Below are 270,967 nucleotides of genomic sequence, written 5' to 3'. Positions count from 1 at the left end.
CCTGCATTTCCTGCACACGCACAAACTCGCACTGCCTTTAAGCTGGCCAAAATAACCTTGCATCTAGCACATCACCTACTTACTGATAGTAAATACTGTAGATAGCTTGGTTATCTTAGCAACAGGGTTTGTATTGTGCCTTGATTGAGCCTCAGCCCTAATTAGTGCTGAATAAATGTCATGACACTGTAATGGTGTTCTGTAAAAAGAAAACAAGAAAAGATGATGGCTAGGGACACAAGCAGGAACTAGGGTTAAACAAATTGAATTAATTCAATTTATCATCATAATCATGAATGCCTACATAAACCTGTGTATTTTTAACTTCTGCATTTCAGGTTGTTTTTCTGGTTGGTCACTACTTTAGCCAGCTACTGCAGCTTCATAATGGATATAGAATTGAACTTAGAAAGGGACATAGCTACTTTCATAACACTAAATTGAACATCTCTTCCAGTTAGACCTGACTTCCATTTACAGTAATAACCAGACGATGGCAGCTGCTGATTGGCTGTGAATTTTGAGGTCACTTTAAGTAAGAGCCATCTGAACATCTCACAATCTGCTCCTGATTCTCTGGAATGAGTTCTTTATTGTCATGACCTCTCCATTCCTAATGGAGCACACACACACACACACACACACACACACACACACACACACACACACACACACACACACACACACACACACACACACACACACACCTCATTTTCATGAAATGCTTTTTATGTTCTAACTGCTTTCAAAACAGCACTTCAAAAGACAATTAAAGTTCCAAATATCAATATAAATGTATTACATTGTCATCACACAAAACAATACACAACTTTGTCCAAGAAAAAGCTGATTCATGTCTTTATAAACACAACCAATAGCAAGACTACAGAACCATCAGCAGAGGTCAATCTCCTTTCTCCAGTACTACAGTTCAGAGCACTTAGGGTCATAACTCAGCCTGTTACTTAGTCTTCTTCAGTGGAAGGCAGCACGCGGTTTTGAACGAGGCTATCCATTCATTTGATTTTCCTGTCATGCTCCTCCTTGCTGTGAGGCCCTGGGAGAAAACACATTGACTTATTGATTAGACTGAGAGCACAGGCCACACGCCCGCCTACCTTATATGAAGTCATCAGTCCGTCAGATCCTCCCCTGGCTGTAGCCTGCCAGCCAAAGGTGAGGAATGGTATCTCTCACTGGTATAAGCTAGAGGACATTCCTTTACTAGTCAGTGCTAATTAACATTAAGAAAATTCATGAAATCTTACAAAAGCAAACAAATCAATCCAATGCATTTCATCTTGGCCAATCAAGACCTCAAGTCATGCACCTTCAAAGTGGGAACATTGCTGTTGTGTCGACAGTGTTATTTTATAAAGAGTCTGAGTTACATAAGTATGTAATGGAATGTCAAAAACAAAGATTTGAAACTTGAAAAGTTCAATTTCAAAAGAGAAATGGATTGTTCAGAACTTGCAGTGAAAGCAAAAAAGTTCCCAGTACTTTTTGCAGAAGGTCACATTAGTGAGTTGTCTCTTTTGGCTCTGGACTGCCCCCCTCGTCCCTCGTCCCTCATCCTCCTCTACATCGTCCTCTGAGCTGAGGACCACTGCAGCAGGACCACTGCAGCACTCAGAGTCTGGAGGTCCCCCAGCAATAACAGCAGTGAGTCTAACAGGTAACACACAGAACAGTTCAATGGTTATTACTATGTGTCTATAGATATGTTATCTGTAGTCAAATTACAGTTTTCTGTTTTATAAATGTGTTAAAAATAGTGCCTTCAGAAAGTATTCACACCCCTTGACTTTTTCCACATTTTGTTGTGTTAAAGCCTGAATTTAAAATGGATTGAGATGTGTCACTGGCCTACACCCAATACCCCATAATGTCAAAGTGGATATTTCTTACAAATTAATAAAAAATATAAAGTTGAAATGTCTTGTGTCAATAAGTATTCAACCCCTGTTATGGCAAGCCTAAAAAAGTTCAGAAGTAAAAATGTGCTTAACAAGTCACATAAATTGCACAGACTCACACTCTGTGTGCAACAATAGTGTTTAACATGATTTTTGAAAGACTACCTCATCTCTGTACCCCACACAATTATCTGTAAGTTCTCTCAGTTGAGCGGTGAATATGAAACACAGATTCAACCACAATGTCACGATTCTCTAAGACAGAACCCAGAAGCAGACCAGGACAAGGTGAGTAAAATGAAGGTGAGTATTTATTGGTAGTCTTGATGTGTATATTGAGTAATCCAGGAGACGGAGCGGCAGCGGAGGTGAGTTGATGAGAGTAAATGGGTTGATCCAATGAAGTCACTGTATCCACCGACAGCCAAGCAAGAGAGTTGAATGTTCCGGGAGAATGACTGTAGACAGAGTAAACGGGAGTGAGTAACCAGCAACGAGTACAAAACAACAAAACAAACTCAGGAAACATGAGGCTGATACGCTGGCACAACATACTGTTCGTTGCTAACGATCCGGCAGGGAATGGATGTCAGGTCAGGGCTTAAGAAGAGGTGATGATCAGGACCAGGTGTGCAGAAGGTTGATGAGATGCAGGTGCGGGTAATCACTAGATCTCCCGCCTAACTTCGTTGCCTAGCAACCAGACAGGGTGCGTTCAGGAACCTTAGACAACACTCCAAACAAAAAAACATTCAGCTCAGGCAGAAACAGACTCAGGAAGCGGGATTCCTGACACACAAAGACCAGGGAGGTTTTCCAATGCCTCGCAAAGAAAGGCCCCTATTGGTAGATACATTAAAAAAAGCAGATATTGAATATCCCTTCGAGCATATTAACTGTGTATTAACTACACTTTGGATGGTGTATCAATACACCCAGTCACTACAAAGATATAAGCATCCTTCCTAACTCAGTTGCCGGAGAGGAAGGAAACCACTCAGGGATTTCACCATGAGGCCAATGGTGACTTTAAAACAGTTACAGAGTTTAATGGCTGTGATAGGAGAAAACTGAGGATGGATCATCAACATTGTATTTACTCCACAATACTAACCTGAAATGACAGAGTGAAAAGAAAGTTGTCTGTACAGAATAAAATTATTCCAAAACATGCATCCTGTTTGCAATAAGGTACTAAAGTAAAAAATGTGGCAAAGAAATGAAGTTTATGCCCTGAATACAAAATGTTATGTTTGGAGCAAATCCAACACAACACATCACTGAGTACCACTCTCCATATTTTCACTCATGGTGGTGGCTGCATCATGTTATGGGTATGCTTCGGCAAGGACTAGGGAGTTTTTTAGGCTAAAAAGAAACGGAATAGAGCTAAGCCCAGGCAAAATCCTAGAGGAAAGCCTGGTTCAGTCTGCTTTCCAACAGACACTGGGAGACAAATTCACCTTTCAGAAAGACAATAACAAGGCCAAATATACACTGGAATTGCTTACCAAGACAACAATGAATGTTCCTGAGTGGCCTAGTTATAGTTTTGACTTAACTCAGCTTGAAATATACGGCAAGAATTGGAAATGGTTGTCTAGCAACGATCGACAACCAATTTGACAGAGCTTCAAGAATATTTTTCATAATAATCCAGGTGTGCAAATCTCGTAGAGACTTACCCAGAAAGACTCACAGCTGTAATTGCTGCCTAATGTGCTTCTAACATGTATTGACTCAGGGGTGTGAATACTTATGTAAATGAGATATTTCTGTATATTATTTTTAATAAATTTGCAAAAAATTCTAAAAACATTTTCACTTTGTCATTGTGTGTAGATGGGTGATAAAAACACATTTAATCCATTTTGAATTCAGACTCTAACAACAAAATATGGAATAAGTTCAGGGGTATAAATACTTTGTGAAGGCCCACTACTTGTATTACATAATAGAAGAGGGTATTCATATGAAGAGGCAATGTGACAATATGGTGTGTAGGTGGAAGATATCTCCGGTCTGTAGCTTGTCTTTGGCTTTCAGAGTGTTGTTCTTCCCTGAGGGTCTCTGCTGCTGCTGCTCCTCCAAGGCCACAGAAGTCTGCAGGGCTGTGGTCCGAGCGGCCTTATACTCACTCATCAGACCCCTCTCACGCCTGGGGACAGTCGTCAGTTGTCAGTTTGACAAAACAATAGCAGAACATTTCTTAACATGGTAAACTTGCAATTAGTCTCACGGGGTCATCCTTCCAAATCGCCTCTCGTTTTCTCTTTTGCATTTAAATGGCATTTAACCCTAGCATTTGATTGGCTCTGTGTAGAAAATGACGTTCCCCAGCAGGAGAGAAATGTGTTTGTTTTTCATTTTATCTTGTTCTGGCCGTCCCTCTTTTCCTACCATGTCGGACAAAAGTTTTAAAAGCCTATGCAGCGTTATTTTTTGTTGTGCAACATCATGGGTAAGCTCTAACAATCGTCTTTCAGATTGAAAATGTGGATTTCTACTGGTTTGGGTGTTTAATACTGATTAGTGGTGCGTAACAGATTTTTCATGAGAAGCAGCACCCTCTGCTGTGCTAACATGGCATAGGTAATTGGCACCTCCCTGTGGCAATGGCAGATGCATCCTGTTTCAACAAAATGGAGGAAAGACATCCTATGAAGGGATGCATTGAGACAATCCCACAGAGGCTGTCCCCTGTTCCTCCTCACCTCCCTGGCCACCCTCTCCAGGTCCAGCTCAGCTGTTCTGTCCTGCAGGCTGTGCTGGAACACACTAGGCTGGTACTTCTCCTTCACCTCCTGCTCCAGAGACAAGATCTGAAACAAAAGGACACACAATAGACTCATGGATGTTTCGAAAATATTCCTTATCACAATTCGCCTACGAATAGACTGAACATTATTTTATAGTAGGTGGTCATTTGTCTGTTTGAAAAATATATAAACCTCTTAAAGGAACATACTGTACAACTGAGTGAAGTGTGTCCTTTTCTCCCCTCAGTTCAATGTCCTTTGAGTGAAGCTGGACCAACAACATGAAGACCTTCTTTCTCCAGCGGCGCAGAACCCGAGTGCCTTTAGGCCCAGCCTTCAAGAGAGGGTTTGACCTAGTCTGTGGACATGACTAAGCCTTTACTTAACCCTCAGAGCTTTTAGGTAGTCATACACATGGGGGAATGGATATTAATAAAATATCTGACAAAAATAAGGGGATTTTACATCAGCTATGGCCCTGTTAACAATTGATCACTTACCTTCTCAACCCTCTTCTCCTCTTGTAGGGCCGATATGTCGTTCACCAATTTCTCTGCTCAGTTAAAGCACCAACTGTCCTTTTCCTTGTGTGTTTCCTTAGAGCAGGGGTTCCCAAACTTTTTCACTCAAGCCCCCCTTCCAGCATTGGGGAACATCCCACACCCCTTGTGTGTGCCACGTCTATTTCTATGGGCACAAGCACTGTTCACAACAACTGTTCACACCCCTCTTGTTGGCAGAGAGAAAATGTTGCAGTTTTAAAGGTAATTCTCTTCCAATTCTACATACATTTTGCCATGTGTCAAATGTGTATTCAAGTGATATTTGATTGACTCAAGCATTACTACAAATTCTATGGGCTAAAAGTAACAAAATGTGGAAAAAGACAAGGGGTCTGAATACTTTCTTTAAAAAGGTCTAATTGGGATGTTAAATTGATATGCAGCATGTTTGCTCAATTGTTCAGAAAGAGATTCGAACAATCTGAAGAGGTCTTGTTACCTGCGTTTCATGTTTCCTGTTGGATTCGTCCAATTGCTTCTTTAGTTTCTGCATTTCCTGCTTGACTTACTCCCAAGCCTGCAGCCTAGCTGCCTCAGCTTCCCTGGTCAGTCTCTGGGCCTCCTGTCTGCTCCTCTGCACTTCACTCCTCAGCCTCTCCATCTCTCCAGACTCCCTCTCCAGCTGCATACCGCAGACAGCAAGCATCATGTAATATAAAGTCAATGGAGTACATAAAGAAGAGGTTTGAATGGAAACCTGGGAGCAGGGAACTGATATTTAAACAATAAATGGGGTGAAGTAGTGATTCACAATGGCAGTCATTGGGGGCTACAAGCATAACTGGCGAGGCTTCTACACCATTTTTTTGGACAGTCAATATACAGTTTTGTAATCATGCCATTGTTGCTGTTGGTAGGAAAAACTCAACAGTGGCTGCAAGCTAGATGCAAACCAACTGAAATTTCCCCCAGTTATTATCACATATAAAGCAGAGGTGAGCTGGGATGACAATAAACAAAAACATAAGAGTTCTTGTGAATAACTTTTACCTGGGTGTTGAGGCTCTCTTTTCCTCTCTCTCTTTCGAACCAGCTCCCCAGTGACTTGGCTGAGCTCAGTCATACATAACTCCTCCCACATCGCCTCATTTAATGACTCTGCCTGCAATACAAGATGTAAGGAGGGAGGGAATATCCCTGGCAAAACTTTATTTAAATTAGGCCTACTTCGAATAGAAGCAGGATACACATTTGTCAGTAAAATGTTCAATATTGAATGAGGAATGTAACATCTAGGCTACTTACACAGTGTACAAAACATTAAGAACACCTTCCTAATATTGAGTTGCACACTCCTCACTCTTTTGCCATCAGATCAGCCTCAATTCATCGGGGCATGGACTCTACAAGGTGTCGAAAGTGTTCCACAGGGATGCTGGCTCATGTTGACTACAATACTTTTCACAGTTGGCTGGATGTCCTTTGGGTGGTGGACCATTTTTGATACACACGGAAACTTGAGTGTGAAAAACCTAGCAGCATTGCAGTTCTTGACACAAATCGGTGTGCCTGGCACCTACTACCATACCCCGTTCAAAGGCACTTAAATATTTAGTCTTGTCCATTCACCCTCAATCATAGCATGGCGCCGACAGAGATGGTCGCCTCGCTTCGAGTTCTTAGGAAACTATGCAGTATTTCGTTTCTTACATTGTTACCCCAGGAAATCTTAAGTCTTACTTATCTTATCTTATTACATACAGCCGGGAAGAACTATTGGACATAAGAGCAACGTCAACTTACCAACATTACGACCAGAAATACGACTTTCCCAAAGCGGATCCTCTGTTCGGACCACCACCCAGGACAATGGAACTAATTCCAGTAGGCGATCCAAAACAACGATGCCGAAGAAGGGGCAGACGAAGCGGCCACCTGGCCAGGCTCCGTAGACGTGTACGTCGCACACCACTCCCGAGTATACTACTAGCCAATGTCCAGTCTCTTGACAACAAGGTAGACGAATTCGATCAAGGGTTGCCTTCCAGAGAGACATCAGAGATTGTAACATTCTCTGTTTCACAGAAACAGGGCTCTCTCGGGATATGTTGTCGGAATCAGTTCAGCCACCGGGCTTCTCCATACATCGCGCCGACAGAGATAAACACCTCTCTGGGAAAAGGAAGGGCGGGGGTGTATGCTTTATGATTAACGACTCATGGTGTAATCATAACAACATTTAGGAACTCAAGTCCTTCTGTTCACCCGATCTAGAATTCCTTACAATCAAATGCTGGCCATTTTACCTACCAAAAGAATTCTCGTCAGTTATAGTCACAGCTGTGTACATTCCCCCTCAAGCAGACACCAAGACGACAATCAAGGAACTTCACTGGACTATATGCAAACTGGAAACCATACATCCTGAGGCTGCATTTATTGTAGCTGGGGATTTTAACAAAGCAAATTTGAGAACAAGTCTACCTAAATTCTTCCAGCATATTGATTGCACTATGCGCATGAGCAACACCCTCGACCACTGCTACTCTAACTTCCGCGATGCATACAAAGCCCTCCCCCGCCCTCCCTTCGGCAAATCCGACCACGACGCCATCTTGCTCCTCCCATCTTATAGGCAGAAACTCAAACAGGATGTACCAGTGACGAGAACCATTCAACGCTGGTCCGACCAATCGGAAGCCATGCTTCAATATTGTTGTTCTTTGAGGCTGACCGGAACATATTCCAGTCCACGTGATCAAAACATTGACCTATACGCTGACTCGGTGAGCGCGTTTATAAAGAAGCGCATTGGAGATGTTGTACCCATTGTGACTATTAAAACCTACTCTAACCAAAAACCGTGGATGGATGGCGGCATTCGCGCAAAACTGAAGCTCAATCCACCACATTTAACCATGGAAAGAGGTCTGGGAATATGTCTGAATATAAACAGTGTAGCTATTCCCTCCGCAAGGCAATCAAACAAGTGAAATGCCAGTACAGGGACAAGGTGGAGTCGCAATTCAACGGCTCAGACACGAGACGTATGTAGCAAGGTCTACAGGAAATCACAGACTACAAAAAGAAATCCAGCCACGACATGCTTCCAGACAACCTAAACACCTTCTTTACCCGCTTTGAGGATAAGACAGTGCCACTGTCACGGCCCGCTAACATGGACTGCGCCTCCCCCTCCCCCCTCCTCTCCTTCTCTGTGGCTGATGAGAGTAAAACATTTAAACCTGTTAGCCCTCGCAAGGCTGCTGGCCCAGACGGCATCCCTAGCCGCGACTTGAAAGCATGCATAGACCAGCTGGCTGGTGTGTTTCCGGACATATTCAATCGCTCCCTATCCCAGTCTGTTGTCCCCACATGCTTCAAGATGGCTACCATTGTTCCTGTACCCAAGAAGGCAAAGATAACTGAACGAAATGACTGCCACCCCGTAGCACTCACTTCTGTCATCATGAAGTGCTTTGAGAGACTAGTCAAGGATCATATCACCTCCACCTTACTGCCACCCTAGACCCACTTCAGTTTGCATACCGCCCCAACAGGTCCACAGACGACGCAATCGCTACCACACTGCACACTGCCCTATCCCATCTGGACAAAAGGAATACCTATGTAAGTATGCTGTTAATTGGCTACAGCTCAGCATTCAACATCATAGTGCCCTCCAAGCTCATCATCAAGCTAGAGGCCCGGGGTCTCAACCCTGCCCTATGCAATTGGGTCCTGGACTTTGACTTTGAAGGTAGGAAACAACATCTCCACTTCGTTGACCCTCAAGGGTGCGTGCTCAGCCCCCCCTGTACTCCCTGTTCACCCCCAACTGCGTGGCCATGCATACCTCCAACTCAATCATCACGTTTGCAAATGACACAACAGTAGTGGGCTTGATTACCAACAACGATGAGACAGCCTACAGAGAGGATGTGAGTGGTGGTGTCAGTGGTGGTGGTGTCAGGAGTTCCTCGGCGTACACGTCACAGACAAACTGAAATGGTCCACCCACACAGACCGTGTGGCGAAGAAGGCTCAACAGCGCCTCTTCAACCTCAGGAGGCTGAAGAAATTTGGCTTGTCATCCAAAACCCTCACAAACTTTTACAGATGCACAATCGAGAGAATCCTGTCGGGCTGCATCACAGCCTGGTACGGCAACTGCACCGCCCTCAACCGCAAGGCTCTCCAGAGGGTGGTGCGGTCTGCACAACGCATCACTTGGGGCAAACTACCTGCCCTCTATGACACCTACAGCACCCGACACCTACAGCACCGGAAGGCCAAAAAGATCCTCAAGGACATCAACGACCTGAGCCACTGCCTGTTCACACCGCTGCCCTCCAGAAGGCGAGGTCAGTACAGGGTGCATCAAAGCTGGGACCGAGAGACTGAAAAACAGCTTCTATCTCAAGGCCATCAGACTGCTAAACAGCCATCACTAACTCAGAGAGGCTGCTCCCTACATTGAGACCCAGTCACTGGCCACTTTAATAAATGGATCACTAGTCACTTTATACAATGCACTCTAAATAATGCCACTTTAATAATGTTTACATATCTTACATTACTCATCTCACATGAGTAATATCACAGGTATGTTATACCATCTATTGCACCTTGCCTATGCCACTCGGCCATCGCTCATGCATATACTTACATGTACATATTCTCATTCACCCCTTTAGATTTGTGTGTATTAGGTAGTTGTTGGGAATTATTAGATTACTTATTAGATATTACTGCACTGTTGGAACTAGAAGCACAAGCATTTCGCTACACTCGCATTAACATCTGCTAACCATGTGTATGTGACAAATAACATTTGATTTGAAGGGCACACACACACAATCCATGTCTCAATTGTCTCAAGGCTTAAACATCCTTCTTTAACCTGTCTCCTCCACTTCATCTACACGGATTGACATAGATTTCTCAAGTGACATCAATAAGAGATCATAGCTTTCACCTGGATTCACCTGGTCAGTCTATATGCCATGATGATAAATCACTTCTCACCTCTCTCCAGATCTGATGTGGGGGTGGAAGAAGCAGGTCCGGTGTTATGTCAATAAATAGACATTGGTAAAAGTGAATTGTGTATAGGGCAGCACCGGACCTTATTAGCATAATCCTTTGAGGACTTCAGTCCTCTGGAGCTGTCTCCATGTAACATCAGAATCCTCTGGTTTTCTCTGCGCAGTTCCAGAATTTCCTGTTTGGTCTGAGTGTTGGTGGACCATGGGTTTGTCACGTCCTGACCATAGTAAGATGTTATTTTCTATGGTAGAGTAGGTCAGGGCGTGACAGGGGGTGTTTTGTGTTTTTCTATATTTTTGTATTTCTATGTTTAGGTTCTAGTTTTCTATTTCTATGTTGTTTTTTGGGATGATCTCCAATTAGAGGCAGCTGGTCCTAGTTGTCTCTAATTGGAGATCATACTTAAGTAGTTTTTTCCCCACCTGTGTTTGTGGGTAGTTGTCTTCTGTTTAGTTTTCTGTACGCTTTCTCTTTGTTATTTTTTTCTTTAGTGTTCTGAGTTAAAATATATATTCATTATGAGCAATCAACACGCTGCGCTTTGGTCCCCTCTCTACGACAGCCGTTACAGGGTTGGCAGAGTCTGATGGTGGTGTTGTGGCAGGGGTGACCCATGTTATTGGTGTAGTCCCTCGCCCCTTTGCAGTACCTGGTACTGTGCAATGTTGCCAACTTAGTGACTTTGTCGCCATATTTAGCGAGTATTCATGCCCTCTAGCGACACATTTAAAAAAAAAAAAATCAACTAGCGACAAATCTAGCGACTTTTTCTGGTGTTATTGGAGACTTTTGGAGTCTATGACGTGAAAGCACGTATCGTTCTTACATGATGACCAGACCGGACACGTCGCATACGTACGAACGTCGCAAAATAAATGTAGAAATCCATGTTATTCAATTATTGCACCCACGCTGCTCGCACGCGCCAATGACAGTCTGCGTTGCCAAGGGCTAAAATAGAAGTCATTCCTATTTCTGACGCAGATCGCGCTGCAAGTCCTGCCTCTCCCATCTCCTCATTGGTTTATAGAAACAGGTACCCACGTGCCATCTCCTCATTCGTTATACCCACATGGGTGATTGAAAGACGAAATGTTTTGCCGGTTGTTGTGGTAATACTATGAAAGTGTAGATGCCAATCACCATATAAGTTCAAAGATGAAAAAGCCTGGAAGGAGGAGAGATGACTAGAAACGATTCGGTTGGCCATTTTATGCGTGGATTAATTGTCGGAGTAGAGGACCTTGTGCATTTCAGGTCAAATAACAACTCAATGTTTATATCCCAGGACAAATTAGCTAGCAACAGCAAGCTAGCTAAATAGGACAAATTAGCTAGCAAGTGCAAGCTAACTAGCTAAATTGCCATACATGTTTAATGCTTTTCGACCTGTCCCCAAATTAATGTCATTGGTTCAGAGTGGTGGGCCCCCCCCCCCCGTCCCAAAGCACTCACAGGCGGCCCAGTCCTCACGCAGCAGTCCATCCCAGCTGCAGTCAGAGCAGGAGATGTTCACCCCTCTGCGTCCAGACTGCAAATTAATTGCATGCGGGAAGCTGCTGCTGCCTGACATTCAGGGTGGGATGTAAATGTAAAATGTTCTTTGTCTAAAATAAATGACTGCACAAAAATAAATCACTGCATTTGACTCACACAGCCTCAGTCACTTACTCACCTTGTCCACTGTGTGTATGCTTCTCTGTGACATAAGCTAAGCATCTAGCTGGCTAGCTCATGTCTCAGTCTAAACTGTACACTCAAAAATACAGAAAGGAGTGGGAATAAAACCCTGAATTCAAAGGCTGGTTGAAGCCGTTTATTGGAGATGATACACGGGCATACTGTCTGTATTGTAAGGCTGAGTTCTACGCCAAACTTAGTGATGTAAAAAAACACATGACAACTCAAAAACATACTCAAAAGGTAAAGCCTTATAACAGTTCCACCCACAACAAACTGCCATTTATGGTTTTCAAAAATGACTCTGCAAAAAAGGCTGAGGCCACCATGGCATTAGCTATCGCTGAACACTGTTCCATGCTGGCATGTGATCACATTGGAGAAGCATGTAGAGCTGCTTTCTCAGACTCCACTGCTGCTACCCACTTCAAAATGCACAGAACAAAGTGCATAGAAATGATTAATGGTGTTCTAGCACCATACTTTCTGAAAAAGTCGGTCGCAGATGTGGGTGACCAGCGTTTCAGCCTCCTCCTCGATGAGTCCACAGATGTAAGTGTTTCTAAGTACCTGGGGGTTGTGATAAGGTACTTTAGTGACACCAAGCAGACAATTGTATCAACATTTCTGGGGCTTGTTGAGTTGGAGGGAGGAGACGCCAAATCTATAGCCCGTGCTGTTGTGGCTTTCCTCGAGAAGTGTTGTCTTAAAAAAAGAGAAACTCCTGGGGATAGGGACTGACAATGCCTCTGTTATGACGGGGATTAACAATGGGGTCCATAAAGTGCTGAAGGAGGAGTATGGCCTCAAATATCTGGTTCTTAACATATGTAGGGTGTTTTTTACTCACTTTTTGTCTCTCCCAAGACGTTATTCCTCTCTCCTACAGCGTCCATCACAATTACATGCACATGGCCAATTATGCAAATTAGGCGATGACGTCATTTAGTGACTTTTAGGACAGCCAATAGCTACTTTCCTTACTGAGAAGTTGGCAAACACTGTGTGATTTAGTTAGACTGGATGCTTGCTGTGAAATGGTATGGGGGCATCAGTGTCCTCTGACTTCCCTCTGAAAAACAATATGCAGTATTTAATACATGAGGATGATTAAATTGCAAAAAGCCCATGACAATACATCTGCAAGATAGGTTCAAGATAATAAATGTTAATTAACAACATAATAATTCCATGCAGAATTATTATAAACACATTCATTGGACCATCGCCAGAGCTAAAATTACTGGGAGTGAATGGTAGCGTACAGAAAGTTTGCCATCAAGGTGGAAAATAACACGAGTGTTTTACTGTCATTCTATTCATTTAAACGTTTTTGATCTACAGCCACTTTATTACCGTTAGTCACGCTTTCAATGCTAATCCTGTAGCATTAGCAACTGTGCTGGCTCAATGAAAGTGTTTATTTTTCAAACGCTCCTCATGGAAGTTTTTAGGTGTGATTGAGGCACGCAATTCGGGGCGTTCCTGCATGTGCAATTCCTCCCCCTTTATACTTCTATTAGTCAATTTTATAGCTAGAACTCCGGTACTAGCACTGCTTTCCCGAAGTTAACGTTACGCCTCTCATCCTCATTGCATCTTTCCATCAGAGAATCGTAAAATGACCAAAGTTCTACAACGAGTTACGCGCCAACATTCTGAACAACGCCACGCCTGGTTCCCAAGTAAATTGATGACGTATCTCGCGCAGCGATAGTCGAATGGATTCGGTTAAGTCAGTTCCAGTGTTGCCAATTTAGCTGCTATATTTTCAGACCTCTCCAGCGACTTTTATTTGTAAAAGATTCTAGAGACAAATTCAGCTACTTTTTAGGCAACCTTTGGGGAGTTTTGAAGTTTTGACACTGGGGGTTTTGATGGCATTTAGCGACTTTTCCCCAATCAATTCTGCCGCAAACGAGAGTTGGACAAGCTGTATGTGCAACATAAGTCGCAGCATTGCGCACACACAGGCAGGATGCAGAAGAGGAGGGGGCGAAAACGCTACGTTGGGGACCACAGTCGTGCAGCAGCAAAGCAAATTGGTGCTGTGAGTCGCGGCAACGGCGAAACTCAGCAGATCACACTGACAAATAGTTGGCAACACTGGTCAGTAAAAGTCAGTTGTCTTGATGAGCCCTTCCCAGCTAGCCATCTATAGATGTGATTAGAAACTTCAGAGAGAATTAGAAACTTGTCTGCCGAAGTTGGGACTTGGGAGTGTGTTCACAATCATTTCGTTTTTAACGGAGTAGCTCATTTTTTGTTTATTTTACAAACATTTTTAGATGTTAATGCCGTAGTTGTAGTCTACATTTTCGGTGAAAATCACAATAATTGTGCTTTAGATGTCACCCTGGCCTGAAATTGGCTACACTATCTAGCTACTTCCCTGCCTTACTGCAGCAAGTGGGTGCAAAGGACATGTGCACCATAAATCAAATGACATTTTATTGGTCACACACATGGTTAGCAGATGTTAATGCGAGTGTAGCGAAATGCTTGTGCTTCTAGTTTCGACAATACAGTAATATCTAACAAGTAATCTAACAAATTACAAAAAACTACATTATATACACAAATGTAAAGGGAATAATAAGAATATGCACATATAAATATATGGATGAGCGATGGCTGTGCGGCATAGGCAAGATGCAGTAGATGGTATAGAATACAGTATATACATATGAGATGAGTAATTAGTAGGATATGTAGACATTATTAAAGTGGTGTTATTTAAAGTGACTAGTGATACCTTTTTAAATCCATTTATTACATTTATTAAAGTGGCAAGAGATTTGAGTCTGTATGTTGGCAGCAGCCACTCCATGTTAGTGATGGCTGTTTAACAGTCTGATGGCCTTGAGATAGAAGCTGTTTTTCAGTCTCTTGGTCCCAGCTTTGATGCACCTGTACTGACCTCGCCTTCTGGATGGTAGCTGTGTGAACAGGCAGTGGCTCGGGTGGTTGTTGTCCTTGATCTTATTGGCCTTCCTGTGACATCGGGTGGTGTAGGTGTCATAGAGGGCAGGTAGTTTGCCCCCGGTGATGCGTTGTGCAGACCGCACTACCCTCTGGAGAGCCTTGCGGTTAAGGGCGGTGCAGTTTCCGTACCAGGTAGTGATACAGCCCGACAGGACGCTCTCGATTGTGCATCTGTAAAAGTCTGTGAGTGTTTTAGATGACAAGCCAAATTACTTCAGCCTCCTGAGTTTGAATAGGCGCTGCTGTGCCTTCTTCACCACGCTGTCTGTGTGGGTGGACCATTTCAGTTTGTCCGTGATGTGTACACCGAGGAACTTATAACTTTCCACCTTCTCCGCTACTGTTCCGTCGATGTGGATGGGGGGGTTCTCCCTCTGCTGTTTCCTGAAGTCCACGATCATCTCCTTTGTTTTGTTGACGTTAAGTGAGAGGTTATTTTCCTGACACCACACTCCAAGGGCCCTCACCTCCTCCCTGTAGGCCGTCTCGTTGTTGTTGGTAATCAAGCCTACCACTGTAGAGTCGTCTGTAAACTTGATGATTGAGTTGGAAACGTGCATGCCCACGCAGTCATGGGTGAACAGGAAGTACAGGAGAGGGCTGAGAACACACCCTTGTGGGGCCCCAGAGGATCAGCGGGGTGAAGATGTTGTTTCCTACCTTCACCACCTGGGGGCGCCACGTCAAAGTCCATGACGCAGCTGCACAGGGCGGGGTCGAGACCCAGGGTCTTGAGCTTAATAACAAGTTTGGAGGGCACTATAGTGTTAAATGCTGAGCTGTTGTCAATGAACAACATTCTTACATAGATATTCCTCTTGTCCAGATGAGATAGGGCACTGTGCAATGTAATGGCGATTGCATCGTCAGTGGACCTATTGGGGCGGTAAGCAAATTGGAGTGGGTCTAGGGTGTCAGGTAGGGTGGAGGTGATATGATCCTTGACTCGTCTCTCAAAGCACTTCATGATGACAGAGGTGAGTGCTACGGGGCGATAGTCATTTAGCTCAGTTACCTTAGCTTTCTTGGGCCAGTAGATCTAATAGTTGCAACCCAACACTTTACCTTGCATTTTATATTTTTGTTCAGTATACTTAGCATGTTAGCTAAACCTTACCCTAACCCTTTAACCTAACTCCTAACCTTAACCCTAACCCCTAGCCTAACTAACATTAGTCAGCTAGCTAACGTTAGCCACCTGGCCACTTAGAGTTCGTAACATATCATAAATCTGGCAAATTGTAACACATATGCATTTTTACAAATTCATAATGCATAATGTAATTCATATCATATGAAATGTGTGATGGACATCGACAAATGAATACATACCATACAAAACATAACATATCACACTAAATAGTGTATCTCAGATTTACATACAGAATAATACGAAATGCTTTGAGACCAGGTTGCGTAGTTGAGTGGAGCCTGGCTCTAGAGCTTGTGAGAGGAGTTCGACAGTGCATTCTCAATGGTTATGGTAAAAATAGCCCACATGTATAAAGGTGAAATTACTCTCCTAGGTTGAATTCTTGTGATTGTAAAACATCGTTTCCCACTCAAGTGGCACTCGATGGCTGTGGTATGTAAGCTCACCACAAGAGGGAGGTGTCCAATTTAGCGTCAGTACCAGATATCACAAATAGGGAGTTCTGTGTTTGGGTGGGTGATGCTGAGCGCCTGTTACTGAGGCCTATTCTTGCTTGGAACTTATTTTACAACTATTCACCATTTAGTAGGCTACAATAAATTTGGCTATATTAGACCATTCACATGTGAAATCCTTATTCAATACCTGCACCAGTTTTCCTTTAAAGCACTGAGATGGTTTTAGCAGAATGTGCAGAATCTTTTCAAATGATTTCAATTGGATTGTCAGTAAGAATGCAGATTATATGTCTATCCATAGAGATCCTATTCAATTATTAGCATTTGAATTCCTAATTCTATGGGCCTAGACGTAATGAGCATCGGTTATGCTTATCACACACAACATCATTTTAAATTAGATGAGACCTGAGTCTGCATCACGGTCTTCCGTTACACAAAGTACCCAGGGAAAGCCATAGCTCTAGTCTATAGGCTACCTGATGCGTTATGTACTAAATAGCCTAATCATTATAATAAAAGATGCATCATTTTGATTAGACCAAGTTACAAATACGTTCCCTTTTCTTATTACGCTCACGCGTATCCCCATCGTTGCCTAGAAACGCGCAAGGCAGTGGGGGCTCCTGACCTTGCCGTCGTGAACGAGCTGCGCGCGCACAAAACGAGAGGGCTAACATTAATTTTAATCAAGAAGACTAAATAGAACATATGAATTGAAAGCAAAATATTTACATTCGATTTTATTTAAAAATAATTGTGATCATCATTGCAGTGCCATGAAAACGAAGTGATATGGAGAAGAGCAAGCCGGGGATGAAGAGGAGTCTCCGGTAGAGCAGGTGAGTCGAAAATTCCCATTTCCATGAGATGAAGGTTTGGCAAGATCTTGGTACACCACATAGCAGGATCGGGCTGTTTTTTTCAGAATGTGATGTTTAATTGTAGTATGTTTAAAATTAATTTAATTATATTATGGTGATATTGAGATGTTTTGCGTGTGATAATTAGGTTAAACAGTTGCAACGTTTTATTAGGCTAATCTACCGCATCCTTGGTGTTTATTTGGAAATTTGGAGGAGCATGGAAGTGGCTTCGTCTTTTATCTTAACGTCTGGTTTTCAGTCTTTTATTTACTCTGAAATGTTAACGCATCGTTGCCTACCTACATCACTGGTGAATCGATGCCACCAGCTCACCTTCAAAGAGGTGTACAGTGACGTTATCATTATCTTGACATTTAACTGTGCATGCTTTAGTTTTTACATTAAAACGAGTTAGACTAATCGAACGATTTGAAAGGATTAGCTCTGATTAATAATTTGCAAAAGGACGCCGGATTTAGCAAGAGCACCTCAGAGGAGCGAGAGACTGCTTTACGCCGTACTCTCGTTATCTTTTACCCATCATCATTCTGCCAATGGTCACAGGCTGCTGCTACCTTGATACATTTGGGACTTATTCATACCAATTTAGGAGAGATGTCAAAGCATGTTGTGTGTCCAATTAGACCCCCGTATAGAGTTATAACAAGTTGTAATTTGGGTTGTAGTTGTAATGGTGCTTATGACTGGCATAGCCTATAGAGCTACTGATAACATTAGTGGGCCTGTCGCCGCAACAACGGCCCGAAACCATGTTGTTTTTTAAAATGCTTACAAATTCATAAATATATTTGTTGTTCAGTTTTGGCCCATAATTGCAACATTTGTAGCCTATATTCGTGACGTTAACACACCTGTTGTGAGTGTAGCTAATTTATGGTTAATTGTATGCATTGGGCATATGTTACTATTCGAATGCATAATACCGATGGCCTGCAATGACCGTTCAAGTGCACTGGGAAATGACCATTGTCCAAGTTCACTCTGTATTTTGTGAATCAATAGCCTTTTTTATTGGGACTGAGAATTGCGCACAGCTCAGGAAAATAGGACATGTAGCAGCCGTGCTAAATTAAAGACTTTAACATGTCAGTATTTTGAAGGGATGGTTTCAATCTAATGATGATGAGAACTCGGGATAATGCCTTTACTTTCAATCTAGGCGCATCAGATAGCTCCTACAGCTCTTACAACAGACAGTGGAGTTGTAATCTATTCGTATTCCTGTCTCGTCGCAAAGTCTCTTCCACCTCCCCTGCTGGTCTAAACACAATCCTATGTGTTGAGGGAATACACGTCTTCAGCTTTGCCTGGCTTCCTAATTAATGGCTGAAGAAATGCTTAACCTGCTCAAAGAATAAGTAGCCAAAGCTTACTTTGTCAACCTTTAGCCTTTTTTCTCTATCAATACATTGTGCAATAAATTGCAATCATTGCACAAGTTGAAAAGAAAAAAGAGAAACATGACCCTATATGGGTGATAATGAGGCATAATGGACATGTTAATGAGGCATAATGGACATGTTGACTACCTCCCACCATCAGACACATGAACACACATGGGCCTACATGTAGTACCCTTTTCTATTGGTCTTTTCTAAAACTGTTGCTGTTATGTTTTCACAACACAACTCTTCTACTTTTAAAGAGTTAGAGGACTCAGAGATATTTCAGTTTTTGATAGAATCAATATCTGTTCATTCCAGCAAAGAGTAATTTTGACTTTCAGGCGACTCAATATGCAGCTCTATCAGTACACGCTAAGGAAATTGATTTTAGGGAAACAAGCTTGTTCTTGGAGTCATCCATATTGACCAGCAAGTACCCAGCCTGATGGCCCAGGAGGCTCATTACTCTCTGTTTCTATTGCCTGTGGCTCTGCAACACTGTTGTTGCACTATTTTCATACGATTATATTAGCTGTTACTGAAGGGTTGTTGTTGCCATGCTGTTGTGGATCTTAACCAGGGTGACTTTGATGGGGGCCACAAAAAAGCTGAACTCATCATGAGGGGCCGCAGTTGCTCCTGGGTCTGCCTGCTCACATCCACCACATTGTGAGCAAAACATTTTAGCAGCCCCCCTCTTGACTGCGGACAGAAAGTTGTTAAATGATAGAGTTGATTTTGTGCAATTCTACACACTTTGCCATGGGTCGTAGATAAAATGTTTCAGTTTTAAAGAAAGTTTGCTGCAATTCTACACATTTTGCCATTGGGTGGAGAGAAACTTTGCCGTTTTTAACGATATCTGAGTGAGACTGACTAACAAAATCAATGGGTGCCCCCCCCCAGACGGTAATTTGACCATGATTACTAAGTTTAGATAGCTGGCCGCTAGACTAACCTAGCAATCTAAAAAATGTTATTCACTCAATTATCCCATGTCAGCTATCAGTGACTGACATAACAAGAGAGAAACTGCTGATGCACAGACAAATTTCAAAATGTCACCTTGTGTATTCTACTATTCAAACTCTTAACAGTAAATTGAGACCCCGACTGAGCTCCTAAAATTGATCCGAGGCGTTTCAAAAGGGGGGCTGCGGGCCGGCAGTTGCCTATCCCTAATCTAAACTATACAAACGAGAAAGAACGTGATGCTATGGCACTGTACTTCCATCACAGCTTTCCATCTTTCCACTCAAAGGTTACATCAGTGTCGTTAATGCTTTACTACTGAAGAACCCAGAACAAACATTGTTAATGTAGTGGCTTTTTTTTTTTTTACATTTCTGTCTCAAAGATTCATTACTGTCCTTTTACATGAGACAAAGTGAACGTACAGTACACTAAAGCCCTCACTTCCAGATGCATTGCAGCATACACAGCGTTCCGCCTACATTGATGCAGATGCTTTCTCAGATAGTTCAAATCCTCTCCCCATGGTGATGTCAGCCCACACTAGAACCATGAGGTGTTAACACCAAACATGCTGGAAATGATATTGTCTGTTTGTAGAGTAAACTTATCCCTGGCGAAATCGTTGTGAGATATAAAGACAATTGAGGGCAATGAGTATGTCCTTTGATATTAACATTTGCATATATTTACATTCACATTCTGCTGGATTACAGACAACACAACCACTCACTCACCACCATAGTGTGTTCAAATGGTCCCTTGAGTTCTCCCAAGTGATTAGATTGCTTTGAAATGATTGTGTGGGTTTTCTACAGGGAGCCAATCTTCTGTGTAAGCATACGAATGATGAGCTACTCTAGCACTATATATTTAATAGCCCCAGTTTTCAATTAATCTGGCAACATAGTCCCATCAAAATACTCAGGGGCATTGCAGTCAGCAACCCACACTTTTTTGTTGAAACGCTGATTTCGATGTTTGCTCACCTGATCATTTGTCTCTCTTGTTTGCAGCTCTGGGTTCTGAACATCAATGAGAGTTGAAGCTGGAGATGAGTGAATACCTGGCCTTTGTTTATTTGTTTTTAGTAACAATTGGAGCCCAGGGCAGGTTGAGCAATGCCTGGTTGAGTGGAATACAGTAGGTTATAAGGATTGAGAGGACACTCGAGTGTACATTGGTGTGGTGCAGAGGCACTCACTTGCCCAGACCATGTGGTTGGCAGAGTTCAGGCACCATCGGTTGCCTGCACACCTATCAAATCGGCGAGGAACCGCAACCATCGCTGCCCGCCGTGTTCTTTTAATGTGGATGTTATGCTCCTACTGGCAATTCACAGTGGCGACCAGCCAGAACTTCAACCCAACTGTGAACACCCAGTTTGGGAAGCTGAGGGGCCTCCGGGTCGCGGTGCCAGGTGAGGTCCTTAAACCCATTGACCAGTACCTTGGGGTGCCGTACGCTGCCCCTCCCATTGGGGAGAAGCGCTTCATGCCCCCAGAGCAGCCCTCCTCCTGGTCAGGGATCAAGAATGCTACCCACTTCACGCCAGTGTGCCCTCAGAACATCCGCAACACAGTGCCTGAGATCATGATGCCCATATGGTTCACCTATAACCTGGACACAGTGGCCAATTACATTCAGGATCAGAACGAGGACTGTTTGTATTTAAACATCTATGTTCCAACAGAGGATGGTGAGTGGAATGGGTAAAATGGACCAAAGGGACAATCCATGTTGTTTAATGTATTGGCCTTGCTGTCACCTTGCGATGATCATGTTTTGAGCATGCAGCAGTTGTCATTCTGCATCCCATTTGTGCCAGCCCAAGTTCTTTTCCCATCCAAAGTCATGTCATCAACTCTTCTTCACCGCTTACGTGTTGCCTCCCTTCCTTGTGTTCTGTAAGAGGAAAATGCATTCACACACTGATATAAAAGTTATTCATGTGTCAGACAACTAATCATTGAAAGTCAGAATATAGCCTACTGCATTTCCTAACCTAACTACTGGGAATAGGTCAATAGGTGTGATAAATGAGATTCAGACAAATGTTAGGCTGATGAAATATTTAGTCTTGTGCACTAGATGTCTGTTTACAATGTGAGCGCCTTAACAGTATAAGAATCTGAGATGCAATACATTTCTGTATTTGTATGCTATGGATCTGTTGATCAATATTAACTGGACAAAATCAGGGCTGCCTGATCTCCAGTAAACACTATTGTGATTGATAAACACATTTCCGTTCCTTAAATTTTTTTGGGACAGTATTATTACACAATCTATAGACAGAGTGCATGTGAATTCATTATGCTTATTATTTTATTTTATGAATATATCTAACCCCCTATCTCACTACCTCCCTTTCGTTCCCAAGGTGATGAGAAGTAGACCTGGTTGGTTGGGTTCCTGCATGTTTCTTACATTTTTCAGAGGCTTCTGTTATTTTGTAGTCTTTAATTCATTTTTCAGTCAAAAGAATATCCAAGGAATGTGCCAGAAAACCCAACAAGAAAGTATGTAGAGAAGAAGGTATGTAAGCTAACAAAGGAATTTAAAGGAGCAGAGTGACTTGGGAGTTGGCTCGAAGCCAAAATCACAGCCTCATCGTCTTTGAAAGTTAAACCCAGCAGAGACTGATAAATGTCGGTCAGAGGTGTGTGTACATGTGTATGTGTTCAGAGATGAAGTGTTTTCCTGAGAGTAAGATTATTCCACACAATAACATCCACCTATGACATGTTTATTTGAATACAATTACATTTTTTATTTCATTAGAAAACAAATCAACATATTGACTTCAAAAAGTTGCTGTTGGTACAATATGTAAACAGCCTAGTTTTTTTTCTTAACAAGACAAGGAAAAGGAGACTAGATCATATTTCCTCTCTCTGCTTAAAGAACAGACATGCTTCGTTCTTTTTACAGTAATGCAATTTTGGACTGATTTTCTGAGACACTGATTGGATATCACTATCTTCCTTGGCGTCAATCGTGTTATTTTTGAATTCTCTTGTTCTTTCTTGTTTTTTTCCTCCCTCATGTGAATCCTAGGGACCCAAATCAAGAGTCAAGGAGCGGATTTCTCTCACAGTGACAGTGAAGGTATTTTTTGTGTTCAAAGTTTAATACACAACTTTTTAGATTTTTGAAATTTCCACAGACCTTCATCTTCGATTTCTTGACAAACATTTTACACCTCAGAAGTAGTTCAGCCCTTAGTTTATCAGTTTGCATGCAAAGTCAATATCAAGTCACTTGATTCTCTCAGCGCCTTCCCTATTTCACTCTTAATTGATTTGATCTGGACATCCATATCATATCTGCAGTATTTATAGTGTCATGGATTTTTTGGGGGGACGCTGGATACGGATTTTGCCCTCTAACAGCCCCCTGTAGGTAAATGTAGGTATGCTGTCAATTTGTCATTGATCCCAAATGTACTGTACTCCATTTGTACAATGGGTTATTGTATGGGTTATTTCTTGTCTCTTTATGCCCTTACCAGGGGAAGTCAACCCTGTTCCTGGAGAGCCACAGGATATGCAGGATTTGGCTTTAACCGCCTGGAAGACCAGGGCCCAGATTCACAAAACACTTATTTTATTTTTTAACAATTGTAATTATTATTATTTCTCCCCAATTGGTAGTTAGTCTTGTCTCATTACTGCAACTCCCATTCGGACTCAGGAGAGGCGAAGGTCGAGAGCCGTGCGTCCTCTGAATCACAACCCAGCCAAGCCAGCCGCACTAATGTGTCAGAGGAAACACTGTACACCTGGTGACTGTGTCAGCGTGCTTTGCACCCGGCCCGCCATAGGAGTCGCTAGTGCGCGATGGGACAGGAACATCCCTACCAGCCAAGCCCTCCCCTAACCCGGACGATGTTGGGCCAATTGTGCGCCGCCCCATGGGTCTCCCGGTTGCGGCCGGCTGCAACAGAGCCTGGACTCGAACAAGGATCTCTAGTGGCACAGCTAGCACTGCAATGCCTTAGACCACTGCGCCACTCAGGAGGCCCACAAAACACTTCTTACTCAAAAACTTAAGAAGCTTCGTAAGAAAATAAGAAGTTCATAAGTGCAATTCCTCAATATCTTAAGATGTTTGTTGCTAGCTATCTAGCTAGCAATGGCAATCATGTTAGCATATTTCTTAATGAGATTACTGTTCTAAAACGTTCTTAGGTTTAAAATAATCAATACTGAAACTTTCAGATGAAGTTTGTGAGTGAATTAAAGATGTTAACTTGCTTTTATGAGCTTTTTCTCTCACTGCCCTGAGCTTAAGACAAGGGTTTAGCTATCTTGGAAAAAATAACATTTCCAATAACCTTTTTGAGGAATAGCAACTTTGCTTAACTTTATTCTCTAGTCTATAGTTAAGGGAAAAAATGGCAGTTAAAAATAAATGTATTCTTAAGGTTTTGTGAATCTGGGCCCAGGTGTGTTGAATTTAGTCAATCACTGAACTGATCAATTAGCTCAGTTGGTCAGTTAAGTGATTGACTAAATTCACCACACCTGATTTTTCAGGTTGGTTAAAGCTCCTGGCTCTCCAGGAACAGGGTTGCGTTCCCATGGCCTATACCAATCAACAAAGAGCTTATTTTTTTCAGCACTATAAATTGAACGTGAGTGCAATAAATGTACACATACAGTACCTTTTCATGTTTGAAAAAGTGACCATTTTGCTGTGTCTTCTAGGGATCACAGACTGTGATGTCTATAACCAACTGCATCTTATCTCAAAGTCTCCTCCACTATACTCTGTGGGTCTCATGGGAAGACCGTACGAGGGACTCATGAGGATGAAGCTATTACTATTCACTACATACTGTGCTATTCAGGAGATTGACTGTGGTGTAGGAGATGTGTGTCGTTTGTTGTTTTATGGCAACTCGCGCCTCTCACATTGACATGGAACTTACAATTCAGGTCATCATTCTGACCAACTAGATCTAATTGTTATTCTTTTCGATGCAAAATAAGTCAGGTACTGTAGTTGAACCACTAATATGACACATGCAATGCCTGAAGCAGCATGCTCTGTTGAACACACAGTGAGCAAATATAGTATGAACCAGATAAACTTTAGGGATACTACATGTGTAAAAAGTATTGCTAATAATAGAATAGTAGTAAATGGCTCTAGTATGAACACAGTTTTGTGGGGGCAAAAGAGTGAGCTTGACATAATATAGCGATTTTTCTTTTTTTTTTCTACTGCACGTTCCCTGTTAGGCCTGTATGATGAGTATCCTTGCTTTGCATTCTTGTCTCCATTGGTTTGTCACAACCACGACCTTAATCACCCAAGCACATCTGCTAAAATCGATGCCATTACCTTGAGCTTACCTTCAGCTTTAGTGGTGTAAATGTTGCTGAGTCTAGTTTCTGGGAGGGGTTACAGTATTCTGACGTTGCATTACCTTGTCTTTAAAGCTTTACTGTACAAAGCGTAAATGGCTGATTCTCTCTGCAGACATTCGGGACACTGAGGCTAGGCCCGTGATGGTCTACATCCACGGAGGATCCTACATGGAGGGGACAGGGAATATGATCGATGGGAGTGTGCTGGCCAGCTATGGGAATGTCATCGTCATCACTCTCAACTACAGGGTCGGAGTACTAGGTGATGGGATTCTCTTACTGTCTCTGAATGGTGTTTGGGGACTTTAATTTCAGTCTTGAAGAGTACATACAGTACCGGCATAGGATTGATAAATGTTCTTCTCATAACGTTGATCTCCCCACAGAGATCCTATTTAAGTTAGAGTTCTAATATGTTATTCTATGGATCTCCCACCAGAGTTTCTGAATTTGTTACATTTCTATGACTTGCTATATGACTCATTTTCTCCTGATGTATAATCCCAGGTTATGAAGGCAAGGTATTTTTTTAGTATGTTGATATTGAATTGATGGGAGTAAGATTAGAAATGCAACAACGTAATGTCCTCCGTCAGAGGGCCAATGGTTGTGAATATCCATCACCTTCTACTTGTAGTATACAAGCTACAATATTCCAAAACACTGCTTCAATTAGTTGTTTTTTTAGGTGAATTTATCTAACCTGTGGAGAGATTGAGCGCTTTTGGCAGCTTATATGATTTTAAATAAGAAGGGATGCAGGAGTCACAGCCAAGGTCGAGAGTCTTTCTTGTAGGAGTGACACTTCATCTATCTCTGTGTGAGGGGCGGAAAGAGCCGGCCCCCCTCTCCGTGATTGATACTGGTGCTCTCTTGGCTCTGCCCCAAGGTAGACTGCATCTATACACACAGCATAGTGGAGAAAAGGACAGGTTGCAACTCAAGGAGCCGTGCAGCGAGAGTGTCCTTATGAGTGTCAGGAACAGAAGAGGTTTGTGGAGGCAGAGGTGAAGAATGATGGTATGCTGAACCACAGATAAGTGTTAAAGAAATCACTGAAACAACACTGATATCCTCTTCTGTACATTCCAGGGTTCCTCAGTACAGGTGACCAGGCAGCTAAAGGGAACTATGGACTCCTGGACCAGATCCAAGCCCTGCGTTGGATCAGCAAGAACATCGGCTATTTTGGAGGAGACCCGGGTCGCATCACTGTCTTTGGATCTGGGATTGGAGCCTCCTGCGTCAGCCTGCTCACACTGTCCCACCACTCTGAGGGTAAGCCTAAGACTCAACCTGGAGAGACAGGGCAGGAGGGATGGGATAGTCACCAGTGAATCGCATGACCAATGCAGACGCCTTCATATATATACTGAACAAAAATATAAACGCAACATGCAACAATTTCAAAGATTTCACTGAGTTACAGTTCCAATAAGGAAATCAGTCAATTAAAATAAATACATTAGGCCTTAATCTATGGATTTCACATGACTGGGAATACAGATATGCATCTGTTGATCACAGATACTTTTGGTAAAGTAGTGTATGTGGACACGTGCTTGTCGAACATCTCAGTCCAAAATCCTATCTATAACAGCCTCCACTCTTCTGGGAAGGATTTCCACTAGATGTTGGAACATTGCTGCAGGGACTTGCTTCCATTCAGCCATGAGCATTAGTGAGGTCGGGCACTGATTTTGGACGATCAGGCCTGGCTCGCAGTCTGCGTTCCAATTCATCCCAAAGGTGTTCGATGGGGTTGAGGCTCTGTAGTCAAGTTCTTCCACACGATTTCGACAAACTATTTCTGTATGGACCTCGCTTTGTGCACTTGGGCATTATGCTGAAACCGGAAAGGCCTTCCCCAAACTGTTGCCACAAAGTTGGAAGCACAGAATTGTCTAGAATGTCATTGTATGGTGTAGCGTTAGAGTCCAATGGCGGTGAGCTTTACACCACTCCAGCCGACGCTTGGCATTGCGCATGGTGATCTTAGTCTGCGGCTGCTCGGCCATGGAAAACCATTTCATAAAGCTCCGGACGAACAGTTCTTGTGCTAACTTTGCTTCCAGAGGCAATTTGGAACTCAGTAGTGGGTGTTGCAACCAAGGACAGACAATTTTTACACGCTTCAGCACTCGGCGGTCCCGTTCTGTGAGCCTGTGTGGTCTACCACTTTGCGGCTGAGCCGTTCTTGCTCCTAGACGTTTCCACTTGACAATAACAGCACAAACAGTTGACTAGGGCAGCTCTAGCAGAGCTGAAATTTGACGATCTGACTTGTTGGAAAGATGGCATCTTATGACGGTGCCACATTGATAGTCACTGAGGCCTTCAGTAAGGCCATTCTACTGTCAATGTTTGTCTATGGAGATTGCATGGCATTTTGCTCGATTTTATACACTTTTTTTATCCACTAATTTGAAGGGGTGTCCACATACTTTTGTATATAGTTTACCTTAAAAAAAAAGTAGGGGAGTGGGTCAGAAAAAGTCAGTATCTGGCATGACCACCATTTGCCTCATGCAGCGTGACACATCTCCTTCGCATAGAGTTGATCAGGCCTTTATTGTGGCCTATGGAAAGTTGTCCCACTCATCCTTCAATGGCTGTGCGAAGTTGCTGGATATTGGCGGGAACTGGAACATTCTGTCGTACACGTCGATCCAGAGCATCCCAAGCATGCTCAATTTGTGACATGTCTGGTGAGTATGCAGGAGGGAAGAACAGGGACATTTTCAGTTTCTAGGAATTGTGTACAGATCCTTGCAACATGGGGCTGTGCCTTATCATGCTGAAACATGAGATGATGGCTGCAGATGAACTGGCACGATAATGGGCCTCAGGATCTGGTCACGGTATCTCTGTGCATTTAAATTGCCATCGATAAAATGCAATTGTGTTCGTTGTCCGTAGCTTATGCCTGCCCATACCATAACCCCACCGCCACAATGGGGCACTCTGTTCACACCGTTGACATCAGCAAACCGCTTGCAAACAGAACGTCATTCACGCTGTCTGCCATCTGCCCAGTACAGTTGAAACCAGGATTCATCCCTGAAGAGCCCACTTCTCCAGCATGCCAGTGGACATGAAAGGGGAGCATTTGCCCACTGAAGTTGGTTATGAAGCCGAACTGCAGTCATGTTAAGACCATGGTGAGGACAACGAGCACGCAGATGAGCCCTTCCTGAGACAGTTTGTGCAGAAATTCTTTGATTGTGCAAACCCACAGTTTCACCAGCTGTCCGGGTTTCTGGTCTCAGACGATCCGGCAGGTGAAGAAGACGGATGTGGAGGTCCTGTGCTGGTGTGGTTACACGTGGTCTGTGGTTATGAGGCCAGTTGGACGTACTGCCAAATTCCCTAAAACAACATTGGAGGCGGCTTATGGTAGAGAAATATACATTAAATTATCTGGAAACGGCTCTGGTGGGCATTCCTGCAGTCAACATGCCAATTGCACGCGCCCTCAACTTTAGACACGTGATTAAATTGCACATTTTAATGGCCTTTTATTGTCCCCAGCACAAGCTGTTTAATCAGCTTCTTGATCTGCCACACCTGTCAGGTGGGTGGATTATCTTGACAAATGACAAATGCTCAATCACAGGAATGTAAACAAATGATTGCATAACATTTTTCAGGGATCATTTATTTCAGCTCATGAAACATGGGACCAACACTTTACAAGTTGCATTTATATTTTTGTTCAATGTAGTTCCATCACATAATAAACACACACACGGCCCAGTGATTCATCAGCCTGTAGTTATCACAGACACATACTAGATACTACTTTATGACACTTGATCTCGTAATATAGCTTCACGTGGAGCATTAACATGAATGTGCTGTGCTCTCTCGTCATGCTTCAGGGAAGTGGCATTATTCACTCTGTTAATACAGATCTACTGTATCATCAGCTTTTCTCTTCACCTTGTTGCTTTTATGCTAAAATGAAATATAATATTTCTGTATTATTTAGTGCTTTAGATCTAACTGTATACAACCCCTATCCTCAACTAAATCTGTATGAATTGAGGTTGTATCACAATCTATCATCTACTATATCAAGTGCAACTCCAAATGGGTCCAATTGAGTCCTTCAGAGGAAGTGAAGTGTTTGGATATGTGGCTAGGCTGGTGGGGGTAGTTGTGGAGTTAAGTGATGGCTATTGTTCCCCTCTCGTCAATCTAATCAGACTAAAAGCTTTCCCTCTTATAGCATGAACCCGTTTAACAGAAACGCCTATAAATTCAAGGTAATGCATGGATGGAGTCTTAACTATCTCACTATCTATCAATTTAACTTTATTTATTTACATCTATACATCAAGAGATGTGTACACAGCACATACTGTGCAGTATCTATTAATCAATACCATGGTCTTTAAACCTCACTTTGTTTTACACTCACTAATTTACCCCCGGCGTTTTAGAGCGATTTGCTGATATCTTTTCTTACCCTCACCGGAGTATACGGAAGGAGGGTTGTGAATGAATTAATGACACTCAATTTAAAACAAAAACAGTGGCATCTGTGCCTTTACATCACACACACACACACACACACACACACACACACACACACACACACACACACACACACACACACACACAGACACACACCACCTCCTCTCCTCTAATCAATCAGCCCTTTATTACATCAGGCCACAGCTCTAACGTCAGCACAGCCAGCTTAGGCCCCTCACTGAGATTTGTGTGAGCCAGGTTCATACTGTGGTATACAGACAGACTACCCACTCAGTCTTTATATCATGCATTTTTTCAAGCATTAATCAAGACCGATGATGACCGTTGCCGATATAAAATAATACAAATCACTTGGAGAATGTAACATTTTTAGACATACAAAAAAGCATCAATTGAAATGTTTTTCCACTGCCTGGCTTTGTAAAATGAGCTGGTTTCACAACAGGCCATATTTGATTTGGTGGGTTCATAACAAAGTCAAAAACAGGAGGGTCAGGGAAGTGAATCATACAGTATAATCACAGTGAATCCTTTAAGGGACTGAAGAGCAGTGGGGTTTGTCCTTTGTTTTCCAGACATATCTGCTTGGGTTAGTGGATGTGCTGTATGGCCTGGTAGCCTGATGCTACACATCAACTCAGTGCTCAGGGGTTTGCACTGCTAATATTATACCACTACTATTGCACATCCATTCTGAACTTGCAAACATAGTGTCTTCAGAGAAAGTAAAAAAAACACTTTTCAATTTGAAGACACACCTTGCAGTCATGTGATTAACCAAATTCGAATGATCACAAAAATATTCATACGGAGTTTCACTCCTCCTTATTCCAGGATTGATTAGGCCACTTTGCCTTAGAGTTTACCCCAATCCTGGTGGTCAGGCAGCGCGTAGCCCCACCCACACCGCCTGACGTATCCCCACCAAAACCACCCCAATGACCGTCAGAGGGATATGGTCATAGATTATCCATTATATTGACAAGATGGTCAAGTGACCGCTCTAACAATGGAAATACATGTCCTCAAAGATGGAAGGCAGGCGAGATCAGGTGGGACCATTCCAGTCAATGAGAGGGCAGATGCGCATGTGAACAACAGGCACAACTCTGCTATAAAGATGAGAGGTGTTGAATATTCGGTGAGGGGTGTTGTCATCAACCGCCTGAATTTTATGGTATTTCAAATTCATCGACTTCATGAATATGCATAGCTCGTCTTGAATTCCAACAGGGACAACTCCGATATAAAGTGTTTTTTCTCAAAGTTGCTGGGATGTTAGACTTATATCAGTACACTCCTAACAACCTAAGCATATTCTGAGCGGAAATGGAGGAAAACTAAACTTCAGGAGGACCTATCATCCTTCAACTCCCTCCTCTCTACCTTCTCTTCCTCTGTATCTACTGCTAAAGACACTTTCTATAACTACATTTCGAGCTTCTTCCTCCAACCCTGGGAAACTCTTCTTCACTTTGTCCTCCCTCCTTAATCAACCACCTTTTCCTCCTCCCTCTCTTCGGACGACTTTGTCAACCACTTTGAAAAAAAAGTTGACAACATCCGCTCCTCATTCACTGTTCCCACTCATACAGAACTACCCTACACCTTGACCTCTCCCCTGTCTCTCCAGATGTAATTCTGCGACTAGTGATGTCCGGCTGCCCAACAACCTACCACCTTGACCCCAACCCCTCCTCTCTGCTCCAGACCATCTTTGGAGACCTTCTCCATTCCTCACTTCCCTCATCTCATCCCTGACCACTGGCTGCACCCTCTCTGACTTAAAGATGGCCAGAGTCGCTCCCCTCCTCAAGAAACCAACACTCGACTAGAGGTCGACCGATTATGATTTTCCAACGCCGATACCGATTATTGGAGGGCCCCAAAAAAAAGCCGATACCGATTTAATCGGCGGATTTTAATTTTTGAAAATATATATATATATTTTTTTGTAATAGTTATTATAGGAATTATAGGACTATTTCTCTCTATACAATTTGTATTTCATATACCTTTGACTATTGGATGTTCTTATAGGCACTTTAGTATTGCCAGTGTAACAGTATAGCTTCCGTCCCTCTCCTCGCTCCTACCTGGGCTCGAACCAGGAACACATCAACAACAGCCACCCTCGAAGCAGCGTTACCCATGCAGAGCAAGGGGAACAACTACTCCAAGTTTCAGAGCGAGTGACGTTTGAAACGCTAATAGCGCGTACCCCGCTAACTAGCTAGCCATTTTACATCGGTTACACCAGCCTAATCTCGGGAGTTGATAAGCTTGAAGTCATAAACAGCGCAATGCTTGAAGCATTGCGAAGAGCTGCTGGCAAAACGCCCGAAAGTGCTGCTTGAATGAATGCTTACGAGCCTGCTGGTGCCTACCACCGCTCAGTCAGACTGCTCTATCAAATATGAAATCATAGACTTAATATAATAAACACACAGAAATACGAGCCTTAGTTTCCGGATTCGACCATATTAATGACCTATCATCTCAAAAACAAAACGTTTATTCTTTCAGTGAAATACGGAACCGTTCCGTATTTTATCTAATGGGTGGCATCCCTAAGTCTAAATATTCCTGTTACATTGCACAACCTTCAATGTTATGTCATAATTACATAATATTCTGGCAAATTAGTTCGCAACGAGCCAGGCGGCCCAAACTGTTGCATATATCCTGACTCTGCGTGCAGAAGTGACACAGTTTCACCTGGTTAATATTGCCTGCTAACCTGGATTTCTTTTAGCTAAATATGCAGGTTTAAAAATATATACTTCTGTGTATTGATTTTAAGAAAGGCATTGATGTTTGTGGTTAGGTACAGTCGTGCAACGATTGTGCTTTTTTCGCAAATGCACTTTTGTTAAATCATCCCCCGTTTGGCGAAGTCGGCTTTGTTAGGAAGAAATAGTCTTCACACAGTTTGCAACGAGCCAGGCGGCCCAAACTGCTGCATATACCCCGACTCTGTTGCAAGAGAAGTGACACATTTTCCCTAGTTAAAAGAAATTCATGTTAGCAGGCAATATTAACTAAATATGCAGGTTTAAAAATATATACTTGTGTATTGATTTTAAGAAAGACATTGATGTTTATGGTTAGGTACACCTTGGAGCAACGACAGTCCTTTTTCGCGAATGCGCACCGCATCGATTATATGCAACGCAGGACAGGCTAGATAAACTAGTAATATCATCAACCATGTGTAGTTAACTAGTGATTATGATTGATTGATTGATTGTTTTTTATAAGATAAGTTTAATGCTAGCTAGCAACTTACCTTGGCTTCTTACTGCATTCGCGTAACAGGCAGGCTCCTCGTGGAGTGCAATGTAAAGCAGGTGGTTAGAGCGTTGGACTAGTTAACCGTAAGGTTGCAAGATTGAATCCCCGAGCTGACAAGGTAAAAATCTGTCGTTCTGCCCCTGAACAAGGCAGTTAACCCACCGTTCCTAGGCCGTCATTGAAAATAAGAATGTGTTCTTAACTGACTTGCCTCGTTAAATAAAGGTGTCCAAAAATACCGATTGTTATGAAAACGTGAAATCAGCCCTAATTAATCGGCCATTCCGATTAATCGGTCTACCTCTACACTCAACCCCTTTGATGTCAACTACAGACCACCATCCCTTTTTTTCTTTCCAAAACACTTTCACTGTCTCTGACCAATTCTCTCTCATTATCTCTCTCATAACGATCTTTTTGACCCCAACCAGTCAAGCTTCGAGGCGGCTCACTCAGCTGAAACCGCTCTCCTAAAAGAGGCTCTGCCAAAGCTGGCTCTCTCTCCTCTGTTCTCATCCTCCTAGATCTATCCACTACCTTCGGCACCGTGAACCATCAGATCCTCCTCTCCACCCTCTCAGGGTTGGACGTCTCAGGCTCTGCACATTCCTGAATTACGTCCTACTTTTTATTTTTTTTATTTCACGTTTTATTTAACCAGGTAGGCTAGTTGAGAACAAATTCTCATTTACAACTGCGACCTGGCTAAGTTACACATGGAATAAACAAGCGTACAGTCAATAACACAATAGAGAAAAATAATGTCTATATACAGTGTGTGCAAATGGCATGAGGTAAGGCAATAAATAGGCCATAGTTGCGAAGTAATTACAATTTAGCAAATTAACACTGGAGTGATAGATGTGCAAGTAGAAATACTGGTGTGCAAAGGAGCAGAAAAGTAAATAAAAACAATATGGGGATGAGGTAGGTAAATTGTATGGGCTATTTACAGATGGGCTATGTACAGTTGCAGCGATCGGTTAGCTGCTCAGATAGCTGATGTTTAAAGTTAGTGAAGGAAATATAAGTCTCCGGCTTCAGCGATTTCTTTTAATATTTTTTACATTTTTTGTATTTAAATTTTTATATATATATATATTTTTTCAATTAGTTCCAGTCATTGGCAGCAGAGAACTGGAAGGAAAGGCAGCCAAAGTAGGTTTTGGCTTTGGGGATGACCAGTGAGAGATACCTGCTGGAGTGCGTGCTACGGGTGGGTGTTGTTATCGTGACCAGTAAACTGAGATAAGGAGTGAAGGAGGCTTTGTTGTGAAATGGGAAGCCGATTCTAGATTTAATTTTGGATTGGAGATGTTTTAATATGAGTCTGGAAGGAGAGTTTACAGTCTAGCTAGACACCTAGGTATTTGTATTTGTCCACATATTCTAAGTCGGAACCGTCCAGAGTAGTGATGCTATTCGGGCGGGTGCGGGTAGCAAACGGTTGAAAAGCATGCATTTAGTTTTACTAGCATTTAAGAGCAGTTGGAGGCCACGGAAGGAGTGTTGTATGGCATTGAAGCTCGTTTGGAGGTTTGTTAACACAGTGTCCAAAGAAGGGCCAGATGTATACAGAATGGAATCGTCTGCGTAGAGGTGGATCAGGGAATCACCCGCAGCAAGAGCGACATCGTTGATATATACAGAGAAAAGACTTGGCCCAAGAATTGAACCCTATGGTACCCCCATAGACTGCCAGGGGTCCGGACAACAGGCCCTCCAATTTGACACGCTGAACTCTATCTGAGAAGTAGTGGGTGAACCAGGCGAGGCAGTCATTTGAGAAACCAAGGCTGTTGAGTCTGCCGATAAGAATACGGTGATTGACAGAGTCGAAAGCCTTGGCCAGGTCGATGAAGACAGCTGCACAGTACTGTCTTTTATCGATGGCGGTTATGATATCGTTTAGTACCTTGAGCGTGGCTGAGGTGCACCCGTGACCAGCTCGGAAACCGGATTGCACAGCGGAGAAGGTACGGTGGGATTCAAAATGGTCAGTGATCTGTTTATTGACTTGGCTTTTGAAGACTTTAGAAAGGAAGGGCAGGATGGATATAGGTCTGTAACAGTTTGGGTCTAGAGTGTCACCCCCTTTGAAGAGGGGGATGACCGCGGCAGCTTTCCAATCTTTAGGGATCTCGGACGATATGAAAGAGAGGTTGGACAGACTGGTAATAGGGTTTGCAACAATGGCGGTGGATAATTTTAGGAAGAGAGGGTCCAGATTGTCTAGCCCAGCTGATTTGTACAGGTCCAGGTTTTGCAGCTCTTTCAGAACATCTGCTATCTGGATTTGGGTGAAGGGGAAGCTGGGGAGCCTTGGGCAAGTAGCTGCGGGGTGGTGCGGAGCTGTTGGCCGGCGATGGGGTAGCCAGGAGGAAAGCATGGCCAGCCATAGAGAAATGCTTAATGAAATTCTCGATTATCGTGGATTTATCGGTGGTGACAGTGTTACCTAGCCTCAGTGCAGTTGGCAGCTGGGAGGAGGTGCTCTTATTCTCCATGGACTTTACAGTGTCCCAAAGCTTTTTGGAGTTAAGAGATACATGATGCAAATTTCTATTTGCAAAAGCTAGCCTTTGCTTTCCTGACTGACTGCGTGTATTGGTTCCTGACTTCCCTGAAAAGTTGCATATCGTGGGGACTGTTCGATGCTAGTGCAGTCCGCCACAGGATGGTTTTTGTGCTGGTCGAGGGCAGTTAGGTCTGGAGTGAACCAAGGGCCATATCTGTTCTTAGTTCTACATTTTTTGAAAGGGGCATGCTTATTTAAGATGGTGAGGAAATTACTTTTAAAGAACGACCAGGCATCCTCAATTGACGGGATGAGGTCAATATTCTTCCAGGATACCCGGGCCAGGTTGATTTAGAAACGCCTGCTCGCAGAAGTGTTTTAGGGAGTGTTTGACGGTGATGAGGGGTGGTCGTTTGACCGCGGACCCATAGCGGATGCAGGCAATGAGGCAGTGATCGCTGAGATCCTGATTGAAAACAGCAGAGGTGTATTTGGAGGGCAAGTTGTTCAGGATAATATCTATGAGGGTGCCCACGTTTACAGATTAAGGGTTGTACCTGGTGGGTTCCTTGATAATTTGTGTGAGATTGAGGGCATCTAGTTTAGATTGTAGGACTGCCGGGGTGTAACGCATATCCCAGTTTAGGTCACCTAACAGAACGAACTCTGACGATAGATGGAGGGCAATCAATTCACATATGGTGTTCAGGGCACAGCTGGGAGCTGAGGGGGGGGGGTGTCTATAACAGGCGGCAACAGTGAGAGACTTATTACTGGAGAGGTAAAAAAATGTATTTAGAAGCTCGAACTGTTTGGGCACAGACCTGGAAAATATGACAGAACTTTGCAGGCTATCTCTTCAGTAGATTGCAATTCCTCCCCCTTTGGCAGTTCTATCTTGACGGACAATGTTGTAGTTGGGGATGGAAATTTCTGAATTTTTGGTGGCCTTCCTAAGCCAAGATTCAGACACGGCAAGGACATCAGGGTTGGCGGAGTGTGCTAAAGCAGTGAGTAAAACAAACTTAGGGAGGAGGCTTCTGATGTTAACATGCATGAAACCAAGGCTTTTTCGATTACAGAAGTCAACAAATGAGAGCGCCTGGGGACACGCAGGGCCTGGGTTAACCTCCATATCACTTGAGGAACAGAGGAGGAGGAGTAGTATGAGGGTACGGCTAAAGGCTATCAAAACTGGTCGTCTAGTGCGTTGGGGACAGAGAACAAAAGGAGCAGATTTCTGGGCGTGGTAGGATAGGTTCAGGGTGTAATGTACAGACGGGTATGGTAGGGTGCGGGTACAGTGGAGGTAAACCCAGGCAGTGAGTGACGAGAAGAGAGGTTGCATCTCTGGATGTAGTTATGCTGGGTGAGTTCACCGCATAGGTGGGACAAAAGAGGTATCTGAGGCATGTTGAGTGGGACTAGGGGCTCTGCAGTAAACTAAAACAATGACAACTATCCTAAACAACCGTATACAAGGCATATTGACATTTGAGAGAGACATAAAGTGAAGCATAAAGCAATCACAGGTGTTGATTAGGAGAGCTAGCTAAGACAACAACAGCTAATCAGCTAAGACAACAACAACAGGTAAAATGGCGATGAATGGGCAAAGACGGTAAGTTAACTACACATATGGCCTGAGTTCAAGGCTGGGGCCAACAGATAATCAAAAAATAAACAAAATGGAGTACCGTGATTAATGAACAGTCCAGCAGGCATCAGCTATGTTGCCAAGTAATCATAGGGTCCAGTGAACAGCAATAGATGAAACAGGGAAGCCGCTGGGTAGTCATTGCTACGCTAGCAAGCGGGAGACACGGCGTTCAAAGTTAGCAGGCCGGGGCTAGTAGAAGCGTCTGTTCCGACGTCCGGCAAAGGCCAGTTGTGGGCACAACGGATGGAGTTACATCGGCAGACCAGTCCTGGTGGAACGGCGGGCTCCGTGTTGACAAAGGGTCCAGGCCAGTTGGCAAAAGAGGTATTGTAGCTGTAGTAATTTTGTTTGCTAGCCGGGAGATGCGCCTGGCTCGCAGCTAACTGGTGCTAGCTTTGGGACAGGGGCGTTAGCCACTATAGCACTCAGTAGCAGCTAGCTAGCAGCGATGATCCGATGCAAAGGTCCAGAGCTTACGGCAAGAATCCGGTGGAGTAGTGGTGGATTCTAGTCGTGTTGGGGTAGAGTCCGGGAGGCATCAGCTGTGTAGCTGAGTGATGACTGAGCAGGCCGGGAGGTGGGCCTGGCTCAGAGCTATCTTCGGGGCTGGGCCACTCGGTGGCAGCTAGCTAGCTGTGATGATCAGGAGTAATGGTCCAGGGCTTACGGCAGGAATCCGGCGTTGTAGTGGAGAAAAACAGTCCGATACTGGCAGACTGGCAAGTATTATCCAGGCTAAAAGCGGCTGGAGTCTGTGCAGAAGGTAAAGGCCGCTAGCAGTGGCTGACAATGACTAAATAGCTAGTAGCTGGTTAGCTTCTGGTGGCTAGCTTCTGATGGAGGTTCTGGCTATAAGGTCTAAAAGATTGCCGATCCGTATCACATTGGGTGAGGCGGGTTGCCGGGAGGTATATTTAATAAAAAAATAGCAAAGAGATTGAAAATAAATTGAAATGTATACAAAAAAATAAGAAAAATTGAAAATGTACATGCGAGAAACGACAAACCACGTCTGCACTGCTACGCCATTTTGGAATCATACAGTATAATCACATTGAATCCTTCAAGGGACTGAAGAGCAGTGGCAGGTCGCTCATACCAGGTAGCGTGGAGAGGATCTGTGTCTGCACCACGTGTTCTCACTACTGTTGTCCCCAGCTCCAAGATCTCTCCATCACGGTTGACAACTCCATGGTGTTCAACCTTCTTATGTTCTCCCATGTCACCCCTCTCCTCTGCACACGCCACTGGCTTCCAGTCGAAGCTTGCGTCATCTTCAAGACCCTGGTGCTTGCATACGGAGCAGCAAGAGGAACTGCCCCTTCTTACCTACAGGCGATGCTCAAACCCTACATCCCAACCTGAGCACTCCGTTCCGCCACCTCTGGTCTCTTGGCTCTGTCCTGGCACCCCAATGGTGGAACAAGCTTCCCCCTAAAGTCAGGACAGCGAAGTCATCTGAAACCCTACCTCTTTAAAGAGTATCTTAAATAGCCCTCACGGCGCCCTCTCACGTTATAAAAAGTGTTATATTTGGTTCTATAGGATGTTATCCATGGGTCATTCAATGGCCACAAGGAGACGTTTCATGATGGTCAAGGGGATATGTGGTTCCCTGTAAGTTACCAGGATGTCACTGAGGACCATGTCAGGACGGATGTTCTCAGAACTTTAATGTACTAGTCATAGGATGTTGCGTGACTGTCCCAAGGGAGCATCCCTGAAAACAAACATTTGTTGTTAGGACATCCCCAGAACGTCATGAAATGGTCGCCTAAAGTGGTCAGGATGTTGTGGTCCTCTCACAGTTTTGTTGTCCCGGAGACCTCCCCGAATACATTTTTAGAACGTTCTTAGGACTTTGTATTATGGTCCCCTGGAGGTTTTGTCTAGCTCCCGGTTTTTCCCAGGGCTGTCCTCAAAGACGTTTTTAGGATGTTCTTGGGACGTTGTGTCATGGTCGCCGGAGGGTTTGTCACTTGATGGTCTCGGGTGTGCCAAACCATTTATAAGTAAAGTCATTAAATAATATGGGGGTTTTAAGGTAAGTGGTACGCTGTTCAGCTAAAATAGTGTACAAATCTTAAATCTATGACAATATGACTACATTTGACATAATAACTTAGTACTGACTTTTCAATATGACCCCACCTGGGATTTGGGGTATGCTGATCTTTCTGCTGCACAACAAAGTCTGTAGAATTTCAGAAGTCCCCAACACATTCATACCTGTAAGTGCAGAGATGTATTATCAAAAGAGTGCCATCTGCACTGCTATTTTAGTTATCAATGAATATGACTATACTCTCATTGACTTATTTCAGCTATTTATTTGAGTTTGGGTTTTGAAAGTAGTTGTCTAATGTTGGTGGGGCATATTATTCTGTTTGAATGTTACTCCTGAATCACTATGATAAATATAATCGTTTTTCATGAGAGTATTTTTAACAGAGTTTACATTTACTTTGAAGTCCAAAGTGTAATAATACAGGTGAAATCAGTCATTGACACAGACATGGTGGCGAAGCAGGAAGATCAAAATTCCAGGTTGTGAGTTGAAATCCCAGGTGAAGACAATTACTGTATGAATAAACATACACAATGTAATCATGTGTGTCAAGTATGTAAGTGATAACACTTTACAATAAGGTTCCATTTGTAAAAGGTTTATAAAGGGGTTCTAATTAGGTTATTAACGGTTACTTAATCATTTGTAAATGTATTAGAAACCATTAATGGTTATCACATTGGTCAAAATAGTGCAATAACTGGTCAGTGTTTGCCAAATAGTGAGCCAATATTTACTTCCATTTATAAAGGCACTTACATAAGGGTTCACCTAAAAGCATTTGTATCATAATACAACCTTGTTTTAAATAGTTGCACAGTTGAAATTTTCTCACTTTTGGGTGAGATGCATTGTTGCTCTGTCCCAGGAACGGAAGAGGGTGGTTTTCTTGACTGACCTTTAATACCCTGATGCCCCGGCCAAATTTACATCCAGGACATTATTCAATCATTATTACCCCTTACCAGATTATATCAACACACACTTACCACTTCTCTGTGATAGTCCAATTATGGTGAACACTCTGGTGTGAAATGGTAACCATAATACCTTTGGTTGAAACAGTGGAGGTATCCTCTCACAACATGAGATGCCATTAATCACCACATTCATACCCACCATTCATTCACTGAACATGTTTAACAAAGTGTTGTCTTCTCTCATGTATGTAGTGATTAGTACCCAATACTGCCTATAAATATGTCGACGCTCAAATCATCTATCAATGATTTACCCACATATAAATATAACTGAGTTATCAACCTTTTATAACTGCTAAATGTCACAAGCTACTCATTGTTTTCTAGCTCCTCTGCCCTGCAACTCTTCTCCTGGTCCTTAGCGTACAAGAGAAAGTAGTGCACTATGTTTTCTGTTAATATATATACCTGGTAAAATAATGGTTAATAAACAACTAAGGGGGCTCCTATAAATTCACAGATTCCCCCCCCCCCCCCAAATTCTGTTTTATATTTTCCCAAATTATGTTCTGTTAGATTTTTCCTGGTTTTAGAATTGTTGTTTTTCACTCTCAAAATTACAATTGCTCATAGTGAAACAATTGAATTGGATGATTTTTCTTTTTTTTTGTTAGGTCTTGAAGAAAATAATAATTAAATTGTGTGTGTAATCTGGCCCTTTACGTCCACATCTAGCGAGTGAGGAATGTGCCATGTAATGTGATGGTCTAGCGATGGTTCTGGAGCCTATTTCTGCTGCTCTTTTTATGGCAAAGTTCGCAACTAAGAAATAATATACTGAACAAAAATATAAAACGCAACATGCAACAATTTCAAAGATTTTACTGAGTTACAGTTCAAATAAGGAAATCAGTCAATTGAAATAAATTAATCAGGCCCTAATCTACAGATTTCACATAACTGGGAATACAGATATGCATCTGTTGGACACAGATACAATACTTTAAAAGGTAGAGGCGTGGATTAGAAAAACAGTCAGTATCTGGTGTGACCACCATTAGCCTCATGCAGTGCGACACATCTCCTTTGCATAGAGTTGATCGGGCTGTTGACTGTGGCCTGTTGTCCCACTCCTCTTCAATGACTGTGCGAAGTTTCTGGATATTGACTGGAACTGGAACACGCTGTTGTACACATCAGTCCAGAGCATCCCAAACATGCTCAATGGTGACATGTCTGGTGAGTATGCAGGCCATGGAAGAACTGGGACATTCTCAGCTTCTAGGAATTGTGTACAGATCCTTGCGACATGGAGCCGTGCATTATCATGCTGAAACACGAGGTGATGGTGGTGGGTGAATGGCACGACAATGGGCATCAGGATCTTGTGACAGTATCTCTGTGCGTTCAAATTGCCATTGATAAAATGCAATTGTCTTCGTTGTCCGTAGCTTATGCCTGCCTATACCATATCTCCACCGGCACCGTGGGGTACTCAGTTCACAACGTTGACATAAGCAAACCGCTCGCCCAAATGACATACTGCCAAACTCTCTACAACGAAGCTGGAGGTGGCTTATGGTAGAGAAATTAACATTCAATCCTCTGGCAACAGCTCTGGTGCACATACCTGCAGTCAGCTGAAAATTGCACGCTCCCTCAAAAATGGAGACATCTGTGGCATTGTGTTGTGTGACAAAACTGCACATTTTAGAATGGCCTTTTATTATCCCTAGCACAAGGTGCACCTGTGTAATGATCATGTCAGATAGGTGGATTATCTTGGCAAATTATACATCACTCACAGGGACGTAAACAAATTTGATCCCAAAATTCGAGAGAAATAAGCTTTTTGTGCATATGTAACATTTCAGGGATCTTTTATTTCATGAAACTTGGGTCCAACACTAAACATGTTGCGTTATTTTTCTTCAGTATACATACAAATTACAGTGCATTCGGAAAGTATTCAGACCACTTGAATTTTTCCACATTTTGTTATAGCCTTATTCTAAAATGGATAAAAAAAAGTGTTCATTAATCTACACACAATACCCCATAACAACAAAGCAAAAACAGATTTTTAGAAATGTATGCAAATTGCAACAAAAAAAACCAAATCAATCCCAGAACAACAGCAAAGGACCTTGTGAAGATGCTGGAGGAAACAGGTACAAAAGTATTTATATCCACAGTAAAACAAGTCCTATATCGACATAACCTGAAATGCTGCTCAGCAAGGAAGAAGCCACTGCTACAAAAATGCCATAAAAAAGCCAGACTATGGTTTGCAACTGCACATGGGGACAAAGATTGTACTTTTTGGAGAAATGTCCTCTGGTCTGATGAAACAAAAACATAACTGTTTGGCCATCATAACCACCGTTATGTTTGGAGGAAAAAGGGGGAGGCTTGCAAGCCGAAGAACATCATCCCAACTGTGAAGTACGGGGGTGGCAGCATCATGAATAAGGGTGCTTTGCTGCAGCAGGGACTGGTGCACTTCACAAAATAGATGGCATCATGAGGAATTAAAATTATGTGGATATATTGAAGCAACATCTCAAGACATCAGCCAGGAAGTTAAAGCTTGGTCGCAAATGGGTCTTCCAAATGGACAATGACCCCAAGCGTACTTCCAAAGTTTTAGCAAAATGGCTTAAGGACAACAAAGTCAAGGTATTGGAGTGGCCATCACAAAGCCCTGACCTGAATCCTATAGAAAATGTGTGGGCAGAACTGAAAAAGTGAGCAAGGAGGCCTACAAACCTAACTCAGTTACACCAGCTCTGTCAGGAGGAATGGGCCAAAATTCACCCAACTTATCGTGGGAAGCTTGTGGAAGGCTACCCAAAACATTTGACCCAAGTTAAGCAATTTACAGGCAATGCTACCAAATACTAATTGAGTGTATGTAAACTTCTGACCCACTGGGAATGCGATGAAAGAAATAAAAGCTGAAATCATTCTCTTTTCTATTATTCTGACATTTCACTTAAAATAAAGTGGTGATCCTAACTAACCTACGGTAGGGAATTTTTACTAGGATTAAATGTCAGGAATTTTTGTTTGCAAGGTTATATCTATTAAAAACAATGCATATCAGTTGAGTTTTTAGAAGTAGTTTGCAACATCAAAAATCCATGAAAATCGCTTTCTCATATTTATGTAGAGACTCATTGATTCACTGACTGACTGGGGTTGTGGGTGTGTATTGGTGGTCAAAATGTAGATTGAAAGTATTGATATTACTGCTAAAGTCAGGTTTAGTGCTAGGATTCAGGAATGTGGTTTGATTTTGTAGGGGATTTTATCTGTTCAAAGGGAAGAGAGACTGCAGAATCTTCAAACAATTTGCAAAAATGGGGCAGTTAACTATGCATTTCAGTGTTGAAGATTCAATTCAACAGTGTTGAATTGAGGCCCAATTAACAGAGTTGGCTCTCAGCTTTTATGGAGTCCAACCTCTATGTGGCAGTTAGCAGATGTGCACAAACAGGGGTGGGGAACATAGTGAATAAAAGGCGTTTAGCTTGTCTGTAGATTAAGATAGCTGACATTGCCTGTTCCTTCCTGCAACTTTCCACACATAAGAGTTCCTGCAGATAGTACAAACGGGATGCCACCTACTGCAGTCGCATCTGGCTCTTATCTGTACGCCCAGACTTATAACTAAGTCACACAAGACAACAAGCCTGCATCACCCCCCAAAAAAACTAGCATATAATAATGGACAATTCTCTAAGTAAAAATCAACCAATCAAATGTATTTATAAAGCCCTTTTTACATCAGCCGATGTCACAAAGTGCTATACAGAAACCCAGCCTAAAACCCCAAACAGCAAGCAATGCAGATGTAGAAGCACGGTGGCTAGGAAAAACTCCCTAGAAAGGCAGGAATCTAGAAGGAAAACTAAAGGGGTGGAAAAGGCTCTGAGGGAAAAAAAAAGGCTCTGGGTGGCCAGTCCTCTTCTGGCTGTGCCGGGTGGAGATTATAACAGTACATGGCCAAGATGTTCAAATGTTCATAGATGACCAGCAGGGCCAAATAAAAATGTCAGTTGGCTTTTCATAGCCGATCATTCAGAGTTAGAGACAGCAGGTGCGGTAGAGAAAGAGAGTCGAAAACAGCAGATCCGGGACAGGGTAGAACGTCCGGTGCACAGGTCAGGGTTTCATAACCGCAGGCAGAACAGTTGAAACTGGAGCAGCAGCACAACCAATTGGACTGGGGACAGCAAGGAGTCATCAGGCCAGGTAGTCCTGAGGCATGGTCCTAGCGCTCAGGTCCTCAGAGAGGAAGAGCGAGTGAATTAGAGGGAGCATACTTAAATTCACACAGGACACCGGATAAGACGGGAGAAATACTCCAGATATAACAGACTGACCCTAGCCCCCCAACACAAACTATTGCAGCATAAAAATACTGGAGGCTGAGACAGGAGGGGTCAGGAGACACTGTGGCCCCGTCCGACGATACCCCTGGACAACCAGGCAGGATATAACCCCACCCATTTTACCAAAGCACAGCCCCCACACCACTAAAGGGATATCTTCAAACATCAATTTACTACCCTGAGACAAGGCCGAGTAAAGCCCACAAAGATCTCCCCCACGGCACCAACCCGGACCGGAAGATCACATCAGTGACTCAACCCACTCAAGTTACGCACCCCTCCTAGGGACGGCATGGAAGAGCACTAGTAAGCCAGTGACTCAGCCCCTGTAATAGGGTTAGAGGTAGAGAATCCCAGTGGAGAGGGGAACTGGCCAGGCAGAGACAGCAAGGGCAGTTCGTCACTCGTGCCTTTCCGTTCACCTTCACACCCCTGGGCCAGACAATACTCAATCATAGGACCTACTGAAGAGATTAGTCTTCAATAAAGACTTAAAGGTCGAGATCGAGTCTGCATCTCTCACATGGATAGGCAGACCATTACATACAAATGGAGGTCTATAGTTGAAAGCCCTGCCTCCAGCTGTTTGCATACAAATTCTAGGGACAGTAAGGAGGCCTGCATCTTGTGACCATAGCGTATGGCAGGACCAAATCGGAAAGATAGGTAGGAGCAAGTCCATGTAATGCTTTGTAGGTTAGCACTAAAACCTTGAAATCAGCCCTAGGCTAGCACTGGAGCAATATGATCACATTTTGGGGTTCTAGTCAAGATTCTAGCAGCTGTGTTTAGCACTAACTGAAGTTTGAGTGCTTTATCCGGGTAGCCTTGCAGTAGTCTAATCTAGAAGTGACAAAAGCATGGATAAATTTTTCTGCATAATTTTTGGACAGAAAGTTTCAGATTTTTGCACTGTTATATTGATTTAAAAAAAGTTGATTTAAAAAAAGTTGTCCTTGAAACAGTCTTGATATGTTAGTCAAAAGTGAGATCGGGGTCCAGAGTAACACCAAAATCCTTCACAGTTTTATTTGAGACGACTGTACAACCATCAAGATTAATTGTCAGATCCAACAGAAGATCTCTTTGTTTCTTAGGACAGAGAACTAGCATCTCTGTTTTGTCCGAGTTTAAAAGTAAAACATTTGCGCCATCCACTACCTCATGTCTGAAACACAGGCTTCCAGGGATGGGGCTTCACCATGTTTCATCGAAATGTATAGCTGTGTATCGTCCACATAGCAGTGAAAGTTAACATTATGTTTCCGAATAACATCACCAAGAGGTAAAATACACTGCTCAAAAAATAAAGGGAACACTTAAACAACACAATGTAACTCCAAGTCAATCACACTTCTGTGAAATCAAACTGTCCACGTAGGAAGAAACACTGATTGACAATAAATTTCACATGCTGTTGTACAAATGGAATAGACAACAGGTGGAAATTATAGGCAATTAGCAAGACACCCCCAATAAAGGAGTGGTTCTGCAGGTGGGGACCACAGACCACTTCTCAGTTCCTATGCTTCCTGGCTGATGTTTTGGTCACTTTTGAATGCTGACGGTGCTTTCACTCTAGTGGTAGCATGAGACGGAGTCTACAACCCACACAAGTGACTAAGGTAGTACAGCTCATCCAGGATGGCACATCAATGCGAGCTGTGGCAAGAAGGTTTGCTGTGTCTGTCAGCGTAGTGTCCAGAGCATGGAGGCGCTACCAGGAGACAGGCCAGTACATCAGGAGACGTGGAGGAGGCCGTAGGAGGGCAACAACCCAGCAGCAGGATCGCTACCTCCGCCTTTGTGCAAGGAGGAGCAGGAGAAGCACTGCCGGAGCCCTGCAAAATGACCTCCAGCAGGCCACAAATGTGCATGTGTCTGCTCAAACGTTCAGAAACAGACTCCATGAGGGTGGTATGAGGGCCCGACGTCCACAGATGGGGGTTGTGCTTACAGCCCAACACCGTGCAAGACGTTTGGCATTTGCCAGAGAACACCAAGATTGGCAAATTCGCCACTGGCGCCCTGTGCTCTTCACAGATGAAAGCAGGTTCACACTGAGCACGTGACAGAGTCTGGAGATGCCGTGGAGAACGTTCTGCTGCCTGCAACATCCTCCAGCATGACCGGTGGGTCAGTCATGGTGTGGGGTGGCATTTCTTTGGGGGGCCGCACAGCCCTCCATGTGCTCGCCAGAGGTAGCTTGACTGCCATTAGGTACAGAGATGAGATCCTCAGACCCCTTGTGAAACCATATGCTGGTGCGGTTGGCCCTGGGTTCCTCCTAATGCAAGATAATGCTAGACCTTATGTGGCTGGAGTGTGTCAGCAGTTCCTGCAAGAGGAAGGCATTGATGCTATGGACTGGCCCGCCCGTTCCCCAGACCTGAATCCAATTGAGCACATCTGGGACATCATGTCTCGCTCCATCCACCAACGCCACGTTGCACCACAGACTGTCCAGGAGTTGGCGGATGCTTTAGTCCAGGTCTGGGAGGAGATCCCTCAGGAGACCATCCGCCACCTCATCAGGAGCATGCCCAGGCGTTGTAGGGAGGTCATACAGGCACGTGGAGGCCACACACACTACTGAGCCTCATTTTGACTTGTTTTAAGGACATTACATCAAAGTTGGATCAGCCTGTAGTGTGGTTTTCCACTTTCATTTTGAGTGTGACTCCAAATCCAGACCTCCATGGGTTGATAAATTGGATTTCCATTGATTATTTTTGTGTGATTTTGTTGTCAGCACATTCAACTTTGTAAAGAAGAAAGTATTTAATAAGATTATTTCTTTCATTCAGATCTAGGATGTGTTGTTTAAGTGTTACCTTTTTGCAGTATATATAGTGAAAACAATAGTGGTCCTAAAACGGAACCTTGAGGAACACCAGCATTTACAGTTGATTTGTCAGAGGACAAAACATCCACAGAGACAAACTGATATCTTTCCGACAGATAAGATCTAACCGTGTAGACCAATTTGGGTTTCCAATCTCTCCAAAAGAATGTGGTGATCGATGGTATCAAAAGCAGCACAAAGGTCTAGGAGCACAAGGATAGATGCAAAGCCTTGGTCTGACGCCATTAAAAGGTAATTTACCACCTTCGCGAGTGCAGTCTCCGTGCCATGATGGGATCTAAAACCAGACAGTGTTTCGTATACATTGTTTGTCTTCAGGAAGGCAGCTTTTCATTTTTATTTTTTTGAGGAATGGGAGATTAGGTACAGGCCTATTTTATTTTTTTATTTTATTTTTTTTTCATAATATTTTTAAATAGATATTTTTTTTTTTTTTACATTTAAAAAAAATATATCTTTTTTTTTATATAAAAAAAAATATATATTCTGGGTCAAGGTTTGGCTTTTTCAAGAGAGCCTTTAATACTACCACTTTTAGTGAGTTTGGTACACATCCAGCGACTTGGGAGCCATTTATTTTGTTCAACATAGGAGGGCCAAGCACAGGAAGCAGCTCTTTCAGTAGTTTAGTTGGAATAGGGTCCAGGTTTAGAGGCCATGACTATTTTCATCAATGTGTCAAGAGATCTAGTATTAAAAAACTTGAGTGTTTCCCTTGATCCTAGGTCCTGGCAGTGTTGTGTAGACACAGGACAACTGAGCTTTGGAGAAATTACGCAGATTTAATGAGGAGTCCGTCATTTGCTTTCTAATGATCATGATCTTTTTGTCAAAGATGTTCATGAATTTATCACTGCTGAAGTGAAAGCCATCCTCTCTTGGGAAATGCTGCTTTTTAGTTAGCTTTGCGACAGTATCCCAAACATTTTTGGGATTGTTTTTATTCTCCTCAATTAAGTTGGAAAAATAGGATGATCGAGCAGCAGTGAGGGCTCTTCGATACTGCACGGTACTGTCTTTCCAAGCTAATCGGAAGACTTCCAGTTTGGTGTAGCGCCATTTCCGTTCCAATTTTCTAGAAGCTTGCTTCAGGGTTCGGGTATTTTCTGTATACCAGGGAGCTAGTTTCTTATGACAAATGTTTTTTGTTTTTAAGGGTGCGACTGCATCTAGATTATTTGTTGCAATTGCAAACGTAATAAAATGGTGGTCCGATAGTCCAGGATTATGAGGAATAACATTAAGATCCACAATATTTATTCCACAGGACAAAACTAGGTCCAGAGTATGGCAGTGAGTATGTCCGGAGACATGTTGGACAAAACCCACTGAGTCGATGATCGCTCAGAAAGCCTTTTGGAGTGTATATATTAAAGTCACCAAAAATTTGAATATTATCTGCTATGACTACAAAGTCCCATAGGAACTCAGTGAGGAACGCTGTATACGGCCCAGGTCTGTAAACAGTAGCTATAAAAAGTGATTGAGTAGGCTGCATAGATATCATGACAAGAAGCTCAAAAGACAAAAACGCAGTAATAAAAAAATATATATATTTTGCTATCGTAAATGTTAGCAACACCTCCGCTTTTGCGGGATGCGCGGGGGTTATGGTAACTAGTGTAACCAGGAGGAGAGGCCTGGTTAAAAACAGCATAGTATGTCTAATTGTCTACGACAGTGTGCAGTCAGCTATTACTGATGCATGACACTTGATATGCACGAAATATAAGTGAATATTACTTATTTATTTTTACTTTTACCCCTTTTTCTCTCCAATTTCGTGGTATCCAATTGGTAGTTACTCTTGTCTCATCGCTGCAATTCCCGTATGAACTCGGGAGAGGTGAAGGTTGAGAGATAAGCGTCTTCCGAAACACAACCCAGCCAAGCCGCACTGCTTCATGACACAATGCCCGCTTAACCTGGAGGCCAGCCACACCAATGTGTCGGAGGAAACACCTGGCGACCGTGTCAGCGGGCACTGTGCCCGGCCCACCACAGGAGTCGCTAGAACGCGATGGGACAAGAACATCCCTGCAGGCCAAACCCTCCCTTAACCCAGACGACGCTGGGCCAATTGTGCGCCACCCCATGGGTCTCCCGGTCGCGGCCGGCTGCAACAGAGCCTGGACTCGAACCAGGATTTCTAGCATTTCGCTACACTCGCATTAACATCTGCTAACCATGTGTATGTGACAAATAAAAATGTGATTTAGTGGCACAGCTAACACTGCAATGCATGCTAATGTTATTTTTTTTACCCACTCCATAATGTAAAAATCAACACATCAGTAAAACATTTTTACGTTATGCGTTCAGAATGTTTATTACGTTATTGCCAGTTCATTACATTATCAGTTGCTATCCTCCCTGATGTAGTATTGATTTTTGAACATAGAGAGATTTTCAACAAGGCTACTGTGTGGAGTCACTGAATTTTCCTCTTTCCCAAAAGCTGTGCTCTCACAAATGAGTTTCCTCAAATTTGTATGCAAATATGATGCCTTTGTGTTGAGTGAATTTAATTAATTCAAATCCCTTTTTAGCATAGCCAATGTTACATATCCACCACTTACTAAGCATTATTTTTAATTGTGAATTATACACTATCAATTAGAATAAACATGATTTTCAGAGTTCCATCCTCTCCATTTATATTATCTAAGGACTTATCTGACATTTTAAGGAAAATGACAATTAACTGAGATGCACAGATTGAACAGACCTAAATTACATTTTTATGATTTTAAAAAGGGATGTTGATGAGGTTTGTCTCTCACCATCGCAGATAAAACTGTGCAGTAAAAACTGACATCATCAGAACCTAGAGAGATCCTATGAAGCTAACAATATGTTAAACTGCAGGCCTACAAATGTTCTGTATCAGATGGTTGTTGACCAGACAGCACTCATCTGATCTGTGTTTGTCTGTCTGTGCCATGATCTCCCCAGGCCTGTTTCACAGAGCCATCATCCAGAGTGGCTCAGCCCTGTCCAGCTGGGCCGTCAACTACCAGCCTGTCAAGTACACCCGCATGCTGGCTGAGAGGGTGGGCTGCAACGTGCTGGACACCCTGGACATGGTGTCCTGCCTGCAGAAGAAGAGTGCCAGAGAGCTGGTGGAGCAGGACATCCAGCCAGCCCGCTACCACGTAGCCTTCGGCCCCGTCATTGATGGTGACGTCATCCCCGACGACCCCGAGATCCTGATGGAGCAGGGCGAGTTTCTCAACTATGACATCATGCTGGGCGTCAACCAGGGGGAGGGGCTGCGTTTCGTGGAGAATGTGGTGGACCTGGAGGATGGCGTGTCCGGCAGCGACTTTGACTTCGCCGTGTCTGACTTCGTGGACAGCCTGTATGGCTACCCGGAGGGGAAGGACACTCTGAGGGAGACCATCAAGTTCATGTACACGGACTGGGCTGACAGGGACAACCCAGACACCAGGAGGAAGACGTTAGTCGCCCTGTTCACTGACCACCAGTGGGTGGAGCCCTCGGTGGTGACGGCTGACCTGCACGCCCGCTATGGCTCGCCCACATACTTCTATGCCTTCTACCACCACTGCCAGAGCCTGATGAAGCCTGTGTGGTCGGACTCGGCCCACGGGGACGAGGTGCCCTATGTGTTTGGCATCCCCATGGTGGGAGCCACTGACCTGTTCCCCTGCAACTTCTCCAGGAACGACATCATGCTCAGCGCTGTGGTGATGACTTACTGGACCAACTTCGCCAAGAGTGGGTGAGTAGAGTACCCCGAGACCTGGTCAGACTCAGACAGGTCAGTACAGCACCCCGAGACCTGGTCAGACTCAGACAGGTCAGTACAGCACCCCGAGACCTGGTCAGACAGAATCCATTCTTAGTCTTTGATTGTGGTATGCTTGTATAGTAAAATGATGGGTTCATTCTTTCATAAAATTTCCCATTTGTGTCCCTGTATTTGCCTAAGAAATGCTATAAATAATAGATGGAAAGAGTTTTCCTAATCATATTCTAAGCTGTATTGAAGCCTGTGCAGAAGAACCAATATTTGTAGACACACTTCACATGTATCTTAAAATGGAGCCTTGCTGCATTATACCTCTGCTTAAGTCACAGCAGAAAACAGGAATTAGCACCTCTCTAAAAATGTTAGTCTCTATAAAAATGTTACAGTAAACACTGATGTAGACACAGATGCTCAGTAGAAAGTGGGTTTTAGATGGGCTGAAATGAAAGATGTAGGGCAGGGATGGGCAACTGGCAGGGTCTCAACTTACTGTTGAGAGTTAGAACAGCAGAATACACAAGGTCCAATTTCAAATTTTGGTTGTGCATCAATCACTGACAGTGCCTCAATTAGCCTGAGTCAGGATAATAATAAAAAATGGATTGGTAAATTAGTCTAGCCAGTTTCTAAACTTGTAGTAATCATGGTCAAATTACCGACCGGGGGCCCCCCATTGATTTTGTAAATCACTCTCACTCAGATCTCATATTCAAAACTGCAAACATTTTTCTCCACCCTATAGCAAAATGTGTATAGTTGCAGGAAATTAACTGTAAAACTGCAATTTTTCCCCTCTGCCCCATGACAAAATGTGTAGAATTGCAGGAAATGTACTCTACAACTTAGTTTTTTTCTCTCCACTGTCAGCACGGGGGCTGCTAAAATGATTTGCTCACAAGGTGTTTTACATGCAATTTCACTTCCGCGCCTCAAAATGCTAGGACCGACTCTGACTGCATGTGTGGGTATGGATGTGGGTATGCAGAGCCACTGCGGCCCCTCAAGAAGAGTTCTGAATTTTTTTGTGGCCCCCACCCCTATCAAAGTTGCCCATCCCTGATGTAGGGAATGCTTAGCACTTGAAAAAAGACTGACATTATGTACATCAACCAGTCTTGTCAGCTTACAACTGGCCTTGACCAGCAAAACTTGCCTGTTGACATCTAGCCTCGCAAAGCTGCCGATCTCGCAAGCTTACATTAAACTCTGAATGGATATCCGTGCAGCGTTTAATGTAAGCTTGCGGGATTACCGCTTTGCGAGGCTAGTTGACATCTCCCATAATGAAGCAATTGAAATAATTACTTCTCTTTGTATGTTATCAATGATGCCCTATCTTTGACCCCCGTCTTCATTGCATGTCTGCAGTGACCCCAACAAGCCAGTGCCCCAGGACACTAAGTTCATCCATACCAAGGCCAACCGCTTTGAGGAGGTGGCCTGGTCCAAGTACAACCCCCATGACCAGCTGTACCTGCACATCGGCCTGAAGCCTCGCATCCGCGACCACTACCGCGCCACCAAGGTAGCCTTCTGGAAGCACCTGGTGCCCCACCTGTATAACCTCCATGACATGTTCCATTATACCTCCACCACCACCAAGGTCCCTCCCCAGGACACCACCAACTCCAACGGCAAGAGAACCGGCACCACCAAGCGTCCGCCTGTCTCCACGGCCCACAGCAGTAACGGGGATGGGGAGGAGACGGGTCCTCTGATAGTGGCTAACCCCAGAGATTACTCCACTGAGCTGAGTGTCACCATCGCTGTGGGCGCCTCGCTGCTGTTCCTCAATGTGCTGGCCTTCGCCGCGCTCTACTACCGTAAGGACAAGCGCAGCCGGCAGGATGGTCATGGTGGCCCCCACCACGCCAGCCCCCAGCGGCAGAGCAACGGCAACGACGTGAGCCACACCACCACCGACGAGAGCCTGTCCCATCAGATGACCCAGTGCAGCCAGATGAACCAGTGTGACACCCTGCATGACCTCCACGACCTCCCTGACCTACACGACCCCCTGCACCTCTCCCCCAACATGGACTACACCCTGACCCTGCACCGCTCACCAGACGACATCCCCCTGATGACGCCAAACAACATCACAATGATCCCCAACTCCCTGATGGGTCTGCCCAACATGCACCCCTACAGCACCTTCCCAGCCGGGTACAACTCCACCGTCCTACCCCACTCCCACTCCACCACCCGGGTCTAGACCTAGCCTGGGACAGAAGATATACAGACCACAGTCGACAGAGATTGTAGAGGTGAGCTGAGGGGCGAGCTGTGCTGTACATTCATTAATACAAAGCAGTAGTTGGGTTGGGATGCGTGGGTAAGATAAACTCAAACTTATGTTCATACTGCAAGAGCCATGCAAAGCTTTTCCTGGTCAAAGGGTGCAGATATACTACTGCCTCCTCTCCTCATAGAGGGAGGTCTATAAGCAGTGTCATTTTTTAAATCATCAAGTTCAAGACTTTTGTGAGCTGGTTAAAATGAGAAAAGTGCTTTTTATTTCCCATTGTCTTTTGATGGTAACATTTTTGGGAACTTTCTCTTGTACGACCTCAGCATAATGTTTGTACAGTTGGATTTGTACGGGAAGCTTTTTTTCTTCTTATGATATCTGTTTTGATCTTCAACAATTCTGTGTGGAACAAGTGGCATCTGGACTCATCACTGACTGAAATAACATTTGTAAAAAGAAGAAAATCGGTGTTATTAAGCAATTTTATACATATTCCTCATGTTAAACTCAACTTAAAAGGGTATTTTTTACTGACTAAAGAATTGCAGAAATACTATGTTACTGTGACTGTGATCATTTGAACCTTTACTACAACATTGATTACAATTTGTAGTAAAAGTATCACATTTATCCAATAATATTTCTATTTGAATATGAACAATATATCACCCCTATATACAGTATGTGCGTGCGTGCGTGCGCGTTTACACTCTGAAGTGTAATGTAACGCTGTAAATTGTTAAGAAATTTGTTTGACATTTTGTTTGACGTATTGGCTTTCATCATAGTGTTGTACCCCAATCTATGGTCGTCTGTCTAAGTACCTTTGTTCATTTTCAGTTAACTGTGTCTTATTTTGCTGAACACATTGTGGGAATACAACTTCTGCTTTATTATAAAAACATAATAGCTTAAGATGGCGCATACTCTAACCAACTGATATGATTCCATTGGCTTGGCTTGTTTGTACAAAATAAACTTAGACCAGCACTTTTTTTAATTGTTTGTTTGTTTATATGAATATAAAGGTATTGACATAGTTTATACAAACATTTGCAGACTAAGCAAGCTGAATTTCCCCCTTGCGCTTCATCCCATTTACACAAAACACAGATTTTGGAGCATAAAATGTTTTCAAGCATTACTATAAGAGGCTCTTTTGAATGTAATGGGCACACTTCACAGTGTTATTCTGGGAGAATACACATCCCTCTGAGAATTATTACCTGGCTTTCCTTGATATAATCATAGATCAATATCAATAGGCTTATTTTTTAAGATTTGTTTGGAACGGTGTGGTCGTCTTGTCAAAATACATCATCTTTATAATGAGTCAGATGTGGCTAGATGGCCAATCTTATTCAATTGTATTACATACAGTATCAACAGGATTTTTCAACCAAAAAGAAAAACATTCATCTTAGATGTTGGGCATCGGCAGGGCAATACTCCATTTTGACTGGGCCCAGTGGAGATCAGATGTTATTATGCTACATTTGTAACTATATGATGGTCATGGGCTGTAAAGGAGGAAAGCCAAGGAAGATAAGAGGGTACAGGCACACTCCCAAAAGACAGTGTGTTGTTTGCTCCTGCTGCACACTGGGAACATTGTAAGGAGTGGGCTTTGACATCAACTGGGTCAGTGATGAAGGGAGAGCAGCAGCTGGACCCAGCCCTCAATGTCCCCTTGTTAGTCTACTTCCTCAATGTCAGTCCAGTGGCATTTCCATGGCCTGCTTTTTGTTTTGCTCCTTTGTCTGTATATTCTTCATATCTCTGTTTTCTGAAGAGTTAAACACACCCACCAGCCAGCGTCTGCTTTAACTGACCATATGGTGTCCTTTACGTGCCTCAGACAGGCAGCACCCAGACTATGCAGACCATGAATAGCTTGGCCAATGAGAGAGAATGAGCTGGCCATGCAGCGGCCCACAAACTGAATACGTTTCCAACAGGCATCCAGCACACATGATGATCAAGCGTACAGTGGGGTCTGAAATTATTGACACCCTTGATAAAGATGAGCAATAATGACTGTATAAAATAAATAATTCAAATACTGAGCTATATTGTATGCTCAAAAACATTGGGAAATTATATATTATACTAATACAATTGCTCAGAGTATTTGTGTTTTGTGTGAACTTGGTATGCATGAGAGTGATTTGAAATGCAAGTGTAAACTCATTAGGGTCTTTGACCCCTGCACTGTCCCTAATGTTGAACCCAGGGCTGTATTAGTGATGGTCGGTGGCTGAAAAGGGACTTTGTGTCTTTAAGATCTGGCTCTGAGCTGGTGGTCTGTCTATTGTTGGTTAGACAAAAGCGCAAGTCAGATTCATATAGGAGTGGTGGGGAATAACTTCTCATATCCTCATATCACAGTCACAAAGCCGCCAAGCTAAACCTCAATAACCCCATACTTCTCTCTGAACATGGGTAAGTGGTCATCTAATGAGTCTTTCATATTTTCTATTAATATCTTAAAAGTTAAAGTCTGTGGAATATGATTAATCTACTTTTTGAAATATAATTTTTCTGAAGTTTGTGTTCCTTCACTGGTGAATAATATGAAGCCTTCATTAATATTGTGACAATTACTGGTTTATTTGCAAGTTGATTGTATTATATGATTGTCTGATAACATTATGATGTCCACTTGTGGGTACCTTATTCATATTAGAACACAACATTGGAAGCGCATATCAGGATTGATAACATTTTATTCCAGGTAACACATTAGATAAAGGAATACATGTGTTTTATTACTAGTATTGTAAACTAAACAGTCAGTTTTGATCAGCCAAGCTTATTGATACTCGTTACTCTTCCTTTTAATTTACATTTCTTGAACATAAAACATGTTATTCAAATAAATTCAATATAATCATATATAAATTATGTTCAAATGTTAATCAAACCACCTCTCTCACACAGCTTATATCTGTTCAAATGGTAATCAAACCACCTCTCTCACACAGCTTATATCTGTTCAAATGGTAATCAAACCACCTCTCTCACACAGCTTATATCTGTTCAAATGGTAATCAAACCACCTCTCTCACAGCTTATATCTGTTCAAATGGTAATCAAACCACCTCTCTCACACAGCTTATATCTGTGAAACATTTTCTGAAAGGTGGCTTGAACTAATTAGGGTTCAGATAGACAGATGACCAGCGCAGGCAGCACAGAGGTCATGCAAGGTCGATCGTGTCAAAGGCTCTCACACTCCCACACTGTGCAGGGCATAATTAGCAAATTTGCATGAAATCCTTTGTTACACGCCTTCCATCTGACTCTGGAGCCAAGTTTTAGCCGGCTATTCTTCCATGACTACTATTCCTTCAAAAAAATACTTTCTCTGCACTAAAGTTAATTCACATTTAGTATGCCGTAAAGACTTGGTTTGGTATGATCCTTCAATGCATTCCGGTAATATCTGTGCTGTGATTTTATTCATGGGTTATCATGGCACATTTGTCATTCTAACTGGCGTTTTAGAGCCCAGCTGAAGAGGGGGTGTCTGTAGTCTGGTTTCCAGAGACTCAAACAACCTCCAAGCTGTTGCTGTTTTTATTTAAATGGCAGTTTGTTTCATTTATATCCTCTGTTCATTCCTACCCACTAAAATCACACAAACCTTAAGATTACAGGAACATTTAGTCTGCGTGGAACATTTGCCGCAGCTCAATCATTTATTATGTATGATCATGACACTGTGCCCTTCCCGAATGGGGTTTAATGAGCAACATGGTTGTTGTTGTGAAGATATTTCAGTTCCCGCTCCCATTTATTGTGCTTCCTCCCACCCTTGAACACTTGAACTGCGGACCCCACCCCCTGCTGACATAGAAACTCATTCAGTGCCATGGTACCAGTCCCAGCCAGCTGTAGCCGTAGGCTGGCCTGGGCGCATAGTACTGACATTGCCAGTGATACTGTGAGAATCCCGGTGGTGGAGAAACTCCCCTGACCCCCGCCATACCCGCGCAGATGCTCATGGCTTGTTTATTAGATTGTTGGTGTGTGTGGTGGTGCTAGTGTGGTCTTTGTTTGTTTGACATCGCTGGCCTTTGTTCTCCTCCACTCCCAGCTAAGACAAAGGGCATTGTGTCTCCCGCCACAAAGACAGGCTCTCTCTCAAGGCCCCTGGAACCCATCCTTCAGTGCCTTCTCCTTTCCCTCCTCTCTCTCCCTTCCCTCCTCTCCTGGTGACGCCTGTGGTGGATGGCGGTTGGTGGTGAAAGAGGGCTGAACTCTGGAGAGTAGAGGGGCTGAGCTGTGAGGCGTTGGCTGGAGCTGAGGAGCTTTTACACACGGATGAAACCATTGCAGACAGAGCAGTTTTTTGGTTAAAATATCCTGCAGCTGAGCCTTTAGCATCACTGGTTTATAAACTCTTTGCTTGTTGTTGAGGAGCACAAGATCAAAAGGAACAGATGTTTCCGGTCAGACAGCCTTGGCTTTGCAAAGCCCTAGGTGCATCTCTTTCTCTGATTCCTATACCAATACAGCCATTAACAGTCTGGATGTTTGTTATCTGCTTCCCCAGCACAGCTTACATTGGAGGGAGTGTATGAGAATGCTGTGAAGTCAGTGGCGGCTGGTTTTGAATTTAACATTGTTTGATTGGATACACTGCTCTTGGTTTTGCTGTTGTTTTTTGCTGTAATTTTTCTGTTGCTTTCATTCCTGTTCATGGAAGTTGATGGTGGCTGTTGTTGGATTTTTGGCAGAAGCAGTGGAGTCTTTCTGTTTAACAGCTCCCCAAGCAGGGTGACTGAGAGATGTCTGGACTGTGTCATAGATGTGCTGTGTGTTGGTGTGTGCCGCCAGTGTGTTGATGTATTATGCCCCTTCACCAGGTTGTTATGATTGCTGTATCCGCTGCCTGGGGGCAGTGCCCTACCCCTCCCTGGTTGCCACTCTGCTCTGCTTCACCGGCATGGCACTGTTCTGTGGCTGCGGGCACGAGGCACTGGCCAACACCGAGGTGCTCGTCGAGACTTACTTCACTCGTAACATACAAGACTATGTTATCCTGGCCTCGTTGTGAGTGACTCTTTAAAACTTTTCTGTTTAAGTGCAATAACCTAATTTAATTGTTTGTATTTATAGATAGGTTGTGCAAATCAAGCAACAGAAATGTAAAGGCTCTTGCAGCAGTAGTAGTAGTATTGGTAACTCTTCCTTAAGATGGGTTAAGAGAGAACACCTCTCAACAGCACCTTTTGTCACCATGGAATCTCTGACCTTTCCTTATTATGACCTGTCCTTGTCTCCCAGTATCAAGTACTTCCAGTACGTGATCTATGGCCTGGCCTCTTTCTTCTTCCTCTACTGCATCCTGCTGCTGGCTGAGGGATTCTACACCACCAGCGCCGTCAAGCAGACCTTCGGAGAGTTCCGGAGCACCAGATGTGGCCGCTGCCTTAGTCTGACGGTGAGGAAGGGGGGAGAGAGAGAGGGAATGACATCACCTCATTCTTAGGTTGCTAAAAGAATATTGACACTAAAGCCTACTGACTGTACTCTAGCTTGTAATCTACCCACTGGTTGAGAAACAATCCATAAACAATTTATAGATAATTATCCTTAAGTTAATTATCCATGAATCCCTGTTGTATTGCTTCAGGGATATTGGGCTCATGTTAGAGTATTTACCCTCTATAGTGTTGTATGGCTGCAGTAATGAAGCCTTATAGGATATGTTGTGTCACATCCTGTATCCCCCCTGGAGTTTGACCAATAACTTCCTGTGACCTGCTCTGCTTGCTGCTCCACAGTTCATCATTGTGACATACGTCCTGGCAGTGATCTGGCTGGCGGTGTTTGCCTTCACAGCCATACCCGTCTTCTTCTTCTTTAATATGGCACAAACCTGCCACACCATCAACATCCTGGCTGAGACGACACCCAGCATCAACCAGCACGGCTGGATCTGCATGGATGCTCGGCAGTATGGTACGTTTAGCTTATGATTGAGCTAGCCGGGCCACCTTATGTTAGTCTTTTTTATTTCTTTTTTACATTTAAAATGTACAGTATTTCATTTCACATTAATGAGACAAGCTTCTTGTTAGGTCTGCTGCCTTGGAATGCAATGCCAGGGAAAGCTTGTGGAATGACCTTGGCATCCATTTGCAAAACAAAAGAGGTGAGTTGCTGTTCGCGTTGTCTTAAAACTACTTTGAAAGAATGTGTGTTTCTGGGTTATGTAACCTTTCACAAATCCACAAAACACACAGCTAAATTATTATTCTGAATAGCAATTAATGTACAACGCATGCACTATTTAAGGAACCTTTTTATGAAGTCGAGCAGGAATATTTGCTCATATTCTTTTTGGTCTCTGCAGTTCTTCGTCACCTATGACCTGTACATCGCTGCCTTTGCTGGTGCAGGGATCGCTCTCTTGGCTCTGGTGAGTAAGACTGATGAGTCTATGGGGTTTGTCTTGGTTTAGGTTCAGAGTATGACTTGATTTTGCAGCTCCAGCTGGGTTAGTTTTAGGCATACCACCAGAGAGGTATGGGGGTTCATTTTAAGGCTTTTGGCAGAGAAAAATACAATTCAGAGAAATAGAACAATCTTATCATACTGTCCATCAGCACAGTAAATATTTATTGATTTTCAACAATGATTAAGGTGACAAGACCAGCTAGGTCGTAATAGAAAAGCGAACCAATCCCTAGAGAACTGAGTCAGAGTATACTATAGGCCTACTGTAGGGGCACCTAAGCGAGTGATAAATGTGTGCACAAAAAACGAGATCATCTTGTGATGCCCTATAGGCTATTGAATAATTGATGTCGTCTGAATGCGGCTGCACTTTTGTGAAAACCTTTTTCTAAATGTTTTAAAACTCTTTTCTCTTTTGTCCCGCTCTCCTTCTCGCTCTCCATCTTTCTCTATCTTTAGTTTCTGTATGTGGTAGCTACCACCTATAACTATGCAGTGCTGCGGTTCCTGGGCAGAAAAGGGCTGCGCTGTTAAAAACGGTGCCCTGTCACGTCTCCATCCGCCCATAGACTGGGCCTGAGGAGAGCCGTTACACATCACACTACTGAACATTCATCCATCCCCTCAGACCCGCCTGCAGCCTGGATCCCCTACCTACTGCTGGCTGCTTCCCTGGAGGGCTCCGCTAACTGACACATGGTTCATATTGACCATCTGATTTATCACTTCAACAACAGTCTAAGAGATGAATAGAACTCCTGGTCATCATAACTTCGTGCCCCTCCCATCCTCCTGCTCACCAGTCTTATCCCCTCGGTTCTCAGTCCAGGAAGATGACTCTCTGTCTGTTGCTCTTTTTTTTTTTTTTTACATTGGATGTAGCGTCTCTGGTTTTGGTTTGCAATTATACTTTTTTTGCTTTTATAAAGTGTCCCTGACATGATTGTCAGATTGTGTTATGTGAACTCCATTCAGCCCTCTAAATCTGAGTGACTGAAAGAGATGACTGCTTTCCATGCTTATCAGAACTAAGAATTACACCCCAGTCCCCTCGCTTACTGATATCTATATAGATTGTGAACATGATCTAGCTGCTTTTGCTTTAGATTGTGTATGTAAATGAGCTGTCTGTTACTGTAACCAAAGCAAACAGCTGAATGTGCCAAAGTGCTGTACATTCAAGTGAAATGTGGGAGTCTCTCCTGTCTAAGTGTGTCAAAGGACTTATGGCATCTTTTTTGCACTCACTCTTGATGTATAAGTATCTATTGTTTGTCCTTTTAAATGATTTCTGTGTGGCGGGTGAAAGGAAACCCAATTCTATGGAGGTGCTAAAGTTATAAGATACCTAGTTTTCATTCTCCACATGTATTAATGCTCTCTGCTTTTAAACCATAGGGTTGCTGTGTTGAATTGAGCAATTAAACTTAATCAAAGCCATTTTAAACCCAAGGTATTATAATATTGTGCTTCATTTCATTTCATTGTCATTGTAAAACAAAACTTCCAGTGAGGTTGTCCATATGGGTAATATAATGCACAGCAATAAGTGGGGTAAAATGTTATTCATATTTTATTCACAGTTCAAATATGTTGACATAAATGATGGAAACTGTCAAACCATTTACATATGTTTTTGTTATTACAGATATACAATGAGTGTACAAACATTAGGAAAACTTTCCTAATATTAAGTTGCCCTCAGAACAGCCTCAATTCGTTGGGGCATGGACTACAAGGTGTCAAGCATTCCACAGGGATGCTGGCCCAAGTTGACTCCAATGCTTCCCACAGTTGTGTCAAGTTGCCTGGATTTCCTTTGGGTGGTGGACCATTCTTGATACACACAGGAAACTATTGAGCGTGAAAAACTCAACAGTATTGCAGTTCTTGACACACTCAAACCGGTGCACCTGGCACTTACCATACCTCGTTCAAAGGCACTTCAATCTTTTGTCTTGCCCATTCACCTTCTGAATGGCACACATACACAATCCATGTCTCAAGACTTGTAAAATTTGTTCTTTAACCTGCCTCCTCCCCTTTATCTACACTGATTAACAAAATAATACATTCAGTGTCAGTGAAGAAAACAAGAACTGGCGATAACTTAGGAAATATAACGCATACAAAAAACCTTCAAACACAAAGTTAGCAAGTAATGTGTCAGAATGGTTGTTTTGGTGACCATGTTCCAGGGATGACGTTGTGTGCCCTGTGTTCCAAGGTGATGAGAAGTCCTGGGGCCTACATGGTTTTAGTAAAGCAGCCATGACAGTGGATCACTCTCCCATGCAGAAACATGGCGGTCATCACGTCCCTCAATGCCTTACTGCACACCCCGCACTGGAAAAAGGAACTGTTCCGCTTGAGAAAGAGAGAGAGTGAGCGAGTGTATGTATGTATACACTTGGGCTCCTGAGTGGCGCAGCAGTCTAAGGCACTGCATCTCAGTGCTAGAGGCGTCACTACAGACCCTGGTTTGATTCCAGGCTATGTCACAACCGGCCGTGATTAGGAGTCCCATATGGCGGTGCACAATTGGCAGGGTTTGGCCGGGGTTGACCGTCATTGTAAATAAGAATTTGTTCTTAACTGACTTGCCTAGTTAAATAAAAATTACAAATGTATGAATGTATCAAATAACTTAACCCAATGAGTCCCACTATCAAGCTGGCTTGATTTCAGACTTCTAACCCCTTTTAAACATTGTGTGTTTGAGCTATAGACTTCTGAGTTGTACTATTGGATTCGTCTATTTCTTCTATTTCTTGGTCGTTGAGATTAACGGGGGATGCGCTAGAGCGGTGTTTGTGAGACAAGGGCGGATCCTGAAGGGGCCCGGATCTTTTTTACAAAAACTGCTGTAGAGTCAGAATGTTTTGAGCTACGCACATGTAACATGCTTTGCTCACAAGCTACACAAGAGTAGTTAAAAGGTAAAGAGTTCTTCTACATAGAAGATCACAAGAAATTCCAGGACGTAGTGTCTATAATACTGTAATTAGCTCACACCGTTGCTGTCACAAACTCCATACAGTTGTCACTGACTAGTTGGATATTAATTTCCGACTGAACAGACAATTTCTCTACTTAACAGCATTCATATAAATGCATTTTATCTTTGGCGGGACCTTATCTTTTTGTTGACATTCTTCAATAAAACTCATGAATTAAACTCTGTCAAATTGTTGAAGTCGGAAGTTTACATACACCTTAGCCAAATACATTTAAACTCAGTTTTTCACAATTACTGACATTTAATCCTAGTAAAAACTCCCCGACTTAGATCAGTTAGGATTACGACTTTATTTTAAGAATGTAAAATGTCACAATAATAGTAGAGAATTATTTATTTCAGCTTTTATTTCTTTCATCACATTCCCAGTGGGTTAGAAGTTTACATACACTCAATTAGTATTTGGTAGCATTGCCTTTAAATTGTTTAACTTGGGTCAAAAGTTTTGGGTAGCCTTCCACAAGCTTGGGTGAATTTTGGCCCATTCCTCCTGACAGAGCTGGAGTAACTGAGTCAGATTTGTAGGCCTCCTTGCTCGCCCACAGTTTTTCAGTTCTGCCTACAAATTTTCTATGGTATTGAGGTCAGGGCTTGGTGATGGCCACTCCTTGACTTTGTTGTCCCTAAGCTATTTTGCCACAACTTTGGAAGTATGCTTGGGGTCAATACCCATTTTCAACCAAGCTTTAACTTCCTGACTGATGTATTGATGTTGCTTCAATATATTATCCACATAATTTTCATTCTCATGATCCATCCATTTTGTGAAGTGCACCAGTCCCTCCTGCAGCAAAGCACCCCCACAACATGATGCTGCCACCCCTGTGCATCACGGTTGGGATGGTGTTCTTCGGCTTGCAAGCCTCCCCCTTTTTCCTCCAAACATAACAATGGTCATGATGGCCAAACGGTTATATTTTTGTTTCATCAGACCAGATGACATTTCTCTGAAAAGTACGATCTTTGTCCCCATGTGCAGTTGCAAACCGTAGTCTGGCTTTTTTATGGCGGTTTTGGAGCAGTGGCTTCTTCCTTGCTGAGCGGCCTTTCAGGTTATGTCGATATAGGACTCGTTTTACAGTAGATATAGATACTTTTTTACCTGTTTCCTCCAGCATCTTCACAAGGTCCTTTGCTATTGTTCTGGGATTGATTTACACTTTTCTCACCAAAGTACGTTCATCTCTAGGAGACAGAACACGTCTCCTTCCTGAGCGGTATGACGGCTGCGTGGTCCCATGGTGTTTATACTTGCGTACTATTGTTTGTACAGATGAATGTGGTACCTTCAGGCATTTGGAAATTGCTCCCAAGGATGAACCAGACTTGTGGAAGTCTACCATTTTTTTCTCAGGTCTTGGCTGATTTCTTTAGATTTTCTCATGTCAAGCAGAGGCACTGAGTTTGAAGGTAGGCCTTGAAATACATTCACAGGTACACCTCCAATTGACTCAAATTATGTCAATTAGCCTATCAGAAGCTTCTAAAGCCATGACATCTTTTTTTTGAATTTTCCAAGCTGTTTAAAGGCACAGTCAACTTAGTGTATGTAAACTTCTGACTTCAACTGTATACAGAATTCTTCTGAATTTCTCCGCTATGTGGATGGAAGACGGGGATTGCAACAGTATTCAAAACAAATCTCCTCTGGACACTCGTGCTTGAGCCTTTTACTTTCGGTTTTGGTCCACCAGCTTCCAACAGCTGTAAAAAGTGATATTTTTGGTTATTACAGCGATTTAGATTCCCTACACTATTCAGTGCTTGTTTTCTCACATAACCTGCAATTGAGCAGTGTAGAACGTTTGCAAACAGGAAATGACAGGGCGATTTCTACATTGGCCTCTTGCCCGTGTTTCCACTAGATAACACAGCCACAAAGTCAAAACAGCTTTCCCATTTTGACAACAGAAGCCGGCCCGGTGGGATAAATCAATAGGTAAATATCACAGACACAGCCACAAAGTCAAAACAGCTTTCCCATTTTGACAACAGAAGCCGGCCCAGTGAGAGAAATCAATACGTAAATATCACAGACAATCACAACACTGGCAGGTAAGTAATACTGTGAAACACTATACTTCCACTATTACTGCAGACATATTATGGACATTTTCTGAAATTACAATGCAAAAATTCTAAAAACTCCTTCATGTAGCACCTTTAATGTGCCTTACAGTCAAGGGTCATTGACTCGGGGATCAGTGGGCCAACATCTGGTATCACTGTAGGACTGTGGGGATTGTGTAAAGAAGGAGAGGTAAGAGGGCTGGATTCAGCTGAAGAGAGACCAGCGGGTTTCTTTGGAAGTTCTGGCTTACTGGAGAGAGAAAAATAGTGGGGGGTGGGGAATGTTAGTAGACCAATAGACTAATCGACTAAGAGACCAGCGCCATTAATGTAAAATCAGACTCAATTGTTAATCGCGATTAATGCTTTCAATAAATCACTAGCGTAGCACCCCGTATTATCACCATATTCAACAGCGTTTAAGAAATATATTACCTACAACAGTGTTATCTTGTGATCAAGCCATCAATGTTTTGTGATTATTGGTGTTGTAAAAATGTTAGCTAATGGGTTGTTTCAGTATGATATATTGGATAAAGTAATAAAGACAGACACCAATGTCTAGTTCAATAGCCTTGTTCATGCATTGTACAAATCCCTACACGCGGAGTCCGGGGAACAGTCCGGCTAGTCGATTACCTATCAACTAGACTCCGTAACATCATCCTTTTCAATAGAAAGTGCAAACATAACAGCATAACATTAAATTCTTAACAATCAAGTGATAACAATTAAAAACGCATGACATTTTCTTTTTACTTCAGTTGTCATCTTCCTTTCTTTTTAAATGTATTTTCTTTTTTTCTTTTTTATAAACAGGAGGACAAGTTAACACAGTCTCTTGCTTACAGAGTAAGCCTGTCCGGTGGCTTGCACAGCCGACCCACCCGTGAGTAAGTATGGGCTCTGACAGGGGTAGGATTAGGGCCACGAGCTGGAGAGCTTGGTGGGGTAGAAGCTTCACCTTCAGTTGGCTCATGTCTCAATTCTGCACCTCTTACCCTTAGGCCTGGACTGTGATCCAGCTCATCTAGGTGAGTGTATGGCGTGTTCTGGTTTGTCTGCTCTGCTACGCGCAGATCCACCCGATTGCGACGATAGAGGGAGCCACCAACATCCACCAGGTAAGAGCGTGGTGCAACTCTCTGTAGGCACGTGCCCAGCCTCCAAAGTCCTGTGTGGTCTCCCGGCAGCGGTTTCATCCTTATCGTTTCACCCACCTCCAGCTCTGGTAGGTCTCGAGCAGTCCGGTCGTAGAAGCACTTAGCGAGCTGCTTTCTGTGACGCAGTTTGTCCGTGACGCCAACCATGACGCAGGGCTCAAGTAGCTTGTTAGCTACGGGGATGGCAGTCTTCAGACGTCTGGACAGAAGGCGTTGTGCTGGGCTGCTGTCCATGTTTTCGGTGGGTGTGTTCCTCCACTGTAAGATCGCTTTCCATGGGTCGTTGCTGTCGCGCGCGGCCCTGCTTAACAGGTTTTTTGCAATCTTGACAGCTGACTCTGCCTTGCCATTTGCTTTTGGGTGTCTTGGAGAGGAGGTCACGTGGTCAAACTCCCATTCTGAGGCGAAACGCTTGAACTGTGCAGTGAATTGTGGGCCATTGTCCGTGATTACCTTGTCAGGCTGACCTTGCCTGGCAAACTGCGCCTTGCAGCGCTTTATGACCGTTTCTGCAGACAAGTCAGGGAGCAGTTCAATTTCCCAAAAGTCAGAGTAGTGATCAACAATGAGAAGATAGTCCTTTTGTCTATGGCTGAATAAGTCCATGCTGACGATTTGCCAGGCCCTTGTGGGCAGTTCGTGTGACATGGTTTCCTTTTGCTGTTCATGAGCGTACTCGTTGCACGTGGTACAGTTGCTGACAAAGTCTTTAATTTCTGCTTGCATGTTTGGCCAGTATAATGTTTCACGAGCCTGGCGGTAGCATGCGTCACCTCCAACGTGACTGGAGTGTATGCGGGTAAGCATCTCTGGACGTAGTGATTTGGGAATAATGACCTTCTGACCTCTGAACAAGACGCCATTTTGCACGCTGATCTCATCTCGAAAGGTCCAGTATTCTCTCACTGTGAAAGGTGTCTCCTCTTTCAGGTATCGCCAACCTGCGAGAGCCATGGACTTCAGTGATTGTAGGTGTTCGTCCTTGTCAGTGTGTTGCCTGATCTGGGCTAGGCGGTGATCTGTGACGTTTAAGTAGTCTGCCTGATTGATCTGTTGAACATCTTGTTGTTCCTGCTGTAGCGAACAGATGGCCTGCCGCTGATAGGCAGTGCCTCTGCCTGTACATTGTGCCGTTGCCCTGCTCAGTGTGTCGCTGATGTACATCTCTGGTCCTGGCTTGTAAATGACCTTCAGGCTGCAGTTTTGCAGAGTCAGGAGCAAGCTTTGAAGCCTCTTGGGCGCGTTGAGGAGAGGTTTACTGAATATGGCAATGAGTGGTTTGTGGTCAGTTTCAGCGGTGACCAGCTCTCGACCATATAAGTAGTGATGGAATCGCTGGCAGGAGAAGACGATGCTGAGGCACTCTTTCTCAATTTGTGCATAGTTCTGTTCGGTGGGGGTGAGCGCTCTCGAGGCAAACGCAATGGGTTGGCCTTCCTGCATAAGGCAGCATCCAAGTCCCCTTTGGCTGGAGTCACTCTGAATTGTGACAGGCTTCGTGACGTCGTAGTAGCGCAACACTGGCATGGATGAAGCCAGAGATTTCATCTCCTGCACCGCGGCCTCGTGCTTGGGTAGCCAGTGCCATGGTGTGTCTTTGTCCAGCAACCGGCGCAGAGGCTCACAGACTGCTGATAGGTGTGGCATGAACTTTGCAAGATAGTTTGCAAAACCGATGAGACGCTGTACGCCTTTTGCATGAGATGGGTTTGGCATGTCGAGGATCGCTCGGACCTTGTCTGGGTCCGGCTTCAGGCCTTTTGCTGAAAGAATGTGGCCATGGAAGTGAACGTCTTTCACCTTGAACTGTAGCTTCTTCAGGCCAAGACAAAGCTTAACTGATCGAGAGCGCTCCATCAGTGCCAGGAGCTTCACATCGTGGTCGCGTTCTGCTTCATCGTCTGTGTCACCACAGCCTACGATCAGGACATCATCGGCGATGGGTTCAATGCCCTTGAGCCCAGCCAGTAACTCGTGCTGCTTGCGTTGGTATATCTCAGGTGCCACTGAGACACCAAACGGGAGCTTGAGCCAGCGTTTCCGACCCCAGGGGGTCCAGAAGGTAGTCATGAAGCTGCTTTCTTCGTCCAGCTTGCATTGAAGGAATGCATCTCGGGCATCCACCAAGGTGAAAATCCTGGCCTTGGGAAGCTTGTTGAGGACATCCTCTAGTGTCGGCATGATATAGTGGGATCGTTTCAGTGCTTGGTTCAGATGCTTTGGGTCGATGCAGACCCTCAGCTTCTCTGGTTTTTTCACTATGACCATATTGCTGATCCAGTCAGTTGGTTCGGTCACAGATGTCATGTGGCCATCGGCCTCATACTTGTCCAGCTGGGCCTTCACAGCCACTTTCATTGCAATGGGCACATTGCGAGGAGCACACTGGACTGGAGTGATGCTCTCATCCACTTCAAAGTGTACCTCCCCAGGCACTGATTCAACGGGCATGTTGAATACATCGTCATATCTGCTGAGTAGTTGTTCTTTGGACAGGGGTCCATACTGGACATGATCCACAACGTGCAGGTCATTTGGTACAGTGAACTGCATCAGTCCCAGGCGTTCGCATGTAGAGCCTGAGAGGAGAGGATGTTGACTGGTTTTCACAATCTCAAACTCCAGCTTGTGTTTGCGTCCCCGAATAACACATTCGGTCTCAAAGGTGCCCATAGAGCTCATTAGCTCTCCTGAGTACAGCTTTAGTCTAGTGTCGCTGGGCAATAGATGTGTGTCAGGTGCCAGATTGATTTTGTCTTTGTAGCTCATTACATTGCATGTAGCACCAGAATCCAGTTGACATTGTTGTTGTTTGTTGTGTAATCGTAGTGTCACAAACCATTTCTTCCCTCTTGAGTGTACAGCCCCAATGGATTCATGCATGTAAATGTCACTTTCACTGTTCAGCTCTGAACATTGAGTGACATCATCAACACAGTGAATCTTGCCCTCACTCACCCTTCTTTTGCTTTTGAGACACACTTTTGCAAAGTGATTATTAGTTCCACAAGCTCTGCATGGTTTTCCATAGGCAGGGCAGTGCTCTTTGCCACGTGTGTGCGTATTCCCACAGTATTTACATGCTACTGGGCTCTCTGTGTTCACCGTTCGTGGTGAATTACTCTGCCTCGATTGGTTTTGCCTGAATGTCTGCCTAGCAACAGCGTGAACAGTATCAACGTCGGAGCGTGGGGTTTCGATTTCCATTGCTCTCATTCTCATGTCAGTGACTTCGGCAGTGCGGCACATTTCGATGGCAGTTACTAATGTTAAGCCTCTCTCTCTCAGTAGACGCCGGCGTGTATCCTCATTTGCAATTCCCAGTACTATTTTGTCACGAATCAATTCATCTTTCAATCCCCCGTATTCACAAGTGGCGGATTTTTCTCTCAAACGGGTTACAAAGTTGTGTACTGACTCACCCTCTTCCTGTTTGCAGCTTCCGAAAACGAACCGCTCTTAAATTACGTTTCTGGCGGGTTTGAAGTAATTCTCCAATGCATCACACTGTTGTCGTGCTGTGAGGGTGAGATTGTGCCGGTAGATATGCCTGCATTCGCTGCCCATTAAACTCCTCAGAGTTGCCGCTTGTACCTCGTTGGGTTTCTCATGTAGACCGGTCGCCAGCGCATAGTCCTCGAATTCATCCCTGAAATTGTCCCAATTAGTATTCCAGTCCCCTGTGAGAACCATGGGATTTGGTGGCGGAATGTTCGCTGCCATAGCGATGGAATAGGAGATTTCTTTGCCTTCAGTCATCGAGGTAGGTAGTGATGCTAGCTAACAACTAGTTGATCAGTGTTGTGAGTAGGAATCGGCGTGTGTTCGCATATGGAACGTAACCGCGCCTATACTGTACTTAGCTACAAAAATAACAAACGTGTGGTTTTCGAGCCACTTCTGATACCATGTTTCAGTATGATATATTGGATAAAGTAATAAAGACAGACACCAATGTCTAGTTCAATAGCCTTGTTCATGCATTGTACAAATCCCTACACGCGGAGTCCGTGGAACAGTCCGGCTAGTCGATTACCTATCAACTAGACTCCGTAACATGGGTTAGCAATTAGCATGTTTGACATTTCAGTGGAAATACTACTACTAGTAGCTTTTTGATAACCGGTTTAGCAAAAAAAACTATGTCCCGTATTATCGGCATACAGTCCCCAGGTATTGTCCACCTTACTATTTTGTTTAATTACAAGATATATCCATTTAATTTTGTTAAAAAAAGACAGACCTTGTACCCGAAGTGTTGACTAGTTGGCTAGCCTTCCGGTTAAAAAACAAAATGACTTGCCTGAAATCCGTTAGTGTTACGCCCTGACCTGAGAGAGCCTTTTTATGTCTCTATTTAGGTTTGGTCAGGGTGTGATTTGGGTGGGCATTCTTTGTCCTTTTTTCTATGTTTTTGTATTTCTTTGTTTTGGCCTGGTATGGCTCTCAATCAGGGACAGCTGTACATCGTTGTCGCTGATTGGGAGCCATACTTAGGCAGCATGTTTTCCTTTGGGGTTTTGTGGGTAGTTGTTTTCTGTCTTGTGTGTTCACCTGGCAGAACTGTTGACTTTTGTTTTCCTGTGTAATTTAAAGTGATTCATTAAAGTTAAAATGAGCACTTACCACGCTGCATCTTGGTCCCCTCTTTCAGATGATTGTTACAGTTAGCTATATTTCAGAGGTAAAAAGTTGCCTATTAAATGATGTGTGGTCTGTCACGCAGTCGAATTTTACAATATACAGTCGTGGCCAAAAGTTTTGAGAATGACACAAATATGAATTTTCACAAAGTTTGCTGCTTCAGTGTCTTTAGATATTTTTGTCAGATGTTACTATGGAATACTGAAGTATAATTACAAGCATTTCATAAGTGTCAAAGACTTTTATTGACAATTACATGAAGTTGATGCAAAGAGTCAATATTTGCAGCGTTGACCCTTCTTTTTCAAGACCTCTGCAATCTGCCCTGGCATGCTGTCAATTAACTTCTGGGCCACACCCTGACTGATGGCAGCCCATTCTTGCATAATCAATGCTTGGAGTTTGTCAGAATTTGTGGGGATTTGTTTGTCCACCCGCCACTTGAGGATTGACCACAAGTTCTCAATGGGATTAAGGTCTGGGGAGTTTCCTGGCCATGGACCCAAAATATCAATGTTTTGTTCCCCGAGCCACTTAGTTATCACTTTTGCCTTATGGCAAGGTGCTCCATCATGCTGGAAAAGGCATTGTTTGTCACCAAACTGTTCCTGGATGGTTGGGAGAAGTTGCTCTCGGAGAATGTGTTGGTACCATTCTTCATTCATGGCTGTGTTCTTAGGCAAAATTGTGAGTGAGCCCACTCCCTTGGCTGAGAAGCAACCCCACACTTGAATGGTCTCAGGATGCTTTACTGTTGGCATGACACAGGACTGATGGTAGAGCTCACCTTGTCTTCTCCGGACAAGCTTTTTTCCGGAAGCCCCAAACAATCGGAAAGGGGATTCATCAGAGAAAATGACTTTACCCCAGTCCTCAGCAGTCCAATCCCTGTACCTTTTGCAAAATATCAATCTGTCCCTGATGTTTTTCCTGGAGAGAAGTGGCTTATTTGCTGCCCTTCTTGACACCAGGCCACCCTCCAAAAGTCTTCGCCTCACTGTGCGTGCAGACGCGCTCACACCTTCCCGCTGCCATTCCTGAGCAAGCTCTGTACTGGTGGTGCTCTGATCCCGCAGCTAAATCAACTTTAGGAGACGGTCCTGGCGCTTGCTGGACCTTCTTGGGCGCCCTGAAGCCTTCTTCACAACAATTGAACGGCTCTCCTTGAAGTTCTTGATGATCCGATAAATGGTTGATTTAGGTGCAATCTTACTGGCAGCAATATCCTTGCCTGTGAAGCCCTTTTTGTGCAAAGCAATGATGACGGCACGTGTTTCCTTGCCGGTAACCATGGTTGACAGAGGAAGAACAATGATTCCAAGCACCACCCTCCTTTTGAAGCTTCCAGTCTGTTATTCGAACTCAATCAGCATGACAGAGTTATCTCCAGTCTTGTCCTCGTCAACACTCACACCTGTGTTAACGAGAGAATCAATGACATGATGTCAGCTGGTCCTTTTGTGGCAGGGCTGAAATGCAGTGGAAATGTTTTTGGGGGATTCAGTTCATTTGCATGGCAAAGAGGGGCTTTGCAATTAATTGCAATTCATCTGATCACTCTTCATAACATTCTGGAGTATATGCAAATTGCCATCATACAAACTGAGGCAGCAGACTTTGAAAATTAATATTTGTGTCATTCTCAAAACTTTTGCCCACAACTGTACAGCGTGTCCCATAAAATGTGTATATATATATATATATATATATATATATATCACTTTTTTGAAAACTAACTTAAATTACATAAATTGCAATGAAAATCGGTGCTCAGCTGACTAGAAGGGTGTCTATTGTCGTGAAAGGTACTGTTACTTTCCAGTCCATTTAAATGTGGAGCTCGAGGTGATTTAATCCTCTAACCGCTAGATAGTGTCTGAAGTTAGGGGGTGTCCGATGTTGGGGGGAAATTAGTTAATGTCTTAAACAGAGATAGATGTGTGTCTGTTGTCTCCTAAAACATAAAGTGGGTGGCTTTTTGTTTGGGCTGAGTTACCATGGTTTCCCCTTCTCTTCATCAGGGTCTGGCGCTCTATGGATCCAGCTGTCGTCTCCCTTGAGGGAAGTATGCAACTTCATGGTCCAAAGCACCTGCGCTCTGTTGACTTCTATAACACACAAGCACACTCATTCTGCGTTGATATACCACTGTTGCTCATGATGGAGCAGTGATATTTTACATATAGGCTAGTGTACAATTTTAGAAGCATGGAGGTCAACACACCCTTGGTGGTCATGGTCTCTGCTTCCAGTTGAACAACCTATTAAAACAAAGAACATGGACATTGGCTAATTGGTTGTGTATAGTATATACAGAACAGAAGTTTTTTCCAACTAGAAATCCCATTACTCAGTAGAGCCCTGGGGGAAATATATAGAGCTTTGATTGTGTCAGTCATCCATATTCTTAGCATGACTTCACACACAAGTTATGGGCCAACATGTCACTAGCAACCAATGTTAGTGAATTCTATGACTCTAAATGATAAAGAAAATGTATGCTTAATCCAGTATAAACTAATGTATAGATTTTATTATACAAGAGACAAAATTCACAAATTCTACAGCACAATGGCAGAGTCATGTCTTAAGTGTAAAACTAACAATGACTCAATAATCCATGCCTTCTGAGAATGCTTTAATGTCCAAAAGTTATGGGCGGAGTTAGAAATTTGGCTGTAGTAGTATTACAATGTAAATTTGCTTTTAATCTGTCTGTCTGCATATTTCAAGACATGGCATATGAGGGTGCAGTGAGATACCCCAAAGTGAGGATGCTGGAAAAGTAATGTGATCTGTGTGGTGGAATTATTGTAATCAAAAGGAGAGACCTTTAGATTTCTTCAAAACAATCAAACTTTATTATTTAATTACTGAAGTAATGAAGCTGGTCGGTAATCACCCCTGGAGGTAATCACTGAGAACTCAACCAGCTGGTCGGTAATCACCCCTGGAGGTGATCACTGAGAACTCAAGCAGCTGGTTTGAGCCACAGCATTTTATAACAAAGTCCATCCTCCTTCAGTCTACATGACAAACAACAGATGTATGGAATGGGTCACAAGGTTAAGATTAGTATGAAAGATACTTAGAATTCACAGGAGACAGTATGTCATTGTGTAGAGACCAAGGTCTGGCCCTGGAGTCATCTCTCCATGGTACCTTATAGAACAGAAACATTAACTCATGCTCTGGAATGCGGTATCACCCAAAGACGTCGTAAATCTTCCAGAGGCCCATCCTCAGTAGAACACACACAGATGAGTGTTCTAACAACCCCTTATTATGTTGCATAAAACAACCATTTGATGCAATAACAGCATTATAACATAATCTTGTAATTTCCACCATATCTTCTCCAAAGAATTGGACATATGCCAAATCTTACATTAATCTACAACCAATTGTAAAATATATTCTCTATTTTCTGCTAAAATTATTGTGGGCAACTGTGTATGCATTCACACACTCACATTATACACACTCTCCCCTGAGTAATGGACTATTCATACACAACAGATGGTCAAGCAGAACCAAAACAAATGCAAGTCTATGGACCTGTAGTTAAACCTCTTGAAAGTGTTTCTCAAATGCAACAGCATAAAAATCTATAAACGGTATATATGAGTCAATCATGTAAGTATTCTGCAAGCTGTCTTGTGTCTGAATTAGCAACACACTCTCTCCCTTCCAGTATCCAATAATTGTCTCCAGATTGGTGTCTAAAATATCAAAGGCGGGCAGAACTCAACTGTTGGATTCAGTACTGTGGATGCAGTGTTGCAGTACCTGGTCTGGTCAGTGACAGATCCTCCTCTGGTTCTACTCTCACAACACAGGTGCCGCTCATTGTGGGATGGTTGAGACTACAAGCTCAGGATTGAACACAAGTAGCTTTACACCTACGCACCCAGTCCTTGCCTTACGCAACAGGTACCACTCCTGGATGCTGGTATGCCATGCAGGGGGCTCGCAGTGGGCCAGAGGGATGACTATCGCTGTCATTTTTGGTCTATAAGTCGTGGGAAGCACATTCCTAGAGAGAAGCACATTCCTAGAGAGGAAGCACATTCCTAGAGAGGCAAAGAGATTCCAGAGGAAACCTAATCGTAACATGCAGCAACAATTTTTCTTACTAAATGACAAGAAGGCACATCATTCTTGCTTTTAAATTGTTTAGAGTGAAACCCAACTGCCATTACAACTAAACTTGACACAGATGCTACTGTAACCCATCATTTGTCCTCTCTGCATATCAACACAGTAATGTTTATCATTTGAACATAAATGGCTAAAGGCTCAGGTGAATAAATTAAGCAGGTCAGATATCACGAAGTCTTCTCTTAATAGCGCACGGATCCCGTTACCGGGATCAAAATCAACAACATCCGGTGAAGCTGGAGCGCGCCAAATTCAAATTACAAAATTGTAATATTAAACATTCATGAACATACAAGTGTCCTACATCATTTAAAAGTTTAACTTCTTGTTAATCCAACCGCGTTGTCAGATTTCAAAAAGGCTTTACGGCGAAGTATACCATGCGATTATCTGAGGACAGCGCCCCACACCAAAATACTTTTCCAAACCAGCACAGGCGTCACAAAAGTAACAAATAGCGATAAAATAAATCACTTACCTTTGAAGATATTCCTCTGTTTGCAATCCCAAGGGTCCCAGCTACACAACAAATGGTTGTTTTGTTCGATAAAGTCCTTCTTTATATCCCAAAAATGTCTGTTTATTTGGCGCGCTTGATTCAGTAATCCACTCGTTCAACATGCATACAAACGAATCTAAAAAGTTACCAGTAAAGTTCGTCCAAACAAGTCAAACGATGTTTCTAATTAATCCTCAGGTACTCTAATATCTAAATAAACGATCAAATTTAAGACGGAGAATAGTATGTTCAATAAGGAAGATAAATAACAAAGAGCGCGCACCTCATTCACACGCACAACAAGACTACATTTCTAATGAGAGACACCTTGGAAAAACTACAACTACTCGTTCGTTTTTAAAAAAAAAACAAGCCTGAAACCCTTTCTAAAGTCTGTTTACATCTAGTGGAAGCCATAGGAACTGCAATCTGGGAGGAATTCCTTTGAATATCCCATAGACAAGCATTGAAATGGACTGTGACGTCCCCCCAAAAATGTACAGATGGATTTTCCTCGAGTTTTTGCCTGCCATATCAGTTCTGTTATACTCACAGACATTATTTTAACAGTGTTAGAAACGTCAGAGTGTTTTCTATCCAATGCTATCAATTATATGCATATCCTAGCTTCTAGGCCTGAGTAACAGGCAGTTTACTTTGGGCACGTCATTCATCCGAACTTCTGAACACTGCCCCCTAGCCCTAAGAGTTGAGTCTTGATGAGGAGGCATCAGAATGTTAGTCTGACAATAATCTGTCGTGGAAAGATTCTGCTGTAAATCCAGCAACTGTCAAGTCAACACCTTAACCATTACATCAAGAGGTCTGTACCACTTGATAAGGTCACTCAGTGCTGGGTTAAGGTCGCTACAATATTAATTATAGCTCTTTATTGTCAAATGGTCTTATGTCAGCCTTATGGCAGCAGACATCCTCAAACTTTATTTAATAAAGGTGCAATATGCAGAAATTGACATTTCCTGGATGCTAAAATTCTAATAGTTTACCTAATTTCAGTGTATGTGACAAAACAATACATTTATGAAATAGAGAATCATTGTACCATCCAAGCCTCTGTGAAATATCGTTTCAATAATCAAAAATATTAAAGTTTCAGCTGTGTGAAGCTGGTGTGTAAAACCATAAGTAAAGGTACAAAAATCAATCTTAAGAACAGCAAGCATAGAAATAGAGCACATAGAACAGATCTAGCTACCACTTTTTAGACTTGCTTTCGATGAGAATGACAGATGTATAACATGCATTTCTATGAACATTTGGTCGAGTTGCCCAAAAAGTTACATACTGCATCTTTAAAAGTGCAATATGCAGAAATCGCTCCGCCATTTCCTGGTTGCTAAAATTCGAATAGTTTGACTAATATCAGTTTATGTGACAAAACAAGCAATGTAGAGAATCATTGTACCTTCTAAACCACTGTGAAATATATTTTTTAATAAACCAAACTATTTTCAGCTGTTTGAATAAGATGTACAAAATTAAATGTAAAAGACGCAAAAACAAAACTTAAGAATGGGAAGCATAGAAATAGCACATATAGAAAAGATCTACCGCTTCTTAGACTTCCTTTCAATGAGAATAACAGATCTATAACTGACCTCTCTATGTGCATTTGGTCGGGTTGCTTATAAAGTTGAAGCTTTTACATAAACATAGACCACTTAAACTGATACAACACTATCACTCATGGGTGGTCAAAAATAACTGAAAACTACGCCCCCACTAAACCACGCCTCCAATATAATGAGGCCCTTCCGTTACAATATTTAAATCGTGTCAATAAGACGGCACAGGTGGATTCATCATTGTACCTTATGGTGGATACAAATATCTAAAGTACCTTTCTTCAATACATTGTCAATTTGTAGCTTTTTTGCTAAGAAAAGATACAGATCAGTACCATCAAGAAGCATTCGTGCACCCTTGAGGGTATTCAAAATACGTTTGTACTCTGGGAACGAGAAATGTACCTTCACCGTACCCCTTTTTGTGTGTGATGATTGTACCTTTATATTAAAAATGTTCAGTACACAAATGTACCATTATACTAGATCATCCGCACATCCGAACAGTACCATGTGAGATCTATGTGTTCCTCTGAAAGTACATTGTGTATTTTTATCTTTTTGTACCCCAGGGAACAATACTGTACCCTAACTGTACCCTTTTTTTCTGAGTGTATAGATGCCAGGACTGACCATTCATGACCATTCAAAATGACAGTTTTAACCATGTTTTGAGGCTATACCTTTACAATTGCATTGTTTACAAACAAAGGAGTAAATCAAGATTATATTTTGGGTTCTGATGGGGTTAGACAGTTGAACTCAGCTCATGAGGCATTTATAAGTTATATTCTTCAAGAATAAATGGCTATATATCATGAATTTAAAAGTAAAACAATTGATGTAGCAATTGCAGATTGTCCCTTTAACAGATCACAATCATTCCTGTATTAAGTAACCACTCTCTCCCCTTTATACATAAGGAACTTGACCAAAGGATGTTGTATGATTTCCCTCTTTGTATGCATTACACAGTCACACTCGCTCAAAAATGACCAGGCCTGTACACCATGAAAAAGTGGGAGTTTTCTGGCCATGCCGTCATAGTTAAGTTTTAATATTATGCCAGTCAACATGAGTCAGTTCACCCTCTAGTGGGTTATATCATTAAATGTCAGTGTACCTGCTAACTTGAAACCCTCCACCACCCACACCCACCCATCTAAATATCATATGGAACCAGAACCTCCTCTGTCAGTCTACCCCCCTCTGCCTCCACCTCACCATATCCAAACATGACAGAGGAAAAAAACACAACTGTATGAAAACAAAGTTTGACATCTGTGGACTCATGTCAGTGGCCAATAATTCGCAGAAAGAGTACAATAAAGATTGTTTATGACACACAAGAAGGCTGGAACATGCTGATCTCTTCTCTGTTTATGTTCCATGTTCCAATTCCAAAATACATAGGAATGCAAAAGAACAGATGAAGGAGGGAGGGCCCCTTTTGCTGTTATAGCATCAAAAGGTGGGACCAACTCCATATTAATGCCCATGATTTTGGAATGAGAAGTTTGACAAGCAGGTGTCCACATACTTTAGGTCATATAGTGTATGACAGCAATCCATGCTTTGGTTTTGTTTACCCGGCCACTGTTTAAATGCTAACATTTTAGCATTTGTCGCACAAATCCAATGCAAGTTAATGGTACCTATAGCATTTTCACTCTTTATGTCCAAATCATCTATAAAACGTAATTGAACTACACAATCCATTTAAGATACTTTATGATAATTTAGACATGAAGAGCAAAGTATGGATTGCTGTCATGCCTTGTCCATAGACTGCTTACAGGGTAGGGGAACCATATGTCATTTTGTAATTTGGTTAAGCAACAAGACAAAATGTGGCAATATAGGGCTAGGTATCACATTGGAATAATTCATTTTTAATAGCTAATTAGAGTAGAACAAACCACATTAGATTCCTCCTCATCCTGCTTTAACAGTAAGCATAGTATTTAAGAGCGTGCATGGCAGTTTTATTACTCAAAACTATAATGGCTGAGCAAAAAATTCCTAGACTGTAATTCATAGAGGAACAAATAAATAGGCTAAAACATACCAAATACAGTGTTTAATTTCCAACGCCAGCCAGTGTCCATAAATATGGCACAGTTTGACTTGAAATAGATACTCTTCAAATTATAGTGTTGGCATCCATGACAGTAGGGGCTAATGGTACACAAGAGCAATGTGGATACACTGTATTTACACACGTTTTTCACAATGCAATTTCCTTCTTTGATCTGTCTTGTCAAGTCTGAGGTCCTATGCAATGCATCTGAGATACCAGGCAGACGAAGATCATCTCTGTCCTCTGGCCACATCTCAACATATAAAGTGTTACTCCTCCTACCACTTACAGTTGAAGTCGGAAGTTTACATACATTTAGGTTGGAGCCATTAAAACTGGTTTTTCAACCACTCCAGAAATGTCTTGTTAACAAACTATAGTTTTGGCAAGTCTATTAGGACATCTACTTTGTGCAGGACACAAGTAATTTTTCCAACAATCGTTTACAGACAGATTATTTCACTTATAATTCCCTGTATCACAATTCCAGTGGGTCAGAAGTTTACATACACTAAGTTGACTTTGCCTTTAAACAGCTTGGAAAATTCCAGAATATTATGTCATGGCTTTAGAAGCTTCTTATAGGCTAATTGACATCAAATCAAAAGAAATCAGCCAAGACCTCAGAAAAAAAAATTGTAGACCTCCACAAGTCTGGTTCATCCTTGGGAGCAATTTCCAAACGCCTGAAGGTACCACGTTCACAAAGGACCTTGTGAAGATGCTGCAGGAAACAGGTACAAAAGTATCTATATCCACAGTAAAACAAGTCCTATATCGACATAACCTGAAAGGCCACTCAGCAAGGAAGAAGCCACTGCTCCAAAACCGCCATAAAAAAGCCAGACTATGGTTTGCAACTGCACATGGGGACAAAGATCGGACTTTTTGGAGAAATGTCCTCTGGTCTGATGAAACAAAAATAGAACTGTTTGGCCATAATGACCATTGTTATGTTTGGAGGAAAAAGGGGGAGCTTGCAAGCCGAAGAACACCATCCCAACCGTGAAGCACGGGGGTGGCAGCATCATGTTGTGGGGGTGCTTTGCTGCAGGAGGGACTGGTACACTTCACAAAATAGATGGCATCATGAGGAATGAAAATTATGTGTATATATTGAAGCAACATCTCAAGACATCAGCCAGGAAGTTAAAGCTTGTTTGCAAATGGGTCTTAATTCCAAAGTTGTGGCAAAATGGCTTAAGGACAACGAAGTCAAGGTATTGGAGTGGCCATCACAAAGCCCTGACCTCCTATAGAAAATTTGTGGCCAGAACTGAAAAAGCGTGGGCGAGCAAGGAGGCCTACAAACCTGACTCAGTGGGAAGCTTGTGGAAGGCTACCCGAAACCTTTGACCCAAGTTTAACATTTTAAAGGCAATGCTACCGAATACTAATTGAGTGCATGTAAACTTCTGACCCACTGGGAATGCGATGAAAGAAATAAAAGCTTAAATAAATCATTCTCTCTACTATTATTCAGACATTTCACATTCTTAAAATAAAGTGGTGATCCTAACTGACCTAAGACAGGAATTGTGAAAAACTGAGTTTAAATGTATTTGGCTAAGGTGTATGTCAACTTTTCGAAATCGTGATAAATGTGGCGGTGTCCTCCTCGGTGTCAGTGGGAACGTCCATCAAGACCTGAGGTTATATTTTGCTGCTTGTGCTTTTCTACACCACTAGATGGTGGTGGTGATGATGTTGTTGCCTCCATGAGAGAAACCAGGGTGTCTGGCCCCTTCTCAGGCCCATCGTGTAGAACTGTAGCTCACAGCTCTGAGCGGATGTTAGACGTGTATTCCAGTCTGAGAGGATGTTAGACGTGTATTCCAGTCTGAGCGGATGTTAGACGTGTATTCCAGTCTGAGCGGATGTTAGACGTGTATTCCAGTCTGAGCGGATGTTAGACGTGTATTCCAGTCTGAGCGGATGTTAGACGTGTATTCCAGTCTGAGCGGATGTTAGACGTGTATTCCAGTCTGAGCGGATGTTAGACGTGTATTCCAGTCTGAGAGGATGTTAAACGTGTATTCCAGTCTGAGCGGATGTTAGACGTGTATTCCAGTCTGAGCGGATGTTAGACGTGTATTCCAGTCTGAGCGGATGTTAGACGTGTATTCCAGTCTGAGCGGATGTTAGACGTGTATTCCAGTCTTAGCGGATGTTAGACGTGTATTCCCGTCAAAGCCCTATTTGATACCAAACATCTATTCTGAATATTCACTGTACATTCAACTCAAAGAGACTACAGTGCATGGATAAGGTCATGGTATCTGACAGGAAAAAGACAATGTTTCCTCGGTACTGCAAAGGTTGACGTAGGACTCCTGGCCCAGTCACAATTTTGGCAGGAAGAATGGCCCATCATCTGATGAGTGTGTTTGTACAATAATATCAGGATTTCTGGTCTGTGTTGCTCAGTCCATCTAGTCAACAATAGCTACGTTGGGTAAACAATTCAATCTAATAGAGTTTTACAGTGACCACAAAACAGTGTAATGCAGCTCTGCTGGTAAACACAATATTTAGATGAATGATTAAAACAACTTTAGAGATAATTAACCCCAATAGCTTTGAGGAATATGACTGTTAGATGAGTAAGATGTTTTTATTGTCATATACACCGGATAGGTCCAGTTAAAAGTGTTGTTTTACCATACTACACGTGTGCGTGTGCGTGTGTGTGTGTGTGCATGTGTGTGTGTGTGTGTGTGTGCATGTGTGTGTGTAACTGAAAGCCTGATGAGAGAGTTAGAATCCGAAACACATCCCCAGTGGCCAGCTGCCCTTGTGTCATCCACCTTGGAACAATAGCTGGAACCTCAGGGCCTTTACATCTCTCTCTCTCTCTCTCTCTCTCTCTCTCTCTCTCTCTCTCTCTCTCTCTCTCTCTCTCTCTCTCTCTCTCTCTCTCTCTCTCTCTCTCTCTCTCTCTCTCGCTCTCTCTCTCTCAATATGATTGAATTCAATAAATCTCTTTCAAATTCAAAAGTGAATTGTTTTATTGGCATGAGAAACATTGCCAAAGCATCAATGCATATAACATACTTTGTAATCAAATAATAAAATAAATAACAATAATACAACTAAATAGTAATAATAACTAAATAATAGAAATAACAAACAGTAGAATGATAACAGTAGAATGATAATAGTTATATAAAAAAATAAAAAATTGGGACTATTATTACTACTAAAATGATTGCTACCACCACTGTTATTTACACTAATACAGCTAACCCTACTATTACCATATCATAGTACTCTCTCTCTCTCGCTCTCTTTCTGTCTCTATTGGCACAGGAAACAAATGTTTACATTTCTAAAGCAAGTGAAATAAACAATAAACAAAGGTGAGGAGAAAGAAAACCTAACATAAACAAAAAAAACATTACAAAATGTACAGTAAACATTGCACTCATAAAGGTTTCAAAAGGATAAACACGTTTCAAATGTTATATTATCAGCTATCTACAGTGTTTCTAACAATGTGCAAATAGTTGCAGTAGGAATAGTAGGGGAATATAAGTAAACAGATAAATATAGGTTGTATTTACAATGTTGTTTGTGCTCCACTGGTTGCCCTGTTTTTATGGCAACGGGTCACAAATCTTGCTGCTGTGATTGCACATTGTGGTATTTTGCCTAACATACAGTTGAAGTCGGAAGTTTACATACACCTTAGCCAAATACATTTAAACTCAGTTTTTCACAATTCCTGACATTTAATCCTAGTCAAAATTCCCTCTTTTAGGTCCGTTAGGATCACCACTTTATTTTAAGAATGTGAAATGTCAGAATAATAGTAGAGAGAATGATTTATTTCAGCTTTTATTTATTTCATCACATTCCCAGTGGGTCAGAAGTGTACATGCACTCAATTAGTATTTGGTAGCATTGCCTTTAAATTGTTTAACTTGGGTCAAATGTTTCGGGTAGCCTTCCACAAGCTTCCCACAATAAGTTGGGTGAATTTTGGCCCAATCCTCCTGGCAGAGCTGGTGTAACTGAGTCAGGTTTGTAGGCCTCCTTGCTCGCACACGCTTTTTCAGTTCTGCCCACAAATTTTCTATAGGAGTGAGATCAGGGCTTTGTAATGGCCACTCCAATACCTTGACTTTGTTGTCCTTAAGCCTTTTTGCCACAACTTTAGAAGTATGCTTGGGGTCATTGTCCATTTGGAAGACCCATTTGCGACCAAGCTTTAACTTCCTGACTGATGTCTTGAGATGTTGCTTCAATATATCCACATAATTTTCATTCCTCATGATGCCTTCTATTTTGTGAAGTGCACCAGTCCCTCCTGCAGCAAAGCACCCCCACACCATGATGCTGCCACCCCCGTGCTCCACAGTTGGGATGGTGTTCTTCGGCTTGCAAGCTCCCCCTTTTTCCTCCAAACATAACGATGGTCATTATGGCCAAACAGTTCCATTTTTGTTTCATCAGACCAGAGGACATTTCTCCAAAAAGTACGATCTTTGTCCCCATGTGCAGTTGCAAACCATAGTCTGGCTTTTTTATGATGGTTTTGGAGCAGTGGCTTCTTCCTTGCTGAGTGGCCTTTCAGGTTATGTCGCTATAGGACTCGTTTTACTGTGGATATAGATACTTTTGTACCCGTTTCCTCCAGCATCTTCACAAGGTCCTTTGCTGTTGTTCTTGGATTGATTTGCACTTTTCACACCAAAGTACATTCATCTCTAGGAGACAGAACGCGTCTCCTTCCTGAGCGGTATGATGGCTGCGTGGTCCCATGGTGTTTATACTTGCGTACTATTGTGTGTACAGATGAATGTGGTACCTTCAGGCATTTGGAAATTGCTCCCAAGGATGAACCAGACTGAAATCCAGGTTGAATAACAAGTTTAAATGACTCCAACCTAAGTGTATGTAAACTTCTGACTTCAACTGTATATGGTTTATCCATGTTTGATTTGTTTTCAAATTCTTTGTGGGTCTGTGTAATCTGTGGGAAATATGTGTCTCTAATATGGTCATACCTTTGGTAGTAGGTTAGGAAGTGCAGTTCAGCTTCCACCTCATTTTGTGGGCAGTGGACACATAGCCTTTCTTCTCTCATGAGCCAGGTCTGCCTATACTGTAGCAAGGCTATGCTCACTGAGTCTGTTTATAGTCAAGGATGTTCTACTGTGTATTCTCTGTTTAGGGACAGATAGCATTCCAGTTTGCTCAGTTTTTTTGGTTAATTCTTTCCAGTATGTCAAATAGTTATCTTTTTGTTTTCTCATAATTTGGTTGGATCTAATTGTGTTGCTTTCCTGGAGTCCTGTGGGGTCTGTTTGTGAACAAAGCCCAAGAACCAGCTGGCTGAGGGGAATCTTCTCTAGGTTAATCTCTCTGTAGGTGAGGGCTTTGTGGTGGAATGTGTGGGCATTGCTTCCTTTTAAGTGGTTGTAGAATTTAACAACTATTTTCTGGATTTTGATAATTAGCGGGTCTACTCCTAATTCTGCATACATTGTTTGGGGTTTTGCGTTGTATATGAAGGATATTTTTGCAGAATTCTGCAATGCATGTCTCAATTGGGTGTTTATCCCCTTTTGTGAATTATTGGTTGGTGAGTGGACCCCAGACCCACAACCATAGAGAGCAATCGGTTCTTTAACTGTTTTATCCTAATTGGGATGTTGAGTTTTATGTTCCTTTTGGTGACATAGAAAGCCCTTATTGCCTTGTCTCTTAGATAGTTTTTTTACATTTAAAAAAAAATAATTGTCATTTAGCAGACACTCTTATCCAGAGCGACTTACAGTAGTGAGTGCATACATTTCATTTCATGCATTTTTTTTTTGTTTGTTTTTTGTACTGGCCCCCCGTGGGAATCGAACCCACAACCCTGGCGTTGCACACACCATGCTGGCGTTGCAAACACCATGCTCTACCAATTGAGCCACAGGGTTGTTCACAGCCTTGTGGAAGTTACCTGTGGTCTCTTTCTCCCTCCCTCTCTCTCTTTCTCTCTCTGCCAGGAGAAATAGCCTGTCAGACCAAACAGTCTCTGCTTAAGGAATCCTTCACAATTTGTCCTACTCTCCATCCAATCAAATAGTCTATTCCAGGGCTTTTTCAACAGTTGGGTCATCCACTGGTCTTCCCCTGGCTATGTGACTTTTGGAGAGCAACATTAGGTTTTGAGTTTTAATACTTCATACCACTATTTGGGGTTTTGATAGGATTTCTCTGAATATGTTAATTATCATAATTATAGTTCAATAGATTTCAACAATGCATCCTAATATCACCTGTATGTAGATCCGCCTTGCCATCTCTTTCAAATCTTTGCTCCTTAGTGGAACACATCATTATCTACAGCCAATCATTGCTCCTGTGATTCTATCAAAAACATCTTGATACAGGAGATGCCACCTCCACCAAACCAAAACAACTGACATTCTTACCACCACAGTTCAATGTGTATCAAGTCTTTAATCTGATTACTGGGCAAGAGGTGTCTTTACCTATCACCTGAAAGGGTTAAGTTAAACATTTTCTCAAGCATATCAGTATTGTCCTGCGCTCCACAGATACTTGGAGGTCTTATTGTGTTTGCAATAAACCAATAGCTGACTAATTTGCCTGAAATGATTTGGAGATTGACCTGGAAGGATAAGGTACGGCTTTGATTTGGTTGAATCCCGATCCGTCATGTAGTCTGTCCTGAGTTCAACCTCAGTCATGAGTGATGCATGGTCACATGCATCACACATGACTTATCCTATAGAGAATGCTTTGGAGAAGGCAGGGAGCAAAGGCCAGGAGAGACTATCTATTTATCCCAGTCTCCTGTTTGTCTCTTGGTCATTGAGGACATGAGAGAAGGTATTTGGGAAGAATTTGTTCTATATCTTTTATGGACTTTAAGTACTTTTAGAAACCAGTCTTGCCCCTGTACAAAACAAATGGGGCAATTAGGTCAGAGATCAATCGAAATTCTCAGATAAATTACATTATTTTATCAAGATTAGTGTCTCTGTACAGAATGTTTATATTATTTTGTGTATTTAATGTTTTCAAAAAAGCTCTCTTTCCTCATCTTTTTCCCTGCCACGATAAGTTACTGGGATGTTCCCAGGAACCCAAATAATAAGGGGTTACAGAGTATTGACTAATCAAAACTGTGCCATGTGGGCACGCCCATTTGGGCACAATAAAACCCCTCCATCAGTCCCCCTTCACAACACAGCGTAGATCCCAGATCTCAGCAGGCTCTGGGTTATAAAGTCATGTCTCCTGGACATTGTTTAGCCCTGCCCTTGTTTCTATTATACAGCACAGAGGCATTTCCTTGAATTCTGTGCCAGGAGTGCTAATGCCTAAGTATTTGAATTAAGAGGGTTGCTTCCTGAGCTGGTTTACTCTGGCTATGTGAAAGGAGGGGGTCTGAGGTATGGAAGGAGATTTCAATCATGGAGCTTTCTTATTTTGCTTTTGTAAATATCTGGCTAGAAGGAAGTCAGGGAGTGGGAAGCTGTGTATTATGTCTAGAACACTTTCACAGTGAGAAATCAGTCCAGTACATAGATTTCAAACATGACGTCCACAGAGTCATTTTCTTGTCCAGTTCAGCCCGGCCTTCATTTCAGCGTCCACAGACGTCCAGTCCAGACATGATTCGGTACCGTCCGGACCGGCCTTGTTTTGGCCAAAACATAGACGTCTATATTTGGTTCAGATTTGGTCCGGACGGGCCTTGATTTGGTCCTCCAAAAAACGGCTACGATTGGTTCAGATTTGGTCCAAGTTTGGACAGCACAGTACAGTAGAGCACAGCATAGTAAAGTATAGTTAAGTATAGTAAAGACAAGTAGAGTGTAGTTCAGTACAGTAGAGTACTGTACAGTAGCACAGTAGAGTAGGGTACAGTATAATGCTCTGTATTGTACTGTACTGTACCCTACTGTACTCTATTGTACTTTACTTGCCTAGCAAGTGTTCATTTTTAAATTTACATTTTGGTCATTTAGCAGATGCTGTTATCCAGAGCAAATGACAGTCAGTGCATTCAGCTAAGGTAGAGAAACAACCACATCAAATCAAATCACATTTTATTTGTCACATTACAGTGAAATGCTTACATACAAGCCCGTAACCAACAATGCAGTTTCAAGAAAAATAAGTGTTAAGTAAAAAATAGACAAGTAAAAAATAACAAATAACAAATAGTCAAAGAGCAGCAGTAAACTAACAGTAGTGAGGCTATATACAACGGTACAGAGTCAATGTGCGGGGGCACAGGTTAGTCGAGGTAATTGAGACAATATGTACATGTAGGTAGAGTCACATGTATCACAGTCAAAGCAAGAAAAACGTGTCTGTAATTGTTACTGAGAATGTTATTATAGTTGAAGTGTTCTGTTGTTTTTTTCTGTTGTCAGAAAACTGTGAACATGATCACTACCAGTTTAAAGCTTTTGAAAAAGCTAACATATGTGCATGTGACAGATGGGAGTAATCATAAATGTAACACACTGCAATCTTCAGTTGGCTCCATTTTCCATTTTTGGAATGACATGTTTTGAATGTGATATAATGTTTTCTTCCTTGAAACGCAGATACAAGTGAATGAATGTACGGTTGAAATTCGTCCATAGAAACAATGACCAGAAAATATGTATTTTCAACGCTTTAAAATACTTTATCAGACTCTGGAAAAGATGTCAATAGTAATTTTGCTCACTGGGCTGTCATGAAAGCTATCTGAGGTCAGTTCCATTTCAATGGTCTACTACACAGTATTAGGCCACTTGAAGGAATCCACTGCACATTGCCTCATAACATTTATATAACAGGTGCTTAATATCAGAAATACCATTAATATTATGAGCAATGTATTTGTGAGTTATAAGATATACTGCCCAGTGCCAATCCATATCCTATTCCTTCTCCTTTGGCGACTGCACAGGCAAGAATATATTTACGTTAAAGTGTTTTACTGCTACTCGGGTGATTGATTTAAACTTTGAGAGGTTCAAGATAGTGCAATTGTCAGAAGTTGATTTGGTTTAGAAGATAAGAAGAACTCCAAGCTCAGCGGTGTGTCATACTCAATGATCGGAAGGGGTAGCCTCATTTACGTCAGGGAGTCTGGTTCTGGCGCTTGGACAGTCCGAAAATGTTAAAGCTTTCCTGGAGCAACACGGCATATCTGCGCACGTATGTGGATGTAAATATGTTTACGATGGAGATATGTATTATTGGTCTAGAAACGAGCACTTCTAAAAGCAGTACACGTCAAAGTAAATAGTGGAATTACATCGCTGGAGGCAACACTGAACGGCAGCCCCAAAAAATGTAAATTGAATTGCTCTATTACAAATTAGGCTATATATTCAATAATGTCGGTTAATGAAATGGGGAACTTATATCAGGTGCTTAGAGATATAGTGACAATATATTTGTTATGGTGAGTGTTATGAGAATATATTAGCATGACATTTATTTTTAGCATAATAGTCTATTTTATTCTTGCGATATAATTCGTGACAACCAGTCTGAAAAGTTTCCATTTTAAATGTAAACTCACTTTTTTATTCTAATAGTAGGCTAATATGTAGCCCAACCGGCCGGCAGATTGCGCTATTATTCATTTAAGTCGTTTGTCATAGCTTCATATGCCGGCCGTTTGGGCTAACTAATATGCTTGGGCTCATAAACGTATTATTTGAGAATGCTCTTATGGCGATAGGTGCTTGCAAGAGGAAAATGTTGAAAAATGGGACTGTTATGTTTCCTACAATTATCTTCATCCTGCAAAGTGTGTCACTGACAAATGTAGTAATTTCAAGGAGATATTTAAGCTTTTATATGTTTATTGTATCTACATTTTACAGATGATTGAGTAGCTAGTTGGAAAGTTGTATTGTAATTATGGCGTAGTATACCATTATTTTTCAATGTAACTCCTCTCTCCATTTTATAGACAGTTGGACTGGCAACAACCACATCTCCACTAACTACATTCTTGTTCTAACTTCCGTACAGATCTCTGGCCCTTCAATGAAGCTCCACTGCCCAACTCTTGTGACCCTAGGAGAGAAGTGACCTACATGGATCCCCTGTCTGAGCTGACATCACTCTCTCCCCCCACATCCATGTCCTCTCCACCTCCCCCAACCATGTCTCACCCACCACACCCAACCATGTCTCCCCCACCTCCCCCTGCCATCTCCCCACCACCCCCACCTCCTCCACTACCCAGTGGCCTCCAGAACAGTCGGGATGTCCTGCAACGGTCCAAGTTACGCAACCTGAACTGGGACCTCATTCCGAAGGAGAAGGTAGAGGGCCGTCAGAGTGTCTGGAACAGTCCAGATGAGTTCCACTTCGACCTGAGCTCGTTGGACGAGCTGTTTGGACAACAGAAGAGGTCTCGGCCCCCCAAGAAGGATGGCAGTTTACGGCGTGGTCTCAGACCTATTGGCTCCCCTCAACGCAATGCACCTGAAAAGGTCAGTGGACTGGTTTCCATATGTAAATGGACAGTTTTAGGCATAATGTCTATTAGTCTTAATTGTAATGAAAAGTGTATTCCAGGTTGGTGCTATTACCAAACTGTGGGTTGTTTCCTTAGAGAATGATTGGGGTGTGGCTGTATGTTGATTGTTGTTCTGACTGATATTTTCTGTTTCTGTCTAACCCTGTAGGTATCACTTCTGGATGGGAAGCGCAGTATGAATGTGGGAATTTTCCTCCGGCAGTTCAAGAGGTGGGAGAGATATTTTAAGCCCACTTTAATCAGGTTTGCATAATAATGTCACTATCAGATAAATGTTTAATGTTATCCGTAGCAACTCATTATAACTCATATTTTCACAGTGCAGTCAGGGAGATAGTGGAGGACATCAGGCAGGGGTCTGGGCAGCACTATGGGAGTGAGATGCTCAGTGAACTGTTCAAAATGCTGCCTGAGACTGAGGAGGTACTGTGGAGTTCTGTCTGTCTCTCCATATCATCTGGCTCTATTTAGTGGTCTTTATATCTTCATGGTTTTCCGTCCTACAGTGTACTAACTCATGTGTCCTGTTCTGTAGGAGAGGCGTCTGAGGGCATACCGGGGAGAGCGTAGCCATCTTGAAGACCCTGACCTCTTCATGCTCCTACTAGTTGAGGTGCCCAGGTGATTAAACATATTGTTGGTGTTTGGTCATCACCCTTCTCCTACCAAAAGAAAATGCTATCGAATCCTCCTTATCTCATTTATCTTCCTATCTTTTGCATCACCTCAACTTGTCGCCATTTTCTCTCATTTAAGCTGTTTAAAATGTGGGTTTCACAATACTCTCCTGTTATTTTTCTTGGTCAGTTATCGTTTGCGTCTGGATGCCATGATCCTGCAGCAGGAGTTTGACCCAGCCTTATCTTCTCTGTGTGTGTCAGCACGCTGCTTGGTGTCTGCAGCCACAGGTGAGAAAACAGCAGAGTGATTGAAATTAGTTTTTCCCAGATCCCTGAACTTTTTTTGTGAGATTTCTTTGACTTTTATGTTGATTTATCTTAGTGACATACTATAAATTACTATCCCATCTATCTCTCTCTTTCTTAGAGCTTTTGAGCTGCCCAGAGTTGCACTCCATCCTACGGCTGGTCCTGAGGGCAGGAAATTACATGAATGCCGTGAGTTGCAGTCATCTGGCACCTAGACAGCCAGTGCAGCCAGACAGGCTGATTGATTGATTTATTGACAACCAATATTCTACATTTTTTCCAAATGTGTTGAGTGCATGAGTATGAATAAGTGATCTAATCTTGTCACACCTTCTGACCTTCAACAACAGGGAGGTTACGCAGGCAATGCTGCTGGGTTCCGCATCGCCTCTCTGCTCAAACTAGCTGACACCAAAGCCAACAAACCAGGCATGAACCTGCTGCATTATGTGGCCATGGTAAAAATCTGATCAATATTTTACAAATGGATGTTAAAAGGTTTTTCCAACACTCCTACTACTAGTCCTACTTGGGTGTCACAGAAAGAAAATAATACAATATGTCTGTCCTCTCTCAGGAAGCCGTTAGGAAAGACCCAACCCTGCTGTCCTTTCCCCTCAAGCTGAGCCATGTGGGTCTAGCCTCCAGGTCAGTGACACACTTAGGATGTTATGAGTGCTTCATGACAAGTTGCTGACATAGTTCTCACATGCTTGAAAAAGAAAAGAAGCAGCATTATATACAATTTAGTTTTTGCATGTTTTGGGGGTTTACCCAAGTACTCAATGATGTTGATTGATTAGTTTGTTGATTGATTGAGTCATTCATCCATTCATTAATTAATTCAGTCCATTGTTAATAACAATGTTAGGTCCCTTTAAATCAGACTAATCTCACCTTACTGTTCTCTCTCACTCATCAGACTGTCTGTGGATGTGGTGCAAGGGGATCTGTCTCAGCTGTGCAGCAGACTAACTGGACTAGAGAGGAGAATTCAGACTGAACCTGTTCTCCAACAGCAAATCAAATCCTTCCTCCAGGTAAGTGCTTCCTGTAAAATACGTGTCTGTGGGTTTTTGCTCCTCCCTTGTACTTGATTGATGAATTAAGGTCACTAATTAGTAAAGAACTCCCCTCATCTGGTTGTCTAGGTCATAATTAAAAGGATAAACCAAAAACATGCAGACACTAGGCCATGCATGGAATGAGTTTGACACTCCTGCTGTAAAATAATGAATAATATGTCAAAATAAGACCACAAGACTGCCCCTTCAATGTTTCAGAAAGGACCTTACCATTGCAAGTAATTTGAAAGTACATTTATGGTAATTTGGACTAAGAATCATAAGTTGTGAAAGGTGGTTTGCAAGACTTTTGTTGTGGTCTGCTGTCAGAGCGCAGAGGGGAGGCTGGAGGAGGCAGAGGTGGAGGTGGAGGCTCTACTGCAGGTCCAACAGGACCTGTTGGACTTCTTCTGTGAGGATGATGTCACGTTCAAGCTGGAGGAGGCCTGCAGCATCTTTTACTCCTTCAACATTCGCTTTCAGAAAGCTGTAGAGGTCAGCACCTAAGCAGCATCTGTTGGTGTTCAACCATATTTTCATATCTCCCATTGATATGAATGAATATTTTTTTGCTACAATAATGTGTGCTGGTTGGCAAGACCTCCATTGATCTACTTTTATTTGCATTAAATGATTCTGTTCATTTTAATTTGATAACTCTTCTGATTTTGTTTCAGGAGAATGCAAAGAGGGAGCTTCAGGAACAGAAGCAAGCAGAGAGAGAGAGACTGGAGAGGGACCGGGACAGGACGGTGAGACGTCGCTCCATAGCCACCTATTCAGCCCTGGAGGTGGGACTCAGGGACACCCAGCAAGAAGACCTAGAGAGCACCCTAGAGAGGAGCCTCTACCACACCTGGCAGAGCCGCCACAACGTGCGAAGCCCAGACAGCCGACTACGTGCCATGAGTCCAACCTTACACAACTTACTGGAGAACATCAATGATGATGATACTACAGAATCATGTGACACACCACCACCAACCCTTGCTCACTCACCACCACCACCCAAGACAAAGCATCAGCAGAGTGTGTCTGCTCCCCCCTCTGACCCCACAAACAGCATGTCAGCCAAGCCTGCCCAGGAGACCACCCCTCCAGTGGACAGCCCACAGTCACCTCTGGAGAGTGCCGATCTGCTGAGGCGTGTAGCATCCAAAGTGGTGAACCAGCAGTGCAGTCTACAAGAAATGTCTGACCCAGAGAAACAGCATGACACAGACTCTGCCCATCCCACCACCAAGGGACAGTCACAGAAGCCTGGGGAATGGGAGCGTCTGTATTCATGCATGGGAGACACAGTAGTGTGTCACACTCTTGTGACTGGCCTATGCTCCTATAAGATCCTGAGCCCAACACAGCCCTGGGAGGAGCCCACGGAAGGATCCCACTGCTTCTTACGGTTGAGGGACAAGCAGGTCAGAGCGGCAGTACCCCAGGTCCACAAAGCGGCAGCACCCCAGGTCCACAAAGCGGCAGTACCCCAGGTCCACAAAGCGGCAGCACCTCAGGTCCACAAAGCGGCAGCACCCCAGGTCCAGGGAGACAACATGCAGAACAAAAAGGTGCGCACACCAGCTTCTGGGCTGCAGAGAACTATACCCAGGAGTAGGGCTTCCACACCCTCCACAAGCCCCACTTCCACCCTTTCCTCTACTGCCTCTGCCATCCCCACTCCCACAGCCTCGGCCATTCCCAAAATGCAAGGCAGGTCAGAGGCAGCCTCCACATGGTCCTCACGTCTCCCTCTCAGGAACTCAATGCGTTCCCCAACTCCAATCACCTCCAGAGATCATACTGAGGTCAGACCGGAAGGGATTGTTAGGGAAAAAATGCAATCTCTGAATGAGCAGACCAAAAAAAAGCATCCACTTCGTCGACTACTAGAAAAAGCCAAACCAAATGAGAAGGAGAGAGAGGAGAAGATAAAGAAGAAGGAAAGAGAGCTGGAGAGTGAAAGAGAGAGGGAGAGGGAAAGTGAGAAGGTAAAGCAGAAGGAGAAGGAGAAGAAAAGAGTGAAAGAGAGGGAGATAGTCAAGGAGAAAGAGAAGGAGAAGGAGAGGAAGGTGGCGAAGGAGAAGGTGCAGATGAAAACTAAGCTAAAGGGGAAAGAGAAGGAAGTCAAAGTGGAGCCAGTGACGGAGTCAGCTCTGTGTGTGTCCAATCGGCTGCCCCTGCACCCTGACTTTCATACCTCTCTGCCTCGCCGTGCCTTTCAGAGCTCTGTGACCACCAGTGCCAAGGTCATACGCTGTGCCCTCATTGCCGCTGCGGTTGTGACTAAGGACAGGAGCAGCCAGTCTACAGTCCCAAAGACCACAGTTATAAAGCTGCCTGGCCCCAGGTCAAAGCTCCCAACTCCACTATCCATGTGGAAGTGAGTCTGCCCACACCCACCTAGACATACATAAAACCCCTCAGATCTGATATGGAGAGATGCCAATAGGGAATCAAGAATAGTACCTTTATTTGTAATATCACAACTTATTGGCTTTAACTAAGTAATCAGGCATCTTTTTATAAATGACTTTGTACTGAAACTGTGATAAATATAAGGTAGGTAATAAAATAACTCAATGGGTCCTCACAATTTACCTGGAATAATGAAAGTAGGCAAAGGAAAGGAAAAATAAGGTATGAATATGGTGGTATACAGGAAGTTGTACTTAGGGTTATTCAACAAGATACTTGAATATGGAGTGATAGAGAGGGAATGGGCGAAGAGGGGATAAACAGAGAAGGATCTGGTCAGGAATAAGACCCACTTTGATGAGTATTGAAGTTCTCCATATTTCAAATGAGAGATGGAGTGGTGGGGTGCTTGGAGGTGACTGCATCATTGAAGATGCATTGAGAGTGTATTTACAATTCTGTGTCCCAACTGTACACAAAACAATAAAACCAGTGATCTTTCAGTTGTGTTTAAATTGTGTGGCTTTTGTTAAATAAGTGTGACCAACTCACTCCTCCACTACTGTAGCAGCTAGCGACTACAACAACCAGAATAAAATACTATTTGGGCAAGAATCCCCGGATGAAATACCTGCTACAACGAAAGGAGGGCGCCCCCATTATTATTTTTTGTGAACAAATGTGCAATGCATTTTCCGAACTGAGATGCAGCAATACGAAGCGTCTAGTCTGCCGGGAAACCACACGAAGAAGAAGTATAAGAAGGAGGAGGATGATGAGGGCGCGAGCGCGAGTCAAAGAAGCGGTGGGGCAATTTATCAAGATAACCTGACTTTCAGCTCAGTTAGCCAATGGGACATTTCAACATCCCTCTTAAATTCACTGTGAGTTATGTTCTTCATCGAACCTGGTCAAAGATTATTTCCAAAAAGTTATTCGTGTCCTCGGCCAATTTTACACCCTAAATTGGCGTTAGCTAGCTTGCACTAACGCTAGCTAAAGTTCACAGCTAGCTACGGAAACACAAGCGCGTGCTAAGTGGCTAACTATAGATAGCTAACTAGCTAGTTGGCTCCAAGTTCTATCGCCGTTTTTCCTGGCGGATAGCTAACTAAATCCCTGGGCTATACTGCCTGTACATAACCGTTTTATTGTCATTCAATAATACTAGTATGTTTGTGTAGCTAAGTAACTAACGTTAGTGCAACTTTCTTGTAGTTAAAGAGATGGTTCGCTAGCTTGTTAACAAGCAAAATAAGTAGCTAACTAATGTTTTGCTATCAGTTTGGTAATGTATTTAACTGTATTCTTTCTAATGTTCTTGTTTATGTTTTGACTTTGTATTGGTAAGCCCTGACTGCCTCTTTCCATTGAGGACCACATAAAAAATAAGTGTTGCAAAAACACGTTCGTGTGTTATCCTCTAAAATCAATCACTACTCAATCTGGCTACATTGAACAATTTATGACCAGCATTTTATGGTCATGTGGCTCTCTCTCATATTGCCCCTTGTTTCAGGCACCCTAGTCGCCAGTGTGGATGAGGGAAACATGCAGACCATAAAGTGTGTGGTGGTGGGCGATGGTGCCGTGGGTAAGACTTGTCTTCTAATCTCCTACACGACAAACGCCTTCCCAGAGGAGTACATCCCCACTGTGTTCGACAACTACAGTGCCCAGATAAGTGTGGACGGCCGCGCCATCAGCCTCAACCTGTGGGACACGGCTGGCCAGGAGGAGTACGACCGCCTGCGCACCCTCTCCTACCCCCAGACCAATGTCTTCATCATCTGTTTCTCCATCGGCAGCCCCTCCTCTCATGCCAATGTACGACACAAGTGGCACCCAGAGGTATCCCACCACTGTCCTGGAGTTCCAGTGCTGCTGGTGGGCACCAAGAAGGATCTGCGTGGAGATGTGGAGGCGGTGAAGAAGTTGAAGGAGCACGGCCTGGCCCCCACCAACCAACAGCAAGGCAATGCCTTAGCCAAGCAGATCGGCGCCGTCAAATACCTGGAGTGCTCAGCTCTGATGCAGGACGGTGTGAGGGAGGTGTTTGAAGAGGCCGTGCGAGCTGTGCTGTACCCCATTACCAAGAAAAATGGCAAGAAGTGTGTTGTGTTATAACTATGTGCCTAGACTGTAGGGGGACTGGGGGAAGAGACTCACGATTGGCGCTGCCATTTTGGCTCCCAATATGCCTACCATGTTCTAACCCTCACCACTTGTTAGCATTGCCTGGCTTCAATATTAATTGATTGTTTGTCAAGAGGTCCTCTCCACTAAGATGTGGTTTTAATTGATGCCAACAACCTTCCTATGGATTCTTTTTTGTATCTCTGAAATCAAAACTACAGCGACGATGCTAAAGGATTTCAATTGTGCCTTCTCAGCAACTTGCTGCCTTGTCCTCACTGGCTGTATGTTTAAGAAGATTACAATTGATTTGATACCTTTGCTTTTCTCCTTCATCAGGCCAGTCTTGTAATGTGTTGGTCTTTTTCTGTGAGCTTTGCCCTTGTTTTCATCTGATGTGATTCATAGGAATGTTGTGTCAATCAGTAGCCACTGTGTTAAACATTGTTCATCCCTCTGTGCCATTACAGTAATAGTTGTAGTGTGGATTGTCAATAAGATAGTTTGCCTTTAACGTGGTTCATAAGCCAGGGTCACAGGATATCTGCCGAACTAGCCTTGCTGGTCTGAGACAAGCAAAGGTGTATGTATGACACTGTCACCCTGAACACATGCACACTTTGATTAGAATAGTCTGTCTCCTATTGCTCTGTTACTCACACTCCTCTCTCTTACTCCGTAAAACCATGAGCTTGCCATTCCGCACAATGCTTTGTCAAAACAAAGTTCTGATTGTGTCAGAGTGAATGCAGATTTGGGTAGCTGCTAAGTAAACATTCATCTTTAGGGCATCTGTTGTTTTTGTATTGCTGGTGGGACAAGTCAGGAAGCAATAACAATAATTTGAGTTTAGTGATTACCCCCCCCAAGTCTAACTCTGTCAGCTGACCTGCTTATGGGTAGTCTTTTTTTGTCTGAAGGCAAACAGAAACCACAAGTAAACTGCATTCTATGTTCTATTGTAACTAACTGAAATCGGTGCTGAATAATGCTACACATTAGGATGTCAAAAAAGTTGTTTAGCGTTACTGCCCTCAATGAGGAACGCGTGTTGAAGGTACCACATATCAGCAGTAATGATGCTCATTCCTGGTTAACTGTTAACTTATCTAAGTGTAATGGCAAGTATGTATGGCTAATACTGCAACAGGAGCTGCAATCCTAACAGTTACTTGTGTTGCATGGGCTGCATGAACATGCTTGTTGGAGAGTGGAGGGGATAGGCCTACATTTTTACCCAAACCACTAGCAGGATTTTTTTCAGTGTCTGGTGGTATTATTGGTATGAATGGTTCTGTCGTTTGCCTTGTCCCTTTGTGATGTCATATGGGACCTGTAATGAGTTGATGTGCAGCTTCTGTAATTAAGGGCCACAGGGTCAGCTGGTTTTTCCCATCAGACCGCACCACTAAATTGAATGTGAAGTATTGCATTTTAGGTATAATTCATTGTAAATTTGCTGACTGGACAATACATGTGGTGGAAACCTGCAGAGTCTGTAGCACTTGAGAACTGAAGTTGCACTTCCTCTGTGTGGAAGTCTTTGCCTTCTCAAACAGATGGAATGAATTCCACCCCAACACTGACTGATAACAGATTGGTTCTGGTGGAATGTAATAGTTTTTTTTTAACCAGTAACCTATGACATGTACATCTAATTGCCAAAATAAAGGAAACACTTGAGTAAATGAGGAATAAAAGTATATTGAAAGCAGGTTCTGCCACACAGGTGTGATTCCTGAGTTTATTAAGCAATAAACATCCCATCATGCTTAAGGTCATGTGTAAAAATGCCCAGTTGCCTGTTATTTTGGCAACCATGGCTAGAAGAGATCTGTTACTTTGAAAGAGGGGTCTCAAATGAGCATGGTGATTTAAAGGATGTGTGTGTGTCAGTCACCAGATCTCAACCCAATTGAACACATGGGAGATACTGGAGCGGTGCCTGAGACCGCATTTTCCATCAACGAAACACCAAATTATGGAATTTCTCATGTAAGAATGGTGTCTAATATATTTCCAGTCACTTGTATAATCTATGCCATGCTGTTCTGGCGGCACATGGTGGCCCAACACCCTATTTAGACATTTTATGTTGGTGTTTCCTTTTTTTTTGGCAGATACCTGTATACAGGTTATAATGGTTAAACTAAGTATTTTTAAGTAGGCCTACATATTCCCTTATGTCTTTGGCACTCAATGCCATTCTGTACTCCAGACTAAAGAGACTTGGTTGTGGTATTTATGATCCAAGAGAGACATTTTGGTATTCATTTTATATTCCATTTAATTCCAGATACAACTGTCATGGTCTTTACCTTTATGTGTAAAGACTACACTTTATTATATATTTTTGATTCAATCCTTTTTTACAATGAGAAGTCAATGTGTGTACTGTACAATAAATATTTCAGATAAACGATTACCTTACGTTGTGTAGTTACCTTTAGAAAGAATCACATGCATTACCTTTACAAATAATTACTTTGATAACAAGATGTTTACCCATGTTCTTTTAATTATATAAGCTTAGTAATAAAAGGCAATGTAAATGAATGGGCAACCAATTTCTTCAATCTATTAATGCGTTGTCAGAGCAGTTGCATCAAGGAAACATCACCTGGTAATAAAACATAGAAATAAATAAAAAATTGCTCTCGTATACTTACAAATCACTGACAGGCTCGGTCCTGTATGGTACAGTGAACCCAAACCATAGATTTGGCATTACCTAGACTTGCCCTTCTGCATACAGCCATCGTTTGATTTGGTTGCTGTTGGTCTATCAGTGTACAGATTTACTTCATGAAAAGGCACATTCTAGCATTAGGTAGTGCCAAAAACTCAAGTTTTACCTTCTTTTTTAAATGTTTTATCTCTACCTGAAAGGGATGACTTGGCATTGAAGTGTCTCAAAGGAGTGTGTGGTTTTTGACTCAAGCACTGTGGAACTTGATTTGTGAGTTAATGTCATTTTAACTGCAAACAAACCCACTTGCATTACTAAATAAATGCAAAAGTTTACATTTGTGTGTATTTCATCTTTGTTCTGTTGTATATAGTGCCTTCAGAAAGTATTCACACCCCTTGACTTTTTCCACAGTTTGTTTTGTTACAGCCTGAATTTAAAAAAAGAATTGCCACTGGCCTACACACAATACCCCATAATGTCAAAGTGGAATTATGTTTTTTGAAATTTATACAAATAAATAAAAATGAAAAGATGAAATGTCTTGTGTCAATAAGTATTCTACCCCTTTGTTATGGCAAGCCTAAATTAGTTCAGGAGTCAAGATTTACTTAAGTTGCATAATAAGTTGCACAGACTCACTCTGTGTGCAATAGTAGTGTTTAACATGATTTTTGAATGACTACCTCATCTCTGTACCCCTCACATACAATTTTCTGTACAATCCCTCAGTCGAGCAGTGAATATCAAACACAGATTCAACCACAAAGACCAGTGAGGTTTTCCAATGCCTCGCAAAGAAGGTCACCTATTGGTAGATTTTTATTTTTTAAAACAGACATTGAATATCCATTTAGAGCATGGTGAAGTTATTAATTACACTTCTGATGGTGTTTCAATACACCCAGTCACTACAAAGATACAGGCGTACTTCCTAACTCAGTTGCCGGAGAGGGAGGAAACCACTCAGGGATGTCACCATGAACCCAATGGTGACTTTAAAACAGTTACAGAGTGGTAGGAGAAAACTGAAGATGGATGAACAACATTGTAGTTACTCCACAACACTAACCTAATTGAAAGGGAAAAAAGGAAGCCTGTACGTAATAAAAATATTCCAAAATATGCATCCTGTGTGCAACAAGGCACTAAAGTATTACTGCAAAAAATATGGCAAAGCAATTCCCTTTTTGTCCTGAATACAAAGTGTTATGTTTGGGGCAAATCCAATACAACACATTACTGAGTACCACTCTCCATATTTCCAAGTATAGTGGTGGCTACATCATGTTATGGGTATGCTTGTAATAATTTTTCAGGATATAAAATAAATGGAATGGAGCTAAGCACAGGCAAAATCCTAGAGGAAAACCTGGTTCAGTCTGATTTCCACCAGACACGGAGATTAATTCACCTTTCAGCAGGACAATAGCCTAAAACACAAGGCCAAATCTAGAGTTGTTTACTAAGAAGACAATGAATGTAACTGTGTTACAGATTTCACTTAAATCTACTTGAAAATCTATGGCAAAACCTGAAAATGGTTATCTAGCAATGATCAACAACCATTTTGACAGAGCTTGAAGAATTTTGAAAAGGAAAATGGGCAAATGTTGCACAATCCAGGTGTGGAAACCTATTAGAGATTTACCAAGACTCACAGCTGTAATCACTGCCAAAGATGCTTCTACAAAGTATTGACTCAGGGGTGTGAATACTTATGTAAATGAGATATTTCTGTATTAAATTGTCAATACATTTGGAAAAAGTTCTACAAAAATGTTTTCAGTTTGTCATTATGGGGTATTGTGTGTAGCTTAGTGAGAAAACAATGTATTTAATCAATTATGAATTCTGTCTGTAACACAACAAAATGTAGAATAAGTCAAGGGGTATGAATGCTTTCTGAATGCACTGTATTTGAGGCACTACTGAATGATGAAAACCTCACCTCCGCAGATAAAATTATTAAATATGAGAATATACACATTTTCTATGAACAGGAGGAGCATTCAGCACCTCTATTGACAGAGCCAGCAAGGGGAAGTCACCAGAAAAAGAAAAAAAAATAACACTTTCAAGATAGTCTGTGACATTTTCAATATATTCTGTGATTTTGTTTTAGAGTTTGCTCAAAGCCCACAACAAAAGACAGAGAGAGTAGATGCAGTGCATTCTCATTGAACAATCTTACATCCTACCTTGCTGTTCCACCACTGTACTGCTGGTAGCCTAGTGATTAAGAGGTTGGGCCAGTTACCAAAAGTTTGCTGGTTTGAATCCCCTAGGTGAAAAATATTTCAATGTGCCCTTGAGCAAGGCATTTAACCCTAATTGCCCCGTAAGTCACTCTGGATAAGAGTGTCTGCTAAATGACAAAAATGTACACAATCATCTCATTGTCACTTTACTTGGTGAGATGGGCTGACTGGGCTCTTGCCCTGGTGTTTGTCACACAGATTCTTAGTGGGAACAATAGGATAAATGTTGCAGGACACTGTCATAAAGGCAGAGACACCTCAAGCCAAGGATGTTTGCTCTCTTTCTCAGACCAGTGAGCTTGGTTACTTCTTAAGGCCTAAGAAGGGCTAGGAGTCAGGTCAGGTCACATCAGGTAACAACAACACTAATCATGTTGTTTTGGTCACATAATGTCACATCACGTGTGTCAGTGTGTTACTGCACTATCTTCACACGTGGTTTGCGTTGAACGGCCCTGTACAAAAATAATGAAATACGCTATCCTGTAGATGGCGACAAATCACGCACCAAAGGAAACAACTGCTGGGGGCAATCCTTCATGGGGCGGAAATGAATTATGCGCACGCGCATTGAACAATCTCACTAGTGTTGGTTGGTGTTGTCTGCATGGACTACACTTGAAAATAAATGAAACCATTACATTTTCTTTCCAAATAACGGTCCTGTGAATTACTTTAGACTACGTGTAAGCGTACTCACCACTTTACTGCGTGTGGATAATGGCGTAGTGAAAGGAGATCGCATAGGGTGTTATGGCTAATGTTAGCTTGCTAAACTAAGCTTCGGTTAGGGTCCGAAGATATTATCAAGCTGGCCTCAACCCGAGGCCAATTGGCCTTCCTAACTGAGTAAAAGTAGCGCAAGGTAAGATTAAACCTTCAACAGACCAATTTTGTTTGCATGCATGCAACTCCTGTTTGACATTCCATCCCATTTGTTGTGATCATGCATGCATGAATGTCATTGACACCCACTTTAACTGCTTTCCGTTTCTCCTGACAAGTAAGGACTAAATAAACAATGTAAGAGAGAATCTACGAATCACACATTGATATGACTAATTGATCAGTAAATGTTTCTCTCAGGATGTCGGACTCAGACAGTGATGAAGACCAAGACCGCCCCTTCTCTCTCACTGGCTTCCTCTTCGGGAACATCAATGAAGATGGTCAGCTGGAGGGAGACAGCGTGCTGGACACTGTGAGTGACTATTTTGTTACAAGAGAAAGCACTCTGCATAGTGTGAAAAAAACACAACTGTTTTGAATGCATACATTAAAGCAGGAATGGGCAATCCTCATGATGAGTTCACAAAAATAAACGCCCTAGGCTTTTGGGGACCCAGAGTAGGGATGTGACAGAAAAAAAGCTTAACTTTTAAACGTACTTTTTAAAAATTGGTTTTCCATTAAAACGCAAATACATTTTTTTTTATACAATTCAATGTGAATGCAGCTGAGCTGCTGCCAGCAATGGTTTGGGTCTTTTTTTTATGTAATTGTTTTATGTATGCATTATTTAACTAGGCAAGTCCGTTAAGAACAAATTGTTATTTACAAATACGGCCTACCCTGGCCAAACCCGGACGACGCTGGGCCAATTATGCGCCGCCCTACGGGACTCCCAATCACGTTGTGATACTCACGGTGCGTTTCTTTCAGATGGTGAAGCATTGCACTTGTACTAGCTTTACTGTACCTCAAATCCACCTCACAAAGTTTTAATTTCCTTCTCATTTAACTTGTCAAAGTATTACATTTACATTACATTTACATTTTAGTCATTTAGCGGACGCTCTTATCCAGAGCAACTTACATTAGTGAACGCATACATTTCATTTCATTTTATGCATTTAAAAAATATATTTTTTGTTTTGTTTTTTGTACTGGCCCCCCGTGGGAATCGAACCCACAATCCTGGCGTTGCAAACACCATGCTCTACCAACTGAGCCATACAGGACTTCACTGCTGTCGCTTGCCTTTCTCAGCCATTTTTCAGACTGTTAACAATGATGACATAGTAGTGGAGAGTCGACTCCAAAATAATTGATTCCTCGACTCCAGGTGTCAACTCCAATTTCTTAGTGTCAAGATTCAACTCTGCTAGGAATCGACTCCTAAGATTCAATATTTTTGGAACGGAGGAGACCAGTGCTTGACTTGAGCAGTAGCTCACCGGAGCTGAGTACCGGCACCTCACATTTTCCAGTGCTTGGGCTCCCGTTCCTCTTATTTATTTAATCTAGAATATTTGCCCAAAAGTATTGTGGAGCTCCTGCATCTAAATGTAAACAGTACCGACCCACTGCTCCTATTTCAGTCCAGGTCAAGCACTGGAGGAGTCTAATTAGTTGCTGTACTAACGAGAACACAAAAACTCGCATCTTTCATAGCCAGCTAGAGAGGGATGGAGAGAGAGGGGAGGGGCACAGTATAGGCAGGTCGGCAGTCAGAACCGTGCACTAGGCCAATCTATTGGCAATCAATAGCTGTATCTCGCAATGGAATGCTGTATCTCACAATTTCTTGGCTTGCAATGTCTCGCAACTGCAGTGAAGCAGGGCCTATCATTAATGAAGAGGCTAGGATATTGAGATGAGCGAGGTTCAACACTTCACTCTCACACAGTCACACACAGTATCTGTGCATGTGTTTGCTTCACACTGTTCACAGTGTGGTAGCCAGGGATATCAAAACAGCAGAGAAGTTGAGCATCATGCTTCAGAGCTCTTGGTTGTTACGGAAATTCACCCACTATGCGGTTTACTTTCTGCGTCTACGTAAAATGTTAATTAATCAAATTTCAATCAAATTTATTTCATAAAGCCCTTTTTACATCAGCAGATGTCACAAAGAGCTTATACAGAAACCCAGCCTAAAATCCTATGGAGCAAGCAATGCAGATGTAGAAGCTCGGTGTTTAGGAAAAACTCCCTAGAAAGGCTGGAATCTAGAAAAATACCTAGAGGGGAACCAGGCTCTAAGGGGTGGCCAGTCCTGGCTGTGCCGGATTCATAGCCCTAGGGCTCAGGTCCTCTGGGAGGGGACAGAGGGAAAGATCCCAATTTCATAAAAATAAAAAATAAAATATATATATATATATGTTTACACCCCTAGCCCTAAGCGACATTTGTGAGCAAAACATTTTAGCTGACCCCTTCTTGACAGTGGAGTTTTAGAGTTCGCTTTCATGCAATCTGCTAGTGTTACACGGTATACTGAAAAGTAGGTTCTTCTTCGATGCTAGAACAGGAAAAACGGTTCGGTATTCCAGTTGTTATTACTTTCTATACTTCTGTCAAAATGTGTCCCACGTATCAACTCTATCAGCGCAGCCGATGTCCCCTTATAGCGCAAGGCGTGCCACGTGCCTGCTCCACCTACTCACTGCTAGCCTGCACTGGGAGTCTGGACTGCATCATGTTAGATCCACCTACTCACTGCTAGCCTGCACTGGGAGTCTGGGCTGCATCATGTTAGCTCCACCTACTCACTGCTAGCCTGCACTGGGAGTCTGGGCTGCATCATGTTAGCTCCACCTACTCACTGCTAGCCTGCACTGGGAGTCTGGGCTGCATCATGTTAGCTCCACCTACTCACTGCTAGCCTGCACTGGGAGTCTGGGCTGCATCATGTTAGCTCCACCTACTCACTGCTAGCCTGCACTGGAAGTCTGGGCTGCATCATGTTAGCTCCACCTACTCACTGCTAGCCTGCACTGGGAGTCTGGGCTGCATCATGTTAGCTCCACCTACTCACTGCCAGCCTGCACTGGGAGTCTGGGCTGCATCATGTTAGCTCCACCTACTCACTGCTAGCCTGCACTGGGAGTCTGGGCTGCATCATGTTAGCTCCACCTACTCACTGCTAGCCTCCACTGGGAGTCTGGGCTGCATCATGTTAGCTCCACCTACTCACTGCTAGCCTCCACTGGGAGTCTGGGCTGCATCATGTTAGCTCCACCTACTCACTGCTAGCCTGCACTGGGAGTCTGGGCTGCATCATGTTAGCTCCACCTACTCACTGCTAGCCTGCACTGGGAGTCTGGGCTGCATCATGTTAGCTCCACCTACTCACTACTAGCCTGCACTGGGAGTCTGGGCTGCATCATGTTAGCTCCACCTACTCACTGCTAGCCTGCACTGGGAGTCTGGGCTGCATCATGTTAGCTCCACCTACTCACTGCTAGCCTCCACTGGGAGTCTGGGCTGCATCATGTTAGCTCCACCTACTCACTACTAGCCTCCACTGGGAGTCTGGGCTGCATCATGTTAGCTCCACCTACTCACTACTAGCCTGCACTGGGAGTCTGGGCTGCATCATGTTAGCTCCACCTACTCACTACTAGCCTGCACTGGGAGTCTGGGCTGCATCATGTTAGCTCCACCTACTCACTGCAAGCCTCCACTGAGAGTCTGGGCTGCATCATGTTAGCTCCACCTACTCACTACTAGCCTCCACTGAGAGTCTGGGCTGCATCATGTTAGCTCCACCTACTCACTGCTAGCCTGCACTGGGAGTCTGGGCTGCATCATGTTAGATCCGCCTACTCACTGCAAGCCTGCACTGGGAGTCTGGGCTGCATCATGTTAGCTCCACCTACTCACTGCTAGCCTGCACTGAGAGTCTGGGCTGCATCATGTTAGCTCCACCTACTCACTGCTAGCCTGCACTGGGAGTCTGGGCTGCATCATGTTAGCTCCACCTACTCACTGCTAGCCTGCACTGGGAGTCTGGGCTGCATCATGTTAGATCCACCTACTCACTGCTAGCCTCCACTGAGAGTCTGGGCTGCATCATGTTAGATCCACCTACTCACTACTAGCCTCCACTGGGAGTCTGGGCTGCATCATGTTAGCTCCACCTACTCACTGCTAGCCTGCACTGGGAGTCTGGGCTGCATCATGTTAGCTCCACCTACTCACTGCTAACCTGCACTGGGAGTCTGGGCTGCATCATGTTAGCTCCACCTACTCACTGCTAGCCTGCACTGGGAGTCTGGGCTGCATCATGTTAGCTCCACCTACTCACTGCTAGCCTGCACTGGGAGTCTGGGCTGCATCATGTTAGCTCCACCTACTCACTGCTAGCCTGCACTGGGAGTCTGGGCTGCATCATGTTAGCTCCACCTACTCACTGCTAGCCTGCACTGGGAGTCTGGGCTGCATCATGTTAGCTACTCACTGCTAGCCTGCACTGGGAGTCTGGGCTGCATCATGTTAGCTCCACCTACTCACTACTAGCCTCCACTGGGAGTCTGGGCTGCATCATGTTAGCTCCACCTACTCACTGCTAGCCTGCACTGGGAGTCTGGGCTGCATCATGTTAGCTCCACCTACTCACTGCTAGCCTGCACTGAGAGTCTGGGCTGCATCATGTTAGTTCCACCTACTCACTACTAGCCTGCACTGGGAGTCTGGGCTGCATCATGTTAGATCCACCTACTCACTGCTAGCCTGCACTGGGAGTCTGGGCTGCATCATGTTAGCTCCACCTACTCACTGCTAGCCTGCACTGGGAGTCTGGGCTGCATCATGTTAGCTCCATCTACTCACTGCTAGCCTGCACTGGGAGTCTGGGCTGCATCATGTTAGCTCCACCTACTCACTGCTAGCCTGCACTGGGAGTCTGGGCTGCATCATGTTAGCTCCACCTACTCACTGCTAGCCTGCACTGGGAGTCTGGGCTGCATCATGTTAGCTCCACCTACTCACTGCTAGCCTGCACTGGGAGTCTGGGCTGCATCATGTTAGCTCCACCTACTCACTGCTAGCCTCCACTGGGAGTCTGGGCTGCATCATGTTAGCTCCACCTACTCACTGCTAGCCTGCACTGGGAGTCTGGGCTGCATCATGTTAGCTCCACCTACTCACTGCTAGCCTGCACTGGGAGTCTGGGCTGCATCATGTTAGCTCCACCTACTCACTGCTAGCCTGCACTGGGAGTCTGGGCTGCATCATGTTAGCTCCACCTACACACTGCCAGCCTGCACTGGGAGTCTGGGCTGCATCATGTTAGCTCCACCTACTCACTGCTAGCCTGCACTGAGAGTCTGGGCTGCATCATGTTAGCTCCACCTACTCACTGCTAGCCTGCACTGGGAGTCTGGGCTGCATCATGTTAGCTCCACCTACTCACTGCTAGCCTGCACTGGGAGTCTGGGCTGCATCATGTTAGCTCCACCTACTCACTGCTAGCCTGCACTGGGAGTCTGGGCTGCATCATGTTAGCTCCACCTACTCACTGCTAGCCTGCACTGGGAGTCTGGGCTGCATCATGTTAGCTCCACCTACTCACTGCCAGCCTGCACTGGGAGTCTGGGCTGCATCATGTTAGCTCCACCTACTCACTGCTAGCCTGCACTGGGAGTCTGGGCTGCATCATGTTAGCTCCACCTACTCACTGCTAGCCTCCACTGGGAGTCTGGGCTGCATCATGTTAGCTCCACCTACTCACTGCTAGCCTCCACTGGGAGTCTGGGCTGCATCATGTTAGCTCCACCTACTCACTGCTAGCCTGCACTGGGAGTCTGGGCTGCATCATGTTAGCTCCACCTACTCACTGCTAGCCTGCACTGGGAGTCTGGGCTGCATCATGTTAGCTCCACCTACTCACTACTAGCCTGCACTGGGAGTCTGGGCTGCATCATGTTAGCTCCACCTACTCACTGCTAGCCTGCACTGGGAGTCTGGGCTGCATCATGTTAGCTCCACCTACTCACTGCTAGCCTCCACTGGGAGTCTGGGCTGCATCATGTTAGCTCCACCTACTCACTACTAGCCTCCACTGGGAGTCTGGGCTGCATCATGTTAGCTCCACCTACTCACTACTAGCCTGCACTGGGAGTCTGGGCTGCATCATGTTAGCTCCACCTACTCACTACTAGCCTGCACTGGGAGTCTGGGCTGCATCATGTTAGCTCCACCTACTCACTGCAAGCCTCCACTGAGAGTCTGGGCTGCATCATGTTAGCTCCACCTACTCACTACTAGCCTCCACTGAGAGTCTGGGCTGCATCATGTTAGCTCCACCTACTCACTGCTAGCCTGCACTGGGAGTCTGGGCTGCATCATGTTAGATCCGCCTACTCACTGCAAGCCTGCACTGGGAGTCTGGGCTGCATCATGTTAGCTCCACCTACTCACTGCTAGCCTGCACTGAGAGTCTGGGCTGCATCATGTTAGCTCCACCTACTCACTGCTAGCCTGCACTGGGAGTCTGGGCTGCATCATGTTAGCTCCACCTACTCACTGCTAGCCTGCACTGGGAGTCTGGGCTGCATCATGTTAGATCCACCTACTTACTGCTAGCCTCCACTGAGAGTCTGGGCTGCATCATGTTAGATCCACCTACTCACTACTAGCCTCCACTGGGAGTCTGGGCTGCATCATGTTAGCTCCACCTACTCACTGCTAGCCTGCACTGGGAGTCTGGGCTGCATCATGTTAGCTCCACCTACTCACTGCTAACCTGCACTGGGAGTCTGGGCTGCATCATGTTAGCTCCACCTACTCACTGCTAGCCTGCACTGGGAGTCTGGGCTGCATCATGTTAGCTCCACCTACTCACTGCTAGCCTGCACTGGGAGTCTGGGCTGCATCATGTTAGCTCCACCTACTCACTGCTAGCCTGCACTGGGAGTCTGGGCTGCATCATGTTAGCTCCACCTACTCACTGCTAGCCTGCACTGGGAGTCTGGGCTGCATCATGTTAGCTACTCACTGCTAGCCTGCACTGGGAGTCTGGGCTGCATCATGTTAGCTCCACCTACTCACTACTAGCCTCCACTGGGAGTCTGGGCTGCATCATGTTAGCTCCACCTACTCACTGCTAGCCTGCACTGGGAGTCTGGGCTGCATCATGTTAGCTCCACCTACTCACTGCTAGCCTGCACTGAGAGTCTGGGCTGCATCATGTTAGTTCCACCTACTCACTACTAGCCTGCACTGGGAGTCTGGGCTGCATCATGTTAGATCCACCTACTCACTGCTAGCCTGCACTGGGAGTCTGGGCTGCATCATGTTAGCTCCACCTACTCACTGCTAGCCTGCACTGGGAGTCTGGGCTGCATCATGTTAGCTCCATCTACTCACTGCTAGCCTGCACTGGGAGTCTGGGCTGCATCATGTTAGCTCCACCTACTCACTGCTAGCCTGCACTGGGAGTCTGGGCTGCATCATGTTAGCTCCACCTACTCACTGCTAGCCTGCACTGGGAGTCTGGGCTGCATCATGTTAGCTCCACCTACTCACTGCTAGCCTGCACTGGGAGTCTGGGCTGCATCATGTTAGCTCCACCTACTCACTGCTAGCCTCCACTGGGAGTCTGGGCTGCATCATGTTAGCTCCACCTACTCACTGCTAGCCTGCACTGGGAGTCTGGGCTGCATCATGTTAGCTCCACCTACTCACTGCTAGCCTGCACTGGGAGTCTGGGCTGCATCATGTTAGCTCCACCTACTCACTGCTAGCCTGCACTGGGAGTCTGGGCTGCATCATGTTAGCTCCACCTACACACTGCCAGCCTGCACTGGGAGTCTGGGCTGCATCATGTTAGCTCCCCACTCATGCTGCACAGAAGTTAACACAGTTGAATAATGCGACACGGCTTGTAGAAAAATCGAAACAATGTCCATACAGATGAGAACAATGCAACAAGATACCACCGCTAGCTTCCAGCTCTGTAAACTTTCCTTGCTAGCTTCCAGCTTAAGTGAACATCAATTCACTACCCTGGTACTTTGTGATAATATGCAAACCATAACGCAAGATGTGCTGATTTCAAAGCTGATTGCAACCAAAAACTTTTCATTCACTTAATCAGTCTCTCCATTACGTCGTTCCATCAGCCAAAGGTTATCTATTTTCTCAGTGAACTGTCAGTGTGTGTGAATAGGGCTGTGACAGGCCGTACCCCACTTGCCTCGTGAATTACATTACTGGTTAAAGAGACTTTTATAAAATAAGTTATTTATATGCTAATGTTGATCAGTACAACAAAATAAGTCCCAAATGAAAGGGAAACAGATTGTTTGTCGTCTGTAGCCCAGTGAAATCTGCCAAAACAGTAATTCAGTAATTCAATACGTCCATCTCTGTCAGATGGCGCCGACAGACATGGTTGCCTCGCTTCAGATCCTTAGGAAACTATGCAGTAATTTGTTTTTTTAATGTATTATTTCTTACATTGTTAACCCAGAAAATCTCAGGTGTTATTACATACAGCCGGGAAGAACTATTTGATATAAAAGCGACGTCAACTTACCAACATTATGACCAGAAATACAACTTTCCCAAAGCGTATCCTCTGTTCGGACCTCCACCCTGGACGTGGGATCTTATCTCAGAGGCCAACCCAAAACAACGCAGTCTCCGCAGGGGAGGCAGACGGAGCGGCCTACTGGTCAGACTTAGAAGGCGAGCACACCATACACCGCTTCCAAGCATATTACTCGCCAATGTCCAATCTCTAGACAACCAGCACAGTTACAATACCAGAGCTAGTGTTATGTCTTATAAAATCCCAAGAGTAAACAGTACTGCGAGGAGCACCTTTTTCTATACATGCATTTGTCTATGGAATAGCCTCCCCTTGGAGATCAATATTTTGTTTTTATAGAAGTAACTTGTAAACGCAGGCAAAGGTTTTCATTTGGACAAGGTTGTCTAAGTAAGAGAAACCACTACACTGTCTGCTGGTCAGTATATTTTATTTATTTATTTAACCTTTATTTAACTTGGCAAGTCAGTTAATTACTAATTCTTATTTACAATGACAGCCTACCCCGGCCAAACCGGGACGACACTGGGCCAATTGTGCGCCGCCCTATGGGACTCCCAATCACAGCCGGATGTGATACAGCCTGTATTCGAACCAAATCAAATCGAATACAACAGTGAACCTTACAGTGAAATGTAACTTACTTACAAGCCCTTAACCAACAATGCAGTTTTAAGAAGAAAAGAAAAGTAAGAGATAAGAATAACAAATGATTAAAGAGCAGCAGTAAATAACAATAGCGGGGCTGTATACAGGGGGTAACGGTACAGAGTCAATGTGCGGGGGCACCGGTGTCGAGGTAATTGAGGATATACAGTTGAAGTCGGAAGTTTACATACACCTTAGCCAAATACATTTAAACTCAGTTTTTCACAATTCCTGACATTTAATCCTAGTCAAAATTCCCTGTCTTAGGTCAGTTAGGATCACCACTTTGTATTCAGAATGTGAAATGTCAGAATAATAGTAGAGAGAATTATTTATTTCAGCTTTTGTTTCGTTCATCACATTCCAAGTGGGTCAGATGTTTACATGCACTCAATTAGTATTTGGGAGCATTGCCTTTAAATTGTTTAACATGGGTCAAACATTTCGGGTAGCCTTTCACAAGCTTCCCACAATAAGTTGGGTGAATTTTGGCCCATTCCTTACATTTACATTTTAGTCATTTAGCAGACTCTCTTATCCAGAGCGACTTACAGTAGTGAATGCATACATTTCATACATTATTATTATTTTTTTTGCGTACTGGCACCCCGTGGGAATCGAACCCACAACCCTGGCGTTGCAAACACCATGCTGGCGTTGCAAACACCATGCTCTACCAACTGAGCAACAGGGAAGACAGAGCTGGTGTAACTGAGTCAAGTTTGTAGGCCTCCTTGATTGCACACGCTTTTTCAGTTCTGCCCACACATTTTCTATAAGATTGAGGTATGGCCACTCCAATACCTTGACTTTGTTGTCCTTAAGCCTTTTTGCCACAACTTTGGAAGTATGTTTGGGGTCATTGTCCATTTGGAAGATCCATTTGCAACCAAGCTTTGACTTCCTGACTGATGTCTTGAGATGTTGCTTCAATATATCCACATACTTTTCATTCCTTATGATGCCATCTATTTTGTGAAGTGGAACATTCCTTCCTGCAGCAGAGCACACCTAAAACATGATGCTGCCACCCCCGTGCTTCACCGTTGGGATGGTGTTCTTCAGCTTGCAAGCGTCCCTTTTGCTTCCAAACATAATGATGGCCATTACGGCCAAACAGTTCCATTTTTGTTTCATCAGACCAGAGGACATTTCTCCAAAAAGTACGATCTTTGTCCCCATGTGCAGTTGCAAACCGTAGTCTGGCTTTTTTTAATGGCGGTTTTGGGGCAGTGGCTATTTCCTTGCTTCAGCGGCCTTTCAAGTTATGCCGATGTAGGACTCATTTTACTGTGGATATAGATACTTTTGTACCTGCATCCTCCAGCATCTTCACAAGGTCCTTTGCTGTTGTTCTGGGATTGATTTGCACTTTTCGCACCAAAGTACATTAATCTCTAGGAGACAGAACGCGTCTCCTTCCTGAGCGGTATGACGGCTGCGTGCTTCCATGGTGTTTATACTTGCGTACTGCTGTTTGTACAGATGAACGTGGAACCTTCAGACGTTTGGAAATTGCTCCCAAGGATGAACCAGACTTGTGGAGGTCTACAATTATTTTTCTGAGGTCTTGGCTGATTTCTTTTGATTTTCCCATGATGTCAAGCAAAGAGGCACTGAGTTTGAAGATAGGCCTTGAAATACATCCACAGGTACACCTCCAATTGATTCAATGTCAATTAGCCTATCAGAAACTTCTAAAGCCATTACATAATTTTCTGGAATTTTCCAAGCTGTTTAAAGGCACAGTCAACTTAGTTTATGTAAACCTCTGACCCACTGGAATTGAGATACAGATTTTATCACTGTATGTAAACAATTGTTGGAAAAATTACTTGCACAAAGTAGATGTCCTTACTTGCCAAAACTATAGTTTGTTAACAAGAAATTTGTGGAGTGGTTGAAAAACGAGTTTTAATGATTCCAACCTAAGTGTATGTAAACTTCCGACTTCAACTGTATGTACATGTTGTTAAAGTGACTGTGCATAGATAATAACAGAGAGTAGCAGCAGTGTTCCAGATGGGGTGGGGAGGGGGGACAGCAATGCAAATTGTCTGGGTAGCCATTTGATTAGCTGTTCAGGAGGCTTATGGCTTGGGGGTAGAAGCTATTTAGGAGCCTCTTGGACATAGACTTTGCACTCCGGTACCACTTGCCGGCGGTAGCAGAAAGAACAGTCTATGACTAGGGTGGCTGGAGTCTTTGACAATTTTTACGGCCTTCCTCTGACACGGCATGGTATAGAGGACCCTCTGTAGTGCCTTGCGGTCAGGGGCCGAGCAGTTACCATACCAGGCAGTTATGCAAACCGTTAGGATGCTCTCTATGTTGCAGCTGTAAAATCTTTTGAGGATCTGAGGACCCATGCCAAATCTTTTCAGGCTCCTGAGGGGGAATAGGTTTTGTCGTGCCCTCTTCATGACTGTCTTGGTGTGCTTGGACCATGTTAGTTTGTTGGTGATGTGGACACCAAGGAACTTGAAGCTCTCAACATGCTCCACTGCAGCCCCGTCGATGAGAATGGGGGTGTGCTCGGTCCTCTTTTTCTGTAGTCCACAATCATCTCCTATGTCTTGATCACATTGAGGGAGAGGTTGTTGTCCTTGCACCACAAGGTCAGGTCTCTGACCTCCTCCCTATAGGCTGTCTCATCGTTGTCGGTTATCAGGCCTACCACTGTTGTGTCATCAACAAACTTAATGATGATGTTGGAGTCATGCCTGGCCATGCAGTCATGCGTGAACAGGGAGTACAGAAGGGGATTGAGCATGCACCCCTGAGGGGCCCCCATGTTGAGGATCAGGGTGGCGGATGTGTTGTTACCTTCCCTTACTAACTGGGGGCGGCCCGTCAGGAAGTCCAGGATCCAGTTGCAGGGAAGTATTTAGTCCCAGGGTCCTTAGCTTAGTGACGAGCTTTGAGGGCACTATGGTGTTGAACGCTGAGCTGTAGTCAATGAATAGCATTCTCACATAGGTGTTCCTTTTGTCCAGGTGTGAAAGGGCAGTGTGGAGTGCAATAGAGATTGCATCATCTGTGTATCTTTTGGTGTGGTATGCAAATTGGAGTGGGTCTAGGTTTTCTGGGAAAATGGTCTTGTGAGCTATCAAAGCATTTCATGACTACAGACGTGGGTGCTACGCGTCGGTAGTCATTTAGGCAGGTTACCTTAGTGTTCTTGGGCACAGCGACTATGGTGGTCTGCTTGGAACATGTTGGTATTACAGACTCAGACAGGGAGAGGTTGAAAATGTCAGTGAAGATACTTGCCAGTTGGTCAGCACATGCTCGGAGTACACATCCTGCTAATCCGTCTGGTCCTGCGGCCTTGTGAATGTTGACCTGTTTAAAGGTCTTACTCACATCGGCTGCGGAGAGCGTGATCACACAGTCGTCCAGAACAGCTGATGCTCTCATGCGTGTTTCAGTGTTACTTGCCTCGAAGCGAGCATAGAAGTAGTTTAGCTCGTCTGGCAGGCTCGTGTCACTGGGCAGCTCTCGACTGTGCTTCCCTTTGTAGTCTGTAATGGTTTGCAAGCCCTGCCACATCTGCCGAGCATCGGAGCCGGTGTAGTACGATTCGATCTTAGTCCTGTATTGACGGTTTGCCTGTTGGATGGTTCGTCGGAGGGCATAGTGGGATTTCTTATAAGCTTCCGGGTTTGAGTCCCACCCCTTGAAAGCGACAGCTCTACCCTTTAGCTCAGTGCGAATGTTGCCTGGAAAATATTCCAGTCTGTGCTAGCAAAACAGTCCTGTAGTTTAGCATCTGCTTCATCTGACCACTTTGTTATAGACCGAGTCACTGGTGCTTCCTGCTTTAATTTTTGCTTGTTAGCAGGAATCAGGAGGATAGAATTATGGTCAGATTTGCCAAATGGAGGGAGAGGGAGAGCTTTGTACGCGTCTCTGTATGTGGAGTAAAGGTGGTCTAGAATTATTTACCCTCTGGTTGCACATTTAACATGTTGATAGAAATCATGTAAAACTGATTTTAGTTTCCCTGCATTAAAGTCCCCAGCCTCTAGGAGCGCCGCCTCTAGATTAGCGTTTTCCTGTTTGCTTATGGCGGTATACAGCTCATTGAGTGCGGTTTTAGTGCCAGCGTCGGTCTGTGGTGGTATGTAGACAGCTACAAAAAATACAGATGAAAACTCTCTAGGTAGATAGCGTGGTCTACAGCTTATCATGAGATACTCTACCTCAGGCAAGCAAAACTTTGAGACTTCCTTAGATATCGTGCACCAGCTGTTGTTTACATTAATGCATAGGCCCCCGCCCCGTGTCTTACCAGAGGCTGCAGTTCTGTCCTGCCGATAGAGTGTATAACCCGCCATCTGTATGTTCTTAATGTCGTCGTTTAGCCACGACTCGGTGAAACATAAGATATTACAGTTTTTAATGTCCCGTTGGTAAGATAAACGTGCTTTCATTTCATCCCATTTATTTTCCAGCGATTGAATGTTAGGTAGCAGGACGGAAGGCGTGGGCAGATTAGCTACTCGTCGCCTGATCCTCAGAAGGCACCCTGATCTCTTTCCACTAAATCTGCGTTTCCTTCTCCAGCGAATAACAGGGATCTGGGCCTGGTCGGGTGTCTGTATTATATCCCTCCCGTCCGACTCATTGAAGAAGAACTCTTTGTCCAGTTTGAGGTGAGCAATCGCAGTTCTGATGTCCAGAAGCTCTTTCCGGTCATAAGAGATGGTCGCAGCAACATTATGTACAAAACAAGTTACGAACAACGCGAAAAACCAACAAAATAGCATGGTTGGTTAAGAGCCGACAAGACGGCAGCCTTCCCCTTCGGCGCCATACTATTTAAGGGTGCTATTGAACCAGGGACTACAGTGACGCTCTTGCACTGAGATGCAGTGCCTTAGACTGCTGCGCCACTCGGGTGCCTTTTAAGGACGCAATGTGAAATGAATACGGTTGATTTTTAAGGTTTGGGAAAAGTGCAGTGAATAGTGCCACTTTCTAGGATGTCAATACCAATGAATGTATTTATGTTTGTTTGTAATTTTGTCTTGACTTTTAATCATATGTGTTATTGTTTTTACCATTGAGGACCACTTTGGAAACAAGCATTTTAATTCATACTTTTAATTAATATCCTCAGCGTCCACATTGTACATTTTGTTGTATATGTCTGTTACCCAAAATAAGTTTAATTTAATGGATGTCTTTGAAACATTTTGACGTAAACAATTACAAATGTAATGATATTGAACTCAAAAGATGCCCAATGATTGAACAGAGCGGTAGCTGAGTTTCTGTCTGGATCAAGTGCCGTTCTGTGACTGGCTAATATACCTTGCATTTTTTTCAGTGGTATCGTTTTGGTATCGAGTACAAAGTCCAAAGTCAAGTACAAAGTCAAAATTCTGTTATCGTGACCACACACCATTTTGCCTTGGGGCGTAGAGAATTTTTTGTTCAATTTTAAAGCAAGTTTGCTGCAATTCTACATAATTTTGCCATTGGCCAAAGAGAAGATTTATCAATTTTATAACAATTTGCTGCAATTCTACACATTTTGTCATGCAGTGGATTTTTCCATGACTTATGTCATGTTAATATGATATCTGATTGAGAGTGAAAACAAACAGTGACTGACATAAAAAGAGAAAATGCTGATGCACAACCAAATTTTGAAATTGCACCTTGTGTATTCTACTATTCTAACTCAACAGTAAGTTGAGAACCCGGCTGAGTTCCCCCATCCCTGCACAACAGTATGCCTAACAACAGGACTGAGATGTCCATTTGCTGATTATGGGTTTCTTCTTACACTATATATACAAAAGTATGTGGACACCCCATCAAAAAATCAGAAGGAAGTTTGTTCTGAAGTGTCTGTCCTATATCTGAGAGATGCAGTATGAGATGCAGTATGAGATACAGAGAGATGCAGTATGAGATACAGAGAGATGCAGTATGAGATACAGTATGTTGATCACTTGTCCACTGTCTTTTGTGCAATGGTACTTTTATAAATGGTCTTTCTAGACAGAAATGTTAACACCTGGTATTTTCCAATACACTTGGGCATATCAAATGCTGTGGTTGTTTGACAATGGTATTTCCCTCCACACCCTCAGGAATCCAAAAAGCACTTGGCTGGCCTGGGCTCCCTGGGACTGGGCAACCTCATCACAGAGATCACTGCTAGTGAGGAGGACGATCTGGACGAGGATGGAGACACAGGGGGCACAGACTCAGAGGGTAAGAGTAAGGCTGTGGGTGGGGTAGTTTCTAGCCCTACAGAGCTCTCTGTCATGTACAGTGCCTTCAGAAAGTATTCATACCCCTTGACTTATTCCACATTTTGTTGTGTTACAGCCTAAATCGATTTGACAAAGTGAAAACCTGTTTTTAGAAATGTTTGCTAATTTATTGAGAATGAAATACAGAAGTATCTAATTTACATTGGTAGTCATACCCCTGAGTCAATACTTTGTATAAGCAACTTTTGCTGCGATTACAACTGTGAGTCTTTCTGTGTCTCTCTTAAGAGCTTTCCACACTTGGATTGTGCAACATTTTCCCATGATTGTTTTCAGAATTCTTCAAGCTCTGCCAAATTGGTTGTTGATCATTGCTAGATAAATATTTTCAGATCTTGCCATAGATTTTCAAGTACATTTAAGTCAAAACTGTACCTCGGCCACTCACCGTCTTCTTTGTAAGCAACTCCAGTGTAGATTTTGCCTTGTGTTTTAGGTTATTGTCCTGCTGAAAGGTGAATTCATCTCCTAGTGTCTGGTGGAAAGCAGACTGAACCAGGTTTTCCTCTAGGATTCCGTTTCTATTTTATCCTAAAAAACTCCCCAGTCCTAACGATTACAAGCAAACCCATAACATGATGCAGCCACCACTATGCTTGGAAATATGGAGAGTGGTACTCAGTAATGTGTTGTATTGGATTTATGCTTGCCGTAACAAAGGGGTTGAATGCTTATTGACTTTTCAAACATAATGACATTATGGGGTATTATGTGTAGGCCAGTGACACAACATCTCAATTTAATCAATTTTAAATTCAGGCTGTAACACAACAAAATGTGGAAAAAGTCTAGGAGTTTGAATACTTTCTGAAGGTACTGTGTACAGGATTACAGGTAATAACAGTAAGTACAGTTATTTTAACAGTAACCTTCCGTTTTAGGGCATGGGGGGGGCGCGCATCTAAAAAATTGGATTTCATTATTTCTTGGGTGGGCACTGCTCTGCAATGCAAAGACAACCTCGTAATCAGAACCATCTACCGATTATGGATCTACATATGAAAAGTGTTGCCAAACAGGCACAGCTACGGGCGGCTAATAACCTGCAAGGTGGGTATATGTTGTAAGACCAGACCACAGTTCCACTCATGTTAAAACTGGGCTAGGGGAGTTCTGTGGCTGAGAACTGTCATTTAACTGGCTCAACATGAACATTCAATATGCTTCTTAGTTGTGTTTGTAAGTTGTATGTCTGTAGGTGCTGTGATAAATGAGTGACGTTTTCATGTCCTGTTTCTCATGCAGGCTGGGTGAAGAACGATGCCGATGCAGTTGATTATTCTGACATCAACGAGGTGGCTGAAGATGAGACTAAGAAGTATCGTCAGGCCATGGGCAGCCTGCAGCCTACCAGGAGAACAGGTGCAGTAATACCCATGCAACTATTCACATATAATGAGTATATGAAACATTAAGAACACCTGCTGTTACGTATGTACAGTTGAAGTCGGAAGTTTACATACACTTAGGTTGGAGTCATTAAAACTCGTTTTTCAACCACTCCACACATTTCTTGTTAACGAACTATAGTTTTGGCAAGGTTTACTAGGATTAAATGTCAGGAATTGTGAAAAACTGAGTTTAAATGTATTTGGGTAAGGTGTATGTAAACTTCCGACTTCAGCTGTATATCCTATACACAGACCTCTAGAAGTGCTTGTACCCTAGGTTACCAGAACAGATAAATGAAGCTTATTTCATTTCCTCCATAGTCATCAGAGACTTTGCATAGCTGGTAACTGGATACTTTTTTTCTCTCCGTCTCTGTCTCAGATGATGAGGATGATTACGATGCGGATTGTGAGGATATTGATGCCAAGCTTATGCCCCCTCCACCTCCTCCATGTCTTCCCACGCCTGGTGGCAAGAAAGACGACTCCTCTCCCACGGCTGCAAGCGGTAAGGATCAGATAAGGAAGGGCCAAAGGGTGGCGGTCAACTGTCATTCATTTTGTCTGATCAATCTAGTGCCGCTGAAAATATACTTTGTTCTTGTACTGTACAAGCATAATTCTTCATAATCGGTTAAAAAGTAAACAGGGATATTGATGTATTTAATGTCAAGAATACATGCTAGTAAGTTAGCACTCATCAGAGGGGCTCTAACCCCAGTGTATGCTATTGTGTTATCCACAGTTGGGGATGAAGGAGATGGGATCATCCTGCCCTCCATCATCGCTCCTTCCTCTCTGGTAGACAAAGTGGATTTCAGCAGTTCCTCAGACTCTGAATCGGAGACAGACCGGCCCTCTGCAGGCCCTGGGTCAGGGGGTTCTCCAGCCTGCCTCAGCTTGCCCCTGGCTGGCATCATGCAGAAGGATGCTGCCAAAGCCCTGCCTGGCGTCACACAGCTCTTCCCAGAGTTCAGGCCTGGAAGGGTGAGCTGTCCTTTTTGAAAACACTATATAGTACACCACATAAAAGAGAATTGTGATTGGATGATTAAAACGTTTCAAAATGAATACCTATCCACTCCTCTGAATCCCTCCAGGTGCTGCGGTTCCTTCGACTGTTTGGCCCTGGGAAGAACATGCCGTCGGTGTGGCGGAGCGCACGGAGAAAGAGGAAGAGGAAGCACCGCGACCCCCAGCCGGGGACACCCCCACCAGAGGGCGCTGAGCCCATGGAGCAGCAGGGACCAGAGAAGAAGTCTGGCTGGGACTATGAATACGCCCCACCTCCACCCCCAGAACAGTGCCTGTCTGACGACGAGGTCAGTGTGCAACAACAATGGTCTTAGTCAAAGATATGTAGGACTGTGAAAACTTGTTTGAAATCCCTTTGACACTGTGTGGTTATTTACCAGTGTAGTTTGTCACAGCTAATTTATGAGAGTTTACTAGGTTTAGTAATGTGATTCAGTCTCAGTATAGTTCTGTATGGGATCTTTCTCTTTAAAAAAGGAAATGGACAAAAGTGATTTGCTATAAGAAAGTCTTCAATAGTTAATTCCTTGTGACTCTGCCCCCAGATCACCATGATGGCCCCAATAGAGTCCAAGTTCTCCCAGACCTCTGGAGACGGGGACAAGGTGGCAGAGTCCAGGCCCAAGGTGGCAGAGTGGCGCTACGGTCCGGCCCAGCTCTGGTACGACATGATGGGGGTCCCTGACGATGGAAGTGGCTTCCACTACGGCTTCAGACTGAAGGAGGAGGAGGACGATGAGCAGGAGAAACGGGAGAGGCCAGAACCACCGCCACCTTTACAACATCCCAAAGAGGTTAGCACCCATACACTACACTGACGCTTTAGGATTAGATATCATGGAGTTCCTTAAAGGGGCATTCAGCAGTTGAAACAATAACAAAGGGCTATGCCACAACGATTTTGGTAAAAAGCTGAGGGATGGGGCTTAAGAAATGTAACCACTCTTGATAGCTTTAACCATATAGTGAGGCTATACAGTGTTTGTTTACAAACATATTACGTTGTTTACAAACATTTGAGTAAAACAATCATATATTTTGGGTTCTGGGGGAGTAGGACTGTTGAACTAAGCTAATGAGTAGTAAGTTATATTCTTCAAGAATCAATGGATACATATCATTAATTTATACGTCCAAAAATGGATGTAGCAACTGCAGATTGCCCCTTTTTAAGAATCAATCACCCGTTTCTAGCTACAACTCTAAGTTAGAAGAGACCAGATTTTTCTGCGAAGAGACAGAATCATTAGATCATTTGTTTTGGTACTGTCCATATGTAGCATGTTTTAGGTCGCAGGTTCAGGAATGGCTGAAGAATTGCAACAATTACCTGGAGCTAACTCTGCAGATAGCTGTAATGTAATAATACTCTTAGCAAAAATCTTTATCTTAAATTTACAATCTGTAGAAACTATGAGACTGGAAAGCTTCAGAACTTTTGTGAAACAGCACAGTTTAAAAATATATGGCAAATAGAAATCAAAACTGGATGGTGTTCCAAGATAGATGAGAGGGGTTGAGGGTAGCTGAAGGATGGGACTAAAAACAAACAAAAAATAACTATTGTAAAATATACTGTGTCTGTAAAATGTACAGTATATAGTATGTATAAGCTGGAAGTAGAAGCTTAAGGGTTGTTGTCCATTAGTTTACTCCAATTAGGAGAAGGGTGGTAGGGTTAGGTGAAAAAATAAAGGAAAATATATTTTAAAATATATACAGTACCAGTCAAAAGTTTGGACACATCTACTCATTTGCTGTTTAAGTGTGCCTTGAATTCAAAATCGATATCTGACAGTGTAACCAGCAAAGCACCCCCACACCATCACACCACCTCCTCCATGCTTCACGGTGGGAACCACACATGCGTAGATCATCCGTTCACCTTCTCTGCGTCTCACAAAGACACGGCGGTTGGAACCAAAAATCTAATTTGGACATATTCCCACCGGTCTAATGTCAATTGCTCGTGTGTCTTGGCCCAAGCAAGTCTCTTCTTCTCATTGGTGTCCTTTAGTAGTGGTTTCTTTGCAGCAGGTCGACCATGAAGGCCCGATTCACCCAGTCTCCTCTGAACAGTTGATGTTGAGATGTGTCTGTTACTTTAACTCTGTGAAGCATTTATTTGGGCTGCAATTTCGGAGGGGCAGTTAACTCTAATGAACTTATCCTCTGCAGCAGAGGTAACTCTGAGTCTTCCTTTCCTGTGGCGGTCCTCATGAGATCCAGTTTCATCATAGCGCTTGATGGTTTTTGCGACTGCACTTGAAGAAACTTTCAAAGTTCTTGAAATATTCCGGATTGACTGACCTTCATGTCTTAAAGTAATGATGGACTGTCGTTTCTCTTTGCTTATTTGACCTGTTTTTGTCCTAATATGGACATGGTCTTTTACCAAATAGGGCTATCTTCTGTATACCACCCCTACCTCGTCACAAAACAACTGATTGACTGAAACGCATTAAGAAGGAAAGAAATTCCACAAATAAACTTTTAACAAGGCACACTTGTTAATTGAAATGCATTCCAGGTGACTACCTCATGAAGCTGGTTGAGAGAACTCCAAGAGTGTACAAAGCTGTCATCAAGGCAAAGGGTGGCTACTTTGAAGAATCTCAAAAAATAAAATTGACTTTTTTGCTGACTACATGATTCCATATTTTAAAGGTTTTATTTTTTATTTAACCTTTATTTAACTAAGCAAGTGTTATTTCATAGTTTTGATGTCTTCATTATTATTCTACAATCTAAAAAATAGTAAAAACAAAGAAAAACCCTGGAATGAGTAGGTGTATCCAAAATTTTGACTGGTACTATATACAGTTTACATACACATTAGCCAAATACATTTAAACTCAGTTATTCACAATTCCTGACATTTAATCCTAGTAAAAATTCCCGTCTTAGGTCAGTTAGGATCACCACTTTATTTTAAGATTGTGAAATGTCAGAATAATAGTAGGGAGAATGATTTATTTCAGCTTTTATTTCTTTCATCACATTCCCAGTAGGTCAGAAGTTGACATACACTCAATTAGTATTTGTTAGCATTGCCTTTAAATTGTTGAACTTGGTTCAAACGTTTCAGGTAGCCTTCCACAAGCGTCCCACTATAAGTTGGGTGAATTTTGGCCCATTCCACATGACAGAGCTAGTGTAACTGAGTCAGGTTTGTAGGCCTCCTTGCTCACACACGCATTTTCAGTTCTGCCCACACATTTTCTATAGGATTGAGGTAAAGGCTTTGTGATGGCCACTCCAATACCTTGACTTTGTTGTCCTTAAGCCACTTTGCCACAACTTTGGAAGAATGCTTTGGGTCATTGTCCATTTGGAAGACCCATTTGCGACCAAGCTTTAACTTCCTGGCTGATGTCTTGAGATGTTGCTTCAATATATCCACATAATTTTCATTCCTCACGATGCCATCTATTTTGTGAAGTGCACCAGTCCCTCCTGCAGCAAAGCACCCCCACAACATGATGCTGCCACCCCCGTGCTTCACGGTTGTTATGGTGTTCTTCAGCTTGCAAGCCTCCCCCTTTTTCCTCCAAATGTAACAATGGTCATTATGGCCAAAAAGTTATATTTTTGTTTCATCAGACCAGAGGACATTTCTCCAAAAAGTTTGATCTTTGTCCCCATGTGCAGTTGCAAACCGTAGTCTGGCTTTTTTATGGTGGTTTTGGAGCAGTGGCTTCTTCCTTGCTGAGTGGCCTTTCAGGTTATGTCGATACAGGGCTCGTTTTACTGTGGATATAGATACTTTTGTACCCGTTTCCTCCAGCATCTTCACAAGGTCCTTTGCTGTTGTTCTGTGATTGATATGCACTTTTCGCACAAAAGTACGTTCATCTCTAGGAGACAGAACGCGTCTCCTTCCTGAGCGGTATGACAGCTGCGGGGTCCCATGGTGTTTATACTTGCGTACTATTGTTTGTACAGATGAACGTGGTACCTTCAGGCGTTTGGAAATTACCTGTAGTATTGTGGGTAGTTGTTTTTGCACTGCATTTAGTTAGCCTGCAAAACTGTTCCTGTTGTTCTTTGTTTTCTTGTTTTTCCCGTGTTTTCATATAAATAAATTATGATGAGCACGCAACCCGCTGCGCCTTCATCTTTACATTACGACACCCGTGATAAATGACTCCAACCTAAGTGTATGTAAACTTCTGACTTCAACTGTATATTTACAAAAAAAATATATATGGGGGATTGGAAATGATGCAGACAATTACATTGATGGAATTTACAATATTAAAACTGATCTTCCCCCTAAAATGTTTTATAAATAATAATTTAGAAGAGAACAGACAACATGATTTAAAGACTTATATTATTTGTGTGTATTTCTGTCTTTTTTTTGTCTAGGATGGCAGTGGTGACGAGAAGGACAAACAGGCCCTGGAGAATGAGCTCTTCCTGATGGTCACCCAGCTTCAGTGGGAGGACGACATCATTTGGAACGGAGAGGACGTGAAACACAAGGGCACTAAGACACAGCGAGCCAGTCTGGCAGGGTGGCTGCCTTCCAGCATGACCCGCAACGCCAATGCCTACAACGCACAGCAGGGTGAGAGACCCACTCACTCCAGTACCAATTAACAGACTGACCTGCATAATGGAGATTCCTACCTCATTGATATCCTATCACCAAAGCAAAAAACCCAATTGTCCTGGGGACTTAGGACAAAAGTGGCAAATATAAACTGTTATAACTGTTGTGTATTTGTCTGCTTTGGGTTATCTAGGTATTCATGATGTCTATCTACACTCTACAGGTCTGAGTAGGAGTAACTCTCAGCTGGTGCCCCCCACTCCTCCACCCATGCCCAAAGCCCCTTCCATCGGCTCTGGCTCCAAGAGGGACAAACACCACCACGACCATCATGGTACTATGAGGCTATTTTACCTGGAATCTGTTGTAGAGTGTAATTTACTTTTAGAATGATGAATAATGTGATATTACAACATATTCCTACATATCTCCATTAATTGATGTGTTAAAAAGTACCACTAAAGCAGGGGTCTCCAACAGGTCGACCGCGAGCTACTAGTAGCTCGCAGCCCACCTATGAGTAGCTCGCCAAACAATTCTGAAAGTACATGCAATTTTCACATGTTTCACCGCAAACTGTCATAAACAAACCTCACAAGTATCAGACACCTCAAGCTCCCAGCTACTATCTAATCAATGCAACATTGATATTATCCCAAGGCCAGAACTCGTGGTTAGCCTTTATTGGCTAAAAAAGCCAAACCTAAAACAATATCTGCCAATTAATTTCCAACAATATTGTCCCTGTCTGTCTGTGTGGGCGCACGTTTTTCTATCACTCCCGTGTGTAGCCAGTTGATGTGATAACCATCTTGTGGGTTTGCAGAAATACTTTCCCCAAAACCTTCTCACTTAAATGTTAACTACAAAGTAGGCTTACCTGGAAGAAGTATATCATGAGTAAGTATATACAGTGTATTCAGACCCCTTGACTTTTTCCACATTTTGTTACGTTACAGCCTTATTCTAAAATTTACTGAATTCATTTTTTCCCTCATCAATCTACATACAGTCCCCCATAATGACAAAGTGAAAACAGATTTTTAGAAATGTATGCAAATGTTTAAAAAAATAAAAAACAGAAATACCTTATTTACATAAGTTTTCAGACCCTGCTATGAGACTCGAAATTGAGCGCAGATGCATCCTGTTTCCATTGATTATCCTTAAGATGTTTCTACAACTTTGTTGGAGTCACCTGTGGTCAATGAAATTGCTTGGACATGATTTGGAAAGGCACACAACTGTTTAGATAAGGTCCCACATTTGACAGTGCATGTCAAAGCAAAAACTAAGCCATGAGGTTGAAGTAATTGTCCGTAGAGCTCCGAGACAGAATTGTGTCGAGGCACAGATCTAGGGAGGGGTACCAAAATATGGCCTCCATCATTCTTAAATGGTAGAAGTTTGGAACAACCAAGACTCTTCCTAGAGCTGGCCGTCTGGCCAAACTGAGCAATCTGGGGAGAAGGGCCTTGGTCAGGGAGGTGACCAAGAACCTGATGGTCACTCTGACAGTGTTCCAGAGTTCCTCTGTGGAGATGGGAGAACCTTCCAGAAGGACAACCGTCTCTGCAGCACTCCACCAATCAGGCCTTTATGGTAGAGTGGCCAAACGGAAGCCACTCCTTAGTGAAAGGCACATGACAGCCCACTTGGAGTTTGTCAAAAAGGAACCTAAAGACTCTCAGACCATGAGAAACAAGATTCTCTGATCTGATGAAACCAAGTTGGAAATCTTTGGCCTGAATGTCAAGTGTCACTTCTGGAGGAGACCTGGCATCAGCCCTACGGTGAAGCATGGTGGTGGCAGCATTATGATGTGTGGATGTTTTTCAGCGGCAGGGACTGGGAGACTAGTCAGGATCAAGGGAAAGATGAATGGAATGAAGTATGAAGAGATCCTTAATGAAAACATGCTCCAGAGTGCTCAGGACCTCAGCCTGGGACAAAGGGTCACCTTCCAACAGTACAACGACCCTAAGCACACAGCCAAGACAACACAGGAGTGTCTTCAGGACAAGCCTCTAAATGTCCTTCCGTGGCTCAGCCGGAGCCTGGACTTCAACCCGATCGAACATCTCTGGAGAGACCTGAAAATAGCTGTCCAGCGACGCTCCCCATCCAACCTGACAGATCTTGAGAGGATCTGCAGAGAAGAATGGGAGAAACCCTCCAAATACAGGTGTGCCAAGCTTGTAGCGTCATACTCAAGGCTGTAATCGCTGCCAAAGGTGCTTCAACAAAGGACAGAGTAAATGTTCTGAATACTTACAGTTGAAGTCGGAAGTTTACATACACCTTAGCCAAATGCGTTTAAACTCAGTTTTTCACAATTCCTGACATTTAATCCTAGTAAAAATTCCCTGTCTTAGGTCAGGAAGGATCATCACCTTATTTTAAGAATGTGAAATGTCAGCGTAATAGTAGAGAGTGATTTATTTCAGCTTTTATTTCTTTCATCACATTCCCAGTGGGTCAGGAGTTTACATACACTCAATTAGTATTTGTTAGCATTGCCTTTAAATTGTTTAACTTGGGTCAAACATTTCGAGTATCCTTCCACAAGCTTCCCACAATAAGTTGGGTGAATTTTGTCCCATTCCTCCTGACAGAGCTGATGTAACTGAGTCAGGTTTGTAGGCCTCCTTGCTTGCACATGCTTTTTCAGTTCTGCCCACACATTTTCTATTGGATTGAGGTCAGGGCTTTGTGATGGCCACTCCAATACCTTGACTTTGTTGTCCTTAAGCCATTTTGCCACAACTTTGGAAGTATGCTTGGGGTCATTGTCCATTTGGAAGATCCATTTGCGACCAAGCTTTAACTTCCTGACTGATGTCTTGAGATGTTGCTTCAATATATCCACATCAATTTGCTCCTTCATGATGCTATCTATTTTGTTTAGTGAACCAGTCCCTCCTGCAGCAAAGCACCCCCACAACATGATGCTGCCACCCCCGTGCTTCACGGTAGGGATGGTGTTCTTCGGCTTGCAAGCATCCCCCTTTTTCCTCCAAACATAACGAAGGTCATTATGGCCAAACAGTTCTAATTTTGTTTCATCAGACCAGAAGACATTTCTCCAAAAAGTACGATATTTGTCCCCATGTGCATTTGCAAACCGTAGTCAGGCTTTTTTATGGTGGTTTTGGAGCAGTGGCTTCTTCCTTGCTGAGCGGCCTTTCAGGTTATGTTGATATAGGGCTCGTTTTACTGTGGATATAGATACTTTTGTACCTGTTTCCTCCAGCATCTTCACAAGGTCCTTTGCTGCTGTTCTGGGATTGAAATGCACTTTTCGCACCAAAGTACATTCATCTCTAGGAGACAGAACGCGTCTCCTTCCTGAGCGGTATGACAGTTGTATGGTTCCACTGTGTTTATACTTGCGTACTATTGTTTGTACAGTTGAACATGGAACCTACAGGCGTTTGGAATTTGGTCCCAAGGATGAGCCAGACTTGTGGAGTTCTACAATTGTTTTTTCTGATATCTTGGATGATTTCTTTTGATTTTCCCATGATGTCAAGGAACGAGGCATTGAGTTAGAAGGTAGGCCTTGAAATACATCCACAGGTACACCTCCAATTGACTCAAATGATGTCAATTAGCCTATCAAAAGCTTCTAAAGACATGACAACATTTTCTGGAATTTTCCAAGCTGTTTAAAGGCACAGTCAACTTAGTGTATGTAAACTTCTGACCCACTGGAATTGCGATACAGTGAATTATAAGTGAAATAATCTGTCTGTAAACAATTGTTTGAAAAATTACTTGTGTCATGCACAAAGTAGATGTCCTAACCGACTTGCCAAAACTATAGTTTGTTAACAAAACATTTGTGGAGTGGTTGAAAAACAAGTTTTAATGACTCCAACCTAAGTGTATATAAACTTCTGACTTCAACTTTATGTAAATGTCATATTTCAGTTGTTTTTTTTGGTTGCAATTTGCATACATTTCTAAAAATCTGTTTTTGCTTTGTCGTTATGGGGTATTGTGTGTAGATTAATGAAGGACATTTTTTTTTTACATCCATTTTAGAATAAGGCTATAACAAAATGTGGAAAAATTCAAGTTGTTCAATTCAAGTTGTCTGAATACTTTCCGAATGCACTGTAATTTGTATGTATACTGAACAAACATATAAATGCTCTATGTGATGTGTTGGACCCAAGTTTCATGAAATGAAAGATCCCAGAAATGTTACATATGCACAAAAAGCTTATTTCTCTCGGATTTTGGGATCAAATTTGTTTACGTCCCTGTGAGTGATGTATAATTTGCCAAGATAATCCACCTATCTGACAGGAGTGGCATATCAAGAAGCTGATTTAACAGCATGATCATTACACAGGTGCACCTTGTGCTAGGGACAATAAAAGGCCACTCTAAAATGTGCAGTTTTGTCACACAACACAATGCCACAGATGTCTCAATTTTTGAGGGAGCGTGCAATTGTCAGCTGACTGCATGTATGTCCACCAGAGCTGTTGCCAGATAATTGAATGTAAATTTCTCTACCATAAGCTGCCTCCAGCGTCGTTTTAGAGAATTTGGCAGTATGTCCAACCGGCCTCACAACCGCAGACCACGTGTATGGCATCATTTGGGCGTGCGGTTTGCTGATGTCAACGTTGTGAACAGAGTACCCCATGGTGCCGGTGAAGATATGGTATGGGCAGGCATAAGCTATGGACAACGAAGACAATTGCATTTTATTGATGGCAATTTGAACACACAGAGATACTGTCACGAGATCCTGATGCCCATTGTCGTACCATTCACCCACCGCCATCACCTCGTGTTTCAGCATGATAATGCACGGCTCCATGTCGCAAGGATATGTACACAATTCCTGGAAGCTGAGAATGTCCCAGTTCTTCCATGGCCTGCATACTCACCAGACATGTCACCATTGAGCATATTTGGGATGCTCTGGAATGACGTGTACAACAGCGTGTTCCAGTTCCCGCCAATATCCAGAAACTTCGCACAGTCATTGAAGAGGAGTGGGACAACATTCCACAGTCAACAGCCTGATCAACTCTATGTGAAGGAGATGTCGCACTGCATGAGGCTAATGGTCACACCAGATACTGACTGTTTTTCTAATCCACGCCTCTACCTTTTTAAGGTATTGTATCTGTGTCCAACAGATGCATATCTGGGGAGTTTTTCCTAGCCACTGTGCTTCTACACCTGCATTGCTTGCTGTTTGGGGTTTTAGGCTGGGTTTCTGTACAGCACTTTGAGATATCAGCTGATGTAAGAAGGGCTATATAAATAAATTTGATTTGATATCTGTATTCCCAGTTATGTGAAATCTGTAGATTAGGGCCTGATGAATTTATTTCAATTGACTGATTTCCTTATTTGAACTGTAACTCAGTAAAATCTTTGAAATTGTTGCATGTTGCGTTTTATATTTTTGTTCAGTATATTATTTCTTAGTTGCAAACTTTGCCATGAAATGAGCAGCAGAAATAGGCTCCAGAACCATCGCTAGACCATCACATTACATGGCACATTCCTCACTCGCTAGATGTGGACGTAAAGGGACAGATTACACACACAATTTTTTATTTTCTTCAATATTTTGATGTGATTTAAACATTGATATGGACTTAGAACATCCAATTCAATTGTTTCTCTATGAACAATTCTAATTTTGAGAATGAAAAACAACAATTCTAAAACCAGGAATCAAACTGAGAACATAATTTGAGAAAATATAAAACAGAATTTGGGCGGGGGAATCTATGATTTTATAGGAGCCCCCTTAGTTGTTTATTAACCATTATTTGACCAGGTATATATATTAACAGAAAACATAGTGCACTACTTTCTCTTGTACGCTAAGGACCAGGAGAAGAGTTGCAGGGCAGAGGAGCTAGAAAACAATGAGTAGCTTGTGACATGTAAATTTTTTTGAAGTAGCTCTCATGCTAGAAAAGGTTGGAGACCCCCGCTCTAAAGAGAGAGTAAATCTATCACTACTGTTTTCCTATTGGTCTTTCCACAGCCACTCATGAAGACGATGCCCCCTGGTTCTCCATCTTCCCCATTGACAACGAGGAGCTGGTGTACGGGCGCTGGGAGGACAACATCATCTGGGACGACCAGGCCATGGACCGCATGCTTTCACCCCCTGTCCTCACCCTGGACCCCAACGATGAGAACATCATTTTAGGTACTGCCCCTTTCTTAGTGAACTGTGTGTACACTGTTTTTCAGTCAGTTTAAACAAGTTATGAAATATCTTGATGGTCTCTGTAACCTATTGAATGCTTTGATCTATCCACTAATCTCTAAATTTGGCCTCTTGCAGAAATCCCAGATGAGAAGGAGTCTGAGCGTATGTCCCACTCTCCGTCCAAGGAGAACAAGAAGGAGTCATCACTAAAGAAGAGTCGCATCTTGTTGGGGAAGACTGGGGTCATAAAGGATGAGCCTCAACAGGTACTACAGGACTGGAACATAACATAGATCTGCCTTTCAACAGGGACTACAGTCCCTGAACTAACCTGTTCTAACTTCTTTTCTGTTTTGTCTGCTGCCTACAGAACATGTCCCAGCCTGAGGTGAAGGACCCATGGAACCTGTCCAATGATGAGTTCTATTATCCTAAGCAGCAAGGCTTGAGGGGCACCTTCGGTGGCAACATCATTCAGGTGGGCACTAGATTCTCTCCTGTGAGATCTGTTCCTATACAGGTTGATTAGCAGTTAAAGAGGATCATCTTAAAGATGCACTATGCCGAAATCACTCTGCAATTTCCTGGTTGCTAAAATTCAAATAGTTCACCTAAATTCAGTTTGTGACAAAACAAGCAGTCATTGTGTAGAGAATAATCTAAACTGCTCTGAAATATATTTTCCATAAAATGATCGTTTCTTTCAGCTGTTTGAAGCTGGTGTACGAAACCCAAAAGACGCAAAAACTAAACTTGGTAACGGGAAGCATAGAAATAGCGCACATAGAACATATCTACCACTTTTTAGACTTGCTTTTAATGAGAATTCAATATCTATAACTCACATTTATATGTAAATTTAGTCGAGTCGCACAACAAGTTACATATTGTAGCTTTAACCCCCTAAGGTCGATGTCCACACCCCCGCGGAAATCTAATTAGCATAATAATAATAAATCCCCATAAAAATCTGTCCGTTTTTAATATAGAGATCTGTTTTTTTGCATTGGATGCATCTCAATCCACCACATCCACCAGTGCCACACTTCCGCATCTATGGTGAAAGGTGACAGAGCTAGAGAGGTGTTTGTCAGACCATGGGACATCCCGAAAATCAGAACGGTTTGGCCTACACGACTCAAAAAAAAGAGAGATACAGTATCTCTCAGATGTAGAACAGACATTTCAGAACAAACGTCCTTTAGATTTTTTGGCTGGACTATCTGTTGTTTCATGTAGTGAATCTGTTATTCAATGCATTTGTATGGGCTAATAGCAGTAAGGATGAATTTTGTTTTTCATTAAAGAAATTTGTTCTATTTAAAAAAATGTTTAGACTTCAAGAGGTCTTAAAATTCCAAATCAAATAGCAAAATGATCCTTGGTATGACCTTCTTAAAACAATTCCATATAGCTTAGTAGAATCCCACCCCCGGCTTAGACAGTTCTTAAACTGGTTATTGCCAAAAATAAAGGATTAAATACACGTATTAAAAATAGCTAAGTAGAACCACCCCCGTCTTAGACTTAGACTCTTATGGGTTAACTATAGTGTAGGATAATCTTAACAACACTGTAGTTAGCCTATGCTATATGAAACATTTCCTTGTCTATCTTTCTCTCCAGCACTCCATCCCTGCAGTGGAGCTGAGGCAGCCGTTCTTCCCTACTCACATGGGACCCATGAAGCTGCGTGGGTTCCACCGGCCCTCTCTGAAGAAGTACTCGTTCGGGACGTTGTCCCAGCCAGGTCCCCACGCAGCACAGCCCCTACTCAAACAGATCAAGAAGAAGGCCAAGGTGAGGCCCCAGCACACCTCATTCACCTCCATCTTTCTCTCCGTCTTGACACAGGTCGTCAAGAATGCTTCTGCCTCTCTGTCTGTGTTGATAACCTTGTTTGTGTGATTTGTGTTAAATGTCCCTTTTTGTGCCTGTAGATGCGAGAGCAAGAGCGCCAGGCTTCCGGTGGAGGTGACATGTTCTTCATGCGTACAGCTCAGGACCTGACAGGGAAAGACGGAGACCTGATTCTGGCAGAGTACAGCGAGGAATATCCTCCACTCATCATGCAAGTCGGCATGGCAACCAAGATCAAGAACTACTACAAGAGAGTGAGTCACTGCAGTAGTCTTTCAATTACCATTTCCCTTGTTTCAACATTGTTTAGCATTTACTAAAAGCTGAACCACCTCAGTCGTTCTTTTCCTTCCTCTGTTGATATGAGTTGTTTTTATGTGATGAAAATGCATTTTAAGATCTAATTAACTTGAAACATGGCTGCTTTCCTTCAGAAACCAGGGAAGGACCCTGGAGCTCCAGACTGTAAGTACGGAGAGACCGTGTACTGCCACACCTCACCGTTCCTGGGATCCCTGCACCCCGGACAGCTGCTGCCGGTCAGTACCACAGTCATTACAGTCAGTCACATGACAATTCATTGATGTTTGAAAAAGTAATTCACTGTGAATGTGAATAGCCTGATACCTAGAAAGAGAACATTTAGAGACCTAATTGCAAATCTGTGTCTTTCTTTTAGGCTTTTGAGAACAACCTTTTCCGTGCCCCCATCTACCTCCACAAGATGCCAGAGACAGATTTCCTGGTGCTGCGTACACGGCAGGGCTACTTCATCAGAGAGCTGGTAGACATCTTTGTGGTCGGCCAGCAGTGTCCCCTCTATGAGGTCCCTGGACCCAACTCCAAACGAGCCAACACCCATATCAGAGACTTCTTGCAGGTATACCTTACGACACACACACACACACACACACACACACGCATTATGACATCTGCAAATCCACACACACACACACACACACCCACCACACACACATTGTCATTGTCAAATGAGTTGTTCCACAAAATAAGTCCCTTTTAGGTAAACAAACAAACAATAGGTTTATTTCACAAAATTGTCAAATTATGTCATGACGAGTACATGTTCAACTTAATGAAAAATATGTTTTCCCATCTCCAGAAGTTAAATAAAAACAATACATAGTATGTGTCTATTAAGTGCCAAATAAACAGGGTTGACCGTGACAGGGTTGACCGTGACGGGGTTGACCGTGACGGGGTTGACCGTGACGGGGTTGACCGTGACGGGGTCATGACGGGTTGACCGTGACGGGGTGACCGTGACAGGGTTGATCTCACTGTAACAGCTTGTTGTGTGCAGCAGGGAGGGACAATCTAATGGTAACAGGGTTGATGTGTTATGTAGACCCACTCAGTTTTCCACCACGGAACACCAGAACATGGAGTAGAACCATCTTACCTGGTTTAAACTATGATATGACTGTTAAATGTTTTATTTTGAACAAAATATAAAAAAAGTAATAGTTTCACCATATTAAATGAGAGTTGAGTTCACGTAACAGTGTTGACCTTAGAATGGCCAGATGATTGTTGTAACCTTAAAATGTATCACTAATAACATTAAATAAATAATCATCATCAGAAATTACTTTGTCAAAGCAAAACATAACATAACTAGGACTTTACAATGATGGTGACATGTTTTAGAAATGTTGGTGTTAAGTAGGTTAAAATGTTCCTAGTCACAAAGGGTGCACAGAGGGACTTCAAAATGCTGAATTTAGAATTTTCCACGCTGTTTATATTAAAGGGCACTTCATTTAATATAACAGGCTTTTAAAATCAAATATTGATGCACAATTTCTACTTCAAATATCAAAGGGATGCAAAAGGGACTCATTTCATGGAATGACCCACATACAAGAGAAAGCACACTTACAGAATGCATGCTTGCCTCATGTCTTCTTCTCTGCTCTTCTGTGCAGGTGTTTATCTATCGGTTGTTCTGGAAGAGTAAAGATCGTCCTAGGAGAATCCGCATGGAGGACATAAAGAAAGCCTTCCCCTCACATTCAGAAAGCAGCATCCGCAAACGCCTAAAACTCTGTGCTGACTTTAAGCGTACAGGTAGAAACGGCTAACCCTGCCATAACCCAATACAACCGTATAACCTCATGTTTGTCAATAGTACGGAATGACACACTGCCCTTCATTGTTTGCCCTCACAAAGATGAATAAGTAATGCAGAAATGTGAATATGCCTCGTGAACGTTGTCATTCACAACTGTCCAACAATCCTGATTTCCTCTTAACGTTTCTACTCCCGTGTGATCTCAGGGAAGTGTTGAGGTGTAAGAGAGAGTGTTTAGGTGTGTGATCTCAGAGATGGTGTGCCTTACTTTGACAGACAGGCGCCAGGAAAGAGAGAGGTCAGCATATTATGGATATGGAATTTACTGTGGAGGTAAGGTGTGGTCTAAGGAAAGCGTCGATAAGGACCCAGAGGTTTGCAGGGTCCTTCGTTAATATCTGCTGTTCTCCTCCTGCAACACAAGACACTTCAGTTGAATGAAATGATGGTAAATTTGATGCAGCAGGGAAGCTTTCTAATCAAAAGTATGCAAAGAATAAACGTCTTTGGAGGGGGGGAATTGGCCATGCAAAATGCATCCATGAATCTTACAAAGCTGTAAGTTGGGCAGTAAAGGTGGACTAAAAAGAACGTGGGTAATACTTGTTATATGATTGAAGCTCATTTGCCCTGCCTCTGTCCCCAGGGATGGACTCTAACTGGTGGGTGCTGAAGCCTGACTTCAGGCTGCCTACTGAGGAGGAGATCAGGGCCATGGTGTCTCCAGAGCAGTGCTGTGCCTACTACAGCATGCTGGTGGCAGAGCAGAGACTGAAGGTAAGACTGACAGGCTCCTTGTGTGGGTACCGGCTGTGATACCGATTATCTTTACGGCACTGTGTGAACTATACCAGAACTTTTCTCTCTCCTCCAGGATGCTGGATATGGTGAAAAGTCCTTCTTTGCCCCAGAGGAAGAGAACGAGGAAGACTTCCAGATGAAGATTGATGATGAGGTACAGCTCTATTTTTTTCCTTTTCAGGAAACATTGATTTTGATGCTCCACTGATGTTGAAAAAAACGATGATCCATGATTTCACCAATATTCTCTGTGGTGCACCTTAGGTCCGCACAGCCCCTTGGAACACGACGCGAGCCTTCATCGCTGCCATGAAGGGGAAGTGTCTGCTGGAGGTCATGGGGGTGGCCGACCCCACAGGCTGTGGAGAGGGATTCTCTTACGTCAAAGTGCCCAACAAGCCCACTCAACAAAAGGTACTTCCTCTCTCTCTTACCCCCAGTGCTCTGAAACACTTCTGCCAGATCAGGGGGCCCTAATTCCATTCATGCGTTCACAGCTTCCAGAAAAACAAGACCTATTTTCCTGTTCTAACCATTCGACGGTTGTTTGGTGATTATTACTAAAGCTTACGGTTATTTTGTTATTTGTCGTGTTCAGGCCCAAGATGACCGGGAACCACAACCTGCTAAGAAGACTGTGACAGGGACAGACGCTGATCTGAGAAGACTGTCACTCAAAAACGCCAAGCAGCTGCTGCGCAAGTTCGGTGTTCCAGAGGAGGAGGTAATAACACAGTAACAACATTATAATAATCATCATTTGGGAGGTGCTTATATTTGTCCTGTAATGAAAATGTGTTTTTTTTGCATATCACAACTCCCCCTGAGACACCCACAGGGAGTGGGGTCACGGCCAGGGTCACCATTGTACAGCGACTCTGGAGCATTTAGAGTGAAGTGCCTTGCTCAAGGGCACAGCAACAGATTATTTTACCTTGTCGGCTCCGGTATTCGAACCAGCAACCTTTCAGTTACTGGCCCAACACTCTAACTTCGAGGCTACATGCCACCATATAACTTAAATGTCTTCATTCCCTCATTTCATCCACCAACCATTTTCATTGGCCTTCCCTGTGGCTCACTTGGTAGAGCATGGTGTTTGCAACGCCAGCATGGTGTGTGCAACGCCAGGGTTGTCGGTTCGATTCCCACGAGGGGCCAGTACAAAAAAATAAATAAAAAATAAATAAATGAAATGTATGCATTCACTACTGTAAGTCGCTCTGGATAAGAGCGTCTGCTAAATGACTAAAATGTAAATGTAAACCTACATATGATCAATCTTTCAAACCAGTGTTTCTGTGTGTGTTTCAGATAAAGAAGCTGTCTCGTTGGGAGGTGATTGACGTGGTGAGAACCATGTCTACAGAGCAGGCCCGCTCTGGCGAGGGGCCAATGAGCAAGTTTGCCCGTGGGTCCCGCTTCTCTGTAGCCGAACACCAGGAACGCTACAAGGAGGAGTGCCAGAGGATCTTTGACCTGCAGAACAAGTGAGGCCCTCCCATCCTCCCCTTTTCCAAATAACCATAATTCACCACCCGTTTCTTATAGGGAGGCTGTAGTTGTACACTATCTGATGTTCCAGCCTGTCTGCCTTCCCCCCAGAGTATTGGATTCCACAGAGGTCCTGTCCACAGACACAGACAGCAGCTCAGCGGAGGACAGTGACTTTGAGGAGATGGGGAAGAACATTGAGAACATGCTGCAGAACAAGAAGACCAGCTCCCAGCTGTCCAGAGAGAAGGAGGAGCAGGAGAGGAAGGAGCTGCAGAGGATGTTGATGGGAGAGGAGAGCGACCGCGACCACAAGGGACGCAAGGGCTTCTGTAAGTGTTGTGTTTGCGTTTCAGGCTTTTTTTGTGTGTGTTTACAGGAGTGTGTGTTTACAGGAGTGTGTATGTGTCAGGGTTTACGCTAGGACAACGTGACCAGGAAGATTCAAATTTACCGGACCCATATGCAATGGGTGCATAACTCATTATGGCGTCCACCCACTGCTCAGAATGACAGAAATCACATTTATATTATGGTAATGCTCTTAACAGAACGTTGCAACTCATGTAATGAAGCAGCCAATAAAACTGACTTTTAAAACATTTGGCAAAATGCAATTTGTAGGAAAACACCTTTCTAAACAGCACACCTGGGAAAACACCATTCTAAACAGCACACCTGGGAAAACACCATTCTAAACAGCACACCTGGGAAAACACCATTCTAAACAGCACACCTGGGAAAACACCATTCTAAACAGCGCACCTGGGAAAACACCATTCTAAACAGCGCATCTGGGAAAACACCATTCTAAACAGCACACCTGGGAAAACACCATTCTAAACAGCACACCTGGGAAAACACCATTCTAAACAACACACCTGGGAAAACACCATTCTAAACAACACACCTGGGAAAACACCATTCTAAACAGCACACCTGGGAAAACACCATTCTAAACAGCACATCTGGGAAAACACCATTCTAAACAGCACATCTGGGAAAACACCATTCTAAACAGCACACCTGATAGCGGTTGCATAAGTGAACGAGATGAAATCTCAGTTAGAAAAAGAGGGTTAATCTAAAGATGCAACAACTAGGATGGGTTGCTATTATGACTAGTACAGTATGGTGCCTTTGGCTTCTGGACATCAATAGAAAGTTGAGATGAAAACCAATAGAACAGGAGAGAAATGGCATAGTGGTGGATCCAATAGGAAAGTAAATGGAAATGACTCCTATCTACTCCTATCTATACAGAAATAAATACAATTATTCAAAATACTTCACAGAAAGCATGACTTAGCCACAAAGGAATCAAGGATCATTAGCTTCTTTAAAAAAAATCCAGTGGATTGTTTCAAATCACAAGCTTGTAGGCCTATTCCTATTTAGTGGCAACGCACATGGCAATAGTCCTAGCTGATTATTGAGTTGCGGCTGTCAGTTAAAAACATCTCAAATATGTGTGAAGATAATGTGTCTTGAGTATAATTTCAAATGTTGAGACAAGAAGAAGGGGAGGGGTGTGTGGTGAAGATAGTCTCTCGCCAGAATGTCTCAGCTGTCTCCTGCCAATTGTTGCACATTCGTTGTTTCATTGTGTGAATTGTTTGCCCTTTATATATATTTTTATTTTGATCAATTCCTCATTACATACAGTACCAGTAGTAAAAATATCATTAATTCCCGTCATTTGCTTACATACATTTCTGTTAATGCATGTATTAATTACAGCCGTTTACCGTTTTCATTCTCGGAGTAGACATGTTTGCAGAGTTCACACCTGCTACACTTGAGTAACAGGTTTTGGTTTATTTCATGGAGTGCTGCATGTGAGCAATGAACATGTCTGGTTTCTCTGTTCTGATAATGTTGAGGGAGAGTGCGCCTGAGTACGCATAGAAGTACCAGGCCTGCTGCGCAGAAATGTAGGAAAGTGTTTGTTTTTTTTAACATTCATTGCGAATGATAATACATGGTGTGTACAAAACATTAGGAACACCTTCCTAATATTGAGTTGCACCCTCTTTTGCCCTCAGTACAGCCTTAATTCATCAGGGCATGGACTCTACATGGTGTCGATAGCGTTCCACATTGTTACTGGCCCATGTTGACTCCAATGCTTCCCTCCGTTGTCACGTTGGCTGGATGTCCTTTGGGTGGTGGACCATTCCTGATACACACAGGAAACTGTTGAGCGGGAAAAACCCAGCAGCATTGCAGTTCTTGACACACTTAAACCGGTACGCCTGGCATCTACTACCATACCAATGGAGGCTCCTCAGAGGAGGAAGGGGAGGACCATCCTCCTCATTGAATTTCATAAAAATAGTGAAACATTAAAAAAGGTATCCTTTTTAGATTAAACTATACTAAATATATTCACATCATCAAATAATTGATTTAATCACACTGTTTTGCAATGAAGGTCTTCAGTAGCCTCAACAGAACTCTGTAGGGTAGCACCATGGTGTAGCTGGAGGACAGCTAGTTTCCATCCTCTGTGCCTTCTTCTCTCTATACACCAAGTCACTCGGCTCCGTCATATCCTCACATGGTCTCTCCTATCATTGCTATGCGGATGACACTCAACTCCTCCCCCCTTCTGACACCCAGATGGCGACACGCATCTCTGCGTGCCTGGCAGATATGTCAACTTGGATGTCGTCCCACCACCTCAATATCAACCTCGACAAGACGGAACTCCTCTTCCTCCCAGGGAAGGCCTGCCCGCACGAAGACCTCTTCATCACGGTTGACAACTCCAAAGTGTCGCCTTCCCAGAGTGAAAATAACCTTTGCATGACCCTGGACAACACCCTGTCGTTCTCTGCAAACATCAAAGCAGTGACTCGCTCCTGCAGGTTCATGCTCTACAACATCCGTCGAGTACGACCGTACCTCACACAGGAAGCGGCGCAGGTCCCAAATTCAGGCACTTGTCCTCTTCCGTCTGCATTACTGCAACTCGCTGTTGGCTGAGTTCCCCGCTTGTGCCATCAAACCTCTGCAACTTATCCAGAACGCTGCAGCCCGCCTGGTTTTCAACCTTCCCAAGTTCTCTCATGTAAACCCACTGCTCCGCACACTCCACTGACTTCCAGTCAAAACTCTCACTCCAAGACCATGGTGCTTACCTACGGAACTGCCCCTCCCAACCTTCAGGCGATGCTCAAACTAAACACCCCAACATGAGCACTCCGTTCTGCCACCTCAGGTCTCTTGGGCCTCCCACCCCTAAGGGAGGGCAGCTCCCGCTCAGCCCAGTCCAAGCTCTTCTCTGTCCTGCCATCCCAATGGTGGAACCAGCTTCCCCCTGAAGCTAGGACAGCAGAGTCCCTGCCCATCTTCCAAAAACATCTGAAACCCTACCTCTTCAAACAGTATCTTAAATAATCCTCCTCCTCACTTTTAAATGTAAATACAAAACCTGGGGGGTTCGTGGTTCTCACCCCCTTCCATAGGCTTACACAGTAATTATGACAACTTCCGGAGGACGTCCTCCGACCGATCAGCGCTCTTGCAGCATGAACTGACATGTTGTCCACCCAATCAAAGGATCAGAGAATGAATCTAGAACTGAAAACATAACCTACAACTAGCTTATGAGGAGGAGGATTATTACATGTGGTGAGTAGTTGACTTAAAGACAGTTGAACAGTTTTGAACAAATTAATTTATTGAAAAATGAAGGAGAAGCAAGAGAAAGGGAGAGAGAGAGCTGGCTATATTCTATATTTTTTTCACTTAGCTAGCGAATGCAGCTAAATAGTTTAGCCTACTCAAACACCCGGCTCAAACGGAGAGGGATGCTATCTTACCTAGCTGGCTATAGCTATCTAACACTAGAACTCTTCACTAGTACTTTTGGTTTTGTGAATTTATTCCCACCGGGGCCCACCGGTATAACTGCTTGCTAACTGTACACTGTACTGCATGATTGTAGCGGGTTTACTAAGGTGTTAATCCTAGTAGCTATGTTTACTTGACGTTAGCTAATATGGTGACAATGATGTAGGCTGTGTATAGTGGTTAGCGGTTATGATATGAGGGATTGGCTTAGAAAGGTTTTTTCGCCTGGTCACACTGAAGTCCACAAGCGAAGGAAAAAGGTGAGAGGAGGAGAGCGTGTAGATGTGAGAAGGAATTATCCAATGATCAAAGGGATCGTGCTGTTTGTATGTGGTTGCTAATAAAGGGAACGGACGATTCTGTTGAAAACGTTTCTTAAGGAAGCAAACGGAACAAAACGGATATTCATACCTGAATTTGTCCAATAGAAACTCTCGTTTGCAACTTTTGGTGTAATGATTACACCCTAGATCAGCTAGGGTGTAAGGCGGTATGGATTCTGCAAGGCTGTATGGATTGTGTCAGTGTCTGTCACCTTGATTACTCAAATTTTTCTCGAGCTGTGCACCTACCTTTGTAAACTGTCATTCATAGGCTAGGTTGTAGCAACCTCATGATGGGTATAGGGAAGATTTGAGTATCATGTAGTAGCCTAAACCTATCAATGTCACATTGAGCTGGGTGAATGAATATGAATGAGAGTCATCCAATGTACTGTAATAGAAATAAGGCCATGCTCATAAAAATATATCATCCTCCCTCATCTTCAACGGCACCGACCGCCGCTGTACCGTACCCCATTCAAAGGAACTGAAATATTTTGTCTTGCCCATTCACCCTCTAAATGGCGCACATACACAATCAAGGCTTTCACCTGGATTCCTGGTCAGTTTATGTCATGGAAAGAGGAAATGTCCTTAATGTTTTGTACACTCAGTGTATATTAAAAGTATTAGTTCCTCACAGTAAGCTATTTGAAAAATCTTTCCAACAATCTCCCCCTCGATAGTCACCAATCCTCAGTGTGAAAGAGCTATAGGCCTACTGCTGCGTTGGACTGTAGGAAATAAGTTCAATGCACAAATTTCTTGTATCATTGTAGATGGATCACAGTGTATGATCACGCGCCGCCTAGGAAGTCTTTATAAAATAATTGCCTCCACGTTTCCATGGTCGGATTTTGCCTATAGGCTACTTTGTAGCAAGGTAAGATATGCCTCATAATATGAAATATAACATTCCAGTTTCAAACAATTAAGTATGCTTTCAAAATGCATACTGCCTCCAGCTTACATTGTAAAGGGGTGGGTGACGGGCTGATAGCCTGTTGCCTGCACTTGAATGGCGAATGAGAGGCGCGCTTTAATTACCAGTTGAGAAATAAAAATAGTAGCTCTCTTTATCGTGCACCAAAACGTTTTTTTTTTAACACACAATTGCGTTTAGAATTGTTGCACAATGAATGGGCTGATAAAATCAGGTTTTACTCCAGCAGCAACCAGCTGAGGAGCTGCAGGTGAAATCCAGCTTAAAATGTGCACGTGTGATAGTTGTGTTAGATAAATAAGATGCATGATGACCAACAAAAATACACACAGGCCAATTTAATTCCACAAAATTATGCAAATGAATCTGTAGACCCTATAAGCATGACGGTCAAATGTATTTCCATCAATGAATAAAAAACATTATTTTGCCATGCGATTTTTTTTCTTTCTTCTCCCTGTCATTTTGGCTGGAAACAGTTTTATTTATCGGCTTTTAATTTTGGGGGGGGAGGGAGGGTCAAAAGCCGGCAATTGCCGGCTAACGGAAACCCTGTGTGTGTGTGTGTGTGTGTGTGTGTGTGTGTGTGTGTGTGTGTGTGTGTAACTTATCTCTCTCTCTGCGTGTCCCTGCAGCCAGTGCCTTGTCCACAGGCTCCCATAAAGATGACGACACGTCCTCGGTCACCAGCCTGAACTCGTCCGCTACGGGACGGCGCCTCAAAATCTACCGCACCTTCAGGGACGAAGATGGCAAGGAGTATGTCCGCTGTGAGACGGTCCGCAAACCCTCCGTCATAGACGCCTACACCAGGATCAGAACCACCAAGGATGATGAGTTCATGTGAGTCCGTCTGTGTAGTGTGTGTGTGTGTGTTTGTGTGCGCATGAGGTCTGTGTGTCTGCGCATGTGGTCTGTGTGTCTGTGCCAAGTGTGTGTGTGTCCAACCTGTCTCTGTCTGCCTCCACAGAAGAAAGTTTGCTGTGTTTGACGAGCAACACAGAGAGGAGATGAGGAAGGAGCGGAGGAGGATCCAGGAACAGCTGAGGAGGCTGAAGAGGAACCAGGAGAAGGACCGGTTCAAGGGCCCCCCGGAGAAGAAGGCCAAGAAGGTCAAGGAGAGGCCAGACCTCAAGGTAAAAGTAAGCTTGCCAGCCCATAATGATTCAACTCCAAGACTATCCTCCCCTGCTTTTCCATAACCTACTGTCTGTTTTCCTGTTGACCTGCTCTGTTTCTAAAATAGGATCATTCAATTCAAGATTAACCTTCCTCACTGTTTTCACACTTTCCTTTAGTAGCAATATATTATATTGCTTATAATAAGCATGATAATGTAGTGTTTGCATGTGATGTGGCAGTTATTGTGCCATGTAATGCAATGAGTTGCAGTTTCCATTCCTATATAGGGTGTTTGTCTGATTGTTAACTACATCTCTTTTTCTTCCTCCCCTGCCCTAGCTGAAGTGCGGCGCTTGCGGTGCCATTGGGCACATGCGAACCAACAAGTTCTGCCCGCTATACTACCAGACCAACGCCCCGCCCTCCAACCCGGTTGCCATGACAGAGGAGCAAGAGGAGGAGCTGGAGAAGACTGTCATCCACAACGACAACGAAGAACTCATCAAGGTGGAGGGAACCAAGATCGTCCTCGGCAAGCAGCTTATCGAGAGGTACAAACACACACAGGCTAGACATTCAGGAGAAAAGGAAACTTAAACTGAAATATTTCCATGTTACTAGAGTGACCAAAGTCCTTTTTACTATATTTACTCTTTTACTGAGTCGGTAATGCCAGCTTCGAAGCACCAAAAGCTATTGAACAGCTAACTGAGCTTCTGTAGATCTGTCCATTATGCTCTGTACGTCTGTCTAAATGACCACGTTTCCATCCAACCATTTCATGTGGATTAATTACCTGTCACATTAAAAAAGTCACAACCGGGCTGATGGAACATGAAATGCCGGTACAATTTTATAAATGCTGACAGACAATTTGTTCATTCAACATGGATCTTTTTGTGTCTATAAAATGAATTATACGAGAAATGGTGGTGAAAACGCCAAATATGCGCAAGTATTTATATAATAACCATCATACCATCATGACTTGCCTAGTTAAATAAAGGTTCAATAAAATAAAAAAATGTAAATACAGAAGTAAACCTCGAGTCAGGCGGTGGATGATATCTTGTGTGGTCCTCCCACTAGGACTCAGGAAAACATGCAGTTTATTAGGCTACAGATGAAATAAATGATGATGAAAGTGCATGGTGATGAGATTAATGCTCCTTTCCAATGAGAGGGTCTTATTCTGGTGAGATGATGGTCGATGCTTGGCTGCTGTTTGACAAATACAAATAAAATCGCTCTTATCCATAATAATCTCATAATGTAGGTAGCCTACCCGCACTGTATCTGTAAGCCGTTGGCTAGAGATCAGGTGCCATGACCAAGGAAGGCACATTTTCTATAGAACCAAACGTTTTTGTGACAACCAGAAGAGTTGAAAATGCGATGGAAGCCCATTTAACTTGTGTTCTTCATTCAGTACATTGGAATTTAATGGCAGTTATTTGTATGTGCACTCAGAGCCGGTCCTGACCTCCCTGGGGCCCTAAGCAAAATGCTGCTAAGGGGCCCTCCTACCATGTAAACCATTTACCACTGCCACACAGTCACACCTGACACCCCAGTGCTCCCTCCTCTAAAACAGTTTGCTCCGTCTGTCGGTCTAAGAATAAGTAGACCAATACAAACAATATTTATTGAATGGAGTATTTTCTATAGAATCTTAAGATAAGGGAATTAACATAAATAAGAAATTGTAGAAAATATAACATTTGGAAAATAATAAAATATAACACTGAGCTTTGGCTCTGCTGCCTGGTAATTAGTCCAGTCCTCACAATATTATACAATTAGCTTTGTATAGACAATGTAAACACAAGCCTATAGGCTATGGCTGCAGCTATATGTCTTAAAATAGTCCAATAAAACCTACCTGTGTGATTAGCTTTGGTTCCCTCTACAGCCTGGGCATTTTCAGCATCAGCATGGACACCAGTCTGTCTGGACTGTCTGGAAGAAATTGAGAAAGTATGTCACACATAGTTAAGCAGTCATTTACACAAATGCACTTCTGCCATACAATCTTAAATGTTACTAAGTGTGTAACATTTGAGTGTTTGAATTAACATATTACCATAAAAATATTCTTCTTCGGCACTTTCTTGAGGAACAATCATCAATGATGTCATCATAGGACATATGTTTCCCCACGTCATGATTTCTGCTCATGGTGGCCAGACCACTCAAACGTTCCTGTCACATGGAAGACCTCCGGTAGCTTTTGATGACTTTCATTTTGAAAAGCTCGTCTCTGCCGATGCTAATGTTACTGGTAGGGTGACTGCAATTCTTAGGGCTATCCAAAGGTTAGGATAAAGTTCTTCCAGGTTTTTCTCACAGAGAAAGGAAAGCAGCTCACAGGCAGATCAGGTCAATTCTGAATGTCGTGTGCCAGATCCATTCCACTGATGTCACAGTCATCTCTGACGGTTAGTGTTTTCAACTTCCATGCAGTGAGCCTTTAAAGATTCACTGGACATCTGAGAGGCAGTGCTGAAGTTCAGCAGCACTCCATATTTGGTTTTCACCTGGTTGAGTGTTTCAAATCTCTCATCCATGGATGTCTCAGCAGTCGACCACAATGTTGAAGTAGTTGACTTCAAGGTTTTTCAGTGCATCAGTCACTGGTTCATCAGGAGCCTCATGGCTAAAATGCCTCTTGCTGTTTCTCTGTCTCTTCTCTTTCAGAACAGCCTCCACATTAATTTCTTCACAAATGCTTTTGGCTGTTGTCTGGGCCTCAGAGAATCCAGTTTCCCTGTATGTAGTGAGGAAGGCCTTTGCATTTGAGATTAAATTCACTGCAATATCCAACTGCATTGAGGCGGATTGGAGGAGCTTGTTCACCTTGTTTGTCATTGTCTGTATCTTACACCAAACGACACAGTAAATCAAGAAGCGGTAGGATCCAACTTCCTCTGCAAGCGCTTGTGCCTCCACTTTGGACACAGGATTGTTGATCGTCTGTCTGGCTTCCAGTAATGCCTCCCGAACGGCAGAAGCCTGATACCTGATTTCATGAACACTTTGGAGCCTACTCTTCCATCTTGTCACTCCATGACTTCACAGTTATGTTCACGTGTTTCTTCAAAACACTCCATGTTTGTGTGCCAGCTGAAAAGAAGGGGAAGAGCTTTTGCACATGCCCCCAAAAAAACAACTGCATCTTTTGAAGATTTGGCAGCATCTGGTTTAGAGTATCTGCTCCACATGGGACATACACGACTCTGGGATGTTTTTTGAGCAGTCTGGCTTTACTCCTTGGTGCTTGCCCTTCATGTTGGCCCTATTATCATAAGCTTGCCCTCTGCAATCTTCAAATGGAATCTTCAGCTCATCTAAGATGACAGTGGACAGATTCAAGCCTGTTGTAACCTCAACATTTACAAAGCTGAGGAAGTGATCTTTGATCTCTGGCTTTCCCTTTAAAGCCACGCTTCTCAGAATAATGGACAATTGCTCCTGGTGACTAATGTCATGTGTACAGTCCAAGATAATGGGGAAGTACTTTGAGTCTCTTCCTTGAGTCACTATTGCTTCTAGAATCTTGTCACTCACAATCTGTATCAGCTCATTCTGTGTGCGCTTCCCAAGGTAATGAGCATGTGTCTCGCCATCTTTAATTTTGCTGACATGATTTTGCCAGTAATTCAACCTCTTTTAAGAAGTTTCCATTATCGGGTTAGAAGAGTTTGTCTGATGCTAGGTTTCTTTGAGTCAGAGACTAGGTGATATTAAACGTGTAAGGACATCCCGCCATCTCTTTCTTTCAGCCTCCAAAATTGTCATTTGTATCTGGTCAAGAGTCTGTCCCCGACATCTTGAATTGCGCTGTTGATTAAGGGCTTGTAAGTAAGCATTTCACCGCAAAGTCTATACTTGTTGTATTCGACGCATGTGACAAATAAAGTTTGATTTGATGAAGTTCTAGCTTCTTAATCATATTGTTTGTGTGTTCAGGACTACCCTCATGGTGTTTCAGAATGGCGATGATGTTTGACCAGTCATTCATACCTTCCTTTATTATTTTGTGGTCTTTTGTAAAAAAGAGTTTACAGCAAAAACAATACACAGCGTTGTTTTTGATTGAGTATGAAAGCCAGCTCCTGGTAATCTTTTCCCCAATTGACAGTTGTCTCTGTAATAAGCCTGAATGGAAACCTCTTCTTAGACTTGTCTTTAGGGTAAGAAAAATCCAGTCCTGGTTTGAATGGACCTCTGCGCACTAACTCAGTCCTCATAAATTCTGTTAAGCCTGGGGGCCAATCTGCTGGGTCATTTGGTTCTATTAGGGTCTGAGCTGCTAGTACTGGCTGAGGCTGCCTGTACTTCACCTGGGTCTGTGTTAGTACTTTCTGTGTTGGGTCTGTGTTAGTATTTGCTGAAGCCAGCTGTACTGGGTCTGTGTTAATATTTGCTGAAGCCAGCTGTACCGGGTCTGTGTTAGTACTTGCTGAAGCCAGCTGTACTGGGTCTGTGTTAGTATTTGCTGAAGCCAGCTGTACTGGGTCTGTGTTAGTACTTGCTGAAGCCAGCTGTACTGGGTCTGTGTTAGTACTTGCTGAAGCCAGCTGTACTGGGTCTGTGTTAGTACTTGCTGAAGCCAGCTGTACTGGGTCTGTGTTAGTACTTGCTGAAGCCAGCTGTACTGGGTCTGTGTTAGTACTTGCTGAAGCCAGCTGTACTGGGTCTGTGTTAGTATTTGCTGAAGCCAGCTGTACTGGGTCTGTGTTAGTATTTGCTGAAGCCAGCTGTACTGGGTCTGCGTTAGTACTTGCTGAAGCTGCCAGTACTAGATCTGTGTTAGTATTTGCTGAAGCCAGCTGTACTGTGTCTGAGGCTGGATGTGGATCAACTGAGTCTGTGCTTGTACTGGCTGATGATCCAGCATCCCCTCTACTGACAAACTTAAGCATAGCACCTGTAAATTATAGATTACAATACTATCATTCATTTTATCAGCTGCATCAGGCCCATTCAAACTGGCTCCCCCAGATTTCCTTTTATACATTTTCAAATATAAAATACTTTTTATACTCTGGCTTGGCTGAATACTTGATGGTTATTATTTACTGAGATCCATATTGTGAATCCATATTGCCCAGTATACCTAGCTAATCAACATTTTAAATTCAATATATAAATCAATAGTCAAGATCAATCCATTGCTTTTCTTCTTGCATTAGTCCAGAGTTGTAACTAAACCTTGATTGAGAGACTAGATAATCATTGTCTTGTTTTAAAATGATGTGTGCCTATGAGGAGTGCCATCACGCCCATATCTTGTCTGGACTGGCCCTCACAGAGGTTGCTGCTGGAAAGCGTGAGTTTCATTTCGTGCACGCGCATATGAACGCATGTTGACGCGTGACACAGTTATCTTTTCCGAACTGCAGTTTATAAACACCGTTTCCCGTTGGCATTTATCAAACGTAATAAATAGTTGTATTTCACTCTCACTTTTGTCAGGCACAAAGTCACAGAACACAGCCTTGGAAGTGGCTGGCAAGCAAGCAAGACACTGACAGACCAAGAGATGCACTGCCCAGCTAGGTTAGCAAGACACTGACAGACCAAGAGATGCACTGCCCAGCTAGGTTAGCAAGACACTGACAGACCAAGAGATGCACTGCCCAGCTAGGTTAGCAAGACAGACAGACTAGAGGGAGATGCACTGCAAGCTAGCACATCAACTTAACGTTACTGTTATTTGCTGACATCAAACTTGGAGAGGAGAGAACACATGTTTACCTGATCGCTGTTCCCGCAATTCACTCTGTGTTTTGTTTCTCTCTCTTCGTGACCAGAAGGATAGTTCTGCTTCATCCTCTCATCCAAGTTGTAAACATTGACACCTGCTTTGACACGAGGGGGAGGCGGGCCCTTGCGTAATTTGCGGGGCCCTACTCAACTTGCGTAGTGAACGTATAGGGCCACCCGGCTCTTTGTGAACTACGTCATCACACACAGCCTTTTATCCGCAAAAAGTCAGTTTGATGGAAACGCATCTCTGGTGGGAAAATGTGCATATTGTTTTATGAAGATTTTTGAGTATTCACATGGAAATCTGTCACAAATTGGATGGAAATGTAGCTAAAGTTTGTGATATATCATGTTGTGCTGCTGTGTAAAGGACCGTGTTGTCTCCTCTTCCAGTGCTGATGAGGTGCGCAGGAAGTCCCTGGTTCTGAAGTTCCCCAAACAGCATCTTCCCCCCAAGAAGAAGAGACGTGTGGGGACCACTGTACACTGTGACTACCTCAATGTGAGCCTAGTTGTCATTATATTGACTGTTGTTGTATATGACTATTCAGTTCAAGCATGGTCTAGAAAATCTTTAACACTGTGATTGTTGTTTTGTTGTTACTTGTCGTCCTCTCACAGAGGCCCCACAAATCCATCCACCGCCGACGCACTGACCCCATGGTCACCCTGTCCTCAGTCCTGGAGAGCGTCATTAACGACATGCGGGATCACCCTAATGTAAGATACACACACATTCACACAATTCACTGCTTACAGACAGACAGACTGCCTATATTCCTCTGACCATTTTATAGTCTCTCTCTCTCACTCACTCACTCACTCACTCACTCACACACAATTGTGTTGTCTTTACCTTGTAACAGACGTACCCCTTCCACACGCCGGTCAATGCCAAGGTGGTGAAAGACTACTATAAGGTCATCCCTCGTCCCATGGATCTGCAGACGCTACGGGAGAATGTGCGCAAGCGCGTGTACCCCTCCCGGGAGGAGTTCAGAGAGAACGTGGAGCTCATCATCAAGAACAGCGCCACATACAATGGTACAACTTTAAACCACTTGAAGCCTTAGAGAATGACTGTAATATTGGACTCTGTGCGACGGTTATGTAACTTATTGAGACTGTAATTGTTTTTGTGTATTCAGGTGCCAAACATCCAATAACCCAGGTGGCGCAGACAATGCTGGACCTTTGTGATGAGAAACTGAAAGAGGTACGTGTGAACGCTGATGGATTCCTGGATGGGTGCCATTTTGGACACCGCCCAAAGTCTGCTGCTCTGTTTGCAGAAGGAGGAGGCAAATGTTCAGCAACTCGTGGAAGACAATGGAAGTGGCCTTCAATAATAGTACTTGTTTATTATTAAAGGGGTAAATTCCTTTGTCCTGTGCAGAAGGAAGACAGGCTGGTGAGACTGGAGAAAGCCATCAACCCCCTGCTGGACGATGACGACCAGGTAGCCTTCTCCTTCATCCTGGACAACATCGTCACTCAGAAGATGATGGCCGTGCCTGACGTGAGTGGACCACCCGTCATCAGGGTTACTACTTTCTTTCGGACGCTTCAGATGTCACTGAGAGAATATCTGCTATTAGTATTTTCTCTGTGTCTAAGTCATTTTACTGGGCAGTCTTTTCTTTGCCCTAAACAAATGCCTAGCGGTTAGAGCGTTGGGCCAGAAACCAAAAGGTCGCTGGTTCGAATACCCGAGCCAACAAGTTGACAAATATGTAGATGTGCCCTTGAGCAAGGCACTTAACGCTAATTTGCTTTAGGGGTGCTGTACTACCATGGCTGACCCTGTAAAAACACATTTCACTGCACCTATCCGGTGAATGTGACAATAAAATATATATTTTTAATGTATTAAAATATTGACAATTGTGGCAAAACTTCAATCAAGCACTCAGTTGGATGATGTTATAACTGTCCTTTCTCTGTCTCTATCCCCTCTTCAGTCTTGGCCGTTCCACCATCCAGTCAACAAGAAGTTTGTTCCAGATTACTACAAAGTGATAGTCCAACCCATGGACCTGGAGAATGTCCGCAAGGTGAGTTAGTTAGGGGAAGTGGACTTCAGTGCCAGCTTTGAGGAAAACCACAACAAAGACACCTTTTGGATCCTTCCATGCCAAGATGGATCAAACCTATATGACGTAGATGATTATACACTGAATATACAAAACATTAAGAACACCTGCTCTGTCCATGACAGACTCACCAGGTGAATCCAGGTGAAAGCCATGATCCCTTAGTGATGTCACTTGTTAAATCCACTTCAATCAGTGTAGATGAAGGGGAGGAGACAGGTTAAATAATTATTTTTAAGCCTTGAGACAATTGAGACAGGATTGTGTGTGTGTTCCATTCAGAGGGTGAATGGGCAAGACAAAAGATTGAAGTGCCTTTGAACAGGGTATGGTAGTAGGTGCCAGGTGCACTGGTTTGTGTCAAGAACTGCAACGCTGCTGGGTTTTTCACGCTCAACAGTTCCCTGTGTGTGTCAAGAATGGTCCACCACCCAAAGGACATCCAGCCAACTTGACAGAACTGTGGGAAGAATCAACATAGGCCCAGCATCCCTGTTCTGAAGCTGTTCTAAGGTCAAAAGGGGGGGGTGCAAATCAATATTAGGAAGGTGTTCTTAATGTTTTGTACACTCAGTGTATATGTAATATACAGAATATATTACAGAATGTGGTAGATGGTAATATATGCAATATAATCATTTATGTTATTTAAAAGTCTCTCTGTGTGCTGTGGTCCAACAGAACATATCCAAACACAAGTACCAGAACCGGGATGTGTTCCTGTTTGACGTCAGCCTGGTCCACACCAACAGTGTCAAGTACAACGGACCAGACAGCCCTTACACCAAGACGGCCCTGGAGATAGTCAGCGTGTGCAAGCAGACCCTGGCAGAGGTGTGTGTATGAAACAGCGAGAGAGGGACATAATGAAACTCTTTATACTTTGTCAAATGACGAATCATGTTTATGGCTTCATTATGATGTGTAATGAAACTCTTTATACTTTGTCAAATGACGAATCATGTTTATGATCCTCCAATAAGCATCATTTGATTGTTGCTTGATATCTCCCCAGTATGATGAGCACCTGACCCAGCTGGAGAAGGACATCTCCACAGCTAAAGAGGCAGCTCTGGATGCAGCAGACCTGGATTGCCTGGACCCCATGACTCCTGGAACCTACACATCACAGGTAGCAATGTTCCTGTCCCATAAGTATGGGCCAAAAACCAGCCAGATACAACCAATGGGCCCTTACATCTCTATCACCCACAGTCACCAAATAAAATACCTCAACTCAACCCTCACATGCTCCAGAGTTAGGGAATGCAACTCCTCTCCAAGGACCTATTTTTTAACCTCTGTCTGCTGTAGTCTGTCTATTACATAGCCTCTTCACATTCTAGTCTTTCTCTGCCTCGTAGTTCCTCTTTAGCACTGTTGTCTGCAATTTAGTTGCTGTTTCTATAGCCTCTGTATATCTTAATCTCTATGCTATCCTTCCTACCCTGTGGTTATCATTTCTCCTCCCTCTTTCCTGTGTGTGTGTGTGTGTGTGTGTGTGTGTGTGTGTGTGTGTGGGGGGGGGGGGGGGTGTGGGTGTGGGCAGCCTGCCGATGTGTTTGACAGCAGTGCCTCTGTGAGCCTGCACAGAAAGACCAGACTCTTCTCTGAGGTTAAGGCATCTCTTATGGCTGTTCCAGAGAAGAGGGGGTTAGGGAAGGTACGGAGAGTTCCCCCAGGAGTATAACGGCGTCTGTCTCATCCAGGGATGACCTCTCCTTTAACCGCCCTCTCACTTCCCATCCCCCCGTTCCTCCTTGCACATTCACCTGGTCGTCCCCTTCCAGTTCTTCCCTCTCCATTCCCACAGTGTGGATCCTGACTGGTGCATGCTCCTCCTAGCTAGGAGCCATTCCAAGATCCCTTTGTGCATTTTATTCCTAAAACAAAGATGGTTCCTCCCCATAACTCATTTGGTTCATGTGTCTGCCTGTTTTGCTTGTGTGTTACTTCTGCTCCTAATTGTGACTGCTTGTCATACTAGTGTTCTGTTTGCCCTGACAATTATCCTTTTTCAGCCATCATCTCTATTGCTTCACAAGTCATCACTCTGTCTTTCCCCAGAAGTATCCCTCCTGTCTCTATCAGTGTTGCTTAACTTCTCTGTGTGTCTCCAGGGTCGTCATAGAAGACTAGGAGAGGAGGAGTCGGACGTAGACATCGAAGGCTTCGAGGAGGAGGAGTATGACTGCAAGCCCAAGACACCAGCTCCTGTAAGACTCTGATGGTGGAGAAACAATATGGGGTTTAGAGTGGATGGATTTTGAAAGGGAGGGTTTACGTATTTGGAGACTGTTTGTAGATCAGTCTAACTTGTCCTTTTGATGATGATGACTGTTCCCCAGGCTGAGGATGGTGAGGGAGACCTGGAGGATGAGGATGATGAAGAGGAGATGCTGTTGCCGCCGCCCCGCAGACGACTGCAGGGCCACAATGATGATGATTATGAAGAGGATGAAGGCTCCAGTCGGCCAGCCCAGGCCAGCGTGCTGTACCAGGACCTGCTCATGTCAGACGGAGAGGATGACGCCAGCGAAGAGGAGGGAGATAACCCGTTCTCCTGTGAGTCACACTAGGGTGGAGATTGTCATAGGATGGAGTGAGATTATAAATAGAGATTAAATTGACATTAAGAAGTTCATCAAGGTTAATTAAAACCTACATCCTATGATTTGGGGATATCTGTAGGACACTACAGACTGTATGTGAGATATGAGGTTCTAATGGTGTATCCGGCCTGTCCCACCCTAGCGATCCACCTGTCAGAGAGTGGCAGCGACTCAGACAGAGAGGTGGAAGTGCGTCCCCCGCTCCCTCCCAGACCCCACCAAGAGACGGCCCGCATGGGCCTGGAGCAGGACGACAGCATGATGTCATACGGGGAAGAGGTGCCGGATGAGACCCACCTGGAGGACAGTAATGTCAGGTACAACATGAAGCCGTCAACCACCATGGCCGACATTATGTACATGGTGGATTTGCAACGTTGTTTGGCTCTTGGGCCCTATTAACCCATACTTTACCCATCCCTCTCTTTCTCTCCCCCTTCCCCATAGTTATGGGAGCTATGAGGAGCCGGAGGGTCAGACCCAGACCTCCAGCATGGGCAATGGAGAGGGCTATGGCATGAGTGAGGAAGAGGAGGAAGATGAAGAGGCAGCTCGGAGGAGAGGTCCCAGTGTGCTTTCCCAGGTGCAGCTGAGTGAGGATGAGGAGGACAGTGAAGAGTTCAGGTCCATCGGGGGTGACAGTGACATGGACTCAGACAATTAGAGAAGTGTTACACACACACACACACACATATATACACACACACACACACACACACACACACATATATACACACACACACACACACACACACACACACACACACACACACACACACTTAAAGACGCAAATGTGCTCTACAATCATTATAACAGACAGATCCACATCCACACACGTGAGTTATGGCTCACTAAATGAATACACCTTAAACTTGCAGGCTGAATTCCAATCACGTACTGTCATCATAACTTTATCTCATGTCAGTCAATCCCCCAATGATAGTTAAGACTGTTTGCTGTCCAGTCATTACCACACCTATGAAGTCTTTATGATAAACTCCTGTGAGATCAATGTTGTACAAAATGTTCAATCAAACTGAAGTGAGCTTGTTTATCTATAATGGCAGGATTAAATTGGAGTTGATGCTTTAAGTCAATGTTTTCTACTGGTTATGCTCTTTTCAGTGTACCGACACATGTATATATTTTTTTTTACAATTGAATAACGTTTTATTTTATGGTTGTGCAGAACTTTGGCCAAAATGAAAATATTTGAATAGTCAGCTTTGACAATTGTTTGTTTTCAGTGCCAGGTCTCATCTCAACCTTTTGTCTTGAGACACTGGGTTGAGTGATCGAAAAATACTGTTATTCCCCGTTAACTATTATGATTGCAGCCTGGATTTTCAGGCATTTGAGATGTTTCCAGCACTGTTACTAGGAAACTCTCAAACTTCCAAGAAGATCCTAAATAAAAACCAGAGATAAGGCCATCATCTTTTCATTGTTTGTTTTTGGGGATAAATGTTAGCTGTATCTGATGTAACCACGTTGAAGTTGTCCTTTCCTGTTATGTTGCTTATCGAAAGTAAGAGGCACTGTTGAATACCAATCTGCAGTAACACATTAACCATAATATTAAATGTTATTACAGAAGTGTGTTGTGTGTTACATGACTACGGTGCTTCCTGTTTCCCTGCTTTTTCCTATCCTGCCATAACTTACAGGCTTGCCCTCGTTCATATCTTAGTCAGAACAGTGGTCATACAAGCTGAACATGAACTCTGCTCCACCGTAAACTCATTATTATTGTAAGGAGTCACGTACAGTACGTGTGTGAAGATGAAGGGCTATAGTTTGCTGTGTTTAATATTTCTGCTCCCTGTCACAGTTATTGGACAAACGACACCAGATCGTGAGTAGCAATTATTTTCTGTTGAAATCTGTAAAGAAGCCTGTCTTTTAGTATGAGTAGGATATGTATTACTGTAGCATTGAATCAGATGACATCTCTAAAATGAACATGTAAATATACTGCACTGTATACTGCTGCTTTTTGAGGTTTTGGGGGGGGAGTAGGTTAGGCCCTCTGTTTGAAGATAGTGCTTTTTATCAAATTGTGTCTTCATTTTCTCATGATGTTGCTGGGCCAAATCACTATCACGTTTCAGTTACATGTTTTCTTTTTACATCCAGCAAGTTGTGTAACAGTAGATGACTTTGAAGTGTGCACAGGAACTGCATATACATGCAATGCTGAGAAAAGCAAATGCTACTGTAAGGACAAGAAACCTTTCTGTAGGTACGTTTCAGCGCTTCCCACACTTGACTCTACAGCTTAATCCTCAATATTTGTTCATTTTGGAATTCAGATATTTTAAATTCTTATATAAATATGTCAGTTACCTCTGTTATGCTGTTCTTTTCAGGTGTAACAACTACATAGACAAGTGGTACATAGGGGAGAAGTGTGACTTTGAGTGGACCATATTGAACTTTGCCCTGGTAGCATCTCTACCAGGACTGGCCCTGGCTGTTATTGTTGGTGTGATGGTCCAGTGTGTCCATTACTTAAGGAAACCAGCAAAGAAACAAAAGGATCGGACAACGAGGTGAGAGGGGGAGAGGGTTTGGACAAGACAGAATTCAGAGGCTCAATATTTCCATGTGTTTTGCACAGTGTATGGTACCTAGTATCAGGAAGTTAGCTTGTTAAAAAATAATAAGAAAAAGAAAATAAGATGTTGGGCATTAACTAAATAGATTATTTGTCCACAGTCTTGTTTCAGGTTTGAAACGACTACTCATCATGTCTTTATAATGTAATTTTCACTTTTTTCAGTTACACAAACTATGCAATGTCACCGACAACATATGAAAATAACCAAGATGACATGTTCTCCAACACAGTGTTTGCCTCAGACATGCCCGTGAGTAGTTTGAGTTCCTTTACTCTCCAAGGTATTAGATCAACCTAAGACCAAATGGTATTTCCAATGGTGATGTCACAGCCAGAGATTCTGCTAAGTTAGTGTAGTGATACAGTTTGTAAATCATTCACCTCACCATCATTCACCCACCATCTTTTTTTTTGTCATACCGAATAGATGCACTGAAATGTTTTGTTTTTCAAGCCTCTCAAAAATGTTTTCTTGCCTAACATCATTATTTGGAAACGGTATATTGATCATATTTTTGTTCTATGGAGGGATGATGCAAAACAGCTTCAGGCATTCCATGCTTTTCTTAACTCCTGTTCTGAACATTTGAGATTTACTATGCAATCTGACACACGTCAAATCAGTTTCCTTGATCTTCTGATGTTGTGTGAAGATAATGTTCTATACACTGATCTTTACAGGAAACCTACTGATTGTAACAGTTTGTTGAGGGCTGATAGTTGTCACCCACTTCCCTTGAAAAATAGTTTGCCCTACAGACAATTCTGTCGAATCAAAAGAATTTGCTAAAAACAATCAGATTTCGACAGAAATATGGCTGAGACGCAAAGAAAATTCAAGGAGAGGGGGTACAAAAATTGTCAAATTAATACTGCCATTCAGAAAATTCAAAACAAGACATTAAGGTCAGTCTCGCAAAAAGAAGCATTCTAACTACCCACTATTCAAAATGCTCTGAATAAATTAAGGGAATCGTTCACAAACATTGGCACATTCTAAGATCCGATGATAGTATTGGTAATGTGTTTTCGGCCCTTCCCTTGGTTGTCTTCTCGCGGGGCAGAAACCTCAGAGATCAATTGGTAAACTCTGATTTACCACCCCAAGATATTCCTGAACAACGTCTATTTGCGCCCCTATTGGATGGAAATACAAGTGTAATGGCTATGCTCAATGCAATGGCACTTATAAATGTAGATCCTTCAAACACCCACAAACAGGGAAACAGATCCCAATCAAAGGTGTTATAACGTGCTCCACTAAGGCAGTTATTTATCTTATAACTTTTCCTTGTGGTAAAAATGATGTGGGTAAAACAAAGTGTGAATTAAAAGTATGTATCTCAGAGCATCGTAGCTCCATTAGGTGCAAAAACACGACTCACCCAGTTGCGGCCCACTTTTTGGAAGCAAACCACTCGATTTCGTCTCTATGTTATATTGGCATCGAACATGTCACCCTCCCTAGGAGACGGGGTGACCTCAATAATTTATTGTTAAAACGAGAGGCTGCCTGGATCTTTAATTTAAAGACCCTTGCTCCCTTCGGTCTCAACGTCAACTTTGATCTGAAGCCATTCTTGTGATTTTGCTGTTGTAAATGTTTGTAGGCTTATGTAGCCAAATTGTATCTATGATCGTAGCCTATCCATTTATGTTTTTTGTATGCTATTTTAATATGAGAATTAACCAATGGTATCAGGCCAATAACCGGCCATGATTACAGACAGCTGTGTGTGTCTTTTGACACTATATAAATGAGTCACCCCGCAATGTTTGTCATTATACCCTGATGAAGACAGCTTGTCTGGCGAAACGTTGGCTCTCCTTTTTTTTTCAAGATGTCTTCCACACCATCTCTTAAAGAGCGATTTGAATCTACTGTCTCTCCTGGATGTGGTTTGTGTCGTCCAAGTAGTGTAGTGTAAAGATGCCATAAGTGCAGATGCAGAGCAGACACATTCAGTAACAGACATGGCTGTCAACCAAAAATGGTACATGTTGCATAGTAAACATGGCCCTGAGCAACTGTCTCTGTTTTTCTTATTTCTTCAGAATCAGCCAAAGCCCCCCAGTGTCCAGCCCACCCAGGAGAGGTTTCCCATATCCAACTTACCAAACCGCCCTTACAGGTTAGCTGTCTGAACACAATTCAACATGCCATTGGTTTTCACTTTCATTATAGGGCCCTTATTATAGTGTATGCAAGGTTATAATGTGCTTTCATTGAAATGTTGATCTCTCTACTCTCTTAGCCTTCAACCAAACGGCATGCGGCCCACTTTAGATAGATTGTCTTTGACCAACCCTACAAGCCAGCCATACAAGTAAGAACCTTGGTGTTTGTTTTCAGTCTGATACTTTGTTCAATGGCAGTGATGTCATACCCATTCTGTGCGTATAACCATGTTCTGGGTGGTGGACTAAAAATGGAAACAAAATTAGAGACCACAACAGGACAAAGCCCCCTCGACAGAGAATGAGTAGTCACCCAGTGATTTGAGGAGCATGAGTCATGATGACACGGACATTATCCTTATCAAATCTTATTAGTCACATGCGCCAAATACAACAGGTGTAGACCTTAGTGAAATGCTTACCTACAAGCCCCTAACCAACAATGCAGTATAACAAAAAAAAGTATGAATAAGAATTGAAAGTAACAAGTAATTAAAGAGCAGCAGTAAAATAACAATAGCGAGACTATATACAGGGGGAACCGGTACAGGGTCAATGGGCGGGGGCACCGGTTAGTTGAGGTAATATGTACATGTAGGTAGAGTTATTAAAGTGACTATGCATAGATGATAACAACAGAGAGTAGGGGGGGGCAATGCAAATAGTCTGGGTGGCCATTTGCTCAGATGTTCAGGATTCTTATGGCTTGGGGATAGAAGCTGTTTAGAAGCCTCTTGGACCTAGACTTGGTGCTCCGGTACCGCTTGCCATGGGGTAGCAGAGAGAACAGTCTATGACTAGGGTGGCTGGAGTCTTTGACAATTTTTAGGGCCTTCCTCTGACACCGCCTGGTATAGTGGTCCTGGATGGCAGGAAGCTTGGCCCCAGTGATGTACTGGGCCGTTCGCACTACCCTCTGTAGTACCGTGCGGTCGGAGGCCGAGCAGTTGCCATACCAGGCAGTGATGCAACCAGTCAGGATGCTCTCGATGATGCAGCTGTAGAACCTTTTGAGGATCTGAGGACCCATGTTAAATCTTTTCAGTCTCCTGAGGTGAATAGGTTTTGTCGTCCCCTCTTCACGACTGTCTTGGTGTGCTTGGACCATGTTAGTTTGTTGGTGATGTGGACACCAAGGAACTTGAAGCTCTCAACCTGCTCCACTACAGCCCGGTCGATGAGAATGGGGGCGTGCTCGGGTCCTCTTTTTCCTGTAGTCCACAATCATCTCCTTTGTCTTGATCACGTTGAGGGAGAGGTTGTTGTCCTGGCACTACATGGCCAGGTCTCTGACCTCTTCCCTATATGCTGTCTCGTCGTTATCGGTGGTCAGGCCTACCACTGTTGTGTCATCGGCAAACTTAATGATGGTGTTGGAGTCGTGCCTGGCTGTGCAGTCATGAGTGAACAGGGAGTACAGGAGGGGACTGAGCACTTACCCCTGAGGGGCCCCCGTGTGGAGGATCAGCGTGGTGGATGTGTTGTTACCTACCCTTACCACCTGGGGTGGCCCGTCAGGAAGTCCAGGATCCTGTTGCATAGGGAGATGTTTAGTCCCAGGGTCCTTAGCTTATTGATGGTGGAGCAGTAAGACGTGCTTGTTTTCGTCCCATGTAAATATTGTCTTTTTCGGGGGGGTTTGTATACATTTCATTATATCTCAATCTCTTTTTTCCATTTTCGAATTAAACATGCCTTCCTGCAACCCACCTCACCCAATGTGGTACGGATCTGCTATTATTTTTTATTTTTAAGACCTTATAACTGGAACCTCCATCAGCAGCTAGCCAGCTAATTAGCTACTAGCTTTTTAGTAATTGTTAGCCACTGCTAGCGGTCTTTACCTTTTGCTCAGACTCCAGCCGCTTTAGCCCGGATAATACCTGCCAGTCTGCACAGCACGATATCAGCCCTGAGCATATCAGACTGATTTTTTCCCCCCCCAACATCACAAGATTCCTGCCGCAAGCTCTGGACCATCACACTGGATCTTCACTGCTAGCTAGATACTACCGAGTGGCTACTGTGGCTAACGCCCTTGTCCAGAAGCATGCACCAGCTAGCCTCGAGCTAGGCCCATTTCCCAGCTAGCAAACGAAGTACACCAACTACAATACCACTCTTGCCAATTGGCCTGGACCCTTTGTCGACTGATCCATCACGACTGGTCTGCTGACGTAATTCGGCCGATGTGCGCTCAACCAGCCTCCGCGTCGTGGATGTTGGTGTTGATCCATCTGCTAGCCCCAGCCTGCTAGCTTCCTGAACACCGTGTCTCCCGCTCGCCTTACATAGTAATCGACTACCTGAACTGCTCCCTGTTTCATCTTTGCTGCTCATTGGACCCTATGATCACTCGGCTACACAGCTGATGCCTGCTGGACTGTTCATTAACACGGTACTTCATTTTGTTTATCTGTCGGACCCAGCCTTGAACTCAGGGCCTGTGTGTAGCTAACTGACCCTCTCTGCCCATTCATCGCCATTTACCCATTGTTGTTGTCCTAGCTGTTTACCTGTTGTTGTCTTAGCTCTCCCAATCAAAACCTGTGATTGCTTTATGCCTTTCTCTAATGTCAATATGCATTGTATACTGTTGTTTAGGGCAGCTCTCATTGTTTTATTTTACAGCGGAGCCCCTAGTCCTGCTCAACATGCCTCAGATAGCCCCCTTGTCCGAACCCCCACACATGTGGAGACCGCACCTAGCTTAACTGGCACCTCCAGAGATGAAACCTCTCTCATCGTCACTCAATGCCTAGGTTTACCCCCACTGTACTCGCACCCTACCACACCCTTGTCTGTACACTATGCCCTGAATCTATTCTACCACGCCCAGAAATCTGCTCCTTTTATTCTCTGTTCCCAAAGCACCAGACGGCCAGTACTTATAACCTTTAGCCGTACCCTCATCCTACTCCTCCTCTGTTCCTCTGGTGATGTAGAGGTTAATCCAGGCCCTGTGTGTCCACAGGCGCTCTCATTTGTTCATTTCTGCAACCGTAAAAGCCTTAGGTTCATGCATGTTCATCAGAAGCCTCCTCCCTAAGTTTGCTTTATTCACTGCTTTAGCACACTTTAACCAACCCTAATGTCCTAGCCGTGTCTGAATCTTGGCTTAGGAAGGCCACCAAAAATTCGGACATTTCCATCCCCAATTACAACAATTTCCGTCAAGACAGAACTGCTAAAGGGGGCGAAATTGCAATCTACTGTAGCGGTAGCCTGCAGAGTTCTGTCATACTATCCAGGTCTATGCCCAAACAGTTTGAGCTTCTACTTTTAAAGATCCATCTCTCCAGAAATAAGTCCCTCACTGTTGCCGCTTGTTATAGACCCCCCTTGCCCCCCATCTATCGTCAGAGTCCGTACTGCTAGGTGACCTAAATTGGGATATGCTTAACACTCCGGCCGTCCTACAATCTAAGCTAGATGCCCTTAATCTCACACAAATTATCAAGTAACCTACCAGGTACAACCCCAAATCTGTAAACATGGGCACCCTCATAGATATCATCCTGACCAACCTGCCCTCTAAATACACCTCTGTTGTTTTCAACCAGGATCTCAGCGATCACTGCCTCATTGCCTGCGTCCGTTATGGGTCCGCGGTCAAACGACCACCCCTCATCACTGTCAAGCGCTCCCTAAAACACTTCTGCGAGCAGCACTTTCTAATCAACCTGGCCCGGGTATCCTAGAAGGATATTGACCTCATCCCGCCTGGTTGTTCTTTAAACGTGCTTTCCTCACCATCTTAAATAAGCATGCCCCTTTCAAAAAATGTAGAACTAAGAACAGATATAGCCCTTGGTTCACTCCAGACTTGACTGCCCTTGACCAGCACAAAAACACCCTGTGGCGTACCGCATTAGCTTCGAATAGTCCCTGCGATATGCAACTTTTCAGGGAAGTCAGGAATCAATACACACAGTCAGTTAGGAAAGCAAAGGCTAGCTTTTTCAAACAGAAATGTGCATCCTGCAGCACTAATTCCAAAACGTTTTGGAACACTGTAAAGTCCATGGAGAATAAGAGTACCTCCTCCAGCTGCCCACTGCATTGAGACTAGGAAACACTGTCACCGCTGATTAATCCATGATAATCGAGAATATCCATAAGTGTTTCTCTACGGCTGGCCATGCTTTCCACCTGGCTACCCCAACCCCCGGCCAACAGCTCTGCACCCCCCACAGCAACTGGCCCAAGCCCCCTCGCCCCGCTTCTCCTTCACCCAAATCCAGACAGCTGATGTTCTGAAAGAGCTGCAAAATCTGGATCCCTACAAATCAGCTGGGCTAGACAATCTGGACCCTCTCTTCCTAAAATTATCCGCCACCATTGTTGCAACCCCTATTACTAGTCTGTCCAACCTCTCTTTCATATTGTCTGAGATTCCTAAAGATTGGAAAGCGGCCGCGGTCATCCCCCTCTTCAAAGGGGGAGACACTCTTGACCCAAACTGTTACAGACCTATATCCATCCTGCCCTGCCTTTCTAAAGTCTTCGAAAGCCAAGTGAACAAACAGATCACCGACCATTTTGAATCCCACCGTACCTTTTCCACTATGCAATCTGGTTTCCGAGCTGGTCACAGGTGCACCTCAGCCACGCTCAAGGTCCTAAACGATATCATAACCGCCATCAATAAAAGACAGTACTGTGCAGTCGTATTCATCGACCTGGCCAAGGCTTTCGACTCTGTCAATCACCGTATCCTTATCGGCAGACTCAACAGCCTTGGTTTCTCTAATGACTGTCCCGCCTGGTTCACTAACTACTTCTCAGATAGAGTTCAATGTGTCAAATCGGAGGGCCTGTTGTCCGGACCTCAGGCACTCTCTATGGGGGTGCCACAGGGTTCAATTCACGGGCCGACTCTTTTCTCTATTTATATCAATGATGTCGCTCTTGCTGCGAGTGATTCTTTTATCCACCTCTACGGAGACGACACCATTTTGTATACATCTGGCCCTTCTTTGGACACTGTGTTAACAAACCTCCAAACGAGCTTCAACGCCATACAACACTCCTTCCGTGGCCTCCAACTGCTCTTAAATGCTAGTAAAACAAAATGCATGCTTTTCAACCGATCGCTACCCACACCCGCCCGCCCGACTAGCATCACTACTCTGTACGGTTCTGAGTTAGAATATGTGGACAACTATAAATACCAAGGTGTCTGGCTAGACTGTAAACTCTCCTTCCAGACTCACATTAATAAGCATCAATCCAAAGTTAAATCTAGAATTGGCTTCCTATTTCGCAACAAAGCCTCCTTCACTCATGCTGCCAAACATACCCTCGTAAAACTGACCGTCCTACCGATTCTTGACTTCGGCGATGTCATTTACAAAATAGCCTCCAACACTCTGCATCCAATTTGCTGAATAGTCTATCACAGTGCCATCCGTTTTGTCACCAAAGCCCCATATACTACCCACCACTGCGACCTGTATGCTCTCGTTGGCTGGTCCTCGCTACGTATTCGTCGCCAATCCCTCTGGCTCCAGGTCATCTATAAGTCTTTGCTAGGTAAAGCTCCGCCTTATCTCAGCTCACTGGTCACCATAGCAACTCCCACCCGTAGCACGAGCTCCAGCATGAATATTTCACTGGTCATCCCCAAAGCCAACACCTCCTTTTGGCCGCCTTTCCTTCCAGTTCTCTGCTGCCAATGACTGGAACGAATTGCAAAAAAGTTGAAGACTTATATCTCCCTCACTAACTTTAAGCGTCAACTGTCAGAGCAGCTTACCGATCGCTGCAGCTGTGCACAGCCCATCTGTAAATAGCCCATCCAACCATCTACCTACCTCATCCCCATATTTGTTTTTGTTTTTCTACTCTTTTGCACACCTGTATTTCTACTTGCACATCCTCATCTGCACATATATCACTCCAGTGTAAATTGCTAAATTGTAATTACTTCGCCTCTATTGGCCTAATTATTGCCTTACCTCCTTACTTCATTTGCACACACTATATACCGATTTTTCTATTGTGTTATTGTCTGTACGTTTGTTTATCCCATGTGTAACTCTGTGTTGTTTTTGTCGCACTGCTTTGCTTTATCTTGGCCAGGTCGCAGTTGTAAATGAGAACTTGTTCTCAACTGCCTACCTGGTTAAATAAAGGTAAAATAAAAAATTGATGAGCTTTTGAGGCCACTATGGTGTTGAACGCTGAGCTGTAGTCCATGAATAGCATTCTCACATAGGTGTTCTTTTTGTCCAGGTGGGAAAGGGCAGTGTGGAGTGGAGTGCAATAGAGATTGCGTCATCTGTGGATCTGTTAGGGCAGTATGCAAATTGGAGTGGGTCTAGGGTTTCTGAGATAATGGTGTTGTGAGCCATGATCAGCCTTTCAAAGCACCTCATGGCTACAGACGTGAGTGCTACGGGTCGGTAGTCGTTTAGGCAGGTTACCTTAGTGTTCCTGGGCACAGGGACTATGGTGGTCTGCTTAAAACATGTTGGTATTACAAATTCAGACAGGGAGAGGTTGAAAATGTCGGTGAAGACACTTGCCAGTTGGTCAGCGCATGCTCGCAGTACACGTCCTGGTAATACGTCTGGCCCTGCGGCCTTCTTAATGTTGACCTGTTGAAAGGTCTTACATCGGCTGCGGAGAGCATGATCACAGTCTTCCGGAACAGCTGGTGCTCTCATGCATGTTTCAGTGTTATTAGCCTCGAAGCGAGCATAGAAGTAGTTTAGCTCGTCTGGTAGGCTCGTGTCACTGGGCAGCTCTCGGCTGTGCTTCCCTTTGTAGTCTGTAATGGTTTGCAAGCCTTGCCACATCCGACAAGCGTCAGAGCCGGTGTAGTACGATTCGATCTTAGTCTTGTATTGACGCTTTGCCTGTTTGATGGTTCATCACAGGGCATAGCAGGATTTCTTAGAAGCTTCCGGGTTAGAGTCCCGTTCCTTGAAAGGGGCAGCTCTAGCCTTTTGTGCAGTGTGGATGTTGCCTGTAATCCATGGCTACTGGTTGGGGTATGTACGTACGGTCACTGTGGGGATGACGTCATCGATGCACTTATTGATGAAGCCAGTGACTGATGTGGTGTACTCCTCAATGCCATCGGAGGAATTCCGGAACATATTCCAGTCTGTGCTAGCAAAACAGGCATGTAGCATAGAATCTGCTTCATCTGGCCATTTTTTTATTTATCGAGTCACTGGTGCTTCCTGCTTTCATTTGTGCTTGTAAGCAGGAATCAGGAGGATAGAATTATGGTCAGATTTGCCAAATGGAGGGCGAGGGAGAGCGTTGTATGCATCTCTGTGTGTGGAGTAATGGTGCTCCAGAGTTTTTTACCTCTGGTTGCACATTTAACATGCTTATAGAAATTTGGTTAGACTGATTTGAGTTTCCCTGCATTAAGGAGTGCCGCCTCCGGGTGAACATTTTCCTGTTTGCTTATGGCGGAATACAGCTCATTCAGTGCGGTCTTAGTGCCAGCATCAGTCTGTGGTGGTATGTAGACAGCTACAAAAAATACAGATGTAAACTCTCTAGGTAGATAGTGTGGTCCACAGCTTATCATGAGATACTCTACCACAGGCGAGCAAAACCTCGAGACTTCCTTAGATATCGTGCACCAGCTGTTATTTACAAAAATACATAGTCCGCCGCCCCTTGTCTTACCTGACGCCGCTGTTCTTTCCTGCCGATACAGCGTATATCCATATCCATCATGGTCATTTCTCTTTTGTCATTGAAGAAAGGGAAAAGTCCACGAGTATGCGACCCAATTTAGATAGATCATCTTTATCCAACCCTGAAAGCCAGCTATACAAGGAAGCCTCTGTTTTTTGATTTGTGTGTTTTCAATCTGATATAGTTCTTTGTTCCATGACAGGTTATGATTGGGTGCCCTTTGAACTACATTATTATGATTGTTTTTATATGGTTTGTCTGCTTCGGAAAGTTGACTAGTTTTCTGGATTCAGCTATGCTACAGGTATGACGCAGCCCCTGGGTAACCCCTATCCCAAGTCTCCATCGCCAAGGAACCCGTATGACGACAGAGCGCCATCTCCAGACCGTTATGACGACCAGCACATGAGACCAACACAGCCCCCACCAGGACACAATGGCATGATGGTGAGTGATTGATTCCCCCTACTGAACACTAGGATGAATTCAACTGATCAACTGGACAAGTAAACTGCAGGGTGAAACTGTGGCTAAAACATTTGGTTTTGATCTTAGCCTAAAGGTCCATATTAGTTAGACCCTAGGTGACCAGGCTGATATAGAAAAGCAGAATTTTGCACTGCGTTTTGACATGAGATCTGTTTCTATCTTCCAGAGAGAAGGCATGTCTGGGTATCCTGCGCCCAGTTCACCTGCTCCCCTCTATTCAGCACCGGAGTACAACCCCAGTTCCCAGTTTCCCAGAGCCCAGATAGGGAGACACTACTGAGGACAAACAGGGGTGACCATGGCCTGAATTAAAATGCCACCAATTTCACTATCACAATTCAAAAAAGTTCAACTCGTATATAATTTAAAGTGAGTGGAAAATGTAAACATTCAAGGACTTTGTAAACTTTAATTTAACGTACTAAAAATGTATTGTGGCTGGCTGCTAAATTTTATGAGTAATCCCCATTGACTGATTATGAAATTTGCTCATATTTTTGCTGTTTTAAGGTTTATTGTTTGACAATTTTGTTACTAATAAAGGCTATTATTCCTAGATTCAATCCGTAGCGTGGATCCACACTAAAGCGCGATTGAAATGTAAAGGCAATGTTCCCATGTTTCAATTTCCGATCGCTTTAACCCTGATCTCCACACTACAGATTGAATCTAGGCCTAAGTAACAGGGTTGGGGTCAATTCCAATTTCATTTGAAATTCAAATTAAATTCTTGAATTCACTCATGAAGTGGAGAATTTAAGTTGAATTAAAATTTCAACAATCTTCAAGTTTTGGAATTGGAATTAGACTGTTTGAATTGTAAAAAAAAAAAGTATTTGGAATTTCATTTAATTCAATTCAATATTTGTAAATTTCCGAGTTAGTATCAAAATTGGACTGCAGGATTTGTTTTAAATCATTTCAACTTATATTTCTATATTTACAGTATAGCTACACTGTATGAATAGTGACATAATCAGCCTGAAGGAATTAAATTCGAATTGGAATATACAGTATCGAACATTGGAATTTAATTATCTCTAAATTCAAAGACTGGCCTGGAATTTGAATTGAATTAAATGGAATTTTCAGGGAGAGGGAATTATATTCGAATTTCATTTGTAGAATTGACCCCAACCCTGCTACGTAATAGGCTAGTCTGATTTGTTACCATTTTTTGGTCATCAGGGTTATCTGCCAGTGGTTCCCAAACCGTGGGTCGGTACTAGGGGAGAATGACTGCCCCCTCTCATTGAAGCCACGGAAGTTCAAGGCTGACCACAGTACTGCAGGCATTGTTAGCAGAAAACAGGATCCCCCCATTATAGTGAAGTTTAACAGATTGTTTTTAAATCGCACACAGAAGAAGTTATAAGGATAATTTAGTTGCTAATGGCAGCCTGCTGTACCCCGGTCGGCCTTCAACTTGAGTTACTCAATGAGAGCGTGCATCACTGAGCTCGCATGCAACGTCACTTCCTGGAGTAGCTCACACTGCGCATGATAGCTCTCCATGAGACACCTAAAACCTGTAAATGAATTACCTCTGGTTCGTTCCTATGTGGAAAATGAATGGGGAAATAATAGGATTTTGTTATAAACACAGAAAATAAGGTCTGAGGTTTACACAGCTTAGATCTTATACGTTTTGTTTATCCAAAAACACAATTTCCACATAGGCTTTGTCCAACGAACCATGGTGGAGTTGGTGCCTACAAGAAGACAACATTACTATTTGTCTTACAAAGGAATGAATGGTGTCACGTGATCTAGGGCTTTGACGGTCGCAGGGGTCCAGGTGTGACGTTTTTTGTGCATTGCAAAAAAAAATATATATGTCGTTTAAGTTTGTGTAAACTTAAACGACTAAAACCAATCGAAAGTATGTAGAAAAGATAATGGACATATAATACCCTATAATCTGAGAATTTACAATCAGCAAAATAAAAGCTAGATAATCAGGCACCCATTTATTTTATGTTTGAGGATAAGAACACATCAAAATGTGTAGAATTGACAGAACTTAGCTTAAGTGAAAATTCTCAGCTCCTTGAAAAAATGTATAGAATTGCAACCTTTTATTTCAGCTCCATGGCAAAATGTGTACAATTGCTGGAAATTAGCTTCAAAATGCACAATCTTCTCTCTGCTGCCAAGATGATATTCTTTGTTCTATTTATGTTTTTTTCACCGCTCAACCCTTATGGTGGGTCGCGACTCAAGACACCTCAATTGGTTGGTCATGAAGCAAAAAAGTTGTATACAATGGTAAGTCAAGCAACATCAATTAAAGATACTTTCAAAAAGAACATTTATTTTCTACAAATCAGATGTTAATCATTTTAAATCAATAAACAAAATACAATCTTAATTTCACCTCTAGGTCAATCATGGGATAACTTGGTGTCAGTAGGCGCCCTTATTGTAAGATGCAAAACACTGTCATCTTAACACAAATCCACTTGTTGGTACATTCTTTGTTACTGAATGATGGCAAAAAGAGTGAAAGTAATAGGTTGAGGTGAACAATTCATCAGGAGATGTCTTTATTTACTAAAGAAGCTCCTAATATTTCAGTTGACAGACATAGATAACACTGATTTGGATCTGATACATGAGACATTCCTGATAGTAAACATGTTATTGGCTTTGAGCAACATGATTTTACCAGTGCACACATGGGAAAAATGAAAACCCCTGATTGTTTGACAAGCGATTATTTCAAAGCATAAAGGACAAATACAAGTAAAAAGCTGGGTTGTCCACATCCCCTTTTCATGCTTTTGACTACAGAGAAAACTGATACAGATGACTGTTTACGTTTGAAATTAGAACTGGGTCTTTAAATGCATGTTTTTCACAATTTGCTAGCAGTAGCATTACTAAAAATCATACAATGACTTGTCAGATAATGGTTACCCCAAGGTCAACAGTGAGAATACAGTCAACAGATAAACACGCCATTAGTTAAAATCAAATTACAGCATTATCTTACCACTGATACTGCATATGACAAGTGGTGTGCTATTCAAACAACCCAGACAAGCATACTACTGAGAAAATGTGTGCTTTCAAGCAGTGTTCTGATTCAGGATTTACCTGACTTGAGGTTTGTTTGAATAGCACCCCAGGTTTGAGTACAAATGGTGATGTGAGGACAAGTTAATAAATTACTAATGCAGTTCGAAGAAAATGTGACAATTGTCATCCTTTATTTATCACATTGAAATAATTGTATTTCCCTGCTCTATAGTGAGTGAGAATCGCATTGTTCTGAATATGGGAAAGGGTGTGTGAAGAAGCACTTTACATTAAAACATCCTTGTGATGCCGCGCAATGTGCTGGCTCTTTTCAGAGGGCCTACGGAAGCCTTTAGTGCAGTAGTCACAGCGGTGGGGATAGTCCTTGGTGTGGATGGATATGACGTGCCGTTTGAAACCTGAAGCGTCCGAGGAGCTGTACTCACAGTACTGGCACTGGTACACTTTCCGCCCACTGTGGGTCTTCATGTGCTTCTTCAGTTCCAGCTGATGCCTGAAGCCCCGTCGGCAGCGCTTGCACTTGAAGGGCAAGTCTTTGGTGTGGACGGACAGGATGTGGCGACTGAGTATGAAGGGGTCTGGGGTCTTAAAGTCACAGTGGCGGCATTGGTGCAGCCTGGCACCTTTGTGAGTCTCTGTGTGTTTTTTCAGCTCCGAGGGCCGGTGAAAGCCCTTCTCACACACGTCACACTTGTGAGGGAAGTCCTTGGTGTGCACGGAGATGATGTGGCGCTTCAGGTCGCTGGAGTTGGTGCTCTTGTGCTCGCAGTGCGGACACTGGTGCGTCTTGTGGCCCTGGAATATCTCCATGTGCTTCTGCAGCTCCCGCTCGTCAGAGAAGGCCTGGGGACAGTGGCCACACTTGAAGGGCAGCTCCGCTCCATGCTTGCTCTTTATGTGGGTCTTCAGGTTAGACTGGTCGGCACAGCAGAACTCACAGTGCTGGCAGTGGTAGGGCTTCTCACCCGTGTGGGTCCTCATGTGCTTTTTGAGCTCAGAGGGGTGGCGGAAACCTTTAGCACACTCCACACACACATGGGCAAAGCTCTTGCTGTGGACAGCTAGCAAGTGGCGGTTGAGAAGGCCCTGCTCAGCTGTCTCATAGTCACAGTACTTACAGTGGTGCAGCTTGGGCTCCTGGTCACGTAGGATGAGCTTATTGGAGCTGAGTGGGCTCTCCACACAGTAACGCCTCGTGACCTCCGTGAACTCTGGGACCCGGTCACTCTTCACTATGAGCTTGTGGCCCTCCAGGTGGTTGTGGAAGTTGACCTTCTTGTTGGTGGTGAAATCGCAGTCTGTGCACTGGTACTTCTTCTTGAAGATGTGGTCGGGGTGGTTCTTCATGTGGATCTTCAAGAAGCCTCGCGATCTGAACTTCTTCCCGCAGATGTGGCAGGGGTACACAGTCAAAGGCTGGCCATCTGGACCAATGATCACAGCTGAGGAAAAGTGTGGAGGCAAAAAAGAACAGGAATTGTTAGGCCTACATCTAAAAAAGAAAAGTATAATCTTACAAAATGATGCAAGCTTTTAGAAAATGTTTTAATGAACATAGAACCCCATACCTGTCTGACACTGACGTGTCTCTCCCTTCTTCTTTTTCTTGATCTTCTGTTTGAGAGCTCTACTTGTACTCAGGCTGTCGCTGATCTTCAGGTAATGTGTCCCTGTGTTGTTCTTGTTCTCCAGCCTGGAGTCCAGACTGTTACCTAAGGAAAATGATCCACCAATTCAACACTTAAAAATCGTGACATGAACAAATCTAAATGTTAGGCTGAATGTAGAATTATCTTACGCCATACTGAATGTATGTCTCTGAAGAACTTGTGTCTATGGAGAAAAGGAGTAGGCTTTACCATAAGCTGAAGCCCAGGCTACGGTGCCGAAGTTCTTATTGTGGCTGGAGTCATCCAGTGAGTCCTGGATGGCAGGGGCATCCTCCTCTCCCACTATCACCTCCATGTACACCTCATCTGCCATCTCAGTGCAGTCTGCTCCCAGACAAGGAAAACTCAGTCACTTCATTTAACACTACAACCATCTATTGGGACAACAATAATAAGGCAGCCATATCGTTTAATATGCTGTGCTGTATAAGAGATTGGAGGAAAGGCTGCTAATTCAGGGGACTCACTAATCTCTGAATCCTCCTGGGACGGGTCTTTCACTGCCATGTAGACCATCTTCTCTCGAGACAGCTTGCCAATGCCCCCAGTCTCCAGCACTGCATGACCGTTGTGGAAGTCGCTCTCAGCTACAATCTCTGTGCCACCTGCACTCACAGTAAATGACTGAATTCAGGGAAACTGAACAGAGGTGTATCTTTCAAATTGATCGTAACTTTCAGAAAGCCATGCAAGTGTCCTTACCTATGTCAACATCATCATCAGCCTCTGCCTTGAAGATGTAGACTTTGATGCACTCAGAGTCGTAGTCACCCTCTTTGGAGCCATCCTCCATCACCTCAGAACCCATCTTCAGGGGCGTGTCCTCCATGTCCAACTTCTCCCCAACATCGTCCACTGCACAAACAATAGCACACTCATCATTATACACTATCAGATTCATCCTATTATTAGAGTCAAAATTTGTGTTGGAGCAGTCTAGTAGTACCAAGAAAATAAGACATGTGTCTTACAGGAGATCATCAGGTAGTCCTCGGAGACGCTCTGTCCAGCCTCGTCGTCCGGCTCCTGGATGGTGACTGCAGAGTCTTCCTCCTGCTCCTCCACATACGTCTCCGAGTTGCAGTTGGAGACCATGACCTCCTCAGTGACAATTTCAAACACCTGGTCAGGAACCCTATCAGATTCCTCTATGAGATCTGCTGTCAGCACATGGTGATGGTGGTCAGAATCCAGCACGTCCTCAATGGCCACCTCGGCCCCCAGGACCGACTCAGTCATGATTATGCCGTCAGGCTCGTCGCTGCAGCAGATGTCTGGCCCCTCTACAACCTCTGACCCCAGGTCATGCTCAAACATGATTCCCTCGTCAGTCACCACGTCTGACACCAGCACCGCCTCTGGCACAGAAACCACAATGTGATCACCGTCAATGTGGGCCATACCTGCTACCGGGGAAGTCAGGAGGAACTGTTACTCTTATCAGTTCGAGCACACACAGACACAATCAAATAAACAAAAGGCCATGGACTATTAGTTCTCTGCATTGATGGAGTGGACTTACCAAAATCCTGCATTATCATTGTGTGTGGCATCTTTGAGTCTTGCATCTGAAAGTTCAAGACCCCTCCACCGTGGTCCATTCTCTTTTTATCCTGTCTGCTACAAACACAAATGAGGATTCTTTTATTTTTCTTCCTAGCTCTGACTTTGCTGGTTGCAACTTTATTGAGGAAAAATGTACTTACTGTGATATGTGGTTGTCCAACCTAGCTATGAATGCACTAACTGTAAGTCGCTCTGGATAACAGCATCTGCTAAATGACGTAAATGTAATGTAAATGATTAAGTTTATCAGATCAATTAGGACCTCTGTCAATGCATAACTCATTACAAATGTCTCAACACACTGATTCAATGCTGAATAAACATTAACATTGAATAATGCATTGTTGGGTTTGGAGCTTGCAAGAAAGACATTTCACTGTACTCGTTCATGTGACATTAAAACTTGAACAAAATGTTAACACTGAAAGATTAAAAACACATTGCTAATGACAGTATTTCACCACTCACATTTGATTCTGAGCTCTCAAACCATCAGGGAAGTGTTATGTTTTTTTTTTTTAAATCAGCCAGGGAGGAGAAACACCTGAAATAGAGAAAAGAAAAACACATAAGATACATCAGCTTCAATGATTTTATCTATCCTGAAATATAATTGTGGTAATGGAAATAAAGCAGACTGCTATAATCCTTTATTACTTATAAGAATGTGCCTTTATAATGTCTTAGTATTGGGTGCGGAAGGTAACCTAGAGTTTAGGCCAGTAACCCAAAGGTCGCTGGTTAGAATCCCCGAGCCAACTAGGTGAAAAACCTGTCAATATGAGCAAGGCACCTTAGCCTAATTGCTTCTGTAAGTCGCTCTGGATAAGAGTGTGCTAAATTACTAAAATGTAAAAATTAGAGAGGGTAAACTATTGGATAAATGCAGAAGTATATTATGTTGTTGTCTTAGGTCTCTCTTTATGCAGTGTTCTCTCTCTTGTCATGTGTGTTGTCATTTTTTATTTTTTTATCCCAGCCCCTGTCCCCGCAGGAGGCCTTTTGGCAGGCCATCATTGTAAATAAGAATTTGTTCTTAACTGACTTGCCTAGTTAAATAAAGGTTAAATAAAAAAACAAGTAAGTGGACATCTAATGGGAAGCAAAAAGCTACAATGTGTTTATATTCACACACTCACAGGTGATACTCCTTGGTTTGGATAAATTGAGTAGACTGGTGTTACAAGTAAAGGGACACTTCTGGCACCAACAAATACATGCCTCCAGGACTAATTTGTAAATGTAACATAATTTGCACTGGGGCTGATAGTAATGGGGCGGCAGGTTGCCTAGTGGTTGGGGCGTTGGGCCAGTAACCGAAAGGTTGCTAGATCGAATCTCCGAGCTGACAAGGTAAAAATCGGTCGTTCTACCCGAGTTCCCCGGGCGCCGAAGACGTGGATTTCGATTAAGGCAGCCCCCCGCACCTCTGATTCAGATTCCCTAATGAATCAATACCACTGTATTACTTATAAGAATGTGCCGTTATAATGTGCTAGTATCAGGAGACATTATGGTTGGGAGGCGGAAGGTAACCTAGCGTTTAGGCCAGTAACCGAAAGGTCGCTGGTTAGAATCCCCGAGTCACGCTAGCATAGATATTGCTCCTTGTTCTATCTGTGTCTGTGGTTACAGTGACAGATACGGGAAAGTAGCTGGCAAGTGATTCACACGCACTGCTTTCGCCCAATGCAGTAGTTGACTGACCGTAGAGAGCGCGCGCAGACGCATTAAATATGGCGGCTTCTGTTTACATTGTGGACACAAAACCCCGACAACAAAGGCGCTTGAGTGCGCACGGTGAATTTAGCAAAATGAATGGCTTTGCATGAATGATAAGCATAAATCAAATCTATGCTAAATATTTAATGAAATCCAAGTTATGCGCTTGTTTCAAGATTCCAACAACAAGCCTGCAAGACTGACGCTCTGCGACATCCTGACCGCAATGCATATTTTCTGCCCAGTCTGGGCCATTGTTGGGCTAAATTAGCGAGCTAACTAGCTAGTAATAGCATTCCCAGCAATTGCAAGCGATATCATTAGTAAAATAAACGCAGTAAACCTACCATACTTTCGAAAGTGTGCACTGGAAGATGCCACAAATGACTATCGTCTTACAAAAGTCACAATATATTTCCGAGCGAGTTAGCTATGTCGTTAGTTAGCATAGCTATCGACGGCTAGCTAGCCGTCATTGTTGTTGTTTTTTCGACTTGGGTGGAGGCCCATAGGCCTTCGTGACAAGGCCCCATCATCATATCGCATTAAATGTAATATATACTTACCAAATCAAGTCACTACTGTCTTTTTTAAAATCCACTTTTCCGGTTTGAACAGTATTTCCGTAGTCGTATTATTAAATTAGGTTATATTTCTCATGGTGCGAATGCAAGGCCTGTACAACATTCTAGATCCTGAAGGCTGTTTTTCAGGCCTGGACCAATCACGTAGCTCGCTGTTAGCTCGGAAGGGTGGGGGCGGTGGGGAAGTAGGTGACAAACTGCACTCGGTCTTCAACAGTTTATTCTAAAACTGCTGGCCGGTTTCTTACAACTTCACATACGTAATAATATAATTGTAAGGAATAGAAACATTAAATGAAGGTGTCTGGATGCACTAACTAAAAGGTGGAGCAGTAGTGTATACCACAACTGATCAATTTGCAACAAAAACTAAATAGGGCACAATACTGTAACTGTCCTCAAAGTGTTATGATAGTTTCAACTGAAACATATTGTGGTATAACTTTTAGTATGCAGAATTAGATGGTGTTTACAACCAAGCCCTGTGAGATACTCTACAGTAACAATTAATGTAATAATGATATACTGTATCAGTTCTAAGTATGAATTTGTGTGTCAATTCCCAAATTTGAATCAAATTAACATTAATTTCATTGCCGATCATTTGGATTTTTAGCATTGAGCAGCACCTTGCATTTACAGCTGAGAAAGGATGGATAAGGTGTCCAATTCCAGTGGAAGGGATTGTGAAGCCACATAAAATAAACCAGCACTGCATGATTGGCAGAAGAAAACGATGACTAAATTAAAATTCACAGAAACCAAACCTACTGTTTAATGTGCTTTAATACATTAAGTGGAGTTATTTTGAGTGAGAGTATGTTACAGATTACTGAGGAATTACTGAGAAACATTGAGTATACCTTTTTACCTATGGGTATTGGCAGGCTGCCCCAGTCTGCCCCAAGCCAGAGTAGTGGACCTCTCAGGGGAGGCATAGACACGACCATGACTTGATAGGTACCCTCCAACTGAAAAGTCCTTACTGGGACAGGGGATCCTCAAACCAGAGGGGCTGAGGGACTGGGCTCTCGGCAGCCCTCTAATAGACAAGGCCTGAAATGATTCCCTCAGGGACTGCTGTGCTACTCCAGTTGCAGGGTCACTGGAGTTCAAGGTTTTGGCAGAAACAGATGAAGATCGGCCACCACTCCTAAGCCTGACTGAAGACTCACCTAGGAGGCAATCACAAGTTTGGAAATGTTATGGACTAAACATGTCTGTCTGAAATAAAGCCAAGTTTAAAAAAAAAAAAGGCAGCTCCAGAATCTTCTATAAGTGTTCAATTGGGTTGAGATCTGAACCCGTATCCACAAAGCATCTCAGAAGAGTTCCTAGGAATCCTGTTAAAACCTGTTTTAAGACAACAACAAAAAACTCACAGGTCAGTTAGTTTTAGGATGATGGTAGCCCTATCCTGCAGTCAATGACGAAAAGTGCCTTGTTTGGCCTCATGGGTGGAATGTCCATATTTTTCATAATTTCATCGTTAATGTTTTTTTTTTAAACAAACGAAAATCCAGTGTTTCTATGTCAAACAGTTTTGTTATATTTCAGTCTTTTGCCAAAAGGCACATAAAGGACTCTCAGACCATGAGAAACAAGATTCTCTGGTCTGATGAAACCAAGATTGAACTCTTTGGCCTGAATGCCAAGCGTCACGTCTGGAGGAAACCTGGCACCATCCCTACGATGAAGCATGGTGGTGGCAGCATCATGCTGTGGGTTTGTTTTTCAGCGGCAGGGACTGGGAGACTAGTTAGGATTAGGGTTGCAAAGGGTCGAAAACTTTCCAGTAATTTTCCATAGGAAGTTAAGCCCTGGAATTTAGGCAATTTTGCTTAAATTCATAAAAAAAAGTTTGCTTATAACAGCTAACCTTTTTTTGTGGGATACACAAAAGGCAATTCTAGGTCTTGTGGCATATTTTGATTAAACTATCCCCAATTCAATGGAATTGCAACTCTGCATGCACAGTGCATTCATCCATCACATGTACAGCTGATCTTCAAGATCTTGCTCACTAATGAGATGCTATTGAGTCCACACTACTACACTGTCTGAGCCAAGGACTACATGCTTTTGATTACAATACTGGGTGGGGTGAATATATTTTATATGACATACATGATTTTTTGTTAACTAGATGCAGAATCATCTGGCCAAGTGCATAACGTTCCCTCAGTGCTCACAACAAGCACCCTCTGACAAAAGTCCCCCTACTTCTATTTGAGGTGAAAATGTTGAATCAGACACCTTATCGATAGCAACAGCTCATGGTCCTCCTGGAATCAGAAGTTTTTTTGACTCAATGGAGGAACGTAGTCAGAGAAATGCTGATGAATGTCTTGCTCGAGCTGTGTATACCACTGGTTCACCTCTGATGCTCACAGGCAATATGTATTGGAAGAGATTTCTGAATGTTCTTCGCCCAGCATACACCCCTCCAACCAGACATGCTTTATCTACTAATTTGCTGGATACAGAGTTCAACAGAGTTTAAGTGAAGGTCAAGCAAATAATAGAGAAAGCAGACTGTATTGCAATCATCTCTGATGGGTAGTCGAATGTTCGTGGGCAAGGAATAATGAACTACATCATCTCCACCCCTCAGCCAGTAATCTACAAGAGCACAGACACAAGGGACTACAGACACACCGGTCTCTACATTGCAGATGAGCTGAAGGCAGTCATCAATGACCTTGGACCACAGAAGATATTTGCACTGGTGACAGACAATGCTGTGAACATGAAGGCTGCTTGGTCTAAAGTGGAGGAGTCCTACCCTCACATCACACCTATTGGCTGTGCTGCTCATGCATTGAATCTGCTCATCAAGGACATCATGGCACTGAAAACAATGGATACACTCTACAATAGAGCCAAGGAAATGGTTAGGTATTATCAGCAATCTAGTTATATCAGCAATCTACCTCACCAAGCAAAGTGAGAAGAATAAGAGCACCACATTGAAGCTGCCCAGCAACACCCGTTGGGGTGGTGTTGTCATCATGTTTGACAGTCTCCTTGAGGAGAAGGAGTCTCTACAAGAAATGGCCATATCACAGTCTGCCGATATGGACAGCCCCATCAAGAGGATCCTCCTGGATGATGTATTTTGGGAGAGAGTGGTAAGCAGCCTGAAACTCCTGGAACCTATAGCAGTAGCCATTGCACGGATTAAGGGAGACAATGCCATCCTGTCTGATGTTCAGACTCTGCTTGCAGATGTAAGAGAAGAAATCTGTACAGCCCTGCCCACTTCACTGGTGCTCCAAGCAGAGGATACTGCAATTCTGAAATACATCAAAAAGCTTAAAGACTTCTGCCCGAAGCCCATACATGCTGCAGCATACATGTTGGACCCCAAGTATGCTTGCAAGAGCATCCTGTCTGGTGCAGAGATCAACAAGGCCTATGGTGTCATCACTACCATGTCTCGCCACCTTGGCCTGGATGAGGGCAAGGCTCTTGGCAGTCTGGAGAAGTACACGCCCAAGCAAGGGCTTTGGGATGGAGATGCAATATGGCAGTCGTGCCAACATATCTCATCAGCTACCTGGTGGAAGGGACTTTGTGGGTCTGAAGCTCTTTCCCTTGTTGCCTCCATCATCCTCCAAATCCCACCAACACCAGCCGCCTCAGAGCGCAACTGGTCCTTGTTTGGGAACACACACACCAAAGCACGCAACAGGCTGACCAATAAAAGGGTTGAAAAATTGGTGGCCATCCGGGCAAATTTGAGGCATTTTGAGCCTGACAACGAGCCATCCTCAACAAGATTGGAAAGTGACAGTGAAGAGGAAGCCTCAGAGTCTGATGTTCAAGAGGTGGACATTGAGGAGGTCCAGGGAGAAGACATGAGAGGAAGACAACCAAAGCTTTAGTTTCTAGACTATCATTTTACAGCTGTATGTTGAAAACATTTTTGGGAGATACGATGGATCATTGAGGATCATTCAATATTCCCTTTCTTTTGTTGTTCAGTGAAATCATCCCATGTGAAGAGTCAACTCATTTAATTAAAGTAAAATTCGTAACTAAATAGTTTTTTGAAATTTATATTGGAAGGATTTAATCAATTGCAATGACGTCTACTTATGATAAGGTAAAATGTTTCTGTTTCTGTCTCCATATAGTAAATACAGTTGAAGTCGGAAGTTTACATACACTTAGGTTGGAATCATTAAAACCGGTTTTTCAACCACTCCACAAATTTCTTGTTAACATACTATAGTTTTGGCAAGTCGGTAAGGACATCTACTTTGTGCATGACACAAGTAATTTTTCCAACAATTGTTTACAGACAGATTATTTCACTTATAATTCACTGTATCGCAATTCCAGTGGGTCAGAAGTTTACATACACTAACTTGACTGTGCCTTTAAACAGCTTGGAAAATTCCAGAAAATGGTGTCATGGCTTTACAAGCTTCTGATAGGCAAATTGACATCATTTGAGTCAATTGGAGGTGTACCTGTGGATGTATTTCAAGGCCTACCTTCAAACTCAGGGCCTCTTTGCTTGACATCATGGGAAAATCAAAAGAAATTGTAGACCTCCATAAGTCTGGTTCATCCTTGGGAGCAATTTCCAAGCGCCTGAAGGTACCACTTTCATCTGTACAAATAATAGTACGCAAGTATAAACATGCAGCCGCCATACCGCTCAGGAAGGAGACGCTTTCTGTCTCCTAGAGATGAACGTACTTTGGTGCGAAAAGTGCGAATCAATCCCAGAACAACAGCAAAGGACCTTGTGAAGATGCTGGAGGAAACAGATACAAAAGTATCTATATCCACAGTAAAACGAGTCCTATATCAACATAACTTGAAAGGCCGCTCAGCGAGGAAGAAGCCACTGCTCCAAAACTGCCATAAAAAAGCCAGACTATGGTTTGCAACTGCACATGGGGGAAAAGATCGTACCTTTTGGAGATATGTCCTCTGGTCTGATGAAACAAAAATAGAACTGTTTGGCCATAATGACCATTGTTATGTTTGGAGGAAAAAGGGGGAGGCTTGCAAGCCGAAGAACACCATCCCAACCGTGAAGCAAGGGGGTGCCAGCATCATGTTGTGGGGGTGCTTTGCTGCAGGAGGGACTAATGCACTTAAACAATTTAAACAGTAAAACAATTTAAAGGCAACGCTACCAAATACTAATTGAGTGTATGTAAACTTCTGACCCACTGGGAATGTGATGAAAAAAATAAAAGTTGAAATAAATCATTCTCTCTACTATTATTCTGACATTTCACATAATTAAAATAAAGTGGTGATCCTAACTGACCTAATACAGGGAATTTTTACTAGGATTAAATGTCAGGAATTGTGAAAAACGGAGTTTAAATGTATTTGGGTAAGGTGTATGTAAACTTCCGACTTCTACTGTTTATCCAATGCAAAAACATTAATTTGCATATATTTCTGTTAACTCCCATATATTCCCATTAATTCCCACGGAAAGTTTCCACCTCTGAATATTCCCCAAAATGTGCAACCCTAGTCAGGATCGAGGGAAAGATGAACGGAGCAAAGTACAGAGAGAGATCCTTGATGAAATCCTGCTCCAGAGCGCTCAGGACCTCAGACTGGGGTGAAGGTTCACCTTCCAACAGGACAACGACACAGCCAAGACGACGCAGGAGTGGCTTCAGGAACAAGTCTCTGAAAGTCCTTGAGTGGCCCAGCCAGTGCCAGGACTTGAACCCGATCGAACATCTCTGGAGAGACCTGAAAATAGCTTTGCAGCGACGCTCCCCATCCACCCTGACAGAGCTTGAGAGGATCTGCAGAGAAGAATGGGAGAACTCCCCAAATACAGGTGTGCCAAGCTTGTAGAGTCATACCCAAGAAGACTGGAGGCTGTAATCTCTGCCACAGGTGCTTCAACAAAGTACTGAGTAAAGGGTCTACATACAAACGTGGTCTTTTTTTTGCTTGCTTGAGTAAGGCAGCTCCAAAATGCAGCTGTTTCAGCCTAGCTCAGTTCTTTCTGTGGTGGTGGGGCAGCCAGCGGAAAATATTAGGGGTTGGTAATGTTCTTTAGTTGGCCATGATTGGCTTAGTGTTCTTTCACTCATGGGGACACTACGTCACTGTAAATTTATGGGGAGAGCTTGAAAATGCAAGCCCCTTGGGTGCTGCTATAGAGTTACATTAGAAGTGCCCATCCAAGAAGGCTCAAGGTCATTGGCCACAGATAATATTACGTCAAATCACATTATATCTACCGTAGCTTTGATTTGACTGATCATGTCAACATCATACTTTCAAAATCTTAGCTAGCAAGTTAGACAAGCAGTCATCATCATGAATCAAGTCGACAATATACTGGCAAAACCTTTTCAATCCTTGTCATATGAAGAGAAATTACAGATAAAACTTATCGATGCTCATCGGCCATTGGACATAAACATTACACAACAGGTTGGAAATCGCAAATTCAACAATGAGTGGTTTGGAAGGAATGAGTGGCTTTCTGCAAGCGTTGCAAAGCAATCACTAGCATGCTATTCAGTGGAGTGGGTGTGTGGTCCAAGTCTGCAGTTTAAGGGTCTCTTTTCCAAGCTTAAAAGGATAAACCTTCAACACCATGGGCCAGAAAAAGTTAAATACATTGGCCATGCTGTCAATCCAGCATGACTTCTGCCGCGTTCTAAACAAAAAATTTGCTCGGAACGGGAAAATACATTTTGAACGGTCATCCAACTCGGAATTCCAAGTCGGGATTTCGGGCCTCTTTCTAGAGCTCCAACCTGAAGATCACTGACGTCATGATTCAACCCTGTTTTTTTTTCAGAGTTCCCAGTTGTTTTGAAAGTATCATAAAGCCAGAGAATGCCAGACTTTGATGACAAAGTTTGATGACAAAATTTGCTCACAAGGACCACCGCGCCACCTTACTGTTCAAGTGAGAACAGCACAACATGAGTCTAAAAATGTATTGTATGCTGCTGCATAAATGATGTAATATGCCAGGGCGATATGTATACTGTAGCTAAGAAAGTAATACTAAGTGTATGTTGTGTAGTAAGCTGTTTGTAGCCATGTACCTCACCCTAGTAATTTGGTCCCTTTCCCCCTCATAACTTAGCCTACTGTTCTGACTTGGTGGTGCACATGTAGCCACTAGCATGTTTTAGAGAAATGTTATCATCGAATATTGTAAGAGCTTTCATTGTCTGCTTATATTCCCCCTTTATTTATCCTTCGACCTAGTGTACAGGGAGAACACTGTAAGAAGGGCCCATGTTCTGAATTCTGTTGCTGTACATTTCAAAAGTGCTGAAAAAAATTGATATATTGACTACGCCCGTCCTAGCTCACTCATTAATGTCTTAATTGAAATTATGGATTGCCTCTTATTCACTCGTCGTCACCTTATGTCATAGTTTGTACATCTCAATTGTCAGTAGAAACCACATTTGTTTAAGCAAGTCAGCCATATCAGCAGTTTTTTTTAAGGCAGTAAATGAGGCTGAATGAACTGTTTTGATAACCAGGTGTAGCAGTGGTAAGGATTCACTCCATGGTGCTGAAAAGAAAACTCTGCTGTTGGGATATCTTTATGTAGGCCCTAACAGTTTGTAGGCACCGTTCGTCACCGTTAAAGTGCAATTAATGTATTGTTTAGTATTGTGGTGTGTAGTGGCTTTGCTGGCATGCATCAAAAACATTTGTTATTTTCTGCCCCTCCAAGATTCAAATGCTAAAGTCGCCACTGCATGTAGGTCTAGATTATTTATGCAGGGCTCTACGTTTACCTTTTTTACAAGCAGCACGTGTGCACCTAAGTTGAACAATGTAGGCGCACACAAAGACATTTAGGAGCACAATGAAAAATATTTGAGATATTAAAACTAGAATCCTTAAGTATTCTAGGCGCACTGGTGCTCCTAAATAAAATGTCAAGTCGCACAGCAAAATATTTAGCCTCATATCTGAGCAAAATGGTTGCACTGTAGAGCCATAATTTATTGGTTGATCATATAGAAATATCAAAACATTCTTTCAACAACTCTAAAGCAATTGGTTGTCTGTGGCACAGGCACCACTGACTCGCTGTATTTTTCTATTATCAAGACACCTGTTGGTAACTCTTAACTGGTTAGGACAGCTCATGAGGTATCCTAAAAATAAAGTAAACGTATATATTCTCAGGACTTACAACCAATTTTGTACTCCGAGACGCTTTGTGGATACAGGCACTGGTGAATGAGTGAGTGAGTGAGTGAGTGAGTGAGTGAGTGAGTGAGTGAGTGAGTGAACCACTTTAAACCCCCTGTGCTCACTGAGATCTCCTCTTCTAGCCAAAATAATGGGCAACTGAGGTTTTTTATACATGACCCTAAGCATGATGATGTGTTTAATTGCTTAATTAACTCAGGAATCACACCTGTGCTTTGTATCCCTCATTTAATCAAGTGTTTCCTTTTATTTTGGCAGTTACCTATATATGCTTTCCGAGATGTATCCTGAGATACAGTTGAAGTCGGAAGTTTACATACACCTTAGTCAAATACATTTAAACTCAGTTTTTCACAATTCCTGACATTTAATCCTAGTAAAAATTCCCTGTTTTAGGTCAGTTTGGATCACCACTTTATTTTAAGAATGTGAAATGTCAGAATAATAGTAGAGAGAATTATTTATTTCAGCTTTTATTTCTTTCATCACATTCCCAGTGGGTCAGAAGTTTACATACACTCAATTAGCATTTGGTAGCATTGCCTTTAAATTGTTTAACTTGGATCAAACGTTTCGGGTAGCCTTTCACAAGCTTCCCACGATAAGTTGGGTGAATTTTGGCCCATTCCTCCTGACAGAGCTGGTGTAACTGAGTCAGGTTTGTTGGCCTCCTTGCTCCCACAAATTTTCTATAGGATTGAGGTCAGGGCTTTGTGATAGCCACTCCAATACCTTGAGTTTGTTGCCCTTAAGCCATTTTGCAACAACTTTGGAGGCATGCTTGGGGTCATTGTCCATTTGGAAGATCCATTTGCGACCAAGCTTTAACTTCCTGACTGATGTCTTGAAATGTTGCTTCAATATATCCCCATAATTTTCCTTCCTCGTGATGCCATCTATTTTGTGAAGTGCATCAGTCCCTCCTGCAGCAAAGCACCCCCACAACATGATGCTGCCACCCCCGTGATTCACAGTTGGGATGGTGTTCTTCAGCTTGCAAGTCTCCCCCTTTAACCTCCAAACATAACGATGGTCATTATGGCCAAAAAGTTATATTTTTGTTTCATCAGACCAGAGGACATATCTCCAAAAAGTGTGATCTTTGCCCCCATGTGCAGTTGCAAACCGTAGTCTGGCTTTTAATGGCGGGTTTGGAGAAGTGGCTTCTTCCTCGCTGAGTGGCCTTTCAGGTTATGTTGATATAGGACTCGTTTTACTATGGATATAGATACTTTTGTACCTGTTTCCTCCAGCATCTTCACAAGGTCCTTTGCCGTTGTTCTGGGATTGATTCGCACTTTTCGCACCAAAGTACGTTCATCTCTTGGAGACAGAAAGCGGCTCCTTCCTGAAAGGTATGGCGGCTGCGTGGTCCCATAGTGTTTATACTTGCGTACTATTGTTTGTACAGATGAACGTGGTACCTTCAGGCGTTTGGAAATTCCTCCCAAAGATGAACCAGACTTGTGGAGGTCTATCATTTTTTTTCTGAGGTCTTGGCTGATTTCTTTTGATTTTCCCATGATGTCAAGCAAAGAGGCCCTGAGTTTGAAGGTAGGCCTTGAAATACATCCACAGGTACACCTCCAATTGACTCAAATTATGTCAATTTGCCTATCAGAAGCTTCTAAATCCATGACACCATTTTTTGGAATTTTCCAAGCTGTTTAAAGGCACAGTCAACTTAGTGTATGTAAACTTCTGACCCACTGGAATTGTGATACAGTGAATTATAAGTGAAATAATCTGTCTGTAAACAATTGTTGGAAAATTTACTTGTGTCATGCACAAAGTAGATGCCCTAACCGACTTGCCAAAACTATAGTTTGTTAACAAGAAATTTGTGGAGTGGTTGAAAAAACAGTTTTAATGACTCCAACCTAAGTGTATGTAAACTTCCGACTTCAACTGTACACGGTGGCGGGCAAGGTTTAGTCATATCTTATCCCTACCAAAATGCCAACCCACCTGGTGGAGACCTGGTTGAACCTGCTACAGGGTAGGTGAGGCGGGAGGTGGGGTGGTCTGTGAGGAACTGGCCGTTGGCCTCCAGGTTGCGGCTGTTCCTGACTGCCTGGAGAGAGCGGAGGCTGGTGCGAGGAGGAGGTGAATCCTGGTTGGACATGCTGCTTCTCAGACCCTCTACAACAACATTCTGGGTTAACTCCCATTTCACATACAACCGGGTGAAACACACATAGCAGATCATGATAAACTGATAGGAGTAAAGAATGTTCTATGTGACATCACACCACTTTAAAGAGTGCTGTCGATATGTAAAACAAAAATGTATTAGTCAATGTGTATATTTGTGTGTCATAAGGGATTTTCCATGTTGCCTGTTACAGGTGCTCTTTTACCTCTGCTCTTTGCAATCTTAAGCAGCTTAGATTGAGTGGTGGCTTGACTGGGAGGCCTTGGCAGCTGGCTGCTGTAACCAGGCTGGGCTATGGCTCTGGGTGATTGGCCCAGTGGGGAACGGCGGTAGTGGGGCAGCTGGCTGGGAGGCCGTGTGTATGCGACTGTGTCCTCCAGGCTATACTTGTCGAACTCTAGGTCACTGTAGCTATAATTAGAAGGTGACAGCATGGATGCACCAGGACTCCTGAACGGTGTGGCGGCAGCAGGGATGGAGGCATAGTCCTGTCGTAAACCTTGGGACAAGGAAAACACTGTCAAACACCCTGTCCACAAGAAAGTAAATATGCATAGTATTTACACTGAACAAAAATATAAACGCAGCATGTAAAGTGAGCTGAAATAAAATTTCACAGAAATGTTCCATAAGCACAAAAATATTATTTCTCTCAAATGTTATGCACAAATGTGTTTTCTCCTTTGCCAAGATAATCCATCCATCTGAAAGGTGTGGCATATCAAGAAGCTGATTGAACAGCATGATCATTACACAGGTGCACCTTGTTCTGGGGACAGAAGGCCACTCTAAAATGTGCAGTTTTGTCACTCAACACAATGCCACAGATGGATCAAGTTGAGGGAGCGTGCAATTGGAATGCTGACTGCAAAAATGTCCACCAGAGCTGTTGCCAGAGAATTTAGTGTACATTTATTTACCATAAACCGCCTCCAATGTTGTTTAAGAGAATTTGGCAGTACTTCCAACCAGCCTCACAACAGCAGACCATGTGTATGTCATCGTGTGGGCGAGCAGTTTACTGATGTCATTGCTGTGAACGGAGTGACCCATGGTGGCGGTGGGGTTATGGTATTGGCAGGCATAAGCTACGGACAACGAACAAAATTGCATTTTATCGATGCAAATTTGAATGCACAGAGATACTGTGGCGAGATCCTGAGGCCCATTGTTGTGCCATTCATCCACCGCCATCACCTCATGTTTCAGCATGATAATGCACAGCCCCATATCGCAAGGATCTGTACACAATTCCCGGAAGCTGACAATGTCCCAGTTCTTCCATGGCCTGCATACTCACCAGACATGTCACCCATTAAGAATGTTTGGGATGCTCTGCATCAACGTGTACGACAGCATGTTCCAGTTCCTGCCAATCTCCAGCAACTTCGCACAGCCATTGAAGAGGAGTGGGACAACATTCCACAGGCCACAATCAACAGCCTGATCAGCTCTATGCAAAGGAGATGTGTTGCGCTGCATAAAGCAAATGGTGGTCACACCAGATACGGACTGGTTTTCTGATCCACGCCCCTACCTTTTTTTGTTAAGGTATCTGTGACCAACAGATGCATATCTCTATTTCCAGTCTTGTGAAATCCATATATTAGGGCCTAATGAATTTATTTCAATTGACTGATTTCCTCATATGAACTGTAACTCAGTAAAATCGTTGAAATATTTGCATGTTGCGTTTATATTTTTGTTCAGTATATGAATCAAAACTTTCCACACTCACTCTCTTCCTGCATGCGAGCCATGATCTGGACATCAGTGAGGTCCTGCAGCCTGTAGCCCATGGTGATGGAGTCATCTGAGAAACTCGGCTCATTCTCATCCATTGATGGTGGTAAAATAGCATCATTGCCATCTGAAATACCAAGGCAATAGAGACACTGAGTAAATACAACCAGAACAATCTGGAACTTTAGTTGGTTGGAGTTACAGAGCATTTGGAAAGATTGATTTTATCCTCATCAATCTACACACAATACCCTATAATATCAAAGTGAAAACAGGTTTTTAGACATTTTAGCAAAGTTATGAAAAATTTAAATAACTTATTTACATAAGTATTCAGACACTTTGCTATGAGACTTGAAATTGAGCTCAGGTGCATCCTGTTTCCATTGATCATCCTTGAGATGTTTATACAACTTGATTGGAGTCCACCTGTGGTAAATTCAATTGATTGGATATGATTTGGAAAGCCACACACCTGTCTATATAAGGTCCCACAGTGGACAGTTCACGTCAGAGCAAAAACCAAGCCATGAGATCAAAGGAATTGTCCGTAGAGCTCCGAGACAGGATTATGTCGAGGCACAGATCTGGGGAAGGGTACCAAACATTTCTGAAACATTGAAGGTCCCCAAGAACACAGTGGCCTCCATCATTCTTAAATGGAAGAAGTTTGGAACCACCAAGACTCTTCCTAGAGCTGGCCGCCCAGCCAAACTGAGCGATCAGGGGAGAAGGTCCTTGAGAAGGGCCTTGAGAAGGGAGCCTTGAGAAGGGCCTTGGTCACTCTGACAGAGCTCCAGAGTTCCTCTGTGGAGATGGGAGAACCTTCCAGAAGGACAATCATCTCTGCAGCACTCTACCAATCAGGCCTTTATGGTAGTGGCCAGACAGAATCCACTCCTCAGTAAAAGGCACATGACAGCCCGCTTGGAGTTTGCCAAAAGGCACCTAAAGGACTCTCAGACCATGAGAAACAAGATTCTCTGGTCTGATGAAACCAAGATTGAACTATTTGGCCTGAATGCCAAGCGTCACATCTGTAGGAAACCTGGCACCATCCCTACGGTGAAGCATGGTGGTGGCAGCATCATGCTGTGGGGACGTTTTTCAGCAGCAGCGACTAGAAGACTAGTCAGGATCGAGGGAAAGATGAACGGAGCAAAGTACAGAGATATCCTTGATGAAAACCTGCTCCAGAGCGCTCAGGACCTCAGACTGGGGTGAAGGTTCACCCTCCAACAGGACAATGACCCTAAGCACACAGCCAAGACAACGCAGGAGTGGCTTCGGGAACAAGTCTCTGAATGTCCTTGAGTGGTCCAGCCAGAGCCCGGACTTGAACCCGATCGAACATCTCTGGAGAGACCTGAAAATAGCTGTGCAGCGATGCTCCCCATCCACCCTGATTGAGCTTGAGAGGATCTGCAGAGAAGAATGGGAGAAACTCCCCAAATTCAGGTGTGCCAAGCTTGTAGCGTTATTCCCAAGTAAAGGGTCTGAATACTTATGTATATGTTGCAAAAATTTCTAAAAAGCTGTTTTTGCTTTGTCATTATGGAGTATTGTGCGTAGATTGATGAGGGGGAGAAAATGATTTAATCTATTTTAGAATAAGGCTGTAACGTACATTTTTTGGGGAAAAAGTCAAGGGGTCTGAATACTTTCTGAATGCATGTACAGGCACCCATGGGAGAGAACAGTTTTACGAATTGGGAATTGTTTTCTCCAGATTGCACCCTACCTGAGCTGTTAGGTTTGTTGGTTTGTTGACTTCTGTCAGTTGATCTGTGGTACCGAGGAGAAGGTGAGCCCATGCAGAGATGGCCAGTGTCAGGGAAGGCTACAGGACGTCTGTGGGAGCGACTGCTGAAGATACTCCTCCATCTTGTCTCTAACGGAAAGAATAAGGAAATTAAATGAATAGGAGCTACCTGTTCAAGATGATAAAGCATTATGGCCACTTTTAGTCTGTGTCCATTTGTGTGAGAGAGATTGTAATATACTATGCAGTACTTACTTTGGTCCAGGATATTAATTAGTGTGCGACATGCCACCTCTGTTTCCGGGCTGGGGTTGTCCAGGACCTGTCTACACCACTTTATAGGGGACTCATCACTTCTCTCAGCAGATGCCCCTTTCTTGGGTGACTCATATAACCTAATAATGAACTAGAATTAAGCAACTGAGGTATTAAAAAAGGTGGTTTGCAAAGGCATGGACAAAAATTTTGCCTAAAATAGTGAAGTTGCAAATTCTTGACACTATACAGTTTAGAGTTTTATCAACAAATTGTGCAGGTACCTACCAGCTCACTTCATTCTCCACCTCACAACACTCCTCTAGGTCCAGGAGGTCCACTAGCCCCAGAGAAGACTGCTCTGCTCTCTTCTCTGTGTCCCTGACCACCAGCTCCTCTGACCCCATGCATCCCTGCCTGTGTGTCACCTCCAACATTTCACTGTGGGGCAAGTGTGTATAACAGCCATCATATACGTGTCCATCCTGCCTCACTGGTGTATCTCTGGGGCTTTCAAGAGGAGGTGGAGATATAGCATCCCCACCGTTGACCTCTGCTGGTTCAGGGTCACAGCAATTTGGATTTTCCTCCAGCGAAGAGGGACAGCTGATAAGCACACCAGAGAGAGCCTGGTTTTTGGTGTTGATATTTCTTCGCCTCTTGGTTAGAGATTCATTTTGAATTTCCAGTCTCCGCACTAATTCATGTAACTTTCGAACTTCTACCAGCTCCAGTGCAGCAATGTCCTGCTCCATCCGGATATCCGGCCTCAACTGCTCTCCAATTCTCCAGTGTTCTTCACTTTTCACTGACTGAAAAACAACTACTTGACCACACTGAAAAATACAAAACAGCTGAATTATACACTAAATTCAGAACACAAATCAAACATTTCTTTCAAAATGACATCAAGTAAAAGCGATATTATCAATGTCCAAAGTAGCTCTCAAAATGTAGAGCCACTGAATAATGTTACCTCCACTACACTCAGTACAGACCCAGATTTGTAGCAGGAGAGACTCAACAGCTTGGATGGCTTTAAAGCAGTGTCAGGGTCTTATGTGGATTAAAGAGTCGACAAGCTGCCTCTGAGAAAGGATCAGACTTGGTGACAACAGCAGTCATAAGTGATGAGTAACGTTAATGATTTGCTAGCAATCACACAGGAGAAGTCAGATCACACACCAGTCACTCATCAATCTTGTCCTCGGCCATAATAAACCCCTAACGTTACTTGGCCAGCCTGTACTGTAGCAGATCCGATAGTGTTGACCTCTAATAAAACCGCCCACTGGGACTAATGTCAAAACATTTTGAAATGACCAAGTCAAGGATATAAGAAAGGGTTAACCGTCTTGATTTATTCAAATAGCTCGCTTATCTACTACATCTCAACATACCCTACAAGACAGAAAAAACTAGCTAGAGCACACATTTAGCTAGTACAGTAACGTTACCTAGCTACAGTAACGTCAAAGTTAAAAAAGGTAGCAAGCGATATAAAGTTCTGGTTTAATTAATAATTAATCTCTAGCTAGCTAATGCTCGTATTCCAACAAAAATTGCTACACGTTATATACCGACACTTGGATACATGGCTCCATTAGTACAAAACAATGTGCTTTTGTTTGATAGGGATTATTTCCAACTACCCACCAGACAAGGACCACAATCTTGTTGTTGCCTGGCTTTCTGGCTGTTGTTGATAACGGTAACCAACGGCCGAAGAAGCTCCCCGGCGTTCCATTGAGATGTATTTATTCTGTTAGCAGCGCCAGGTAGGCTTCATAACTACTGCTGTGGACACCTTGCTTCACTCATTATTTGGTAGTAGGCATGCAGTGTTTTTGTGTGATGCATCTATCCCAAAGGAAATTGTTTTATTATACATCAAGGGAATACAATGCATACATATGAACATAACAGGAACTTTAGACTAAGCCCTCTGACTGCCAAGTTCCCCACTCCCATGTCGTTAATTTGAATTGCATAGATAAACACTTTTTTATCTATTCAAAGTTCCAGATATAATTTTATTGTTCCAAGTTCATAACCCAATACATTCATTTCTAGTCTCGATGTTGTGGAGAAGGCAGGAAATCTTACGGAAACAATATTACATCTGGCACATTTTCACTTTAAGGCAACTGGGATCCTCAAATTAATCAAGAGGTGTCAGAGTAGGTTTAAAGAGCTATTATCTCAGCTAAAATCAGACACATTTACACACATTGGCTTAAACAGTAAAATCAGATTCGATTCTGGGGTATAATGGGCTTGGTGTGGATTGCTTTTACCGAGTATTGAAGCAGCTACAGCCGTGTTTGAGAGTTATAGGACGGACTGACAATACTTAATACTCGAAAGAAAAAGATGTAAGCAGGCCTTACACATGGGCAGGCTTTGAGCTACACAAGACATTGTCTTCGAAATAGAAGACTGAACTGAAGTGTTTAAAGGGTGCATGCTACCCCAAGTGGCGAGTGCCCTTAGGCTTCCCGAGTTTTAGCGTGGAAGTTAATATCATTTCAACTTCCCGATATCGCTACGCAAAACCACTTGGATTTGTAAAGCTCAAATAATGTGACAGCTACATTAGGCTCCATGCACTACATGCCTTATTGCTTGATGAATAAAATATGGCAGATGTGCATGATATTGAATCACATTCATTAGGTAGAGGTAAATACCAAAATAAAAGGAAACACTTGAGTGAATGAGGGATTCAAAGTATATTGAAAGCAGTTGCAGCCACACAGATAGGGTTTGTGAGTTAATTACGCAATTAAAACATCACATCATGCTCAGGGTCATGTATAAAAATGCCCCGTTGCCCATTATTTTGGCTACCATGTCTAAAAGAGATCCCAGTAACTTTGAAAGAGGGGTCTCAAAGGAGCATAGGGGGTTTAAAGGGTCTCAACCCAATTCAACACTTATGGGAGATTCTGGAGCAGTGCCTGAGTGTTTTCCACCACCACCAATAAAAACAACAAATTATGGAATTTCTCATGGAAGAATGGTGTCGCATTCCTCCAATAGCGTTCCAGAGACTTGTAGAAACTATGCCAAGGCACATTGAAGCTGTTCTCGCAGTGCCCCAACGCCCAATTAAGACACTATGTTGGGGTTTCCTTTATTTTGGCAGTTACCTGTATGTTTGGACTGCAAGTCATGCTTTGATTACAACTACATACAAATCATGCAACTAAATATTAAAATCATGGTATCAACACACCAAGGCATAGAACTAAGGACACTTGGAATTGGAACTGCAAACACGTCCTAGAATATAGCTTGAAATACAAAGGCATAAAAACAACTAAAGTCTAACTAAAGCGTGGATGTAAACAGTACACAATGCTTTGTTGTTGAACTGTGTAAACGCAGAGTTCTATCAGTACAAGCATCTCAAAATTATAACATTATCTAGGAAATGCAAGTGGATAGTCCGCCTTGTAGCGGAAAAAACAGATCAGTAACATAAAATAACAAGCTCATTAAACATAACTCGCCCTATTGGCGTGAACATTTCTCTCAAAATGGCTGTCAGCAGCAATGTAAACTAGAGCTTTTCTATCTTGTAATACACAATGCCTATGTGAAACATGGCAGACAATGCCAATATGAAAACAGCCTGGCATATTAATACACCAATTAACTAAAATCTTCATTTGGTAAGTCAAAAGGTCAAACCAGTTGATAGCCAGTGAACTGTAACAGAATATTGGCAAGGAGCTTTTTTTAATTGACCCCACAGTATTTCCTTCCTTCCTGAGATGGGGAATAAATGGATGGGCTGAGATGATGGTGGTGCTCCAGACATCCGTCCTTTGGTACAGGTTTCCGGTAAAAGCAGGGTGGGGTTGTTCATGGGATGTTACAAGGGAACATGGCTGAAGAGATACGACACTGACTCGCCGTTGTGTGTCCGGCGAATAGCCTCAGCCAGAATCATGGAGATGTCAATAACCTGAAGGGATGAGTGGGGGAGAAAAAAAAGGTATAAACCAAATGATCACCCAAACTTATTTCACCCACAGATAATAATTTCAAGCCACAAAGAAGGCAATTGGTTAACGAAATAACACCACCAGTAGGTCAGTGTTTCTGCTACAGTTATTTAGCAGTGGCGCTGCGCCACGGCAAAATCATTGCACTCAAAAAAAATATGGAACAAAATGTTTTGCCAAGGCACACTTTGAAGATCCAGGATCAGTCCACATTTACTTCCTCTGCAAACAAAATGAGTAATGAATAGAAAATTCAGACAACCCCATACTAGAATAGTTTATACATTTTTTGTCAACATGTTTTAGTGTGTTCTACGTGAGATAAATATTCCTCGAGGCCCATTCAAGTTACAGGTGCCATAGGGAGTGAAACATGCATTCTGACAAGCAGTCAATGCAGAACAATTCTTCCTATCGCGGGGAAAACAGGGGGATCCTAGCCTTCGATTCCTACTTTATTTATTTCTCATCTCCTAAATATGCATGAACTGCACCATTTTAAACCCTGAGTTTCTAGCAGTGGCATGGTTAAGCATGTTAGCACTCCACAATTTGCTGTTGGGAGAGAGGGGCTGAACGTAGCACAGGCCAATTGTAGGGTAACTTGGGGTAAAACGGCATTATAACTATAATTTTGGGGGAGTGACTTCAATTTCGATGAAAGATATTTTGTTGAGTAGTGGCAACCGGGGGATGGTGGGGTCCTTTAAAAAAAATCCTTCATTAATATTATAGAATCCCTATTACAAATTCTTCCAGAGGAAACACTGCAGTAACTAAACTCACAGATTTGGAAATGTTCAAAACAGTAAGGAGTTAGACAATGCAATACACAGTAAGAATCAATCAAGCAGAAATGTAAGTAGTCCAGGCAACATGCTGAGCCACTGAAATTAAGATTGTTGACAGCCTGCTGCTTAGGTGAACATTGTTTGGACAAAGTTTGAAAGGTTTTCATGGGGTGGAGGGAGGTTGGTATGTGTGCTTGTACTGGTGTCATGTGATCTGTTATTTGTGAAAGAAAAACATTTGTCAAAACTTATAAACATTACATTATTTTCAAAAAGTATGTTTCAATTCCCCAAGAGAACTAAACTCTGCAACTACAAGGAAACATCAGGTGCTGAGCCCCTGTGATGAGCTTGGGATTCTAACCTGTATTTTTGAACAGTGTTTCATCTTATCCTCCTGAGGGATGGTATTTGTGACAACCACAGCCTCAAAACAGGCGTTGTTGATGCGGGTGATAGCAGGGCCTGAAAAGATCCCATGGGTCAAGATGGCATAGACCTTTGTGGCTCCAGCAGACACTAGCCTGGATATTCAGAAACAAAACATTTGGTTGAATCTCCACATTTTGTTTGTAAAAAACACAAACTTTGCTATCCATACATTTTCTTTTCAGAGACTTCCTTAAAAACGGATGTAATAGCTCCGGTCTGTATTTGTTGTACATTTAAAAGATTGAATATTCAGTCTGTGCTCTGTAAATGTATGCAGCTTAAACATAGTAGCGACTCACTTATCTGCAGCGTGGCAGATGGTGCCGCAGGTGTCTGCCATGTCATCAACCAAGATGGCCACTCGGTCCTTCACGTCCCCCACCAGGACCATGCGGTCCACCTCGTTAGCCTTCTTCCGCTCTTTGTGGATTAGGGCGAAGTCCACATTCAGCCTGTCTGCTATAGAGGTGACCCTGCAAAGGGAATCCACAGATTGGTGAGGTTATGGTACTGCAGATGATGTCTACCATTCCACAAAGTCACATCTATAGGAGGAAGGGAATATATAGTAAGACACAGGTTTATGATTCTATGATTAATCCCAAGCACTGTAAGGACAGTATCAAAAATACTTTTAGGCTGAATGAGGTGAACTTGACAAATCCCTTAAATAATGAATTGAGCAAGAACAATCCTTTCAACAATGCTAATATTTCTAACAACTCAAATCTGTCCTTTTGACCACCCATTGTAATGATGAAGCATCTATAGACTTATTGGCCGCCTCCAATCTACCTTTTGGCTCCTCCAGCATCAGGAGACACAATGGTGCAATTCTTCCACTCATTGATGTTCTCTTTGATCCATTTCAGCACAGCTGGCTCCGCATATAGATTGTCCACAGGGATATCAAAGAACCCCTACAGAGGCATACAGTGAGCAAACCCATGATAAGATAAAGGATCACTAGTCAGCGTCTTTAAACGGCCTTACTTGCAACAGATTTTTGGAGAAACTTTCACGTGGCTCACTATTGACAGTATGTTGTTTAGAAACAAAACCAATGCACGCACCTCTTCGGGGCAATACAGACGGGGTTGACAACATGTAAACTATATTTTGATCCAAATGTTTATTAAAAACAAATACATTTGCAAAATAAGCACTTATACAGTTTACATGTTTACAAGATAAGTCTCAAATACATCGTAACAGTTGTTAATTAGCAAAATTGTCATATCAGATGTGGCATAAGTCAAAATAAGACATGGTATCATGAACAAGATACTAGTGTGGTGGAAATAACTTAATTTGAGGGGTTTTTCAGTTATTAAACAACTAATTGACTAACGTCGGTTCAATTGCACTGAACAAAAATGATAAAACATGTTAAGTGTTGATCCCATGTTTCATGAGCTGAAATAAAAGATCACAGAAATGTTCCATACAAAACGCTTATTTGTCTTAAAATTGTGACCAAATTTGTTTACATCTCTGTTAGTGAGCATTTCTCCTTTGCCAAGATAATCCATCCACCTGACAGGTGTGGCATATCAAGCTGATTAAACAGCACAATCAGTACACAGGTGCACCTTGTGCTGGGGACAATAAAAGGACACTAAAATGTGCAGTTGTGTCACTCAACACAATGCCACAGATGTCTCAAGTTGAGGGGGCATGCAATTGGCATACTGACTGCAGGAATATCCACCAGAGCTGTTGCCAGAAAATGTTATTAATTTCTCTACCATAAGCAACCTCCAATGTCATTTGAGAATTTGGCAGTGCATCCAACTGGCTTCACTACCGCAGACCACGTGTAACCACACCAGCCCAGGACCTCCACATCCAAATTCTTCACTTGCGGATCATCGGAGACCATCCACCCAGACAGCTGATTAAACTGAGGATTTGCACAACCAAAGAATTTCTACACAAACTGTCAGAAGCAATCTCAGGGAACCGCTCATCTGTGTGCTTGTAGTCCTCACCAGGGTCTTGACCTTAGTGCAGTTCAACATCGTAACCGACTTCAGTGGGCTAAAATGCTAACCGTCGATGGCCACTGGCACACTGGAGAAGTGTGCTCTTCGCGGATGAATGCCGGTTTCAACTGTACTGGGCAGATGCAGACAGCATGCGTGGCATCAGTTTGCTGATGTCAACGTTGTGATTTCCCCATGGTAGCGGTGGAGTGATGGTATGGGCAGGAATAAGCTATGGACAACACACAATTGCATTTTATCGATGGCAATTTGAATGCACAGAGATACCTGTACATGCACACGAGATCCTGAGGCCCATTGTCATGCCATTCATCCGCCACCATCACCTCATGTTTCAGCATGATAATGCACGGCTCAATGTCGCAAGGATCTGTACTCAATTCCTGGAAGCTGAACATTTCCCAGTTCTTCCATGAGCTGCATACCCAAACATGTCACCCATTGAGCATGTATGGGATGCTCTGGATCAAGGTGTACGAAAGCGTTTCAGTTCTCGCCAATATCCAGCAACTTCACACAGCCATTGACGAGGAGTCGGACAACATTCCACTGGCCAATCAACAGCCTGATCAACTCTAAGCGAAGGAGATGTGTTGCGCTGCATGAGGAAAATATGGTGGTCACACCAGATACTGACTGCTTTTCTGATCCAAACCCCTACCTTTTTTTTAAGGTACAGTATATATGTTGGCCAACAGAAGCATATCTATATTTTCAGTCATGTGAAATACTTAGATTAGGGCCTAATGCATTTATTTCAATTGACCAATTTCCTCATATCAACTGTAACTAAGTAAAATCTTTGAAATTGTTGCATGTTACGTTTATATTTTTGTTCAGCGTACTTGAATCCCATTTAGTTCGCGCAGGTTTTGTGAGCCCAATGCAACATTTATCTAGAGACATCAAATCATTCATGAGAGAAATGAAGTCAACTATATGGGATGCTGGGCTGAAGGGAGTTGTAGTTTTCATTAAAAAATATTCAACCTAGTTCAGCACAGAACCATGGTAGTTAACTACAATGACCATTGTGCCGGTTCTTTTCCATCTCGGACAGATGGATTCACTGATGCCTGCTACGTTAGGTTAGATACACCCAGACCACATGGGAGGAATGTAGACAAAACGACAAGGTGGATAGAGAGTTCGTGAAAGTATGCTTTATCTACTTTGAAGAACTAGCAAAATGATTATCAGACAGCTCTGCAGCATACTTAGGCCGGCTGGCCTAGCTAAATAGGATGACTAAAGACAGTACAGTATGAGGACAATAGAGATAACGTTAGATGGCTTTCTAGCTGGTTGCTACTGCCTGAGCAGTGAGATGACTTTTAGGAATTAAAAAAAAAAAAATCCTATGCGGACCTGACAGACAAGGGAATATTTTCAATGTTTTGGTAATTGAATGTTCACCATTTTTGACTTACATTAAAAAGCTCTAATAATTTTATAATGCATTTAACTCTTTAGGGATAGGGGGCAGCATTGGAAAGTTTGGATGAAAAGCGTGCCCAGAGTAAACTGCCTGCTACTCAGGCCCAGAAGCTAGAATCTGCATATAATTAGTAGATTTGGATAGAAAACACTAAAGTTTCCAAAACTGTTAAAATAATGTCTGAGTATAACAGAACTCATATGGCAGGCAAAAAACGGAGAAAAATCCAACCAGGAAGTGGGAATTCTGAGGTTTGTAGTTTTCAAGTGAATGCCTATCAAATATCCAGTGTCTGTGGGGTCAGAATGCACTTCCTAAGGCTTCCACTAGATGTCAACAGTCTTTAGAAGTTGTTTCCGGCTTCTATTGTGAAAGGGGAGCGAATAATAGCACTCTAAGCAGATGGCCCAGGTGAAAGCCTTTAGTTTAGTCACGTGCGTGGCCGTGAGAGCGAGCTCCGTTCCCTTTCCTTTCTAATGAAAACAGTATTGTCCGGTTGAAACATTATTGAATATTTATGATAAAAACACCCTAAGGATTGATTAGAAACATCGTTTGGCATGTTTCTACGAAATCAAATGCAACTTTTTTGACTTTTCGTCTAGACTTTGTGCCCGCGCTTTGAGCATTTGGTTTTCCTGGACTAAACGCGTGAACGGAGGTATTTGGACATAAAGATGAACTTTATCGAACATTTGTCTAACATTGAGACCTGGGAGTGCCATCAGATGAAGATCAAAGGTAAGTGATTAATTTTAATGCTATTTCTGACTTTTGTGACACCTCTCCTTGGTTGGAAAATGGCTGTATGGTTTTTGTGGCTAGGCGCTGACCTAACATAATCGCATGGTGTGCTTTCACCGTAAAGCCTTTTTGAAATCGGACACTGTGGTTGGATTAACAAGAAGTGTATCTTTAATCGTATGTATAACACTTGTATCTTATATCAATGTTTATGATGAGTATTTCTGTAATTTCATGTGGCTCTCTGCATTTTCACCGGATGTTTGTTTGAGACATTGCATTTCTGAACATAACACGGCAATTTCAAATGAGGTTTTTGGACATAAAGATTAACTTTATCGAACAAAACAAACATTTGTCTAACATGGAGTCCTGGGAGTGCCACCAGATGAAGATCAAAGGTTAGTGATTAATTTTAACGCCATTTCTGATTTTTATGACACCTCTCCTTCTTTGGAAAATGGCTGTATGGTTTTTTGTGGCTAGGCGCTGACCTAACGTAATCGCATGGTGTGCTTTCACCGTAAAGCCTTTTTGAAATCGGACACTGTGGTTGGATTAACGAGAAGTTTGTATCTTTAAAATGGTGTATAATACTTGTATGTTTGAGGAATTTGAATTATGAGATTTCTGTTGTTTGAATTTGGCGCCCTGCAATTTCACTGGCTGTAGGCCAGGTGTTCCGCTAGCAGAACCCCCTTCCCAGAAAGGTTAATGTAAAATACAAAAACAACTATTGAAACTGAAAATCATGATTATTTTGTAATAATCGAACCAAAACGACTTCAAAAAGCTTGTATTTCTCAGCACTACAAAAATACATTTATCTGAAACCAGCCACCTAGGATTCCCCACATAGCAGCTTCTTGTAATTGTCGCATGACATCTTATCGCTCAGAATCATAACACAGCCTTCTACACTTGCGATGCGCGTGCATCATGTGACGATGTCAGGCAACCCGTTTATAGTACTTAACTATCTCATAGCCTAATCAATCATTTGTACTTCTTAGTTGTCACACTAGTGACTGCAATATAGATGGAACAAACCAAATAATGTGCCAGAAGGCTCACCTGTATCTGCGAAGCATGCAGGTCCATCGTGATTATGTGATCGGCTCCTGACACTGACAACATGTTGGCCACCAGCTTTGCAGAGATGGGAGCCCGACTCTGTTTAGAAAAACATTGCTAATCTCTATTCTCATACAATGCTTGCAGAAGGTCCATTGAGAAAATGCAATTAAAACAATTTACTAAGAGGGAGACCCATCTTCTTTCTGAATTAGCTTTGGCAGTTATATTCTAAATCAACCAAATTGGTTTGCCCAATATGGCATTTCTGTGAAGCAGTCAAATATATGAGATCAATCAAAGCAAATAGACTGATTATGTGGATAGTGTGAAGTATGTTGATGCTGTGAACAGAACAAACTATTTAAGTTTCCCTCACCCCCACCTTGTCCTTCTTGTCTTGTCTTGCATATGGGAAACAGGGGATGACAGCCGTGACTCGTGAGGCAGAGGCAATCTTACAGGCATTGATCATGATGAGGAGCTCCATTAAGTTATCATTAATCTCACCACAACCACTCTGGACAATGTAGACATCCTCTCCTCTGACACTCTCCCCGATCTCCACGCTGCAGGATCAAATGATAGACTGTGTCAGACAGTAGGCTATACATGGTGACATGTAGAGAACATGAAGACCAATCTGTTAATGTACATAAATCATGGCATCATGGGCTTCCAGGTCAATAGACAAAACACAAAAAGGCTGTTTGAAATTTTAAAAACCCCTCTCGCTCGCACTCTCAATAAAATCAACTATATGTAAGCTACTAAGATTGTCTGATGCTTTAAGCAAACGGTGATTCAATAATTAAGACAAATGACTCAAGAGGGAGCCAGAGATCAAGATAGCCTAACCAGCAGGGAAAGAAACAGTTCCCGAACCACCACCTCCCACTGGCCTTCCCAGATTCTGCCATTATGCTCCCGAAGTTTCCGATAATAGATTACACACCAGGGGGCGGCAACCTTTTCCATTTGGAATGCCAATTTATCTTACCCTTTCTAACGATCTGCTTGCCAGTTATGATTTTCATATGCACATTTGTGGAAACGTTTCATTTATTTTATAATAAAGTCTTCGTATCACAAAATCATTGTCATGTAATTAATAAAAATTATATACAAATGAATTATACAAATCTAAAAGTAACTATTGCCATCTATGTAAAAATAGCCTACATAAAGTCAACAAATAAAAACATTGCAGCCAGCAAGCAGTAAGAAATATCCTGATAAATCACATGGTTATGCATGGCCTGTCTGCAAGAAACTTGAAACATTGGATCAACTAGGTCCAGCCACAAGCTTACACAAATAAACTTAAGACATTGTATAAAATATTCTGGACCCTTGCCAGTGAGCTTCAGACAGACACAGATGTAGGCTATTTGCCCTAGAGATAAGAAGCAATCAGGTAAGACAATTTTATGGTGTTTCCACCAGATCAGAGCATGACTCTTTCTCCCCACCCCCTTCACTCCAAGTGGTTATCGAAAGGGAGAGAGCTGGTAAGATTTTCAAATAGGCTACATTGAGGAACTATTGTCATTCTCTATGGATTAGTCCAGTGAACTAAAATATAAGCGCAACATGTAAAGTGTTGGTCCCATATTTCATGAGCTGTATTAAAAAAGATCCCAGAAATGTTCCAAACAGCCTGATCAACTCTATGCGAAGGAGATGTGTTGGTCTGCATGTGGCAAATGGTGGACACACCAGATAATGACTGGTTTTCTGATCCACACCCCCACATTTTTTTTTTTTGTATCTGTGACCAATAGATGCATATCTGTATTCCCAGTCATGTGAAATCCATAGATTAGGGCTTAATGAATATATTTAACATTTACTGATTTCCATATATGAACTGTAACTCAGTAAAATCGTTGAAATGTTGCATTTATATTTTTGTTCAGTATAAAATTACTTGCTGTTTGAGGTGAAGAAAAACTTACTTTAAGAGGTTCCTCAGCTCATTAGTGGTGGTGAGTGAAGACAGACATACTATCAGATCTTCAAATGGGCACATTTATAAGCCTACATTTGTGCGCAGGCCAGGTAGCCTAGGCATACTTCTATGCGTATTCAGGTGTGCATCCTTAAATCAACATTGACAGGAGCACTACAAACAAAACACAAAGAATAAATTGACAACTTGTAAATGGAACAAAATAAACCAAAACTTGTTTCTCACAAGTGTAGCCTGGGTTGTGCGCTCTGAATACAACGTGTCAAACTCTGAAAATGGGAACTGTAAAATACTAATAATAATAATAAATGCATTAACAGAAACTAAGTTACCCAATCAAACATTGTAGATTACAAATTATAGGAATTAACAGTAAATGTACTACTGGTGATATTGGTGTGCCCTCCCCGCGGCCTCCGCAATGGATTAGTACACTCAAACAGGTGTCAATCAAGACGTGCCATTTTTTGGAACTGCTCAACAAAAAAATCTCAGGTCGACCAACAGCCTATCGACCAGTCAACTAAATGGGGTCAGGCCCAATTCAGTCATACATTCCTGTCCTAACAACTATTCTGTGGTTTAAAGCTGCAATATGTAATTGTTTGGGCAACTCAACTAAATTCACATAGAAATCTGAGTTATAGATCGGTCTCATTTAATGCAAGACTAAGGAGCTGTAAATCTGTTTGTGCGCATTTTCTATGCTTCCCATTCTTACATTTTCTGCATCTTTTACTTTTCAGTTTTGTACACCAGCTTCAAAACAGCTGAAAAATACAATATATTGTTATTGAAAAGATATTTTGCAGCGGTTTAGATGGTACAGTGACTATTTTATACATTGCTTGTTTCGTCAACCTGAAATTAGGCAAACTATTATAATTTTAGCAACCAGGAAATGACAGTGATTCCTGCATATTATACCACCACCATTTAACTTGAAGAAACTGTGGAGTTTGAACACCCCTATGGATGTCAACGCTAAGGATCAGCACTATTATTACAAACCTCCAGGTAAACCAATTCCTGAGGCTTTTTACATCTCAAAGGCACTTGTTACTTATACCCGGCATCAGGTAAGCAAGTCAAAGACTACTGGATCATGGCATTTTATATCACTAATACAACAAGTACAACAACTCACAAGTAGCAAGTAATATGGCAATATGAAAAGATAATTGAAATTGGTTTGATAAGACAACTTATGTTGGAGGGAAAATCAGTTGTTGCAAATAGAGCACAGCAGTGGTTCCCAACCCTTTCCGGTTACAGAATTTAGCTCTGTCCAGAGTACACCCTCATGTGCATTTTACCAGTAGAGCTATGGTCTCTTGTAGCCCAAAGGACACCAGATGACGGTATTGAGTAGTGTCATCTTACCGTCCAAATGCATTGTAAGCAGCAGGCAGTACATTTGTATCTCTCATGGACCGGTTCGTACCTAAAACATACCCCATACAGGCTGCAATTTCATCAACTTTATTTAATGGTAAGAAGGCGAAAAAAATAATAAATAACAGGGAAAATATGCATACTTTCCTTATGAAACACCATTTTCTACCACCATGCTAGTGGCTAAATGCAAATCCCGGATGTTGTGTATCACGTTCGACAAGCAGGTCTTTATTCACCCATAACACTAATGCGATACAGTGCTGCATTAGGTGAAGAGTAGTGATAAATCGATATTACATTTTTTTGGCCGATATCAATATCCAATATTTTCCTTGCCAAAAAAAACAACAATACCAATAGTGGCATTTTAATCATTCTAGTACAGTTAACCTCTCTAGGGTAGGGGGCAGTATTTTCACATCCGGATAAAAAAACGTACCCGATTTAATCTGGTAATTAATTCTGCCCAGAAACTAGAATATGCATATAATTGTTTGATTTGGATAGAAAACACCCTAAGGTTTCTAAAACTGTTTGAATGGTGTCTGTGAGTATAACAGAACTCATATGGCAGGCAAAAACCTTATTGTGGCTAGCTTCACAACACATAACCCGGTCCGGTCGAGCCTCACTAGCCAGATGAAGCTAGCTGGCTGCTTATAACGTTAACTTTGGGCTTCAGGGGAAAGTAGCTGGCTAGCTATTTATTTTCATGCACTGAAGTTCAATTTCAATAGGCGAACAAGAAGTGGCTACCTAGCTAATACTTACAAGGATTCCTAAATCATTGCTAAGAAGAGTGAAAATGACTGCAGTTTTTACTGGTCCTTGCTTTCAGGCTGGTTGTATTGGTGCTAGCTAGGTACCAAGCTAAAGCTAGCTAGCTACCCCAGAAGTTGGGGGTCGAACAAATAATGCTTTATTACTAGCGCGGTATTGTAAACACATCGTTTGTGGCCGGTGTTTGCAGACTTTATTGTACAGCTTTGACAGTGCTACTGATAGTAGTGGTGGTGCTTGGTTTGCACGTGCAAATTCAGAACACACAACATTCTATAATAGAACTGTGTTATTTTACATGTCAAATTAAAAGCTTATTTAACTCGTCAAATAGTGTTATTGTCAAATAGTGTTATTTGACGTGTATATTTCTACGGTGAATGGGGAGAGAATAAGTGCTATTTGAACCAGGTGTCTGGAAAAATGCCATGAGCTCAGTCACGCGCGCAGCCATGAGAGCGAGCTGAGTTCCTTTTCATTTCTGAAGACAAAGGAATTGTGCGGTTCGAATATCATTGAAGATTTATGATAAAAAAATCCTAAAGATTGATTCTATACATTGTTTGACATGTTTCTACAAACTGTAATGCAACTTTTTTGACTTTTCGTCTGGACTTAGTGCATGCGCCTTCTGCATTTGGAATATTGAACTGAACGCGCGAACAAAAAGGGAGGTATTTGGACATAAATATGGACTTTATCGAAACAAAAACAAACATTTATTGTGGAATTGGGATTCCTGGGAGTGCATTCCGATGAAGATCAAAGGTAAGTGCATATTTATAATGCTATTTCTGACTTTTGTTGACTCCACAACATGGCGGGTATCTGTATGGCTTGTTTTGGTGACTGAGCGCTGTACTCAGATTATTGCAAGGTGTGCTTTCGCCGTAAAGCTTTTTTGGAATCTGACACAGCGGGTGCATTAAGGAGAAGTTTATCTTTAAATTCTATGCATAACACTTGTATATTTTATCAATGTTTATGATGAGTATTTCTGTAAATTGATGTGCTCATTCACCGGGGGTTTTGGAGGCAAAACATTTCTGAACATTACACGCCAATGTAAAATGGGGTTTTTGGATATAAATATGAACTTTATCGAGCAAAACATACATGTATTGTGTAACATTGAGTCCAGGGAGTGTCTTCTGAAGAAGATCGTCAAAGGTTAGCATCCCACATACCCCCCAGAGAGTTTAATATGACTAGGATTGTGTCTTTGGCTGCTGGAAAACGAAATGAAGTTGAGAACATGAGAGAAACACTGGTTTCAATAGCATATGAGGAAGTGTTTATAAAAGAATCCCCTTAACATTCCTATGGTCGGAACACAGTAAGACATGCCTCAAAACGAGAGAAAAAGGTCCAGGTCTTAAACAATTATGCTGAAATTGTTTTTTAAACTATTCGACTTCTTGGTCAAATAGCCCTTACACAGACTTTCGGTGTGTTGGGTCATTGTCTTGTTGAAAAACAAACGAGTCCCACTAAGCGCAAACCAGACGGGATGGCGTATCGCTGCAGAATGCTGTGGTAGCTATTCTGGTTAAGTGTACCTTGAATTCTAAATAAATCACTGAGTGTCACCAGCAAAGCACCACCACACCACCTCCTCCATGCTTCAGTGGGAACCACACATGCGGATATCATTGGAACCAAAAATCTCAAAAAAGGACAGATTTCCACCGGACTAATGTCCATTGCTCGCATTTCTTGGCCCAAGCAAGTCTCTTATTGGTGTCCTTTATTGTTTTGTTGCAGCAATTCAACCATGAAGGCCTGATTCACACAGTCTCCTCTGAACAGTTGATGTTGAGATCGGTCTGTTACTTGAACTCTGAAGCATTTATTTGGGCTGCAATCTGAGGTGCAGTTAACTCTAATGAACTTATCCTCTGCAGCAGAGGTAACTCTAGGTCTTCCTTTCCTGTGGCGGTCCTCATGAGAGCCAGTTTCATCATAGCGCTTGATGGGTTTTGCGACTGCACTTGAAGAAACTTTCTTGCTTGAAATTTCCGGATTGACTGATCCACATGTCTTAAATTAATGATGGACTGTCATTTCTCTTTGCTTATTTGAGTTGTTGTGCACCAACTCACCTTCCGAACGTTCTATTCCCAGCTTATTGTTCTACGTCACAATGCCTGCTTTGCTATTGTCAGCAAAAAAAGAAACGGCCCTTGTTCAGGACCCTGTCTTTCAAAGATAATTCGTAAAAATCCATAAGTTCACAGATCTTCATTGTAAAGGGTTTAAACACTGTTTCCCATGCTTGTTTAATGAACCATGAACCATAAACAATGAACATGCACCTGTGGAACGGTCGTTAAGACACCAACAGCTTACAGACGTTAGGCAACTAAGGTCACAGTTATAAAAACTTAGGACACTAAAAGAGGCCTTTCTACTGACTATGAAAAACACCAAAAGAAAGATGCCCATGTTTTTGTCTCACCAGGGGTGATGGTCGGATTCGCGTTTATTGTCGAAGGAATGAGCGCTACACCGAGGCCTGTACTCTGGAGCAGGATCGATTTGGAGGTGGAGGGTTCGTCATGGTCTGGGCCGGTGTATCACAGCATCATCGGACTAAGCTTGTTGTCATTGCAGGCAATCTCAACGCTGTGCTTTACAGGGAAGACATCCTCCTCCCTCATGTGGTAACCTTCCTGCAGGCTCATCCTGACATGACCCTCCAGCATGACAATACCACCAGCCATACTGCTCGTTCTGTGCGTGATCTCCTGCAGGACAGGAATGTCAGTGTTCTGCCATGGCCAGCTAAGAGCCCGGATCTCAATCCCATTGAGCACGTCTAGGACCTGTTGGATCGGAGGGTGATGGCTAGGGCCATTCCCCCCAGAAATGTCCGGGTACTTGCAGGTGCCTTGGTGGAAGAGTGGGGTAACATCTCTCAGCAAGAACTGGCATATCTGGTGCAGTCCACGAGGAGATGCACTGCAGTGCTTAAAGTAGCTGGTGGCCACACCAGATACTGACTTACTTTGATTTTAACCCCCCCCCCCCCTTTGTTCAGGGACACATTATTCCATTTCTGTTAGTCACATCAGTGGAACTTGTTCAGTTTATGTCTCAGTTGTTGAATCTTATGTTCAAGCAAATATTTATACATGTTAAGTTTGCTAAAAATAAACACAGTTGACAGTGAGAGGACATTTCCTTTTTTGCCGAGTTCAGTTCAAATGTAAACAAAAATTAGGGTAAATATAGGCATGTCTGTCTACTTCGCCAAATATCTCGCAGTGTGTATGTCGATTTTTTTTCAAGTCGGACGTCATTTTAATCATGAGAATCTCCACTGTCTAATTATGTAAGTCTGGGCAGCGAGCTCAGTTGTCATCAAATGCTTGCCCCAAAATACTTTTTTCCCTTGGAACGCTGAGCGCCCCCCATTGTTTTCCTCTGGAGAGGCATGCCGGTCTATTTCGCCAAATATCTCACAATGTGTTTATTTAGATTTTTAAATCAGGAGAATCTTTGTAATTATGTAAGTCTGGGCAGCAAGCTCGTTTGTCATCATCACTAGACCAGAAATAGTCAGAAGTTTTCCCCCTACATTCTAATTACGCAGACATAAGCACAGTTGACACCATCGAGATGCAGATGTTTACTGTATACACATTGTTTTTTTCCCAGTTGTGTCAACAAACAGATTGTAGTGGTAAAATAAAAAAGGGAAAAGATGTGCATTTTAGGCGAAATGTAATTCTAAACATCACTCCAGTCAAAACGGGCTCTGCGAACGTTCAATTCCATTAATTTGCTATGGGCTCGGGCTAGTGTTCCAGCTTAGCCAACGTTCTTTTGCGTTTTTTCAGCAATTTTGACTTGTTCTATTGTCCAGCCTACCGGTACACAGCAGGCGGGATAGGTAGCTAGCTAACGATAGATTGGACACCGGTAGACAGTGTCCTTCGCCCCCGCCTGTCAGGTTACGTTTTCCCGCAGTTCTGTTATCGACGGCAGGTGGGAGCGAAGGACACTGTGTTCTAGCTAGTTAACTAGGACACCGGTCATAGCAGGCAGGATATGTAGTTAGCGTACCTCGCCCCCGCCTGCTTTCCCGCAGTTAGCAGGTTTTCGGCAGGCGGGATCGAAGGGAACGGTGTGCTAGCTAGCTACGATGTCTAATAATATCGGTAGATAGTGTCCTTCACCCCTGAAAAAAAGATGCAGGAATGGCCATATGCAGGAACTCCCAGGGCCACAATCACACACGATTGGGCCTTTGTGATAGGTCTCGAGTCATAATTATGGCTAAACCGCTACGATTTCTGCAAACAATTATTCAAAACTGATTTGAAACCTAACCTTAACCACACTGCTAACATTGTGGCTAACCCTAACCTTAAATTATGGCCACAATTTTTGTTTTAGGCTGTGGTAACCAGTGACAACCTGCGTATTGTTGCTTTCCTCTTCCATCCTTGTTTTGGTCTTACATGCTGAGTGCTCATTGGCTATTGGCAGTAGTCCTTGACCAATCGCGTCGTAGCACTGCTCATACTACAAGAAACATTATCAGACCATCATCCGACAAGGGTCTGGAAAACCGAACAGCCACCATCGGCATGCCCTTCACCCGCTCAAACTACGCGAGTCCAGAGGTACTGATCCTAGTCCAAGTTCATACATAGGATTTCACCTTTATCATGAAAATTCGTCTGGGCCGGCAAAAAACATGTTGTGTATGCCCGGCATTACACTAGTCCACATGGATTTTGGGAGTTGCAGTTCCAACGTTAGGCCTCCTGCCCTTACCGTCTCATTTTTAAGTTGCCAACAAAGCTAAGTAATGGTAGTTAGCTAGCTAGATTAGTTGTGGAACACGTTTGCAGTAAACTAATTTAGTTAACTAACTGGCAACAATAACTACCACACTCACTCGCGCTTTCAATCGGCCATGTGGGCTAACTTTAGCTAGCTAGCTAGCTAACGTTACTGTACCCTAGCTAACAACCAAAGCAACCTTCCCAGGCAGAACATTCACCCACTGGTAAATAACTAACCGTAGCTAGCTGGTACTCGGTCAAATATATTAATGGTTAACCTACCATGTCTCCTGGTTGCTGAATTTTTTGGTCACAACCTTCCCCAACTCAAGTCCCAGGCGGTCGGATATTTTTTGGCCAAGGTCCGGATGAGAGCTACCGCTGAATATCTTTATGTTAGGCATTTTGGAGGAATCCGGATTAAGTAACAAAACACCCTCACATAAATACACGGCTAACAAGCAAAACAAGTTCGCTAGCTTCTCTGTGTCTATCCCACCAACAGGAGACTAGAACTTGCGACAGTGACTCCTTTCCACTGTGGTTTAGTTTCAGCTGCCAAGCGAGAATGAGTTGGGTCGCTGTCTCACGTCTTTTTCGGATTCTTTCTTCTTATTAAAATGTGTATTGTCGGATCGCAACCAACTGAAAGTTGCATACACCGCCACCTACTGTACTGGAGTGTGAGGCCGACCTCTTCTTCTTCTATGAGGTTTACCGGTGGTTGGCATCCAATGTCAATGGTGCATTACTGCCACCAGCTGGACGGGGTATTGAATGACAAAATTAAAAAACTGCGTGGACGGGGACAAACGACATCATACAAAATACCAAATTAGACACGTTAACTAACAAAACCAATCCCACTTCTTCAGTCACAGTCCACTCCAAAATACATCCTTACACAGGCTCGGGGGCCTGTGATGGCGGAACATTCACCGACAGGATTTCTTGCATGGCCTCGGCTGTGAAATCACAAAGATCCAAAAAAGGTACAGCTGCATTCACAATGATTCCAGTTTTCTTCAACTTCTTCTCCACTTGTGCTGTACAGATTATGTTAGTAGAGCCAGCAAGACCAGTGAAGGATTCTCATCAACAGAGGGATAGTGAAATGCTACATTTTAAAAAGGTGGACTTTGTATTATTTAATGCCGTGTTCATAGTTTTTTCCCCACCACTCGTTCCTTCCAATCTTCTCACCGCCTCCAGATAGGAGACACACTGGACACTCCTTACCCTTGCCACCTCATTCTCTTTCACCCTAACAAGGCACCCCAGGAATTCAGGCACATGTTCACCTCCACAGTTGCAGAATTTCACTTCATGATACTCTTCCCTTCTGCACACACTTGACATGTGACCAAATCTTTTACATTTATGACACTGAAGGGGCTTGTGCACAAAAGATAACTTATATGAGAAGGGAGAGACTCTTTATCAAAGAACAATAGCATGGATGAAGTGAATTTCTTTTCTCCATCCACCATACAGGTCAGTCGACGTGCACCAACCACTCCATCTACAGTACCAGACAAAAGTTTGGACACACCTACTCATTCAAGGGTTTTTATTTATTTATTTAGAATAATAGTGAAGATATCAAAACTACGAAATAACACATGGAATTATGTAGTAACCAAAAAAGTGTTAAAAAAATCCAAATATATTTTATATTTAAGATTTGTCAAAGTAGTCACCCTTTGCTTTGATGACAGCTTTGCACACTCTTGGCATTCTCTCAACCAGCTTCATGAGGTAGTCACCTTCAATTAAGTTTCAATTAAGTTTAGGTGTGCCTTGTTTTTTTTTGTGGAATTTCTTTCCTTCTTAATAACCTGTTAAAGACAGACAACGTTCCGCCTGCGGAACCCCTAGCCAACAACCAATGGCATCGCACGGCGCAAAATACAAAACCAACTAAAATACCACAATTCAATTTTCTCAAACAATCAACTATTTTACACCATTTTAAAGACAAGACTCTCGTTAATCTAACCACATTGTCCGATTTCAAAAAGGCTTTACAGCGAAAGCAAAACATTAGATTAAGTCAGGAGAGTACCCTGCCAAAAATAATCACACAGCCATTTTCAAAGCAAGCATATATGTCACAAAAACCAAAACCACAGCTAAATGCAGCACTAACCTTTGATGATCTTCATCAGATGACACTCCTAGGACATTATGTTATACAATACATGCATGTTTTGTTCAATCAAGTTCATATTTATATCAAAAAACTGCTTTTTACATTAGCATGTGATGTTCAGAACTAGCATACCTACCGCAAACTTCCGGGGAATTTACTAAATTACTCACGATAAACGTTCATAAAAAACATAACAATTATTTTAAGAATTATAGATACAGAACTCCTTTATGCAATCGCGGTGTCAGATTTTAAAATAGCTTTTCGGCGAAAGCACATTTTGCAATATTCTGAGTAGATAGCTCGGCCATCACAGGCTAGCTAATTTGACACCCACCAAGTTTGGTGCTCACTAAACTCAGAATTACTATAAGAAACATTGGATTACCTTTGCTGTTCTTCATCAGAATGCACTCCCAGGACTTCTACTTCAACAACAAATGTTGTTTTGGTTCAAAATAATCCATAGTTATATTGAAATAGCTTCGTTTTGTTTGTGCGTTGAGGTCACTAACCGAAGGGTGACGCGTGAGTGCATTTCGTGACAAAAAAATTCAAAATATTCCATTACTGTACTTCGAAGCATGTCAAACGCTGTTTAAAATCAATTTTTATGCTATTTTTCTCGTAAAATAGCGATAATATTCGAACACGTGCGACGTTGTATTCATTCAAAGACTGAAAAAACTAAATGGAGTAGTCTCGTGGACACGCATCTCCAGTGTCACTGTCCCCAGGCAGGCCAGTAACAAACAGAGCTGCTGTACTTAGCCCTGAGACTGCAGACCTCTCATTCCACTTTCTGGCGCCTTCTGAGAGCCAATGGAAGCCTTAGAAAATGTCATGTTACAGCACAGATGCTGTATTTTCGATAGAGAGGCTACAGAAGGGCACTTCCTGTATGGAATCTTCTCAGGTTTTGGCCTGCCATATGAGCTCTGTTATACTCACAGACACCCTTCAAACAGTTTTAGAAACTTTAGAGTGTTTTCTATCCAAATCGACTAATTATATGCATATTCTAGTTTCTGGGCAGGAGTAGTAACCAGATTAAATCGGGTACGTTTTTTATCCGGCCGTGAAAATACTGGCCCCTATCCCAAACAGGTTAATGCGTTTGAGCCAATCAGTTGTGTTGTGACAAGGTAGGGGTGGTGTACAGAAGATAGCTCTATTTTGAAAAAGACCATGTCCATATTATTGCAAGAACAGCTCAAATAAGCAAAGAGAAATGACAGCCCATCATTAATTTAAGACATGAAGGTCAGTCAATCCGGAAAATTTCAAGCACTTTGAAAGTTTCTTCAAGTGTAGTCGTAAAAAAACATCAAGCGCTATGATGAAACTGGCTCTCATGAGGACCGCCACAGGAAAGGAAGACTCAGAGTTACCTCTGCTGCAGAGTATAAGTTCATTAAAGTTACCAGCCTCAGAAATTGCTGCCCAAATAAATCCTTCACAGAGCTCAACTAAAAGACACACCTCAACATCAACTGTTCAGAGGAGACTGTGTGAATCAGGCCTTCAGTGATCAAATTGCTGCAAAGAAACCACTACTAAAGGACACCAATAATAAGAAGAGACTTGCTTGGGCCAAGAAACACGAGCAATAGACATTAGAATGGTGGAATCCACATTTTAGATTTTTGGTTCCAACCGCCGTGTCTTTGTGAGACGCAGAGTAGGTGAACGGATGCGGAGATCACATCCGGAGATCATCCGTTCAATTACTCTGCGTCGAGTAGGTGAACGGATGATCTCCGCATGTGTGGGTCCCACCGTGAAGAATGGAGGAGGAGATTTATTTAGAATTCAGGGCACACTTAACCAGCATGGCTACCACAGCATTCTGCAGCGATACGCCATCCCATCTGGTTTGCGTTTATTGGGACTATCATTTGTTTTTCAACAGGACAATGACCCAACACACCTCCAGGCTGCTTAAGGGCTATATGACCAAGAAGGAGAGTGATGGAGTTCTGCATCAGATGACCTGGCCTCCACAATCACCCAACCTCAACCCAACTGAGATGATTTGAGATGAGTTGGACCGCAGAGTGAAGGAAAAGCAGCCAAAAGTGCTCAGCATATGTGGGAACTCCTTCAAGACTGTTGGAAAAGCATTCCAGGTGAAGCTGGTTGAGAGAATGCCAAGAGTGTGCAAAGCTGTCATCAAGGCAAAGGGTGGCTACTTTGAAGAATCTAAAATCTAAAATAGATTTGGATTTGTTTAACACTTTTTGGGTTACTACATGATTTCTGTTATTTCATAGTTTTGATGTCTTCACTATTATTCTACAATGTAGAAAATCATAAAAATAAAGAAAAACCCTTGAATGAGTAGGTGTGTCCAAACTTTTGGCTGTTACTGTATGTCTTCAATTACATCCTCTGCCTTTACTTCTTGCACCACCCCAGAAATAACACCTTTGATAGGCACACTGCTACAAAAAACATCCATACAGGAAACATTCCACTCCGATATCTTTTTGATTCTTAAAACAAGTTTCTTCTGATCCGCAGACACACACACATAAAAAGACCCCTTCTTGTGAATCTCACCCACACTTCGCGTGCCGCGACGTTGGCTCCCTCTGCTTGGAGTACCCAGGCTGGGCACCCCGACGCTGATGGCACCAATTAGGGGTAATTAGGGGAGAGTGCCAACTAGCCGTGCAGGCCACATAAATGGAGCACCGTAGCGCAACCCAAGAGAGAAAAAGAGAGAGGCAAGGGGTGAGCCTATAGGGGGAAACAAAACTCCCAGAGGCACGGAGCTGAATATGAGAAGAAGGACCGAGCCAACCCTGTTATTATGTTGTTACATCATTTTTTTGTTGCCTAGTAAAGTCGTGTTTTCTGACTAGAACCTCCCTGTCCCTGTCTCTGTGTCCATCTCTGTGCGCTCAACTCAACACCCCACAGTTTACCACATACGGTAGAGAACGCAAGCATCTCAGTAGCTTTAGGTGCCGTGGGGTCGAGCATACGGAGATTACCATGGAGGAACTGGTGGCTCAGTTTATCCTGAGCCACCAGCTCTTTCAGGCAGTGCGGAGGAGGGACCTGGGGAGGCGCGTGAGGAAAAAGGACGGTCGCCTGCGCAACCCACATCCCGCCGTGAGAGGTGTCCACTGTCGGACCAGGAGGAGGGAGATGACCCTGCGCACGGAAATGAGCCATCGTCAGAGGCGGACCTCAGGCTGCCCTTTATGAAGGTGGAGGCACCAGACGGGCCGCCCAACAAGGGAATCCTCACGGGCCAGTTCGAGACGGCCCAGTTAGAGGACCCCAACCTCCAGAACGTGAGGGGCAGGTGATCGCGGTGAAAGGCGTGCTGTTACCTGGGGTAAGTGAGTGGCACTACCCACACTTGACGATCAAGCGTAGTTTATTATATCAGATAGTAAAGCGCAACGGGGAGACAAAATAATTGTTCATCATACCCAACCAGTATGTTAGTACTGTCTTGCAGCTCACCCACACCCACCTGCTCGGGGTACACCTGGGGAAGGAGAAAACCAGGGAGCAGATTGGGAATCAATCCCACTGGCCCGGAGTCAAGCGCGCAATTGAGGACTACTGCTGTACCTGCCTGGAGTGCCAAATCACAGCCATGAGGGCACATTATAGAAACCCTTTGGTTCCCCTGCCCATTATAGAGGTGCCGTTTGAGCGGGTGGCGATGGATCTGGTGGGTCCGTTGGTGAAGAGCACAAGGGGACACCAGTACATCCTGGTAATCGTGGATTATGCCCCCCGGTATCCAGAGGCGTTATGCGCAATGACAGTGAAAGGTATTGGACGGGAGCTCTTCCATTTATTCAGTCGGGTGGATATTCCACGGGAAATCCTGACGGACCAGGGCACCACATTCATGTCTCGTGTAATGAAAGATGTCTGAATCAAACAGGTGAGGATCAGCATGTACCATCCACAAAAGGATGGGCTAGTCGAATGATTCAATAAGACCCTAAATCAGATGCTGAAGAAGGTCATCGAGAGAGACGGGAAGAACTGGGACCAGCTGCTGCCCCACCTGATGTTCTCGGTGAGGTACCACAAGCGTACACTGAGTTCTCCCCCTTTGAGGTCCTGTATGGCCGTCGGTCCTGCGAACTGCTGGACCTAACCACAAGGAGGTCTGGGAGGACCAACCGAAGCCCCTTTGCAGCGTGGTGGAACACGTGGAGGAGATGACGGAGAGGATTAAGGTGATTTGGTCAGTGGTGAGGGAGCACATGGCCCTGGCGCAACACGCCCAGGAGCGCGTATACAACAGAGAGCAAATTCCTGGCTGCGTGGCACGGGCCCTACGACATTGTTGAGCGGATAGGCGACGTCCATTATAAGGTCCACCAACCGTCGAAGTTTCCATGGGGGAAGACCACAGCCCAACCCAACGACAAGCGCTCTGAGAGTTGGTCCAGTGGAATACGTCCGTGTTCTCCAAGGCGCCAGGGCACACGGATCTTGTGGAACATCATATACACACACGTCCGGGACAAAAAGTGTGTAAATGGCCATACCGGATACCAGAAGCCCAGAGGGCGGCGGTCTAGCGGGAAGTGACGACAATGCTAGAGATGGGGGTACTGGAGGAGTCCCAGAGTGAGTGGTCTAGCCCTATAGTGCTGGTACCAAAACCGGACGGAACTGTCTCATTCTGAATGGCTTCCGGGGCCTGAACGAGGTCAGTAAATTTGACGCCTACCCCATGCCCCAGGTGGACAAACTGATCGACCACTAGAGGGGAAGGCGATATACAGTTGAAACCGGAAGTTTACATACACTTAGGTTGAAGTCAGTAAAACTCATTTTTCAACCACTCCACAAATTTCTTGTTAACAAACTATAGTTTTGGCAAGTCGGTTAGGACATCTACTTTGTGCATGACACAAGTAATTTTTCCAACAATTGTTTACAGACAGATTATTTCACTTATAATTCACTGTATCACAATTCCAGTGGGTCAGAAGTTTACATACACTAAGTTGACTGTGCCTTTAAACAGCTTGGAAAATTCCAGAAAATTATGTCATGGCTTTAGAAGCTTCTGATAGGCTAATTGACATCATTTGAGTCAATTGGAGGTGTACCTGTGGATGTATTTCAAGGCCTAGCCTCTTTGCTTGGCATCATGGGAAAATCTAAAGAAATTGTAGACCCCACAAGTCTGGTTCATCCTTGGGAGCAATTTCCAAACGCCTGAAAGTACCACGTTCATCTGTACAAACAATAATACGCAAGTATAAACACCATGGGACCACGCAGCCGTCATACCGCTCAGTAAGGAGACACGTTCTGTCTCCTAGAGATGAACGTACTTTGGTGCGAAAAGTGCAAATCAATCCCAAAACAACAGCAAAGGACCTTGTGAAGATGCTGGAGGAAACGGGTACAAAAGTATCTATATCCACAGTAAAACGAGTCCTACTGTCACAGGCGTCGTATAGAGGAGACAAAGGCGCAGCGTGTTGCGTGCTCATAATATATTTGAATGAAAAACGAACACTTATCCAAAAGAAACAAAACGACAGCAAACAGTTCCATCAGGCAACATACAACTAAACGGAGAACAACTACCCATGAAAACTAAAGGAAAAAGGATGCCTAAGTATGGCTTCCAATCAGAGACAACGATAGACAGCTGCCTCCGATTGGAAAACATACCCGGCCAAAACATAGAAATACAAACATAGAATCCCCACCCTCTATCACACCCTGACCTAACTAAACAGAGAAAAAAACAGCTCTCTAGGTCAGAGCGTGACAGTAACCTCCCCCCCAAAAGGTGCAGACTCCAGGCCGCAAACCTGAACCTATAGGGGAGGGTCCGGATGGGCATCTATAATTGGTGGCGGCTCTGGTTCAGGGCGTAGCACCCCCAGTGCCCACTAATCCCCCCGCTTCTGTGTGTCTGGAGGAACCAGACCATGGATCATTGCCGGAGGCTTTGGGACTCCAACCGCCGCTGACGACTCTGACCTGCAGGCCACTGCTGAAAACTCTGGTCTGCATACCGCCACTGAAGACTCTGGGCTGCAGACCGCCGCTGAAGACTCCGGGCTGTGGACCGCCGCTGAAGACTCCGGGCTGCGGACCGCCGTTGAAGACTCCGGGCTGCGGACCGTCGCTGGAGGCTCCGGACTGGGGAGCGTCGCTGGAGGCTCCGGACTGGAGAGCGTCGTTGTAGGTTCCGGACTAGGGACCGTTTCTGCAGGCTCCTTGCCATGGATCATCTCTACAGGTTCCGCGCCATGGATCATCACTGGAGGCTTCGTGCCATGGATCATCTCTACAGGTGCCGGGCCATGGATTATCCCTACAGGCTTCGTGCCATGGATTATCCCTACATTCTCCGGACCATGGATAATCCCTACAGGCTTTTTGCCATGGATTATCTCTACAGGCTCCGGGCCATGGATTACCTCTGGAGGCTTCGTGCCATGGAACAACCCTACAGGCTCCAGGCCATGGATCATCACTAGAGGCTTCGTGCCATGGATCATCTCTACAGGCTTCGGACCATCGATTATCACTGGAGGCTTTCTTCGTGGAGCTGGAACAGGTCTCACCGGACTGGGGAGACGCACTGAGGACCGAGTGCTCAAAGCAGGCACCGGTCGTACTGGGCTATGGAGGCTTACTGGAGGAAGAGTGCGAGGAGCAGGCACTGAACGTACTGGACTATGGAGGCGCACTGGAGGGAGAGTGCGTGGAGCAGGCACAGGACGTACCAGACTATGGAGGCGCACTGGAGAGAGAGTGCGAGAGGCAGGCACATGCTCACCAAAATAAGCACGGGTAGTTGGCTCAGGTCTCACCCCTGGCCCAGCCAAACTACCAGTGTGCCCCCCCAAAAAAATGTACACTGCTCAAAAAAATAAAGGGAACACTTAATAAACAACACAATGTAACTCCAAATCAATCACACTTCTGTGAAATCAAACTGTCCACTTAGGAAGCAACACTGATTGACAATAAATTTCACATGCTGTTGTGCAAATGGAATAGACAACAGGTGGAAATTAGAGGCAATTAGCAAGACACCCCCAATAAAGGAGTGGTTCTGCAGGTGGGGACCACAGACCACTTCTCAGTTCCTATGCTTCCTGGCTGATGTTTTGGTCACTTTTGAATGCTGGCGGTGCTTTCACTCTAGTGGTAGCATGAGACGGAGTCTACAACCCACACAAGTGGCTCAGGTAGTGCAGCTCATCCTGGATGGCACATCAATGCGATCTGTGGCAAGAAGGTTTGCTGTGTCTGTCAGCGTAGTGTCCAGAGCATGGAGGCGCTACCAGGAGACAGGCCAGTACATCAGGAGACGTGGAGGAGGCCGTAGGAGGGCAACAACCCAGCAGCAGGACCGCTACCTCCGCCTTTGTGCAAGGAGGAGCAGGAGGAGCACTGCCAGAGCCCTGCAAAATGACCACCAGCAGGCCACAAATATGCATGTGTCTGCTCAAACGGTCAAAAACAGACTCCATGAGGGTGGTATGATGGCCCGACGTCCACAGGTGGGGGTTGTGCTTAAAGCCCAACACCGTGCAGGACGTTTGGCATTTGCCAGAGAACACCAAGATTGGCAAATTCGCCACTGGCGCCCTGTGCTCTTCACAGATGAAAGCAGGTTCACACTGAGCATGTGACAGACGTGACAGAGTCTGGAGACGCCGTGGAGAACGTTCTGCTGCCTGCAACATCCTCCAGCATGACCGGTTTGGCGGTGGGTCAGTCATGGTGTGGGGTGGCATTTCTTTGGGGGGCCGCACAGCCCTCCATGTGCTCGCCAGAGGTAGCCTGACTGCCATTAGGTACCGAGATGAGATCCTCAGACCCCTTGTGAGACCATATGCTGGTGCGGTTGGCCCTGGGTTCCTCCTAATGCAAGACAATGCTAGACTTCATGTGGCTGGAGTGTGTCAGCAGTTCCTGCAAGAGGAAGGCATTGATGCTATGGACTGGCCCGCCCGTTCCCCAGACCTGAATCCAATTGAGCACATCTGGGATATCATGTCTCGCTCCATCCACCAACGCCACGTTGCACCACAGACTGTCCAGGAGTTGGCGGATGCTTTAGTCCAGGTCTGGGAGGAGATCCCTCAGGAGACCATCCGCCACCTCATCAGGAGCATGCCCAGGCGTTGTAGGGAGGTCATACAGGCACGTGGAGGCCACACACACTACTGAGCCTCATTTTGACTTGTTTTAAGGACATTACATCAAAGTTGGATCAGCCTGTAGTGTGGTTTTCCACTTTAATTTTGAGTGTGACTCCAAATCCAGACCTCCATGGGTTCATAAATTGGATTTCCATTGATTATTTTTGTGTGATTTTGTTGTCAGCACATTCAACTATGTAAAGAAAAAAGTATTTAATAAGATTATTTCATTCATTCAGATCTAGGATATGTTATTTTAGTGTTCCCTTTATTTTTTGAGCAGTATATTTTGGGGGTGCCTCTCGTTCCTCCCCGGTAGGCCACGACACTTGTCCAATACCTGATCCCCTGGGAGGCGCTCCTCTCCTGCCCCTAACTCCTCCAAAACCCAAGATATACTCCTCCTTATCTCCTTAATTGTCCATAGCTCCATATCACGCTGCTTGCTCCCTTGGTGGTGGGTAGTTCTGTCACAATCGTCAAAAGGAGTAGACCAAGGCGCAGCGTGCGTAGAGTTCCACATGTTTTAATAAATGAAACTCTCCAAAACAAATACAGAGGCAAACGAAACGTGAAGTAATGGTGTGCTCACAGGCACAACACAAAAACAAGATCCCACAACTAAAGGTGGAAAAAAGGGCTGCCTAAGTATGATTCCTAATCAGAGACAACGATAAACAGCTGCCTCTGATTAGGAACCATACTCGGCTCAAAACATAGAAATCCAAACATAGAATGCCCACCCTCTATCACACCCTGACCTAACTAAACAGAGAAAAAACAGCTCTCTAGGTCAGAGCGTGACACCTACATCGACATAACCTGAAAGGCCGCTCAGCAAGGAAGAAGCCACTGCTCCAAAACTGCCATAAAAAAGCAAGAAAAAAAAAATTACGCCATTGGTGAATGGCCGGTCCCCCGAACCAATAGGCAGGTGAAGTTGTTCCTGGGGTTAGCAGGCTATTACAGTTGATTTGTACCTAACTTTGCCGCAATAGCTTCTCCCCGCACAGACCTAGCGAAGGCACGCCTACCCCAGACGGTGCGATGGACGGAGGACACCGAGGCGGCATTCCTGGCCCTGAAGGACGCGCTTTGTTTTCACCCGGTACTCGCCACCCCGGACTTCTCAAAAAATCTCCTGGTCCACACCGACGCGTCTGACACGGGTGGAGGCCGTCTTGTCCCAAGAGCAGGAAGGCGAGGAGCACTCCATGTATGTCCTCCAGAGGGAGAAGTACTCGATTACCGAGAAGGGGAAGTGGGTGCTGGACACCCTCAAGTATTACCTCCTTGGGAGGAATTTCACCTTGATCACCATGCCTGACTCGTGTGGATGGCAAGAGGTAAGAACACGAATGACCGCTTCACACGCTGGTTCCTGTCCTTATAGCGATTCTCTTTCTCTGTTATCCACAGGTCGGGGGCAAGGCAATGCGGACGCTCTCTCCAGGAGGGACGCAAACCTAGTCCTAAGCACGCGCAAACCTAGTCCTGAGCACGCCTCCCATCCGGTCGGGGGTGGGTTGGTATCCCGGGAGGTCTACCCCGGGGGTGGGTGATAGAGGGGAGGAACGTGCTGTGAGTACCAAGCTGGACACCCCGACGCTGATGGCACCAATTAGGGGTAATCATGGCTATGAAACCAACCTTACTGAAGCACATTGATAGTTATTCCTATCACTGTCTATTGGCCTCGGCCTACTCACAGGGGTCCTCTTTGGATCCCTCACCCTGGACCCATCTTCCTCTACTACTCCCTTCACTGACTCAGCATATGACACCTGTACTACCCTGATCCTGGCAACCTCAACCTGCCTTTCTCTCAATGGACACTTCTGATCTCCAGCACCATGGGTACTCCTACAGTTAACACACACAATGTTTTGCACCAATACTACACATTCCTTTGACTCATGCCCACCTGCACACTTACCACATCTAGGAATCTCCCTCCTACACACTGCTGCAACATGACCATAAGCTTGGCACCTAAAACACTATAATGGGTTTGAAACAAAATCTCTCACAGGATAATTGACACATCCTAGTTTGACTTTGTCGGGTTAAGACTGCATCAAAACTCAGCAGGACAGACAGTGTCGTCTCTGTTTCACCATACTCTCTACCAGGTCTGTCACTCACTTGTGTGTCAAATTTCTTGGCAAAACACATGAGCATACAATCTGACTGGATAGGAATGTTAGGGGCTCGTTCTCCGCTCTGGTTCAGTGGTGGGCAGGGATGGACAGTACAGTCTAGGCTACTGTCTATTGTAGTACATTGCAGGAAGAAATATAGATAGAAGCATTGTATTGGAGGCCAAGCATTTGTTTCACCTGTCCAGATCAGTGTTGATGAAGACAAGGAGATAGACAACCCCTCTCAATGTGAATCCCTTGGCCTAGTAGTGCATTGATCTGCATAGGCCAAAATGTTGTCAGAAGCTGTCTAATAACTATATTGGCAAGAAAAAAAAACGGCTTTGCACCTTCATATATACAGTCATTGGTTTGCACATATATCCTTCATTCATGCATCCTAGTGGAAACTCCTATGTGAAAGTCTGTTTTTTTCCCTTGTGATTTTTCCACCCCTCCTTACCTTGAGGAAAATGGGAGCCAACAACTAGTTGTACAATGCACCCTGTGGATTTCCACAGCTGTGATTTGTTCCCCCGTCCCTACAAGTTACATTAATAAACATTCTGTTGTGTTCCTTTCAGTGGTAGACAACTAGACGTTCTTACTCCTCTCACTCGATTACTGAGCATTCTGACCTTGGGTTTGCCTGTTACCATAAACAATAGATAAACAACAGAATATTTGACATTTGGTTAGATTTTTTTGTTGTTGCAGTCAACATTCACACACATTCCTATTTAGCTGTTATTCAGTTCAAATGTATGCAGCAGTGGATGAAGTATATATGAACATAGCTATTGTGCAATGTATAATCCATGCTAACCATATGTTACAAGGCCTAGCAATGCACCAGGACCGTCTGAACTATTCCTCATAAAGAAAAAAGGATTGAATGCTGCCATCTGCTGAGGTGCCTGACTACTAACACAGGCATAGTTTATGCCAAAAAATATAGAAAAAATTGTCTGGCCTACTTATTTACACAGCTATTTAAAACTAAACACTTTTCACTAAAACTTCATGATAACTAGTCAACAAGTTCGACCGGTTTATCCAAGGCTTCTATAATCTAGAGTAAATGTATTGTAGTCTCTCTAAACAAGTGCCTATTCATCAAAGCAATGTCTGAAAATATATATACTGTATCAGTCAAAAGTTTGGACACACCTACTCATTAAAGGGTTTTTCTTTATTTTTTTAAACATTTCTACAATGTAGAATAATAGTGAAGACGTCAAAACTATGAAATAACACATATGGAATCATGTAGTAAGCAAAAAAGTGTTAAACAAATCAAAATGTATTTTATATTTGAGATTCTTCAAAGTAGCCACCCTTTACCTTGATGACAGCTTTTCACACTCTTGGCATTCTCTCAACCAGCTTCATGAGGTAGTCACCTTGAATGCATTTCAATTAAGTTTAGGTGTGCCTTGTTTTTTTGTGGAATTTCTTTCCTTCTTAATGCGTTTGAGCCAAGCAGTTGTGTTGTGACAAGGTAGGGTTGGTATACAGAAGATAGCCCTATTTGGTAAAAGACCATGTTCATATTATGGCAAGAACAGCTCAAATAAGCAAAGAGAAATGACAGTCCATCATTACTTTAAGACATGAAGGTCAGTCAATCCGGAAAATTTCAAGCACTTTGAAAGTTTCTTCAAGTGCAGTCGCAAAAACCATCAAGCGCTATGATGAAACTGGCTCTCATGAGGACCGCCACAGGAAAGGAAGACCCAGAGTTACCTCTGCTGCAGAGGATACGTTCATTAGAGTAACCAGCCTCAGAACTTGCAGCCCAAATAAATGCTTCACAGAGTTCAAGTAACAGACACATCTCAACATCAACTATTCAAAGGAGACTGCGTGAATCAGGCCTTCATGGTCAAATTGCTGCAAAGAAACCATTACTAAAGGACACCAATAATAAGAAGAGACTTGCTTGGGACAAGAAACACAAGCAATGGACATTAGACCGGTGGAAATCTGTCCTTTGGTCTGATGAGTCCAAATTTGAGATTTTTGGTGCCAACTGCCGTGTCTTTGTGAGACGCAGAGTAGGTGAACGGATGATCTCTGCATGTGTGGTTCCCACCGTGAAGCATGGAGAAGGTGTAACGGTGTGGGGGTGCTTTGCTGGTGACACTGTCTGTGATTTATTTAGAATTCAAGGCACACTTAACCAGCATGGCTACCACAGCATTCTGCAATGATACACCATCCCATCTGGTTGCGCTTAGTGAGACTATCATTTGTTTTTTAACTGGACGCCTCCAGGCTGTGTAAGGGCTATTTGACCAAGAAGGAGAGTGATGGAGTGCTGCATCAGATGACCTGGTCTCCACAATCACCCGACCTCAACCCAATTGAGATGGTTTGGGATGAGTTGGACCGCAGAGTGAAGGAAAAACAGTCAAAAAGTGCTCAGCATATGTGGGAACTCCTTCAAGACTGTTGGAAAAGCATTCCAGGTGAAGCTGGTTGAGAGAATGAGTGTGCAAAGCTGTCATCAAGGCAAAGGGTGGCTACTTTGCATAATCTAAAATCTTAAATCGATTTGGATTTGATTAACACTTTTTGGGTTACTACATTATTTCATATCTGTTATTTCATAGTTTTGATGTCTTCACTATTATTCTACAATGTAGAAAATAGTAAAAATAAAGAAAAATCCTTGAATGAGTAGCTGTGTCCAAACCTTTGACTGTTACTGTATATGAAGTAACATGTTTAGCATTTTGTGGAGTCAATCTATTTGCAGACAAACTACACAAACTACAAGTAAAATGTAATGTCAACACTTTTTGAAGTCTTTAAGATCCATGCAACATAAGGACTGTATACATTTTCAGAAAGATGGCAATACAGTCCCTGGAGAGAAGAAAATGGAGACCTCATCTGAAAGCAGGAATCAAAACCTCATTTTTATTTTATATTTATTCCATAAACATTATTACAAAACTCAGCAAGTTACCAATATTACATTGTCACCATACAGGCTTGTTCACAAATATTTAAACCTTTGCAACAGTTACAACAAAACAAAATGATACTAGAATGATTTATAAAACAGCAATAAAATCACAAATATGTCTTTATTTCAGTTTTTCTTTTTCTTTTATCATACTTTTTACACTATAGCACTACACTCCCACAACAAGATTGGTCTGATTACAAAACTTCCGACAAAATGTTACAGCTTTTTTCCCAGTGTTTTCCCTCTCTCCTTTTATATTTTTTTTGTCATGTTTGTTATTTTGGTTTTTAAAACCAAAGGCATGTCATTATACATCCCTTTCACTGCCTATAAAGGCGAAAAAAGGGTATCCACATTTACAAATACTTCACAGCACTTTCTAAGAAAAATATACACTTAGAAAATATTTTACAAATTGGCACACTGAAAAATATACAAGATTCATGGAGGATGTCAAGAGTTATTTTGGAATCCCTCTGGCAACAACTCTGACAATATTTATAAAGCTCAATATTATTTTCAACAAAAATGGCAAAACACAAATCTAATTAATGTCAAAATCATGGCAGAATTACATCAAACATAACAGTATCTTATACATTCATAAATAGGGCACAGAGGATTTCTTCCTCCTTTTTTCAGTTACCTGTAAGTTCATTTGCTTTCAAGCACCTTTCACAGGCAGCTCAACAGTGGTACATCATATAAAACTCGTGTTGGAGAGGAAGTCAAATACATTCAATTAACAATGGGCAGGGATGATATAAGGCAGTCTACTCCACACCACCTGGTGGTGACACCTGTCCTGATCCCCAGTCTCAATGGCTAGCCTGGCAACTTGGAGAAGATGGAGGGAAGGGGTGTTTCGAGAGACAAAGGTCTTCACAATAAATATTCGATCTCTGATGGATAGTATCAATTCATGTAAATTGAAATAAATTGTAGAAATCTAATACAGAGCTCCATGTTTGTGCAGTGGTAGGTGAATCCATGAGATTGCATGAGATTACATGAAGCAGTATACTAACCTTGAGTATAGTACAAATTCAAACCTCAAGATTGAACTAACCTGTTAGAGCATAAAGATTTCTTATTAACACAGTGCTACTTTTTAGTTGCTGAAACAGCTTATGGCAGCTTTCCACAGGACCTATTTAATCCCCTTCTCTGTATCGCCATGCTGGCTGTTGATTTTGAGTTCAGATGGCAATCATTTCAAAGGAATGTATGAATGAAAAGACAGTCATTTGCATTTTGGTAAAAGGTGTATCACTGTCAGCTGCAGGTGCTTGGCAAACGGAATGAAGTGTAAGTTCTCTAGAATGTCGACCGGCCACCGAAGTCCAGAACCCCCACCCCCCAACCCTAACAAAAAGAACATGAAACAGCAAATATACATATAGATAGAAAATGTTTATACAGATACTTGTTCAACGTTTGGCACATAATTCCATTTTCAACAATTATAATTATCGTCATATTCTGCAAATAGTGCATATGTCTCTGTACAATAGCATTAACAAATTGCAATTCTGGGTACTTACTCCACTTACCCTCCCACCTCCTCTCCCCAAACCATGGCAAAAAGCCAATGACAAATAATGCCATTTCCAGATATTAAGAAAATTAGGACAGTATGAGAAAGTCGTCTTATCGTTAATACAAAAATGTCCCTTTTTTATTCTGAAAAGTCTGGTTCCCAGCAGAACAGCGATACAGTTCTCCTACACCAGTAAAACATCCACAAATGGAATGGCTGGGTGGTATCAGTAATGATAGAACACTTCTATTGTTCCCTCATGACTAACTCTACTCCACTCTCGCTTTGTACACTGAAGGCAACCATTGACTAAATGTAAGGACGGACAACTTTTGAACTGTTATTTTAAACATTTGTGGAGAGCCACAAACTGAATTTTGACATTGTTAAGGAGGGGCAAGCTGTTCCGCTGAAATGGAGAATTGAAAAAACAAAGCAAACCATTAAGTATCACAAAAATGATTTTCAAAACAGTTCCAAGGCAATTTTTCTTATTATACAAAAGTCAAACCTAAAGTAACAAAAAACAAAACAAACTAAAGACCAAGAAATGTGAATCAAGCAGCAGTGTCAGAAACAAAAAGCAGCCACGGTAGTTCGAAATCACAGTCAAGCTAGAGACAATCAATCACACAATAGGTAGTTTCGCCGGAACAAATAAAAGCTCACATGCAAGTTGTTTCAGGGTAAAAGAAGGAGGTGGGGTAGTCAGGGTTAATGTCTTTGCCATGCAACACTTGGATTTAAGTCAAAAAGTGAGAGCAGTAAGGGAACCCAGGGAACTGAGCAAGAGGCGGGAGGAAATAGAGTGAGGGGGACGTATTTTGCAGCCACTGTTACAAAATATTACCTCAGTTTCTCATAAGAGGCCATCAGAGCTACGTTCTTGCTCGAGTCCCGCTTCCCTGTATTGTTTTCGTCTCCAGCAAATTTTGCACTGGTTTTGTGACGGTACATTTTTTTGTGTGCGGGCCCACAGATGCCAGGTATACCGAGGCTGGACTTGTTGAACATGTTGCAGTCTAGAGTGAGAGGGGGGAAGAAGGGGTTTGAAGGAATGAACTTGGATTGGTTTTTGGCTCCCCTGCCAGTTGCCTTCCTGCCCCTTCCTGCCCCAGGGGAGGTGGCATAACCACCCTTTTTCCTGACGTCAGCTGTTGTTCCCGCCAGGATTTTGAGTGTCTTAGTTTTAAGGCTGTTGGCCTCTGGAGGCTGACAGAGTCCAGACATGGGGTCCCACAGTGGCTCGATGGACACCTTCATAAACCTCTCGACCTCTGCCATCCCAGAGACTATGTTGGACAGGATGTTGGAGGGTTCCTCAAACTCTCGCTGGTCGTCATCCACAGCACTGTTGTTGTTGCCGCCATCTGCCCAGCCCCCACCGTGCTCCACCAGTAAAGGCCAGTCTTCTGACAGTCCAGCAAGACCTTCACTTTCTTCACCTTTCGCCTTTGCCTTTGCCTTTGCATCAAGCAGGGCTTTTAGCTTTTTGGATGAACGAGAATTCTGTCTAGGGGCTTTGTTCTTCTCTGTCTTGGGGGCCCTTGGAGTCTTGGTTTTCGGTTTACTGGTTGCTTTCCTTTTTGACTTGGGACCTTTAGTTCGGCCCCCAATAGATTCAGCCTGCTCATCAAAGACGTCCATGCCGTCAATCTTATCACCTAACCCTGTGCCATCATTGTCATTGAAAGTATGGAACTGGAACTGATGATTGTTTATCGCTCTGCCATCATGATTTTGTTGTGGCAGGACATTACAGTCCCACTTAGTCCCATCAGGTGTAGTTGAGAGAGTCATGTCTCCTGTCTCTCCTTGAAACTCCCTGGCCTTTCCTAGGCTTTCCCTCATTTCTGGACCCATCACCTGTGGGGAGAGATTTGGTGTGTCGGGTGGCGACATCTCTGACAACGACGAGTGCCTGAACTTATCGGGGGTGAAGTTGGAGATGTCCAGTAGGTCTGTGGACTCCCTAAGGGGAGTGATTTCATCAGTACTTTGCTGGATCACCAGTTTGGGACTACAGTGGGCCAAGAAGTTCTCGTTCACATCCTCTTCACTCTCCTTCTCACAGGACTTGTGACTCATAGTGCTGTAGTTGCTAGAGGAGGCAGACAGTGAACCCATAGAGTCATAGCTGGCCAGCCTACTGTTATCTGTGTTTAGAGTGACTCTATGGAACTGCACCTGCTCCTCTTCAGCTGACCGGCTGGCCTGTAGGGTTGAGTCTGGTCCTGGTGGCTCTTCAGGTAAATGTGCCTTATCATTCAGCAGTCTGTTGCCATCTACATTGACTTGACTATATCCTGACAACGGCAAGTTGTTTGTCAATGGCAAAGGCATGGTGTTGGAAAAGCCAGCAGATTCAGGTGGAATGTCAGATGTAAATGGTAGCTGTTCACCTCCAGACTGCCATGATATGTGAGTGAAGTTTGGCTCCATCTGATTGGAGTTAGAGGGGGATTGTTGGAGCTCGGACTCTGAGGGAGGAGATAGAACACAGCTCTGGGCCAGCTGTAGGTTAGTGAATGGATTCTCCTCCTGGTAGAGCCCATGGGGAAACTGTTGTCGGGGATTCTGCTGCTGCTGCTGCTGGGAGTAATATGACAGTCCAGTGTTACTGGATGAGTCAGAGGCATCTAGTAATGTTTGTAGGTAGCCTCCGGGGATGACAGGTAGACCACTATTCACATTTACAGGATGGGTCATTGTGCTGGAAGAGGAGCAAGGGGCTGGTGTAAAAGTAGACTTTTCAGTGGGGTCGACACTGACAGTGGAGTCATCACAAAGCTGGGGGCTGCCTGCTTTAGAGTAAACTATGTCAGGGTGCTGACTTGGGGATAGTGGGCCAACCTCTTGTAGGTGTACCACAGTTTTACCATCCTCCTGCTGAGCCTCTGTCATTTTTTTCGACTTCAGTCTGGCCTCGCTTTTAAATTTCCTTATTTTCAAAATCTTATTTCCAAGTCTTTTCCCCTCCCTCTCTAGCGATCTGCTTTTTCCTGTCACACTTCCTTGGTCTAATCTAGCAGCACAGTCGGAGGTTGTTGTTGTTATTGATGCCATATCTGTACAGGCAGCCTGATCCTCAGCTGCTCGCACCTCTTGCTTGTGATCGGCGTGGTTTGGCGAGAGCTCTACAGTGTGAATTCTTTGAATCCGGACTCTATTTGCAATCCTGTATTTTCGTTTTGTCAGGCTAGAATTAAGGGAACGCCTGCAGCCATTCGGAAATCTGTTTTTATCACCAGCAGCCAGCCTGCGCTGCTCCTGCATTTCCTGGCGCCTCTTTTGCCAGTAGTCTTTCAGAGGGGCCATTCTCTGGTACTTATGAACTAAGTCCTTACTTAAGCTTACTGTTGTCTCTGATGTGTCAATTTTTCCAAGCTTTACTAACATGTGCTTCTCCCCTTTAAATCGGTTTATGATGATGTATTTGATTATCACTGGAGGCTCTTTTCGTGAGGATTTTCTCCTCTTCTTTGGACACCAGTCGTCATCCTCCTCTTTTTTTGGACCCATCGGCTGCTTCTCTTTTTTCTCCGTGTTCCTCTCACTCTCGATAGAATCCACGTCATACAGATAGTCGTCGCTGTATCTGACTTTCCTCTTGGACCTCAGCCCATAGCTCAGCTGACTAGAAGAGCTGGAGTTCTCCCTGGAGAGGAAGCAGTATTTCCGTTTGGTCTGGCAGGTGTCAAGGGAGGATCCAGTACAGGAGCTGTCATCGCTGTACTCTCCAGAGTCCTCTGTAGAGTTGTTGAAATCAAACAGGTAGCTGCTCTCTGGACTGACATTCGGCATCACTTCAGCAGAGCTGCTGCTGTTGTTTTTGTCAACCTTTTCTCCAGCCACCCAGACTTCGACCTTCTCTCCATTCACCTGCGGCACTTCAGCTTCCTTCTTCACTGCTCCCTCTCCCTCCTTTTTGGCGACGACACTCGGGAAGAAGTTGAACTGGGTTTCCTCCTGAATGGTGTTGGTCTTCTCTCGGACGTTGTCCTGGAAGGACTCATAGCGTATCTTCAGCGAGCACACGTCGCTGCCCAGGGTGGAGTCCTCATCATCAAACATGTAGTTGTCTACGTCCTCTTCTGAGAAGAGGTTGACAGAGAGCTCGTTCTTAGAGCAGAGGTCCAGCAGCTCGATCTTACTCTCGCTGATAAAGGACTCAAAGCAGCCCCAGTCCTGGCTGGAGTTAGCCAGCAGAGCCTCCTCACCGTTGCACTTGTCCAGGAGCAGGCCTTCGTAGATACTCTTTGACGTGGCATCCTCCAAGTCACTGTCCTCCGCTGACTTCTCCTCATCTGTCTTCTCCACCGCCCTGACCTTGTGCTCTGGGTAGCTGAGGAGTTGGTCTGAGAGCAGCTGATCCCCGTAGCGGATACCAGAACTCATGCACTGCATGGCCATGTCAGGACAGGAGACAGGACAAGGGTCGTAGTCCCGGCCCAGGCCCAGCCCTGGCTCAGGCTCTGTAGCGTCCTTGCTCTCGATGAAGCAGCCCAGGCAGGTGCGGCTCTGTGGCATAAGGCAGTCCCCCCCAGACAGGGCCGAGACACTCCCTGTCTCCATCATGGTGAAGGCAGCCTTGTCACTACAGTCCTCTGGAAGAGCCCAGTGACTCACCAACTTGGTGGAGCAGGAGGAGGTGAGGGAGATGGTGTGGGTGGAGGAGTCATCAGCAGTAGTGGTGCTGGGCTCAGGGGTCTCTGTTGGGCTGAGAGGTGAGGATGGGCTCAATGAGGTCCTCTCACTCTCAGGGCCTCCTTTTGGTGGATTGGCTTTAGGAGGGGTGCCGGGACTGTCTGGCTTCAAAGAACTGTCCTGGTTGTGTGATTCTGTAGAGCGGAACAAAGAGATAGTATCAGATATCAACTAATTCCCTTGTGAACTCACTGATGGACAATGTGAGAGTACTTTAACATACTGTATTTCCTATATAAGATGACATTTTAATATACTATACTATTTCCTTTCTTTAATTATTTTTCCTTTTCAGCTCAATGTACACAGTGTACAAAACATTAGGAACACCTTCCTAACATTGAGTTGCACCCCCTTTTGCCATCAGAACAGCCTCAATTCATCGAGGCATGGGTTCTACAAGGTGTCGAAAGTGTTCCACAGGGTCGCTGGCCCATGTTGACTCCAATGCTTCCAACAGTTGTGTCAAGTTGGCTGGATGTCCTACGGGTGGTGGACCATTCTTGATACACACAGGAAACTGTTGAGCGTGAAAAACCCAGCAGTGTTACAGTTCTTGACTCAAAACGGCACACCTGGCATCTACAACCATACCCCTGTCAAAGGCACTTAAATATTTTGTCTTGCCTATTCACACTCAATGGCACACATACACAATCCATGTCTCACTTGTCTCAAGGCTTAAAACTCCTTCTTTAACCTGTCTCCTCCCCTTCATCTACAATGATTGAAGTGGATTTAACAAGTGACATCAATAAGAGATCAGAGTTTTCCCCTGGATTCATCTGGTCAGTCATTGGAAAGAGCAGGTGTTCATAATGTTTTGTACACTCAGTGTATGTTCCTAGCCTCTCTTACAGTTGGTAAAATGCACAGGTCATGTTTTTTTTCAAACAGGCTGCACAAAGTAATAATTTTGTACAAAGACGAGGCATATTAGAGCTAATTCAAGCTGAAAAGGGGAATTCAGCTTTTTCTTGAGAAAAATGAAATGCTCATCATTAATCACCATCATTGTGTTTCTTGTGCTCTATAATTTGTGATAAGAATGCAATGAGAATAAAAGCCATAATAGAAAGTAATCATGGGACAAATTTTGTGGAAATATAGAAATCATTAGCCTATTTTTTCAATCTTAAATAATATTTTCTATTACTCTGATTGAACATCTTTATGTTGATGTATTTACAGGATGAATGGAAGGAATGATAGAAGTAATAACCTTTCCCCTCCTCTGTGTGATTGGTCTTTACCCTTTTACATTCAGGGTCGTTAAGGATTGGAGTGTCGTGGGAAAGGATGATAAGTACTTTCAGAATTAAAAAAACGGACGAAAACATTCCACACATTCATTAGACCGTCTCTGAGCATTAAAACAGGTAGCAAAGGTTAAGGTCACTAAATATCAAGGCTGAGGCTTCTCTCCTTTCAGCTTTGTGAAGGTCACAGCCAAGCTAAATAGCGGAGGAGGTGAAAACAATGCGTACTGTAGCATCTTGTTCCATATAAGAACTCCGTGCCTTGATTGTGACATAATGTTCCGTGATAATGTAGCAGCATTCCCTCTGTTCCTTCATAAAAACACATTGTAAAATGCTATAACATACAGTACAATATGATACAATATAGCTACACCTGTGGAGAAGAATTAGATCTTGGTGTGTCCATTCGTTGTTGTTTTTTATTCAAGTAGGCCTAATGTGTTTCTAGCAAAGCAACATACACATGTCTTTACCATTCTCATCCGCTTTGTTGATCTGTTCCAGGTTTGAAGCCAGCACAGCAAAGTTGGGTTCTTGAAAAACATCCATCAATTTAGCGTGGTTCTTGTCTCTTACATTATTACCACTATCCAACCTGCGGAGGAAAAACACAAGACACATGAAAACACTGGTGCTGACCAAAGGAAAAGGTGTATTATGTCATCATAATAATATATACTGCCATGCAAATCTTTGTTGACTCTCGCCTTTCTGCATGAGCAGCGGCTACTCTTTCTGGGGCTTCAAAAGAGGCTAGGGAATATTCGGGATGCTATATTTCTACCTTTAGCCCAAGATTCTACTCTTTGTTCCTGTCAAATATATGTCCCCATCTATGGGCTACCAAGGGATATTGTTTTGGGCACCATTATAGGAGACTGCCTTATACTGTATCTAGTAGGCTTTTAAACACCTGAGCCTCAGTCTGCATGCAAATTGCAGGCACATCCTCCTGGCCTTTTGTTGATCGCTTTAAGTGTTTCTCAAGTCTCAAAACTCCTCAATAACATGCTTGCTGAATGAGAATTGTTCTAAGCAAATGTCAGAAGTAACAATTGTATAAAATCATGCCCCAAAAAATTTTGATTTCTGTTCCATATTATATTTTCCTAGCTCTCAAACACCCCGTCCTCCTCCCACTATCCCTTTCTTGCAGCCAGGGAGAAAAAACAAATGGCCAGATTAATGGAGACGGAGAAGAAGCAATAAGAGGTTGCATAAAATTAGCCCTATGTCCAACGATCATGTCCAATTTAACACATTATTAAGCCATGTTGTTTCTCCTGGAGGCAATTTGCGACAAAGGTTTGTGAGCCGCATGAAACAAGACTCTCTGCCAGCGCAGTGCTGACTCACTGCCAGCTAGAACGATACTGTTAACCTGGCCTGGTTCTCTGTGTAATTAACCTGGGCCTCTGTCTGTGTTAACCTGGCCTTGGTTCTCTCTCTGTTTTAACCTGGCCATGGGTCTATGTAATAACCTGACCATGAGTCTATGTGATAACCTGGCCATGGGTCTGTGTGATAACCTGGCCATGGGTCTATGTGATAACCTGGCCATGGGTCTGTGTGATAACCTGGCCATGGGTCTGTGTGATAACCTGGCCATGGGTCTATGTGATAACCTGGCCATGGGTCTATGTGATAACCTGGCCATGGGTCTGTGTGATAACCTGGCCATGGGTCTATGTGATAACCTGACCATGAGTCTATGTGATAACCTGGCCATGGGTCTGTGTGATAACCTGGCCATGGGTCTATGTGATAACCTGACCATGGGTCTGTGTGATAACCTGGCCATGGGTCTGTGTGATAACCTGGCCATGGGTCTGTGTGATAACCTGGCCATGGGTCTGTGTGATAACCTGGCCATGGGTCTGTGTGATAACCTGGCCATGGGTCTATGTGATAACCTGGCCATGGGTCTGTGTGATAACCTGGCCATGGGTCTATGTGATAACCTGGCCATGGGTCTGTGTGATAACCTGGCCATGGGTCTATGTGATAACCTGGCCATGGGTCTGTGTGATAACCTGACCATGGGTCTGTGTGATAACCTGGCCATGGGTCTATGTGATAACCTGGCCATGGGTCTATGTGATAACCTGGCCATGGGTCTGTGTGATAACCTGGCCATGGGTCTATGTGATAACCTGGCCATGGGTCTGTGTGATAACCTGGCCATGGGTCTGTGTGATAACCTGGCCATGGGTCTGTGTGATAACCTGGCCATGGGTCTATGTGATAACCTGGCCATGGGTCTGTGTCTACCACTGTGCACTAATCTTACTGGGAAGACTCTAGTCAGTATGAGTCATTGGTGATTCCCTGTAGCTCAGTTGGTAGAGCATGGTGTTTGCAACGCCAGGGTTGTGGGTTCGATTCCCACGGGGGGCCAGCACAGAAATGAAATGTATGAAGTTGTATGAAATGTATGCATTCACTACTGTAAGTTGCTCTGGATAAGAGCGTCTGCTAAATGACTTAAATGTAAATGATGTAAATGTAAGCAGTTTGAAAATCTTAACATTAGAATTGTCTAATCTCAGCACTGCATAGAGAGGGACCATTGGAAACATAGTAGTATAGGGAGAGAGTTTGCAGAGACATGAAAAATTATTCAGTGGGAGATGCTCAGCATCTTTTTACAACTAAAAACAACACCTGGCGGGCCCAAGATGACAAATGCGTGAAAGTATAACTGCCAGACTTGAATCCATTACTGGCATGGGGTAGCATCTGTGGTTATCAGACCCTTGTGAGGCACATTCAATTTATTTTTTTCCATTTTTGTATGCAGAGAAAAGGAAAACACATCCCATCATATGAAATGAAATGATGTTATTTCTAAGAGGCCCAGGTTATCAGAGCTCTCTCTCTGCTCAGAGTGCGGGCCACTGGCCCAGAGGCTCTGAGGTGATTAAACAGAAGGGATCACTGCTAATGCAGGAGATTCACTTTCAGTCCACATCACCTGATCCATCTGCTGCAATCAGGGCTCTAAATGGGAGTATATGTGACACTGAGTCTTTCTTCTCAGGAGGAACAACTGAATTCCCAGAGAAACCCTGAAATCACAATTTTATATGAACCAGAAATCAGCCAAATGGTGGTGCTGGGCTACAGCATAGCAAACATAACGTATGATTGACCAGTTTCACTTAAAATAATGAAACACTACAGTATGGGTTTGTAGTAGGGCATAGCAGTACACCATTGCAGAGGTATGATGATGTTATAGAAAATGATAAGTCTTCAATAATTCAACTTTCAAAATCCTACAGAGCACTACGTCAACCACTGCATAGTTACTGTATATTTGACTATATTACATCATACTGCACTCTGCATGCACTCATTCCTTTGTTTGAAGCCATATTGAGCAAAATTTGGAAAAACAGTGTGTTCTTAGCTGCTGAGCAAGGGAATAAAAACACATCTGAAATGTTGCTTATTGGTTTAATTTACTTGAGGCCACATACAGTAGAGTAAGTGTGTGAGGGGCTGTAGGCACCTAACTAATAATGGATGCATACTTGGGCTGGGAAATGCCAGGGACCTCACCATACGATATTATCGCGATACTTAGTTGCCGATACGATATGTACTGCGATTCTCATGATTCTACAGTATGTATTGTGATTCTCATGATTCTACAGTATGTATTGTGATTCTCATGATTCTACAGTATGTATTGTGATTCGATACTGTGATTTTATTATGATTCGATGTTTCAAACATATTGCTCACCATATGTCTGCTGCAAACGAGTTTTGATCAGTCTGTCACGTCGGTATGAATGATTCGGGAGAAAGGCGCAGGAATGCGTAATAGGGTTTTTTATTACACCCAAATTACGGCACGCCGTGCAAGGGCACGAAGACCAAACAAACATGTATACAAACATGTATACAACACACAGGGTTGAAAAGAGCGAGGAGTACCTCGAATAAATAACACAAGCGCACAATGATTAACACACAGGATGAGACCCGTAATCATCTGTACAATCCACAATGGCACGAAAGCAAAAACACACAGCACAGGTACTCACACGAACCAACGGACATTGTAACAATAATCGACAGCCCAATGGAAACCAAAGGGCACAGTTATACAAGTACTAATCAGTGGGAACAGGGGACAGGTGTGCATAATGAAAGTTCCGGAAGGATCCGTGACAACACCCCCTTCCTGACGCACCTCACCAGCAGCACACGACACCGGCCTCGCGGACAATCACAGGAACGCAGTGCGGGTCGATCAGGACCCGATGCAGCAGACCAGTAGCAGTGGCGTCGGACGGACCGGTTGTGGCTGCTGAAGTGGCGTCGTCGGACGGACTTGTTGCGGCGACGTCGGACATCGTCGGCTGGGCCATTCCCACTGTCTCCCTTAATGGTCGATTATTCTATCACGTTGGCATGAAGGAGCGGGAGACAGACGCAGGAATGCGTAATTTTTATTTTTTTTATTAAGCCCAAATTACGGCGTGCCGCGTAAAGGCACGTGGACGAAGACCAAACAAACACGTAACAAAACGCAGGGTAGAAAGTAGAGTTCGACCGATTATGATTTTTCAACGCCGATACCGATTATTGGAGGACCAAACAAAGCCGGTACCGATTAATCGGACAATTTTTTTATTGATTTATTTGAAATAATGATAATTAAAACAATACTGAATGAACACTTATTTTAACTTAATATAATACATCAATAAAATCAATTTAGCCTCAAATAAATAATGAAACATGTTCAATTTGGTTTAAATAATGCAAAAACAAAGTGTTGGAGAAGAAAGTAAAAGTGCAATATGTGCCATGTAAGAAAGCTAACGTTTAAGTTCCTTGCTCAGAACATGAGAACATATGAAAGCTGGTGGTTCCTATGAAAGCTGGTGGTCTTCAATATTCCCAGGTAAGAAGTTTTAGGTTGTAGTTATTATAGGAATTATAGGACTATTTCTCTCTATACGATTTGTATTTCATATACCTTGGACTATTGGATGTTCTTATAGGCACTTTAGTAGTGCCAGTGTAACAGTATAGCTTCCGTCCCTCTCCTCGCTCCTACCTGGGCTCGAACCAGGAACACATCGACAACAGCCACCCTCGAAGCAGCGTTACCCATGCAGAGCAAGGGGAACAACTACTCCAAGTCTCAGAGCGAGTGACGTTTGAAACGCTATTAGTGCGCACCCGCTAACTAGCTAGCCATTTCACATCAGTTACACCAGCCTAATCTTGGTAGTTGATAGGCTTGAAGTCATAAACAGTGCAATGCTTGAAGCACAGCGAAGAGCTGCTGGCAAAACGCACAAAAGTGCTGTTTGAATGAATGCTTACGAGCCTGCTGGTGCCTACCATCGCTCAGTCAGACTGCTCTATCAAATCATAGACTTAATTATAACATAATAACACACAGAAATACGAGCCTTTGGTCATTAATATGGTCGAATCCGGAAACTATCATCTCGAAAACAAAACGTTTTTCCTTTCAGTGAAATACGGATCCGTTCCGTATTTTATCTAACGGGTGGCATCCCTAAGTCTAAATATTCCTGTTACATTGCACAACCTTCAATGTTATGTCATAATTACGTAAATTCTGGCAAATTAGTTCGCAACGAGCCAGGCGGCCCAAACTGTTGCATATACCCTGACTGCAATGAACGCAAAATGACACAATTTCACGTGGTTAATATTGCCTGCTAACCTGGATTTCTTTTAGCTAAATATGCAGGTTTAAAAATATATCCTTCTGTGTATTGATTTTAAGAAAGGCATTGATGTTTATGGTTAGGTACAGTCGTGCAACGATTGTGCTTTTTTCGCAAATGCGCTTTTGTTAAATCATCCCCCGTTTGGCGAAGTCGGCTGTCTTTGTGTTAGGAAGAAATAGTCTTCACAGTTCGCAACGAGCCAGGCGGCCCAAACTGCTGCATATACCCTGACTCTGTTTGCAAGAGAAGTGACACATTTTCCCCAGTTAAAAGAAATTCATGTTAGCAGGCAATATTAACTAAATATGCAGGTTTAAAAATATATACTTGTGTATTGATTTTAAGAAAGGCATTGATGTTTATGGTTGGAGCAACGTGTACCTAAGCGATTATATGCAACGCAGGACAGGCTAGATAAACTAGTAATATCATCAACCATGTGTAGTTAACTAGTGATTATGATTGATTGATTGTTTGTTATAAGATAAGTTTAATGCTAGCTAGCAACTTACCTTGGCTTCTTACTGCATTCGCGTAACAGGCAGGCTCCTCGTGGAGTGCAATGTAAAGCAGGTGGTTAGAGCGTTAGACTAGTTAACCATAAGGTTGCAAGATTGAATTCCCGAGCTGACAAGGTAAAAATCTGTCATTCTGCCCCCAAGGCAGTTAACCCACCGTTCCTAGGCCGTCATTGAAAATAAGAATGTGTTCTTAACTGACTTGCATAGTTAAATAAATATCAACAAAAAAAATTATATAGAAAAAAATAAATTATAATAATAAAATCGGCCAAATCGGCGTCCAAAAATACCCTAATTAATCGGCCATTCCGATTAATCGGTCGACCTCTAGTAGAAAGCTAAAACAAGTACCTCGAATAAATAACACGCACACGATGATTAACCAACGGGACGAGACCCGTAATCACCTGCGCAATTCACAATGGCACGAAAGCCAAAACACACAGCACAGGTACTCACACGCACCAACGGATATTGTAACAATAATCGACAGCACCATGGGAACCAAAGGGCACATATATACAAATACAATCAGTGGGAATAGGGGCCAGGTGTGCGCAATGAAAGTTCCAGAGGGATCCGTGACACAACCATAGAAATAAAACTGCTGGGAAAAAATGTGCTCCCTATTTAAAAATAATCTGGAGAATAAGCAATGAAGGAAAAATACTGGATTGTTGGTGCAGGTACAGCCAACCAGCGCAAAGATAATATTGAGATATTGTCAAAATGGCAAGATATGATATATCCCAAAAATAATATCCAGATATGTAACCGTATCTATTTTTTCATTAATTGTTACCATCGTTGTTCATGACTTGAATTTAGAAGCTGTTTCATTAGTTTAGCGTTTTAATTCATAGCAACATTAGCGTATCTTACTGATGTATTAGTCTAATTTCTGTAATGAACAGAGAAAAGGTTTCACCCTTCAGATAGACAGCAGATTTCATGATAAAGGGAAAAAACATTTACAGTAAACAGCAAACAGGAGTGAAGACTTTTAAGAACCTGTAATAATCAAACCTTCCATACATATCAAGAGGGGTATCAAGGCCAATGGGGAGCTGCTGTATTTCATATCAAAGCAGCTAATATAAATCCTGATAAGAGAAGCTCTAATCCGTAAACCCATAATAGCACTTTATTTTGACTAGCCACAAGCGGCTTAGAAGAAAGGAGTAAATACAGAGTAAAGAGGTAGGTTGCAGAGGTGGAAAACCTGCAGTGATGAAGAGGAGGAACTGAAACTGGAGGTACTGAGGATGAAATTATGTTTTATGAATTTTATGAGTTATTTATTAGTATTACCCCTACCTGTCACATCTGCTCCCGCTCCCCCTCTCTGGCGCTCGAGGTCACCAGGCTGCTCATCATTACGCACACCTGTCATCATTGTTACGCACACCAGCGCTTCATCGGACTCACCTGGACTCCATCATGTCATTGATTGCCTCCCCTATATCTGTCACTTCCTCAGTTTCATTCCCATGTCTGCATTGATGTTGTTTTGTTTCTCTTGTCCAGACGCTGTTCTTGTTTAGTTTCATGTCTATTTATTATTAAATCCACACCCTGTACTTGCTTCCCGTGTCCCAGCTTCTGTGGTTACGGAACCTTTACAGAATGCAGACACCACAATTGGAAGCATCAGGGAGTTATTATAAATTTTTTGGTGACGTCGGGTCCAGGTGCCGTTGCCGAAGCAACCAGGGATGCCTCAGCTGGCTCTTCAGGCTCACAAGCCTAAGTTGGCTTGGTAGGCTCCCACGTCATGCCTCAGCCGGCTCGTCGGGTTCCCGCGCCTTGGCTGGCCCGTCAGGCTCGCCCAGGTAGGACGCCAGGTGGCGTCCCTAGAAGGGGGTACTGTCACGTCTGTCCCCGCTCCCCCTCTCTGGCACTCGAGGTCACCAGGCTGCTCATCATTATGCACACCTGTCACCATCGTTACGCGCACCAGCACTTCATGGGACTCACCTGGACTCCATCACGTCATTGATTGCCTCCCCTAGATCTGTCACTTCCTCAGTTTCATTCCTGTGTCTGCATTGATGTTGTTTTGTTTCGCTTGTCCAGACGCTGTTCTTGTTTAGTTTCATGTCTATTTATTATTAAATCCGCACCCTGTACTTGCTTCCCGTCTCCAAGCATCTGTGGTTACGGAACCGTTACCCCTACCAAGAACATTACTTTGAGCATACAGATGACCATATCTGGCGGTTTTCCTTCTTGCATCATATCCTGATTCATGTAATCAATTTTGCATGATGGATGGATTACTCGCGCAGACTCAAATTGACAGTCCCACATAGAGTACTACCTGTATATAGGGCCTACACATTTGTCTGTGAGAGTGAGTTTGTACACTGTATAGCACGTATAGCTGTAGGTGGGAGGTAGAAGTGATTCATAATTCTGGTGCAGGAGGGCATCCTGACAAAGCTTAACTCCAGTGTACTAAGAGGCCAGTCTGGGAAGGCGCTGACTGACTGACTGATGCAACAATCGTTTTTTCACTGCAGGGAAATAACCCCATAATCCATCTCACATACTATTACACTGACAGCCGCCAGGGCAGCGCAGAGTGGGGATATGAAAGGCTTCCCGAGTGATTCCACTACCAAGGCATAAACACAAGAAAAAATAAAACAGAATAGAACAAAACTCCACAGAGAGCTGGAGAGGAGGGAGCACCACCCACATACAGGCCGAACAAGACTTCCCTGGCTGAATACACTTGAGTACTACGAACACAAAACATCAGCTACTTTATAACCATTTAGTATGACCCCCTTGATCCCTCATTTTGCTGACTTGAAACACTTGGACACAACCATTGTTTTCTAGCTGTCATATCCTGAAACCTGAAACACCAGCCTCTCAATATAAGAGCTGACAACAGATGATTGTGATACATATTTTACAGAGAAAGAATTTCCAGTGTTCAGAATAATCATTGCCTGTGCAGAGCTGTGGTGTAGTGGTAACACTCAAGTCAGAAATACAATGCCCCACTGGAGACTGTGGTTAAATCCACCTACCTGTATCTGCTTCTGATTTCCAAAGTGTCTCAATAAAAGTGTCCAATACCCAACAAAAATACATTTAAAATGATAATCATTGCCCTTCCAATTTGTCTTAATTACTAAGGAACAGTAGTCAGATAATACAGTGGCAAGAAAAAGTTTGCGAACCCTTCAGAATTACCTGGACTTCTGCATAAATTGGTCATAACATTTGATCTTCATCTAAGTCACAACAATAGACAAACACAGTCTGCTTAAACCTATAACACACAAACAATTATACATTTTCATGTTTTTATTGAACACACCGTGTAAACATTCATAGTGCAGGGTGGGAAAAGTATGTGAACCCTTGGTTTTAATAACTGGTTGACAACAGATCAGGGGCTGAGTCACTGGCTTACTGGTGTTCTTCCATGCCGTCCCTGGGAGGGGTGCGTCACTTGAGTGGGTTGAGTCACTGACGTGGTCTTCCTGTCTGGGTTGGCGCCCCCCCTTGGGTTGTGCCGTGGCGGAGATCTTTGTGGGCTATACTCGGCCTTGTATGTTGGTGGTTGGAGATATCCCTCCAGTGGTGTGGGGGCTGTGCTTTGGCAAAGTGGGTGGGGTTATATCCTACCTGTTTGGCCCTGTCCGGGGGTTTAATCGGATGGGGCCACAGTGTCTCCTGACCCCTCCTGTCTCAGCCTCCAGTATTTATGCTGCAGTAGTTTATGTGTCGGGGGGCTAGGGTCAGTCTGTCACATCTGGGGTATTTCTCTTGTCTTTTCCGGTGTCCTGTGTGAATTTAAATATGCTCTCTCTAATTCTCTCTCTCTCTTTCTTTCTTTCTCTCTTTCTCTCGGAGGACCTGAGCCCTAGGACCATGCCTCAGGACTACCTGGCTTGATGACTCCTTGCTGTCCCCAGTTCACCTGGCCGTGTTGCTGCTCCAGTTCCAACTGTTCTGCCTGCAGCTATGGAACCCTGACCTGTTCACCGGATGTGCTACCTGTCCCAGACCTGCTGTCCCAGACCTGCTGGAACCCTGACCTGTTCACCGGACGTGCTACCTGTTCCAGACCTGCTGTTTTCAACTCTCTAGAGACAGCAGGAGCGGTAGAGATACTCTCAAAGATCGGCTATGAAAAAGCCAACTGACACTTACTCTTGTGTTACTGACTTGTTGCACCCTCGACAACTACTATGATTATTATTATTTGACCATGCTGGTCATTTATGAACATTTGAACATCTTGGCCATGTGCTGTTATAATCTCCACCCGGCACAGCCAGAAGAGGACTTGCCACCCCTCATAGCCTGGTTCCTCTCTAGGTTTCTTCCTAGGTTTTGGCCTTTCTAGGGAGTTTTTCCTAGCCACCGTGCTTCTACACCTGCATTGCTTGCTGTTTGGGGTTTTAGGTTGGGTTTCTGTACAGCACTTTGAGATATCAGCTGATGTAAGAAGGGCTATATAAATACATTTGATTTGATTTGACCCTCCTTTGGCAGCAATAACCTCAACCAAACATTTTCTGTAGTTGCGGATCAGACCTGCACAACGGTCAGGAGGAATTTTGGACCACTCCTCTTTACAAAACTGTTTCAGTTCAGCAATATTCTTGGGATGTCTGGTGTGAATTGCTCTCTTGAGGTCATGCCACAGCTTCTCAATCGGGTTGTGGTCAGGACTCTGAATGGGCCACTCCAGAAGGCGTATTTACTTCTGTTGAAGCCATTCTGTTGTTGATTTACTTCTGTGCTGTGGGTCATTGTCCTGTTGCATCACCCAACTTCTGTTGAGCTTCAATTGGCGGACAGATAGCCTTACATTCTCCTGCAAAATGTCTTGATAAACTTGGGAATACATTTTTCCGTCGATGATAGCAAGCTGTCCAGGCCCCGAGGCAGCAAAGCAGCTTCAAGGCATGATGCTCCCTTCACCAAACTTTAGGGTTGGGATGAGGTTTTGATGTTGGTGTGCTGTGCCTTTTTTCTCCACACATAGTGTTGTGTGTTCCTTCCAAACAACTCAACTTTAGTTTCATCTGTCCACAGAATATTTTGCCAGTAGTGCTGTGGAACATCCAGATGCTCTTTTGCTAACTTCAAACGTGCAGCAATGTTTTTTTTTGACAGCAGTGGCTTCTTCTGTGTTGTCCTCACATGAACACCATTCTCGTTTAGTGTTTTACGTATAGTAGACTCATCAACAGAGATGTTAGCATGTTCCAGAGATTTATTTAAGTCTTTAGCTGACACTCTTAAGATTCTTCTTAACCTGATTGAACATTCTGCACTGTGCTCTTGCAGTCATCTTTGCAGGACGGCCACTCCTAGGGAGAGTAGCAACAGTGCTGAACTTTCTCCATTTATAGACAATTTGTCTTACCGTGGACTGATGAACATCAAGGCTTTTAGACATACTTTTGTAACCCTTTCCAGCTTTATGCAAGTTAACAATTATTCATCTTGGGTCTTCTGAGATCTCTTTTGTTAGAGGCATGGTTCACATCAGGCAATGCTTCTTGTGAATAACAATGGCCAAGCTGCGTCAACCATAAACTAAAAGTACAGCTATCATGCTTTGCAAACAAATTATAGTGTTAAAAAACTAATGTAATGTTTTGTTGTTGCATTTAACTGCCAAAAATTCTGTTATCGAGGTAATTTCTCAGTAAGTGACATCAGAGGTCAGCATGTGGAAGAAGTCGGAGTTCAGGGATGATAGACAAGTTTCCCACTAGTAATTAACAGTTGGAGGAGCATTGAAGTGGATTTTCTTTTTTGTATAATATTTTTTTTAAATGCATTGTATGTGGTAAATACCACCTTCCCACTTGGCTATGAACGCAGGGTTAGTGAACATACACTATATATTTCAACCACACCCGTTGCTGACATAAAATCAAAAACACACAGCCACACATGAAACACACATGAATGGCCTTCCTGAAGAGCTCAGTGACTTTCAACAATGCACTGTCATAGGATACCACCTTTCCAACAAGTCAGTTTGTCAAATTTCTGCCCTGCTAGAGCTGCCCCGGTCAACTGTAAGTGCTGTTATTGTGAAGTGGATATGTCTAGGAGAAACAACGGCTCAGCCACGAAGTGGTAGGCCATACAAGCTCACAGAATGAAGCGCGTAGCGTGTAAAAATCGTCTGTCCTCAGTTGCAACACTCACTACCGGGTTCCAAACTGCCTCTGGAAGCAACGTCAGCACGAGAACTGTTCGTCAGAAGCATCATGAAATGAGTTTCCATGGCCGAGCAGCCTAAGATCACCATGCGCAATGCCAAGCGTTGGCTGGAGTGGTGTAAAGCTTGCCGCCATTTGACTCTGGAACAGTGAAAACACGTTCTCTGGAGTGATGAATCACGCTTCACCATCTGCCATTCCGACGGAAGAATCTGGGTTTGGCGGATGCCAGGAGAATGCTACCTGCCCGAATGCATAGTGCCAACTGTAAAGTTTGGTGGAGGGGGCCAAGGGGGCAGTGGTCAGAGGCACTGCATCGCAGTTGCTAGCTGTACCACTAGAGATCCTGGTTCAAGTCCAGGCTCTGTCGCAGCCGGCCGTGACCGGGATACCCATGGGGCAGCGCACAATTGGCCCAGTGTTGTCCAGCCAAGGGGAGGGTTTGGCCGGCTGGGATGTCCTTGTCCCATCGCACTCTAGCGACTCCTGTGGCGGCCCGGGCACATGCACGCTGACACGGTCGCCAGGTGTACAGTGTTTCCTCTGATACATTGGTGTGGCTGGCTTCCGGGTTAAGTGGGCATTGTGTCAAAAAGCAGTGCGGCTTGGTTGGGTCGTGTTGTCGGAGGACACTCTCGACCTTCGCCTCTCCCGAGTCCATATGAAACAAGACTTTAACTACCACTTGGATACCATGAAATTTGGGAGAAAAAGAAGTAAAAGAATACATTTTTTAAAACTGTTTGGTGGAGGAGGAATAATGGTCTGGGACTGTTTTCATGATTCCAGCTAGGCCCTTTAGGTCCAGTGAAGAGAAATCTTAACGCTACAGCATACAATGACATTCTAGACGATTCTGTGCTTCCAATTTTGTGGCAACAGTTTGGGGAAGGCCCTTTCCTGTTTCAGCATGACAATGCCCCGTGCACAAAGCTTGGTCCATACAGAAATGGTTTGTCAAGATCGGTGTGGAAGAACTTGACTGGCCTGAACAGAGCCCTGACCTCAACTCCATGGAATACCTTTGGGATGAATTGGAATGCCGACTGCGAGCCAGGCTTAATCGTCCAACATCAGTGCCCGACCTCACTAATGCTCGTGGCTGAATGGAAGCAAGTCCCCGCAGCAATGTTCCAACATCTAGTGGAAAGCCTTCCCAAAAGAGTGGAGGCTGTTATAGCAGCAAAGGGGGGACCAACTCCATATTAATGCCCATGATTTTGGAATGAGATGCTTGATGAGTAGGTGCCCACATACTTTTGGTCATGTAGTGTACTTTCTCTGTCTGCTAGCTACTGTATGCACGGTTTGACATCATGTATTAGGGTAATTCCACAGTAAGAGTGATACTGAGACTAAGATTGTTCACTTTAAAATGTATACCAAACAAAAAGCTATGATTGCAAAGTTAAACAAACCATTGAACTCTATGCACAAGGACTACTTTTAACAATTTCCACTAAACATTTTACAAAAACACATTTACTTGAAGAACAGTGAAGATGCAAAATTTGGTAACAGAATGACTGTTTGTGCCGTCATTCTGTTACCAAACTTTGCATCTGCACCGTTCTTCAACGGTTCTGAAAAATATCCAATTACACTTGTGATTGTGTATTCTCCTGGGGAAATACCAACGCTGCAACTGACTCAAACCGAGAGATTCGGTGGATTCAAACTTCATAGAATTGTAGAGCTAATTCTGAGACATGAAATCATTTAAGAGCCCTCAAATGAATACTGGATGAAATATCCTGCGAGATGTCAGAAAAGCAAGCCGAGAAACAAAGGTTGCTTGGAAATGGGATGTAGGCTAGTCGATATGATTTGGTGACAATTGAAGCAAATTTAAATCCCGACAGACTATATTTTGCCCTCTATCTTTTGCTGGAAGTAAAGACTTGGCTCTCCAATAGACACCCCCGCCCCTCCAAGCATGGTGCACTAGACTTGGAAAGCTTGCCAATTGCCTACCCAGCAGAAACAAAGCAACACAAAAAAATAAATGAGAAGGTCTTAACAGTGCAGTTAACTGCATCCACCCTCAACTGTCAATTCACCCACTGACTTACGGAAGGAAAACAGCACCAGGCATACATTTACAAACAAAATCAAATATATGCATTTCAGTTAATCCAATATACCAGTTTCCCTCTGTTTAAAAAAACTTCAAAACAAGACAATGGGTCACTTTTGTACTTTCAACACCCCATCAATCGTTAAATATCGCAGATAATCATTTTATAAATGTATAGTATTTTGAGATATGTTGAAATAAATTACTCAAACTCATTCAAGTTATACTCCAAGATGATGATGGTCATCCCAATACGGTAGGTATTTTAGTCTCAATTCTAGCTCCAGGAATAGCTCATGTACAGATATAGTATCTGTTGCAGCAAATAATTTTCCTGCGCTTATAGATTTCCATAAATTCAATGAAAACTTGCAGTTCTCTTTCTCTCATTAGATCTCACGCAAACAATAGCCTACTGTAACCTTTTACACCTACGACAAAACTGATCAAATTAAGATCCCATATCTGTATATGGCTATTTCAACTACCCATCCCCCTGTATGACCAGACAGCATTGCATCTATTCAAAACGTTCCTCATGTCTGGCAAGAACTGCTGTGGCAGACTGACTGCATATGGGACCCTAAGTGACAGATCGGGAACTCCACATGGCCGACTAGTCCAGAACAGAGCACAGTCATAGGGAACAAAAGAGAGGGACCACATCTGAAAACATCTCAGCAACTCAGCTTGAAACTACCTGCATGGTGGTCCACATTTATCTCACTTTAGGAGAATGAACACAAGACAAAGCAATCCAAATGACCTAGATAACGTAGGGTTGGCTAAAAGCATAGGAGCATGTGCAGTGATGAATTGGATGGATTGGCCAACACGTTAAAATATTGAAATTTGTAACGATCATTTCATTATTATTATTATTATTACTACTATCATTTCATCATACCATTCTTATTCTGATATCAATAGTGATAGTGTGTAGGAAAGAGTGTAATAGCTATGAATTGCTATTACACTATTCCAAGTGACAGTCAGAGACCAAGCCCTGCAATACTAGTTAAATTAAAGGTTAAATAAAATGAAAATAAAATAAATACAGGAGAAACCTAGTCAGTTGCACAACTGACTGCATTCAACCGAAATGTCCTTCCGCATGTAACCCAACCCCTGTGGATCAGAGAGGTGCAGGGGGCTGCCTTTATCAAGGTCATCAGCACCCGGGGAGCAGTTGTTGATGGGGGTTAATTGCCTTGCTCAAGGGCAGAATGGCAGTTTTCCCCCCCCACCTTGCTAGCTCGGGGACTTGAACCAGCAACCTTTCGGTTACTGGCCCAAAGCTCTTAACTGCTAGGCTATCTGCCGCCCACGTGACTCAACCTCTTATGTGAGTTATTTACAAGTATAGAGAAAGGATTTATGCTGAACAACGTGTGGAATCTGGAACTAAAAACAGAGTCAGAATAATGTCAATGTGATGTAGTCCTTGAGAGAACCCAACAAGAGGGGCCGGAGATCATAGCAACAACAACCTTGTAAACAAAATTATTTTGTTTTCAGCCATTCATTTTTCTCCATAAAACATAATGAAGCAAAGGTGACATAAGTAACATACTGCATTTAACTTGGCTGTAAAGCCTCGGCTCTCATCTGGTTCAATAAGCAATTATAATGGCTACAGTTTGAGGCATGACTCATGATTCTGGATTTCTCTCAATGTTTCCAAGTGGAGTCACCGAGACAGACCAGGGCTTGAATCATAGCATCTATTATTTCTGCCTTTTAGACAATAATATATAGAGAGAACATATGGAGCAATCCAAGGGTGCTACATTTATTTCGTTTTTTGTTGTAAATAACAAATATGTTCAACTAGCGAATCCACAGAATGTGACATTTTCTGGTCCTGTTTTTCCTGTCTCTGGCGTCTTTTGTAGTCCAAGCCTCTTTGGCCCATTTGTGCTGCTGTATTAAGAGGCGAAAACTCGAGCTAATTGTGATTCAGCCTCTCCTCTCTCTGCACCCATACAACCCCCTCCACTTACACACACAGGCCACATCTCAAACAGAGTGGGGTGGGTAAGGAGGGTGGGGGGAGTGTGACAGAAAGGGGGGCTTTAGAACAGAGAAGCAGAGGGGTTGCATGCCGATTGCACAATACAGCCCATATAGGAAGATGTCCTGGTTAGAACTGGAGACCTGAGAATAGAACATGTTTTCTCCCTGTTCCTTCAGGTGGGAACTGGGAAGGACTATATACCCATGATAAGAGGAGGTTCTGCAGTAAACAAGAAGCTCTTCCTTATTACAGTCAATAACACCTCCAGCATACACAAACAACAAACCTACTAGTACACACACTGTGGAACAGGGCCATTCGTTATCCCTCTGACCAGTTTGGGGTGTTAGATCGTGTATTGAAGAGAACTGTCAACATTGCTGGCTGACCAGCCCTTCTTTCATTCTCCCATCAGCTTCCTCTTCTGTTTCACTCCAAATCATGAAGCAGCTCAAAAAGACAAATGAGCAGTTAAGTTCACCTCCTATGAAATATAGTGTATGCATTATTAGAGTATAATCTAATAGAGTATATTATTTAGGCCTTCATACATATTGTTTACATTTTGTACATCATTGAAGAAATGTATTATATTCCTCCCACATTTTCGGTGCAAAAAAACCCCCACTAAAAAACAAGCAAAAACAGAATTGCTGGTGACTGTATATCGCTTTGTCCTCCGTTGTCACAACTTATTTGTCATCATGCGTATGATTATCATTTTATTTCAAATCAAACCAGAGGACGAAAGATGGAAAAAAATTGTGACTGTAACAAAGGTCTACAGTTTCGCTGGGCCCCCTGTAAGGTCTGAGCAAGCCCCCCTTTGTAGCTAATCTCATGCTATTTTACACATTTTGCCTTAAGGCTGAGAGAAAATGTTGCAGTTTTAAAACTATTTTCCTGCAATTCTACACATACTACTATGGGCAGAGAGAAACATGTACAGTTTTATAGATAATCTCATGCTATTCTACACATTTTGCAATAGGACAGAGAGGGAAACGTGCAGTTTTCAATAAAATTCAATCAAATGCATTTATAAAGCGCATTTTTCATCAGCAGATGTCACAAAGTGCTAATACAGAAACCAACCTCAAACCCCAAACAGCAAGCAATGCAGATGTAGAAGCACGGTGGCTGGGAAAAACTCCCTAGAAAGGCCGGTACTTAGGTAGAAACCTAGAGAGGAACCAGGTTCTGAGGGGTGGCCCTTCCTCTTCTGGCTGTGTCGGTGGTCATTAAGGCTAGATCATCCTTAAGGATGTTGAAACGTTCATAGATGATCAGCAGGGTCAAATAATAATCACATGTTCATATCTAAACATTTTTGCCATGGCTTATGACATGTTCATATCCTATCGGGGGGGGGTTGTGGGCTCCCAGAGCCCCCCTAATTTGAGGGGGCTGCGTGGTACGCCAGTGAGCAAAAGCTCAATCTGCTCATTAACATGCAAAGACCCCCATCCCAGGGCTTTTGAAATGAGTTCTTCATTTTAGTCACAAATGTGATAACTTTTCCATTATGAAGCACAAAGACATCATTCTGGGGTGCCTGATGTTGCAAATGATGGAAATAAAAACAACACACAGTGAGACGTCTATCACAAATCAACTCCCCACTCCATCCAGTTTAGAGTGTATCTTTACTATCTAGTTGAGTGTTCAAAACATGTTTTCTGGAGTGCAATGTGGACTAATATCTGAAAAGGAATAAAAGGCAATGTGGACTAATATCTGAAAAGGAACAAAAGGCAATGTGGACTAATATCTGAAAGGGAATAAAAGGCAATGTGGACTAATATCTGAAAAGGAATAAAAGGCAATGTGGACTAATATCTGAAAAGGAATAAAAGGCAATGTGGACTAATATCTGAAAAGGAACAAAAGGCAATGTGGACTAATATCTGAAAAGGAATAAAAGGCAATGTGGACTAATATCTGAAAAGGAACAAAAGGCAATGTGGACTAATATCTGAAAAGGAACAAAAGGCAATGTGGACTAATATCTGAAAAGGAATAAAAGGCAATGTGGACTAATATCTGAAAAGTAATAAAAGGCAATGTGGACTAATATCTGAAAAGGAATAAAAGGCAATGTGGACTAATATCTGAAAAGGAACAAAAGGCAATGTGGACTAATATCTGAAAAGTAATAAAAGGCAATGTGGACTAATATCTGAAAAGTAATAAAAGGCAATGTGGACTAATATCTGAAAAGTAATAAAAGGCAATGTGAAAAGGACTTTAGCTAAAGTATAATTACTTTCACGTGAGATGAAAACGTACAGTGCATTCGGAAAGTATTCAGACCACTTGATTTTTTCCACATTTTGTTATGTTAGAGCCTTATTTTAAAATGGATTAAATAGTTTTGTTCCCTCATCAATCCACACAATACCCCATAATGTCAAAGCAAAAACTGGTTTTTAGACATTTTTGCAAATATATTAAAAAAAAAATGGAACTATAACATTTACATAAGTATTCAGACCCTTTACTCAGTACTTTGTTGAAGAACCTTTGGCAACGATTACAGCCTTGAGTCTTCTTCGGTATGACACTACTAGCTTGGCACACCTGTATTTGAGGAGTTTCTCCCATTCTTCTCTGCATATCCTCTCAAGCTCTGTCAGGTTGGATGGGGAGCGTCGCTGCACAGCTATTTCAGGTCTCTCCAGGAATGTTTCATTGGGTTCAAGTCCGGGCTCTGGCTGGGCCACTCAAGGGCATTCTGAGACTTGTCCCAAAGCCACTCCTGCGTTGTCTTGGCGGTGTGCTTAGGGTCGTTGTCCTGTTGGAAGGTGAACCTTCACCCCAGTCTGAGGTCCTGAGAGCTCTGGAGCAGGTTTTCATCAAGGATCTTTCTGTACTTTCCCTCGATCCTGACTAGTCTCCCATTCCCTGCACCTGAAAAACATCCCCACTGCATGATGCTGCCACCACCATGTTTCACCGTAGTGCCCTTGAGTGCCAGGTTTCCTCCAGACGTGATGCTTGGCATTCAGGTAAAAGAGTTCAATCTTGGTTTCATCAGACCAGAAAATCTTGTTTCTCATGGTCTGAGAGTCCTTAAGTGCCTTTTGGCAAACTCCAAGCGGGCTGTCATGTGCATTTTACTGAGGAGTGGCTTCTGTCTGGCCTGATTGGTGGAGTGCTGCAGAGATGGTTGTCCTTCTGGAAGGTTCTCCCATCTCCACAGAGGAAATCTGGAGCTCTGTCAGAGTGACCATCGGGTTCTTGGTCACCTCCCTGACCAAGGCCCTTCTCCCCCAATTGCTCAGTTTGGCCGGGCGGCCAGCTCTAGGGAGAGTCTTGGTGATTCCAAACTTCTTCCATTTAAGAATGATGGAGGCCACTGTGCTGCAGACATTTTTTGGTACATTTGTGCCTCGACACAACCCTGTCTCTGAGCTCTACGGACAATTCCTTTGACCTCATTGCTTGGTTTTTGCTCTGACATGCACTGTCAACTGTGGGACCTTATATAGACAGATGTGTGCCTTTCCAAATCATGTCCAATCAATTGAATTTACCACAGGTGGACTCCAATGAAGTTGTAGAAACATCTCAAGGATGATCAATGGAAACAGGATGCACCTGAGCTCAATTTCGAGTCTCATAGCAACGAGTTATGTAAATAAGGTATTTCTGGGTTTTTTAGCAAAAAAATCTAAAAACCTGTTTTCGATTTGTCATTATGGGGTATTGTGTGTAGATTGATGAGGATTTTTTTTTATTTAATCCATTTTAGAATAAGGCTGTAACGTAACAAAATGTGGAAAAAGTCAAGGGGTCTGAATACTTTCCGAATGCACTGTATACTACTTTCTTTGACCCTTTATTGATCCTAAAAATGAACATGTATCGGCATGCAAATCAAGGCCCGTTGACACAGAGGGTTTATTTCCTTACAGGAGGGGTGTCAAACAATCCGTCCCGCGGGTGGTTTGAGTAAAAAATGTAATAAACTCAATATACTTTTAAATGACTAAATTCATACAGTGTCTGGACTGTGTCCAGTTCGCTAATAATCACTGAAATGGAAGCTATGAAACTATTAATAGAGGACTATTTTTGTCTAATTTTGACAACGTTCAAGACCGAATGCAGCCCCTGTGGCATAATGAGTTTAACACCCTACAGTTTATCCTTTATAGTCCCTGTGATGTGAACCATTGTGCCCATCTATGTATGACGGGAACAGTGTATTTCTGGTCAGGAGAAAGCAAACAAAAGAGCAACCTCTTCATGTATGGGGGTTAGGATATGAAATTCGGACCAAAAACTCAGAAAGAGACGCCGCATAAGGGAAATATTTTGAGATTATTTTGAGTTTACATGAGAGTAAAGGGGTGGAGCACACACAAGATTGTACTAATGGCGTGTGAGGAAATTGCACACTGATTCTGTGTTACTGTACTATTTCACAGGTCTTAAAACCAGTTTACTTTGTTAATCTTGTTGATTAATAATGTATTTAGCATACCAGTGCACAAAAATATCCAATAATTGAAAAAATAAAAGCATTGAAATGATAATAAGCCATCTGGCTTGCTCTAGCGCATACCGTAAGTAACAAGGAAAAAATGATATTTCAGATAGTGTTGTGTACAATACACAATTGGTTGACAGTGCTTAGGTTTGATTCCCATGGTCAATAACCAGAGAGATAAGTATGCTGAAAAAACACAATACAGAGGTCAGGTCACACTTCAATCATTTCAATTTGTGTCCTGAAGCCTAATACTCCCACTTTATCTTCTGATATAATCATATGCTAACATATTCAGCACCCAGTAGCTTGGATTGTTAAAATATGAAAATATTAGGATGAATAAAATATATTTGTGATAAGAGATTAAATATCATCCTAGACTCAAGGATTAAGGCCTCATAAGGAGATTTATCCTGAGACAAGTGGATAAACTACCATTCTGGCCAATACAATACACCGATGGACATACAACTCTGGTGTGGATGTGTGACTGTGAGCATATTGACGCCACATCTCAATCTCTGTACCACAGTAAATATATTATTGGGTAAAAAATGAGTAGGGGACCAGTTAACCACCAATCTGAGGTTAGCGTGGGGTTAGTCAGGTTGCATGGGAGGAGGCGTTGGTTTCTCTTGGACAAATACAAACAATTGAAGCATGGCGTGGTGACTCACAGCTCTAATGAAGCAGTGTATTGACTCACTAAATTCCCCCTCTGTCTGCGAGGCGTGCATCCCAGCTGCCCCTCTGAATACCAATTACTGTACCGATGGGCTGCTCTGTCACTCAGCCCAAATGCCAGTGAGGAGCCAAGGAGCTGGTGTGTGTGTGTGTGTGTGTGTGTGTGTGTGTGTGTGTGTGTGTGTGTGTGTGTGTGTGTGTGTGTGTGTGTGTGTGTAAGAGAGAGAGGCTGGGGGTCAAAAGCTCAGTGGATGCAGAGAGGAAAGAACAGAATGTGTGAAGCTAGAGGTTTAGATTTTGATAACAGAAAATAACTAAATGACTTTTCAGTTCCATTTTCATATCCTATCAAACCACCTATCCTCAGAAGATCTTGGATATTTTGGAGTGTTATAATCTATTACTGCTCAATCTATAGAACTAAATACTGATGAACCAAGAGGCCCAAAATGCTACAGAACATTTTCTAACTTATATTAGGTGTGATGGTGTGCTGACATAATTACAGTGATTCAATGGCACAGTGACTAAGAGGAAGAGATGACAAGTATTTGGCCTCTTCAGCATAATCTCTACATGGAATTGGTAAAGATTCCCTGTAAAGTACTGTAACTGTCAGGGGACAACTACACTATATATACAAAAATATGTGGACACCCCTTCAAATGAGTGGATTTGGCTATTTCATTCATTAGTGGATTCATTGCTAACAGGTGCATAAAATTGAGCACACAGCCATGCAATCTCCGTAGAAAAACATGGGCAGTAGAATGGCCTTACAGAAGAGCTCAGTTTCAACGTGGCACCGTTATAGGATGCCACCTTTCAACAAGTCAGTTCGTCAAATTTCTGCCCTGTTAGAGCTGCCCCGGTCAACTGTAAGTGCTGTTATTGTGAAGTGGAAACGTCTAGGAGCAGCAATGGCTCAGCCGCGAAGTGGTAGGACATACAAGCTCACAGAATGGGACCACTGATGCACATAGCGTGTAAAAATCGTCTGTCCTTGGTTGCAACACTAACCGAGTTCCAAACTGCCTCTGGAAGCAACGTCAGCACAAGAACTGTTCGTCAGGAGCTTCATGAAATGGGTTTCCATGGCCGAGCAGCCGCACACAAGCCTAAGATCCCTATCCGCAATGTCAAGCGTCGGCTGGAGTGGTGTAAAGCTCGCCGCCATTGGACTCTGGAGCAGTGGAAACGCGTTCTCTGGAGTGATGAATCATGCTTCACCATCTGCCTGGCCGACAGAAGAATCTGGGTTTGGCGGATGCCAGGAGAACCTGCCCCAATGCATAGTGCCAACTGTAAAGTTTGCTGGAGGAGGAATAATGGTCTGGGGCTGTTTTTCATTGTTCGGGCTAGGGCCCTTTAGTTCCACTGAAGGTAAATCTTAACGCTGCAGCATACAATGACATTCTAGACGATTCTGTGCTTCCAATTTTGTGGCAACAGTTTGGGGAAGGCCCTTTCCTGTTTCTGCATGACAATGCCCCCGTGCACAAAGCGAGGTCCATACAGAAATGGTTTGTCAAGATCGGTGTGGAAGAACTTGACTGGCCTGCACAGAGCCCTGACCTCAACCCCATTGAACACCTTTGGGATGAATTGGAATGCCGACTGCAAGCCAGGCCTAATCGCCCAACATCAGTGCCCGACTTGTGGCTAAATGGAAGCAAGTCCCTGCAGGATGTTCCAAAATCTAGCGGAAAGCCTTTCAAGAAGAGTAGAGGCTGTTATAGCAGCAATGTGGGGACCGTGATTTTGGAATGAGATGTTCGACGAGCAGGTGTCCACATACTTTTGGTCATGTAGTGTATAACTGTTGTTCGATATTGTAGCTCCTTTAATTCCCACCCTTTGGTTTTGTGGGAGGTCTTTGTATGATTTCTCTTGTCGTCGCTCCAAACAAAAATAAAGGAGCTGAATAAAGATAATAATAAGAACTCAGAGCAGGCCAGGAGCAGGACAGTACAAAGCCTAGTAAACAGCCATTGATTTGAGCAGGGCAGTGCTGTTTACTAGGCTTTACCTCACTTCCCCTGACGGACAGGCCTGACAGCAGCTTCTTCAGCAAACTCCTTTTATTAAAAATGTGATTAATATTTATCCAGCATTAGAGCCTTGCTTAAGACTGAAACTAGACGGATTAGACGATCCCCCAGACAAGGAGTTATGGAAGAAGGGAAAACCAGCTGAAAGTAATTCTTCTTCTTCAAGCCTTAAAGATTTATCTGAATAATGGATATATTGTGAACCATGGTTCGATTGTACTGTATGTCCATGAGGTTGGAGAAGGAAGGAATTTGAGGAATATCAGTTAATCGTTATTAAAAGCGTTATGCAAATGTCACTGACAGAATTACAGTACATAGAGGTAAATGTCTATGCCGTAAATATCTTAGTGGGGGAAGTGATATTTGCATTTTGTTTATCATATGCTCAATGCAAGGTAAGGTTGAAAATAAGATTAATGTCTTGCCCTTAGGTGTTGCAGAACAACAATGAGTAAAATGTTTTATCCTTACCCCACTTAAAAAGGGTTATCAAACCTCTGACCTATGCACCGCTGAACCTTGACCTATGTATCAATACAACATGTAGTTTAGAAAATTGTCACTGAGAGACTGTAGAGTATGTTCATTTACTGAGAGGTTAACCTGAGAGGTTAACCAATATTCTGAGATATCTGATTGTGAGAGACAGAACATAACTGCCATACCTCTGAAAACGTGGACCCTATCAAAATAGAAACGTAAAACCTTGCTGTTATTTTCGTCTGGAACTTTTCTGATGACCAAGGTCATTAACGGCTGGCAGAACGACTCCTCCCCCTACACAGCTCTAGTGCATTAAACCGGAGGCTCCAGCTTCAAGGGGGAGAGGAACACAAAAGCCTCCTGTTATTCCTCTGTGCTGCTGCTTTCACCAGGACCTGTCTTTGCCAAGCCTCTCTGAGTACATGGCTCTACAACGACGGCAACAGGGCCCCTTTACAGAAAGACGTCTGACGGACAGCCTGACATTCTGCAGCAGCCCACAATGGCAACATGTACTCACCCTACAATATCAACACCTCCCCCCTCAATCTCCCTGTGAATCAAAGCCATTTGTCACATATTTGTTAATAATAGAGCGTGCATGAGTCCTCAGCTAAGAGACATTGGTAGTAGGTTATTTAGCAACCAAAGCTGAGAGAAAAAGCTTTTTTTCTAAAGGAAGAGATGCAACAACTGTCTTCCCTTCTACTAACTCTCTAACGCTTGGAGGCCTTAGGGAATATACAACAAGTCACCGTTTTTTGGAGTGTGTGTGCCATATTCATGCCCTATGGGTGTTTTGAGTGTTTTATACAGCAAGGGAGGAGCTACCCAAAAAGATACAGACAAGAGTCCTCCAGGACCACAGCAGTGGGGTTGGTATCTGCCTGCCTGTGAGAAGGATAGAGGAGCATTGTGAATGAAACAGGCCCAGCATGGGCAGCTAAAGAGCTCAGCACTCTGCTCTGCTCTAATGTCTGTCTGTCTGTCTGTCCCACTAGAGAGGAAGCTCGGCTCAGACTCTTTCCCTGCAGTCATGAAAGCAATCAAAAGGGGCTGAGCCCCCCGTCTCCCGGGGTTGTTACCTTTCTGTTAATTACAGCACACTGCCTCCACTCCCTCTGACGCCGAGCAGCGCCGCAGTCACCGCAACGGTGCAGTACTGAGGGAGGGAGGGGGCGCTCTCTGAGGGAATGAATGAGAGAAAACCAGGCACAATAGCATTTCAAATCAAATCAAATCGTATTCGTCACATGTGCCGGATACAACGGTAATACAACAGACCTTACCGTGAAATGCTTACTTACAAGCCCTTAACCAACAATGCAGAATAAGAAAATGCTAAATAAACTAAATGTACAAAAAGTAACACAATAAAATAACGAGGCTATACAGGGGGTACTGGCAGCGAGTTAATGTGCAGGGGTACTTGCCCACTATTCAACAGGTTAAATCGTATGGAAACATATCTGTTCATGTTCTGTATAGCCATTTTAACAGGGGTGAAATTCAGGTTGATAGCATACATACCGGCTCCTATATAGAAGACTGAAATGTGTTAAATCAGTGTGACATCTGCCCAGGTATTGGTACAACCCTTCACCCAACCTCCCAGGCAGCCTCACTCCTCCCCCTCTGGCACTACTTTCAGACAAACACAATGCAGTGCTGTGTGCAGCCCAGCTTTCAGAAACCTGCTCTCTCTTTGGCTGAGAACCTTGGGCTGCTGAAGTAAGGAAGACAAAACCCATAGAACGGTGGGACAGAGGATACATTAAGAGGATTGTTGTTGTCTCACCCTGAACATGCCTCCTCAAACACATGAGGAGAGATGGGATGGTAGGACCAGGAAAGGAAAGAGGAATTGATGCATGGGGAAATGACCAGCATATTTCTTCAAAATGACTTTGAAACCTTATTGCATCCATGGAGCGACCTGGGGCAACACAACCCCTTGGGACAGTAAAGGAAACGTACTAGGTCTGGCACTGGGATGGGTAGCCTTTAGCAGGAACCATGCTTGAGTTGATATACAGACCTGATCAAATGAAAGGATGTTCAGGGCCTATTAATGGGGATACTCTGGGCTAAATGAACAGGGTTAGTTTGGTCCTCTTATCTGACGTATTTTCCAAAACACGAAACCAATGAATTAACCTTCAATTTCAAATGAACACTTGTGCATAATTAAGCCTGATAAACAATTCCCCAGCCATTTCACAAAGGAATGTTGTTGAGTTAAAGAGAGTAGGAGACCTTTATCCAGGCATTATTCTGGAAAGAGGGTGAATCATCTAGTTGAGCTCTCTCCCCTCAATCTGGCAGAGAGCTTGATATATGTTATTGCCATACGTGTGAGAAGTAGGATAGATGAAACCTTACAATGATAATAATACTATCATAACAATGAATTCATTTGTGTGTCATTTTTGTACACAAAGAGAGTATATTTCTGAGTGTGGCAGGTCTGACCTTATGTCACATACATATGTGAACTGAAATTGAACACAGCATCTAACCACAGGGGAAGATGAAAAGCTGGGAACTCAATGCTGAAAATAAATGAATCTGGGAGCACAGAGCAATGGTCGATTTCATGCCAAGGGGAGCACATTATTCAGTGAAATGTTCAAGTTTAAGCACCTTGTTTACTGAACTGCCAAATACCGCAAAGGTTGTCCACGACCTGTACTGACAATTCTCATATTGCCTCTGTGTGTGTGTGTGTGTGTGTGTGTGTGTGTGTGTGTGTGTGTGTGTGTGTGTGTGTGTGTGTGTGTGTGTGTGTGTGTGTGTGTGTGTTTGTGTTTTGGGGGATGGGATGTGGGGTGCAGTTTGCAGGTGCTCTAATGCTCCAATGTAGGGTATCACTTTTAAACCATAACATTTAAGGAATGATGCCTCTTAATGCATTTTATGACAATTGATGTCCTTCTCAGTTTAAAAGTGAAGTAACTGTAATAAATTAAATACATGGTTAAAATACACATTCCCCAACAGATGAATGTTGATCCAATGTGATACATGAAATATCCGCCCCCTTTTATTTCGAATGCAGCCATATGAAGAAATTGCAGGCTACGTTGAATATTCTTCATGCAAGTGTTGCCCTGAACTGAAAAACCATATTCGTTACTGTACAACATTTAACTTACCTCTATATTCACACGGGCTGCGCTTTTCCCGTCGCCAGCATTTCAATTGCACAGTTGTTTATTTGACAGATGGAAACTGTATCTTCTCCTCAATGCAGCAACCTCACCATGTTTTTCCCAAGCCCGGACTCCCTGTATCAGCAGGTGGACGCGCCTCCCTATGATGGAGACAGCGCGCCTCGGTCCCCCTACCACTCCATTTTATTCTACAGTCTTCTTTGTAATCCAGGAAATAAACAAAATATTTTGACCATTCCATGTGTCATGTGTAGGTCATGTTTTATAAAGCGCCATGGTCATGTTCATTTCCTATTAGGCTCCCTGGATTCATGTATACCGATACTGGATGCTGCTATTGTTATGCCATATATTTTTTTCCCAGATGCACCCAGTCCCTGACAACGACGGCAGGCTCGTGTCAGTTTGCTCCCCCTCTTTTGCGACCTGCCATAAAGAGCGCGCCCACAAATTCCACTCGTGACCGCGCTTCTCCGTCGTTGACGCGCCCAGTTTAACGGTGCAGTTTGGTTCTCAAGGAAAATAGCTATTACAGTGTCATCACACGCGTTGAAACGTTAAATGACAAGCAGAGCTCTCTTCTCTTAAAATGTATATTTAGCTAAACCTGGAACCTAGTTTTTGGGCTTTATAAATTGGATTAATTATATTTATTATAGCTTTACCACTCTTCCTAACATGAAAAGCATGATTGCAGCCTGCAATTCGGGGCGTTCCTGCATGTGCACCCTACCTCGAGCATCCCATTGGTTCCTGCATGAATGCCTCCCCTCGAGCACACGATTCATGCCTGTGTGACACTTGATATTATGGATTTCCACAAATTGTCTGTGCAATAAAGATGTGTGTCAATGGGGAAATAAAAGTATTATCTGAGTTTTTTGGTTGCAAAGGACACTATTTGTAGCTAGCACACAGTGTCCTTCGCTACCGCCTGCCGAACGCCTGCCCTCGCCGTCATTAACAGAACTGCTGGAAAGCAGTGCTCAACAGACAGGGACGAAGACACTGCCGACCTGTGTCCTAGCTAGCTACCGTTGTCACCCCCGCCTCTTGTGTGGGGTTTATCGGCGGTTGGCATCCAACTTTATGGTGCATTGCCTACTGTACTGGAGTAGCCCCACCTCCCGCCTGTGTACCAAAGTCCTAGCTTAAAAATGGACCAATTGAAGTATAAAAAGAGGGGTTCCTGCAGATGCAGAAATGCCCACATGCAGCAACGCCACGAATGGCGGGCTGCAATTGCACCCTTTTCTCCGGGTGCAACTCCAGTCCTAGAGGGCCATAGTCTGACAGTCATGGGACAACAGTTGTCTGTACAATTAAATGCAAGGTGAAACCAAAATAACCTGGGCTGGGCACCTTCAAGGAGCTGGGCATGTGAGTTAGATATCTCCAACCTTGTAAGAGAATGGAATTTTGGGTATAAATATAAATTGCAGGTGAGCTCTTTTTGTTCAGTGCTATATTCTTATTCACTCTCTGAGAATATGCTGCTCCTAAAAATCTTCCAAGGTAGGGCTGTCTTGGCATGGATCCATCTAGTTAAAGGTAAGGAGACCGGCTGATTTAACTACTCCTATTCTCAAATCAAAAGAGATGCAGGAAAATCTGGCAAATCGTGGATGTGATCATTTTAATCTTTAAGTTCTTCTTCAACTCAGACGATAATCATTGTCGACCACCTAGACCTGCAATTATGATTACGTTTTGGAGAGGCTGCAGGATCCTCGAGTTAAGTGAACAAAGTGTTTTTCATTTGTCACATAAGAGCACTCCATACTAATCTAGCTACTAACCCTTCCTCTAGCTACCAACTTTTCATTTGAGCAGCCTTTTTCCCAGGTATCCTTGAGATTTGACATGAATGCACCTGAGCTCTCCTCATCAATGGTGCCTGACTCACTATAACCACATGATACATATTTTCTAGAAATAACACCAAGAGAACTGAACTGGCAGTTCTGATAACCTGCAGTGGCATAGTTTGAGGAGAAAAACATATTGTGCAGAGAATGACATATCCCTTGTATCCCATTTTTAGACATGATTACAATACGTTAATATTGACTACGTATACCAAACATTAGGAACACCTACCTAATATAGAGTTGCGCATAGCTTTCACCTGGATTCACCTGGTCAGTCTGTCAGTATATTTACAGCAGTAGTTATATATACTGAACCAAAATATAAACGCAACATGTAAAGTGTTGGTCTAATGTTTTATGAGCTGAAATAAAAAATCCCCGAAATGTTCCATATGCACAGCAAAAGCTTATTTCTCTCAATACTTTTGGAGCTCACATACAGTAAGGTAAAACATTTAATTGACTTGAGGCTTAATAAAGACTCAATTCTGACTGTTGACAGAGAGACCTGAATTTCAGTTTGAAATCAATCATCGCTGAAATTGTATTAATTAATGTCATAATTAATTTGAGTTGTATGCTGCATAGCTTAGACACTGATATAATCAGTCTATTTTGTCTGAGTAGGATACTCCTTATGAGATATCTTATGAGAGATATGGATAACAAGAATGTCTAACAGAACAGAAGCAAGCCCTGCTGGCAGACTGGGAATTTGGGGTTATGGTCAACCTGCCCACTAACCTTCTCCATATTTAATTTACTGAAAAGCACCACTCAAACATCTGCTATATTCTCTACCCCAGATGCTGCAGGTGCTCTTGTTATATCATGCCCTGTGTAGTGGCCTATCCCTGTTGGGAACTTTGTTTAATACTGCCATACTGTTGTTATGATACTGTTTTGCCCAACTAAGTGTTGGTTCTCCCTTCCTCATTATCCCACAGAGTTACACAGACTGTGAGTGGGCGGCTGGCCCTTTACAGTGGCAGCTTTAAACTGGGTCTTTAAACCTGCTCAGCACTGGGATGGGGGCACAACAAAGCCTTCACTGAGGGAGCAGTCACTTCTGAGATTACAGATGCAGAGGGAGAAAGGAATTAATGAGCAAGTAAAAATGTATCCTTGTATCTCAGCGATTACACATTTCTGATTGTCTATCGATTCATATAATGACTGACAACAATAATCTCATATTATATACAGTGCCTTACAAAAGTATTCATCCCCTTGGCGTTTTTCCTATTTTGTTGCATTACAACCTGTAATTTAAATTGATTTTTATTTGGATTTCATGTAATGAACATACACAAAATTGGTAAAGTGAAATTAAAAAAAGAACTTGTTTCAAAAAATTCAAAAAATAAATAAATGGAAAAGTGATGTGTGCATATGTATTCACCCCTTTGCTATTGTAACCGATGTGAAATGGCTAGTTAGTTAGCGGTGGTGTGTGCTAATAGCGTTTCAATCAGTGATGTCACTCGCTCTGAGACTTGAAGTAGGGTTTCCCCCTTTTGTGGCGCGATGGGTAACGATGCTTCGTGGGTGTCAGTTGTTGATGTGTGCAAGGGTCCCTGGTTCGAGCCCAGGTTGGGGCGAAGAGAGGGACGGAACCTACACTGTTACACAAGGGTCCCTGGTTCGAGCCCAGGTTGGGGCGAAGAGAGGGACGGAACCTACACTGTTACACTATGAAGCCCCTAAATAAGATCTGGTGCAACCAATTACCTTCAGAAGTCACATAATTAGTTCAATAAAGTCCGCCCATGTGCAATCTAAGTGTCACATGATCTGTCACATGATCTCAGTATATATACACCTGTACTGAAAGGCCCCAGAGTCTGCAACACCAGAAAGCAAGGGGGCACTATGAAGACCAAGGAGCTCTCCAAACAGTTGGAGAAGTTGTGGAGAAGTACAGATCAGGGTTGGTTATAAAAAAATATACAAAACTTTGAACATCCCACGGAGCACCATTAAATCCATTATTTCATAATGGAAAGAATATGGCACCACAACAAACATGCCAAGGGAGGGCCGCCCACAAAAACTCACGGACCGGGCAAGGAGGGCATTAGCTCCACAGCGAAGATTGGAGTATCTATCCAAAGGACCACTTTAAGCTGTACACTCCACAGAGCTGGGCTTTACGGAAGAGTGGCCAGAAAAACCACCTCTCATCACCCCGAGAACACCATCCCCACAGTGAAGCATGATGGTGGCAGCATCATGCTGTGGGGATGTTTTTCATCAGCGGGGACTAGGAAACTGGTCAGAATTGAAGGAATGATGGATGGGGCTAAATACTGGGAAATTCTTGAGGGAAACCTGTTTCAGTCTTCCAGAGATTTGAGACTGGGACAGAGGTTCACCTTTCAGCAGGACAATGACCCTAAGCATACTGCTAAAGCAACACTCGAGTGGTTTAAGGGAAAACATTTAAATGTCTTGGAATGGCCTAGTCAAAGCCCAGACATCAATCCAATTGAGAATCTGTGGTATGACTTAAAGATTGCTGTACACCAGCGGAACCCATCCAACTTGAAGGAACTTGAGCAGTTTTGCCTTGAAGAATGGGGCAAAATCCCAGTGGCTAGATGTGCCAAGCTTATAGAGACATACCCCAAGAGACTTGCAGCTGTAATTGCTGCAAAAGGCGGCTCAACAAAGTATTGGCTTTGCTTAAGTTTTCTGTTTTATTGTCTTATTTCTTGTTTGTTTCACCCCAAAAATTATTTTGCATCTTCAAAGTGATAGGCATGTTGTGAAAATCAAATGATACAAACCCCCCAAAAATTCATTTTAATTCCAGGTTGTAAGGCAACAAAATAGGAAAAATGCCAAGGGGGTGAATACTTTTGCAAGCCACTGTATCATCACAGCGCATGTCTTATTACGTCAAGGAAGTTACAAACCCAAACAATTCAGGTCCCATTTTCCTGAGGTTATGTCTTGTGCAAATTCATATAAGCAACATCCATTTATTGTTTAATACATTTGTTAAACTATAGGCCTACATGTAAACTCCCCCACCACACTATTTCACTAATAAGTGAGCTCTGAACAGGCCACCCTCTGGTTACCATGTCCCTAATCCTTAGTGATCACATTTTTCCACAGATATTAATGCAGAGTTAACCCTGAAGGCTTCAGACGCGACTTGACGTTTAACAGCAACTTACTCTTTATACTGCCATCTTAAATATTAAATGTCATATATCTATGATGTTCAAGTACCAGTATAATGAGAGTAATCTCTGTTGGTTTATGCCCCTTTGTCCTTTGTAAAATTTGAATAGAGAGTGGAACTAAAGACTGACGAAGACCTTCTGTTTGAAACGTCACACTTAATAAAACAAAGGGTACATTCAGTATATGGGTATGTATTTATTTTTCAGGATGGTTTGTCCAGGAATAAAATATGATAAGCCAGAGAGTTTTCCTGTCTCTTATGCTCATTAACTAGTATAATCAGAAATAGGTTGGAGCTGCAGAGTTCCGTACCCCATCCAGAGGGGTTATTTCTTAATAATGAGGGTTAATCCATCTACATTTCTTAGAAACACAGTGTTCAGACAGACAGTGAGGGCTACAGCAGTCAGGTGACACTGGTGAACCTAAAGCTCGTTATGACTGTAGTATCAGGAGTTGTTACAGGAGGTGGGACTCAGGTGAACTCTGACCCTGGGTGTTGTCTATACACAGTGTACATGCAGGCGCTTTTTGTAGAAAAGGCTCCTGTAGTCATTATCATTTTCTACAAAGGAGATTTCCTACTGTAGCATATTATGCAGTTTTGCACAAACATTCCAGTTTTTGCCATTTACATCATGCTCCCAAGTGGCGCAACGGTCTAAGGTACTGCTTCTCAGTGCTAGAGGTGTCACTACAGACTTTGGTTTGATTCTAGGCTGTATCACAACAGGCCGTGATTGGAAGTCCCATAGGGTGGCACACAATTGGCTCAATGTTGTCTGTGTTTGACTGGGGTAGGCCGTCAATGTAAATAAGAATTTGTTCTTAACTGACTTGCCTAGTTAAATAAAGGTTAAATAAAAATAAATAAAATACATTTATAACGTTTAATTCACAATGAACTAAGATGGGATGTAAGGGCACAGAAGCTGTCCTGTTATGTAGATATCACATTGGTTGTTGGAATACTGTAAGTGTTTTCATGCTGACTGTGGGACTGTATAGCCAGCCATGGTTACGCAGACCTGGACCCATTGAAACCAGCCAGGCTATTTGCATATCCGTGTGCTTTCAGTGTTGATGGTTTATGGAAATCTGACAATTCACAAGTTTCTACAGGACCAGTGTGTTAGTAAGGCTCCTGGTGCCCAGTGTTTCATTGCACAAATGTAACATATTCAGAGATGGAACACACAGCACACTGACATAATCTGACAAAATAAGCTCTTTTCTGTTTTACTGTCATTAAGGAACAGAAAAGTTAGCAACACAATTCCACTCGGATGCTGAGGTGATTTGGAAGCATTTCAAATAAGCTGCTTACATTAATTCTATTTGAGGAGCCAGGCTTTTTGTAATTTGTTTTTAAAAATTGTGTTTTGTCTTTGTTTTCCGCAAGAGCCGTCCCTCCCTTTTCACAAAACCAATTAATCTCCACACAGAGTTCCATACACAAGACTTAAAACGGTTTCATTAAAATATCCAGCAGCAGCGAAATTTAGGCTGCTGTGCTGCATTTTATTATACAAAAGACAGTTACATATACCGACAAATGCTACTGTCAAGAGATGATGTTCAGGATTAATTTAGGATATTTTAAATTAACATAATACCATTTAAATGTTAAAGAGTGTATTGAATACATTCACAGATGCTACAGTGGGTGCTTGTTGTGATTGAGAGTATGTATTTTTTCCATCATTAAGATGAATGATAAAGCCCCACACCATGTCATTTCAACGTGGAAATATGGATAATATTTGGTTGAGACTTTGACCAAAAAGATTTCAACCTTTATTCACCCACTCAAAAAGACAGCCAGAAGTTTTGGAATTTAACAATGTGTTAACCATCTAAAAGCAAATTCCAATGGAAAAACAATGTCTGATTTTTGGTTTAGTTGTCATATAAATGTGTTATCACTGCACTTTCAACCATTTAAAAGCACAGCAAAGTTGAAATGGGAATTTTTTTATTTTATACAACAGATTAATGTGATATTACTGTGCTTCATCTAATAGCAGAACCAAATGACCTGGATTACAGTTGAGATTACATTAAAAGTACATGGTGCAAGTGATCAATGTCGTTCGAGATTCTGCACAGATTATTACAGCAATTGTGAAGATCTCCACAGACCTGTGACAACCTATGCATGCATGCACGCTATCTTGAACATGCACGCTTTATATGATTACATAAAAAGAAATGTACAGTTACAGTAACCTCAAAATCTGTCCCTAGATGTCTTACTCATTTTACGGTTGAATATTACATTAGTTTGCAACATAGTCTTGACTAGGCTATTTACTATATGACAAAAACGTTATAAAATGTGTTATATTTGTGCTTCATCTAATATCACAACCAAATTACCTGGATTGCAAATATGATTACAATAAAACAGATTGGAGATTCTGCACAGATTATTATTATTATAGCAATTGCAAAGAGCTCCACAGAACTGCACCCTTTGCATGCCATCTTAACATGCAAGCTGATGATTACATAATGATTACATTATGATTACATAAGACAATTACAGTAACCTGAAAACGTGGCCATGGATGTGTTACTCATTTTAAGGTTGAATAAGTAAGATAACATTAGGATATTTACTGTATTGTAAAAGTGATATTGAATTGTGTTTGGTTGTCAACGCAACCAAATGTCAAAATTTTAAGGAGATGTATCTTTTGTGCCACTGACTTAGTCTGGGTTTAATTCCAGTTTTTCTACAAACAAATAATGTATATGTTGGATTCACGTCTCCATCTCAACCAAAGTTAAAGAATAGGACTAAATCTAATCAAATTTTAAATGAACTTTAAATAAAGTTTGATTTAGTCCTGTCCTTTAACTTAGATATTTGGTTGAGCCGGAGACGTGAATCCAACATATAAATTATTTGTTTGTAGACTGGAATTAAACCCAGACTAAGTCAGTGGCACAAAATATATATCTCCTTCAAATTTTGACATTTGGTTGCGTTGACAACCAAACACAATTTGAAATCAACCCAAGCTTGAAACCCTTTGCCTATATATGTATTGTCTATTTTAGTTGAACCATGGGTTGAATTTAAACAATCGCTGTAGGCCTCCATTCTATCACTGATGACACATGACTAATAAAGTATGGTTCCATTTAAATTGCTCTGTTAAACTTACCCTTTGGAATGACTTTGATAGCAACAGTGAATCTATTTAGTTATTTAGAGATCTCTCAATAGTCATTCTCAAGATAACACATTGGTAATAGTCAGTGACAAATATCAAAGCTAGGCTGGACTTGGTTAAAACCCTGAATGGGAGATCAAATGGATAGCTGTAGATAAATCAACTCCCCAGTAGGAGGTGCTGCCCAGCCTATAGTGGATATAACTTTGAAGACCTGATGTTGTCTCAAATGTAGAAAATCAACATATTTTATAGAAGATTTGTTTGTCTGTCTATGTTGAAAATTGGTTACCATGATGACATAATCCTGTGGTTGAAATTTCACCCTCAAAACAACAGTTGATTACTTTTTTCAAATCCAATGTATATTCCGGATAGATTCCACATCACAATATGTTAACAAATTACATTGAAACAATGTTGATTTAACCAGTTTGTGGCCAGTGGGGCATCCACTCTTTTTAAATATACAGTGCATTCGCAAAGTATTCTGACCCCTTGACTTTTTCCACATTTTGTTACGTGACAGCCATATTCTAAAATGTAGTAAAAAAAAAAGTTATTCATCAATCTACACATAATACCCCATAATGACAAAACAAAAACTGATTTGTATACATTTTTGCAAATTTATAAAATAAAAAAACTGAAATATCTCATTTGCATAAGTATTCCGACCCTTTACTCAGTACTTTGTTGAAGAACCTTTGGCAGCGATTACAGCCTCGAGTCTTCTTAGGTGTGCCAAACTCCAAGTGGGCTGTCATGTGCCTTTTACTGAGGAGTGGTTTCTGTCTGGCCACTCTACCATAAAGGCCTGATTGGTGGAGTGCTGCAGAGAAGGTTCTCCCATCTCCACAGAGGAACTCTGCAGCTCTGTCAGAGTGACCATCGGATTCTTGGTCACCTCCCTGACCAAGGCCCTTCTCCCCCGATTGCTCAGTTTGCCCGGGAGGCCAGCTCTAGGAAGAGTCTTGGTGGTTCCAAACTTCTTCCATTTAAGAATGATGGAGGCCACTGTGTTCTTGGGGGGGTTCAATGCTGCAGACATTTTTTAGTACCCTTCCCCAGATCTGTGCCTTGACACAATTCTGTTTCGGAGCTCTACGGACAATTGCTCTGACATGCACTGTCAACTGTGTGACCTTATGTAGACAGGTGTATGCCTTTCCAAATCATGTCCAATCAATTCAATTTACCATAGATGGACTCCAATCAAGTTGTAGAAACATCTCAAGGATGATTAATGGAAACAGGATGCACCTGAGCTCAATTTCGAGTCGCATAGCAAAGTGTTTGAATACTTATGCAAATAAGGTATCTGTTTTTTTATTGCAAATACATTTGCAAACATTTCTAAAAACCTGTTTTAGCTTTGTCATTATGCGGTATTGTGTGTAGATTGATGAGGACATTTTTGTATTTAATCCATTTTAGAATAAGGTTGTAACATAACAAAATGGGAAAAAATCAAGAGGTCTAAATACTTTCTGAATGCACTGTACGTGTCCAATCAAAACAACCGCAACAGTTATTAGATGTCATATAAAAAAGCCAAAGCCACTCATTTCCCCTTGTCTACGGGCACATTTTACTTTGAGACCCAACAACCCTGCAGTCACAATTGAGCAAATTAACAGGCAAGTGAACAATTGGAAAGCCAGACCCTGCATTAAGTGACAGGGAAGGGGCAGAATTAGACAATACACAGCAAATAAAAGTAACATTAAAATGGCTTTTCTGTAAGAAACCAGCTGTTGTCTACGATTCAGCAACCTTTCGGAGAGGAGCCAGCCCTGCCAAGGGACAACTAAGCTAAGCTGGCTCCTCAGCCATGCAGCCAGGGGAGAGGTTGTCATGGGTGATGCAGTTTTGGGGCCAATTCTGTGTATTTCATCATGACGTCTGGAACTGGCCTTTCACTGCCTGTAGATCAAAACATGGCAGGCATCATGCTGGTCACCTCTTGAATAGATCTCAATAAAAGAGAAGGGGAATATTTGTTATTCCCTGACACAGAAACATGCTCGTTATCTCTCTCATTCTCTGCCTACACCATGCATAATTTATTTTTTTACCTTTATTTAACTAGGCAAGTCAGTTAAGAACAAATTCTTATTTTCAATGATGGCCTAGGAACAGTGGCTTAACTGCCTTGTTTAGGGGCAGAACAACAGCTCGTGGATTCGATCTTGCAACTTTTCGGTTACTAGTCCAACGCTCTAACCACTAGGCTACGCTGCCACATAAGGTGAACCATACATTGAGACTTGAATATCTTTAAAGATACATTCAACTAAATGCAAATGAAAGTACAAAGGTGAAATAGAAAGTAAATGGTTTAGATCTAGGTTGTCTGTGTGATTGTCAGGCCAAATTAAGACATTCTATAGAAACAGAGCACAGAGGTCTATTCACACACATACAGTATGGTGTTAATCGTTTAGGAGCTACCACCTGACAGGGGCCACAGGAGCCCTGGGCACATTCTATCGTGTTAATGGTCTGTTGTCAATCTTCATTTGTCCCTCTAATTTGACGAGGAGTTCTACGGATTTATCACACAATCTCACACCATGAACAATACTTCCCACCTTCTTGAGATTCTGTCCCTGCCTTTTTCAATACAATGAACATTCATAAAATTCAAATAATTACAGAGAAATTTGACAAGAAATTAGACGTACATTTGCTGTATATGTCAGGTGATAGGAATATAATTTTCTCACATCACCAGAGTGCTTTGAAAAGCAATGTAACTCCCACACTGCTGTTACAAACTATGCCAATCACCCCTGGGGATGCCAGCAACGGCTCTAATACCTGTTTGAAAAGGACATACAAACAACTGTTCCATGAGCAGACATCCTACACAAAACTGTAAAAAAAACATTAATTTTAATTCATAAAAAAACATGAATGGTAGTTAGAGTATAGTTTGTGGTATGTGACAGGGAACTGTTTGCCCTCTCATTGCCCTCAATCAGTATCAATGGCCTTGCATTAGATTAGCATTTACCAATTAGCCAAACCACAAGAGTAACCTTCCTTCCCCTCACTGATTATTTGGCAAGCTCAACTCTGAAGGACACAACCTAGGTTGTTCCTGCAGTCTTCATCTCATGTGGCAGTAGTCCAAATCAGATGTTTCAACACACACACACACACACACAAAGACACACACACACACACACAAAGACACACACACACACACACACACACACACAAAGACACACACACACACACACACACACACACACACACACAAAGACACACACACACACACACACACAGCTTTCAGGTGAAAATATGAGACAGTCCACAACCTTCAAACCAACAACTCATCAGTGTGAAGAGAGTACCAGTACTAGTATCCTTTCTGAAAACGTAATTAGTGGCGTAAAGTGGTGCTACACAACAGCAGCTCAGGTTCCAGATGATCGGGGGTACTTGTCTGTCAGTAGAGACGCAGTCATGCAGGCAGAGAGAGGGATACCAACATGACTATTTACTCTGCTGCCTATTGTCTAATGCCAGCTGCCACTGGGATGATTGCGGTCTCAGATGCATGTGCAAATTCCTCTAATCCAGGCAATATGGCACCGTAAGACTGCAACATGGCGTTAATATATCTAATCTAAAACTAAACTAATTTTCTAAAGCACTCCCGAAAGAAGAACCAACACCTTCTGACGTTTTCCAAAGGACAATGAGTGATGAGTCTATTTTCCTCAAGAGGCTAGATATTTGTTTAACTATTATTAGGTGATCTACTTGAAAGATATT

The 270,967-nt window shown here is 43.1% G+C and overlaps 10 protein-coding genes across 31 annotated transcripts; 6 read left to right on the top strand and 4 right to left on the bottom strand.

Annotated features, from left to right (window-relative positions):
* Positions 1 to 13,500: 13,500 nt before the first annotated feature.
* Positions 13,501 to 54,783, top strand: LOC115154452 (neuroligin-3). 4 transcript variants are annotated; one of them, XM_029700686.1, is made up of 8 exons: positions 13,501 to 14,019; positions 17,282 to 17,348; positions 20,767 to 21,449; positions 22,811 to 22,861; positions 25,241 to 25,390; positions 26,221 to 26,406; positions 50,307 to 51,096; positions 52,495 to 54,783. In XM_029700686.1, exons 3-8 carry the CDS (start codon positions 20,966 to 20,968, stop codon positions 53,339 to 53,341), a joined length of 2,508 nt encoding a protein of 835 aa, XP_029556546.1. In that variant the 5' UTR covers positions 13,501 to 14,019; positions 17,282 to 17,348; positions 20,767 to 20,965; the 3' UTR covers positions 53,342 to 54,783. The 4 variants fall into 4 exon arrangements, with proteins under 4 accessions (XP_029556546.1, XP_029556548.1, XP_029556547.1 ...); XM_029700687.1 differs by lacking the exons at positions 13,501 to 14,019; positions 22,811 to 22,861 and having other exon boundaries at positions 17,130 to 17,348; XM_029700688.1 differs by lacking the exons at positions 17,282 to 17,348; positions 20,767 to 21,449; positions 22,811 to 22,861 and having other exon boundaries at positions 13,503 to 14,019.
* Positions 54,784 to 55,679: 896 nt separating this feature from the next.
* On the top strand, positions 55,680 to 61,468 carry LOC115154453 (myelin proteolipid protein). Of its 2 annotated transcripts, none has more exons than XM_029700691.1 (7): positions 55,680 to 55,819; positions 58,249 to 58,435; positions 58,670 to 58,826; positions 59,170 to 59,347; positions 59,467 to 59,540; positions 59,742 to 59,807; positions 60,305 to 60,587. In XM_029700691.1, exons 1-7 carry the CDS (start codon positions 55,816 to 55,818, stop codon positions 60,377 to 60,379), a joined length of 741 nt encoding a protein of 246 aa, XP_029556551.1. In that variant the 5' UTR covers positions 55,680 to 55,815; the 3' UTR covers positions 60,380 to 60,587. The 2 variants fall into 2 exon arrangements, with proteins under 2 accessions (XP_029556551.1, XP_029556550.1); XM_029700690.1 differs by lacking the exon at positions 55,680 to 55,819 and adding an exon at positions 57,550 to 57,862 and having other exon boundaries at positions 60,305 to 61,468.
* Positions 61,469 to 89,268: 27,800 nt separating this feature from the next.
* On the top strand, positions 89,269 to 93,966 carry LOC115153748 (FH2 domain-containing protein 1). The gene is made up of 12 exons (XM_029699333.1): positions 89,269 to 89,545; positions 89,741 to 89,802; positions 89,913 to 90,015; positions 90,128 to 90,213; positions 90,400 to 90,500; positions 90,640 to 90,710; positions 90,872 to 90,979; positions 91,099 to 91,169; positions 91,444 to 91,561; positions 91,916 to 92,080; positions 92,263 to 93,570; positions 93,805 to 93,966. The coding sequence occupies exons 2-12, from the start codon at positions 89,768 to 89,770 to the stop codon at positions 93,964 to 93,966; spliced, it is 2,328 nt and encodes a 775-aa protein (XP_029555193.1). The 5' UTR covers positions 89,269 to 89,545; positions 89,741 to 89,767.
* A 650-nt stretch (positions 93,967 to 94,616) lies between these two features.
* Positions 94,617 to 97,848, top strand: LOC115154451 (rho-related GTP-binding protein RhoG). 2 transcript variants are annotated; one of them, XM_029700684.1, is made up of 2 exons: positions 94,617 to 94,802; positions 95,517 to 97,848. In XM_029700684.1, exons 1-2 carry the CDS (start codon positions 94,703 to 94,705, stop codon positions 96,122 to 96,124), a joined length of 708 nt encoding a protein of 235 aa, XP_029556544.1. In that variant the 5' UTR covers positions 94,617 to 94,702; the 3' UTR covers positions 96,125 to 97,848. The 2 variants fall into 2 exon arrangements, with proteins under 2 accessions (XP_029556544.1, XP_029556545.1); XM_029700685.1 differs by having other exon boundaries at positions 94,729 to 94,881.
* A 3,802-nt stretch (positions 97,849 to 101,650) lies between these two features.
* Positions 101,651 to 155,050, top strand: LOC115154445 (transcription initiation factor TFIID subunit 1). Of its 7 annotated transcripts, none has more exons than XM_029700663.1 (40): positions 101,651 to 101,948; positions 102,170 to 102,284; positions 117,119 to 117,242; positions 118,550 to 118,666; positions 119,078 to 119,203; positions 119,441 to 119,682; positions 119,796 to 120,017; positions 120,276 to 120,524; positions 124,102 to 124,303; positions 124,512 to 124,622; positions 130,317 to 130,484; positions 130,623 to 130,753; positions 130,858 to 130,965; positions 132,114 to 132,287; positions 132,428 to 132,601; positions 132,782 to 132,886; positions 133,027 to 133,227; positions 134,294 to 134,435; positions 134,716 to 134,772; positions 135,086 to 135,216; positions 135,314 to 135,394; positions 135,505 to 135,654; positions 135,839 to 135,964; positions 136,555 to 136,730; positions 136,846 to 137,066; positions 142,494 to 142,701; positions 142,829 to 143,000; positions 143,320 to 143,531; positions 149,146 to 149,254; positions 149,374 to 149,472; positions 149,619 to 149,796; positions 149,901 to 149,968; positions 150,149 to 150,271; positions 150,714 to 150,806; positions 151,527 to 151,679; positions 151,861 to 151,977; positions 152,966 to 153,061; positions 153,194 to 153,410; positions 153,600 to 153,774; positions 153,905 to 155,050. In XM_029700663.1, the coding sequence occupies exons 2-40, from the start codon at positions 102,171 to 102,173 to the stop codon at positions 154,119 to 154,121; spliced, it is 5,889 nt and encodes a 1,962-aa protein (XP_029556523.1). In that variant the 5' UTR covers positions 101,651 to 101,948; position 102,170; the 3' UTR covers positions 154,122 to 155,050. The 7 variants fall into 7 exon arrangements, with proteins under 7 accessions (XP_029556523.1, XP_029556521.1, XP_029556522.1 ...); XM_029700661.1 differs by having other exon boundaries at positions 124,482 to 124,622; XM_029700662.1 differs by having other exon boundaries at positions 124,482 to 124,622; positions 142,829 to 142,994; positions 153,905 to 154,121.
* A 102-nt stretch (positions 155,051 to 155,152) lies between these two features.
* On the top strand, positions 155,153 to 169,594 carry LOC115154450 (DNA-directed RNA polymerase II subunit rpb1). Its single transcript, XM_029700683.1, has 8 exons — positions 155,153 to 155,312; positions 155,594 to 155,699; positions 155,827 to 156,009; positions 156,240 to 156,327; positions 158,133 to 158,209; positions 158,333 to 158,404; positions 166,214 to 166,367; positions 166,576 to 169,594. The coding sequence occupies exons 1-8, from the start codon at positions 155,240 to 155,242 to the stop codon at positions 166,687 to 166,689; spliced, it is 867 nt and encodes a 288-aa protein (XP_029556543.1). The 5' UTR covers positions 155,153 to 155,239; the 3' UTR covers positions 166,690 to 169,594.
* Positions 168,706 to 175,168, bottom strand: LOC115154447 (zinc finger protein 711). Of its 7 annotated transcripts, none has more exons than XM_029700668.1 (10): positions 174,976 to 175,168; positions 173,156 to 173,231; positions 172,828 to 172,896; positions 172,644 to 172,741; positions 172,093 to 172,527; positions 171,824 to 171,976; positions 171,589 to 171,726; positions 171,311 to 171,445; positions 171,020 to 171,163; positions 168,706 to 170,893 (listed from the first exon to the last, which is right to left on the bottom strand). In XM_029700668.1, exons 4-10 carry the CDS (start codon positions 172,720 to 172,722, stop codon positions 169,716 to 169,718), a joined length of 2,262 nt encoding a protein of 753 aa, XP_029556528.1. In that variant the 5' UTR covers positions 172,723 to 172,741; positions 172,828 to 172,896; positions 173,156 to 173,231; positions 174,976 to 175,168; the 3' UTR covers positions 168,706 to 169,715. The 7 variants fall into 7 exon arrangements, with proteins under 7 accessions (XP_029556528.1, XP_029556529.1, XP_029556533.1 ...); XM_029700669.1 differs by having other exon boundaries at positions 172,828 to 172,893; XM_029700673.1 differs by having other exon boundaries at positions 172,093 to 172,524; positions 172,828 to 172,893.
* Positions 175,169 to 175,761: 593 nt separating this feature from the next.
* On the bottom strand, positions 175,762 to 190,839 carry LOC115154448 (SLAIN motif-containing protein-like). 4 transcript variants are annotated; one of them, XM_029700677.1, is made up of 9 exons: positions 190,758 to 190,839; positions 190,078 to 190,189; positions 189,390 to 189,937; positions 189,102 to 189,241; positions 188,826 to 188,975; positions 187,080 to 187,211; positions 185,547 to 185,840; positions 185,155 to 185,328; positions 175,762 to 176,168 (listed from the first exon to the last, which is right to left on the bottom strand). In XM_029700677.1, the coding sequence occupies exons 3-9, from the start codon at positions 189,854 to 189,856 to the stop codon at positions 175,861 to 175,863; spliced, it is 1,665 nt and encodes a 554-aa protein (XP_029556537.1). In that variant the 5' UTR covers positions 189,857 to 189,937; positions 190,078 to 190,189; positions 190,758 to 190,839; the 3' UTR covers positions 175,762 to 175,860. The 4 variants fall into 4 exon arrangements, with proteins under 4 accessions (XP_029556537.1, XP_029556536.1, XP_029556538.1 ...); XM_029700676.1 differs by having other exon boundaries at positions 190,100 to 190,189; XM_029700678.1 differs by having other exon boundaries at positions 190,078 to 190,205; positions 190,758 to 190,831.
* Positions 190,840 to 191,123: 284 nt separating this feature from the next.
* Positions 191,124 to 209,162, bottom strand: LOC115154449 (ribose-phosphate pyrophosphokinase 1). 2 transcript variants are annotated; one of them, XM_029700680.1, is made up of 7 exons: positions 208,828 to 209,162; positions 199,979 to 200,168; positions 199,600 to 199,698; positions 195,133 to 195,257; positions 194,637 to 194,810; positions 194,270 to 194,429; positions 191,124 to 193,074 (listed from the first exon to the last, which is right to left on the bottom strand). In XM_029700680.1, exons 1-7 carry the CDS (start codon positions 208,947 to 208,949, stop codon positions 192,982 to 192,984), a joined length of 963 nt encoding a protein of 320 aa, XP_029556540.1. In that variant the 5' UTR covers positions 208,950 to 209,162; the 3' UTR covers positions 191,124 to 192,981. The 2 variants fall into 2 exon arrangements, with proteins under 2 accessions (XP_029556540.1, XP_029556542.1); XM_029700682.1 differs by having other exon boundaries at positions 199,985 to 200,168.
* Positions 209,163 to 223,903: 14,741 nt separating this feature from the next.
* On the bottom strand, positions 223,904 to 259,330 carry LOC115154444 (neurite extension and migration factor). Its single transcript, XM_029700660.1, has 4 exons — positions 258,916 to 259,330; positions 231,966 to 232,087; positions 226,374 to 230,364; positions 223,904 to 225,932 (listed from the first exon to the last, which is right to left on the bottom strand). The coding sequence occupies exons 2-4, from the start codon at positions 232,039 to 232,041 to the stop codon at positions 225,869 to 225,871; spliced, it is 4,131 nt and encodes a 1,376-aa protein (XP_029556520.1). The 5' UTR covers positions 232,042 to 232,087; positions 258,916 to 259,330; the 3' UTR covers positions 223,904 to 225,868.
* Between the last annotated feature and the right edge of the window lie 11,637 nt (positions 259,331 to 270,967).

This window comes from Salmo trutta, chromosome 19 (assembly GCF_901001165.1).
Source record: "Salmo trutta chromosome 19, fSalTru1.1, whole genome shotgun sequence".
In the NCBI taxonomy this organism is placed as follows: domain Eukaryota; kingdom Metazoa; phylum Chordata; class Actinopteri; order Salmoniformes; family Salmonidae; genus Salmo; species Salmo trutta.
The sequence above is the reverse complement of the archived record's forward strand: the minus strand, read 5'-3'. Positions and strand labels throughout refer to the sequence as shown.

Excerpts from the sequence above, each read along its gene's own strand:
- LOC115154453 (XM_029700690.1), top strand. The coding sequence starts at position 57,823 with ATGTTTCCGGTCAGACAGCCTTGGCTTTGCAAAGCCCTAG. Across the intron at positions 59,348-59,466 it reads CATGGATGCTCGGCAGTATG|GTCTGCTGCCTTGGAATGCA; the intron begins GTACGTTTAGCT and ends GCTTCTTGTTAG. Across the intron at positions 59,541-59,741 it reads CCATTTGCAAAACAAAAGAG|TTCTTCGTCACCTATGACCT; the intron begins GTGAGTTGCTGT and ends TGGTCTCTGCAG.
- LOC115154444 (XM_029700660.1), bottom strand. The coding sequence starts at position 232,041 with ATGGATGTTTTTCAAGAACCCAACTTTGCTGTGCTGGCTTCAAACCTG. Across the intron at positions 230,365-231,965 it reads CAACAAAGCGGATGAGAATG|AATCACACAACCAGGACAGT; the intron begins GTAAAGACATGT and ends TCCGCTCTACAG. Across the intron at positions 225,933-226,373 it reads GCCTCTTATGAGAAACTGAG|CGGAACAGCTTGCCCCTCCT; the intron begins GTAATATTTTGT and ends TCTCCATTTCAG.
- LOC115154448 (XM_029700677.1), bottom strand. The coding sequence starts at position 189,856 with ATGGAGCAGGACATTGCTGCACTGGAGCTGGTAGAAGTTCGAAAGTTA. Across the intron at positions 189,242-189,389 it reads GTGGAGAATGAAGTGAGCTG|GTTATATGAGTCACCCAAGA; the intron begins GTAGGTACCTGC and ends GTTCATTATTAG. Across the intron at positions 188,976-189,101 it reads AATTAATATCCTGGACCAAA|AGACAAGATGGAGGAGTATC; the intron begins GTAAGTACTGCA and ends TCTTTCCGTTAG.
- LOC115154452 (XM_029700686.1), top strand. The coding sequence starts at position 20,966 with ATGTGGTTGGCAGAGTTCAGGCACCATCGGTTGCCTGCACACCTATCA. Across the intron at positions 25,391-26,220 it reads CTACAGGGTCGGAGTACTAG|GGTTCCTCAGTACAGGTGAC; the intron begins GTGATGGGATTC and ends TGTACATTCCAG. Across the intron at positions 51,097-52,494 it reads ACCAACTTCGCCAAGAGTGG|TGACCCCAACAAGCCAGTGC; the intron begins GTGAGTAGAGTA and ends GCATGTCTGCAG.
- LOC115153748 (XM_029699333.1), top strand. The coding sequence starts at position 89,768 with ATGAATGTGGGAATTTTCCTCCGGCAGTTCAAGAG. Across the intron at positions 90,501-90,639 it reads CTTGGTGTCTGCAGCCACAG|AGCTTTTGAGCTGCCCAGAG; the intron begins GTGAGAAAACAG and ends TCTCTTTCTTAG. Across the intron at positions 93,571-93,804 it reads GGGAGAGGGAAAGTGAGAAG|AGCTCTGTGACCACCAGTGC; the intron begins GTAAAGCAGAAG and ends CGTGCCTTTCAG.
- LOC115154451 (XM_029700684.1), top strand. The coding sequence starts at position 94,703 with ATGCAGCAATACGAAGCGTCTAGTCTGCCGGGAAACCACACGAAGAAG. Across the intron at positions 94,803-95,516 it reads GAGCGCGAGTCAAAGAAGCG|GCACCCTAGTCGCCAGTGTG; the intron begins GTGGGGCAATTT and ends CCCTTGTTTCAG.
- LOC115154445 (XM_029700661.1), top strand. The coding sequence starts at position 102,171 with ATGTCGGACTCAGACAGTGATGAAGACCAAGACCGCCCCTTCTCTCTC. Across the intron at positions 133,228-134,293 it reads ATATCAGAGACTTCTTGCAG|GTGTTTATCTATCGGTTGTT; the intron begins GTATACCTTACG and ends TCTTCTGTGCAG. Across the intron at positions 153,411-153,599 it reads GGGAGATAACCCGTTCTCCT|CGATCCACCTGTCAGAGAGT; the intron begins GTGAGTCACACT and ends GTCCCACCCTAG.
- LOC115154447 (XM_029700668.1), bottom strand. The coding sequence starts at position 172,722 with ATGGACCACGGTGGAGGGGTCTTGAACTTTCAGATGCAAGACTCAAAG. Across the intron at positions 172,528-172,643 it reads AATGATAATGCAGGATTTTG|CAGGTATGGCCCACATTGAC; the intron begins GTAAGTCCACTC and ends CTTCCCCGGTAG. Across the intron at positions 171,727-171,823 it reads TGATGATGATGTTGACATAG|GTGGCACAGAGATTGTAGCT; the intron begins GTAAGGACACTT and ends CTGTGAGTGCAG.
- LOC115154449 (XM_029700680.1), bottom strand. The coding sequence starts at position 208,949 with ATGCCTAACATAAAGATATTCAGCGGTAGCTCTCATCCGGACCTTGGC. Across the intron at positions 194,811-195,132 it reads GATGCTGGAGGAGCCAAAAG|GGTCACCTCTATAGCAGACA; the intron begins GTAGATTGGAGG and ends TTCCCTTTGCAG. Across the intron at positions 193,075-194,269 it reads AACACTGTTCAAAAATACAG|GTTATTGACATCTCCATGAT; the intron begins GTTAGAATCCCA and ends TCATCCCTTCAG.
- LOC115154450 (XM_029700683.1), top strand. The coding sequence starts at position 155,240 with ATGAAGGGCTATAGTTTGCTGTGTTTAATATTTCTGCTCCCTGTCACA. Across the intron at positions 156,010-156,239 it reads CAAAAGGATCGGACAACGAG|TTACACAAACTATGCAATGT; the intron begins GTGAGAGGGGGA and ends CACTTTTTTCAG. Across the intron at positions 158,210-158,332 it reads TTACCAAACCGCCCTTACAG|CCTTCAACCAAACGGCATGC; the intron begins GTTAGCTGTCTG and ends CTACTCTCTTAG.